The following is a 286243-nucleotide window of genomic DNA, read 5'->3' on the forward strand; positions in this document are numbered from 1 at the left end:
AATAACAGCAAAAAAATAAAAAATAAAAAATTGTAGCAGAGCGTGGTTTCGATCCACGGACCTCTGGGTTATGGGCCCAGCACGCTTCCACTGCGCCACTCTGCTGAACGAGGAGTGGAGCTCTTAAAAAAGCATGCAATGCAAAGCATTGCCGTTTCTTTTTTTTATAGCTATGGTAAAGGCGTGCGCTTTGAACTTGTAGATATACTGCGCTACGAAATCACCGTAAAGTGCAGAAAAAAAAAAAAAAGACGGATACGACAGGAAAGAGCGCTCTTACCTACCTTGGGAGCCGCACCGATTGGACACATCAAGGGTGCCACAGCCGATAAATAAGCCATTATAGGCACCGTACACTGACCAGAGGGAGCTGCGTTGCTCGCACTGGCCCGTCCCAAGTTCGCTGGCATTGGCCGTTAGGGGCACGCAGAAAACAGACGCGCGAACGCGTCCCCCGTGTATCCCGGCCGCAGTCCGCCCACTCATTCAGAGAGGGAGACGCGCACATCGCGTTCCATTTTGAGCAACCCCGTCTCATTATTGCGTTTTTTGTCCGCTAGGTTTTGCGTTCTGGCGCTGCAGTCGCACTGGAAAACTCGACTGTACGGTGCCTATTGCGGTAAAAATTTCGAAATGTACTTACGCAGATTCAGTGGCGTAATCTATCTATCTATCTATCTATCTATCTATCTATCTATCTATCTATCTATCTATCTATCTATCTATCTATCTATCTATCTATCTATCTATCTATCTATCTATCTATCTATCTATCTATCTATCTATCTATCTATCTATCTATCTATCTATCTATCTAGTTTCAAAAGAATATTCCTGGCTATCAGTGCACACACACACACACACACACACACACACACACACACACACACACTGGGACAACCATCCATGAACGTGTAATGCATGTAACAGTATTACATACATTACCCACCCACACAACTTTATGCATGAATACAATTATGTAGATGGCGGCCTCCCCAGTAGTATAAATTTGTATCGTTCAATGAAATTTCGTTAACATCTAGAAGCTGCTCACTAATAATTGCGTTTTTTAATGTAGGTAGCGGTGACTGCACCTTTATTTTCCGTAATTAGTACTACACTTCATTGCACATATTCAGGTTTGCGTGTCTTATATTTTGTCTTGTTTGCTCCTAGTCGAAATAGTGTTTCTAGTGCATTGTTATTATTATTACTAATATTACTATTATTGTTAACTTCTCAACCACAAGCTTTTTTAAAGTAAGAATTTGTGGTATAGGAGCGTAGTACATTCTTTATACTCATCGTATTTGTATTTTCAACAATGCTTGGAGGGCCCTCCGGCCCCTCCAAGTAAACACGCCTATGCAAACGGTCAGGGGCGTAGGCAGAAATTTTTTTCGGGGGGAGGGGGGAGTTCAACCATACTTTATATATGTTCTTGCGCGCGTTTGTATGTGTGCGTTTATATATAAACATGCAAATTTGAGGGGGCTGAACCCCCATACCCCCCCCCCCCCCTCTTGGCTACGCCCCTGCAAACGGTGTGAGCACGAACTTTCCTTGAAAAAAATGTGTACGAAATGCGCATTGTTTCGTTCCCCATTGGTCCCCCATTGGTCGTTAGCTGCTTATGATTGGTCAAAATTTTCTGGGTCATGCACACAGCACCTGCTCGTAACGCGATGCAACAAATGACCCAAAATGATACATCGCGTAATGACCACTCATGCACGATTACATAAAAAATAAGAGAATACACTACTTTCAATACGGCATATTTTTCACCATTGGTTCTTTACCATTCGTAAAAAAATTTCGGTGTGCAATAAAATCGCGTGCTTTTTACATGACGTCACAAACCTGTGAAATCTGCCGGTGTTAAAACGACGTGTGCACACTAAACAGCGCATTGCTATGCTGAACAATACCTGAACATATTCTGGAATAGCCGGACAGTGTCTCATTCTGAATGTAATTCAAAAAGACTGCCCGCCGATCACATTGGCAATGGCTATAGACTTATAGCAGCTGGCGAGATGGATTCATATGAGTATAATAAATATTTTCAGTTCTAGTATAACGATGTTGAGCTGTTTGTGTGCGTATTCAACTCTGTGAAGGGATCGAAATAAACAGCGCTGCGCGTGTGTGATTCTTTGCCGTCCGAGTTGTATTTTGCTCAGTACAAGTCAATTCGAGGTGAATCAATACTAACTAGCCCGGTTGTCAATTCAGTCTCCTTAGTCCATGACAGAGAGCGATAAAATCTATTTCCCGACCCCTGTGCAGGGTATCAAGCCGGCTATTGCTACCAGGTTAACCTTCCTGCCTTTTCCTTTTCATTTATTTTTCTCTCTCTCTCTCTTAGTCCAGAAAACAGTGGACCTTGACCGTTTCCCTCGTCCGGTAGATCAAGCTGCGGGACAAGCTTGAAAGCTGGGCTTCCCATTGTACTCGATACCACTGCCTTATTCCTCACCTTGTTCCAAGCCGCCGCGATCGCTGCAAGCTACGACATGATAAGCAAGGCGAAGCAAATTCATCGAAAACTAAAGCGGAAATCTTCTTTAGCTCCCCAAATGCGGCCCAACTAAAACACTCAACACTTCTGTACACTCGACAACTCATAGAAATTTGCATATGGAGCAGCGGTGATGCTATTCCTTTCCGATGAAAGAAAATTAATTTCCTGAAACAGGAAGCGGTTTTATCGGTCCACAAAACAGTTAATGGTTGCCGCCCGTATTTTCATTATCGATGATTTAAATTTGAGGCCAAGCTGAGCTGAATAAAATCATCACAGAGAGATTTAACGTTTGCAGCCCCTGCTCCGTGGTAGCCTGCTCTGCAATGCTGGAGCGCAAGGTGCGAAAGCGTCGCATAAGCGGCCTGCACAGCAGAGTGCCTACAGTGCGTAGTCGTGAGACGCTGAGGACAATCTTCGCAGCAGAAGCGTAGAACAAATTTCGTCATATAATTACGTGATTACTGTGTTGAAGGAGAACTTCGCCTCGCATGATGGTTTCCCAGTGTGCAGCCACAGTGACCACAGTCCAAAGTGGTGCGGCTCCACCCCCCTAACTTTTCTCAGTGGCGGGGGTCTAGAGCCCTCTTTGCCCCCCTCCCCCCCCCCCCCCCCCCCCCCGGTAGATACGTTTATGAAATAGACAAAGGCGCGAGAGACATCTAAAGATATTGGACGGCGGGCAAGGGTGCGCTTGCCCGATCGCCACCCGACATCCCAGGGCCGCATACGTCAGAATCAGCTGCATTTTGTTGCAAACATGCTAGTACATTACTAGAATGAATCTGCGCATAGGCGTATCTACCGGTGGGGGGAGGTGGGGCGGCTGAGCCCTCCGACTTTTGTGAGTGTTCACTGCCTATACAGCGCAGTGGCAAACCAACAACTATGGCGAAGTTTTTTCGACACGACTGTCACAATATTAGATTATGAAATGTCGATGTATCCCCCGCTTCTGCAGTGAAGATCGTCTTCCGTGCCTCACCACGACGCACTGTAGGTTCTCTACGGTGCGAGTCACTTACGCAACACTTTGATACCTTGCTCTCTTGCATTGTGGAGGAAGCTACAGCTGAACAGGGGCTCTTGGGCGACAGAGTCTTCCGTCCTGTGTTTATTCCGTTCCACCTGAAATCAAATTTGCATCGCCGCCGACGCAAGCTAGGGCGGGAACCAGCAACATTTATGAAGATTTCACTCAATTAATGTTACTGCAGTTCACAATGCCTCTGCTTTTCGTTCGAAAACGTACAGCATTGCCTGCCTTGGCTGAGGTGAGTCTATGAGCGCGCAGATGCGCTGAGTGTTACTTGGGCAGAACTGACGCGGAACGGCGGTGGATGAAGATTTCGCCTGCGCTTTCGAATTAATCTTATTCACCTGGTTGATCAGATTGTAGCTTGCAACGACCTTAGTTGGTTGAATTAGGGCGATAAAAAAAGCATCATCAACAAAGAAGAGTTTACAGAGCGATGCCGTATACGCGCGCGAACGGTTCAACTGCGTTATACGAGTCCTGAAATTCATTATGCGCAAATAAATCCATTTTCGCCGCTTGCTAGGACTAGCCTCTGCTAAACCATCGTCTCGATGCCATCTTCTCTTTCGTTCGCAACAAGACGAAACAAAGTTTTGCTCGACATATTAACACTAATGCGAGGTTTAGTGCGTACTTGTAATTCTGACGTCGTAAGTTTCGCGGTTTGGTGACGTTGCGTGACAGGCAAGATATTTTAGCGCCGACCAACAATTAATAACCAAAATCGAAGATGTAATGGCGAAGAAAGGCAGTATCAGAAGTAATTTAGTACCTTGATCTTCTACCTAACAATACGTGGGGAGTCATTACGAGATGGGACGTTCTTGCTCCGTTGCATCGCCTTACGAACAGGCGCTGCGGGCATGACGCTGATGACTTCGACTGGTCATAAACAGCAATTGGCTTATACGAGACAGAAAAAAAAAAAACCGGACAACTTTGTTGTTATGCCACTTCAGATCTAGTCAATACAAGTGCGAGGTTCTGCCGCTTGGCCATATTTACTGAGAGGAAGAGTGGTAAGGGAACACTTGCCCTCCTTGCCTCCGCTCTCAGAAATCAAAGGTCAAAGTTTGAAGCCGAAGGTACCATTAGTTGATCTTTATAATCTTATGCTTCTCACTCAATACTTTTTCCGTAAAATCATATCGAAGAAGCTTGCTCTTCTTGGTCATGAGGTTACCCTACACAACTCAATGAGTGGCACACGGCCTATTTTTAGACTTCTCCAAAGCCGTTCACTTCGTCAACCACAACGTTTTGTTAAGAATGTTGGAATTGTATGGTACTGGACGCGTAGCAAGTTTTTGAACCTCATCATACCTACAACGTGCAGCTCAAATGGTATATTTGCAGGTGAATTCTCAGATGCAGTACCTCACAGGAAAGCGCTTTGGGACCTTTTCCGTTTACACTCTCTATTTACCATATCCCAAACATTGATAGCAGAGCTAAATTTGTAATCTATACAGATGGCGCGACTTTATCTTTTCTGAGAAATTAAGCTTCAGAGCTAGTAAAAAGGGTTAACAGACCCAAACGGGTATAAATCTGCCATGGCGAACGCATGAAATGTGATGAACACGTCACGAGTGTGATGAGTAAAAACTGTAAAACAATTGGTATTATACGCAAAAAAATCTTTTGTGTACCGTACATCAGTCGGCACGCTTCTGTACAAGGCGCGTTTTTACAAAATAAATATTTCGAATTGCTCGTTCGAGCAATAACCACCAAGAAAAATATTACCAAGTGGCGCCGTTTCAAAAGCGCGTATTTTATGCAATATGAAATGCATCGTACAAACGTTTTTCAGTGGCCTTTTTACGCTCCACTATATAGGTTAATTCCATATGCACTGATAATGTTCCAGAAAATACAAAGTTGGGCTATAGTTGATAATATTGCAGACCTTCTCGGCCCTTTTCCTGAGTCCAACTCTGGCAACAAGTGGGTCGCCGTTGCTATAGACCATGCGACCAGGTACGCCATCACTCGACTCGAGCGCTCCCCACCAGCACTGCTACTGACGTTGCCGACTTTTTGCTCCACGACGTCATTCTACACCATGGCGCTCCTCGTCAACTGCTCACCGATCGTGGCCGCGCATTTTTGTCACGAGTAATTGACGATCTTTTACGCTCATCCTCAACGCAGCACAAGTTGACTACTTCCTACCATCCCCAAACAAATGGCCTCACCGAGCGCCTAAATCGCACTCTCACGGACATGCTCTCCATGTATGTCTCATCTGACCACCATGACTGGGACCTGGCGCTACCTCACGTGACCTTCGCTTACAATTCATCGCGTCATGATACCGCCGGTTACTCACCTTTTCATATGCTCTATGGCCGTGATCCGACGTTACCACTGGACACCCTACTTCCGGCTACTACATCGCCGACGAGCGAATACGCACGGGATGCTATCGCTCGTGCAGATTACGCGCGTCAGATCGCCCGCTCTAGGCTGTCGGCTTCACAAGCAACCCAGAAGACCCTCTACGACAGCAGGCATGTCGACGTTCATTTCTCGCCTGGTTCCCTCGTTCTCCTGTGGTGCCCAGTTCGTCGTGTTGGCCTGTTTGAGAAGTTGTTATCCCGCTACATGGGTCCATACCGTATCGTCCGCCAGGTAACGGACGTCACCTACGAGATCGTTCCCGTCTCGGAGACTAACCCGCCTGCAAACACGCCCAGTGACGTAGTGCACGTCAGTCGGCTCAAACAATACCGCCCTCCTTCTGAAGAACATGTTTAAAGTGCGCCGAGACGGCGCTTTTACCGCCGGGGGTTATGCTACGTAGCTAACCCATCAAGAGCCAGACATTCTGCATACAGAAGACGACAAAGAGGACTGGCCTGTCGGTCTGCTGTGGGTGCTGTCCTCCATCTTGACCGATGCTGTGCACATCAGTGCAAATACACTTGTAAATAGTCACGCCTCGTGTCATTTTACGTAACAATATTACTGAGTATATTAAGAATAATTATAACATGGCAGAATCACTAGCTGGACTAAAAGCAAACAAAACAAAATGTACAAGCAAACCTTTAGACTGGTAAGTAAAGTATGTCAGTACTAATTGGAGAAAACCTATGCTTCAGTTTTTACTACCTCTGTTACTAAACACAATTAACGGTAACAACTTATTGATAGAAAAGAAATGTCACCAATTGATCTACGAAATGTATACTACTGGGAGCGACACAAGTAACATATGCTCATATGTAATCATTCTTACAGTCACTTGTTTAAAATGCGTTGCTGGGCTAGTTGGATGGTGGAACTTTATTAAATATAGTCCTGAGACGCGACTAGCGCGCAGTTGGTGCATGGATAAATTCTAGGAAAGCGGCGCATCAAAAGACAAGGAGGAGAGAGGACGCAACATGGTCAAGCGCACTCGTTGCCTCATCTCCCGTGCTAGTCTTTTCCTGCGCCGCTCTCCATGTATTCATCACTTTTTGAAAATTCTGAATAGTTAATGTATAAACAGTCCTGGCTGCAAACTGCTTATACTTGCTTTTTAGGTGCGAAGGAACACAATCACGAGAAAGGACACGGGGCAGAGCGCCTCCCATGTCCTTTCTTGTGATTGTGCTCCTTCGTGCCTTAAAAGCAAATATGAACGTACACCAACTCGCCCAACGAAAAGTTCCCTAAGAAATACTGCTTACTTGTATGATACGGATGTGTGTGTTGTTCAGGGGCATTGCATGTAAAACGTATTGTCCTTTATTATCATGTTGCTGCCGTCTGTACTCGTCTTAAGGGCGAACCTGTGTCCACAACTCAAAGGGACTGCGGTCTTAAAACTGCCAGTCGTCGAACAACAAAGATGTCTTTGTTTTGTTTGTTTGTAGCCTTTGCATATTGGCACATACCCACTCGGGGGGATTGGCCACCAAAGATGTCGTTCAGCTGTTCTCCTCCTCTTTTCCCCGAGAGGCACACGAGCGCGTGGCGCATGCGAGCTGGGTCCGGCCAGGTGCTCGTGCCACGATGGTCACTGCGTGGCACTACTATACGGCGCGCAGTGTCCTGAATGCACGTTGACGGGCGCGTTATTTCAATGCGGCCAATATATATATCTGTTTGTCTGCCTGTCTGTGTGTGTGCGTGCGTGCTTCGCGCACTCCCCTCCCCCCACTCGTGAATAAGTTGATACGTCACTGTCAAGTGACCCATCCATTCTCTACTTTTGCGCGACTACTGTTGGAAATAGTGCAGTATTCATTTTAAGCAAGTCCAATAATACTTATTAAATGCGAAGCATTTCTTAGCGCACCTTTGGCGCTTTGATCGTTTCTATCTATCTATCTATCTATCTATCTATCTATCTATCTATCTATCTATCCAGCCGCCTACGTCTGGGGGCTCTCATGATCGCATCCTTAACTTGGCGTGGACCAAAATTGGCATGGGAGGGTAAGAGGATTTGACGAATATGATTGTCGGGTCATGACATGAATAACGTGAAAATCCTGTCGCGTATGTCGTCAAGCCCTTTCCACTAGACACGTGTGGCGCATAGCCGTTTACCACGGGCCGTGGTGAACGGGTATGCGCCACAGGTGATTGACAGTGTATATCTACCCAGGAACGGCGAGAACAGACAATGGTAACTTAAATGCTAGAGCGTTAAAGAAAACCAACATCGGCAGCGTTGACTCGACGAATGGAAAGAATGAAAATTAGGATCCCAGCAGGAATCGAACCCAAGCATTCTGCGTGGCAATCAGGTGTTCTACCACTGAGCCACGCCAGGTCTATAAACTGGTTTGGAAAAACAGCCTATGCAGGCATTATATTATTATGGTGCAACGTCAACTGTGGTTGTGGTGCTTGCTATCTAATTTTACAACAAAGCAATAAACACTACATGATACTCCTATGATGTGTACTCCTACGATACAGGCGTCATATCAGATTAACGTCTGTGGTTCCAGTGTTGGCTCCCCTTTTATAGCAGTCTAATAAACATTACGTGTGTATTCCTATGATTAGGCAAGCTATATTGAAGCATTGCTCGACCCCGGAGGAATATATTAAAGAAAGTTGCATATGATATCCACATCACCGCACCGTAAAGTGCCATTCGTCCGCCAGAACGACGCAGTGTCCTCTTCATTTCTTACGAGGCTGGGCGATGGCCTCATGCTGACCGAGGATGATGCCAGATTGATTGACAGCCGCTTTGTAGACTAGGCTACGTAGACCACATACGCCCAGGTAGTCTACGAATACGACAAGCACCATCCACTGATGTTGGTCTACGTAGCACTATCCCGGCCTACCAGCCTCGACGGCCTATACCTCACCAACGCGAAAGGTGACTTCAGGTTCCCACATGTCGCCGGATCTATCGACAGACAATTTGTCGACGGAATGACCGAGGCATCCACGATTCCCAACAGCTCTACTATACCACATACTTCACTACACATGGGCCCCTCGTCATTATGATCACGACCGGATCCTATAACAAGTAATGACCAGCTGCTCACTGATCACGGTGATGATGCCCTTGTTCAAGAACTGTCAAGAACTCCTTCCACACATGCACACGGGTTCGTGAAACGTGCGTGCGTTCTCCGGACGCGTATCAGCAGTACATATCAGCTTACCGCTTCTGGTGTTGGTAATACCCACGCTGCCATTGGCAGCGTTACCCAACCGTAAACAACTGGTTAAATAACACATATGCGGCTCTTCAACATATATGTATGCGTATAAAATTTATAAAAATCTTTGGCGTCATTTTGTAACGTTTCGCTCAGTAAAAAAAAAAAAAATTACGCCACAGTCACCTTCCCGCCGCATGCTTCGCACAACATCGACTCCCACGGTACGTGGGATCTGCCAAAATTTTTATTATTATTATTTATGGGTACCCACAGCGCCAGAGGCAATACAGTGGGGGAGGGGTTTACAGTCAGTCTGAACAGTTCAATATTTGTCGTTCATAAAGCGTGGAAAATGGTAACAACAAAACAATAGCTACAGCAGCTTGACAACATAAGTTATTCAAAGCAGTATACAATAAATGTGCCACAAAAAAAAATAACACGCACTACAAGGTTGAGTCACTTCAACAGGATTTAAAATAAGTTACTTGATACTGGAGTATTGCCACAGTTTTCTTCTGCATACCGTGTGAGGAAAAAAAGAAAAAAAAAGAACAAAAGATAAGAACAATAATAGATACAGTAAGTCTAAAAAAATAAAAAAGAAGCAATCATTTCAGCAGGCAAAAAACATTTCATTTGAAACTACGTTGACGACGTCAGCAGGTAACCTATTCCAGTCTTGGATATTTTTTTGGAAAGAAAGATTCCTTAAAAAGTTCCGTCCTGCATAGAACCTCTCGTACTTTTCGCTCATAGTCCACGCGTTGTGACCTATAGTGAGGCGGCACTATATACATGTCTCTCTATATATTAATCGTACCATAGTATATGTAATGAAAAAGCTTGTGGGGTCTGAGGCGATATACGCCGCCGCCGCCCTCGGAACACACGGACACAGTTCACGCGGTCGGGCAACAAAACGTGGTGGTTTATTAAACACTTCTTTACATATCTGGCGAGCTCGCTGGCCGAATTAGTAAACACGTAACTACGCTAACAAGGAATACTGGGAAACATCACACACTCAAGAGAATGTAAAACATGCAATGCAATATAACATAAGACATACTTGAGACATAAAATAAGACAACATAATACAATACAAATGCGAAGGCGGCGCCGCAGATGCACGACTCACCACGAGGGCCCGAGGGAAGCGAGCCGCGGTACCGTCTCCCACGGACCCCAGCGTGGTCGTCGTCCATCAGCGCGCGTTGCCACACCCCAAAAGAGAGACTCACTGCTGTTTCTATGCGCCGGCCTACTCGCGGCGGCGATGCCGGCGCCACCGCGCTAAACTCGGGTTACAGACAGCGCATCACTGACCTTGGACGAACGGCTCGGCTTACGCCAAGCACGTGCGTTCCAAACACAGCGGCCGCGCCCAAGTTAAGGCAGTCGCCTTTACAGGGGTGATAGAGCACCCCCACAAGCTTCAGTCACAGCTTTCTGCGTCGTTCTACTAGGGTATCCCATTTAAGTTCTTCCTTGGTCCTTGTTGCACTGAAATTAATTGTGTATTGACGGGACACGTACCTCGCACCGAGATTCTGAACCCTTTCAAGTTGTGCCCAGCGACTGCAAAAAAAAAAAGAACACGAGTGGTGAGGCGCCAGACCATAGTGGCACCTTCGATTCCCCGAGTGTGGCTGTCAACTGGATTGAAGAGGCGGGGGAAGCGATCCGGGATTCTGGGAATAACACACACACACACACACACACACACACACACACACACACACACACACACACACACACACACACACACACACACACACACACACACACACACACACACACACACACACACACACACACACACACACACACACACACACACACACACACACACACACACACACACACACACACACACACACACACACACACACACACACACACACACACACACACACACACACACACACACACACACACACACACACACACACACACAATGATTATTTGTATTTAAAGCCACCCTTTGTTCAACACACCGTTACTGTACACACACATCTGACACGTGTGTTTCGTTTTAAGTAATTTCGCAACGAAAACAAATTTTCACGTAACAGAAGGCGGGAACTTCGTTTCACAATAGGCACTGGCTATGCACGAATGAAAATGCTTCTTTTCTGAGAAATCGCTTCAAAATTTGCTTTCAGAATAAGCCCGGCTTTGCGCCGGCATATTCCAACACCCATGCGCATCCTCCGGCAGTCAGAGCCACGTTGCGAGCGGTTACTGACCACCTGTATTACAAACGTAACCCATTATTAAATGCCCAGATAAACACATGTAAGTATGAGCGCCCTAAAGGTCTGACCACACGTACGCGTTGCAGCGTGTCAGCGCGTAGCTTTTTGACGCGTCGCCACGCCCTCTCCCTATGGAGAGAGAGGGCGCACCGCTTCGCGTAGCCGCGCGCCCTCTCTCCCTATAGGGAGGGGGCGCGGCGCCGCGTCAAAAGGTCACGCGCTGACACGCTGCAACGCGTACGTGTGGTCAGGCCTTAACGACACCCAGCGCGCGCTGACGCCGTCTACGTCGAGATCAGACATGTCATATGCTGGAATTACCGCACATAGCTCCCACATGGTCACGTACACTCACTCGATTCTGTTATAACGTCAAACGTCATCGCATATGTAGGCAAACCACGAAAACAGGAAATAGAAACGAGGGAAAAGAGCGCACGGCGGCGGTCGCAACAACGCGCGCCATAGAAAGTTTCGAGCTTTTCACCTTACCGGCGAGGCGTGTCCAACTGAAGTGACTACCGCGCATGCGCTGGAAACATCGTACTATATCCACATCTTAAACTGCCGTCTTTAAGCCAACAAATACCATTATATATAGCGCGTCTAGTGTTCTGTAAACAAACACGCGGAAGCATGCTGCACACTTAATGTCGATGGAAATGTCATTATGAAGTAGACTAAAGCGCATCTCAAAACGACATCTGGCACCTTCAGCAGTGCACAAACAATGTTAGATCAGCAAACAATGACCCTTGATAATTGTTTGCATCGGTGATTTTATGGGAGCTTGTGCAGCAACGCGCATAACGGTGTCAACTCGTTAAGTGACAGTTTTAGTTGGGCATCCGCAACAGCCCCGCGGACGCAGGCTGCTGTTAGAAATGGCTGGCAGCCTACTTCTGCAGAGCTGCTGCAGACGCCCAGCTAAAGTTTTATAATTAGTGCCTACGCAAGCTGTACACTCACCGTTAACAGGCGCACGTTGTCCGTGTCCGCAGCTCCATGAATATTCCGCCCTCCAAGCGTCACCGAAGATGCGCATGTTCGCTCGAACACAAAACTATAAGACAGGCAACTGACGCAACCCGCGCAACCAATGCAATGCATTCCAAAACACTGAGGAGACTGAGAGAGGAGGCGGAGGCGCCGCGCCAGCCCGGCTCTGTCCGCGAGCCATGGCGCCACGACGGCGCCGAACGGCAAACGCGCGATATGTACGGAGTATACGGTGGCGCCTTCATCACGGAAGGCAACCGAAACGCGCTTCACGAGAGTCCCGTGACTCCTTCAGAAGTGCTAACTCTCTATTTAGGAGCGAAGCTCCTTAGGCCCGCACCCCACCGTCGCCGTCGAAGCTCCCTTTTCTTAAAGGAATACTGATACGATTTTGAGACATAGCAAAAGGGACCTTTTCTGGTTCCTTGGTATGCTGTGTCAACGCTGTCCACACACCGGTGTCGGAGAACACGTATAAAATATTTTAATTTGACTTTGAAGTTTTCGTCGCTGAGCATCTGCAAGCCAGCCCCACTGCAATGCACATTATCCCGACGAGTCAAGACAGTTCCCCCGAGTTTGCGAGTTCTGCGTCCTGCATGCAGCCTAAATCGCAGAAATCGCTGTCAGGGTCACTGGACGACAGTTCACTCATCGTTGTTTATGTGTACCACGAGCAGATGACGGATTTGCCGCTATACGTCGCGAGTTTCTGTATCCCCTTGACGTCATACTGACATGAAACGTCACTGAGAAGCCGCCCCCTCGATATCAAACCCGAAAGTGTCTTTGTAAGGTATCAGTAATTAAAATATATACGATGCATTCCCAGGCACCACAATACTCGTTTTAGGTTTCTCGACACCAGTATTTTTATTTAGAGCAACAATCCGAAAAATTTTAAAATTCGTGTCAGTACTCCTTTAAGCATCGCTTTAGGTTGCAGTAGCCGGTGATTTAAAAGGAAATGTTTAGGCCTTGAGTGGTTTGGTTCTAGCGCACCAGAAATTTGAGGTTAAAAGAAGTAAGCTCTGTGCACAACTGGTTATAATAGTCGTCTTTACTTTCACCACCTTTATCGTGGATTGTAAAATGACAACCATCATTCTAGCGCACTACGGGCGCTTTGATGAAGGCAGTAGCAGACGCTCTCGTCACCCGGCGCCGGCGCAAAAAATGCAATGAAACGCTGCGCGCGCCGAACGCCGTGCGCGGCGTTCCGTCGCCGCCGTCGAAGGTCCCCGCCGCATCATCGCTCACACCCCTGTCCCTGCGCTGCGCGCGCCGCACACTCACTCGCTCAGTCGTTCCCGCCAACGAGCGCAGCAGACGCTCTCCCCACCCGCTCCCCACCCTACCGCCTTCATGAAAGCCAGCAGCGAGATCAGGTGTATAGTCGTTTGCATCCGATTTCTAAGGAGCTTTGCTCATCGGTTGTATTCGTACACGGAGCAACTGCTAGTTTTTCTGCTTCTACCATTCAAAAGGGGTCAAATGGATACCCGAAGAGGGTCACGGTGCTGTGACCCTCTTTTGACTTTTTTTTTCTTAGAGTGTATCCTGTGAATCAAATGGCAGGGAGAGACACAGTGACTGTTGCAGAGGAAGCCTTATTAGGGTGCAAAGTTGTATACTAGCAGAACCTGTATACTATTAGAGTTGCTGGCGTGACAGTTCATCCCGCGGCTCATATCTCGGATGAATCCAGGAATCGACGGAACGGCATACGCGTGCGCTGTACTAGAGGTGTCAGCACTGATGTACCCACAACGGATATGGCTCTGCATCGCAGTAGCCTTCCGACATCCGGAAGGAAATGCGTAGAGCACGCTACAAATGATTTCGGCTCTCTTCCTTTCTACTGTCGCATTATTTTGAACGTCGAAGCGTGGTAGAAGCTCATCACATGGCATCGCATGCCAGCTAGTAACCTGGTGCACGGAGGAAGTGACCTGGTGTCAGCAGATAACGTGCTGAGACCTCCACATAACACAGCTGTTTTCTTTCATGGGCATTTTTGCATTCTTTTCCTGCTGCGTGCGTTGTTTGCATGCTCTCAAAATGCTCAAAATAAATCACGTTATTGACCACATAGCCAAGTAAACTAACTAAACCAATGGGTACGAGCGTGGACATATCTCAGGGAAAACGACTTTGAAATATTGCGGTAGTTGTACGACCCTCACCGTCCATATGCCAAAAAGACCAAACCCGCAGTAAAGACGCTGAAACTAAGGTCCCTACTGAAACCCTGAAACACCGCAATAAATTCAAAAATAGGAAGATGGTATGGAGGAATGGATCCATAACCATGCGAAATCCTAGTTTCAATTTCGTCGTTACTGTCAAAAAGAAATAGGCTGGATTTCTCTTTTAGAGTAACAGTTTTCTAAGCAAGTGATATAAACATTCGCCAATAAACCTTGTATCTATAAGCAATGAAATAATAACTAAAAATATAGAAGTTTTCGTTCTACATGACGAATTTTCGGTGCACGTATGCTCTCTCAAGCAGTACTGCTGTTCTTCACATCCGTTATAGCGCTTCTGGATAAATTTACGTTCCTGATGGAAGGGAAGAAACAAGGTGCTCAATCTTGGGGCACGTGGTTTATTTTTAGAACTGCGGCATGAAGCACTGAAAGGCGGAAAATGATGGGCATGTCCATGGTGTTGATAAAACGTTTGTTGAAATCAAGTAAAGGTGGACGGATAGTGTTAATCTGTATGACTGAATACATTCGAAACTAAAAAAGAACAAGAAAAAAATAACAGCAATATGATTTAGCAGAGCGTGGTTTCGATCCACGGACCTCTGGGTTATGGGCCCAGCACGCTTCCACTGCGCCACTCTGCTGAACGGTGACTGAGGTTCTGAAAGAAGCATGCAATGCAGAGCATTGCCTTTTTTATAGCTATGGTAAAGGCGCGTGCTTTGAACAATCGCCATGAAGTGCAGGGGAAAAACACACACACACACACACACACACACACACACACACACACACACACACACACACACACACACACACACACACACACACACACACACACACACACACACACACACACACACACACACACACACACCACACACACACACACACACACACACACACACCGATACGATGAAGAAAGACGCTCTTTCCTACCCTGGAAGCCGCCACAATTGTGTACATTGAGGGTGGCACAGCCGATAAATAAGCCATTATTGTCGTCAAAATTTCGAAATGCACTTGCGCAGGTTTATTCTAGCAGTGTACTTGCATGTACAGAATAAAATGCAGCTAATTCTCACGTATCCGGCCCTGGGAAGTCGTGTGGCGATCGGGCAGGCGCACCGTTACCCACTGTCCAATGCTAACGGCAAAGCTGTTCTTAGCCGAGGCTTTCATGTCCGGGGTTGGCGTAGAATTGATCACGTGGCCTTTGGCCTTGCAGTGCGGCGAAAGTCAGGTTCGCTAGGAAGGGGAGGGCTGCGCCGTGCTGCGAGAGGCGCGGGCGAGGGCGGAGGATGTCGATGGTTGAACCTTCGAGAAACGCGCCAAGATGGGGTGACGGTGGGGCGCAGTGGGGTGTAAAATAGCGTGTCGGTGTCAGTGTTCAGGAGTTTGCGCTTTCAGAATGGCGAACATTTCTCGTTCTCCCGATGAAGAAGCCACCCGACGTGAGCGTCAGCGAGTGCTGACGCGAGAACGGGCATGTCGCCGCCGAGCCAACCGCGATGTTCGCGCAAGGGAGGCCGAAGCTATGTAAGCGCCAGCGTAGGGAAGACTTGAAAAACGCAGAAGTACGACGTAGCCTGATGAATGACGGGCATCGCCCTTGCGGCGAAACTGTGACCATATCTTTCTTTCTTTACTCATTGCTTCCTTTCTTTCTTTCATTACTTCTCTCTTCCTTTTTTCTTTTTGGCACGAAAGTGTTTTATGCCGGGATCCACCAAGTACATCCGTTACGGATATGACGTTGATAAAATGGACGCCAACGGGTGAGAAAGAAAAATCAGTCGCAAGACATTTGTGCCAACAGAAAACACCCGGCTATGCGAAGTAAGTGATTTTGTAATGGTTATAACTTCAAGCAGCCCTTCGCCTGACCGGCGCACTTTTGTTCGTGCATATGCATGAGCATTATCTCAGCAATGCTATTATTGCTTTGGCATTCTTTATGCCGTAGAATTGTGCGTAGTAGTCAATGCAGAGTCACACCCCGTATCTCTAACATTAAATTGCTCGGAACCCAATACAGCTAGCTGCCTTTGTTTTTCTCGCCGGGGAGGCTTCAACACTACAAACACACCGGGTTCTGCCACACCTTGCCGTGTTTATCCGTACTGCTGCGCGCGAGATCGATTAAGGCTTCTTCTGTTGAAGCATTCCGCGTGGTGTTTTCTCTGGAGGACCACAATGTTTTGACAAGTTCAAATAAATAATACTGCAAGACACTGGGAGGAAAAAACTGAAACCATATACATATGCCGCACCGAGCATCTTTGCTAATTCGCCGAGGCAGAAGGAACGGAAGCCACCCTGCAAGCGAATGAGGGGGGATCAATGCTCACAACAAAACTTCCAAAGAAAAAGTTTGTTATGAATTCATGCAATAAAGCCCAGTTTTTAATAAGTGCTCTTTTGTTCTCTTGCACCGCTGCAAAAAGCCACCTAACTGACCTCTTCTGGTTGTAGTCTAGCTTTAGGGCCTGTAGGTGTATGCATACCGCAAATTTATTTGAAATTGCATTGGGTAACATTGCAACATACCTTTACGTCTGCGGGACACGGAGGTGGCAGGGGTAGTAAAAGGGGGACGGCTTTGGATAAATGCACATTGTTAAAAACAGTTAAACATTAAAATGGGCGAGACACTAGTGGACATGCTATATTTCCTAGATCTTGAAAGGTACTCAAGTTGAAAGGTACTCAAGACTTCCGAACGCTGACAAACACAGTCAATCCAATGATAGCGCGTATTTTGCTCTACTCACTACAAGAGCGCTAGGTGCGCGATGAAGTTTCCGAAAGTAGCAGTACCCTCACTACCTGCCTATTTTATGTGAACTAGAAAACAAGCACTTTTAGCTCACCCAAATGCCACCTGTACTTCAAGTTACACTGAATGTCAAAATATGCAAAGAAAAAAAAAATAAATGCCCTGCCCTGCATGACAGCTACTGTGGGGAACCCGCTCGGAACCTGCTTCGGAAACGCGCGCGTTTTATTTCAATGTTTAACGTGCTCCGTGCTCGTTATTGTCCCTGTAGTTTGATAACTGATGAGCATCTCGGGCCACAAATGTTAATAGTTTGACGGTTCAAGCGAGCATCGAGTTCGGTTTCAGGCGCCCGCAATATGCACGGGAGAGAGCGGCGCGTCGTCTGCTATCGCTGCTCCTTGGACCCCTCGAGAGGGCGCGCGTGTAGTTGTCGCTACATTTAAAAAATACAGGGACCTTAAATGACAGGTGCGCGAATTGTAGGCAATGCGAGGCAACTACGCACGCCTAATTCGGATATGTTGCTACTAAGGATGTACGGCACCCGGGGCGTAGCCAGGGGGGTGGGGGGAGGTTGGGGGGCTTGAACCCCCCCCCCCCAATTTTTCGATTTTGCGCTATATGTACACGCAGACATACAAACGCACGCACGAACATACGAAACGGATGGTTGAACCCCCCCCCCCCCCCCGAAAAAAATTTCTGCCTACGCCTCTGATGGCACCTTAATTGCTTGGCGCACCATGGAGTGGCGGAGGCGCTCCGCGGCTGACGCCGACGCGCCGCCATATTGCCCAGGGCAGAAAGATGACGGGCGCATTGTCGCGTATGTGGCTTTTGCGTTCTATTTCTGTTAGTGAAGTTGCGTGTGGTGCCTCTAATCGGACAAGACGGCTGTGATCACTTCTCGAGACAATGATGGGCTCTTGCGCAGCATTTGGTTGCGCGAATCACGTGAAGCAAACCGCAGGCATAACTTTCCACGTGTAAGTATACGCGTGCTTCGCTCGCTCGCTTTCCCTCATATATGTTTGCGATTACAAATGCATTCGCTTGAACAAATATTTTGGTTTTAAGTCCGGGCACCGAAGAAACACTGTGAAACATTTTTGTACGTTTCAGGTTTCCCAAAGACGTCGGAAAGACGTTGGCGAGAAGGTTGGACGCCGAAGAAGAATGACCTCTTATGTTCATAGCACTTTGAAGCAGGCTGCTTCGACAGGGCAGGGCAAACAACGCGACTACGAGCTGGTAGCATCCCTACCGTGTTTGCAGCGTTTCCGGCGCACCTACGAAAACCAGTGAGCACGCTTCGTACAAGTGAGCGTTTAGTTTCTCGAAAGTAGCAAATGTAGCACCAGATCCGCATTTCTGGGATTTTCAGTTTCTCACTGTTGCAAGCGCGCGGCGCTCCAAATACCAAAATTTCTTACGCATTTGCAATATGCCTCTCCTTACGTAGGAAAAAAGAAAACGAGCTCCTCCGAAAAATCGAGAAACACCTTCGCCTGAAGCGCCCGTCACTGATTAAGCTGCCGAAGTCTCCACCCTGCAAACTTCACCCACGAAGGAGTGGTACAGGCAGAAAGTGCATGAACAGGCGAACGAGGTACAACAGCTGAAAAAGAAGATCAAGACATTGCAGCAGAACAAACGAAGACTTTCAAAACGCATTGATGCTTCTAAGAATTTGACCAACTGAAGGAGCAGAACATTTTATCGGATAAAGGGTTAGAAGTTTTCCAAGCATCATTTTCTCCGGATATTCAGCGGCTTCTCAAACGAGTCAACGAAAAGACGAACAAATACCCCCCAGAATTAAGAACATTTGCGCTGACGATGCACTATTATTCTCCAAGGGCTTATGATTATGTGCGAGCGAAGTTCAACACCGCTCTGCCAAACCAGCGCACTCTTCGCGAATGGTACAAAGCGGTGAATGGTGATCCTGGCTTCACCTCTGAATCATTTGAGTTTATCAAGAACATAGTACAAGCAAGAGATGAGCCACTGATTGCTGCCATAATGGTTGACGACATGTCTATTAAAAACATGTTCAACTTGTGGGCAATAAGGTTTTCGGATATGTTGACCTTGGCATGGCTATGCCAGATGACAGCCTTACAGAAGCAACGAATGCTTGTGTTTTTATGCTGGTGGCACTGAATATGAGGCTGAAGGTGACCCTTGGATATTTTTTCGCTGATTCTCTCTCTGGTTCTGAAGCAGGGCAGCTGACGAAAGAGCGCCTACGGAGGCGCACACATGTGGGCTGTCTACCTTAAAAGAGACCGTGGCCCACCCTTGCGAATGAATTACTCCGTGATGTTTTCGCCGTGCAGTCACGGCGGCAGTCGCGGACGGTGGTTCAGGACGAACTGCCGCGGCACCTCACTACACGCTAGACGGATGAACGCCCCCGAACTCTCACCACCAGCGTCCTCCATCTAGCGCTCGTGCAGTGCTCGCCAGAGCACACGGCTTGACCCGCGCTTCTACGGTCATTGTTGGCAGACAACACCACATGGCGCCACGGTCTCCCGGCGTAGCGTGTGCGCACCCTGCGACGCCATTGTCCATCCTAAAGGGTGTACATGGTCAGGGTACGGTCCCGCCCACCTCCCACCGCTGAGCCGAGTGTTTTGTTATGACTCGGTCACAGCTTTGGTGATGAATCAGGGCATTTAGGGACTATAAGTCACTTTCATTTCTGCAGCAAAAATATATATATATATATATAAAAAATATCCCAGCTTGCACACTGAAGTCGCGCAAGGCTGCGTCACAGCAGAGCTGGTGATCTGGTGGTGGACAAATCGGCGCACGTGTTCTGGGAGCGAAGAGGAAGAAGGGTACGAAGATGAAGAAGATAACGAAGACAGCACGTGCCGGTTCATGAAGATGATAGTTTTTCTACGCCACATGGCAAACTATGCTTGTTGTATTGTACTATACATGGCTCTGCTTTCTCTCTTATTTTTCTATCATCTTTTACAGCGTGCACAAGCGTGTGCAGAATTTTGGCGAGCACGAATGTGTACAAAAACTATCATCATCATTAATGTAATGAGGTTTATTGGACAAGCCTAAGAAACAGGCAGTAGAACACAGGGCGAAGAAGATGGTGGTGTTCGAACGCAGATCTCGTGGTGCCTCCGCTCGTGATGATGATCGTTTAGCCCCCTGTCATTGTGTTCGTTCCTTCATTATAATTGCCCCCGCCGAGAAAGATGAAGCCATCCTGGCGATCTAACAGGTGGAAACAAGCGGGTCGAAGTACGGCTTCAAGCGATCTACGTGAACAATATCATGTCCACGCCGAAGACGGTCGCCGAGCTGCGTAAGCGGTTCAATGGCGTAATTGACAGGTGACGTGCGCTCGACTACGCGGTAGGGACCAATGTAATTTGAAAGTAGTTTGGCAGACAAACCAGATGCGCAGGACGGTACATGCAGCCATACAAGTGTTCCAGGTGCGAACGTTGCGGCAGGAGGGTGGTCGTCATCGCGGGCCTCTTTCTGGCGTTGTTGGTTTGTTGTAGTAAGATGCTTGGCTAGTTGGCGGCATTCTTCAGCGTTACAGGCGGCTTCTGCAACGGTCGTTCACTCGGATGCATCTGGTGCGTATGGCAGCAAAGTGTCGATAGTGTGCGTCGGTTGGCGACCATACAGAAGGAAGAATGGGGAAAATCCGGTTGTGACTTGCGTAGCGGTGTTATAAGCGTAGGTCAAAAATGGAAGAACCAGGTCCCAGTTTGTTTGGTCAGATGCAACATGCGTCGCGAGCAGTCGCCCAGGGTCCGATTAAACCGCTCAGTGAGACCGTTCGTCTGAAGGTGGTAGGCGGTACTCGTCCGGCGTACAATATGGCACTGGTGGAGAAGTGCTTGAATTACATCGGAGAGAAATACACGGCCACGGTTACTGAGGAGTTCACGAGGAGAACCATGACCGAGCACAAACCGATTGAGGATGAAAGATGCGACGTCCTGAGCGGTGGCCGTGGGAAGAGCAGCGGTTTCGGCGTACCGTGTAAGGTGGTCCACAGCAACTATTGCCCATCGGTTACCTGCCGTTGTCAATGGCAATGGCCCATAAAGGTCAATTCCGACGCGGTCGAATGGGCGGTCTGGGCATGGAAGCGGCTGTAGTGAACCTGCTGCGGGATGCGGTGGTTGTTTCCGTCGCTGACACTCGTGGCAGCCACGAATGAACTGACGAACATAGGTGAACATTCCGCGCCAGTAATACCGTTTCCGCAAGCGCTCATAAGTCTTGAAGACACCGGCGTGAGCACATTACGGGTCGGAGTGAAAGGACGCGCAGATTGTTGAACGCAGCGTTCGGGGAATAACGAGAAGCCACTTCCTGCCATCTGGGGAATAGTTGCGCCGGTACAAGAGGCCGTCTCGAATGCTGAAGTGTGAAGCCTGGCGTCGCAGTGCTCGAGTGGTTGGAACCGTGGGTGCCTCAGATAATGCGTCAAGAAGCGAAGCTGTCCATGGATCGTTACGCTGGGCAGAGGAGACGGTGTCAACGCCAAGATCTGACATCGTGTGGTCGATAGAGGAGAGGGATGCAGTCTGAGTGGATAGTGGTGACCGCAAGAGCGCATCAGCATCGGCGTGCTTGCGGCCGGAACGGTATACGACGCGGATGTCATACTCTTGAAGTCGGAGAGCCCAACGAGCAAGGTGACCTGACGGATCCTTCAGCGAAGACAACCAACATAATGCATGGTGGTCCGTAACCACATCAAACGCGCGGCCATATAGGTATGGGCGGAACTTGACAAGTGCCCAAATTATCGCCAAGCATTCTTTTTCAGTAACGCTGTAGTTTGACTCAGCCTTGGTGAGCGTTCTGCTTGCGTATGCGACGACATACTCAGGAAACCCAGGCTTTCGTTGCGCGAGAACTGCATCGAGGCCGACACCGCTGGCGTCTGTGTGCACCTCAGTTGCAACCGTAGGGTCGTAGTGGCGCAATATAGGTGGTGATGTCAGGAGACGGCGAAGAGTAGAGAACGCTTTTTCACAGTCGGAGGACCAAGACGAGACATCGGTGGCGCTGCTTAAAAGCTGGGTCAAAGGCGCAATTATAGAGGCGAAGTTGCGCACAAACCGGCGAAAGTAGGAGCATAATTCTATGAAGCTCCGTAACTGCTTTACCGTCGTCGGTTTGGGGAAGTCGGCGACAGCGCGCAATTTAGCCGGGTCTGGAAGTATGCCGTCCTTGGATACGACGTGAACAAGAATCGTGAGTTGCCGCGCAGCGAAGCGGCATTTTTTGAGATTCAGTTGGAGCTGAGCATTCTTCAGACACGTCAGGACATGTTTCAGGCGTACAAGATGTGTTGCGAAGTCTGGCGCAAAAACAACAATATCATCGAGGTAGCAGAGACATATGTTCCATTTCAAACCCCGCAGACCCGAATCCGTCATGCGCTCGAAGGTGACCGGCGCATTGCAGAGGCCGAAGGGCATGACATTGAATTCATATAAACCGTCAGGTGTGACGAAGGCTGTCTTTGGACGATCGGCATCTGCTAAGGGCACTTGCCAATAACCTGAACGCAAATCTAACGATGAAAAAAACTCGGCTCCTTGTATACAATCAAGGGCGTCGTCAATCCTGGGCAAAGGGTACACGTCTTTCCGAATGACCTTATTTAAGCGCCGGTAATCCACGCAGAAGCGAATCGAACCATCACTTCTTTTTAACTAGAACCAGAGGTGATGCCCACGGACTTTGTGAAGGTCGAATAACGTCGCGTTTAAGCATATCATCAACCTGTTCGGTAATAACTTGACGTTCGGCGGCGGAAACACGGTATGGTCGCTGTCGCACTGGCGCGTTGGAGCCTGTGTCGATGTAGTGAAGAATGGTAGACGTTCGTCCCAGGGCAGGTTGAGCAACGTCGAAAGATTCGCGGAACTGGCACAGCAGCTGGAGAAGATCAGAGCGTTCAGATGGCGACAGTCCGTCTGCGATCGACGAATTGAATGGGTCGGAAGGTGGTACATCAGAAGGGTTGAGGGCACCGATAGCTTCGAGGTCGATGCCAGATGAATCTTGGTGCATGGTAAAAATTTGTCCTTTGTCAATGGCCTGCACGCGTCCAAGAGGTTCACCTTTAAACAGTTGGATGGGATACGGAAAGAGATTGGTGACGCAGAGAACGCTGTTCCCTTGAGAAATGGAGAGGGTCGAATAAGGAAGAAGAAGAGGTTTCCGACTGAGCAAGAGGCTTGATGGCTCAAAGAAGGCAGCTTCATCACAAATGCCGGCGCAGAACACGGGTAGCAGAAGAGCTGCTGTCGGGGGAATTTCAGCGTCTTCTTTCACGACTAGCTTGTGTGCGGCTTGCTGAGTGTGATTGTAAGGCTGGTCGCAGAACGGGAAGAGTTCAAGTTCAGACTTGGCACAATTTGTAACAGCATGATGACGCGATAAAAAATCTCAGCCAAGTATGACGTCGTGCGAGCAGGATGAAAGGACGATAAACTCAACAATGTAGTGGTCCTTCACGATGATCAGTCGGGCAGTGCAGGCGGCTATTGGCCGAACAGGTTCTCCATTCGCTGTTCGTAAGGACATCTTATCAAGAGGCGTGGTCACTTTTCGGAGCTTGCGGCAAAGTTTGGCGTCTATAACGGAAACGGCAGCACCGGTATCGACAAGCGCATATGCATGAGTGCCTTCTACAAAAACTTCTACAATATTCGACGGCAAAGTTCGAGGACTTGAGCATTTCGACAGCGCAGTTCTTGCCTCCTGAACTGCGGCCGCTAGTTTCCCTCATTTTCAGGGCTGGCCGACGACGCATTGGTGACAAGGAGCGGCGACGGGGTGACGGTGAGCGACTAGACGTAGGTTGCGGGTAGTCACGTGAGAACGTGCTTGATTGAGGATCCGGACTTTCGTAACGAGACAGGGGAGGAGTGTTCATAGAGTTGTTCTGTGAATGGGCGTCGGTGTATCCTGGCACGCGACGACGGCAGTATCGGGCGATATGGCCAGGGCCGCCGCATGCGAAGCAGATCGGCCGGTTATCACGCGATCGCCAGGCATTTGCAGTAATTGGAGGAGCCCATGTGGCGGACGTCTGAGTCGAGGCTGGGGTAGCGATGGGAGCAGCCCACGTGGCAGATGGCTGAGCCGGAACTGAGGTATGCGGCATACCATGGAACGGCGAGGGCTGGTAGGGCTGCTGCCTCTTTACTGCCTCAGCGTAGGTAAGAGGCGCGGCGACAGGGTGTTTCGGAAAGGGCACCGGCATGGCCTCGGAAATCTGTTCCTGAAGTGCATATTGGAACACGGGAGCCAACGGGGTTGGGTGCCGCAGTGGCTGCTGCTGTGAGAGCTCTTGACGCTGAGCAAAAGGCAGGAGAGAAAGCTGACAAGCCACTTCCTCACGCACGAAGTCTTTCATTTGTGCGAGAAGGTAGGACTGGTCAGGCATGACGTCCAGTGCATTGACTGGTTAGATCGTCTGGGATGAACGTCGCGTGAGAGCTCGTTGCCTCCTAAATTCGTCATAGCTCTGGCACAGAGTTACAATTTCGGAAACAGTGCTAGGAGACTTCGCGAGGAGCATCTGGAAAACATCGTCGTCGACACCCTTCATGATGTGCTGTATCTTGGCACTTTCGCTCACTGAGGCATCGACGCGCCTGCAGAGATCGATGATGTCCTCGATATAGGCGGTGAAAGTTTCACCTGGCTCCTGTGCCCGTGTGCGCAGACGTTGTTCGGCGCGTAACTTCTTTACGGCGGGGCGACCGAAAACGGCTGATATTGCCTCCTTGAAAGCGCCCCAGTTCTCGAACTCAGACTCGTGATTCGTGTACCATAGCTTCGCCACATTGGCGAGGTAGAAGTGGACAGTGCTCAACTTCGCAGCGTCATCCCACCGGTTGGGTCCAGTCACTTTTTCGTAGGACGACAGCCAGTACTCGACGTCCTGGTCTTCTGTTCCCGCAAATATCGGGGGGTCTCGCTGGTGAACCGGCCCGGGGCAGGCAGCGGCTGCGAGAGGTGGCGTCTGTTGGGCAGCGTGAGCTAGCATGGTCGACGGCAATGTGCGGGATCGGAGTTCCAGGGCGTAGGCGATGGGGGTACCCGGCACGATTCAGCAATTGTAATGAGGTTTATTGGACAAGCCTAAGAAACAGGCAGTAGAACACAGGGCGAAGAATATGGTGGTGTTCGAACGCAGATCTCGTGGTGCCTCCGCTCGTGATGATGATCGTTTAGCCCCCTGTCATTGTGTTCGTTCCTTCATTATAACAGGTATGTCCCACAGAAATTGGGAAAATCCCACTGCTCACCGCTTGTCCACTAAAGGCAACAGAAGGCAACTGTAAGGCATCTGTAAGGAGTGCTTCAGCGGTACGTTCGACGAGATGATACTAGGGAACGGGAAAGGCAACGGCGGCTGCGAGAAGACCCCGAAGCAATGGAAGCCCTACGCGAACGACGACGTGCCCGTAGATCTATGGGAGGTGCGAAGGTTCGGTTTGAGCGCGAGTTCTTGTCTTTGGGGTTTGGACATTCATGTCGTGTCTGTCACTGTCTTTGATTTAACTCCAGCCTTTATGCGCTGAGAAGCAACCTAGAAGCAACCTAGCATAACCTGGCTAACGCCTAGCAACAACCTAGAAGCAACCAGGTCAGAGTTCACAATCGTCCAGATTCGCTGTTTCAAGCCTTACGCCACTTAGGGCAAGCTTCGCCATTTTTTTTTGTGTATCTTGCAGTCTATCTCTTTCTCTCTCGGTCTATTTCTTTCTCTGTCTTTCTGTCTTTTTCTCTCTTCCCTTTCTTCTATTTTTTTCTCTTTCTTTCTACGTCTTTGTCTTTCTCTCGCTCTGTGTACTCGGTCTCTCGCCTTTTCTCTTTTTCTTTGTTTCTTCCAGTTCTTTCCATATATTTATGCGTTTCTCTCTCTCTCTCTCTCTCTGTACTCGTTCTGCCATCCTCCTTTCCCTCCTCGTAATCCTCCTCCCCCTCACTTTCCTTTCCCACCGCCTTGCTGTACTACGAGGGCAAGCCTCCCTCACTCCGTCGAGCCTTGCTCACAATCCTGATTGTGAACAAGGCTGTCGTCAGGGGAGGCTCGGCGTAAAATTGCTGCGGTCTGAAATCGCATGAAAACAAGGCGACAACATGAGTCACTCAGCCATTTTGCCACTGGCCCCAGCAGAAGCTTCAATTTATCGCCTCGGTCATCCTGTGTGTGGCAGCAATGAAGCTTCGTTATATTGAAACCACGGATAGATACGCTTCGTCACACTGAGGTTCAAAATACATGGTGTTTTAGGGACACGAATTTGTGAAAAGTGAAATACTTCGCCATATCGATAATTTCGTGATACTGAAGTTCGTTATATCGACGTTTGACTGTATTAGTGGCGCAGAACATTCTTTATGCTCATCGTATTTGCAAACTTGAACATGTGTGTATCTTTGCAGGTGCAATGCATTCTTCACGGTCGAGACGATACCTGATGGCAGCCTCGCTAGCGGTCTTCACTCGCACAGTTTATACGAATTAGCGTCTAATTAGCCATTGTTACTGAGTCTGTTTTTTAAGTTTGCCAGAACAGATAATCTGTTGTCATTCGCATGGATCATAAATTCAGCATAGCTACCACTGCCTGCGATCTCTTCAATAAAAATTATAAACCGAAAACATCCCAAAAATTCTTCCCCGGGACACGCCACATTTGAGCTGATTTTCATCTGAGCATCCCATCGACACACTTTAGAGTCCTAGTTCGACGTCGTAAATACAATAAGCACGAGGAGTGTATTATGCCTCTAATACCTTAAATTTAAGCCTTTTGAAAGAAATATATGGTTGACAAAGCAAGCTGCCTAAGAGAAGTCTAAAGAATAAGCCGAGTGGCGATTGTTTACTGTAAGTGCTTCCTAATATTAAGTCTTTATAAGGCAGAAGGCCAAGTTCAGTCGATTTATTTTTATGAAAACCACACTGAGCGGGTTATGTTAAATTATGAACGACTACGCATATACATACTAGCTTTCGTTCTTTGCCCTTCTTCTTTTAAAAGAAGGGGGGAGGCAGGTGTCTCTTTACTCCGTCCTTTTGTCCCCTCCAAGTAAATACGCCCATGGAATCGATGTAAGCTCACATTTCCGTTGAAAACATGTGGCCGATGACAACGTTGAACTGCCTCGCTTTGTCTGCCTGCGTATTTGTCGTTAGCTGTTTATTATTTGTCAAAATTTTGTGGTTTATGCACACAGCACCTTCTTGGAACACGATGCAGCAAATGCCGCGAAAACGACCCATCGCGTAAGGATCATTAATGACCGCTGATGCACGACTACGTAAAACAATACAGAATAAATTATTTTCGATACAGGATATTTTTGGCCACTTGTTTCTCTCTATTCGTGAAAAACTCTCGGTGTGTCATAAAATCGCCCGCTTGTTACGCGACGTCACAAATATTCAAAAACGCGCGGCGTGAAAATTAAGTGTGCGCACTAAACAGCGTATTACCATGCCGAACAAAACCTCGACATTTTCGGAATAGCGGGATAGTGGCTTATACTGAACTTGATTCAAGAAGGCTAGCCGCCGAACAGTTTGTCAGCGGCTACTTATAGCAATTTTCGAGATGAATTCGTACGCGTATAATAAATACATTCAGTTGTAAACGATGCTGAGACATTTTTGCGCGTGCACGACTGTCTGAGAACTATGTATATTCTTAGCGGGGCGAGAGGGAGAAATGAACATTATTAAGAGCAAACAAAAGGTTTCGCAGGCGAGCAGTCCTCTTAGTTCACCTCCCTGGTCCGGTCGATCAAGTTACGCGGCAAACTTGATAGCTGGGCTTCCTACTGCGCTTGAGTAGACGGCCTTGTTTATAGCCTTCTTGCAAGCCACCGCGACCGCTGAAAGCTAACATATGATAAGCAAGACGAAACACGTTAGTCGTGGACTAAAATAGAAACGTTTCTTAGCTCTCCCGGCTCGGCCGAACTAGAACACTCGACACTTCTGCGCACTCATTGACTTACAGCAGCTGGCATATAGAGCAGCGACGATTCTACACGTTTATGAAGAAAGAAAATGAATTTCCTGAAAGAGGAAGAGCGTTTCATCGGTCCACGAAACGTTTGCTCTTTCCCGCTCATATTTGCGTCACCGCCGCTCACCGGTGATGTAATTATCAGGTCAGACAGAACGGAATAAAGGCATGACGGACTGCTGTAACTTATAAAGCCCCTGCGCCGCGGTAGAATCCTCTGCAATGCTAGAGCATAGAGTGCAGAAGCTTGGCATGGGCAGCTCACAACCCGGAGAACCTTCAGTGCGTGGTCGCGATACGCGGCAGCGAATGTTTACACCAGAAGCATAGGACAGATACGTCATAAAATTTCATTATATATGTCATTACGTGATTCCTCTGTTGAAGTAAATTTCGCCTCAGTTGCTTGTTCCCCACTGTGCAATAGACAATGACCACTGTCGAAAAGGAGGGAGGGGGGCTAGAGCTTCCCTCGCCCTCCCTGTAGATATGCCAATGCTGAAGATGATCTTAATCCTCGCTCGAGATGGCAGCGCCAATGGCCCGTAGAGGGTATGAGCCATCGATGAGGAACAAGAACAAGAATGTCCGGCCGAGGCAACCAGCTGCCGCTCAGGTACAGGCGGCCCCAGCTATGTGCCGAAATGGAAGCCGCTGCAGCGACGCGCGAGTGGAGCCCGGTTGAGGTGTACTGGGACCCTCGCTATCAGAGCTACTTCTACGCGGGCGCCAGTCACGACCCGCAGTACACCGGCGAGTACGATCAGTGGGAGGGGATCGACTCAGGCGACCCGGCATCCGTCCCAATTCTCGTCAAATCCCGGTGCGATATGCTTTCGCTTTCGACAAAATGTACGGCGACAAAGTGTGCTGGTCCATTCTCATCTGTAACAGAGTAGGGCTGACTGGTTTATGTTCAAAGCGCAAGTACTTTCTCTCCGCTATTGTAGGTGCTATGTGTATAGAGAAATAATAAAAAAATGGCTGGCTCTACCATTATCAAGAAAAGGTGTATGCATGCAGTGGCTACCGGCAACGCAGATCGGTTCATATGGGGGCAGGGAGGGGTGGGTCGCCACCCCCATTAGTCATCTGAGGGAGGCGCCAAGTCGGCCCCGTACCTTTGCTCAGTCGGACCTGCCCCGTAATTGTTTAAGGTGCAAGGTTATGGCCATGCAGGTTTTTAACTATAACGGCAGCCGAGAGCCACTGATGTCACATTTAAGGAGCTGTTGACTTCCCGTTTTCACCCCTGGAAAGCCGGGGAGGCCGTTGTGGGCAGCAAAGGAAGGCCGTTGTGGGAAGCACGTCATTGCTTCATGTACGTTTTTGCATCCGCTGCGAAGCTTGGAAGCTTGTTTTCTTTCGAGCGCGAGCAGCGTGTGTGTGTGGGGGGGGGGGGGGGAGAGGAGGGTGCTGTGGGGAACCTTACGCACGCCTATGTTGGGGACGATAGCAACTTAACATGGGCATAGTTCATGTTCGCAAGGGCACACCCCGCCTCTCCTTATTGTGCACTGGTCCATATTGACGCCATTGTTTCCCGTCACTATCTGGGATACATCTTGGGCTTTGCCCAGCGTTGCAGCCACGACGTGACGCAGGCCTGAGCGTTGGCAGGCTGGACGCCGCTGCGCCGCATAGAGGACCCATAGCGCATCAAGAAGCAATACGCAATCTATCGAAGCGACAGCAAAACCCGCTCCACTAAACTCTTATCACTGGTGGCCCGGATGTCTCGCTTTGTTCTCGTTTAAGTGCCCGGATAACGGCGCACGCTTTTTGCTCAAGGTCACTCGAAGGTCCTCGACCACAGTAGCTAACATCATTCCATACTCAAAGTTCTTTTTTTCTATCTAGAATGTTTTCTTTGGCCAATCACTGATTCGCAATATGTGAGAAAATTTGCCGGGATGTTCGAGTTTTGGACCCGAGAACAAGACACACAAACCTATATCAGTATGGAAAAATCAACTTTGTTAAGTACGTAAGCATGCTTGACGCCACAGAAATTACAGGACTTAACTAATTCGATGGATCGTCCTTCCAAATTCTATTTCATTAGGAGAGCGATGCCTGTAAGCGGAGCTTATATATCTTTTTAGGTTGTAGTCGACTACATGACAATATGTGGTCTGCTAAGCGTTATACTAATCTGTTCTGTGTCTGCTTGAAAAAAAAAGAGGGCGGCCATTCGAAGTGCCGTGCACCTTACTATGGGTGAGCTATAAACTGTCCCCAAAACTACTGACATTCGGAGTGCGCGTTTATTATCATTTTAAATGTGAAGCATTTCTTAGCGAACTTCTGCGACTTTGAGCGTATCTATCTATCTATCTATCTATCTATCTATCTATCTATCTATCTATCTATCTATCTATCTATCTATCTATCTATCTATCTATCTATCTATCTATCTATCTATCTATCTATCTATCTATCTATCTATCTATCTATCTATCTATCTATCTATCTATCTATCTATCTATCTATCTATCTATCTATCTATCTATCTAGCTGCCTACGACTTTGTGCTCTCCTGGCCGTTTCGTTAATCGGATGTATACCAAAATTGGTGTGTCATAACATGGCCTTATTACGAATATAAATGACAGGTCATATCATGAAAATCATGACACGCATGTCATGAACAGCATGATTTACATTCCACGACCTTAGGCTCTTGCGGCCGTTCCGTTAATTTCATATACACCAAAATTGGTACGGCGTGACAAGAATTCATGACGAACATAACGACTGGTCCTAATATGCAAATCATGACGCGCATGTCATGTGCAGCATGATTTGCATGACGTGGTCTCTGGGCGCTCGCGGTCGTTTAAATGAAGGGATAGGTACGAAAGCTGGTATGACGAAACATTTCTGTATGACGAACATAACTGACACGTGGTAATATGAAAATCATGACATGCATGCCATGTATGACATAATTTACATGCCACGCTCATGGCGCACTCGCGGTCGTTTCGCTAGATTGATATACACCAAACTTGGTATTGTGCTATGTGACTGTATAAAGAACATGAATAACAGGTCGTAGCATGAAAACCATGACATCCATGACATGTATGTCATGATTTACATGCCACGCTCATGGTGCATTTGCGGCCGTTTCGCTTGCATGATATACACCAAAATTGGTATTGCGCGACACGACCGTATGACGAACGTAAGTGAGAGGTGGTATCATGAAAATCATGACGTGCAAGTCATGTACAATCTGATTTACATGCCACGCTCATGGTGCGCTAGCGGCTGTTTCAGTAGATTGATATACACCAAAATTGGTATTGCGCGAAGTGACTATGAAGAACATGAATAACAGTTGGTAAGATGAAAACCATGACATGCATGTCATGTATGTCATGATTTACATGCCACGCTCATGATGCATTCGCGGCCGCTTCGCTAGCTTGATGTACACTAAAATTGGTATTGCGCGCAGCGACTGTATGGCGAACGTAAATGAGACATGGTAACATGAAAATCATGACATGCATGACATGTACCACATGATTCACATGTCATGGTCATGGCGCATTCGTGGCCGTTTCGCTTGCATGATATACACCAAAATTGGTATTGCCCGACGCGACTGCATGACGAACGTAAATGAGAGGTGGTAACATGGAAACATGACATGCAGGTCATGTACGACATGATTTGCAAGTCACACTCATGATACATTCGCGGCCGTTTTCCTAGCTTGATATATACCAAAATTAGTATCGCGCGACGCGACTGTATGACGAACATGAATAACAGGTGGTAACGTGAAAACCGTGACATGATGTCATGTATGTCATGATTTACATGCCGCGCTCATGGTGCATTCGTGGCCGTTTCGCTAGCTTGATATACACCAAAATTGGTATTGCGCGAAGCGACTGTATGACGAACGTAAATGAAAGGTTTTAACATGAAAATCGTGACATGCATGTCCTGTATGGCATGATTGACATGCTATACTCGTGGTGCACTCGCGGCCATTTCGCTCGTTTGATATACACCAAAATTAATATTGCGCGATGTGACTGTATCACGAACATTAATGAGAGGTCTTAGCATGCGAATGATGCTATGCATGTCATGTACGGTATAATTTACATGCCACTGTCATGGTGTGCTTCCGGCCGTTTTGTTAACTGGATATATACCAAAATTGGTATGGCACGACACGAGTGCGTGATGAACATAAGCGACAGGTCATGCATTGTATATACCTGAATATGCGTTTCGTTGGCATGGTGTATACTAGATTGTGCGTGCATGCGTGCATGGCAAACATGCGATATATGGTGGACTAAATGCCATGGCATGAATGATTTCATTTGGCTCAAAGACAAACAAGGCGATGTATGCAGCTCTTTGCTGGCTGCTTCGCATTACATCAATTCCCACAGTGCGTGGGATCTGCCGAATTTTTTCTTTTTGTGACGCCACGCACTTTGGCGAGTTTAAGATTTTACTATACAGATATGCGTCTTTGTCGCTCCATTTAGATAGAAAACTTAATCATACTCGCGAATATTTTCGGAGATCCTGGGATCAGTACTCGGCAAAGCATGACATCGCGGGTACAGCGGATGAAATGTTATTTACCAATATGTCTACAATTCACATTTGCAGAAAAACGAAGGGACACATGGTCCTTTATGCATTTGCCTAAGACGACTGGAAGGCAAATGCCATTTTTTTCTGCATGTTGTTTTCAATCTGAGTCTATTGATTCCCCCCAACAAGCTCGCTGCACCTAAGGCGGCTTTATGCTGCCTCCGGGATCTGAGGCACTGCAAGCTTTCTGCGCTTCACGTGGTTTCGCACAGCCTCCACGATGGGCCCGTCTTTGGCCAAGCGACGATGTCTTACGATGATGTCATCATACGCCTCAATGACGTCATGTTGCAGTGAGGTCATGTGACTTTTGGTACGCCGACTGCACGCACATTCACTTTAGTATCACGCGTCGTTTGACCGTCATTTTATTATTTAGTGTTATTTGCATCATTCGTGCTGACACCGACGACAATGTCTCGCGAAGCATCGTCAGGTCTCGCGAAAGCTCGAAAACTTATTCTCGATTCATGAGACATTTGATAGTCAGCGCACCGCCCTGTTGTTTCCTCTGTTTTCTCTTCCTCGGCGCTGTTTATTAATAATGATGGGAAATGCACGGTGACTCCGTAGCGATGGCAAGCGACGGAAAGGGCTCCGCGTCTCGTGGGTCATGGACGAAGTACCGAACGCCGACGTCGTCTCGGTGGCCGACGGGGCGCGCCGGTACGAATCCTACTTGACCATGTGGATACTAGCCATGATGGCCGTCCTGGTGCTCCTCGTGTTCGCGCTGTTCATCGTGTGGCTGTGGGGATACCTGCACGAACGCCGCGTCTTCCTCCATCGCAGCGCCGCCTCCGTCAGCGACAACGACGGGAGCAGCACAGCGGCCAGCGCACCTCGAGTGACGGTCAATGCGTTCACGAAAGGTCCGAACGATCAAGGCGAGGGCGAAGGTTAGTAGGAAATTCAGGGGTAAGCAAGAGCTAAGCCTGGAAGCAATTAATAGGGTCTTTTAGCAGTGCCACTTTACCATAGGGTAAGTACGGTCATACCGTGTACCGTCGTGGTCGGCGCGCAGCTTTTTGAAGCGAAGCTTGTAAAGACTGACTGTGAAGCTAGTGATTGTGGTGTTCCAAAAGACTATCCGCACCCACAGCTGGCGCGCCAGAGAAATAATAAATAAAACAAACTAAATTTTCTTTCTGGGTCTGGGATTTGAACCCGGGTCTCCTGGTCCGAAAGCGAGGGCCTTCACCACTAGGCCACGCGTCCAATTCTTGCCCAACGTGAACTGAAGCATACGAGTTCTTTTTTTTTATTGCCTACGTACATACATACAGCAGTGACCGACAAACATATACCGAACAAAGAACAAAAATAGAAAAAAAAAACGACACAAGTATCAGAGTTTGCAGGCTTCTTAAAATTGCTTCATCTGTAGAAGGCTTTCTATTTGATGAAGCCATTCAGGTACATCTTGTTGGACCTTTTGTGTTTCCACAAATGAACATATAGATTCAAAGAACTTCTACCGACAACGCAAGCAATAATTAGGAAGCAGTACACATTGCTATGTGCACTTCATTCAAGTATTTCGTCTTGGCTGTCTAAAAGCCATCTGCTGGTCTTCGCGTAAGGTCGATATCAGGAATTGCACATTTCGGGACAATACCTAATTCGAGAAAATTGAATTCTTAACCCGCAGTTCTATGATCGACTGATGGTATACATTCGTTGAGCAGTTGTAGAGGCTGACGAACGCTGGAAGGAGCTTGAAAGACGCCATGCCGATGCAGCCTGAAAACAGCGTTCCGGGGACGGCTGCTTCCTACAAAGAAAGGAAGAAAGAAAGAAAGAAAGAAAGAAAGAAAGAAAGAAAGAAAGAAAGAAAGAGAGAAAGAAAGAAAGAAAGAAAGAAAGAAAGAAAGAAAGAGAAAATTAACATGTCTTTTAGCCCTCAAAATTAGTCCATAACAATTTCTTTCCAAGCCAAGAAAAAAAAAAGCAACGACGACGTCATGCGTGGGGAAAGCATACTGCAGTGAAAGAATTCGTGTCACACTTATATTGTAATCAGTTTAAAATATTCAGTTATCTTATCAAAATTTAAATTACACTGAAAGTTATTTTGTGTTTTAAAGTGTCAGAACCACGATATGCTTATGAGGCACGCCGTCCTCGGGGGCGCCGGGTTGTGTTTCGACCAACTGCAGGTTTCAATAAATGTGCACGTAAATCTAAGTACAGAGGCTTTCAGCTAACATGACGCAATTAGAGGTTCAGGAAGGCGAACGCGATTTACAATGTCGTGGTGGAAACGCTGTCCAGCGTGTGCGCACATTGAAGGCTATAAAATTGGTAACTATAATTGTAGACCCTTAGTACACCGTGTACTATGATGCTCAACATATCGCATGCATTTTGTGTTACTTCTCGAAGAAGCTATTCAAAGAAAAAAAAATATTTTTACGGCCACGAAATCTGACCGCCATTGTTTCAACTACTATACTAAAACGCATGGTATACGGTAGCATAGCATTAAATATTTTATAGAGTTTTTAATCTTTGACGTTTATTGATTCTAGACTCCATCTTGTCCTTTTTTTTCTTTCAAGTATTCATTTCCCCTTACACAACTTCTGTAAATTTTTCTTGCAGCTGCGATACGGGCTCTCGACTTTGCCTCGAACGATACCGACACCACCGAAAATCCACCGAAGCACGCAGCACGTCGACGACACGACATCACCCAACATTCCGGCACCATCTGTCTATACACAGACCGCGACAACGCCGTCTATAGTTACGAAATCGTGGGCCAAGAACCGACGCCTCCGGGTGCGCAGCACTGCGACCTGCTAATCCGGTGCTGCTACATCCTCGAAAGCGACATGACTCTTCGACCTGAGACGTCACGAACGCACCCGTCGAAATCAACGTCTCTTCGCCACGACCAAGCTTCGGGACGTCGCGACGTCGCCAATGGTCGGTCTACCAAGGTACTCGTGGCGGTCCGCGAGCGGGAATCGGCCTTCCAGAGCCTTCTGGCGACGGGAGGTCAACGGGTCAGGGAGGACTTCGTCCGTAACGCTGCTTCGCTGACCCGGTCCGACCGCTACGCTGGCCTTCGACTCTGGTGGAGGGAGTCTCGGGGATGCAGCATTGTCGTTCACGGTTTCCTCCGCGCAGTAAAGCACGTTGTAGTCGCGCTGCGGAAGGCCAACTGCACTTTCGGATTGTTCGTTCCGTACGCAGCGGCGCACGAGCAGCCCAAGCGGTACGCGGCGAGGCTGCGCGCGCTTGACAAGGTTCTGGGTTCGACGGCGTCGCTGCTTCTCTACCCGACCACGTCGGCGCTCGGCAACGTCAGCGAATGGCCTTCGCCCTCCCGAATGATGGGCAACGAGGCCTCCACCAGGACGTTGCCCCGTCGTTCCATCTGCCACCTGTTCCTACCGACGACGGCCGTGTCCGTCGCGCTCGCGAACGCCTCGCAGTCGTGCGACGCGACCAAGGTACAGCGGGTCGTGGCGAAGTCGGCGTTCACGAGTCACGCCCGCCTGTCGAAGCTGTGTCGGTCGTGGGATGCGTCGTCGTGGAAGGTGTCGCGGCGCCGCTACCACAGCTACGCCTGCGGTTTCGGTGCGGGTGGGGACAAGGGAATCGTGTTCCAGACCCCGCAGCAGGCGTTGAGGTACCGCAGGAAGCTTCTGGCCCGCACCCAGTCTACGTGCTTCGGGTTCCTGGGAGAGGAGCGAGACTTCCCGCACGACTGCCTCAGCTCACCGTTATTTGTGTCCGGGCTCTTTTAGAACAGCAATACCTTTAATTAAGACGCTTTGCTTAACTTTATGAATTTTTAACGCGATACGATACAAAAGGGCTGTATATTTTTGTTCGTCTTTCGTCGGCGGCACGGAAAAAAGCTGCCAAATGAAAGCTGTGTATCCTATGCTGCATCGCAGCAACGAGTCCTTACACGTTATTTCGATCTGAAGCTGTTGCATCTTCGCGAAATTATAGATTTGGCTGAAGGGAACAGGTAATAAGAAAAGCACGACGAAATCTTATAAATGTGAAGTACATGAATGAGAGCTCAAAAAAGTGAAAACATATATACGAAAACAGGGCGGTTAACCTGGGTAGTTTTTGTTTGGTTAGAATGCGGTTGGCTTGCAACTGAGAGCAGGAAGAGGTGAAGTGAAATTGTGCGAAACGAGCCCAGCCACTCAAAATAAACCGCGCATTCGCTGCAGCGGGTCCCGAAGCGGATACTGCGGCATAGAGACGCATGCTGCTCAAATGGCTCCTCAAGGTCGCCCACGAAACGCCAAGCGCATGCGGCGAACCCGACAAGGCGGCTCATGTCGCGGCGAAAAGATGCATGCTGTCGAAATGGAAAACTTTAAAGGAGCATACGCTAACTTCAAGAGATACCTTTTGTATTTTTCTGTATCTTTCATGAAAATTCTGCGCCTCTCTGTGCCTTTCATCAAAATTCTGTGTCACCTCTGCCCCGTGTGCTACACAGCTTCGCTGGCCATCCGTCTTCACATAGTGGAATGACTCATGAATTTTCTTTTATTCTTAGACACTAGCATATACGAAGCCAATGGAAACGTTTACGCACGTCATGTTTCAAGCGAAGCTTTCATAACTCACAGATTTCGGCGTCGTATGCGAAAAACCAGGTGCCAGCATGCGCACAGAAATACGACCCTCAAAGGTGCACCGTTTTTCTTTTATCGAGGTGACTTGTCATTTCACTTTGCCACATTTCATTGTTGCCTGTAGCAACGGAAGCGTTGCGCTGATAAGCAAGTGGATGAAGGTCAGATTACCGGCATGCAGAAAGGAAACAGTAAGGAGGGGGCATTGCGCAATGCGAAAAAAAGAAAAAAAAAGAAAGACAGCAAAATAGTACGTCAAGCAGGCACACGGCAAGCTTCGCTGGCCCCGTTTTTCCGATAGGGCTAGGGCTCCTGAATTTTATAAATGGACACGTTCTCACATTTTCGCGGATCTGTCAATTAAAAGTTACATGTTAAGTACGAACGAGTAGAGGACCAGTGACATTTATTTAATACAAGTCCTTGAAGCTCACCCAGACAATTGCCCGTGACCTCCAGAGATGGTTATACCATTTAACCATCATGCGACGCCTCGTTTTAAAGCGAACACGTTGAGTGCCTCATCAGATAGCGAAATCGCGTCTCTAGTGCGCACTTCAACCACTAAGTGCATACTTATTAATGTGTGTTGTTACACACACGCACACAGACACGCTCATAATGGTTTTTAAGGCGCAAAGCAGGACAAACACAAGAAAGGACATGGGACGGAGCGCCACTAACAACTGAAGTTTATTCGCAGAAATTCACATATAAATATATGTCGTCCTCAGCGCGTGCGCAGAAAGTTGTATTGCCATCAATGGGGGCGGGATAAAGCATGTTCAATGAACTTTTTCTCTGATTTGTACAATACTATAGACGTGTCGCTGACGCACATGTCACCTTTTTTATCGATAAAAAATGCTTCCATTAATTCTCTGGCAGTTTGGTCTGAGCTTTTAGCGATAATCCGCACGTCAGTAAATCGCGGTCCACAAGAGCTTAACGGGCACTGCCTAATGTGCTTAGGTAAATTGGGGCCCTGTTTATTTTGCTCTACATTTCGTTCGTGCTCCCTGATTCGCTCATTTAGGCATCTGCCGGTTTGTCCAATATAGGAGCAGCCGCACGCAAGAGGAATCTCGTACACTACCCCTTCAGCACAATATAGTGCGGCTGCTCCTATATTGGACAAACCGGCAGATGCCTAAATGAGCGAATCAGGGAGCACGAACGAAATGTAGAGCAAAATAAACAGGGCCCCAATTTACCTAAGCACATTAGGCAGTGCCCGTTAAGCTCTTGTGGACCGCGATTTACTGACGTGCGGATTATCGCTAAAAGCTCAGACCAAACTGCCAGAGAATTAATGGAAGCATTTTTTATCGATAAAAAAGGTGACATGTGCGTCAGCGACACGTCTATAGTATTGTACAAATCAGAGAAAAAGTTCATTGAACATGCTTTATCCCGCCCCCATTGATGGCAATACAACTTTCTGCGCACGCGTTGAGGACGACATATATTTATATGTGAATTTCTGCGAATAAACTTCAGTTGTTAGTGGCCCTCCGTCCCGTGTCCTTTCTTGTGTTTGTCCTGCTTTGCGCCTTAAAAATCATTATGAACGTTCACCAACTTGCCCAACAAAAAGTTCTCCTAAACACAGACACGCACACAGGCGCGCGCGATGTATCTATAGTAATGGTACAGGTTTTCCATCTAAAGCACTTCCCTATGCTAGAGTCGAGACATGTTTCTCACAATGCCTCACAGATGGCAGGCTGCAGCACATCATCTAATGTAACCCAGTGATCCGGACTAGGAGCGGTTCCCTTCTTCACTACACTGAGTGTTTTGCTTCTCGCGTTTTTCTATTTTTCTCCTTTCTTTTTTCTGTATGTTCTTTTTCTTTTAACTTCTAGTTGAAGGCTAGGATGCAATTTTTTTTTGCGACCACCTGATGCAAAGGGAAAACCACAGTTTCATCATCATCATCATCATTTGCTGTTTGCTTGATATGTTTTCTGCTAGATGGACATAGTTGTCCATTTTTGGAGCTGTTCGCAAGTTTGCGTGTGTTTTTAACGGCGATGGGTGCACTATCTTGGCTTTTTTCGAAGCATGGCGTCGCGCAAGAAACGTAGTTTGATGGCCTCGCTAATGCGCCTACAAATCGCCGAATGGGCTCATTTTCGTCGTGACACCTGCCTAACAAAATGCGTTAAGGAGGCTCCTTCCACTACATGGTGTTTATGTAGTGTTTTTTTTTTCCGAAGCAGTTGCAAGTAACATCGTGGCTTTGTACAAACGGGGACAATAGAATTATGTTACTGTCCACAAACATGTAGTGTGTGATGTACAACAGGAAACGAAAAAAAAAAACATCATGGCTTTGTGGTAGGACATCTGCTTGCCACTTAAACGGTCCGGGTTCGATCCTCAATGGGACCGACAATTTTATTGCTTATTTCACTTGCATCTTTCTCGCTTTTCGGTCACGGACGACTTTTCGCTCACCAGTGACGCCGTCACCGACACCGGTGACGGCGGAATTTCTGCGAAACGAGCTCTCTAACACTATAACGTTAAAACGCGGCGTGCGGTACGAATACCCGCGTGACTTCGCACAACATAACAAATAAAAAGTCTAGCCAGTTCCACACCGTGAAAGCCGTTTAGACGGCGAAGCTTTTGGCTTTTTCATTGAGTCCCTTCAAGTTGCAAAAGGGTGTCTTGAAGGACCAGTTGGTATATGATATTGGGTGGAAACGGCGCGAAAACAGGACTAAGTAGCGCTTGTGTTGTCTGTTCCCTCTACTTAGTCTAGTTTTCGCGCTGTTTCCGCGCAGTCCCTTTAAGTCCCCTCTTTCGTGTTGCCCACTTACATCTAAGTGGTTTATTTGTTGTTTCTTTATTTAAGCTGTCGCCCCGATAAGACCACTCTTTGAAGTGTCCACCTTACGTAAGCTTCATCAGTCAACTCATGTTAAACCACAAAGCTTTTAAGCGCACAATAAACGAGGACCGAAGATTTAAGAACTTGACAGGAAGCGCTGTTCTGTCAAGTCCTTAAATCTTCGGTCCTCGTTTTGTGTGCGCTTAAAAGCTTTGTGCTTTAACATGAATAATGTTCACCAACTAGCCCGTCTCACCATCTTGTTGCAATTCATGTCAACTCCCGTTCAAACCACTCTATGAATCGCCCACCTTACGTAAGCTTCATCACGTGACCCCCCGTTCAGACCACTCTTTGAATCGCCCACCTTACTGAATCTTCATCACGTGGCCCCCCTTCAGGCCACTCTTTAGATCATCCACCTTACGTATGCTTCATCACGTGACCCCCGTTCAGACCACTTTTTGAATGGCCCACCTTACTGAAGCTTCATCACGTGGCCCCCCTTCAGGCCACTCTTTGAATCGTCCACCTTATGTAAGCTTCATACCGTGAGCTCACGTTCAGACCACTCTTTGGATAGCCCACCTTTCATAAGCGTCATCACGTCACCCCCAGTTCAGCCCTTTCTTTAAATCGTCCACCATTTGTAAGCGTTATCACGTGACCCCCCGTTCAGACCACTCTTTGAATGGCCCGCCTTACTGAAGCTTCATCACGTGGCCCCCCTTCAGGCCACTCTTTGGATCATCCACCTTACGTATGCTTCATCACGTGAGCTCACGTTCAGACCACTCTTTGGATCGCCTACCTTTCATAAGCTTCATCACGTCACCCCCGTTCAGCCCACTCTTTGAATCGTCCACCTTATGTAAGCTTCATCACGTGACCCTCTTTCAGACCACTCTTTGAATCGCCCACCTTACGTACGTGTCATGACGTGACCCCCGTTCAGACTACTCTTTGGATCGTACACCTTACGTAAGCTTCACCACGTGAGCCCACGTCCAGACCACTCTTTGGATAGCCCACCTTTCATAAGCTTCATCACGTCACCCCCAGTTCAGCCCACTCTTTGAATCGTCCACCATTTGTAAGCTTCATCACGTGACCCACCGTTGAGGCCACTCTTTGAATCGCCCACCTTACTCCGTGGGACTCCCTTTCAGTTCACTCTGAATCGCCAGCCATTTGAATCAACCCCCGCCTAAAAGACCGCATGGGATTCCTTTATGGTCACTTTCATTACCTACGTGGCAACGAAAAGATTCTTCTATGAATCTGCTGGACCTGAAATAATTTCACAGTTTTCTCAGTACCTCTTCCTCATCCTATCCTTGTAACATTGCTCGCGAAATATGGGCAAAAAACCTGAACACGGAAGATGTTACTCGGATGGTTCGTTAGCTGTCTGGGTGGGACCAAGGAGGTTTAAAAAAAATGGGACTTGTCAACTCCTTCCTTCGGTATGAGCCTTATGACGGCGGCATCCATCCATTCTTGTAGAACGTTGCCAGGTTGTATCACAGAATTAAATGCATTCTTCAAGTGCTCTCGAGTCTTCCCCATTCACTTCAAAAGCAGGTGTGGTACTGCCTTTATTCCAGTTGCTGGTCCACCTGACACATTTAAGGCACGTTCTAGCGTCTGATTCGTGCTAGCACAGTGTCCAGCCCGTGAATTGAGCTTGTTGGTCATGTGCTCTGTGATGAAGTAAAGACATTGATATGAATCACTTGTGTATTCCAATCACATTTCCGGGTCACGAAGGTACTAATTCTATGACTGGGCAGTTGACTGTTCAGCTTTTGTGTGTCTCCAAATCTTCCCTGCTTCCCGTCTGGCATCTTGTATCTCCTGTAGTTGCCTGCGGTTTACGGCCCTTATGCGGTACTGTACCAGAGCAGACAGTGATTTTTCGGCCTACAAGTAATGGGCCCATAAGTGCTGAAGCTCCGCCTCATCAGTACCATGTTCGAGGACAAGTCTATGTTGTCGGCACAGGTCCTTACGCGATGTCTTGGCATTGCCTAATCTTCGCCTTCCCGCTATGCCTTCCTCTTTTGCCTCGGTGGGGCTCTTAAAGGTCTACGTTGATGACCTGTATTTTTAGTCGTGTTCTTTAGCCTGACATGGAAGTCTTCATATTGTCACGTGGTTGTGAATGTGAAGAAGTCAATCGCTGCCGGTAAAGATGAAACTCTTTATTGGCGAACTTGTGCCCAGAAAAAGAATTACACTCAAAGTGCGAAGATATCGGGCTACACAGTCGTCGAATAGTCCGATCATTGACGAAACGCGTCGTCTTTTATACATCCGTCATCAAACCTTCCCGCATTTTTGCTGGTGCTCGCGTAAGCTCTCGAATAAACTTGACTAGACGCGTCCTGCGCGTTATATAAACGGAACAATCTAAAACAACCGTGAAGCTTCCCAAACATTGCTGTGCGCCCTGCGCCGAGCGGTAGTAACAGTTTTTGTGGGTGAAATCCAAATAATGAAAGATATGGATATAAACGCGCGTGACAATATGCTTTGAAAATTGGTTCTTCCCTTGTCCTCCTCCAGCCACAGTCACAGCTCCTTTATTTGGACGCCTGTAGGTGTCTGACAGTGTGTCTTCTGCCCACAAGACCTGATGGAGTTGAGCTAGGCCTCCAAATTGCCATTTTAAGCTATGAAAATTACTGCCTATGTTCTCCTGTTTATTCTTATCCACAATTATGTCGGCTAGCTGTGGAAAGAGGCCTCATGGCATCAGGCACAACTCATTGCATGGTGTTGGATCGTGTTGCCGAGGGTACTGTGCGCTTGCATTTCCCTGTGGTATTTACAATGGTTAGCTTCATTTCCCCTGGACAGCTCAAGAGGAGTATTGCATTTTGACCTGTGGGCTTATCAAGCTCCTCAATATGTTCATTTATGTCAACCACAAAGAATATTGGCAGATTCATACAAATAGTGACATTTTCCATAAGCCAATACTTCCTCATTTTATAAGGCAGTGTCCACCATCGCAGTGTCGCCGGGCTGTTGAGCTGCACTGTCATGCCAAGAAAAAACGCCAGGCCTGCGCGGAAAGCGCAGCACAGTCACAGCGAAAGCTGGAACAGCGGAATTTCTAGAGCCCGTTATAAACTCTCTTGTGGCTAATAATACAAGTACACTAGCAACGTACCCACTATGCCACAAATCAAAATTTTTGTCAAGTTGGGAAGCACCCACCACGACATTATTCGTCATTCTGTGGAGAAGCGAGGTAGCATCTGTAAGGCATTATGTGCACTTTATTGATGCGACGGTTGATGACGATGAAGAATTATGGCTGAGCCCTTTGTAATGGTTTGGAAGGTTTAAACGACGCACTAGTTACGTAATTCGCATTGTGTGACGCGCGGTCGTTATTAAACTCTCCCACCACGCTTTATAACATACGTTAAAGCGAGAAAGAGAGAGAGAGGGAAATAACTTTATTGAGACCCTGAGGAAATTGATGATGGAGACCTCATGGGCTTCCTTGGCAACCAATAGAAGTGCACTTGCGAGGAAACCACTACGCTATAAATCATAATAATTTTTGTGAAGTAGCGAAGCAGCCACTATGCAATTTTTCGTCATTCTGCGGGGAACCGTGGTACCCGCTAAACACCTGTAAGGCATAATATGCACTTTGTTGACGCTGTGGCTGATGACGATGAAGAATTATGGCAGGGGCCTTTGTGATGGGTTTGAAGCATTCAATAACCCCCTCGTTGCGCAAATCCCATTGTGGGACGCCAGGTTACACAATTCGCGTTGTGTGACGCCTGGTTGCTATATTACTCTTCTACCACAGTACATTATATATGGAAATGTGGTTACTTCCCGAGATGAAGCTTGTGTAGAGTCTTTTTGCTTAGCAGTTTCAAGCACCGGTATGGCTCTGAGGTAGAATAGTGGGCTCCCACGCAGAGGGCCCAGGTTCGAACCTCGTTCCATCCTGGACTTTTTTTTCTTATTTAGTTTTTTTTTTCTTATTTCAAGCGATAGTGCTTACGGACACCGGCGGCGGCGGCGACTACGGCGCAAAAACGGCCCTTGTTGTGATCTCATAACAGCTTTCGCTGTAAAATACCACCGTATTACACTGAGCACCGCAATGTAATGCGGTGTAATGTAATGCGCAATGGGTGTTGGTTTCACAATGGGCATAAAGGTGCTTTCTCGCTTCGCGAAGAATTTCCCAGCCCACTCACCATGCAATGCCGCACATTGCAAGCGCCCGTGGTGCAATGGTTTGAGAATCGGATGTAGAATAGGCACGAAGATCTGCTTGAGGACAGTTATTGAAGTGGATACATACTACGTGTCAGATGCTCTGATTCATAGGCACTTGCACTCTGATGCTTGTCTTGTGGCCCTTCGTGATGTCTACTCGGCTAAACAGTGCCAGCAGTGTGGGCGGTGAAGGAAAAACATCAACCTGCCTTTTCTGTCACTTTGCAGATCTTCGTTTCCTCCTTAATAATGGAATCCATAATATGAGTAGTCCAGACGATCAGTCCAGCCTACGCGCTGTGGTATCATTGCTTCAGAAGTGTGTAAGCTAAATGTGAAGAAAGAAAAGTGGACGAAAAGATAGCTTGCCGCGGGCAAGGACCGAACCTGCGACCTTCGAATAACGCGTCCGATGCTCTACCAACTGAGCTACCGCGGCGGCCATCCCTCCGTCCACTTTATAGGGTATATATGTTCATTTAAACGTGGGAGCGTCAGTCAGCGCCGCCAGTAGCCATGACGGCGAGTGTGGAACATTCTTTTTCTGCCTGTTGGCGTCACGTAGCACGTGAACTTATTACGAGCTGGCAGCTGACCAATAATCCCTCGCATACTACCTAAAGCATCAAGTCTGCGAGAACGAGACCCTCGCTATGAATGAAGGAAAGAAGTGTTAATTTTAAGGGCTCGTTTTCTTTGTTATACACAATATTAATGAGCACTAACAGACAATAGTGCCAAGGAAAGTATAGGGGATGTTTTTAGTAGTGTGGCGAAGCAATTGGTACTGCTTAACGGTTGCGCTCTCGAGCGGCTCCTATTGGGTCGTCCTCTTCTAAACGCCGCTCGCGCTCGGAGCCCGTGCTTTTGCCTTGACTGTCGCCATAGTGCATTGTCGCCGAGTGCCGTCCAATAAACAGCTTAACAAATTGGTGGAGGTGCTGTGCTCCCATTCAATGCCCCTGGAGCTTCGTTCCCGTACTCTGCCATCTACCATGCCTCAAGACGCCGCTCAGCAACACCGTCGACAACACCAACCACTCGCGCGTTGCGTCGTCAAGCCCACCAGTTCGCCATTCGTGACGACCTACTGCATCGACGCAATTACAACGCCGACGGCCGCCAGTGGCTACTTGTGATACCCCGAAGTCTGCGTGCTGAAATATGCGAGTCCTTCCACTCTGATCCGCAAGGCGCGCACTCTGGGGTATCCAAAACTTACCACCGCATTCGACAACGATACTTCTGGCGAGGGATGTACCGCTACGTGCAGAAGTTCGTCCGTTCCTGCCTCGATTGCCAACGCCGAAAACCTTGAACGCACGTGTCACCAGTCGGTCTACAACCATTACCTTGCCCTAACCGTCCGTTTGGGCGCGTGGGCATCGATTTGTATGGGCCATTTCCTCTGACGTCGGCTGGTAACCGTTGGGCCATCGTCGCCGTTGACCATCTAACGCGATACGCCGAAACCGCTGCCCTCCCAGCGGCTACAGCGCGTGACGTTGCCTCCTTCCTGCTACACCGATTCATGCTGCGTCATGGTCCACCCCAGGAGCTTCTCAGCGATCGAGGCCGTGTCTTCTTGTCGGAAGTCGTCGAAGCCATTCTCAAAGAGTGTCATGCTGTTCATCGCAAAACTACTGCTTACCACCCGCAGACGAATGGCCTAACCGAACGCTTCAACCGCACGCTCGGCGACATGCTCTCAATGTACGTCGCCGCCGATCACACAAATTGGGATGCCATTCTACCCTTCGTCACCTACACTCTTAATCATGTCCTGCTTAAAGTTGCAGTCTATAGCCCGGAAACGAGACGAAAAATCTAACGCCTATAGACTGTTTGTTTAGCGGGTACAACCTGTAGGCGGCGCCGCCCGTAGCCGTCCCGCGGCGCAGTAGTTTTCTAAGCGGCTCATCTCATAGGCGGGACCCAAATAGGCCGGAGATTTTTCGTCTCGAATCCCGGCTAGTTACGAGGCCGGCTATGGAGATCTCCTCGTTCCGCGTGAGCCTAGCTACGGTGTGTCCCAACTACGGCACAGCGGCGAAACAAAAAGTTGATTTTAAGCCACCTATTGAGCTCTAATCGGGGATTTGGAGGCTTAGACACATATTTCATGATATACATAATCCATATACACATATTACACTCAGAAGTAAACCACAGAAAAATTCACAGCAAACACTCGCGGATTCGAACTCGCGAACACTCGATCAGCAAGCGCGTACGCTAACCACTACACCACAGCACGGCGCGGCGACAGCATGGTAAAAGAACGGGGGTTTATATGTACCAATGGGTCGCTACACACTGGCGTATTAGTGCAGTGGAGATCGTTATTATACATGCAGCGTTCACTGATACGTAAGGAGACATTTTTTTAAATGACATTCGTGAAAATATATACGGGGTCACTCAAGTTATTGCTCGAAGCATGCGTGAAGCGAATTTGCGTGCTTGGTATAAAAGATAAAACTGTTCCGCATATATTTGGCACTGGCACCTCAGTGACATTTAAGGAATCTTAGCGTGCATAATACCCCAGTTCTATTCACGTAAGCCGCCAGCCTGTTGCCTTTCGTGGATTGAACGATCGAGTTTTCAACGTCAAGATTCGCTTGCCGTGGGACGTGAGCTCGGAATCCATCCGTGCCAACCGCACAGCGACGTAGCCGTAGCAACGACGTAGCAACGACGGAGAATAGCCGTGTTCTAAGTAACGTCGCTGGCCGCTTCACCGCCGATGGTTACCGGGCCGGTAGCCGATATTGTCACTAAGCCTATTCGATTTATTTCGAAGCCGTAGTCGACGGTGCTTCAGAGCGAAGCGCTCACGCTCATATGCCAGGATCTTTTACTTCTTACCGTTGTTGGCTCTACCCTCTCCGCGTAATAATTACACACTGAGATGAACATGCGCTGATGTATAATATGCGAACACGCTCGAGCAGGTGCGGTGTGCCGCGCACGCACTGCAGATGAACTTCACTTGTAAAGGAACTCATCTTGGTTCTAAACGTTGGATAGTGCACGTCGCTTCCCCTCAAACGAATGACACTATTCCCGCAGATATTATTTTTGCTTCAACAGAAAGTGCGGCCCACGTTTCGGTCGACCATGGAAGCGAGGAGGTAGAGCTGACTGCATGCAGCTTCGCGGTCGCTCGGAGGACTGCGCCGCGGAAGAAATGCCTCTCACATGCGCTTACTTTGGACGACACTCGCGCGACAGACGTGACTCGTGAAGTGGACTGTGCACGCTAAAGACATGGCGGCTCCTCATTCGCCGTTGTCTGACACGCAGTGCGCAGGCGGGAATTGGCTGCTAACATGAACAGGATCTTATATCCGGCAGTAGTTATCACCGAAATATTTGCGACGTTCTGTTACGACTCCATCAGTGGCCATATTTTTTAGAACATCTCGATTCATGCGGGTATAGCGGACCCGCCGCGCAATTTAAATCACCTCATACTCGTCTCAAAGCGGAGAATTCGCTAAACTCACACTGGATGATACAATATTTTTCACATAAGTTTACTAGAATATTTTCTGGAAGCGCGAGTCCATGCAATGTACTATACGCAGTATTTGTGCGAAAGGCACCTTCATGGGCATGCAGTGCCTAACTGTATACAAGTTTCACCTTTCAATAAATTTTTGGCATATTTCGCAGCGATTTATACGGCGGTACACGAAAAATTGGCGAGCTACATCCGCACAGCTGCATTTGCATGCGCACGCGACTGGGGAATGTTAGTTTGTTGTGCTAGAGTGCATAGGATAGCCTTCTGGGGTTTTTTACTTGTACACGCACTTAATTGTTTTATGTGTGGATTACTGAGAGGTGTTGCGCACACCAGAAATCCAGAACGTAGTATAGTGGTGCATTAATGGAAAATGAATTTGACACCATCGAGTAATAGGTTCTAAGGTTGCAGAGCTATGCGCAGATGCTAAAAGACAACGTATGGTCTATGAAGGATGCAACTTTTGGTGCAAGCTGGATTTTTAATTTTTTTTATTGCGCACATACAAAGCGGTTTCGCCTCAGTGTGGCAGTCGTCACGAGGAACTTAAACTGCTAAACTATGATATATTATCCCAAGAAAGTTAACGTAGAGTGGCCATTTGTCGAACATGAGGGTGTTTAACGATTTCTGAACTTTTTAGGCCAATGAAGCGATGTTATTACGAGGTACACCCACCGGCGTGCGCACTTCGCGCTGGCACATATGTACGTTCCAGAGGACGGTAATTTAAGTATGCAAATATTGTTTTTCAGACTTAGGCATTGCTTACCATGGATTTAGGAGAAAAGCGTGAACGATTTTGCGAAATCTAGAAACCTCGTGGGAGCTCTACTGCTCGCACTTGATTTCGACAGCATGCCGTTGCTTTTAATAGAGCATTAAATTAGATATGAACATTTCACGGCAAACGATTCGCGCATTTGTCCAAGGAAGCATTTTGTTTTTCATCATTACGGCCCTATTTTATGTCCACTTGAGGGCGAGGGTCTCTTCACTAATCCCCCACTGATCCTATGCAGCGTCTTCATTACTATTTTTGTGTGTTTGTGGCATGCACAAGAACGAAGAAAGCAGGTTGCGGTATCCCTAATGCGGACGACCTTGACGTCAAATGGCACGCCGTGTAGTGGTTGATTGTTGGCTAATGGAGTTTTAGAATTGTGTACGCAGACGTTGCGTTGGCTGGGCACGTACGCTATACTGTATTCGGAAAGTAACGTGCGTATACCAGTGTCTATTCTTTGACAGATGCGCAGTGGCAACAAACACAAGAAATTGTGCACACGAAGCTCTGGGTACCGAGTTTTAATAGTGCCTAATTTTAACCACTTGGGATTTTTTTAACGTGAACCGACTACATCACATAGAAGAGTTTTTACGCTCAGTTTCCCCTTGATGGTTTCCTAGAGTAACCACTACAAGTAGCTTGGAAACTATAAGCATGAAGTGTGTTTAGACATGCGTATAAAATTCGCATCCTTTTTTTTTTTCAGTAACGGCTGTTAAAACATGGCCGCACCATGTTCCTCGTAAATGTATCGTTCAGCGGAATCATTTTCGTTGAGAATGACTTGACTGGCCCGATCAGCTTCATAGTTCAACAGTACCTGCTGTGTCTAGCGTGTATAAGCATGCGAGAAACAGGTACTACTCACGTGTAAAAATAAGTATTTATTGTAAAAAAATACAAACAGCGCTAAAAGCAATGCTCAGCGCTGAAGGAAACGATAAACGTGACATCCGATATTCTGGTGCTTTTGATCGTTTTTGATGTTTCAATGATCGTTTCTTTTGATCGTTTCAATGTTTCTTCAGCAGCTTCCCGCCGGCATAACACCTGGGAAACAACTGGGTATTTCTCATTACACTCTGCACAAGACGAAGTATTGAGCATACCCAGTTGGGTATGTGAGGACTTTAATATAGTACATTGTCAAGCACAAAATAATCGTTTTGTACATCGTCAAGCACAAATTTCTCTAGAACTGTGCCAACCGAACGTTTCAAATTCTCTTGCACTTGATCGCAGTAGAAAGGCTTGTTGTCGTACTCCCTCCAAAACTCCGAGGTCAGGCGATGGGCGGGCTGCTGGCATGTCATCCTGACGAAAAAAAAAAAAGCAAGAAGACACATTCGACGTTATGTTATTAGATCACCTGCCCTTTTCGCCCATCACACAAAAACTTCTACTAGGGAAGCGGTTGTTTTCATTCTGTTGTACACCTTGTCGAATTTTGTTTAAATAGATAGCGTCATAGAAGTTGGAAATTACAAAAGTGTTTTCAGAAGCTCCTAATGAAGCTTTCTTATAGTATTTTAACCATAAACTTACCACAGTTATGAAAGAAAGCTTAACATCATTTCCTCAGAAATACTCGTCGACCTCCACGAAATAAATACATGCGGGCATTGAACATCTGACCGAAGATGACTGACTTTGTTGAGCTTTTCCATGAAACTTCCAGTTTTTTTAGAAGTGAAGCTCTGTTTCGAATGTCGGCTGCAAGTGAAAACCACAGCACAGTCGCAATTTGATGAGAATCAGGTACAAGGAAAGCAGTTTTACAATAGACTCACGATTCATTCGTTAAGTAAATAAGATTTTTAGATGGGAGTGAAACGCAAAAAAAAAAGAAAATGAATAAAAAACACAAGAAGAAAGATCGTACGCTCAGTTACGGCATTGTAAACAACACCACGGCCGGTGTTGCTGCTGCTGCTGCTGCTGCTGGAGACCCTGCAAGGTGTGAGCTCCTGGCCAGTTGCTCGATAAAACTGCGCCTGGCTCTTGTGTCAGAAGGTTTTGTCACCTCCAAACGTATTCAAATTCTGTGTATACTATCACGAGGATGAACAACAATTATATCCCTTATTACGACTGCTGTATGAATTTCACTTCTCTGTAATAACATTAACAATGATCAATCCAACCTAAATAATAAGCTGCCAACGAAAACAACAATACTTTTATACAACCACGGTTATATATCGCTGTTGCATCGAATGACATGATGGATGAGAGAACAAAAATGCCATCAACTAGCTAACGTCTAAATTACATATGACGCATTACTTTACCTTCATCGAGATCAGCAATTTGCACAGGCACCACAGCTGGTGCATGATGCACTGATGTACTTGTCCACACTTCACTTGGCACTGCGTAAGACCAATGGGCAAATGTGACCCGAAACCACAGAAATCAGTGAAGGGGCAGAGTAAATACGCAAATGTATTCACGAGCATGAATGAGACTGGCTTTAAAACTTGTTAGAAATTAGGCAGCAAAACGCGTTTTAAAGACTGTCGCTATTCAGAAAGTCAAATTGCTGATTTTTCCTCCTAAAAACAAGAGATGCCGCTAGTCGTATCTATGAGCGCCTGATTAAATGAAACGGTACTAACGTCTTCGGTACTCGTAAGTGCAGTTTTATTACTTTTTGATTGGGGGAAAACTTAACGACCTACCATGAAAGGATGTCCTATCATCATTCAACTGCTAGCAAAAATATGCTTCCTTTGATTGCCGCATTGTATCATTGACCATAAATGCAGAGGACAGTTACTAGCCGAAAGATAAGAAGCCATGCGAGAGCTAAAATTACACAGCTTGTCAAGCAACACGAATTGATTATCTCAGTGACACCTGTCAAGAGCGACGAAAGCCTCTGAACTGTACGAGAGTTCACAATAAATGCGATCAGCACGACAACACGTGCGCGACTATAGAGACGGATCACGATTACAACAAAGATAAGTACTCGTACGTATACTCGTATAGTTATTTCAAAAGCCGGCAATAGAATATTCTGGCAGCTCAATACCATCATTCATATATATCAGCGCAAGCATGCAACAATGTGAACGCTAACAGCACGAGCATATATGTGAAGAAAGAAGAACACTCACCCAGGCGGGTACGATGCGCCGGGCTGTGTCCGCAGTGTGGGCACCAGCGAAACAGAAATGGCGCGAAAGCGTCGTGTAATCCTGCGTCAACTGCTTGCGTGTAGCCATGGCACGTGCAAGGGGATGTCGCTATGTCCTCGCAAAACCCCCTTAATATTGAGATAAGAGAATGTTTCCATGGCGGCCGAGTACCGGCTCACGCGGCACGCTCAACAAACCACACCAACCTATTAAACATCCGCCGCTGTCGTGGAATGCGCTAAAACTAACCACTCGCCCACTCGCGCCAAAAACGCAACCCCCTTCCCGTCGCACAATATCTTCGAACTCTTGTTTTTACCTCCTTCCTTTCTTTTCTCTGCGCAAAAACAGCAGAAGCGGAGTGCAACGGAGAGCGTAGCAGCCCCTATTCTCTCTCACGCACGCAAGAGAGAGCGCATAGTTAGCTCCATGCGTATGCCTCCTCGCAGCATAGCTCGCCTTTGCGGCTGACGCTGTCGGCGCATGCGTATACACCGACGCTTGCGCCGACAAGTTGTAACATGCGGGAGCATACGTTGAGCTGTAGCCAGGATTCTCACTTACGCGGCCCACACCGACGCGTGACTAATACTGCAGGCCGTCTATAAGGCGGCGGTGAAGGGTGCACGTTTTTTATATACACTTGTCACGGCTAACTCCTTGTCGAAGGCCTACTATAGCCGGGAGTTTTCCTGAGTTTTGAAGCGTCCCGCCTACAGGGCATGAGTTAGCCAGGATTTGATTAAGAGTGTACGCCTATAATACCGCCCCTCAGAGCACTACTGGTTTTTCACCCTTCTTCCTGTTGTACGGAAGGCACCCGTTGCACACCATTGACACGATACTACCCTACAAGCCGGATCCATCTGATTGTGCGCCTATTTCTGACACAGCCCGGCTTGCTGAAGAGTGTCGCGAGCTTGCAAAGGCCTTTACAACGCACGAACAAGAGCGGCAGAAGAGCCTTCGCGGTGGCACCACCACTTCTGAGTCCACGTTCCTCCCCGGAGCGCTCGTATGGCTCTCGGTCCCTACCACTGCAACCGGCCTCTCTTCAAAACTACTGCCGAAATACGAAGGCCCCTACCGGGTCGTCGAGCGCACATCCCCGGTCAACTACCTGATCGAACCCATTGAACCAGCTTCGGACATGCGCCGTCGAGGGCGCGACATAGTCAACGTGGAGCGCCTCAAGGCCTACTATGACCCACTCATATATAGTAACGAGCTGTTAGGTCGCCGGACGGCTCCCTTTTCGTACCCGGGGTAATTGTGGCGAAGCAATTGGTACTGCTTAACGGTTGCGCTCTCCAGCGGCTCCTAGTGGGTCGTCCTCTTCTAAACACCGCTCGCGCTTGGAGGCCGTGCTTTTGCCTTGACTGTCGCCATAGTGCATTGTCGCCGAGTGCCGTCCAATAAACAGCTTAACAGTAGTAAGTGTAAGGTAAATGTGAAGAAAGAAAAGTGGACAAAAAGATAGTTTGCCGCGGGCAGGGACCGAACCTGCGACCTTCGAATATCGCGTCCGATGCTCTAGCAACTGAGCTACCGCGGCGGCCATCCCTCCGTCCACTTTATAGGGTACATATGTTCATTTAAACGTGGGAGCGTCAGTCAGCGCCGCCAGTAGCCATGACGGCGAGTGTGGAACACTCTTTTTCTGCCTGTTGGCGTCACGTAGCACGTGAACTTATTACGAGCTGGCAGCTGCGAGGGATTATTGCTCATCTTCCAGCTCGTAATAAGTTCACGTGCTACGTGACGCCAACAGGCAGAAAAAGAGAGTTCCACACTCGCCGTCATGGCTACTGGCGGCGCTGACTGACGCTCCCACATTTAAATGAACATATATACCCTATAAAGTGGACGGAGGAATGGCCACCGCGGTAGCTCAGTTGGTAGTGCATCGGACACGTTATTCGAAGGTCGCAGGTTTGGTCCCTGCCCGCGGCAAGCTATCTTTTCGTCCATTTTTCTTTCTTTACATTTACTTTATACTTACTACTAAAAACATCCCCTATACTTTCCTTGGCATTATTGTCTGTTAGTGCTCATTATTATTCAGAACTGAAAGTGATTTATAGTCCCTAAATGGACTAATTCACCACCAAAGCTGTGATCGAGTCATACCAAAGCACTCGGCTCAGCGGTGGGAGGCGGGCGGGCCCGTACCCTGACCATGTTCAGCCTCTAGGATGAACAACGGCCTTGCAGGGTGCGTCCTCGTTACGCCGGGAGACCGTGGCTGATGTGGTGTTGTCTGCCAACAATGACCGTAGAAGCGCGGGTTAAAGCCGTGTGATCTGGCGAGCTCTGCACGAGCGCTAGATGGAGGACGCTGGTGGTGAAAGTTCGGGGGCGTTCATCCGTCTAGCGTGTAGCGAGGTGCCGCGGCAGTTCGTCCTGAACCACCGTCCGCGACTGCCGCCGTGACTGCACGGCGAAAACATCACGGAGTAACTCACCCGCAAGGGTGGGCCGCTGTCTCCTTATGGCTTGCTCTTTATAATTTAACTGCTCAGTTTCTGTATGTTTGGTTCGTTGAAGTACCTTGAACTGAAGGACCACGTCCTTGTCAGTCGGTATTGGATGTCTTCGGCGACTTTCGAAACCAGATTGGATATACTTGCGTGGATGCTCGCGGACGATTAATTTAGTTCGCGAGGATTGTCTAAGCATGCGCAGCAGTTTTTTGCATTTATGATGTAAACGGTCGTTCTTGCGTTCCACCAACCTACGAATGGGTCATAAAAAATTGGTTGAGACTAATGGAATTTTCTTCGTTGACCTTTCGGTAATCTTTTATTACGAGAAGAGAGAATGAAGGTGAAGGTTGGGAAAAAGGTAAATAGTTTTGTTTGTATACAAGTTGTTTAAAACAGTGAATTTTCAGAAAACGAGACCATCGACATTACAGTCGGCTAACTAAAAATGAAACATATCAGAAATGCGCAAACTAAACTTCATAATAAGTCTAAAGCGAAGGAAATTGCTGCGTTACAAATCTTTGTCAATCACAGCGTAACCTGCCAGTTAGACACATTGCGAAGCTCTCGTGAACAGTTTACCAGTGTCAAGTAAGTTATAAATTTGTATTATTGCATACAGTTAAAACTCGATATAGCGAAACCCTATTTCACGAAGTTCCCAATCTAACGAAGAAATTTCGATTCCCCAGCAAATACCTATAGGGCTCTGTGTTATCACCAACCCGAATTAACGATCTATAGCTTGGCCACGAAATCCGATTTAACGAAGTTTCCCAGAAATAGCCGAGTAAAAAAGCGTTGATCTCCTTCCAATTTCGCAGAGACGAATTTTTCTTTTAACGTGTGCACTAACGCTATCGCATTAAAACGTCTAGGCGCCTTACCCACGGCCCTAGCTTTAGTTTGACGAGGCTAGACGCCGCACCCATACATGGGGGCAATGGACTCGTCAGTCGGTAGCGCTCTCGGGCCCCGGTTGCTGGATTAGTTTCGTGATTTCATGGCATCAATCGCCTCCTGGAAACTTTCTGACTCGGCTGTTCGCACAATCACTTCATTCGTTCGCCGCATCTCCGCATATCCTTCACGTCATTGCTTCACGTAACCCTCTTTCTGGCCTGCATCGCCCGGACATGATGCCCCCTATTTGTCCGAGTGACATGGGAGGCTCCATGTCAGGGCCGTTCACGTGCCACCCTCGTGGACTTTTCACACGCGCACGAGTAGACTGATGGCAAGAACCATGGCCTGGTAGCTTTTGGTTGTTGCTACGTTATAATTTTAGATTTCGAGGAGCCTAAAAATTGATTTCTCGAGTTTACGAACTTGCAGATTTAACGAAATAATTCGAGTGTCCTGATCACTTCGTTAGATCGTGTTTCGACTGTATATCGGAAACTAAAATTTGTCTGCTTTGCATCCTCTAAAGGCCGTGTAGCTTACCGTGCTTCGATATCTGTTTTTGTTTCATGATTGCTCCAGGAGTAGTCATCCTGTCGAGTACGTCGTCAAACCCTTTCCTCCAGACACGTGTGGCACATACCCATTTACCACGGGCCGCGGCACGCGGGTATGCGCCACAGGTGATTCACAGTTTACAGTGAAACCTCGGTGATACGATCACTGCTCATACGAATTTCGAGGTGATACGAATTTTTCGTTGGTCCCGGCCAAGGCTCATTGGCCTGCAATGTAATGGAGTACGGCTGTTGCGAACCGATTTTCATCCAGCGACGTTTCGTACGAACGTACGCTACGGCCCAGGTGCGAAGAGGTGCTGTCCGCGCTGTGGCGGAAGACGCGCCAAGGACGTGCGAGGGCGGGAACGCAAGTGTGGGCTTGAGCGCCACACCGCGAAATTGTCAGAATCACGGTGTAAGAAAAACAGTTTTCTTAAGATCGGAATAAACCTTCAGAGACGCGTCACGGCCTCCGAGATTGTGTGCGCGAATCTTTGAGGCTCTTATATGCCTCCGTGTGCCTTCGCGTTCATATTACCTAGGACGTTTTACTGTGTTTACACGTGCCTGCCTTGTGCATCAGACAGCCTATGAAAGGTGGACGAGGACCGAAAGAAGGCGAGGACGGTCTTGGCGAAGGAGTCAGGCATCACAACATCAACATGCGCGACCGTTGAGGTCGAACTTGTGCGGGCACGGCCGTAAATCTCCCAAAAAACGTCCCCAACACCTCCGCGATAACAAAATCATAACACAGGAGCGTGGTTCTGTAATTTTGTGGCCTTGATTAATCGCGTCAAAGCACTTCTTTTTTTACTTTCGCTGCAGTACTCCGGTGTGATGCAAAAAAAATAAACTAAATTTGGTAGGGGCTACAGCTGTCGCGGGTCACAACCCACCGGGTTCAATAATTAAATACGCGCGTACGGGCCATATATTTACGAGTGCTGGTATGATTACCGCCATCTAAAACTTAACTGACAATCATTCAGTGTTCTTCCTGACGTTGCTGCGGCCCTGAAAAACAATAAATGAAAATGTACGCCAGCTGTATTTTGTCACATGCTAATTTTGCATGCTTTCTGGTGATACGAATTTCGGATGATACGAATATTTTTGGTGGTCCCGCGACATTCGTATCACCGAGGTTTCACTGTATATCTATACCAAGGAATGGCGAGAACAGGCATTGGTAATATAATTGCGAGAGTGTTAAGAAAAACTAACACCGGTCGCGTTTATCCGACGAATGCAAATAAAAATTAGGGTCAAAGCAGGAATCGAACCCAAGCATTATGCGTGGCAGTCGGCTATACTACACAGAGCCACGCCAGGTTTAGAAACTGCTTTGGAAAAACACCCTATGCAGGCGTAATGCCGGTGCAACGTCAATTGTGGTTGTGGTGCTGGCTAATTTTACAAGAAAACAATAAACCCTACATATGTACTCCTACGATACAGGCGTCATATCAGATTAACGTTGGTGGTTCCAGTGTTGGCTTCGTTTTCATAGCAGTCTAATAAACATCACACTTGCATTCCTATGATTCAGCAAGCTATATTGAAACATTACTCGACCCCGGAGGAATATAACGAAAGTTACGTATGATAGTCACATGATTGCACCATAAAGTGCACTTAGTTTCGATAACACTGACGTACGTACTCTATCGTTAGGGCGATGTTACGTCGCACCATAAGTTACCCTCTAAACGCCAGTGTTGTCGACGGGCCTGGTAATACCACGATGTGCACACAGCTACTACACTTTCAAAAACACGTCGACCCACCTGGCAACGCTTGGCCCAAAGCCATAAAATACAGCATAAAAGTACTTGCTGACTGCTTCGCATCAAACTGATTCCAACAAGGCGTGGGATCTGCCGAATTTTTTGACAGATCGGTCATCACATCCCCTTGTAGAGTGTCCTGTAAAAATTAAACCAGTATTGTATAAGTACAACGATGCCTTTGACCTCTAAAGGGAGGTCAAAGGCACTGTTTTTCGTTGTTGTTTTTTTTTTGAAGGTGGAGGGGGTCTTGGCCGACGGAGACAACAGAAGGGTGTCGTCGCTTTTCATATCGCTTTATGGCGGACATTTTAGTACACAGAGGATTCAGCGGCTTGGTATGCCGGCGCCTGAAGCACACGTCCCTTGATTGCCCTTACGCGGGATGGCTTTTCTCATGACCCGCTTCTTCGTGAGATTGAATAAAAGAAGACACTGTAAATGGTTCAAATATTTCTGGCTGAATAGCGTGTAGTTATAGCGAGGATCTAGCAGGGGACGCTGCTTGGAATCATACCATGCGCGCTTCAGCGCATTGAATGTAGAGCGTTCAATTAATGAATTAATAAATCCGTACCGCGCTCTACCCACAAACCATACCATGTGTAGTCTGTGGGTAGAGCCCACTCCATGTGTGATGCCCGCTCTCCGAAGCGTAGTTCCCGAAATGCGACGATCTTCAAAGAAGTTAGCTACCTGTTTGTCCTCAAAGAAAGAAACCAACGAATCTGTTGGCGCGTATTATAATGAATTTCTTATTGGTAAACTGGTGAATTTGTCCCTGCTTTTTTCACATTGCAGCCTTCTGAGACGATATTTTCGTAGCCCAGTGCAATAGCCATCACATATGTAGCCCAGTGTGATTGCAATTCTTTTTTTTTTCAGAAATGTAGTTCATACAGTAGGAAGTGACAGTCAGAATAACTTAGGAATTAATTGAAAGTAATCAATAGAGACCGGATTTTAGGCAAATGCCTATTTTGTTCCTTGCTCTCCTATCGCGCCACTTTGATATGTGAGCATGAATTAGAGGTTAAGAAGGGCTGTTATAGTGTTTTCATAGTGCCTATAAATGCCTATTTTTGGCGTTTGTACGTACCTAAATGCTCACAAATGCCTATAAATGCCTATTTTCGAAATTGGTGCTTGTATTAACACTATTTAGCCTCAAGTTGCGCTCCCGGGAGCAGTTTGAGAGCGTTATTCACGCTAGCGCGCAACACTGAATGTTCGAAACTATGGGGTTCAACCTAGTCCTGTAGTTCAACCAACTCCCGGAAACAACTGCTAGCAGCCGTGAAGTGGGACACGCACATTCGCCGCCGCAGAGACATGGCGTGCGCGGTTCGCGAATGCGAGACCGTGGAGCAGAAAGGAGAGTGAAGAGCAAAAAAAGAAAGGAAAATATGATGTGCACGCGGCTTTTGTTTTGTAAGTTAACTTGTAAGGTGTTCACTGCATCAGCGTAGCCAGAAATTTTTTTCCGGAAGGGAGGGGGGGAGGAGGCGGGTTTCAACCATACTCTACGCATGTTCGTGAGTGCGCTTGTATGCATGCGTGCATATATACGCATGCAAAAAAAGGTTCTGGGGGGGGGGGGGGGGGGGGAGGGGGTGAACCTCCTCTCCCCCCTGGCTACACCAGTGATTCACTGCGAGGGGAGAAATTGGCTCTACGCGATTCGACCCGGACAATAGGAGGAATCCCTCCCTTCTGGTGTTTTATCTATCTGTCTATCTGCTCGTGCACTGCATGCCCTTTAAGTCATGCCGAGAAGACATCCAGGAGTGTGTTGGATCGACAGTGGAATCTTGACTCACCGTGCAGAAAGAGACCGTGCTGTGCGAACTGTGAGGGACAAAGCACATTGCACGGCTACGTTCAACTGTTTAACACCTGTGTGCCATCTTAAGCAGTGACATTTTGTTTTCCTTTCGTAGATAGAGCTCGCGCACGTGTTCGTTTCAAATTATTTGCATTTATGTGAAAATTTATTGTGCCTACATTTACTATCTTGGAAGCCTGAAGCGTTGTTTTGCCTGCCTATTTTTGGCGCCTAAAACGGGCTTTTTTAGTGCATAAAAATCCGGCCTCCAGTAATCAAGTGCCGCTGTGTTAATTTCATCTCACTTTGTATATTCTACAAATGCAGCAAAGAAAATATCTGACCTGGCAATTTCGCTCTTTGCCCTGAAGGAGTCACTATCACCGACTGTACCTACTTGCATTAGCCATTAAGTGACCCACTATCGCAGTTTGAATGAGCTCAGAAGAACCATCTGATTAGGAGGATCGCGCGACCCGAGTTGCCGTCATGAACTATCAGTGCTGCAGGCCTGACACACGACACCGGATCTTGGAGTCAATAAATTTTTCTGGTCGCCACGACGAGATGGCGCCACAGACATAGGAATAGAGCCCAGCCTTTGTCGATCAATAGCTTAAAGGGGTGGTTCCATCAAATTTCGAGGCTATAACAAGCATGTTGTGGGTTTCCTCTGTATGCAAGGACACTCCACACGAAGGGTCGGACACAGCAAACGTTTGGAATATATTTTAATTCACTTCCAAAGTGTACCTAAATGCCCATTCTCCCGATCAAAACCCATCGCTAGCGCTCCAACACTGACGTAGATCTGTAGGATGGGCAACGAAAGTTGTAGTGACGTCACACCAGACCTGCTGTAGTGACGTGAGTGACCTCTGGACCTCCGCCACCTCCGCAACGTACGTACCGGCTGTAGTGAACTAGAATATATTCTAGTTCACTATAATACCGGCAAAGCATCGGTTGCTACATCACTCGCCCAGTTTCGATCGCTTGCTGGCTAAGTGCGTCACAGCCTTGTGTGGTCACGTGACCAAGCCTCCTACACTTCTACGTCACTGCCCAACCTCGGCGCCCAGAAACCAAAACCGAAAGTTGTCCACATCAAAAGGCGATATTAAATTATTTAGCGTGAATACATGAATCTTGGTACGTGCATCATGCTTCCTGGAGCTATAGGAAACGCTTACAGCAAAGAACGCGCAAGCCACAAACATGGTGGCACCACCCCTTTAAATGCTAGCGAGGAGGCTGATGAGTTTTGTTGGAACATTAACGCGACAGCGTTAACGAGCTCCTTTCGTAGTAATCCCGGTTTCGGCGTCGGCGTCGGCGTCGTTGGTTGTGCGCGAAAAATTAGCGTTGTCCGAGAGCGAGAAATCGAGAAAGATGCAAATAAAATAAAAAATAACAATCTTCGGCTCGAGTAAGAGTCGGACCCAGGACTTCTGCGTGGCAAGCAGGTGTTCTGCCACAGAGCCACTCCATTGACTGGATCTGACAAAGAAAAAAGGGAAAACCACTATATGAATGTCATATACTGGGAGAAGTCTCCTTAAAGGGACACTAAAGGCAAATAACAATTTATGTCAGAGTGAAAGCTCAATGTATGACAACGTCTAAAACGGCAATATTATCAACAGCAGTGCCCTACTTACAGAGAAATTAAGCTAAATGCATCACAGGATGAGCGACACGAGTGGGACATTTTGGAAGTGATACCGATGACGTGAGAAAGTTCGACTACAATTAATCACTCGTAATCAAACTAGCTGCAATAAAAAAAAGAACCCTCCGTCCATCAAGAGACGTAATGAAATGCTGTTTGTTCGTTTCTGTTTGATTCATGGAAAAAAGAATCTGTTTGGCGTTGCCATGGGGAACGGCGCGCCTGGTTGAAAGGTTCCGTTTTTATCGAACTGCGCTTCGCCCGGCACCCTGCTTCGCGCACGCGGTCGCGTTTCAGTGGTACTTTCGATATCGCGTACTGCCGCGTGTGTTTTGCGCGCTAGTGAAAGTCGCTCTGGGAGAAAGTTCGACAAAATGCTGCATGCATGTGATGTTGCCGGATGCCCGAATGGCGCACGCCGCCAGTGCATGCCACCGCGCACTAAAGGCGGGCAACGTTGGGCATGGCAGCAGTGACGTGTGAAACACCGCTTTCAGGCGGGAGATTTGAAGTGCGCTAACGCGATGCGGACCAAAAAAACGTGATTTTATTTCAAAATAAGCACTTCCTTGGCACAAAAATAGCACTACGAGGTTACTGGACCGTTATTTCCACAATTAACGTCGACTTAATATTTGCCTTTACTGTCCCTTTAACGCATGAAACATTGCGTGGCAGAAGCGTAGGATCGCGCCAGGCGTCAGAGCATGTGAATTGCGCAACGAGTAGGTGTTTTAAAGGGCCACCCTTTACAAAGCACTCAGACATATTTATTCATCATCATCAGCAAAAACATCAACAAAGAGAGCAGCTGCATGTTCGCCTGTTGCCTAACGAACGCGTAGCGGGCCTTTCGCCGATTCGCAAAAGGAAGAATTATGGCGTACCGTGGAGTTTCTCACAATAAAAGCTAGAGCGAAATCTGGCGCCACCGTTTACGCGAGTTTCTTAAGGGGCACCGTTGCCGTGATGGGAATAACAGTTTATGTGTCTGCGAGGCTTATGTTGGCTGGTGTTGAGAGAGGCTTCGGCTAAAAAGCGGATACGACTGCGCAAATAAAGCTTCTCCAAAACAAAACTTTTACAAACGGGTCTTATTCTCGCGCATTATATTCTAGAATAAAAGTCCACTGACTTGTACACCATAACCAAATGGAGAAAGAAAGAAACAGACGACAAACAGTCGCAGAGTGAACACTGGCATTGTCGTCTGCCTTCCAAGTGTAGCGGCCGTTCATTACGTTTTTCGCTTCATAAAATTGCACATCAACGCAGAAGTTTTCAATGTTAAATAAAACTTGCTTCTGTGTAATGATAAAAGAGAAAGAGCTTACTACGTGCTCTTTCAGTACGAAATCGACCATTTTGACGCAAGTAACGCGTTGAAGCCATAGACGCATCTTCGAGGTGTCCGGGCTCTTCTTGAACGATGCCAATCCGAGCCAAGTCCGAATCTCACATATCCCAGCATTCCCATGCTTACAACAGCTCGCAGTTGCAGTTTTCCCTTGAGGTAATTGTAAAACACTCTATGTGGCGTATATAGACCAGCTTTTTCTTAGCATCGTAGCGCGAGTGTCAGCCGCGCCGCTACTCTCGACACCAGGCACCGCCTGCTGGTGCAGACGACGGCGGAGGCTGCTGATGGCGGGAGGTGATAGCCGTGCTTGCGTCGCGGGTTCGCTTGAGTCAGTGCTTTCAGAGCTGTTAGAAGGTAGCGGACTCAGGAGCTTGCTTGCCGCATACTCGGAACGGCAGTGCAACAATCGTCCGGGTGGCACACTGCGCCGTCGTTGGGTGCACGAACAACGAGCGGAAAAGGAAGCGGCTGATGCAACAGACCTGCGCGACGATCACGAGGACACGAGCGGCTTGTGTTTGTGCAGTGTGTATTCTAGACGTTTGCAAGGCCCTTGATTTCAATAAGTAATAAGTAGAGACCGGATTTTAGGCACATGCCTATTTTTTTTCCTTGCGCTCCTATCGCGCCACTTTGATATATGAGCATGAATTAGAGGTTAAGGAGGGCTTTTATAGTGTTTTTATAGTGCCTATCAATGCCTATTTTTGGCGTTTGTGCCTAAATGCTCACAAATGCCTATAAATGCCTATTTTCAATATTGGTGCTTGTATTAACACTATTTAGCCTCAAGTTGCGCTCCCGGGAGCAGTTTAAGAGCGTTATTCATGCTACCGCGCAACACTGACTGTTCGAAACTACGGGATTCAACCTAGTTCTCTAGTTCAACCAACTCCCGGAAGCAAGTGCTAGCAGCCGTGAAGTGGGACACGCACATTCGCCGCCGCAGAGACATGGCGTACGCGGTTCCCGAATGCGAGACCGTAGAGAGCCATCAGCAGAAACGAGAGTGAAGAGCAAAAAAAGAAAGGAAAATGTGACATGCATGCGGATTTTGTTTTTGTAAGTTAATTTGTATGGTGTTTACTGCATTAGCGTAGCCAGAAACTTTTTCTGAAGGGAGTGGGGGGGAGGGGATCGTGTTTCAACCGTACTCTATGTATACGCTCGTGAGTGCGCTTATATGCATCCGTGCATATATAAACATCCAAAACTGAAAAGTTTCAGCTGGGGGAGGGGCTGTTGAACCACTCTCTCCCTCCTGGCTACGCCAGTGATTCACGGGCAGGGGAGAAATTGGCCCGGCCAATAGGGGGAATCCCTCCATTCTGATGTTTTAGCGATCTGGCTATCTGCTCGTGCTCAGCCCTTCTCAGTCATGCCGAGAAGACACCCAGGAATGTGTTTATTCGACAGTGGAATCTTGACTCACAGTGCAGAACACGGGAGAGACCGTGTTCTGCGAACCCTACGGGACACGGCACATTGCACGGCTATGTTTAACTGTTAAACGCCTTTGTGCCATCCTAAGCAATAATATTTTTGTTTTCCTTTAGTAGATAGAACTCGCGCACGTCTTCGTTTCAAATTATTTGCATTTATGTGAAAATTTATTGTGCCTATATTTACTATTTTGGAAGCCTAAAATGTTGTTTTGCCTGCCTATTTTTGGCTCCTAAAACGAGCTTTTTTTAGTGCCTATAAATCCGGCCTCTAGTAATAAGTGATCTGGTGCTCTTGAATGGAGGCCATATTTTCTACCTATTCCAACGGCTGCACTGCAGGTGCGTGGGTTTGTTAAATCTGCTGGATGAAAAAAATAAACTTAATTACTAGAACGACAACGACGAATCTTGAAATGAGAAAGACAGTATCCATGCACCTCACCAGATATTTTCTCAAACTGCGAAGCCAACCAATAAATGTTTCTCAATTTTGCCTGAAAACTTACAGGCGCCACCGCAGCTGCAGACTGGAAACAAGTTTCAGTTATTAACATGCGCGGAAATTTCAACGCGCCGGTGTTTAAGCTTGCTTCCCAAATGCAAAATGCGGCCACCCCGGCTATAAATTTGTTCAAAAGATGGCTGATCCCTCGGTCATAGGAATCGGTATAACGCGAAAATGAAACCAGTCGTCACAGAAGTAGTTATTGTCCTGTGTGTACCTGTTCGTTCGTTTCGTGCGTCCTGCTTTATGTTTCAGCAGTGCGCTTCAAGTATCGAGCTGTGATGCATGATAGTTTGCGCTCGTCCTGTGTGCGTTCTTTTCGTGCGTCCTTTGGGCTCGAGAGACGCGCTGGCAATTTCGAGCTGCTTTCCGTTCTTCGCGTTACATTCCAATTTGTTGCTATCGCATTCATTGCTTCGCCGTTGCGGCGAAACTGTGACTTTTTTAATTAGTTGAGAAAGCTGGTTGGGACAGCAGGGTAATCTGAGCTCTTCCTGCGAAGTGCCTGTTGCCGCTTTGAGATTTCCGAAAAGCAGCCTCTGTCAATTTTAGCGTAATGGTGAGATCTGACAAATTTCGCCGGCGAATCGAAACCGAAACGCTGAAGAGTGCTACTGCCATATCTTCCTAGACTTACAGAATCAGTACAGAATATCAACCATCGATGTACTTCGTTTCGTCGGTGTGCGGGCTGCGATTCCGCTTATAGCATGCATGGAGCACGTGGGCTAACAAACGCGGAAAAACTAACATCACTGCAATTACTATCAGAAACAATGACATCACTCTCGTCGTCCGCTAGTTGCCCACGCCGACACATCATGCTCGCTTTCGCCGCCGAATCCGGCATCATTTCACCACTCCGCTAGAATTGCCAAATGCCATTTTTCGGAAATCTCGAAGCGATAATGCGCTCTCCGCAGTAAGGCCTTCGATCCTCCCATATGACCCGACCACGTGTGCTCTCTAATCAAAAAGTTTTTCATTTTATTTATTTTTTTCTAATTAATGCTGTGATTATCGTCTCTAGTCATGTTTAGATGTCTGCCGCCGCAGAGATTCAATTATGAAGGCAGCGTGAAATTATCTCATTTTCCCGATTTTTGTCGATTTTCGGTCACATTTATTCAAACACCCAGTATAGCCTCTTCAAATGAAGTTCTTTCTTTCCGGTCTCGTTGTGGGTAATACCCACCCTTTGTCGTGCCTGCAACCGTCACTCATAATCAGCTTGCGGCAGCGTCATGGTAACTCCGAGTAATTCTGCCTCCAGCCGCCCATACTGAGGCTAACGTGGTTAAATCAAAGATGGCTAAAAGAGCACACGGGTAACAATTTTTGCTGAATGCAACTTTTGTAGGCGATGATGGATGACTTGCACGTATTTTATCTAACAACCTTAGCCACGGTTGTAATGTAAGTGCCTGCGATGCGTCTCTAGTTCGAACTGGAATCTCCAGTGTTACCTTAGGAAACAGCCTGTGTTTGTTTTGTTTAGTTTGAAGTGGAGCGCACTGTAGGGGCTCGTGCTGTCGTATGCTGTCGTACGCTGTCATCGCTTGGCGTAACGCAGGCAAGACCACATATAGCATAGCCATCTGTAGCATATTGAGTGCGCGCTCGTGTCAAGGAGAAGCCTTCTCCTTCTTCTTGTTCTATGGGCGCCTTGATGATGATAGCATAGCTAACGCCCAGCTTAGCGCGGACACCCGATCCATATAAGCCAACATGGTGCAGGACTCCCAGCCTCAACCCGTCCTCTGTCACAAGTATAGTGAACTATAGTCACAAGCCTCCAGGCAGCTGGATTACAAGGGCACGCCACAAATTGAGCGCACGCTCGCGCCAAGGAGAAGTCTTCTTTCTCTTGTTCTTCGAGCACCTTGATGATGACATTAGGTGCGGAGAACTTTAGGGGCCCGGGATGTCGTATGTTGTCGTATGCTGTCGTCGCTTGGCGTAACGCAGGCAAAACAACGTATAAAAATAGAACAAAAAAGAGGAAGCAATCAAGAAATAGAAAGAGAGAGAAAGAAAGGAAAAACATAGGAAGAAAAATAGAAATAAAGACAGGAAAAAAGACAGAAAACACTGGTAAATAGTTCAAGAAAGAAAGAGAGAACCAAAGAGAAACAAAGAAGGCTGCCCAGCTCCGCACTTTCTTCAGGCTTGGCACCATTTGTGCGAAGATGCCTTAACTTTTTTTTTTCAGTTTCTTATTGACATCATCCGCATGGCCCACAGCCTCTGGCCGGGAAAATTCCTAAAGAGTGCCGTCATTTCATCTATTCTATTATAAACCGACACTCTTTATTCAATCGCGCGCGAGTTATTTCTACAGTTCTATTTGTTGGAGGAGTGCCTTCTCAGTCTTCGGCTGCAGGCGCCGCAATTTTACGCAGTAAGCCTTTGTTGCCATCCAGCTGTACATAGTCGCCTGAAAGGAAAAAAAAAGAATGAACGCTAGCTCATCATGTAGATGAGTATCTAACGCAAGTATAGACTATGGTCATTCGCATTGCTATTTTGTTGTATTATGTTTTGTTAGTGTACAATTTTCTGTTTTTCTTTTTTCACTACCATATTCCGCTACCTAATTACAAACACCAGCGCGTAAGCAGCAGAAGACACAGAGAAAACACACAGGGCTAGCACTGTCTAACAACTAAAGTTTGTTCAACGAAGGGGAACACGCGAAAAACCACAGCATGCGAGAGCAGTATTCTATGCCACGTGTAATAAGTTGCTGATAATGTGTGGCTTGCAATCTAACAAACGTACGGACGGTTCAGATGCAAAATCTTCACCCATCATTTTGATAAAAAAGGCATCCGCGAGGTCCCGAACCATTCTTTATTTGTTCTTCATTATAATGACAGTGTTATTAGAGAAAGGATTGCACCCACCTGACCTGCAATGGGCTGAAACATGCGAGATCGGCACACCATGTGGGTGCAACACTTTCTTTAATAACACTGTCACTGTGCACTTTTTACTCTCCCATGTATATAAAGGCCCGTGCCAAAAGCTTTCATCGCGCCAACCTGCCTTTCTTCTACATTTACATTCCCGTAAACTTGCGGGAAATTGCGTAATCAAAAATACAACTGCCAGATATGCGATCGTGTGCGTTTCACAAGTGGTCTGCTTCCACCCTCCTCATTTGTAGAAGGAAACACATGTGGCCAATACAAGTGCTTCTTGAAGCTCACGCACTTCCCGATTTTAGCGTTTAGCGTCGAGCTTTGCATTGGCAACGCTGTTTGCCGTTTAAATTTATGTTCAGCAATAGGTGGCCTGCAAAATGAGTCGCCATAAAACAGTTTTCTCCCCGAGTCCCAGACACTTATCTATAAGTCTTTTTGTAATGTAAGGGCCTTTTGGGACCTGGAAACACGCCTTGGTACCCATGTTTTCACACCACACAATCGAACGGCACGGCTACGACGTCACAAGATAGCAACAATTTGTTTCATATCGAGGCACCAAAGAAGCAGCCAAAAACTACTCAAGTAGCCAAGACGTTTTTCCTGCCGCGAGCGGTCCAAAAAAATTACACCATTTTCCGCTAAAGGGGACCATGAGGCGATGCGAAGCCGGAGCACTTGCACGATCGCGTTCTGTTGGCGTTCGCTGGGCATGCTACCGACCTCGCGTCGTGGAACGCGAAGAGGAACACTACGCGCGTCGTGTCTTTCCTCTAGCCTAGCCGTTAATTCTCACAGGGCGAGCGGGGAACGCGGTCGACAGGCGCGCGTGAGGGGGGCAGCGTAGGAGGGAAGAGGGGACGGGCATGCGCTGGTGCTCATCGCAGCGTTGCGCAGGAGAGAATTTTTGCATGTCGAGCCCGCATTTCAGAGGAGTCAACCGAAGCAAGCGCTGGACAACGCGCTCAGCGCTTTACCCGCTTTATATTCACACTTGAAGGAGAGGAGACTAGAGGAGGAGAGCAGCGCATACGCCGCGAGAGCAGAAGTGAGAACGCAGGAGAAGCGCAAGCAGGTGCTGGGAGAGAAGTAAAGAGAGTAACGCGCAGCTGTTGGAGAGAGGGAAGGAGGAGAGTTGTGCATGCTTAGTGTTAATGCGGACGCCAAGGCCAACGCCGCGGGACATACCTCCGAGCAAGAGATGCTTCGCATTTAAAAAGTAGCCAAAGTGGCGCAAAGTAGCCAAACCTGGCAACCCTGACAGACGTACACTGCGCAGTACATGGTTAAAGATCTTAGAAATTGTGCTTATGCTTGCGGGAAACAACACGAAGAGGCTATTCCAACGAAGCGAAGGTACGCACCGGTGGAAAGCATCGTGGTGATGCCTTCGACCCCGACGATGCATGGGAGGCCGTACTCACGAGCGACGACAGCACCTGCAAGGAATGCGATAACAACTGTTGCTATCTCTTGTCGCAGCTGTTGTGTGAATGACTATAGTTACGTGGTAAGGGAGCGCATGCCAACAGAGTGAGTTTCACACGGTCTTTAAAGAAGACTCCGCTTCGCTGAAGTAAAATAACTTGTTGCTGGGCTAGTTGGCAAACCATTTCAAAAATATTTGAGCGCAAACACACGGAGCATTCCCACGCGCTCACATCCACACGTGCCACATGATATATACATATTTCAAGCATTCATGCGATGAATAAATAGTTGGAAGTGAGCGCTGTACGTGTTAGGTGCCTGCATGTGTGGGTGTGCGCGCGTGTGATTGTGCCGTGCGTTTGCGCTTCGCTGAAGCGTTGCTTGCATACAGCCTCGCGGTATGATGGTCTTATCACAGCGTTACCGTGTTGCCTTTGCCGTTTCCGGTTGTCACCACTGCGCACGCGCCAAGTTTACGAGCCTCGCAGGTTAGACTACCGGTACAACGTAACAACGCGGCAGTGCTCACTCTGTCTGTTTCCCCCTAAATTCTTCCTTATTTGCTAAGGCCAATGAAGAATCTATTCCTCTGAAAACAACTTGCCAAATAACATTGTAGTCTATAGCGCTGACATCATTTGAAGATGCACGTGTTTCGTGCTTATGCAGAACTTACCATGAGATAGCGGGCCTCCAATTTCAGTGACGACTCCAGCCAAGAGCGGGAAGTACGGCGTCCAACCGGTGTCGGTGGCATTCGTTATGAGTATCTCGCCCTTCTGCGCATGCGAAAATATTGGTTCAGGGTGCGTGTTTTTCGAGGAAGCATAGGGTATGTATCGTCTCTCGCAGTTGCTTAAAACCGAACAGCAAAAGAGTCACAATTTTCGTTCTCTCTTATGGGCAAACGTGGCGATTATCTTGATGCGGTCGTATACCCGCATACACCGAACCACGCTATATCAATTTATTTTCAGTAGCCAACAGTTGTAACACCCACTTGGAAATTCGATGCGAAGCATATAGCAATATATTACGTGTGGTCTGTTGAGAAAGCATGCATTCACTTTTGATATATTAAACGCTGCGCTTTCTAAGGCATATTTTTGGCACATGCTTCTTAGAGACGGCGTTCAATCTGAAGCAATACGAGGAAGATGTGCGGTAGCTGGTGCACCGATTTGCGCTTCGGAAGTAAGCTGCAGTAAACGCATTACTACGCCACAGACTATTTAGTAAGCATTACAGTGACAGAGTTGTGCAAATGTGGGAAAATATACAGTAGCAGTTAAGTTAACCGCCGTGCATCGAAATGTACAGCGTGGGCCAATATACTGAATTACGATTATGTTCAGCTATCGCTTGCTCTCTTTCAGATTAGACATATCCGTGTTGGACTACGCTGCCCGGAATAGTTTCACGGAAACCATGGCGTAATTTGAGACAAAAGAACAGAATATTTATTTTTATACCTTTCGTTCTAAACCATTAGCACTGCAGCAGTATCTAGTCGATCCGCTATTCTAGTCAATATATTGCCACATTGAAAATTTTCAAATATGCGCTCAATATTTGAGAAAATATTGGGTGAACATATCTGCACCTGATTTACAAGTTAAAACTGTAGTGCAACTACACCCATTGCCATTTTACTTGCGTCTATTAAATGCTACTTACAACAATAGAGTGCTTCTCACAGTAGTCAGGATCGCATTCCACGCCGTGGCTTGTCGCAACATCTTGAGGACATTATACCTTTGGCACGGTCGATACCTTTCCCGTTAGCGTATTTCTTACAATAACAAAATTTTATTCCACAGTACCTATATTTTCGAAACTACAATAGCCTTAGGGTGATCATATTACGAACGTATCTCAGCATAATTTATGTTCGATCAAGGGAAGAAGGGAATTTTAAGGGTTCGTTTTTTTCTTTGTTACACACAAACTTAATGAACCGGCCATCCCTCCATCTACTTCACAGGGTATATCTGTGCATTCTGTGTTAGTCAGCGCCGATCGCAGCCATGGCGGCAAGTGTAGAAAACTTTTTTTTTGCCTGTTGGCGTCACGTAGCACGTGAACGTTTTAAGATTTGGCAGCTGACCCATAATCCCTCGCATGCTACCTGAAGACATTGAGCCTGCCACAACAAGACCCTCGCTATGAATGAAGGAGAGATGGGGAAGTTTAAGGGCTCGTGTTTTCTTTGTTAGACACAATATTAATGAGAACTAACAGACAATAATGCCAAGGAAAGTATAGGGGACGTTATTTGTAGTAATTATGATATAAATGTGAAAAAAGTAAACTGGACGGAAATATAACTTGCCGCCGGCAGAGACCGAACCTGCGACCTTCTAATAACGCGTGATTAGAAAGTTGCAGGTTCAGTCCCTTCCGGCGGCAAGTTATCTTTTCGCCCGCTTTACTTTCTTCACAATTATATCAAATTTACTGCAAATAACATCTCTTATTCTTTCGTGGCATAATTGTCTGTTAGTTCCCATTAATATTATGCTCGATCAGTAGCATTGCGCATTGAGGTGTTGTTCTCGTGTTACCTGAATAAGGTGGGCCTCTTCAAACGACGGCACCACGCGAGCTTTGCCTTCAACAACGCCCTGAGACATCGGACTTCCTGCAGAGAAGGAATGCCGTGCGGCAAACATAATCTTAGACATCATTTTTGGACATTTTGGTATAGCGCACTTGAAATAATCCCTGTTTTATAGTAGATATTTTGTAGTAGGATTTCTCGGAAACACCGTACTCAATCGTAATGATATTTTGTGATTTTATCCCTACAGTGACTTTGGGCATGACACCCCGTTTGCCGCCTTTTATACTGTGAGTCAAGATCCCTTTTCGTGTTTCCTTATATTGTCGGTCGCCTGCAGCGATGTGCCGAAATTCATCATTAGTTTAACGTGTTCATAATGAACGTTTTTTTTTTCGTTTACAATAAAGGAATACAAATATGGTCCATTTGTTCCCAGTATTACTCAAAGCATCTACACCTCTTTTAGGGCGGCTCTTCTTCGATGGGCTATGTTCAGGTGGCCTTTACTCTCGGTGTAACATGTGTAATAAGAAGATAATCACCATTCAGTGGTTAAGGAGCAAGGCATTCACCAGTGGCACGCTCTCTTGGTGTGAAGGGCGAGCGTTGTTCGCGAGCTGTTGGCGCAGAGCCTGTTGGACTGTTTTCGCTGTGCCGGCTTCCTGCCTGCTACCCGAAGTCGATTAATAAGCCCCTTTCCAAAGCGGTGTAGGTGCTGGCTAGTAGGAACGATGACCAGTGGAGATTGGGCCGTGCTTTCCTGGGCGGTGCCTCGCTCGGTAATCTGATCAAGCATTGTCGGGGAGGTGGGCAGCGTCCGGCGTCGGAGATCTAGGTTTAAGTAGCCTGTCTGCTCCACCACTTTGGAAGGTGGTTTATTGATCAACGTCGGGTAGCAGGTAGAAAGCCGGTACAGCGAAAGCAGTACAATAGCCTAGGCGCCAACAGCTCGCAAATAGCACTCGCGCTTCGCACCAAGAGAGCGTCCCACTGGTGAATGCCTAGCTCCTTCACCGCTATATACAACCTTTTATTTTAGTCATAGAAGAGAGGGTTATTACATATAGCTGATCACTGAGGTGTGCAAAAAAAGAAGAACTACGTGCGAGTAGGTGTGCGAGCAATTTTTCCTACAGGTGAAAGCTACAGCTCACCTTTGACAAGCATATGGACAGATTACTGAGAGAAGTTTTGACAGCCTCTCCATGGCAGCAGAAGCGCCTAGAGAAGCTCCAGCTATACGACGTCATTCGAGTCGTACGCAAATAAGCTTCCGTGGCTTATTCCTTGGCGATAAACAGAACGCTTTTGATGCCGTTACATCAATACCTATCAAAATTAGAGTTAATGACTTCGTCTACGCTTTCGTTGTTTCCAGACGACGAATAATAAATAATTGTCCCTGAATCTAAAGACAAACATCAGGCGCTGAAAATGATTAATCAAAATGTGAGGTACCGTGTCTCGAAGCTCACTTCCAAATTCACTACCCTTGAAGTTTTCTAACAAGAAACGCGTCCGGTTCTCTATAGATGTCAAAGAAAGTTACGATAATAGATCGCTTTCCCTTCAACTGATGGTGCTGTTTACGCTGAAACACTTGAGTACTTTTTGTATTTCCGATTCACACCGTAATAACAAACCAGTCGTCCATCCAGCGTATGTAACGCTCGGTTACACAAAAGTGATAGTTCACGCAGAGCATGACAGTAGCCACTGGTAAAAATAAACAGAACTTGCCTTTCACTTCGAAGTCCCCTTCAATGTGTCTTTTGATGCGTTCAATCTGAAAGAAAGACAACAAAAAATTGTCGAAAGAAATAATAGAAAACGAGAGTTCTTTAACATTAAAATTAAATTCTTCCTTTTTCCATAAAATACCTACATCCCCACGGCGAATTACCCCCTGCTTTTGTCCATAATGTGATAAAAATTTCTACGTTACTGGGGTGTTATAGCCACTGCAAAGAGAGCGACGTGCCTATAATCCAAAAACATATTATTTAAGCATTTGTATCTCTCATAACAAAGCACGAAATTGAAGTACAAGTTATTCTGCCTTAATTGCAAAATACAGTTTAGCCACTTTATGGTGCACACCCTTGCAATTTTTCAATAATGTCGCGCGAGCGTTGATCTCTGCACATGGTAGCGCCTAACATAGGCGACAAAAGTAACAAGATTTCACCTATGATGAGCAAGTGCATGCAGAGCACACACTCATGATGGAGTGCCGTCTGCTGCGCCGTTTGCTTAGAGATCATACGCAATACCAGCCTTATCTGTGCTATCATGCGCTCAGAAAGCCGGTGTGAAGCTTGTCGTCGTATCGCGGATCTTGTTGCTTCTCGCCAATATTAGAAACTACCATATCCTGGGCTCGACGCTCGCGCGATGTTATTAAAAAATTGCAAAGGTGTACATGTTATCAACTCATCATTTGCTGTAAAAACGAACACGTGAAAGGACCGGGGCATTCCTGAAATATTATTAAGTCGACCCTGATGAGCAGTTGGTTTGTTGAAGTTTGGTGCAGTAAAAATGGTCGCTGAAATTTTAATGTGCTAGCATCACTTGAGTCCCGAGTATTTCTGTCAGTGGCCCTTTAACAGCCAAGGCAGGAAACATCTGTTTTTCGTGAGCGAATCGACGTGTATGGTCTTTGATAGAAAGACATTCTCCAGGCAAAGGCTACAAGCTGAGCAAAGAAAAATGCTTTCATTCATTTATACATCTTAGTACACATTTGAATAACAGAGAGCTGAGCTAGTTGGTAAGTATTCATTCTAAAAAGACAGGGCGTGCAAACAAGGACACAAGAAAGAAGTCAGGACACCACAAACGCCGACTAACAACTGAAGAGACGCACAATGGCTGAAAAGGAAAGAAGGCACGAAAACTTATCTGCGCATACCCATGCAACAGGCGAACCTATCAATCCGGCACGCGTGGCGGTCTACGTTGAAGATAACTGTTAAGACATTTGATTAGTATGGATATTGAAGACCTGTATTATTCTTTGCCACATGAGGAGTTGTTAAATTGAGTTAATGAATGTATTAACGAACAAGCGCACCAGAAGGTTTTCACCGATAAATGTGGTGTTTCTACCGGGGCATTTCTAGAAATCCTTTCCATGTATTTAAAGTCGACGCTTGTAGGTTGGAAGGAAGGCGTTTATGTGCAGAAATCAGGGATATGTATTGGTTCTAAGGTTGCTCCGGTCCTTAGTGATTTATACCTTAGCAAGATTGACAATCTTTTGGAAGGCGCCTTAGGTAATTCGGTTATTAAGGTTTTTCGTTATGTGGACAATTACTTGATCTTTTGTAGTAGTGAGGACTTTGAAAAGGTGGTAACTTCCGTGAGCGAAAAATTTGAAATTAATGGAGGTGGGCTGAGCTTTACTAAAGAGGTGCCTCAGAATAATGGAATACAATTTCTAGACATTTCCTTAACGTTCCAGAAGAACCACGTGTGCTGGCATTATTCTCCTAGATCTTCGAAACCGCTGTTGAATTTTTCGTCGAAGCACTCGAAGGTTGTAAAAAACGGTATCGCCATGTCTTGCCTTAAATCAGCCCTCACCAAGTCGTGTGAGCACAAAATGAGTGATAGCTTTAACGCACAGGTTACACGTCTTTTAGATGTAGGGTATTCTCGTGATGCAGTGGCCAGGGTCGCTGAACGTTTAAAGAAGTCTATTGTGTTAAGTCCGAGCATGGTTGCAGAAAACGATAGGAAGAAACGTGTCGTAGGTATACCGTACATTCATTGCGTGCCTCACAGGCTAAAGGAAGTAGGAAGTAGATACGGCGTTAATGTTGTTTTCACGGCTGCCAATAAGCTACACTGCAAACGGGTTTGAGCCTTTTAGGGAGTTTCGGGCTCGACGAATAACGTGCATCCAAAAGGTACTACGCAAAACCCCCTTCAAAACGAGGTTCAAAAGGAGGTTTTATTTACATCCTTTAAGGGAGTGATTAGACGGAACTACGGAGGTAAATTTGTGTTTTTATTGAACTCATTTTGAGGGCTTGAGCGGAGCGCATTGGAAGTTTTTCTGGTTCCTTTGAGAGCTTTTAAAGCCTCCTTTTGGAGGTAAAGTTGGTGTTTTTATGTAAGCCATTTTGGGGGCTTGAACAGAGCGCATTGAGAGTTTTTCTGCTTCTTTTGAGAGCTGTTAAAGCCTCCTTTTATACGAGGCCGTAGAGCGGTCGCGAAATGAAAAAAAAAAGTATATTTTAGGCACTATATTACGTTTACCGGCCAATTGCCGCTACTATTCATCACTAGGACATGATAGAAAATGGACACCAAGGTATTTATGCACAACGATGACATTTGCATACAAGTACGCACGACACAGGAATCGAACTCGCGACCACACGCACTTAAAGCAAGCACTATAACCATTACACCACAGCGCCACCACTTGCAAGCTTGCTTTTTTCGTGGGCTTATATATGTACCAATGTATGTACAAAGCGGCTGGTAACCCGTCGGCACAACTTCGAACTTCTGTTCTTGTACCATCGGCGTGTGTTTACATAATACATAATTTGGGGGGGCCATGCAGGCCGAGCCGATCGACGTAAACACCCTCGGCTCCGAATTCTCCGGTTCACCGTGTCGTGGCGCTATAAAAATTATAAACGTGTGCCCTCTTCGCTCTCGCTAAATTCCTGAATACCAGCGTGAAAAAGGTATCTTCAGATGAGCGAACGTATGTGCATTCCATGAGCGTATGCTGTGGAGCAATTTTCGTTATTTCTGCAGCCGCGAACTGCGCGGGTCCAGATGCGGCAGCGTGTTATGAGCGGTTCGAAGACCGCCTGCGTTCTCATATGAAAGTTACACACGCAGAGGCCCGACTTAGAAGAACATTGTAACGCGCCTACATTAAGTGCATTTAATGCGCGCGTACTGCCGCGAGCTGCACGCAGGGGCAGCAGCGCGCTCTGAGCAGCTGAACAAAAATCTGTTTCCGCAATTAGCGCTTATTCGCAATGCACCCTTTAGCGCGGACCGCCTGCGTTCGCATATCAAAATTATACACGCAGAAAATTCCAGAGTTACAAGGACATTGTAACGCGCCTACATAAAGTGCGTTGAATGCGCGCGTACAGCCGCGAGCAGCGCCTTCTGAGCAGCTGAACGCTTATCTGTTTCCGCAATTAGCGCTTATTCGCAATGCACGCTTTAGCACGGCATTCAGTGATTCTCTATAACGCATATTCAGTATTTATTTGCTTTCATACTCGGATACTACCTACATTTCTTACTAATTAGCTTTTATTGGTAAGCATCACGCCACCGCGTTAAAGCGAATTCCTAACGCGTGCCCCAAGGTCAAGGACAACCTCCCCAGTTTACCAGTGACAGGTCTCCCACAAAACAAAAAAGTTAATGTACTTGCACTTCTCGCTTGTGAACGTCCATGTGTACTTGGCCCTCCCCTCAGACAGATGATGCAGTACCCATTAAAAAAAAGCATTACCCTCTTCCTCAATGGAATAGCTGTTCTTGAGAAAATACGGTTCTGTTGAATTACTTCACCACAGCAGCAGAGAGGTTGGCTTGTTTGCAATTCAGAATTTCACAATTGTAACACAGAAACACGAGGACTGTAGCAAATATGCAAAAACTCGAAAAACTATCATATGTGCACTTCATCGTCCACCTGCACACTACGTTAAACTTTATTTATACAACAGCAACCTTCAATTATGCTACTATTGATAAAAGATCACCCAATCTACGTTAGAACACAGTGATGACTTTCTGTCTTTCTGTTGCCTATCTTCTACAATGTGTCATAATCTGTGAATTATCTGTTCAATGTGTTTGGTAATAAAACACAAGCAGTTACATTGAGCAGGCAGTGTTTCAGCAATTTGTTTTGCAAGCACAAATTCATTTCTTCAATTTGCATGCACGACAAGTAGTCATACTTCAATTGATACAAGAACCAGTGGTTGCAACATTTTATTGGAATCAAAACAGCAGCAGTTCTCGTGTCAATGTAAGGATATAGGTATATATTTCCATCGTCGTGCACAGAACCTACTCCCAAAACTGAACACGTGGAACAACATATACAGTACAGCCTAAGCACTATACATAATTCACAGCAGTAAAGCAATACGAAAGTAGGGTGTAAAATCTCATCATGATGCGCACTAACGTGTGCACTTCACCGTGCCAGTATGTAAGTATAATCCAAAAAAATAAGCTACCCAAGGAACTTGTTGTTAGCCTACACATGAAGGCAACTAATTAGTACAATATGGCTAGCATCACTTTTGAGAAATATGAAACCGTGTAGACAGGCAGTTGTACAGTTTTCTATTGCATTACTTTGCCCTATGGCATCAAAACATGTCGCACATGATTTTGGAGTTGAGTTTCCTACAAAAAAGCCCAAAATAGACCTGTGGTGTTGACTGTAGGTCCACTTACCAAGGTGCATAAAAGCATTCAGCAATGCCCACAAAATTACAAGGTTGCCTTCATATGTTGCTGTACATATTTACTCACAGATACCTGGAAGCCATCGTAAATTTCTGGAAGTGTGCTTGGGAACTTGTCGGCATAATCACATGACTGCAATGTACCAATACTTCTAATATGCATAACAAGTACAGCCATGCTTCAATGTTTTTATGCCAGCTAGTGCCATCTGTAACTCAAAAGTTCATCCTTAATTCCTCAATTGATGGCTTACGCATAATTACCACATTGAAAATAATCCAAGCACCATGGCTGCAACGTCAACTTGCAATTAGGCGATCACAGTCACTAAATAAAAAAATTCCTGTAAATAGTGACTGGTCGCTTTGCACATTGGACCCTATAGGACTTGATATGCCATGAGGATGAATAAAAATTGACCACACATATATAGAGACTGTGAAACAGCCAGGAGTTCCTTTCATAGGTAACAAAAACGTGAAAACGAAATCAAAACACATAGCAACAAAGGGGACGGAACGACACACTACTAACAACTGAAGTTGAACACGTGCGGCTTTTTTAGTCATGTGTGTTTATATCTTTCTGTGGTTTTGATTACACTTCAGTTACTAGTAGCGCATTGTCCTGTCTGCCCCCTTCATTCCTCTGTGGATGTGTGATTGTTTAGTCTTGTAATTTTTTCGTACTGTGTGTTTACATCTTTCTGTGGTTTCGATTAAACTTCAGTTACTAGTAGCGCGTCATCCTGTCCCCTTCATTTCTCTGTGCTGTGATTTTTTTGCACCCTCTTTCACTATGAATATACACCAACTCGCCCAACTGCCCCTGTTAAGACTTATGTTTGCTGAATAACACTGGGCCCACTCAGCGTCTTTTTAAACAATGCGAAATTTTCAAATGCACACGATATCAGAAAGGTTGCACGCAGTATTGCGCATAACACTCTGCATCAATACCAGTGTTGGCCTAAATGTGGTAAGATGTACGAGCTGTTCGACATAGTGTAAAGTGAGGCACATCAGGGTGTTCCCACAATCATGGGTGTCGGCAGGGGTTTGCACAAAGGGCACCTGCCGCCATCAAGACACACCAGCACTTGACCCCACCCAAGCTACACCAATGCTCTCCTGCTCACCAGGCCGACACATTACGCCGCCTTGCACCCCCAAGAGAAAATCCTGCCGACACTCATGCCCACAATACACTTGACTTGAACACAGACTGGTGGGCAAGCAACACTTGCTGCTTTGCCAGAAGTGTATTCCTGAAAATTACACAAAAAAAGAAGTCCACTAAGATTTCTGTATACATAAAAATGAATGTCTTACCGAAGATTCGCACTTGACTATCCTTATTGCAGACATTTTGTCAAAACACGAAATAAACACAAAATTGAGATGCTGCTAAGTATTTCCTTGTGAGCGTTTCACTTCGTGTGCACAGGGCGAAAAACAAACGGATGTAAAAAAAATGCGAAACACCACCAGAAATGTACTCTTGCCATGTTTACCATTATGTGGGTAGTTTTTGATGTCAGTAAAGTTATCATTATAAGTACACTTTAAAAGGGTTGTGAATGTTAGCAAGGTCTTGATTAACCGCACCTACTCTGTTTAGGAGTGAAGATTGGGCAACTTGGCACTGAACCACGGCAAAAATAAACAGCGCACTTCTAGTGAGGATAAACTAAGGCCTGGGCACAATAACAGCGCTTTCACCTTGTCAAATTGTGTCAACAGTCATGATACTATGTATTGACCTTGAAAACTATGGCAACATAATGCAAAACAGCAAATTAACGAGAGGGAATAAACAAGATGATTCAACAATCTGGTTCAACAGACTCAACAGCTGACTTATATCAATGCGATTAAATTAGCCTTGCACATCTCCTAATGGCTAAGAATATGCACATGTAACCTTGGCAAATTCCACTGTTGATACGTGACCAATGAAGTTGCATTCCTTCCATGCCGTTGAATGGCCGTTCCTTCTTTTCTGTTTTCACTGTTTTCTGATTTTCATTGTTTTCACTAGCGTAAATGTTCACCCTTTTTGATTTTGTCACTTTGCAGATGGCGTAGGTGTTTTGCCTTTGAATGTGCATGTTTCTTCTGCTTTGTTTTTCCTGTTTCTTTTTGTATGCGTATATGTTTTGCCTTTGAACGTGCACACGTTTCTGCTGCTCTGTCTCTCTTTTTGCTCTACTGGGCCTTGTGCACTTCTCAAGCTACCATTGTCGCTTTTCACTTGAGGCCCATTTCCTGTATTTTGCTGGAATAAACATTTATCCATTCATTCAATACCATAAAACGCATGTGCTTCACAATACACACTGCACTTAGCAGATGTCCGTCACATGATATGGCCGTCATTGTATAGCTTTAACATGATTTATTCGTTCTAGCTAAATGAATCCAAGCTAATGATGTTAATGTACCTTGATATGCTATTTCACTGTTCCTTGATGCATATGTATGAAGGTACAGTGCTTATGTACCTTAATATGCTATTTCAGGAGATGGGCAGAGTGCGCAATGCAAAATTGTTGCCGAAAAGTCTTCACTTCCTGACAATCTGTGCTTCGGTGGGTTCTCACAGTTGCATGGCGGGAGAAAGATGTCCAGGGTAGTTGACTGCATCCAAGGTAGATGCTGCAAAATGAGAGCGCACAGTCTTGTCACATGTCAATGTGCGCAAATTGACACGATGACGAAGGATTAAAACAAACAAATGAAGTTGGAGAAAAGAATAAATCGAAAACAAAGTTGTCCTTTATGCACATTCCATCATGTGACAATGTGATAACCGTGGCCTTTTGCTCTAATGTATATTCCCTGAAAGCATCATGCCTCATTCATGCTTTATCGCAGACAAGAAAATTATATCGTGCAAACAACTTTTTCAGGGCGCACTCCTGGGTTGATTGACTGGTCGTATGAAGCATGAGTGATATTCACAGAAGTTCCAAAACATGCATCACACATCATTGCTATCTGAGTTTAACGACTTAAATGCGAAGCATTTGTTAAACACTTCTACGACTTTGAACGGATCTATCTACCTATCTATCTAGCCGCCTACGACTCATAGCTCGTGTGGGTGTTTCGTTAATGGGATGTATGCCGAAATTCGTGTGGCATGACACGACTGCATGAAGAACATGAATGATGGGTCTTAACTTGAAAATCATGACATGCATTTCATTAACGACATGATTTACACGTCACTCTCTTGGTTCTCTTGCGACTGTTTCGTTAACTTGATATTTACCAAAATAGGTATGGTGTCACAAGAGTGTATGACGCACATAAACGACAGTTTCTAACGTGCAAATCATGATACGCTTGTCATGTATGGCGTTATTTTGACAACATGGTCTCGGGGACGTTAGTGGCCGTTTCGCCTGCTTCATATACACCAAAATTGGTATTGTGCAGTGTGACTGTACGTCCAACATAAATGACAGCTAGCAACATGAAAATAATGACATGTATGTCATGTACACACGCCACGCTCATGGTGCGCTCGCGGCCGGTTCGCTAGCTTGATATACACCTAAATTGATATAGCGTGACGTGATTGTGCGACGAACATAAATGACATATAGTAACATGAAAATAACGACATGTATGTCATTTACGGCATGGAGCCTGGTGCACTCGCGTCCGGTTCTCTAACTTGATATCATACCAAGATTGGCATAGCGTGACGTGACTGTATGACTTACATAAATGACAGCTGGTAACATGGAAACCAATGAATGACATGCGTGTAATGTACGGCATGGGTTACATGCCACGCTCATGATGCGCTGGCGGGCATTTCGCAAGCTTGACATGCGGATTTTCTTTTCTTTTTTTTGCTTTTCATTGCACTTTTCAAGCGACGCAATGTGCAGAAGGTCATCTACAGGTGCATAAGCGACGATAAGGGCTCGCAAAGAGAGAGAACATCAGTATTACTTACCATTTTTGTTCCTGACTGTGCCGAGCACGCAGGGTGCCCATCATCTGCTTGGTGATGCACAGCGGCACGCTCGCTTGAGTCGACAGGCCGTCGCGATTATCGCACTCGCAGCACAGCATGTCGCACTGTCGTCAAACCACGCATATCACATCCAGCGGCGAGAACACAGTGAGGCTGCAGGCACAAAACGCGCACACACGACCGACACAGCTGATCACTTGAGAAGTGGCGTTCACAAGGCCTAGCCGCCTAGCTACGACGATCGCGCCGCCGCGGGGACGACTCCCTCCTCACGTTTCTTTCTTTTTTTCTGTTTTTGTTTTTCTTCGCGCGCGCATGCGGCGCGAAGCTTTATCCCATTTCACTTCGGTAGCGCCTCGCCTGGCTTGCTTTTGACCTGGCGGGGGCGGCCCGCAGTAGGCTTCATCCGCCAAGGCCAAAGGGCTTCCTCGTTTCCTCTCCAGCCGTTCGGAGGGTCTCGTATATCTCAGAGCCGTATAGGGAACCAGCGCTGGAGTTTCCTTGCCGCCCTGGCGGTAAAAGCGCGCACTTCTCAGCCGCTCCCGCGGACGACACGCACAAGGATGGCTAGTAGCGAAGGCGGTGCGGGCACTGAACGCCGAACAAAAAAATGAGGCTGACGGTTACTGCAGCGTATATAAGTGTCATAACTACGTAGGAATGAGAGGTGATATATCTTTCTACGTCTTTCCTGCGAAACCATACGAGCAAGAACGGAGGTAACGTTCGATACAAGCTGTCAGGCGAGCGGGGTAAGTTCGGTCCTCTCTGGCGGCGTCGAGCTGGGGTCTAAAGCGAATTTCGCGTGTTTCATTGTTTTATACAACAGTGAAGACGGCCAGCTATGGGAGCACTTGAGGTATGTCAGTTGACGACGTTGCATCGGCTAAGTTACTGAGCTCGAGTGCTACCGCTGCGACGTGCTTGCAGGCGCCGTCGCTGCCGACCTTGCAGGAACAGGTGGCCCCACTTATCAGGCGCTGAGACGACAGCTAGAGGCGAACACATAAAAACTGCATTAAGTAAACGTGCACAAGTTTTCGTTCGAAATGAAAACATGTAGTGCCAGCGTTGCGATCACGCACGGAAGTCAACTCGCTGTACGATTAAACCAACTGTGCGATTTACTGCGTACAGCTTCGCGCTTATTTTACACAACTACACGCGCCGTAAAGAAACAGGACAGGAACACTCGGTAATAACCGATCTAGCATCAAATGCTCGCTTACCTGAAGTGTGACATCGTAGCTGGCTTGGTGTACTTGCCAGTGGCATTTCGCTGCAACTTGAGAATCGCTGTCACGGCACGACACCGTCTCTTCCACATCGTACACGTATTTCGCATGATGAACCACACAGCGCGAGTAAACAACGGGGACACAGGAAGGGAACACACACAGCGCTGTGTCCCCGTTGTTTACTCGCGCTGTGTGGTTCATCATGCTTAACCAACACGCCCAAGTTCACTCTATTACGTATTTCGCCTTGCACAGCTTCGCCCCGTTTTCAAGTGCCTTTCTGCGGAAGTGGTCCTCAGGCCATATTATTTTACTAAAACCATAGCGGAGCACAACTGGCGCCATAGCTGTCGACAACTTTAGCACGGGACCGCGAACCCGGGAACCACGCTAGCGGGTTTACGCAGGCTAAAGCCCCTATAGGTATAGGGGCCTTAACGCAGGCGCGCTCGCCGCGGCACACTGCGAAAAATATATAAAGCTTTGCAAATTTTCTTCAGTATTCTTTCGCTTGATGGCGCTAGCTGAATGAGCATTGGCAGAACCTTGTTAATGTTTTATTTGCTCTCTCTCGGAAGCTTGAACCGAAGCGAAACGACGCGCACAGCCGAAACATATGCGAGCTGCAACAAACGTCGTCGGATGGAGCGGCGGACTTATGCCGCGACTTCCCGCCAGGCGCATTTTTTCGGCGCGCCACCTATCCAGCGCTGGTCTCCCATATACACCAGAGCACGCCTGTCTCGCACCCAGGCTGCTGGCGAGCCGAGCGGATACTCTCGCACCCAAACGCCGGGCTGACCGGGGCTGCCAAGGTACGCGCGGGCTGCACCAAGTAAACAGGGCAAGCTGCAGTTCTGAAGCTTTAAAGTGCGAAAAAGTACCCGTTCACGCCGCTTCAGCGTATCACAGCTCGTCTGGGCACTACTGCGTGGTCTTTGGATGCCAAAACAAGCTGCGCAACAAGAGGATATTAGCGTTGTCTGCGACGATTACGACGCGTCACGGAAATAGTGCCGGTGCGGTGTTTTCAGCTTCGCCGCGAGTGGATAACTGTGATTCAAGCAAAAAAACTAGGCGCCGAGTGAAAATGCGCGAGTAAGTACACTAACAGCGTGTATTCTGCAGTGTGATGCCCACCTATTTCATTTTGCGAACCTAATTTGCGTGACACGCAGCTGGGTTGAAGGCAGGCGCGAGCTTTGTGTGGGGGTGCACTTCATACCTTTGAGCGTTTCCTTTGACGAAAATCTTGTGCAAGGTAGTGCTTTCAAGCACAAGCAAACAGCATGCTTTGCCACTTTCAACGTAGTAATAAGCTTTAGTGCTTTTGGTGGCATCCACGCCTTCGAGATTTCGTCTTCAAAAGGTAATAAATGGCACGGTGCTCCTCAACAGCTGGCCAGAATTTCCTGCTTTCATTTCACTGTTTGATGTCCCCAAATTTATTTGGACACGAGGAATCCAGCTGCACATAATACATATATTGGCACGTAAGTAAACAGTACTCGCGCCAGTGTCCTTTACGTCGCAGGCGTAGCTAACCGGCTCAACTAAGAGTAGCACAGTTTCGCTTGTAAAGCACCATCGTTACAAGAATAAAATAGCGCAGATAGCTTCCAAAAGGGATCGCTGAACGATACTGCAGGTTATACTCTCTGATAGCACGCTTTTGTGAGCAAGACGCATTATTGTAAGAGCGTCCGTGAAACAAAAATTACGTTTAGCAAAAATACCCGTAAAGCGTACTCTTAATTATTACGCGATGCATGCTGAAATCATGAGCTTTCACAAAACTTTGTGCACAACTTGTAATATGGGGCAACAAAACATCGTTTCACTCTTTCGCGAGCTGCACTGCAATTACGATTCACGCGTGCTACAGCGAGAACGTTTTTTTACAAATGTAACAGCGTACGTATCTGACGAGGTTGCTTCCGCAGCCCACTCAGCACGTACTGCACACATTGTGGACTCGCATGAGGAAGATGTCCTTGGTGTTCCAATAAAATCAGCGAAAATGCCCAGGCCAGAAAAGACGCGAAACACGCTCTCCGACGGGCTGAGTTTCGGAAGTTTCACGTTTGCTCTGTGTAGCGTCTGCTGGCGTGGCAGCCCGCGCATGTTGTTTCGTCGCGTGTGCGATAGATGGCGCGACGCGCGATGCAAATATGGCGATGCGCATGGAATTCGCTGTGTTCTGGTCTATACGGCTCTGGTATATCTCTTTCTCTGGGCTATCTGTGCAAGGGATTTTTAGTGCGCTGAAGCATGCCGCCTCTTTCTTTTACTTCTTTCCCCCGCACAGCTGCATGCATGCCCGCCAGCACTGAAGGCATTATGGAAAGCTTCGGAAAAAAAAAGAGAAAACATGCCAGAGGAAATGAGATGGGAGTTTTTTGTTCCTCTAACTCCATTCGACGAATGGCGTCAGATAGTGAATTTACCTCCTTTCTTCCACATAATTTCTTAACGAAGTAAAATTGAGGACGCAGAACTTTATTACACACACCTCATTACACCCTAAGGTAGTACTGCCCAGATGAAGGTAGTATTAAGGAGGATTGTAGCCCTTAAAACGCCCAATTCGGCTAGTTTGCGTTTGCAGTGTAGGTAAGATTTGTGCCGCTGTGCAGAGGAAGAATGAGCGAGTAAAAGACAAGAACCGGACCGATATTTGTTTCGTAAAACACACCAACAAATTCACTGATTGCCGTACGAGTGTGGTGTATAAGGTCCCTTTCAGCTGCGGTCGCTTCTACGTAGGACAAACGGGCCGATGCATTAACCAGAGATTGTTGGAACATAAGAGATCGCTAACAGGAGGCTCACCTTCTAATCTATCTTTACATTGTCGAGATTGCAAGTGCACGCCAAAATTCGATGAATGCGCAGTGTTGTACCGTCATAGAAATGAAGAAACGCGCCTGATGACTGAAGCATGGCATATCGAGAATAGTGGTGGCGCATGCGTGAGCCAACTGCCGATTAACTTGCATAAAGATGAAATCAAATGCCTTAACAGTTATCTTCAACGTAGACCGCCACGCGTGCCGGATTGATAGGTTCGCCTGTTGCATGGGCATGCGCAGATAAGTTTTCGTGCCTTCTTTCCTTTTCAGCCGTTGTGCGTCTCTTCAGTTGTTAATCGGCGTTTGTGGTGTCCTGACTTCTTTCTTGTGTCCTTGTTTGCACGCCCTGTCTTTTTAGAATTAGTACACATGTCGCACATTGAAAGCGAACAAACCAAAACGTTACCGGCTTTGGGATTCCGACAAATATGGATGGATATCTGTCTTTGTCAAGCTGTGCGTGAATTTTCTGGCGTCGCTGCGCTCTGAAAAAAAAAAGGAATGAAACGTTGGTGTTAGGTATCACTCCACACAACACTTGATCGTCGTGATCAATTCTGGATATTTTGAATTCAAGGAAAGTTTACGCAGTGGCCGGGTTTCACGACTGCCATCAGGGGATTGTCAATTGCGTGCGAAACAAGTAGTTGTTACACCAGAGCAAAGAATTCCTCTGTTTTAAATGCGAAGCATTTCTTAGCGAACCTTTGGCACTTTAAGCGTTTCTATCTGCGTATCTATCTATCTATCTATCTATCTATCTATCTATCCGCCTATTCCTGGGAGCTCTCATGATCGCCTCCTTAACTTGGTGTAAGAGGAGGGTAAGAGGATTGTATGGTCATGACATGAATAACGTGAAAATCCTGTCGCGTACGTCATCAAACCCTTTCCTCCATACACGTGTGGCACATATCCGTTTACCACGGGCCGCGGTGTACGGGTATGCGCCACAGGTGATAGTTTATATCTACCCAGGAACGGCGAGACCGGACATTGATAATGTAGATTTGACAGCGTTAGGAAAAACCGACATTGGCAGCGTTGACCCGACAAATGGAAAGAATGAAAATTAAGATCCCAGCAGGAATCGAACCCGAGCATTCCGCGTGGCAATCAGGTGTTCTACCACAAAGCCACGTCAGGTCTATAAACTTGTTTGGAAAAACAGCCTATGCAGGCGTAATGACGGTGCAACGTCAATTGTGGTTGTGGTGCTGGCTATTTAATTTTACAAGAAAGCAATAAACACTACATATGTACTCCTCCGATACAGGCGTCATATCAGATTAACGTCTGTTGTTCCAGTGTTGGCTCCGGTTTTATAGCAGCCTAATAAAAATGACATCTGTATTCCTATGATTCAGCAAGCTATATTGAAGCATCGCTCGACCCCGGAAGAATACATTAACGAAAGTTACGTATGATATTCACATGATTGCACCATAAAGTGCACCTAGTTTCAATAATACTGGCGTATGTACTCTCACGTGAGGGCTGACGTTACTTCGCACCATAAGTTACCCTGTAAACGTCAGTGTTGCCGACGCCCCTGGTTAGCCCACGATGTGCAGACAGCTTACAAAAACACGTCGATCCACCTCGTAACGCTTCGATCAAAGCCATAAAATACAGCATACAAGCACTCGTTGACTGCTTCGCGTGAAACCAATTCCCAAAACGCGTGGGACCTGCCGAATTTTTAGGCAAGCGAGACTTCACTGAAATGACTCCCCTTTATTGCGCAAGAACTGCCAATGTAGCAAGGAACATATTCACTAATTTGGAATATTTGTATAGTTGGTCCCGTACGAGCTAAAGACTACAGCGTGACTATATGGCTAATGACATAATGCGGAGAGCAGGCTATGAGAAGTGCTTGCTGTTGTCTGCTGGTCGGCTCATGTCATTGTCTTAACATGCGCTGTTACATTTTCGATCGCATCGAAAATTTAAGAGCGCATATTTCACAAAACCAGCGAGAAACTTACATGCCCTCAGGCTCGAGCTAAACCGTCAAAATTTCATGGTATAGGATCGCCGGTGTATTTGCTCGGTAAGAAAGATGTCAGTACGAGCAGTCGCAAACATTAAAGACGTACCTAGATGCCAAGTTATCAAGATGCAGATTATCTTCATATTTTCAAGCTATGACTTCTTACCCATCTCAAAAATAAACATAGCTGGGCAGACCTACTAAACGCTGAGCATCTGTACATGGATGACAGGGAGAAAAAAATGCCCCCACCTCCCCGAAGGGAATTGTGAGAAAATGCGAATGCATTTCTTGCGCCGAGAGTACACGGCGTAGTAATTTTAATGGCGTAAAGCTGGACACACCGACGCGCTCAAGTGTCTCCCTTTTGGGCGCCTCTTTCAAAGAACGCTTCCTACGTGCGTTCGTAATCACCTCAGGGATGTTGCCACCGCCTTCAATGCAGCGCAAACGCGTTTAGAAGGCGCTGTTTTCAGGCTGTGCCAAGGCAGCACAAACGCGTTTCAAACGCACTGCATTGAGGCGGTGGCGCAGGGAGGAGAGAGAGCGAACGGCGAGAGAAGGAGCGGCGAAGCACTGCACCTACCCTCTCCTACACTCTCTCCACACACGCGGGAGCTCTGCCGAGCTCCCGCGATGCGAGCGCCCTCACACGCCAGAGCACGCTCCTCCTCTCCACTCAGCTACTCCGTCCGCACCACCTGCTCCGGTTGCTAGGGGCGAGGATAAGCGCGCGCGCCCGCAGCTGTTGCTATGGGAGAGGGAGTGAGAGCGGAGAGGCGCGCGGACAACGCCGGACGTCTGACATAGCCCGACTAAGAAATGCATTCGCATTTAAAAAATTGAAATATCGTCCAACATAAATCAAAATTTCTTGCTTCTTTCATCCTTGGCCACCGAGGCACAGAAATAGGAAAGGAAGGAAGAAGAGCTAAGCGGGGCTGAACACGCCGAGAGAGATGATGGTGATCAGGATGTTGTAGGTTGCCGGCGGATGTAGCCTTGCGAGATTTGCAGGCAATTGCCCCGCCCGGTTTCCTCCTTTCGGATTATGTTTAAGTGGGCGCGGGCAAGCAACGGGAGCATTGCAGCATTTTTTGTTCTTTACTGTTCATTGTTTTTTCCTTACTAGTGGAAGCTGAAGACGCCAGCACAGCTGGGAACAGACGTCGTCGTCTCCTCCTTAAGCGACCTTTCTTTCTTTCTTTCTTTCTTTCTTTCTTTCTTTCTTTCTTTCTTTCTTTCTTTCTTTCTTTCTTTCTTTCTTTCTTTCTTTCTTTCTTTCTTTCTTTCTTTCTTTCTTTCTTTCTTTGTGGTTTACCTTCAATGAATAAAAAGAAAGTATCTAGTAGGTTGCTAGAAACAATAACGGGGAAGAGAAAGACGATATAAAGCAAAATTAGACAGGTTCGCCAGAGCAAATATCCGTTTTGCTACCCTTCACCAAGGGTGGGGGTTAACTGAAAAAGATGGTTGATCTCTCCGTCATAGGAATCGGAATAACACGAAAGTAAAGCGTGCCCTTACAGAAGTGAATGAATGTTTACTGTACATTGATAAAAGAGAGTTTGCACAATGTATATTGATGTATGGCAGCTATAGCACCGTTTAACGTGGATGCACCCACTTTGATGATCGGTAGTACATCTCCATCCCGACGACTAACGTCCATGTTAAAGGATTAAAGAAACCCTTGTGGTAGCTGTAGTAGTTAACGGTGAAAGCTTAATCAGAGAATTAAGTGTGATAGCCAGCAGAGCGTCGCATATTGGACGCAGAACTTGGTCGCCATCCCGTGGCACCATGGCCGGACTAGAGAGAAACGCAAAGCGCGTCGTGCCGCCCCGGTAGCCAGGCCGCGATTTTTCACGGGGCGAGCGCGTGAGCGGAAAACGCGGCCTTGAGCGCATCGCAGAGCTATTTTAGGTTTCGATTAGTCTGATGGTATGAGCAAGGCCAACGCTTTTACGACGCTCGGGCTAAGATCGCCACCTCGCGGTGTGTTAAGGCATTGACAAAATTGAACTTCTATTGAAAACGCTACGAATGGGAGGACGTTAACGCGTTGCAGGTGCTAATCGTGGAAGCCACAGTAATGACGAATTACTTTACTTTACCGCTACCAGAGAGCAACACCACCCCGCCGAACGGGAGAGTGGTAGATATAAAAGACGCGTTTGTAAAGGCTCTAGAGTATGTGACCGTGGCGCAGTTGGTAGCGTGCCCGGCAGCTGTTGTTGCGGACCGAGTGGTCTCAGGTTTGATGTCTGTTGACGGAAAATTTTTTCTTTGCCATCTAATAGTGTATATTTTTTCGACGTCATTTCCGGGACGGAAATACGTCACTGAAGTCTTGGTGGACCCCGGCATTAAACACTTTCGTGTTAAAAAAATAGGGAAAGAGGGAATACTCTCACTCTAGCCGACAATCACTGCTGCTCAGAACACATGACAATATGACACTTGCCAGTACTACAGAGTGATTCATGCAGTCACCGCGACGTCGGCCTCTCCCTCCATGAGAATAGCCCGTACATAAATTACTTCGGCACTTGCACGGTTTCAAAAAAAGAAGAAGAAAAGAAAGCAAGAGAGCGCAGTTTGTTTAACGGTGGCAACGCGCTAACCACTTGTTGTAGCTACAGCTCGCTCACTTGAGAACGAGCTCTGGATTCCTGGTCCGGAGCAGGATGCCGATCTCCTCGAAAGTCAGGAAAAACAGCAGTTCTGGCGAAGGGAGCCTGCCTTCGTGAACCATGCGCAGCGCCAGCTGGTGGCACACGAGTCGCAGCTGGTGGAAGACGCGCACCGTAGCGGACTGCGAGGAACAGCACAAGTTTTAACACTGACGTCGGTTTCAGACCAACCAACGGCAACAAATGACCCTAATTTATGCCATACATGGTATCGGGTCTATAGAATGATAAAAAGGAAACCTTATTTTGCATGCGGGCTTCTTTCCGACACAGATTCGATTTTTTAAAACTTTCTTGCCTCATAATTACATATGCAGCTGTTATGCACATTATTAATAAAGCTTACAGACAACGAAGGCATAAAATTGTGCAGGAGTTCACCTATAGCATTACTTAAAGGTAAGGAATTGTGAATATTGAATTATTTTCGAAAGGCTGCGCTTTCTTATTACTGCAAGAGAAAAAACGAACACAGAAAAATCACAGGTTTCAGTCTCTGCGCGAGAGCTGAACGCACAAGTTTCACGTGTCGAACGTCATGGAGTCTTGGGAAACAGTAAAACCAATAAGTTTTGCTTTACGCATTACAACTAAGCTCGGAACCGGTAGCACCATCATCTGTCTTTTTTTTATTAGTTCGCACATTTACGTCGCAGTACATAATTAAAGAATTTACGTCATGTTATATCCTTCGGAAAGGCCTGCCAATAATGTTGTGAAACGCAGATCAGACAAGTGAAAATGCGATCGCGGTCATCAGAGGTCCAATATGAAGCTGCGCGTTTGTTGCTCTCAGGAAAGCAAGGTTGCAAATGCAAATATAGCGCAGTAGTGAACGCAGCGGTAATAGGACGAGCTAGTCATGCCAAGGCGAAGGCGAATGATGTCGAAAATGGTAGCGATGAGTTGTCTTTCGTTTGCTCTCGAGCTCTGCGGTGTAAGCAGAGGTGAAGTTGCGGAAATTCGACGTAAATGATGATTCGCGCTTGTATCCAGCATTCGCTTCGTCACGAAAGAGTGAGAAATCATGTGGCATCTAAGACGTAGAATTTAAGTTCACGTCATGCTTATAGCATAACGTCATTCATATAGTATAGTTAATTTTGTCACATAACAATTGGAAATGCGGGTGTCGCAGTCCATTTAGTAGCAAAAGATAAGGTTGGAACATAGCGTAATCATAATTACGATGAGAATGTACAGGTCTTAATGGCGCAACGGCCATGTGTGGCATATCAGCTAACCAGCCCTTGTGTAGCCTATATGTAGCAGTGTTTTCATACTGCTTCGATGAATCATGGCGCCCCATAGATGCTTAGCATTGCAAATTCACGGCGATGGGCCTTCGTGGCCACCTTTAGTACAATAATGCGTCGAATCATATTTTCCTATCTTTACCATTTAATACGTACCTTTGCCGCCTCTCGAGCAGCAACGCCGCTTTGTGCCATTGGTGTCACCAGCTTCAACATGATCCTGTAAATGAGAGTGCAGAATGCTGCAGGGAGTCTAACTGAAACCTTTTAGTTATAGTGTCTCGTTGCCCCTATCACTATCGATCCCATCTCCATCTAAAGAACTTGCAAGACGTTCGTTCGCTTTGTTGCTTAACCTTCCTTGCAAGGTATTGTCGTTCTAGAGCGGCCACCGGCACCGCTGGCCACTGAATCCGAGCGGGGAAATGTTCAGGATTACTGAGCTTCAGGAGCTGCGCATTCAGTGACGCACATTCATCCAAGTTCTGTTCTCCTGAGTGACGTCACGAGGCCCTCTCTAGCGCGCACTCTGGTGCACGTGGTTCACTTCCCTCAGTCATGTGTTTAACTCGTGTTCCCTTTTTTTCTTCTTTTTTTCCTCTCCCCCCATTGATGTGTTTAACTCCCCCAAGCCTCCTCCTCTACTCTAACTCTATCTTCTCCTATACTTTTCTCCCCTTTCCCCCCAGGTGTCGCGGTTGTGGTGTCCTCGCCTGAGAGACTACTGCGTCACTTACCCCCATTCTTCACCTAATTTTCCCAAATAAAGAATCTCTATGTCAGAGCGGCAGTATACGGAATTTACAGTGTGAACGTGGAACACACCTTTCACAGTGCGTTTGCGGTGTAAGTTCTTCACAGTATGAGCTCACACCACCATTCGGTCAAGCGTGGCCCGATACCAAATACTGATTGGTCAAACTGTAACTCATGCAATATGGGGTATTCCCGTGATGTCACCGTAAGCCACTTTGTCGTACGATTTGCGCGAGAGAGATAGATGAAAAAAGGAAGGCCGGGAGGTTAACCAGATATTAGCATCTGGTTTGCTACCCAGCACTGGGGTGGGGATACAGGTGCAAGAAAGAGGGTCTAGAGATAGAGAGAGAGAGGGAGAGGGGGAAATAGAGGAGGAAAAAAAACACACGTACACACACAGATTAAAAAACAACAACACACACAGGAAGGGCGTTCTGGTTACAATCGTTCAGAAAGGCCGGTCGATCGGAAGAAGCCCAGTAGCGCTTGCATGACCTTTTTCTGCGACGTTGCGTCCTGTCGATGGCGTAGATTCGCAGTTTCCGTTGTGCTTCTGGAGCTTAAGAGACTGAGATAATGCACATCAAGTGTTCGCTTTGCTGCTAGTACAACAAAATGGCAGTCTTCGACGACGTTTCAGCACGCGTTCATATATAAACAGTGCAGCGTGTTACACCATGTCATACTCGTCCGCATGGGAGTCGCCTCAGCTAGCGCGTGAAAACTTGTTGCCGACATTCCTGGAGAAACATTGTGGGCCATTGCAAATCCAATCAGGGCTGTAATTTTAGCCTCACTTGACTTATCGTCAACATTTAAATGCAAATAGCATTTCTTTGGCTTGCACGACAGATTTTGGATGGCTGCGCAGTCCGCCTTCCAGCATAACGTCATCCACTCAGTCAAGCACTTGCCTACACACACACGAGTGAAGTGAGCGCCCATCACATGTATGCCGGAGAAGCATAATATTTTTAACAACGCGCCAACGGGGGGATTCGAGCCCTGCGACTGCGTAGTCAGTGAGAACCAATCCTCCTAGGTTAAAACCTAAAAAAAAGTCACAGTTTCGAGCAAGGGCGAAGCAATGAATGGGATAGCAACAAATTGGAATGTCACTCGAAGAACGGCAAGCAGCTAGATACTTGCAGCGCGCCGTTCAAGTGCGAAGGACGCACGAAAAGAGCGCACACAGCACGAGCGCGAACTTACAACGGTCACAGCTCGACATAGGCAGCGCGCTGCTCAAACACAGGGAAGGACGTCCGAAAAGAACTCAAAGGTATACATAGTAAAACAGACTGGTGGGCTGGTTGGTACAGCATATCGAAGACTTAGCGCACGAAAACACAAGAACACAAGAAGGGCACGAGGACGTGCGCTAAGTGGTATACACAGGCCAAGCGCGAACAAACAACTGTCACAGTTGTTACTTCCTCGTGTTTGAGCAGCGCACTGCAATCAAACGCTCTTATATTTTTTCCTTGAAAAGTGCGGCATGTGGAGTCACCCCTCCGTGTCTCCTGCCGCGCGGTGGCACTCGAGGCATTGTTTACCTAAAGTCCCTCTATCTTTTAAAAGTAGCGAAAGGTCTTGATCCAGCCGCCGCGCTCTGCGATAGGTCGGTTGGCGACACGTGACCTTTTCGTCTTCGCGCCCCGCCCAAAGGGTCCAGCGGCGGCAGCGCTGTGCCGGCGATAGGTACGGATCTCTGTGTTTTCAAGCGTGGAGTGGCTCGATTTTAGCAAGTAGAGAGTACTTCACGAGCCTTGCAAACTAGAAGCGTTTATGTACCTGAAATTCAGTGGACACAGGAATTCCGCGTTTGAATTTAATGTTTGGAGCGTGACGTGCTATAGTATGTCGGGTCTCTGTGCCTTCGGTTGCCTCCCCGCGCGGAGGACAGAAAAAAGCTTTTTTTTTTGTTCCTCGCGGTAACAAAAACATATGCTGAAGGAAGGCCCAACAAAATCAGTCGCAAGAAATTTGTGCCCACAGAAAACACCTGGCTATGCGAACTAAGTGATTTTGTCATGGTTAAAACTTCAAGCAGCCTTTCGGCTGGCCGGCGAGCTTTTGTTCGTGCATACGCATGAGCATTATCTTAGCAACGATATTATTCCTTTGACGCTCTTTATGCCGTATATTTGTGCATAGTAGTCAATGCAGAGTCACACCCCGTATCTCTAACATTAAATTGCTCGGAACCCAATAAAGCTGCCTTTTTTTTCTCACCGGGGGGGCTTCAACACCACTGTGATGAGTGAAGTGCGCGTTCGAATTGTGCGCCTTTGAAAAATGCGCAACATGAAAAGAAGAAGACTAGCGCGCGCAAACGGTGGCCAACGAAGACGACGACGTCGAAACAACGTCCAGCACGAGAGCACGTGGCGCAAACGTTTGACGTGCAAGTGGCCCAATAAGAAAACAACACGGATCATTTCAGTGGCCAATCACTTGCCAACACCGAGATCCAGCAATCTCCAATGAGGAGTGGACAAGTGTGCCCGAGGGCAGAAAAAGCCTGGCCTCAGAGGGTTCCGGGGGAGTTCGAGGATACGTGGCGAAGAGAAGGTTGTCACCGGACCGGGCGCTGAAGACGGGCAGTCGGGTTGCGGACCCGAGCCTCCAGGGCTTCAACCGGCCGGAGCATCCTGCCGCCTCGCTCCTGTGCGACGAGACCTTAACCATGGTACTCGAACACTACCTCAAGGCCTGCGGAGTTCGAGTCCGACAGGCAAGCAGCAGCAGTTGGGCTACGGGCCCGAGCTGTGCACCCCAGTGCCTGGGCCTGCTCCTCCGGGCATCTCAAGGGGTCGCCCAGTAGCCACCTTTTCCACGTCGCAGCCAGCCAGCCCGCGTCCACTCCACAAGCGGCAGCCACAACGTTCCGGTTTCTCAAAGGTCAGCCAGCATAAACGACATGGTGAGACTGACCACCAGTTATTCCGCTGCTCCGCCGCTCGTCCGCGATGAACTGTAAAGCTTAGTTTGAGTCTCTGAACTTTCATTTAGCTTGTCGTTAGGAGTGTTTTATTGTGTGCATTGACTCTTTTTGTAAAATGTTTAATTTTATGTAGATAGATAGTTGTTACGCTTTATTTGTTTATTAAATGTTTTGTGTGGTTTCTGTTAAACCGACGGCTTTGTCCTTAATAAAGCTCTTCGACGCTCAAGTCTTAGAGAGCTGTCGTAAAGAGAAAAAGAACCTGCATCACAACTACAAGCTCACAGGGAAATGAGCATTTGGGATTAGTTTTTTGCCACACCTTGCCGTGTTTTGCCGCACATTCCGCGTAATGTTTTCCCTAGAGGATCACAATGCTTTTGAGAAGTTCGAATAAATTATAGTGCAAGACACTGGGAGGAAAAAACTGAAACCGTATATGCCGCACCAAGCATCTTTGCTAATTTTCCAAGGCAGAAGGAACGGAAGCCACCCTGCAAGCGAATGAGGGGGGATCAATGCTCACAACAAAACTTCCAAAGAAAAAGTTTCTTATGAATTCATGCGACAAAACCCAGTTTTTCAATAACTGCTCTTTTGTTCTCTTGCATCTCTACAAAAAGCCACCTAACTCAGATTTTCTGGTTGTAGTCTGGTTTTAGGGCCTGTACGTGTATACATACCCCAAATTTATTTGAAATTGCATTGGGTAACATTGCAACGTACCTTTATATCTTCGGGACACGGAGGCAGCGGGGGTAGTAAAAGGGTGATGGCTTTGGATAAATGCACGTTGTTAAAAACAGTTAAACATTAAAATAGGCGAGACACTAGTGGGCAGGCTATATTTCCGAGATCTTGAAAGGCACTCAAGTTGCTGATATTCCTCAAATGCAGTGCAACTGCATTTGTGGAATATTTCTTCTTCTCGTAAGTAAACCTCTTAGAGTATAAACAAAATAAGCTTAGTTAAAAATACCGTGTAACTGTGGGAAGACTTCCGAACGCTGACAAACACAGTCAAACCAATAATAGCGCGTATTTTGCGCTACGCAATACAAGAGCGCTAGGTGCCTGATGAAGTTTCCGAAAGTAGCAGTGCGCCCACTACCTGCCTATTTTATTCGAACTAGAAAACAAGCACTTCTAACTCACCCAAGCACCACCTCTTCTTCAAGTTACGCTGAATGTCAAAACACGCAAAAACATGACATCTGCTGTGGGGAACCCGCTCGGAACCTGCTCGGAAACGCACGCGTTTTATTTCAATATTTAACGTGCTCGTTAAAGTTATTGTCCCTGTACTTTGATAACTGATGAGCATCTTGGGCCACAAATATTAATAATTTAACGGTTCAAGAGAGCACCGAATTCGGTTTCAGGCGCCCGCAATATGCACGGGAGCGAGCGGTGCGTCGTCTGCTATCGCTGCTCCTTGGACCCCTCGAGAGGGCGCGCGTGTAGTTGTCGCTACCTTTAAAAATATAGGGACCTTATGTTTACCTAGAGTTACTGTGTATACTACCTTTAGGTAGCACCCGTAGGGAGCATATACAATAACTCTGTTTACCCGGCGTTCCACATCGTGAGTCGCTAGAGGAATAGGCCACTTTTAGTGCGCGTCTCAAGGGCAGTTTTCAAACTGAAACAAAATCTAGGAGCGCTGCTTAAAAGCGCGCCCTTCGGGCAATTTCGCGGGTGATACAGCACACGCTATATAAATAGCATGCTGTCAGTATTCCAAAGAACGGATGGCGCGTGGCCGAATTGTCTAGCGCACTGCGCTGCGGAGTGAGGTGTCGCACGTTCGAATCGCGGTGGGGCGCTTTGGACTCTTTTTCTTCCGATTTATTTTTCCTTCTGGCTTTTATTTATATGTACATACTTGTGCATACCCGGGACATTACGGCGACGGCAACGGCAAAAACCCGCCGAGAGTGTCCGTATAATCGCTATTGCAATATAAACCAAGCTCCGCTCACAGTCATCGCTTTCACAACAAAAAACACAATTTGTATAGATGCGTCATCCCATTATGATTGGTATTTTCTCTGATGTCAGACAATTTTGCCTGTTCAAGATCGATTATTTTGCCGCGTAGATATGCATTTGCGTCGCTGGTTTGCGACGCCACCGACGCACGTCTCATTAAACGCGATAAAGCCTTTAAATCCACCGGGAGCCGATTTCGCGTGGATCGTCATGAGCCGTGCTGCGCATGCGCGAGGATCAGTGATGTCACACAGCTGGCTCACCGGAGCCGGCATCTCATGCACTCTCCGCCACCGCCGCGCGCGGCTCGCCGCTGCTTGTCTGCGCGTTCGGGAGGAGTGGCGTCGTAGCCGCGGCAGACGTATTGGCGCCAGCGCGCGCGCAGCTATTCCCCTTCGCTGTGCAGTCGCCGTCCGACACTGTGTTGGAGCCGCTTGATAGCGCCTCTGACTGGCGTTTGCAGGTGGGTAACGCCACGGAGAAGGAGAGCGCAAATGCTGCTCAACGGCGCAGAAGAGCCGAGAAGCTTATCTAATCGGATCCCGAAGTAGTTGCCTGGCAATTAGCGGTTCAGCGAACGAAGAATGAACAGAAGAAGGCTAATAATCTTAGACAATCTGGAAAGCTAAGAGTAATCAGCTGAACCTTTGCTAACGCTACGTATATCCTGGCATAGCGGAGCTAAGCCACTGCAAATTTTTTTCTATCATTGCTATGCTAAATATATGTATACACCACACATCACCACACATGCGTAGTGATGTGTGGTGCCACACATCACCAGCCAGCATTTGTGCTGTTGACTGCATATACTTATACACTTTTAACTGTTTCAAGGTATCTAATATACAAAGCTGTTCATCATCAGCCCCTTGGTGCTCCAGCAGTTCTCTGAGTTTCGCGTTTTCAACAAAATAGGTGTTAAACAATCGTGCTTGGGGTTCAACGTTTCGAATATCCATACCTGACCTCCACATGCTATAAACACCTGGAAGTATAAACGACGTCATACGGGACATTCTTTCCTTGAAAAGGCAGGAAACATATACCGCAGGCGTCAATTGGAAGCTCCGTCTTCAGCGTTCTTTGCAGGGCATCCCAATAAAAGACAGCATCCTAACAGTCAATAAAAACACGTTCTACTGCTCCTGGTTTGTGACACAAAAGACAATTCTTTCCCCACGGCACAAACACACCTCGTTGTTAAAGCCATGTTTTCACAAGTAGTGTTCCCGTGAGAATAGGCCATGCGCCCATGCTTACCCAATGCGAACTGAACGACCGAAAAAATTATAGTGAAGTAGTACATTTGCTATGGGCACTTCATTGAAATATTTTGTGTTAGGAGACTAAAAGCGATCTGCTGGACAACGCGTAAGGTCGATATCAGGAATTGCAAATTTCCGGAAAATTCCGACTTCGAGAAAACTTAATTCCTAAACCGCGTTGCCATAATCGTGTGATGGTCCTTTCATTGGGCCGTTCTACAGGCTGAAGAACGCTCGAAAGGACATGAAAGACGCTATGCCGTTCAGCCCGACAACAGCGTTCCGGGGACGGCCGCTGCTGGGATATACGGCTCTGGGCCGGACTGGAGAGGCGCACGGGCGTTCCGCACGCCTCTCCAGTCCGGTCGTGCTTTACTTTAGGAGGGAGCATTTTGCAATGTGAAAGAAAGAAAGAAAGAAACAAAAAAAGAAAGAAAGAAAGAAAGAAAGAAAGAAAGAAAGAAAGAAAGAAAGAAAGAAAGGAAAGCCATAGGCTTCGCTCACCCACATTTCCCCGATTGGGCAAGGGCTCCCGATTTTTTTTCTTATTATTCAGGAGCTTTGAACACGATACCAATAAAGGCTCAGATATCACACATTTGAGGGTGTCTAGTCAAGGAACAAAGATTTCCTAGTCTTCCATTGATTGTGGCCTTATGAGAGGCGTAATACTGTGCATAGAATTTAAGCTCACCTGTGTGCTCCTGAGGGTTAAAAACCGAACAGTAACACAGGGAAGTACGCAGCAGAAGGGTACGCATTTAGGCCAAGGAGGCAATGTTTTTTAAACCACCTTGATTTGGGCTGGTTCGTTCATGGTTATATGTAGGAAACAGCGCCATAAGACAGAACGAGATGAAAGAACTCAGACCACTGCGTTGACTAACAATCAAGTGTTTAATATTTCAGGCAGCATATATACTCAACCACTTAAAAAAAAGCAAACAAACAAAATAAAGCGTTATAATATATATGCTGCCTGAAAGAATAAACGCTTGGTTGTTAGCACTGTAATCTGAGTTCTTTTGTTTCGTCCTCTCTTATGGCACTGTTTCCTGCATATAAGAAAGTACACCATTATGCTTACCTTCGAAAGATTGAAATGCCGGGAGGTGTAGTGGAAAGTCTCTGTGTAGCAGCCGATGTTTCTGCACTGACATGGGCTGCCCGTGCTGCAGCCTAGAATGCGGCGATAAAGACAAACAAGGCAACGAATCATTTTGATTCACGAAGGATGTTCTAACTTCTAAGGGATGGAGAATTTGATAATATAATAATAACTGTTGGGGTTTAACGTCCCAATACCACCATACGATTATGAGAGACGCCGTAGTGGAGGGCTCCGGAAATTTCGACCTCTTGGGGTTCTTTAACGTGCACCTAAATACTATAAGTACACGGGCCTCAAGCATTTTCGCGATGGACAATTTAAAGGACGTCGTTGCGAAGGAAAAGCCAACTTTCTTACTAATTATAAAGAAACAAACAAAAAACAAAGAACAAAACACGAGCGAAGACATGATCTCCTGTCCCTTGGACCGCCTGGATAGCTTATGAAAATAATAAGCATTTTTTTCTGAGCTCACACCTCGCTATGCCAAACTTATTCGGAAAGAGTCTTCCTGCTCAAAGGCCTTCCGAGCACCCGCGTTTTTTAGGGGCGAATCCCCTTAGGGTCGAGGCTTCTCCGTTGTTGTTCGTTGCCCGTGCTCACGGCACAGCACCGTGTAAAATCGAACCAGCAGGTTTAACAATAGACTAAAATCATAATTGCGACGAAGCAATATAAAACACCTACAAGCATAGACCCTTTATTGTAGCCGGTGACTTCAACGTACACATTATGGACCTTAGGACCTAGCTCTGTCATCTACTCTCACGGTCGGCCTTCAGGGTATATAGAAAACCGTTGCTATAGTCGAAACAAATATGTGTGTACGTGAATAAGAAATAAGGTTTACAATAGACGAACATCAATAATGATTGTGATGGAACAATATAAAACGCTTACAAGCACACACCCTTTATACTAGCCGGCGACTTCAACGTGGACATTATGGACCTTAGGACCTAACTTTATGTCACTTTATGTCACGCAATTTACATTATACGGGGCAACGCTCGGGTAACGTACGGTTACTCACCCATACGGTACCCAGAGCTTCGCCCACTCGTCATGATTAACTTCGTGGAGATGCGTGGATGTTTTTTGTCCTCCTTGGTATTAGGCCTCTAAACATTCGCTGGGAGACCCTCAGACGGCTTACCACAATCCCGTAATAGAGTACATGGTACTCTAAATTGTCAGTCATTGTTAATGGCACGACCATGAAGTGACAGTTGTCCCGCGTTAGTTATAGCTGCCCTTCTTCCCCGTCCCCTTACCAATGTGTACAGGCCAGAGCAAACTACAGCACATGCTTACCAGTCTGCCTTTCAACAAACCTCTCTCTGTTCAGGTTCTCCCCCTATTGAAGTGCAGCTACAGATGTGCGACTAATATCTGTGTTCCTTTAGGTTCATTCCAGGCGGTGAAAGCGTACTTACTTTTAGGGACTTGACGAGAGACGAAGGATCCAGTGACCATGGCTTGGTGTAGACGTCGAACTAAAGAGCAAGACAGAGATTACGTTGTCACCACGTTAGTCTAATTATATAATGGTGAGAACATGCTAATATTGTCACCAAGACGGTACTCCCGTGGTCATGCCGTTAAGTAAGTACTTCTCATGCACTATCACCTTCTTTCCTCTTTACAGCACCAAGCTCTTGTTCGAAAAGTACAGTACTAGAAAATAAGTGTGTTAACTAAGAGGTAACGAATGAATTTCAGTCATTAATTTGGTATTTATTGGACTCACGTCATTCTTGATCGAACTGTTGCTCATATTGAGGGCCGCAAAATATTTATGAATGCAATTCCCCGCGTAATGCTGCCTCAAACGCTGCCTATTCGTGATCGAAACGCCAGTAAATTTCGTCGCTGTCATTCTACAGTACTATAGTTTGCTTGAGCGAAACCCAATCTTTTCTGACACCCTTGAGTACACAATAAACTGGCAGGCCCATGCGCTTCAAAGCACAAAGCCATTAGTACATTCTGGGGTTGCGTGCACACATTATCACTATTTTCCGCACTTAATGTTGTGAGTAGACGGTGTATTGCTAGCTACAATGTGGCAACACGGCGACGCCAAAAGAGCCAGCTCCCACCCAAATTCGTCCTTACTGCATCATCGTCCTCAAGATTGCGAAAGCATTAAGCTACGCGGACCTCCCTCAGTCAGAAAAACCATCTAATCAAGGTTATGTTTAGTTTTATTACTATAGCTAAAACTGTTCTTTTTCGGCGACCATTTGAAGTTCACACAGCTCACGACAAAGCTGGAGACATATCTTCACGGCGATACTCTTCGCTTGGCATAAAGTTGTGAAGGGGTATGCATATTAATCACACGACAACGATGGTATAGAACAAGAGCACGACAACAATGGTATGGTGACACTGTACATTGAATAGTCTACTCAAGGTACTCTCTGTGATACACTTATCAATCTACACTGGAGCCTTCGAAATACTCTGAAAAAGGAGTATTTCTGCGATATGTTAAAGATGTCATAAACCACTCCTTAGGCTTGGTAAAAAAAAGAATACATTCTACGAACAGGAAACAATGCTGTGAACAACTAATAAAAATGTTGTAGTCGCGCGCAGCAGATGCAGTTTACAAGCTGAGCGCAAAGTTGCCACTTTCTCAAATGCCCTCTCCTCATACAGAGGTCCCCCACTCCGGTGGGCGCAGCTGTACGTTGTCGAACAGCAGATGACTGCTATTGGCTGATAGCTGACATAAACAGGGAGCGGCGTTTGGATCAGATGCGTATCTTGCTCTGCGGTTCGCCACGCGCGGCGCCGCGCTCTACAGTGTGCTAAAGTTACACAGTAGCAACATCAATGCGCAGAAGAAGCACAGCGGGGGAGAGCGATCGCGTTTTATGACTCGCGCTCAAGGTCATGGCATGCGCTGGCGTGGCTTCTTTTGCTCGTGTCATTGCTCCCTGTGTAGTTTCCAGCGCGCACGTCGGGACGAAAAAAGAGAGAAAGTGCTTAAAGCGTGCCACAAATTCGCGTGACGCCACACGTTCTTCAAGCATTTGATTTTTTTTTTCGGGTGATCGGTTTGTGAGACAATTAGGTCATTAGATGATTGCTCGGAAAAGTGGTTGAGGACCTCTTTAAGCATATGCTGTTTTCGGGCAGTAGCCCTGCAATAGCTCTTCCCTGCCAACATGCCGGTTGGGGGCAGCATTCCTTTTGTGTGCGTCCATGTACACAACTGAAACACTATACTACACTAAAAATTGCCGGCCATGTTTTATTGACGATTAAGTGCTACAATGATATGAGAGAAACGTCACGATACCTCCTTCACAGACCGATGGCCATGTTTCTCCAAGAACTCCCGGAATTTCCGTCCGCACTGGTTCTCGGATTTTAACAGCCACTCTGATGCGTCCTGCGCGAAGAAAGAAGTTGAGATTAAGAGAATTATTTAGGAACAGCTGTGTACTGGACAAGCAAGACACGCAACTTAACGCCGAATGTACAAAACATGCATTATAGACAAAATTGCAGTGGCTTAGCTCGGCTATACCAGGATATACGTAGCGTTAGCTGAGGTTCAGCTGATTATTCTTAGCTTTCCTTGTCGTCAAGCTTCTGGACTGCTTAGCAACATTTGCGATCTCCTTCTCCATGCCTATGCCACACTGGCAAACGCCAGCCAACCGGTCTGACAACTGGCTAACCTCCCTGTCCTTTTGTTTTTCTTTTCCTCCTCCTCCTCCCCGCTATATGTATACCCCCACTGATACGTCTGCTCATGAGCGCAGAATGACAGGCGCTATCAAGCGGCTCTGGTGCCGCGTCAGACGGCCACGGCGCAACGGAGGCGCACAGATGGGTGCGCGCCAGCGCCAGTGCGCCTGCCGTGGCTATGACGTCACTCCTCTGGAATGCGCAGACCGGCGAGTCGCGCGCGGCGGCGGCGGCTCCGGTGCGCCAGCTGTGCGCCGTGTGACGTCACTGCTCCTCGCGCATGCGCAGCACGGCTTTCGGACTGCCACACGAAACTGCTCCACCTCGGCCAGTGTAGCTAACGCTACAAAATAAATGCGGATGCGGGTGATGCTAATATGCCTTCAGTTACTGCACGAGCCATATACCATGCCATTCTGTGCAGCAAGCAGCACTAAAGAAAAACAAACTAAAAGCTGAGCATAAAAAGGCTGCGTATGCTGACGCAAGGTACCCATAATTAAAGCGTCCAGTATTCAAATGAGTTTGTGACTTGTTCTAAACTAAGTCACATGCTTTCACCAACCGATATGTGCTTTAGCAGACCTACGTAGCGTCGCCGTAGAGAGAAATCTAAATAGATTTGATGTCATCGGGAAACTATTGTGAACTCTGTGTATGTCGACTGTTTGATATCGGAATTACTTGAAGATGACATTACGTGAGCAGTAAAGTTCTATTGCACATTGGATATCAACTTTCTTTTTGTCATACGATTGAGTTTTGGCAGCGTATTATTGTTGGTTTCTCTCGTGTGCGCGTTACACAAAAATTCTGGTGTCGGCGTCGGTGACGGCGTCTGTTGGTTGTTAGCGAAAATCGAGGTAGATGCATATACATAAATAACTAAATAAAACTTCGTTTCACGTGGGAATTGAACCCAGGCCTTATGTGAGGCAAGCAGGTGTTCTACCACAGATCCACGCCTGTCAATTAAACTTCGTTAAATCGAGTTCAATGCCATGAAAGCTTCGTTAATTCGTACCCTATGGGTACCTGCCGGGGAATGGAAATTTATTCGTTAGACCGGATAAACTCGTAAAATCTAGTTTCTTTACATCGAGTATTAACTGTATTATCAAGGGAACACGCTGGTCTCACGGCTTCAGCATGCATTTATATTGTATGAAGTACCCTTCTCATGAAATCATTGCGTACTGTTATGCAGAGGAAGTACTTACAGGCGTAGCTTAGGAACTGTAGGATATCTAAAGAGATTATTTCGTACTTGCAGCTTCTCGAGATCTGCAAATGCAGTGGAACAATTGTATTTAATTTCTTCGTTGAATCTAATCCACTGGTCATTTTTGCAGGGAACACGAACAGTGAACGCGGAACGAAGCAATAACGCACGAGAAGGAGGCGACGCTTTCTTTCTGTCTCTGCGTTACACGTTCGCGCTTAGTGCGAAAATGGTGCAACGTCACATAGTACAACCAGTTACGCTACTAACAAAGTACAGGCAACATAGTATGCGCGTACACTCACCTCGGTAGTCATGTTCAGGAATTTCTCCCTGTCCGGAGACTCTCTCAGCACGCGACCCAGTTCCTGCAACGAAATTGTCATCATCACGAGCATCATCATTACTATTACCACACTTGTCATCATCTGCCTTTATTATGTGCACTGCCGAACGAAGGCAACACTCAGAACCTCCGAATTGCCCCTCTTTTCATGCAGCTAACCATGTGTTCCACTTGCAATTCTGCATTCAAGTTAACACCTGAGCTAATTGATACGTACGCAGCTTGTGCAGTAGAGGCCCATGTAGTGTTGTGTTAAAGAGAATTAAGAAAATACAGGTCCGACCAGGAATTAAAAGCGTCCTTTTTTTATCTTCACACCGGAACATTATCAGTTTAAAAGGTTTTGGAGGGAAAGGGAATATCTTTACCGTAGGGATCACACTGTTGAATTTGCAAGCCACAAGAGACATTAGATCATGTTTTAGATGCGAAGTATCTTAAGGCGGAGCTCAATCCGGTGGTGGTGGTGGTGTGCGGCGTGACCACCCTTACTGCGCATGCGCATACCCTCTCAACACACCTCCTCTCCACACACCCTCTCCCCCTCCCCTCTCCACAATCCCTCTCCCCTTCCCCTCTCCACTTTTCCTCTCCCTTCCCCCTCTCCCCTCCCCCTTTCCACTCTTCCTCTGAAACGCGGGCTAGGCATGCCGAAATTCTCTCCTGCGCAACGCCGCGATGAGCTCGAGCGCATGCGCGTTCCCTCCCCTTCTCCCTCCTCTCCTACGCTGCCCCCCTCTCGCCCGCCTGTCGACCGCATTCCCCGCTCGCCCTGTGAGAATTAACGGCCAGGCTAGATGGAAGATACGACGCGCGTAGCGTCCCTCTTCGCGTTCCACGACGCGAGGTCGGTAGCATGCCCAACGAACGCCAACGGAACGCGATCGTGCAAGTGCTCCGGCTTCGCATCGCCTCATGGTCCCCTTTAGCGGGAAATGGTGTAATTTTTTTTTCTACACTATATGGAAGGGGTTTCTTTTTGAGACATATTGTAAAGCACCATAATGAAATTTTTTTCATTAGACTTGACGAGGCCCCGTAGGGAGCCATCGCCTCCTCAGGACCTAATAAAGTTATTTTGACCAGACTAGACTTGCATGGCATCCAGTACTTAAGCAGAAAGACTGAGGATGGCGTACCTTTTTATTTACTTATGTTGCTGGGACTCCACTGTATTTGACGCTTTAGAATGGCGGGATACCGCTGTAATAAGGATGCACTGCCGGCACGAATGTATTTTCGGGGGAACATGCATTGGTTCGTCGAAATCCATAAAGCACCTGCGGAACCACTCGAGTGGCTCTCAAGAGTCGAGCTGCTGGTGGCTTCGCGTGAATCTCAAGTTAGACGAAGCCAGCCCGATGCTGGCTGATTACGCATCCGCCAAATGTACAGTCTGCTTCGTATAATCTTATTATCATTGCATATTTTTCAGTGTTATGTACTAATGTCAGGCGACAAAGACAACAAGATAAACCTTCACGGGTCCGTGGAAGAATACGCGACTGCCACGCCTGGGTTACAATCCCTCTCGAATCCTAGTTTGTTTATTTGTTTCTTTTTCATCACGCGCGATAGAGGTTGCAGACACCAGCGGTGCAGGTGGCAGACAACTACGCCACAAAAAGTGGCTGTTGTTGTGATCTCATGACAGCTTTCGCTGTAATATCCGGGGTTTTACATGCTAAAAGACGCCGTATTGGAGGGCTCCGGAACCTTGTACCCTCTGGCCTTGTTTAACTTGCACTGATACCGCATAGGATATCGCAATATTAACACATTTGTGCACACGATATTGGAGTACATCAGTTTTAGGGGCGAAGCACCTTAGGACCTAGCTTTGTCGTCGAGTCTCACTCTCCGCTGTCACGGTATATAGAAAACCGTTGCTATAGTCGAAACATATTTATGTATGTTGCGATTACGATTGCGATTATAAAGTCTCAGATAAAAACCATATGCAGCACTCAAAACACTCCTGAAATATCTTAATAAAATGAAATCGAATAATAATTAAAGGCACTGTGTTCCCGAAATCAACAAATCTGGCTATCAAAATTCTGAAGGATGTGCACAGTGGGATGTGGAAGGTGTCGTGCCTGGCAGTTTGTCTTCAACGATAAACCCTGAAGAAATGCTTTCGTAAGAGCTTGAGTCGGAGACAACTTTAGACCCCCGCGGCATTTCCTCCTCAAAGGCGAAATATATGTGCGTATGTTGCGATTACGATTACGAAACAAAGTACAAGCACAAACCCATGATACTAGTCGGCGACTTCAACGTAGACATTATGGAAAGCGACTCGATTATGCAGTATATGATGTCTCGATACGCTCTACCATTTATTTCATATGACTGGAAACAATCAACAACCACTCGAGGAACACGCATAGACCTTGTCTTTGCCAACTTAAGATTAGATACACTCGAAGAACCATTGGCTCCCCATTTCACAGGTCACAAAGTAGTAATAATGAAGGGAAAACGGAATCCAGAACTCAAGGCAATATACGAACTATAACAAGAGGATTAAAATAGAAGAGCATTAAAGAGGAACCAAATAAATACATTTTTATATATATACACTTTATGTCACTCAATTTACATTCGCAGTGGCAACGCGCGGCTGTCGCACGGTGACATACCGGTAGAGTACTAGTGCTTCGCCACTCGTCATGATTCACACTAGTGGAGATGCGGTCAATTTTTTCGCTCGAGTTCTCAAGTAATCAAGAAATGGTAGACAACACATATACATAGAAACCATATTAGCCTGTCAGTGCCACCGACACCTGTTAATATAGCTTCGACGCAAACTTCGCGGTGCACGCGCAAAACGTACACCCCCCCCCCCTCAAGAGAGAAGCGCGCGTGCGCGGGCCACCACGCGTTTTAGAATTGGGAACCCAAGGAGCTAGGGGACCCATGTAGTTTGCGAGCCGCCAGGGCACATGCACAGAACCCAAGGCACTCTTGGACTGTTGCGCTCGCGTTGTCCCAAGATCCAAAAACCGAAAACTAGCGTGGGTCGCCAGCGGAGCGACGCAAACGCAGCGCGGGCAACGACGCAACATGGCCCGCGTCTCTTGTAATTTTAATTTCGCCAAGGGTGGCGTGCCGTGCGTTTGACCCAACGCCGCCTGCGTTTGATCGAACTTGATTCTCAAACGCTGCTGCTCCTCTGAACGCAAGAGCCGCCTACCCAACGCAGCTACCAGCTAGTGTGCCCTACTACCAGCGCGCCCTTCGCGCCATCTCGCGAACGATAATGAACACGCGGAAGCACATCCGACCTCTGCGTACCACGAGTGGTAACTGGTGTATATGAATCGCTCGCCGTTAGTATGCTGGAGAATTTCTAATGCGTGGCGCAGTTGTCTAACGCAGCGCGCTGCGTAGCGAGGGCAGGTGCGAATCCCCAGTCGCACGGTTCGGAAAATGTTTTCTGAATTATGCTTATTTGTGGGTGTTTTATATATATATATATATATATATATATATATATATATATATATATATATATATATATATATATATATATATATATATCTTCTATATCATCGTCCTCCGAGCCGAGAGAGAACACGTGTTGTCCTCAGGACGTGGTGTTCTCAGGAAACACGTTTTGTTCCTATGTCAAAATATGTGCACGTGTTGTTCGCGATTTTTTTCCTCAGGATTCTTACTTCTCTCTTTTTTTTCCCCCTCAGGAAACACGTGTTCGTATGTCGAAGCTTGTTCGCTCTTTTTCCTTTTTCTTACTTCTCTCTCTCTTTTTTCTATTTTTCTTAAACTTTTTTACTTTTTTCCCCTCTCTCTCGGCTTGGAGGACGATGATATAAAAGAGCATCGAAGTCTGGTAAATTTCGTCTTGATGAAGATCGGTCTCCGATCGAAACGTCGACAAAATGAACCGTTATTTTTTATGAAGGCGCATATAGTCTTATACTTATAACCCTGCGGCAAACGAAGTTACTCTACCGCATTTAAGCCTTATATGTATGTATATATATATATATATATATATATATATATATATATATATATATATATATATATATATATATATATAGTTGAATTGAAGAAATGAGGGAGCACACGAAAATTGCATATTTTTACTCATTTACGTTTCGACCGTGGCACGGCCTATATATATATATATATATATATATATATATATATATATATATATATATATGTATATATATATATATATATATATGTATATATATATATATATATATATATATATATATATGTGTGTGTGTGTGTGTGCGCGTGTGTGTGTGTCTGTGTGGAAGAACGGCGACGGCAACAACCCGCCGACAGTGTCAGTGTCCATATAATTGCTATCGCTATAATACCCGCAAAATTCGATTATTGCATAGTTTCATACAGGCGCAGGAATGAATAATAGTGGTAGCGCATGCGTGAGCCAAGCATCTATTAACTCGCATAAAGAAGAAATCAAATGTCTCAATGGTTATCTCTCACGTAGACCCTCACGTGTGCCGGATTGATAGGTATCTCTTGCCTGGGCATGCGCAGACAAGTTGTTTTGTCTATCTTCTTTTCCGCTGCTCTGCGCCTTTTCAGTAGTTAGTCGGTGTTTGTGTTTTCCTGACTTCTCCCTTTGTGTCCGTGTTTGCGCGCCCCTTCTTTGAACGTCAATCCCTACCAACCAGCTCAGCTTTCTGCCTTTTTATTTCCTATGCAGTTTGAGAGGCTGTGAGCTAAAGAGGTGTTCCTCAGCGCAGAGCAGACGTACGCAGTTCTATGAGCCACTGCTGTAACTCCTGCGCACCAAGCCATGCCACCAGCTTCACCAACAACATCAGGCGGAGGAAATGTCAGAGTAGCTCGCCCTTACGGGTGGGCTACTGCGTCTTTTGTGGCGTGCTTGCGTCTAACCTATTTGCATGTGGTTCCTCGGGTGTTATGTTGAAGCGGAAGTTTGTGCGAAAACACATGACCACCGGTAGCCCAACGGCAATATAAACACAAGAAAATATCAGGCGACAAGTTTATAAGGCCCCATGTGATGCAAGACCTATACTCGGGGACAACTTTCTGTGGCAATGAAGGGAAAGCTACGGGGGCGGAGCATCTGCACATGTACTGCTACGCGAAGTAGTCCGGTTCGGCGCGCGTCTCGTAACGCTGTGGAAAGTGATGGCTAGCGTTGCATTTCGACGCAAACGCTGCTTAGCGTCTAAGGTACGGGTAAAAGGCACGACTTTTTCACGCACGCAAAGACGCAAGGTGACAACGTATAAAGTAAAAGAAATACAAATATCTCGCTTGTGTGCGCTGCGTTCCGTCTCAAAAAGTCACAGTTTCGCCGCAAGGGCGAAGCAATGAATGCGATAGCAAGAAATTAATGCTATACGAAGTGAGGCTCGCCAATGGATACTCTCAGTTTGAACAGCGTTCCTGTTGCAAAGGCGGCCGAAGCAGCGAAGGAAACTAGCGTGCTTCAACTGTCGAGCTGTGACACTTGATAGTTCGCGCTCATCTTCTGTTTGTTCGTTTAGCGGCGCCCCTTCAGCTCGAGTGACTTTCGTACGCTCGGTAACATGAGCGCGGACATCACGGTGAAAGCGTGAAACATTCCTCTTCCCCTCACCGCGAGAAAACCGCGCGAGCAGACAACGGAAGGGCAATGTTTTCGCTGCGCAAATATAAGAAGCGAGCGAGCTCGACGACGACTTTTCAATGCGCCCGTCGTGCTGCTAGCGCCATCTCGCTGGTAATGAAGAAGCGCTTATTATCGCCTGCCGTCTCTGAGTCCGTCCAGCGGTAAAGGGTATGTATATAACGCTCGCCGTTAGCTACGTGGAGGATCTGCGTTTCGTGGCGTAGTGGATAGCGCCACTCGCTGCGGAACAAGAGGTCCCTGGTTCGATTCCGCGCTTCGGAAGCATTTTTCTGAATTATTTTTCTTTGGGGCTTTTATATATATATACATACTTATACATATACGGTGCATGACGGCGACGGCGACGGCAAAATCCAGCCGAGACTGTCCATATAATTGCTATCGCAATAAAAGCTACACGTAAAAAATGGAGTATTTTGCATATCTCATGCAGAAAATACGGACGCAATTGTGGGACTACATTCATTAGCGGTAGGATACGTGTATTGAGGGTCTGTAGCTTTCCCTTCATTGTCACAGAAAGTTGCCCCCCCCCCCCCCGAGTATAGTAAATAGAGAGAAAAAGAAAAGCGAAGGAAAGACGGCGAGGTAAGAGCAGCTGTGCATGGGCCTACGTGGGGAGACACTGCGAACTGACGAATAACGTAAAACGCTTCTATCACTCTGGCAAGCTGAAGTCACTTTGGCAGGACATTACAGAAAAGGTTACAGTGTTAATAAGGACCGTCGTTCGGGAAAATATTGCGCGATACAAGTAAAGTAAAGATTGAAATGTTCAGGCTGGACAAAAACTGGTGCTGTAAGTGCGCCACCGGTATAATTTAATCGTTGAGGCAATCTAAGAACCGATAAAATGTGCGATTTGCTTTCTGGTAGGGCCGACGGTGTGCTGGTACCGTCATTGCATTTTAAGGCGCATGTACCGTGGTTTTACAGCGGTTAAATTGTTACGCTACTGAGCACGAAGGCACATGTTCGATTTGAAGCCACGGCGGCTGCATTACGATGCAGGAGAAATGGAAGAACACCCGTATGCCTAGGCTTAGGCACGCGTTAAAGAGCCCCAGTTGGTCAAAAGTAAGCTGGAGTTCGTCACCTTAGAGAGGGTCATAATTCGTTGTACTGTTTCAGAAGTTTTAATCATCAAGCAATTTCGTGAGCATCGAACATCACAACGCAAACGACATGGACTATGTGCAGTTCTTCACATCTGTTGTGCACTCCCATTTGCAGTACATAAACCTCGTTGGTATTGTACGTTGTACGAGGGCTCGATCAACCTTATGTTGAGGCACATCTCTCGCGTAACGCCTTCCACGAGACAGGGGCCCGTAGAGCAGCCCCCGGTATAGGCTACAGCCTATGCCGCGTGCTCTACGGGCCCCTCTCAGGTTGTAGTACTTGGCAGGATAGAGCATTAGTTCGCTGTATCATTAGTACAGTGGCGTGCAGAAATTACTTCAAGTGCCTAATTGAACGTACGGACTCACCAATTGAACACTACCGGATACCTTCAACAGTTTTTTTTTCTTTTTTTGGGGAACTGCTGAAGTTTAACGAAGCCTCTGGGTATTTTATACGGACCATTTTGCCTAAGCGTGGTTACATTATTGTCTCAGAACTTTTGGCGTTCAGAGTTCAGAACAGGCTCACCTGGATCATTCGAGGCACGTCGGCGCTTTCCACTTCCACACCGGACAATATTTTAGACATCTCACTGAAGACTTCACTACTGAGCCCTGAAAGAAAGGCCATTTTCGCAGGATCAAGAAAAGAATTTTCAAAAATATAAATGTTTGGCTAACATCGGGATAATAGTTGAACCTAATGCGATTACTACACCTTTTTTACTTTAGCCCCTTCATGGGCTGTTTTTCCTCGTGTTCTTTTAAATGCGAATGCATTTCTTAGTCGGGCTATGTCAGGCGTTGTCCGCGGCGCCCTCTCCCATAGCAACAGCTGAGGGCGCACGCGCTTATCCTCGCCCCTAGCAACCGGAGCATGTGGTGCGACAGAGTGTAGGAGAGGGTAGGTGCAGTGATTCGCCGCTGCTTCTCTCGCCGTTCGCTCTCTCTCCTCCCTGCGCCCCACTCTCCCGGCCGCTCGCGCCTCACTCTCGACCGTTCGCTGGCTGGGCGCCTCTGAAGAACATCCGGAAGTGTGTGCTCGAGACGCCGCTGTGAAACGCCAACGCCGAGCCGAGAACGCTGGCGCCCCACTCTCCCGTCCGCTCGCGCCTCACTCTCGACCGTTCGCTGTCTGGGCGCCTCTCAAGGCGATGGCAGAAGTCGGTGAAGGCGAATGTCTGACGGCAACGGTACCCTCTCTCGGCGCAAGAAATGTATTCGCATTTCCTCACGATTCCCTTCGGGGAGGTAGGGGCATTTTTTCCTTTTAAAGGGGCCCTGCAACGCCTTTCTTAGCTATATTGGAATAGTCTCATTATTGACGTATGACTCTTCACGAGTCATGCCGCAAAAATTTTTCCAATCTGTCAAGTCTAAGTGGTGTTACCAAATTATAGAGATCACGTTCCGCAGCTTTCTCCCTCAACTCAACGCCGCGAGCGCGCGGAAAGCTAGGCAGCGAGTCGAGGGAGGGAACGCAGAGGAGCGAGGCTCCGCCCAAGAGCGCCGGCGGAGTTTTTTTCTTCATTTTTTTCTCTCTGACGTCTGGGCGCAACCACGTGGTCTGTGCCGCCACTTCCGCTCGGCTTGCGTCGTTCTCGTCGAGCGGAGCCGATCGCACCTGATCGCACTGTGTATCGCGCGTGCTTGAAAACTGCGCGTCGGTTTGGTAATGTTGGGTGTGCACCTCGAACGCCGTAGTGTTTTCATCGCTCTGCCAACCATGGAAGCAAACCTGCGCGCTCGTTTGGAACGAATGACAGCTGAGATCGGTTTTGGCCCATACTCCGATACACCGCCTCGTACAGACGACCCCGAAGCGCCGCCATTACCGGACGCCAGCATTGTTATCGGAGACACGCTGCGCCCCTGCCTCGGTCGGTCGTGAGAACGTGCCGACGATGCAGTTCTCAGCTGACGAGGCAACACTCGAACGGCTGCCACTCTCAACGGCAACCGGCGATGGTCAAAAGCACAGAAATATTCACGTTTTCGGCACTGCGCATGGCGAAGAAAACGGAACCACGCAACTACGAGCAGACGAGCTGTCGGTGAGACCGGAAGTGCTAATATTAATGTTTGTTCGGTGTTTTTAACGCGATAACAGAATATAAACATACATATTATCTACTTATTGAACTCAAAATTAACAACGAAAGTAGTAATGAGGGTGTTATCGTGATTATAACATCAGCCAATGGTGGAACTGCCGACAATCGCGTCATATTTTGCGGACTAATACATCATTTGTCGAGAGAAGAGGGAGCGATTTTCAGCTGACTTTGAGAATTTATTGTAAATTCCAGGCCGTGCGCATCGCTATAATATTTGGCTCGCGTGTTCTCGGGAGCCTCGACTACCGATCGGCAGCGCTTTTTGAGCATGCTCGAAAAGTGTTGCAGGGCCCCTTTAAATGCGAATGCATTTCTGAGTCGGGCTATGTCAGGCGTCGGTGTCTGCGCGCCGGCAGGTGTTATCTCTCCGCTCTCACTCCCTCTCCCATAGCAACAGCTGCGGGCGCGCGCGCTTATCCTCACCCCTAGCAACCAGAGCAGGTGGTGCGGGCGGAGTAGCGGAGAGTGAGGGTGAGAGGAGGAGCGCGCTCTAGCGTGTGAGGGCGCTCGCATCGCGGGAGCTCGGCGGAACTCCCGCGTGTGTGGAGAGAGTGTAGGAGAGGGTAGGTGCAGTGCTTCGCCGCTCCTTCTCTCGCCGTTCGCTCTCTCTCCTTCCTGCGCCCCACTCTATCGTCCGCTGGAGTGAAGCGCGCGCCTCACTCTCGACCGTTCGCTGGCTGGGCGCCTCTCAAGGCGATGGCAGAAGTCGGTGAAGCCGAATGTCTGACGGCGTCATTAATTTACGCCATTAAAATTACTACGCCGTGTACTCTCGGCGCAAGAAATGCATTCGCATTTCCTCACGATTCCCTTCGGGGAGGTAGGGGCATTTTTTTATTCGGTATGATTCTCAAGTCTGGTAAAATAGTGTAGGTATTTCTGGAGGCATAAAAGGACAATAATACTCATCATGACATTAATGTAACATTATCAGGGCAACAATACAAGGTTCTTTAAATCTATGACCCCCACAAATAAGCCTGGTCCGCTAGTTATGCTTCGATGTCGTCACATCTTTTATTCGGTTACTTCTCCGAGGCAGGAAAGTCTTCTGGGATCCTTATTGATGATGGCTGTCAACGATACCAGTTTGTAAGTGAAATATGCATCGCGCCTCGAGCAACTTAAATGACGTCTTCGTTTCGCCAACGTATGCTCGCCCACAGAGTTGATATGTAGCATATTTATTAGGACTACGTTCATGTATTCCCAGTTAAGGTTTCCAATGACTCTGGAATTGAAATCCAAAGTGCTTGCTTTTAATTCATGCATGCGGCCTTACATTCTGCGAAAAAAAAAATTGGCCGCGTATCTGCGTGCTTCGCTGCAAATGTCGTCTAAAGACGATAGAAGAGGCGCTGCGTGAGATATGAACGCCTTCTGGCAATACGTCGGGAAACGTGAATGCTGTGTTGCGGGCTGGTAGTCCCGGCGCAGCAGCAGGCGAAGACCGGCGGTGACCAACGCGACCAGCGCGGACGCCAGCCAGCCCGAACACGCGGTTTGGCGCGAAGCGCCGAAGCAGAAGAAAAGTCCGCACTCAACGAGTACTCTCCACACACTCTTTTATATTCACGTCGCCTGGGTAAAGCAGGAATGCCAGAGCAGCGCCCCATGGCATTCGTACAGTGCAATACTGAACCGAAACCGAAACACAACAATGAGCTCGTGCAGAGGGCACGGAGGAAGCCAAGTTTCGGCGCAGTCGCATTTTCAGCGCAGCTTAAGAAACTAGGGTCTCTAGAATTACGTATCTATGTATTTTCTATTAAAGGAACACACCACCTAATACTTACCTAGTGATGTTGCGCCTCAGATATGCGTAATGTTTGCTTTTTGATCAACAATGTACACAAGTATGAACCTAGTCAGCCGTTCACGATGGCTGGCCCTTGGGCAAGTGGTTCAACTTTGGCCGAGTGGCTGAATCGAGGGACGTGCCGACAAACAGAAAGACAGAAAGACAGACCAAAATTTCTGCGTTTAAGTTCCCCAAGAAAGACTCTCGTCTTTAAAAAAACATTCCGCAAGGACTAGCTCAATTTTAGCAGGGTTCGTTATAGCTCTGGCAATAAAATTCTTCAGGGTTTTTTTTTCTTCGGTACACCATGCAAGGTGGCTTCGCGAAGATGGAAGTCAATAGTTTTATTTCACCGAATTATGTTGAATTCGCGGGAAAGTATTTTGTTCACCCATGGCATTTGTAGAAAAATAGCGCGGAACGGAGCAACCTGGAGCGTGACAGACTGTCGAAGAAGGGGAAACGGAGGTGGTATCGAGGGCGATGCACGTGGGCACTGCAGCAGTTCGCCCGTAGTATTGGCAGTAAACGGACGTCTCTCCTACACGTCTGGGGAACGAGTTATTTCGCAACAACATAGACATGATACTGCTTTTGGTTCTTTGATTGCTTGCGTGGTTGCTCGCGCTAATTGAAAAAACAAATGCTGCATTTTAATTACTTTGTAGCAGCGCATTCTTTAAGGCAGCAGCTAATTAAAATATTGTTATTTATTTCGATATATGACTCTCTGGTATCTTGTTATATATACGCCAAAACTTGGCGTCACCGACAAGACTTTACCGTGTCCGGGTCACAGAAAAGCCGATATGCTGTCATTTGGTATATCTAGAGACGTAGGCCCTACAATTCTTCATTGTCTGCGGTGACGTGACAAATGCATGACATTTTCAAAAAGGTTGTCAAAGACTATTTCTGCACTAAAAGTGTTTTCATGACTGAAAGTATTGATAAGAACTAACAGACAATAATGCCTTGGCATTATTGTCTGTTAGACTAACAGACAATAATTCCTTGGAATTATTGTCTGTTACTTCTTATTATTATTGTGTCTAACAAAGAATGACGAGCCCTTAAAAGCAATCTTCTTTCCTTCATTGATGACTGAAAACAATCATTACTATAGATAATAGTCTCACACGTAGTAACACCCTACTATTAAGTTCGATAAATTTTTTTCCGCAACGCGGCGCTACTTTATACATAATTGCCGCATATTCTTACCTCGTTTGGCAGCGCCAAGTATTTGAAGTATGATGGCGTTGTAGAAGGACGACGCGATCGCCTTCTTCATCAGGAAAATTGCAGGCTGTAATGTTCGTCAATAAAGGGTGACGTTCAATGCAGTCGTTTCTGTGAGATTTATATTTATTTACAGTGTACTGCGGTCACGAAGGACCATGCAGGTGGGAAACTATATAGTTGCAAATTTACAAGCACGAATGGAGCCGTAAGGTACACAAGCTCACAGAAAAGGGAAACAAAGCAAACCCGTCGGCATATCTAAAAGTATTACAAGAAACCAGCGCAGCCTGTTAAGATAACAAAATAATACAGTTCATAGGAGAGTGACGCATACTATAAGATAACAAAAAAGCAACCCCACCCCTCCCTTCAAAAATTATTACTCCCATTATCGAGGGCAAAACATATAGCAGCAGGCAATCGTAGAAAAAAAGTAAACAAAAAAGAACTCTTCTCGAAATACGTCGGGTGCGTAAATGCAGTATTTGCAAATTATGAAGTAACACTGCATCAATAAAACACGTAGTGAAAAAATGACGCAATACAAAAGCGAAAGCGAAAAGAAAAGAAGAAAAGTCACATGAACATTCAGTGGTTTACTGCATTTCTAAATCAGTAAGTAGCGCACTTTCAAATGCACTTGTAGATTCTAATAATAATAATATCTGGGGTTTAACGTCCCAAAACCAAGATATGATTATGAGAGACGCCGTAGTGGAGGGCTCCGGAAATTTCGACCACCTGGGGTTCTTTAACGTGCACCTAAATCTAGGTACACGGGCCTCAAACATTTTCGCCTCCATCGAAAATGCAGCCGCCGCGGCCGGGATTCGATCCCGCGACCTTCGGGTCAGCAGTCGAGCGCCGTAACCACTAGGCGCACTTGTAGATTCTAAAGAAGCAATATTTTCAGGCAGTGAATTTCAATCAGAAATGGTTCGTGGAAAAAGAAAGAGTACTTGAAAAGATTAGTGCGCGTTTGATAAGAAAGTACGTTATGTGCATTTCGATTACTCGACGTGCGTGACAAAGATGGCTGAATAAATGCACGCGCATTCACATTTTTTTTATTCATATACCCTAAAGGCCCATTCGGGCATTACATAGGGGGTTTTGAGACAATTATACGAACAAACTTGTAAATAAGAACATTGGTAATATACACTGAGAATAGTAAACAATATAAAACATACTACTATTAACAAGGCCGGGTGCAAGAAGATTGGTAACATATAAATCAAATTGTTAAGACAAAGTTACAGAATGAAGGATGCAAAAAAGAGCGAGCGATAAAAAGAACACTCCAAGTATACACTGAAAAATAAAAATACAGTGAAAATTGAGCTGAAAAAATCGATTCAGTCTGTTGTGATAAAGCAAGAATAAAAATTTAAGTATTGATATTTTCCTGCGCTGCTCTAAGGTTGGAATCTTATTTGCCAGCATAAGAGATAACGGTGAATCTGTTCTGTTATATTTGTTAAATATGAACCGCACTGCCCGCCTCTGTACCATCTCGATCCTTTTCTTGAGTTCTTTTTTTTTGAGACAATAAAGATTTTTTATAAAAATCCTACAACAGTAAGGCTCTTGTCGTTTTCGCACACGCACTCCACGTCGAGGCGAAAAGACTTTGCCCCAGTTAAAATGTCACTGTTGCCACTAATTAACAAAAACTCGTTAATTAACTTCTTAATGATTGACTTGAGGGCAGGTGTTTATATTACAAAGTTGTAGTGCGTGCGAATTTATGGCATACCTATTTTTTTACAAATCACCCCGCTGCACGTAGTTCGAGATATCCTTCATCGAACGTCAAGGGCAAAACCAAAACTGATCGCGTAAAGCGCGCACGAAGCGCGACCGTTCTCCTAGGTTAGACCGGAACTGCCCGTCACAAGGGAGCGACAAAGTTTTAATGAAGGCACGCAGCGCCCGTATGTTTTCGTGAAAAGCTGCAAGTCATCTTACTTGTGCCCTCGCATCGCCTCATTTTCGCGCGTAGTGTTTGGTGTTTATCTGTTTCTTTCGAACTGTGTACAAGAGAACCACGATATCAACCTTCTCTTCGTCTGGGAAACATAAAACTCAGGGGCTGCCACTTCGGTGCTTCTTGTCGCAGACACGCGAAATAGTTATTCGCGCCTCTTAATAGTTTAAGAAACGAACACATATAGGCACCACCCATCGCACACAAACATTAAGCTGCGTACTTATGTATTTCACAATGCTTGCCGATTTTTCTGGCCAGATTCTTGCTTCTGCGCGCCTTCATTCGAATTTCTCCACTTCCCTGTTATTTGTCGTTCCGGTGTTCCGCCGCATTTGTGCGCGCCGGGCGCGATCAGTTTCGATTTCGCCCTTGACATTCGATCACGAATATCTCGAACTACGTGCAACTTTCGTGATTTATAAAAAAAATGGGTGTGCCATAAATTGGCACGCACTACAACTTTCTAATATAAATACCTGCCTTCAAGTCAATAATTACAAAATTAATTGACAAAAGTTTGTTAATTAGCGGCCACCGTGTCATTTTAACTGGGGCAAAAATTTTCCGCCTCGACTTGGAGTACGTGTGCGAAAACGACAAGAGCCTCACTCTTATAGGATTATTATAACAAATCTGTATTGTCTAAAAAAACACCCTGTATTCGCCCCGAGATCCGGCTACAGGTGGCAGCACTGTCGCCGCGCTAGCGTGGATAGGCGGCTGGCGGCGTGTGTACCCAGTGGCGCTTCGTTGTGAGCTGCTTGAACTGATTGTCGGCGAATAAAACGCGTTGACTGCAGCCCTCTGGTAATATGTACGTTCTCCATTGCCGAATCGATGCACGAAGTCCACCGAACGTTACTATTACTTTTGAAAGAAGTGCCAATGAACGGGATGCTCCTCGGCGACAGTCCGCGGTTCTGCACTTCATGACATTTTTTGCTGTTTTATTTGAACGTGTTTAGCTGGTCTCCCGCCTACTACGCAGTGCTGTTGCGCGACTGAACTAATTACGTATTCACTTCTTTCATACCTGGCTCCCAAACAGCACTTCTTCCATAGCTTGTGTCCCACCCACTACGCAGTGCTGTTTCGCCACTAAAATAATTACGTATTTACTTCTTTCTTACCTGGCTACCGAACAGCACTTCTTCCATAGCTTGTGTCCCGCCCACTACGCAGTGCTGTTTCGCCACTGAAATAATTACGTATTTACTTCTTTCATACCTGGCTACCGAACAGCACTTCTTACATAGCTTGTGTCCCGCCCACTACGCAGTGCTGTTGCGCCACTGAAATAATTACGTATTTACTTCTTTCATACCTGGCTACCGAACAGCACTTCTTACATAGCTTGTGTCCCGCCCACTACGCAATGCTGTTGCGCCACTGAAATAATTACGTATTTACTTCTTTCATACCTGGCTACCAAACAGCACTTCTTCCATAGCTTGTGTCCCGCCCACTACGCAGTGCTGTTTCGCCACTGAAATAATTACGTATTTACTTCTTTCATACCTGGCTACCAAACAGCACTTCTTCCATAGCTTGTGTCCCGCCCACTACGCAGTGCTGTTTCGCCACTGAAATAATTACGTATTTACTTCTTTCATACCTGGCTACCGAACAGCACTTCTTACATAGCTTGTGTCCCGCCCACTACGCAGTGCTGTTGCGCCACTGAAATAATTACGTATTTACTTCTTTCTTACCTGGCTACCGAACAGCACTTCTTCCATAGCTTGTGTCCCGCCCACTAGGCAGTGCTGTTGCGCCACTGAAATAATTACGTATTTACTTCTTTCATACCTGGCTACCAAACAGCACTTCTTCCATAGCTTGTGTCCCGCCCACTACGCAGTGCTGTTGCGCCACTGAAATAATTACGTATTTACTTCTTTCATACCTGGCTACCGAACAGCAATTCTTCCATAGCTTGTGTCCCGCCCACTACAGAGTGCTGTTGCGCGACTGAACTAATTACGTATTTACTTCTTTCTTACCTGGCTACCGAATAGCATTCTGTGCGCTGTGTGCAAGAATACGCACCCGTGTTTTTTTTCTTATTCAGCTCTGCATGATATGTAGGACAGTTGATAAGAAATGTAGTCATAAAAGCTACGTGGCTGACAGCGCTTGACGTAAGCGCTTGATTTTATTCCAGTAACAGTGTAAAAAGAAAACAGTTCAGCACAGAGCTTCTTCGATTCATTACCTGCATGACAATGATGTAACAGAGGAGTGGTTATTTATAGGACAAAAGTGAGTTGTTCCTTTTTTTTTTCAAGCCAACGATGCTCACTGCCTTCATAAATCTAAAGCAAGGCCGCACAAAAGCTAAGGATAACGTGAAAACAACAAAGATAAGGTTTCGCGTGAAATTACAACGATATGACTGTAAGGAACGCCGTATATATGGATTAATTTTTGACCATCTGCGTTCTGTAATGCGAACATAAATCAAAGTACACCAGTGTTTTAGCACAGGCACACATTTCGCCCCAAGTTAAAACAGCGCCCGGCAACTCAGTTTTATCACTTCGGTGTCATTGCATTTTTTGTTAAGGGGATTATTTAAGTACCGAAGAGTCAGACTTTACTTGTGAAAAATATCACTCTGTAGTGGGACCAGTACCGCGCAATAAAATCACATCTTAAGCACAACTAAAGCTCGTCACGGAACTGATAAAAGACAGTCACACAATTATACGCCCAGCAACAAGTGTGATCCGCAAATGTATGGCTTAGAGCCTTGTTTTTGTTTAACACTAGGTCGCTAAAGCGCTGCATTCACACGATAGCCAAATGCTCCTCATGTTTAAGACGACGCCAACTACACTTTACGATGTGCTTGAACCACAAAGCAGCACCCACACTGATATGATCCTGGCGAAGGCAGGGTACGACGACCACACAGAGCACTCTCGACAACTGCACTCACTGATCTTTTCACAATGCATATACAGCCTAGAAAAGCCAAATGCTTTTGTACACAACAGACAAACTGCCTTTGAAGACGTGCATGGCGTACGTGCCTATGCAAACACGCCGCGGCTAGCAGACGACGCAGGGAGCAATCCACACTAGGCGCACTTCAGCCAGTAGCCGCCAGGCAGCTACTCCGCTCGATCTCGGGGCGAATGCGTAGTTAAGCGTAATAAAGGACGAATATTGCTTTCTCAGTAGTACAGCATACGTTTCTTACACTGGTAAAACAAATATTTAACGATGCCGTTTTCTGTGATGACCAAAATTTAGTTTTTCAAGCGAACTCAAGTAAGAAAGGTATTCCAAAACGTCACGCTTAGGACTTCGTCATAGTATTGACAGCCTCAGTGCTGTAAAAAGGTCAGCTGGGCACAAAGAAAGAGCAGTTCTAGTCGTGTCTTTAAGTTTCGCTGTTTGCTGGCCACTCGTGCGCGTGTTCTATATCCTAAAAAACGCAGTAGCGGAACTCTCAGTAAGCGTCACATGAGGGAGAGTCGCGTGACCTGAATAGAAACGTCACGCATGACGGCAGCGGTAGAGCGGCACGTCGCTGTCAACACGGGTTCTGGCAGTGGCGATACTGGCACGGCGTAGGTTACTCACCCCTCCCAGGGACACTGGCCAACCACTTACACTGTCAAAACAGCGATACTTGTGCTAACCTTTCCTGTTCATTCAAAATTTTGCGGTGGTATGACGTCATGCGTTGCCGCTAATCTCATACATGTGACGGTGGCCGAAAATCCCGCTACTGCACTCTTTAGGATACGGAAACAGGCCACTCGTGCACCTAGATATGGACGCGCGTTAAACAATTCCAGGTAGTCAGGAACAATCGCAAGTCCACCACAACGGCGTCAATCATAGTCACATCCTGGTTTGGGCAGGCAAAAACTCAAGATTGAATTATATTAAAAAAAAAGAGAGCCGACACTTCAATTCATTAATGGGCTTTCTCACTATCTGAAGCATCTCGCAATGAGGATGACATGACCAAGCAGTGCATATTCATACCTCGCGAAGATGGTGCAGGTTTTGGCTAATGTAGTCGTAGACCTGCGTTGCTGTCGTCAGTCCGTCAACTGAGAGGCGGAGCATTGCATATTTTCTCGAGGTCTCCTCCACACCGCGAGCAATAGTAAGCATCGCCTGCGAGACAAAATATAACGAAGAAAAATGTGCGGCACAAGGCACTGAAGGAACACTACACTCTAAGAAAAACAAAGAGAATGCGTGACTCTTTTCGCAGAGTTCTGACTTGCCACGTATAGGACTCTTTAAATAGTCACGGTGACTCTCTTGGTGGGTCAGGGTCGGCTCGCTCTAGGAGAGTCCCCTGACCCTCTAGGAAGAGTGGAAAGACTCTCATTCACAAGGATCACGTTACCACATATAGGGAGTCAGAGGACTCTTGCCGGTAACACTCCTACGGGGGTCAAGTGACCCACACCGAAGCGTCAAGCGACTCCACAAGTATTTTAAGCTACTCATTGGACCCTTGCTCTACTTTTGCGCAACTACTGTTGAAAGTAGTGGAGTATTAATTTTAAGCAAGTCCAATAATACTTGCCGTTCTGCCCAGCGACTGCAAAAAAAGAATAGTTCAGTTTTATCATTATTTTAATAAAACTCGTCAAAACAACACATATTGTCCAGCAAAGTTATATAGAAAGCGCGTAAAGATGGTCTTTGATTTCCAATTAAGAAGTTTGGGTATTCCTCATTTACATGCTTCTATGAGTATAGCTAACTAAAATGTGTGACTGGTGTGCATAGTGCCATATAGTGCAAAATAAACTGCAGAAATAGGCATCATGTTTCAATCTTTATTCCTTATGATAAAGAATAAATCAAAAAGTGGTGACGGCTGGAGGCATCAGACTTGTGGCTTGCTAGGTTGTCGCTCCTGTTCAGCGTGAGCACCATGAAAAACGGTATCTGAAAAGCAGAACGTGATATTATGATGCGAAAATGAAATTGCAGTAAAGGTTTGCGAAACCTACAAAATAAGTGGTTCACATAGACACAATGAAGGCTCACAACAAAACAACAAATGCAAACACGTATGGCAAGCAACCAAATTTTTTGCCGTTATCGTGTAAAACACAACTTGCAAATAGTAGCTTTTGTAACACGTCACTTGGCGACAAACTTGCAGCACAAGATGATGTGAGCCTCTTTTAAACAACAAACGAAATTGGTTTAGGCTCCTTTGCTTGGGTACCACTCACCTCTTTTCCTACGTCGTCTTGTCCAACCAAAAGAAATGTAGGACCGATTGCCTCGTTGACAGGGCGAACGCCGCTGTTGATTTTCCCATCATGAGCGGTGAGTCGCCAGACCAGAGCGGCACCTTCGTTTCCCCGAGTGTGGCTGTCAACTGGAGTGAAAAGGCGGGAGAAGTGATCCGGGATTCTGGAAATAACCAAAACACACACATTATTTGTATTTAAAACCATCCTTTTTTCAACACACCGTTATTGTACACACATCTGCCACGAGTGTTTAGTTCAAATTTCGCAACGAAAACAAATTTTCACGTAAAAGGCAGCGGTAACCTCGTGTCGCAATACGCACTGGCTATACACGAATGAAAGCTCTTCTTTTCTGAGAAATCGCTTCAAAATTTGGTTTCAAAATAAACACGGTTTTGCGCCGGCTTACCCCGGCACCCAAGCACATACTCAGGCAGTCAGGGGCACGCCGTGAGCGGTTACTGACCGCATGTTTTACAAACGTAACTCATACTCAGATAAACACATGCGAGTACGAGGGCCCGAACGAGACCCAGCGCGTGCGGACGCCGTCCACGTCGACATCAGACATGTCATATATGCTAGAATTAGCACACATAACTCCCACAATCACGGACACTCACTTGATTTTGTTATAGCGTCATCGCAGATGTTGGCAAACCATGAAAACAGCAAACAGTAACGAAGGAAAAAAGTGCACGGCCGTAACAACGGGCGCCGTCGAAAGTCTCTAGCTTTTTCGCCTTACCGGCGAGGCGTGTCCAACTTGAATGACTACCGCGTACGTTCTGGAAGCCACCGTACTATATCTGCACCTCAAACTACCGTCTTTAAGCCAACAAAAACCATTATATATAGTGCGTGTGAGCGTTCTGTACACAGGCTTTCTTTTTTTTTTCACGTTCCCACGCGCGGAAGCACGCAGCACACTCAAGGTCGATGGAAATGTTATTATGAAGTAGACTAAAGTGCATCTCAAAACGACATCTTGCACCTTCAGTAGTGCAGACACAACGTGCGATCAGCAAGAAATGACCGTTGATAATTGTTTGCATCGCTCACTTTATGGGAGCTTGTACAGCAACGCGCATAACAGTGGCAACTCGTTAACTGACATCTTTAGTTGGGTATCCGCAACAGCCCCGCGGACACAGGCTGCTGTTGGAAATCGCTGGCAGATAACTTCCGCAGAGCTGGTGCAGACGCCCAGCTAAAGCTGTATAATAAGTGCATACGAAAGCAGTACACTCACCGTTAACTGGCGCCCGTTGTCCGTATCCGCAGCTCCATGAATATTCCGCCCTCCAAGCGTCACTTCGTGCACGGAGCCGGCGTCAACACCACCGAAGACGCGCATGAACATGAAACTGATGAAACTTCAAGACTCGCAACCCGCGCTATCAACGCAACCACGCAACGCATTCCAATAGGGCTGACGCGCTGGAGTTTTGAGTACTGTGGCGGAGCCTGGTGGCGTGCGCCGAAGTTGCTTGGGTAGTCAAAAATGGACGCCGACCGGCGAGTTACGCGGTTCTCAGATGCTTTAAGCGTTTTACTTAATTTTGCGCCAGTTTTCAGGCTCAAAAAGTGCTTAAAACGTACGCAGGAACTTGTCCGCTATGCCTGCAGAGTCTGACATGTTTGACGAGCGATCCCTGCTTCAACAAACCGTGCCGAAAGCAGGTGGTCTGGGCGACGGCTCTGAGCAGCGCGCGGTCCCGAAGCGCGGTCGCCGCCGTTATTGTTGCGTGGTTAATTGCCTCGAACATGGGGGTAAGGATCCTAATGTGCGGTTTTACTGGTTCCCCTGAAAGCCGTACGAAGTGGAGCTACGGAACCGCGGGATACGTGCCGTCCGACGCGTGAAGTGAGTACGCGAGCAAAACGTGGTTTGCAACGTAACGTGCTGATTACTTTCGTACGCGCGTGCACGCGTTTATATATATATATATATATATATATATATATATATATATATATATATATATATATATATATATATATATATATATATATATATATATATATATATATATCCTCGTGATCGCCGTCGGCAGCCACGGCGTGCCGTCTGGACTGCACACAGGGAATATATATATATATATATATATATATATATATATATATATATATATATATATATATATATATATATATATATATATATATATATTCCCTGTGTGCAGTCCAGACGGCACGCCGTGGCTGCCGACGGCGATCACGAGGCTATGCAGCCGGCATTTCGTGCGAAACGAGAAAAACGATGCCATGAGTCACCCTGCGTATGTGCCTACGATTTTTCCGGCAGCTTACAGTCGGCTGCTTCCAGCGGCCGGCTGTAAACATTGCGCGCCGTCGCTTCTCGACCGCCACCGCACGCTGACAGAATTTGACGAATTCCCTAGAAGCAAATGTTGAAAATTACGACCGTGCATGGGGAAAAAATGTGTTTGCGACTGAATGCGGCAGAAAACGGCACACGACGCGAATGCGCTCATTCGGGCCGCCGACGGCTAGCCTTCGTCTGGACCTATCTTGATTCCGTTTCGTCGTGTAATGCAAATCATGTCGGTTTTCTTAACAGCAATCTTTTCGTTTATGCACTGTCGTTAATCGCGCGAGCATGCCTCGTAAAACTTAACTCGAGTTCAACGTCGTATGAGATTCGCTGCACTTGCGAGTTGCAGCGCGCCGAAATGGTTCCTTCAATCTCCTGCACGTCGTAAACATACTTGACGTTGACGAGCTTCTTGCGTTTACGCAGATTCCTTGGCCTGAAGAACTCAGCCACGCCAGAAACTGGCCGAGATCCAAAGCGCAGCACAACCGACAGCGGCGGCTCCATTGCGCATCTGAGCTTAGTGCTGCATGCGGCCGCCTGTCTGACTACTCGAAACCAAAGAACTTGTCGTAGGGGGCGCTTTTTAGCACCGTTTTCGCAGCGCCGCCTGGGCAGCCAGTCAGGCCTATAGACGAGGAGACTGAGACTGACTGAGACCTGAGACGACTGAGAGAGAAGGCAGAAGCGGCGCGCCACCCCGACGCCAACCCCGTCTCCGTCGGCGAGCAACGGGCCACAACGGCGCCAAAGGGCAAGCGCGCGATATCGGCGGCTCTTTGATGACGGAAGCCAATCGAAACGCGCTTCAGGAGCGTCCAGTGACTCCTTCCAAAATGCTAACTCTTTTTCTCTGCGTGTACCTTCCAAAAGGGGTCACATGGACGCCCGAAGAGAGTCACGGTTCCATGACCCTCTTTTGACTCTTTTTTTCTCAGAGTGATATGGCAAATGAGTAGCACACAATGAATGTGTTCACCGCGTTTATGAAGGGAGTGGGTCTGTCAAAAAAACAAACAAAAACATGGTTGATCCCTCTGTCATAGGAATCGTTATAACAGGAAAGTAAAACGTGTCTTCACAGACGTAGTTGAGCGTTTGTTGTGGATTGTTTCACCGCGAGGTCGAAGGAATGAATGCTATAGCAACAAGTGGTAATGTCACGTGAAGAACGGCAAGCAGCTCGAAACTTGCAACACGCTGATCAAGCAGAAAAGGCGCACGGAACGAACATACACAGGATGAGCGCGAACTAACAACTGTCACAGCTCGACAGTTAAAGCGCTTTTTCAAATACAAAGGAGGACGCACGAAACGAACGCACAAGTATACACAGGATGAGCGCGAACTGTCACAGTTGTAACTTATTTGTTTGTGAGCAGCGCGCTCCTTTCGCAAAAGCAGCCGCTGCAGTGAGCGAAGTGATCTTCGTGCTCTCTGTAACTTCAGCGCCAACTTGCGGTGATGCGGTGATAGCGCAAGACGTACAAGATAAGCGCGCGGGCAGGAGCGACCACGCTAGAGTGACCTAGAATAGGGGGAGTGTCCAAAGCGCCGCGCGAATACATGGGAGGAGCTAGGGCCTTTTGCGGTGAACTTCCGCGCCGCGGCGCTGCCGTGCCGGACCCGTTCTGGAGGGTTCTGCTAGAGGACGGACGTGTTTTTCGTGGGCTCCGGAATGACAGCGTCAGATAAGTTTTTTTTTGCATGATTCGAGCTTGTTTTTTTAGTTATATGAGTACATAAGCCACTAGATTGAAGCTTAATAGGGCTTACAGCTTTGTACTGTTTCCTGTGTGACAGTTGCCTGTTTTTTTATTATTATTATTATTATTTGTTTGTTCGGACACCACGTGGCTGAAAGGTACACATGTGCTTTGCAGTGTAGCATACTTGCGGAGTTTAGTGATATCATTTGGCTTTAAGCGTATCTAATCCGCCGTGTGAACGATCTAGCCATGGTCAAAAAGACCGTAAAGTGTTCAGGGTGCGGAATGGGATGGAAAATAGAGGTTTGTACGGATGAGAAGACAGAGGGAGCTGACGCCAAGTGTAAGCAATGCGAGTTAGAGGCGAAAATGGAAATAATGATGGCTGCCCAGAATGAGCTCATGGTAAGAATCGCCGAGCTGGAGAATGCGTTGGCGACGGAGCGGGAAAAAACGATGGCTGTGGGGGAAAGGCTTAAGTCAGCCGAGGAGGGGTTAGCAAAGGTAGTCATGGCGAACAAGGAAGCAAGCGACAGCGGGAACAGAGGGGCATCGACCCCCACAGTGGTAGACGCGAAGAGGGAAACAGGTTTGGAAAAGACAGGTGCAAGGGTCACAGGACCCAGCTTCCGCGAAGTCGTTTTGGGAAGGGGAGGGGACAATACAGCAGCAGTGGCACGCGCTAGTAACCAAGGCAGTGGCCAGGTGCGGGACAGTCCAGCAGAGAAGTCGGAGCACGTGATAATCGCCGGGGGCTCGAATTTAGTTAGATGCGCAGAAGCAGTCAAGGAAAGGGTGAGAGGCGACAAACGAGTTTTAATAGGGAAGTTCCCGGGTCATGGGCCGGGATCAGTGATGAGACAAGCTAGCGCAAAACTCGCAACTAAGGCTAATGGACGTAACATCGTGATAATCGCGGGAGGTCTAAACGACGTCTTGAATGTAGAATCAGCCGAACTTGCGACCACATTAGCGAAAGGGGTAGATGACATGCGCGCCATTTCCCCTCAGGTGCAGATAGTGGTATGCACAATACCGGAAGTACCGGTGCGTGACGGCAACCTGCAAAGAGCGGTTGTCGACGCAAACAAAGAGATATGGAAGATGAGTCGAGAAAAAGGCATCGAGGTAATGGAAATAAACAGAGAGGTGCACAGGTGGGGTGGTTTTCGAAGAGACGGAATACACTTCGATAGGAGGCTTGGTCATGAGGTGGGTTGGCGACTTGCGGGACGCGCAGTAGTTTTTTAGGGGGGCACGCGGGCTCTTCGGTGCCCAGGGTAGCTTGTAATGAGGAAAACAACCAGGGGGACTCTTTGACAGGCAGTATAGCGAAAAACCAGAGAAAAGGTAAAAGAAGGGAGAAGGTGCGTGTTACATAAATATTCAGGGTGGCAGAAAAAACGCAAAATGGTTAGAGATTGAGGGACAGTTACATAAGGAACAGATAGGTGTTTATGCGGTTACAGAAACACACCTTAGAGACTTGGAAGAGCCACCACATATTGACAATTATATTTGGGAAAGATGTAACAGGATCACATCAGAAAGGAGAGGTGGGGGTGTTGGAATGCTAATTCATAGCAGAACAAAATGGGATAGAGTGAAACAGACGTGTTCAGAGCACCTCTGTGTTTCGGGCACAGTAGGTGTAAAGAAAACGTGGCTAGGTGTAGCTTACTTGTGGACGGGGAATAACTGTAGAGAAAATAATCTGGAGATAGTGAAATGCATAAGCACCGATATTAAAGAATTTGGTCATGATGCCGAAATAATCCTTCTAGGGGACATGAACGCTCACATTCATGACCTTGACGGATATTCAGACACCAATGGCAAGTTATTGCTAGATCTCTGCGAGCAACATAGTCTTGAGATAGTTAACGTGGGGCCTAAGTGTGAGGGGCAGATCACGTGGGAAGTCGGAAACAGGCAATCGAGCATTGATTATTGTCTCATGACAGAAGGAATATGTGACAAACTTAGAGAGATGAGAATAGACGAGGAAGGCATTAACAGCTTGGGTAGTGATCATAAACGCATAATATTACAAATGGGATATAAAACTGAAAATAAGAACATTGAATCAAAGTTTGGCAGCTTGTATCTAAATGACAAACAAATAACAAATATAGCCGCAAGAGTCGAGGAAAAAGTAGACGAACTACCAGGCAAAGACTGGAAGTATTGTGAGCTGCTACATGTAATCACGAAAGAAATGGAAAAAGAGAAGAAAACTATTTGTTGGAAAGGAAAGAGAAAGCCAAAAAGTTGGTGGAACAAAGAAATCCGGGAGGCGATCGAGAAGCGACGTGAGGCATCACGGGAGCACAGACAGGCAAAAAAGGAGAAGCGGCCACAGGACGAAGTCAACCAAATATGGGAAATATATTTAGAGAAAAATCCATTGTGCAGAAATTAGTCGAGGCAAAAATTAAAGGTGAAAGTGAACGCTGGATGACAGAGATTCGCGAAAAGAAGAAGGCCGTGCCTAGGATATTTTGGAGCCACCTAAAAGCGCTAGGTAGGAAGTCTGTCACAACGCAACAACGTTTGGTAGATGAAGGAGGAAATCAATTGGAAGGGCATGAAGCGCTAGGTTACATCCGAAAGATAACAGCCGATTCGTTTAAAAAGGTCACCCAGGGGATTCCCCCGGTGAGTAAAAGTACGCAAAGGAGTGCAACTGACGAAGATGTAGTACTAGAGAATTTCAATTGGAAGAAGGCCGAAGGAAAAATTCCTAAGCGCACTACTCCGGGCTTAGATGGGGTTCCCGTCAGCCTGATTAACGAACTCGGACATAACACTAAAGCACTGCTGAAAGCCGTAGAAAAGTGCTTACAGGAGAGGGAAATACCAGACAGTTAGCGAAAAAGTAGCATATGAACTTAATCTATAAAGGCAGGGGAGAAAAGGATAACATTCGCTCGTATAGACCGCTAACCATTACATCGGTGCTATACAGGTTGGCGATGCGGGCAGTAAAATTGAAAATAGAAGCATGGGTAGAACAAAATGATATTTTGGGAGAACTTCAGAATGGATTTCGAATCGACAGGCGGTCAGACGATAATCTGTTTGTTCTTACCCAGTGTATAGAAGTATCGAAAATAGAAAACAGGCCCTTATACGTAGCTTATCTAGATATCACCGGGGCGTATGACAACGTTAATCAGGAAATTTTGTGGGATATATTGAAAGAAGTGGGCATAGGGGACGACTGTATACAGCTTTTGAGGGAAATATACCGAGAAAACACAGTTTGTATAGAATGGGAAGGAATAAGTAGCAAGGACAGCGTTGAAATTAGCAAGGGGCTGAGACAGGGATGTCCTTTGTCCCCGGTGTTATTCATGCTGTACATGGTGAGCATGGAAAAAGCGCTAGAAGGTAGCGAAATTGGATTTAATTTGTCGCACAAACAGGTCGGCACGATGGTTGAGCAGAAGCTTCCAGGTCTCTTTTATGCTGATGATATTGTCTTATTTGCGGACAGTCAAGATGATATACAGCGACTGGCAGATATATGCGGAAGGGAATGTGAGGCTCTAGGACTAGGATTTAGTGCAACAAAATGTGGATTGATGGTATTCAGTGATCACGACGACCATGCGGTCTTCATACAGGGCCAAAAAATACCGACGGTAAGCGAGTACAAGTACCTCGGAGTATGGGTAAATGAGGGGGATAGATATATGGAGGTACAGGAGAAAGCATCGGTAGCAAAGGGAAAGAGGAATGCTGCAATTATGAAGCACAGAGCTTTATGGGGATACAATAGGTACGAGGTGCTTCGAGGGCTGTGGAAGGGTGTGATGGTCCCAGGGCTTACATTTGGGAACTCAGTGGTGTGCATGAAGTCAGAGGTACAATCACGAATGGATGTAAATCAAAGGACGGTGGGCCGCCTCGCGTTGGGCGCTCACGGGAAGACGACAAATGAGGCTGTAAAGGGTGATATGGGATGAACAGGCTTTGAAGTGAGGGAAGCTCAGAGCAAAATGAGATTCGAAGAGAGGCTGAGGAAAATGAAGAGTAGATGGGCAGAGAAGGTTTTCAGGTATTTGTATAGAAAAAATTACACCATCTCCCGCTAAAGGGGACCATGAGGCGATGCGAAGCCGGAGCACTTGCACGATCGCGTTCCGTTGGCGATCGTTGGGCATGCTACCGACCTCGCGTCGTGGAACGCGAAGAGGGACGCTACGCGCGTCGTATCTTCCATCTAGCCTGGCCGTTAATTCTCACAGGGCGAGCGGGGAACGCGGTCGACAGGCGGGCGAGAGGGGGGCAGCGTAGGAGAGGAGAGAGAAGGGGAGGGGACGCGCATGCGCTCGAGCTCATCGCGGCGTTGCGCAGGAGAGAATTTCGGCATGTCTAGCCCGCGTTTCAGAGGAAGAGTGGAAGGGGGGAGGGGAGAGGGAAAGTGGAGAGGGAAAGTGGAGAGGGGAAGGGGAGAGTGGAAGTGGAGAAGGGGAGAGGGTGAGTGGAGAGCGTATGCGCATGCGCAGTAAGGGTGGTCACGCCGCACACCACCACCACCACCACCACCGGATTGAGCTCCGCCTTAAGATACTTCGCATCTAAAAGCGTTGACACGCAGTGGAGAAAAAGAACTAGGAGGCTCACCAGTAAATATACGGCTAGCAGTGCGGGCGATATGGCAACAAGGAGCATTAAGCGGAAGGTAAGAGAGGCGGAGAGGACTTATTGAATGACAGCGATGGAAAAGAAGCCGGCTCTGAGTTACTACCGAAAGGGAAAAAAACGAAATAAGGAGGGAAAGGTTTTACGATAATTCAAGGGGAAGCGCTTTACTGTTTGAAGCAAGGTAGGGCTGCCTTAGAACGCGTAGTTATAAAGCGAGATTCAGTAACGAAGAAGAACAATGTACATGCTGCGGGGGAACTAAGGAAACGATGGAACATGTACTGATTGAATGTGGCAATATTCACCCAGGTATACTTGTGGGCACGAGTCTACAGGAAGCCTTGGGTTTTAGGGACAACAATGGAAAGCTGAACACGTCCGCGATAGAAATAAGTAAGAGACGGTTAGAGTATTGGCAGAAAAGTAGAGATAAAGTACAAAAATAAATAATGGGGAAAAAAAATAAGGTCATTCTGCCTTAAGAGGCAGAGAGATAGACCGTGGATTTCTAATTTTTTTTGGTATAATAACATAGATTTAATCAATGTAGGTAAGGTCATCATCAATGTGGTAATTAGGCCAGCATGAAACAAGGAAGTTTCTTCCTTTTTTCTTCGAGCATGGTGGCAGACATGTCACCGCCCCGTTATAAAGGGGACGCTCATAGCATCCATCCATCCATCGTGGGCTTTCTCTGCGGCGGAAGCCGCGCCAAAGCGGCGAGCATCTGCTACGCGCGTGATATTTTGGACGCTATTTGCAAAAATTGTGGAAATTTGGGCAACATTTAATACTGCGTCACTGCAACATAATACTGCAGCGACTGATCACACAGAGAGCGCGTTTGGGTGTTCTGAAACGGGGTTTTTGTATATATCCTTGCAGTTGGTTTGTCACCGCATTTGTCCACACTTCCGCGGCTGTTTGAGGAACGCATCCTGCGCGGACATCATCGTGAGAAAAGGCGCTTAGTTTACTTTCGTGTGGAATGACGAACGTAAACTTGCTGCAGGAGAGAATAAACTGGAGATAACCAGGAGAACGTAGCACATGCACGTAGTAACTAGCTCATGCATGCTAACGCGTTTGCACCCTTCATATCCTATCTTTTATTTCGTGCATTCGATTTGTTTTACAAGGCTGCCTCCGGCGCTCTGCTGTTTCAAGCCATTTCATGTGAAGCCGAATGTGTCAGTCGGCGTGGCCGCGGCACCAAAAGTAAAAAATTACTCGCCTAACTCGCGTCTCGTTCACTTGGTATACACGAAAATTGGCACGGAGGGGCACGAATGTACGTATGCCCAACACGACCGATAGGTCATGGCATCATTAACTTTACATGCTTGCCATATGCGTAAGGACTAACAATAATAATATGGTGTATGACGCGCAAACCCGCTTTCGTTAGCCAGAAATAATTCTGACGATGTGTGGTCTGACGATTTGTTTCCGTCAGGTTATAAAAAACGTGGTGGTCACCGATATCGATGTCAACTTGTTAGACTTGCACATACATTTTGAAGAACTGACCGCGTAGGTAAAATGTATGCGAAAAAAATTACATGAGAAACAAAACATGATCCCTTACGCATTCGCCTGAGATGACTCGAAAACGAAAGCCATCTTTTTCGTCAGTCGATGCATTGATCCTCCCTCGCCCCTCTCCGAAAGCTTTCTGCACATAACGTGGTTTCGGACTTCCCACAGGATCGAAGGCATTGCAAGCTTTCTGCACCTCACCTGCTTTTACATTGCCTACATCGGGGGCCGATCACGGAGGCAATGGAAAGCGACCATGTCATGTGATGGCTTGCTTTACCCGTGTGGTCATCTCTTTATATTTATTCAAGAGATGAGCAGACTCGCTATTTAAGTACTCCGGAGCTTCAGCACGAAATTGTGGTGGACGCTATTTTGAGGTCATCAGGAAAAAGCGGGAAATTGCGGTCGGGTGCCCTGTTGCGCGCACTCAACTGCCGCAGAAACAATTGTATTTTATGTAAGTACTCGTCTTTCCGTAAAGTCTCTGAACCGGGCGAACGCTAACCTCCGAGAACCATGAAAATATCTGAAGTTGAGAATGAAAGGAGGTTTGAAACTGTTTTCATTTCGTGGCTTGAAGCAATGCATGCATCTCGCGCGAACGTTTCATAATGACGTTCAGCGATACAATGCAACATGGGATAATATATATATATATATATATATATATATATATATATATATATATATATATATATATATATATATATATATATTCTTACAGTATTTTCGTTCAGGCAGCTTGTATAGCAAGAATGGGGCATTTGCAACTTTGTTTCATGATACCTGGATATTTGTAAAGCGTTTTCTATATTACGCCTATTATGCAAAAACTTGTGGAATAAGGTTAGTTTACCTGGCATTGCTTTTCTTTCAAATGTTTGCGCACGGTGACCCTTGTTGTACGCTACCTCAGAAACAAAAATAAGCCAACAGCATTGCAGTCGTATGGCCATCTCTACTATTTTTTATCTTTTTTTTTGTTTCCCTTGCGTCATCCCGGTGTGCTCCGTACATAATAAAGAACTTGTGGAGGCTAATGAATTGTCAAATAAAGCGGTGTGCATATGGCTAGCAAACCAGTGGCGACTATGAGTGAAAAGCTCGTGAAGTCACTGCGCGCAAGTATTTCAGCTGACTGCGCGTGCAATTTACTTTTTTTATAACTCTTAATTCGTGCATGCGTGATGCTATTGCCCGATTACTCTTGCGAATAGGGTTTTTTTTTTCGTTCTTTGCTTGTGCGTGTCTGTTTTGCGCGTTTTTACACGCACCAACGTTCTCGAACTCTGTGACCGGAACTAGGCCACGCTGATGCCGCTTGACACATGATTTTTTTTGCATTCTGTTGTTGCCCCAGCACTAACACATCGCTTAAAGATGGATAAGCTTCATTCCGCACCGCATTACTTAAGTTAAGTAGACTTCAAGTGCCCTGTGTGGAAACGCGGCGCAAAAAACTACAGCGCGTAGCAGACGCCCCTCGCTTTCCGCGCGCTTCCCGAGCGCGGAAAGCCCACGGGTCCGGCGCAGCAGCGGCGTGGCGCGGGAGTTCACGGCAAAAGGCCCACGCGGGAGCCGGCGCTTTGGACAGTCCCCCTATTCTAGGTCACTCTAGACCACGCCACAACACTCTAACCACGCCCCCACGTCCTGTAGAGGCGCACGCTCATCTCATAAAGGGGCTTTATCATCTCAACGAGTGGGGCGACGCGCGCCGTTCAAGTACCGCGTTCGTTTTCCCTTCGCCGCCGAGCCCTTTCGGCGGCTTCGCCACAGATATAGTCCAGCTCAGCTCGCCTCGCTAGTGTCTGCCGGTCGCCGACGCACGGTGCTTTGAAGGGCGATCGTTTTTATAGCCTCTAAAAAGCATGCAGGAGCATTACGACATCCCGTATTGTTTGACACTTCATCGCAAGCCTGTCGAGGCATCGAAGAAGGCCTGGGTGCTGCGCTTTTGGGTTCAGCAACCGGCGGGAAACGGGCAAAGCCCTCTTTGCTATTCCCAGCGGGAAAAGGATGCCAAGCGACGGGCTTTGCGGCTGCAGAGAATACGGCGCGAAAAAATTATTCCCACGACTGATACCCGCCTTTGTGAGGCAAGCGTTTCATTGAGAATTCGCAAATGTTGTTTCGGGGAATGATTGCATCTCCGCTGCACTAGTGCAGCTTGTTTCGCGTGGTTGCCGCAGAAGGTTCATCCACAATAACATTGCCGGGCAGCTCTTAATTATGTTTGGCGCAAAATTCACGCCTTTGGCTCACATATAACAATCAGCGCGCCATGAATACTGACTGCTACAGATTGGTATTGCGTGACGTAACTGTATGACGAGCATAAATAACAGTGTGTACCATGAAAATAATGACACGCATGTCATGTAAGGCATCATGTACATGCCATGCTCATGGGGCACTCGCGGCCGGTTCGCTGGCTTGATATGCACCAAGATTGGTAGCGCGAGACGTGATTGTATAATTGTGCCTTTTGTGTCAATCCGGCAGATCCCACGTATTGTGGGAATCAATCTAATGCGAACCAGCCAGCAAAGAGCTGCATATATCACCTTGTTCGTCTTTGAGGCAGATGAGGTCATTCATGTCATGACATCTAGTTTACTATATATCACATGTTTGTCATGCATGTATGCATGTGGAATCTGGTACATACAAAGCATGACCTGTAATTTATGTTCGTCACGCACCGATGTCATGCCATACCAAATTTGGTATACCTCCAGTTAACAAAACGGCCGGAAGCGCACAAAGACAGTGTAATGTAAACCATGCTTTACATGTCACGCATGTCATAATTTTCACGTTACCACCTGTCATTCATGTTCGCATACGGTCACCTCGCGCTATACCAATTTTGGTGTATATCAAGCTACCGAACCGGCCGCGAGCGCACCATGAGCGTGGCAAGTAAGTGATGGAAGTCATGATTTTCAAGTTACCACCTGTCACTAACGTTCGTCATACAGAAATTGCGTTAGTAGTATCGCGTTAGTAGGCGTGCGTGCGTGTGTAGGCAAGTGAAAACTGCCGCTATTTTTTTCCTAATCAGTTAGAGAACAACGGTATGCTTCATTCGGGGCTGCAAAAGCGCACGCAATGCGTAAAACATGCGTTACCCGTGAAATCAACACCGCGCCTCCGCAGCTTCGGCCGCGCTGGACCAAATATGGCGGCGAGCAGGACGGTCGTGGTACTTTTCACCGTTCTAGAGTCACTGGAAAAATTTCAGAGTATCGCATCTGTTTTCCGAGCGCCGCCGCCGACGCGAGTGGCTTACTCGCATCGCGTGACCTTTCGCCGCCATATCCCTTCCAAGCGCTTTGGGTGCGCGTTCAATGCAGAGCGTGGCCGGACATTTAGCAGTACCACGGTCCCCAGAAGTACTTCGTCGCTTTTTTAAACGCGTCATGCAGTCAGGGACGTAAGCAGACATTTTTTTTTCGGGGGGGGGGGGGGTGGGGAGGGGGAACGGGCCCGGGCCCGGTGTGCCACCCTCTGGCTACGCCACTGCATGCAAATGCCAGAAGAGACTAGCTCACCATCAAGCGAACGTTACTGGTGAGCTACTCTGGGAATCTCGTTTGCCGTGTGGGAAAAATAATGTCAAAGAGCGCCGTTTACGTGGCTGCATATTTCGCCTGAACGAATTCGCCCCCCCCCCCCCTCGAATAACACTCCTTCCTGCAGTGAACTACACTAACTTTGCTGGAAAAGATCTTATGCGACAGGATACTTCACCTTTTCGGTTCGCTATGGTCAGCGATATTGAAAACTACGTACCTTTCTATTTGCTCGGCTTTCATATCTCGATCTGTTGAACAGATTACGCATGCTATCCGAGTTATAAGCGTGTCACGCACGAGAGCGAAATCGAAGATTTATTAAAATAATAACTGTTTACTGGCATACCTTGAAGGCAATTTTGGCATGATCATTTGGCATTGCACGAAACAGAAGCGTGGAACTCTGTTGATAAACTTGGTATAAGGCCATGTTATCAAGCGTATTTTTAAATTTGTTGAAAAAAAAATGCTGCTAATGCTGTATTGCGCCGAGCGTACCCTTAAAATACTGTATAGTTGGTGAGAAATGGTCAAAGCAAAAAAAAAAAAAAAAGAAATAGCAGATCCCACGCATTGAGGGAGTCGATTTTATGCGAGCCCTAGGTCTATATACATACTGTGTTGCAGTAGCATGCGCTTTAAAAATTCCGGGATGTGCTATTTCTGATCAAAAGAACATAAAGCACCGTGCCGAGGAAGTTTTGATAAGAGTGCATTATGAAAAAAAAGTGCAGCAGTGCAGAAACCGAACCCCAGCTGTTTAAGCGCTGGCGATAACGTTCTCGAGTGCAAAAAAAGAACTGTTTGTCGGAACACAGCAAAATATTTGCAAATTCATTGCAACGTTGGGAATATTAAGGAGACAAGAAATAGGAAATCAAACAATTAAGTAGTGATGTCAATCATTTTTGATGGCCTATTTTCTACGTATCGCAAGATAAGATGCACCTTACCTACCGCACGCCGATTCGCCCGTGCGTTCGGCTGCTGGCGTTCCGAATCAAGACGTCGCGCACAACTTCCAATTACCGTACACACACAACTTCTATTACACATATCAACCAGTTGAACAGCAAGCACGGTGCGCATGCAAGCTATGCGTCAGCGATCAGTCGAAGGACGCAATGTTGAATGTTCTCGATGTTGTTCGATAACGTTCTCGAGTGCAGTAAACCTGGAACACCGACTGCAAAGCTAGCGCAAAGAGTCCAGATTCACCAAATGTCGAAGTAATTGGCATCTCGCACGATGTCACTGCGCTAATGCAACTATGTTTACAGCTCCGGACCTAGCGAACACGTCCGGGCGTGACACGAAAAGAGACCGATGAAGCCATGAAGAGAGTTCGCGAGCACATGGCAACATTCGCCGTACGTTTCATTAGTTACACCGCTAACCGCGCAGTCGATCCATACCTGTTGATGACTCGAAATCCCTTCTAATATCCTCTTGAAGAAACACACACACATAATGCCGTTCTGCCGAGCGTAACACGACACTGAGGCTAAAAGATCGGTCACTTCTCAACACACGCTAGCATCGCGCCGGACGGTCTGGAAGGGACATGGCCGCCGCCACCCAATGTTGCCCGCGTGCAGCCTACCTTTGCGGTACTCTGATTTTCCAGTGACTCTACGCCGTTCGAGCCCTGCGCGCCATCTCGCTAGTGATAACGAAAACACGCTGATGTACTGCGATCTCCGAGTACAGCCACAGGCAAATGGTGTATAAAATAGCACGCCGTTAGTATGTCGAAGAACGTGCCGTCTGTGGCGGTGTCGTTCTGCGCTGGGGATCGAGGGGTCGTAAGTTCAACTCCCGGTGACGGAACTTTTCTTCTAGTTTTTTCTTTGCCATATGTTAGTCTTTGTATTTTAGAACGTCATATCTGTGACGGAAATGCGTCAGTGGAGCCGTGGTGGACCCCGACATAAAACACTTTCGTGTTAAAAGACAACAACACAAAAACAGAATAAATAACTGGTAGGCGTGCATAACGTTTGAAAATACTGAACGAAATTTTTAACCTTCTAGACAGTTGTGTGTTCTGCGTAGATGTTACTGTTGCTATTCGCCTCGTGCGCCACCGATGGCGGCTTTGCGAACGGCGCTCCGATGATGAAAAGGCGGGGATTCGGCTTTTGTCGTCTGCTAGGCTATGGCTAGAACAGCAGCATTTTCGTTATAGTTCGCTCACGTTGCACGGCGTTCCTCGACTACTAGCTGTACTTTCTTGTAAGGACAGTTCTTTAGATGGCTGCTAGCATTGCAGCAGGTTAAGAAACGTTAACATTTAACGTATCTTCTACATACACAGAGCCATCGCGGTCAGGATCATGGCCCCGAGTTCGTAGCGTCACTGACTCGGCTGGATGGCGTTGAATAAGCTTACTTGAAAGCGCGTACGTCCCGCCACGCGAGCTAAAGAGAGTCTACGCTGCTTTGGAAGCGAAGCGCGAGCAATTTTACGGCTTATTCGCAAAACTTAGCGCTATGTAAACAGACTTGAGTTGAACTAAAATTCACACTCCACTCCCAGTTATAGTTATGTGGACTTGTGTACACAAAACGTTTGCCGGCAAAATAAAATGGTTAACTTCATCGACCAGACGGTTATTGCAGACAACTAGCGTAGACTGGGCGAGTTGGATGCATATTAAAACGTGTTACACGTACTATCGGCTCCGAATGAAACGCCAGCAGTGGTGCGCGTGGTACAGTTCGCACCCTTATATCTGAATACGCACCCTTATAGATATAAGTATGCCCATGCGGTTTGCCGCTCGTGCGCCAGATTCATGCTTTAGAATGCGCAGTGCTGCCTAATCGGGTGTGCGTGCCTGTCAATGGTGATGACAAGACGGCGCGCATTATAGAGTTCCTAATGCGTGGGGAACGCGCTCCGCTGTTAGTGTTTCATTTGTCACCGATAGTACAGCATGGTAAACAGTAAGGAAAATTGGCGAATGTGTCCAGGAAGAGGAGAAAGAGAGCTCTTTCCCACCATTCTTTTGGCCCCTTTGGCTGGTCATCGATATTCTTTACCACGCTGTGAAAAGATTGAATATTTTAAGGCGAAATTCCTCATCAAACGCAAAAATTGACCGTTGGCGTCCCGAATCGGCAGCGCCAACACGAGTGATGCAAAAAACCATCACATAATGACGACATATTATGACGTTCTCATGACATCACAAACCGCCAAAATTTGTGATGCCATAACGTCACGTGACATGATGACATCATCACATGACTTTGTCGGTTTGCATTGCCTCCGTGATCGGTGGCTCGATCACGGAGGCAATACAAAACAAGGTGATGCGTGGAAAGCTTGCAATGCCTCCGATCTTGGAGGCAGTGCAAAACGACGTTACGTCTAGACAGTATTCGGAGGGGGGCGGGAAGGAACAATACATCGACCGAAGAAAAAGAAGACGAAGGTGTCTTTCGCCTTCGAGTCATCTTAGGTAAGTGCAGAAGGGACTCTATGAGTCTTTTTAGTACAGTGACCGCATCACGCCCTATCAGGAGTGGACAGTTGAGAGTGAGTTACACTATTTTATTGCAAATACATCTTATTACGTCTTTCGATGCGAAAGGTTTGTATTTATCTACGTTAATTGAATACTCTAATTCTGTTCAGCATACTTTCAAACGACCGTGAGCGAGTCAGCAAACGTTGATTTATTAACGTAGAGACTGAAATATGGTGCAAAAAAAAAAAGAAACTCCGCACAACCTACCAATATTTCATATCACCGTCGTACGCATCCCCTTTGACACGTGTTCTCAGCCTTTTCATTTCTTGTTTAAATTTCAAGTACTTACGAAGCGCTTACACGGCAGCTGCTGAAAACTTGGATTTAATCGAAGGTTGTTGCCTGTAACGACCATTTAATTTATTTGAGTGACATCACACGTCGCCTGTCATGAGCTTAAAACTCCGAATAAAGGAACTGAACCGAAGGAGCAGGATTGGCAACCGAACACGCGCAGCACGCGGTATACGTATACAGTAAAACCTCGGTGATACGAATCTAGCGGTATCGCCAAAAATATTCGTACCATCCGAAATTCGTATCACCAAAAAGTATGGAAAATTAGTATGCGACAAAACAAAGCTGGCGTACATTTTCAACCATTGTTTTTAAGGGCCGCCACAAAGTCACGAACAGCTCTGAATGATTGCCACTAAGTTATTAGACGTCAACGATCATAACTACACTCGTAAATATACCGCCCGTGCGCGCCTTTGTAAGTATTGAACCAGATGTGTTGTGACCCGCGACAGCTATATAGTAGCCCCTTCCAAATCTCACTATGCTTTCTCGCGTGACACCACAGTAGTGCGGCGAAAGTTACTTAAGGACCGCTTCCAAAATTGCAGAACCGCGGTCCTATGCAGGGGCGTAGCCAGGGGGGGGGGGCTTATGGGGCTTCAGCCCCCCCCCCCCCGAAATTTTTCGTGCTCTCATACACCACCAACCAGCGGCGTCACCCGGGTGGTGGGATTTATTGGGCTTCAGCCTGATTATCATTTATTTAATTATTTATCTTTTTATGACCATCAAAATGTTAGCAGAAGCAAGTTTGATATCGGGCTCTACACAGATGGCTCAAAAGTGGATGATGACACAAAAAATCAACTGCTAGCTTCTCCTTGGATTCCTCCGCCATGCTATATGTTTAAGTCTATGAACGATTTTAAGCAGAAACGAATGTTTACGTGGCTTGGCTGGACAGGTACCGATGGCTTAGCTTCTCAGCGCTTCAAGAGGGTGCGTTTTGCCGAGTGTGTGTCCTTTTTAGCAGAAGTGTGATTGGCAAGGGCCAACATGCGCGCACTAAGGCCCTCGTATCCAAGCCATTTCAAAAGTGGAAGCACGCCCTCGAAGTCTTCGGTGCACATGAAGTCACTAAATATCACACTGACGCTCATCTGGTAGCCGATAGTTTTCTTCAAACCTTCTCAGGATGTGTGCCCAGTGTTGTTGATCAGCTGGACCATGGCAGGCAAATTCAAATAAGAGAGATCCGAAGGAAGTTACAGCCTATTGTTGAGACAGTTCTCTTTTGCGGGTGGCAAGGTGTGGCTCTCCGTGGACATAGAGACAGTGGTCCCATGGATTCAAGCACAGCCTCCTCTACAAATACAGCCAACTTCAAAGAGCTGCTTCACATGCGCGCGGATTGTGGCGACACAGATAAAAAAAAAGCATTTGGAAAGTTGCCCCAATAAGGCCTCATATTTTAGTTTATATGCACAAGACCACATTATAGAAATCTCTGCTGCAATCATCAAGGAAAGCCTAGTCGCAAAAGTAAACGCTGCAGGCTGCTTCTCCGTACTTGCTGATGAAACGACGGATGCTGCGGGTATCGAGCAGCTTACTGTTTGTGCAAGGTACCTTAATAAGGATGCGAACGGAATCGAAGAAGTGTTCTTAGGCTTTGTGCCAATTCACGACCAAATGGCCGGGCCTTGGCCGACACCATCATAAGGCTACTTATAGAAATGGGAATTAACATGCAGCATCTCCGTGGTCAAGGCTACGGTGGTGCAAGTTCGATGGCCGACAAAACGAATGGTGTTCAAGCTGCTGTCCGTGAGAAATATCCAGCCGCACTCTATGTACTCACTGCGCGTGTCACTCCCTTTATCTAGTTGTGTGTGCAGCATGCTCCATCACAGACATTCGAAACTGTTTTGGGACTCTGAAGGCGACGTCAGCCTTTTCCCGTAAATCTTCTAGCCGCTCACACGTTTTGCGAAAAGTGATAAGTTTGAGCTGTCCTGAGCCTACAAGGCAGCGCCTTTTGGGACTATGCGAAACGCGCTGGGCCGAGAAGCACGATGCAGTGCTTTCATTTGTGAGCCTCTTTGAGCCGTTCATCGCAGCACTAGAGGAGATTAAGTTTAACGGAAATGGCGAAAGTCGAATGCAGGCAAACAGTCTAATGTTGGCACTCTTTTCACCAGCGTTCCTTGTAAGCCTGCATCTGACGGAACACGTGTTAGCACTGACTTTGCCACTGTCAAAGAAGCTGCAGACGAGGAGTATCGACATGAGCGCTGCCATTGACGACATAGAAGTGATACAGCAGATAATTGAAAGTGACCGCAAGAACACGAATGTTTCTTTCTCAAAAATATTTGCACAAATGCAGGCATTGGCAGAAAAACTGAATGTGGAGATCACCAGCCGTCGAGCCGGTGTCCGGAAGCAAAACCTTGGGAGCAATGCATTCGAAAGTGCGGAAGAATATTTTCGCAGAACCCTGTTCATTCCGTTCATGAACCACGTACTAGCCCAGTTAAACCAACGGTTCGAAAAGCACAGGACACTTCTAAAGGACTTTTCATTAATTGTATCATCCGCAATACCACCAATGCAACATGATCGGGAGAAAGGAGCAGAAAATCTCCTGACCGTTTTTGCGCATGACGTCGAAACGAGGGCTGGTTTTGGAGAACTGCGACTATGGTGGACAAAGTGGGCGAACAAAGCAGCAAACCAGAGCCCCGGTACAGGAACCGATGCCCTCTCTCATTGCGACAGCAGGTTCTGTGCGAATGTGTACAAGCTACTCCGGATTCTAGTCACCCTTCCAGTGACCACTGCCAGCGCAGAGGGAACGTTTTCAAGCATGAGGTTACTTAAGAACTACTTACGCTCCACGATGTCTGAGGAACGCATGGTTGGCCAGGCACTTCTGTACGCCCACAGAAATGTCGACATCAGCGTGTCGGAAGTCATTGACCGCTTCGCTAAGCTTCCTCACCGGGTCAACGTTGTCCCTTGATACCGAGCAGGACAAAAATCAGCGCAAACGAAAGGAAAATACACTACTGTTCCAGAGTTCAGGTCAATGAGCCCGTAATTCTGACGCAATATTATTGTTCACCACCTTTTAAAGCCGTGAGGATTTTGTACCTTTTAGCAGTTAACACTGTGACCTAATATAAACATAAGAATACGGGCATCAGGTGGACATTACCAGCCAATCGACAGCTTCACCTTGTTCACTGAGGGGTCGGCATACGCGGCGTTACCAAACAAATTCAACTATTGGGAAGCCGTACTAACAGCATTGTTTGTTACTTTCATTTGTCGTTTTTGTTCTTCATTGCTTTTTGAACTAGAAGCGGCAACCTTCCTTTAAATTGAGTGCACAATAGTGGTTCGCACTTTTAAAACAGTTTTGAAGTAGTTTCTTTCGTTATTTCTGCGCTCTTCCTTTATAGTTCTGTTTACATGGTGCGTCCGAGACAGCAGCTTGGCCCAAGGACATATCAGTTGGCCATTAGGTATAGTGATCATTGCTTAGTTCCGTTTATTGATTGCATATTTAAATGTACATTTGTGAAGTTTTGCGTAAGCATACTGCGCACTGTTTCCGGTGACTTATATTTTGCCCGTATTCGAGGTGTACATTCCCATTCTTGCTTTTCCCTGGCCGCATCATTTGTGCAAAAAGATGAACATTTTGCGTAAACAATCTGCATTAAAATCCTGGTTATTTCGTGGACTTCATTTTTTTGTTATCAGGCACCTCTTCAGTTCAAAGCTGATGCAGTTCCGAAGTTTACGTGATATTTGCCGTACCTGTTACACACACACACAAACACAAATATTGAAAAGATTGAAGACAGTTATTCCTGGAAAGATTTTGCGGAACCAGATTCATTGTTTCAGATTATTCCCGCTACTCGAGCGTCTCCGCCCTCAAATCCCAGTTCAATCTTTCTACCCTCGCTCTTCGTCGTCGTATTGCCTTTTTCACAGATTCTTTTATTCAACCCCGCTTGACAACCACCTCATCCTGCCGGTCCATCGAGGTCATCGCACAAGTCATCCAAATGCTGTGATTCTGCCATGTGCCCACACCACCTCATTTCAGCAGCCCTTCTTTTTGCGCACCACCCGAGACTGGAATGACCTTCCGAACGAAGCAGCAGTCATCCGCGATTTTGCGCGCTTCAAAAATGCCATCCAGGAAGCAGACTCAACCACATCCTAACATACACCTTCATCGATACCGCCATTTTATGACGCCCACCCCTCATGTAAAGTCCCATATGGGACCTTTGAGGATATAATAAATAAATAAATAAATAAATAAATAAATAAATAAATAAATAAATAAATAAATAAATAAATAAATAAATAAATATTATTCATATACTTAGTCGTTCTAAAAATTCAATGAGGAGGTCGCGCTGCAACGTGAGCCCCCCCCCCCCCCCCCTCCCCGAACAAAATTCATGGCTACGCCACTGGTCCTATGTTATTATTTTCTTATTGCGGTGGTGTTGGGGATGTTTTTCGAGAGATCCTCGAAGTGTTTTTCGGGTGTTTTTCGAGAGATCCTTTTTTCGGCCCATGTCTGCCTTTCATAGGATGTCTTATGCACGAGGACATCGCTTGCATCCAAGATTCGTGCACACAATCTCGGAAGCTACGACGCGTCACTGAAGGTTTATTGTGACCACTGTGTAAGAAAAGTATTTTTCTTACTCCGTGATTCTGACGAATTGGCCGCGCGGCGCGCATGCCCGCGTTTGCGCTTCTGCGCCCGCACGTGCTTGGCGCGTATTCCGCGACCGCGCGGACAGCACCTCTTCGTACCTACGCTGTAGCTTACGTTCGTATCAAACGTCGCGGGGTGAAAATCTGTTCGCAACAACCGTACTCCATTACATTGCAGGCCAATGGGCCTTGGCCGGGACCAAAGAAAAATTCGTATCACCCCGAAATTCGTATGAACCATGATCGTATCACCGAGGTTTCACTGTATTGCGCTTTAACGCAGACACGGTAGCCGAAGCCCGAACACTTAAGTCAGTGATCGAAAATGGACCGGAAAGTCTTTTGGAGTGCGTCACGGCCATAGAACAGTCGCGAAAAGAAATCGTCGCCATGCCTGCAGATGTACACATTGATGGCAAGGAGACGACACCAGGAGCAATCGAGACTGAACGTGCTCTTGACGGCAACTCTGCTCGATCGCGCTGGGCATTTTGCTTGAACATTGAGTACAAATTGCTTTATGAACTTTCCCACTAATGTTTCAACAGCTCGAGCAAGAGAGACTGGCCGGTAGCGTCGAGCAGCCTTCACGTAGCGAGCGCGCACGCGAAGAGCGGTACCCGAGTCCCCTCTTCTGACGTCAGACGCGAGAGGGCGCCACTCAAAGATCTCAAGGCGAATATGGTAAAAGCCAAAGGCTAACGGCGCAGACTACGCAGACAAAGAGGAACTAGCACAACGGACGACGTGCTGACTTGAAACTTAAGATTGCTGCAGATATGCACGAGAAAATATAAAGAGAACATGACGCAAGGGAACATAAAACCAACTAAAATAGCAAACGTTACAAAAAAAAAAGAATATGTATCTGATGAAAGCCTACATCACTTGTGCTGGTCACATGCATGGGACAAATAATGAAGCTCTTTTCTTCCTCAAAACATCACCGTGAGCATGCTCCCACAATCCGTACCCAAAGTGATGATCCCCGCTGCCCCAACTATCTGATACTTTATATTCTTATCTTAAATCATGTTGTTTTCTTCGATCCCACGGCACGCTACTTTCCTACAGCAATTCCTCATAGACATTTTTAGTTTGTAAACGTATATATAGGTACACACATGCTCGTATAACGAGATCAGGAGACCCCCCCCCCCCCCGCCTTCGCACCCCTGATCACCGTAAATAATATCCTGACCACGCCCTTGAACCACAGCGTCCTCCTTGTAACACTCATTTCCGTTTACAAGGGTGACATATAGACTGCTCACCTCTGCCAAGTAGTACAGATGCATAGGAAGCTTCCACATGTCCGGCTTTTTGACTCGTTTCACGGCATCCTTCACATCATCGCTTGTGTCACGTCCGAGTATGTTGTGCAAGAATGCTCCTTCCATGACACCCGCGTCCGATCCGGCCCTACGCTGTCCCTGAAATGTGATGAACTTATTACAGCCTGTTCGTTCTCATACGAGGCTGGGAGCATAATTCGTGAAAGTGTGCGACAGTGACTATCTCACGATAACCGGTAATTTATACCAGATTAATAGATTGGAAGCCTTCTAAGAGTTCTTGAAATATACCCGCCCCCTACGTGAGTGGGACGGTGGCTATCGCTCCCCAATTACATCACGTTGCTTTGAATCATGAGAGGGACACTAGCGAGAAACATGATTTTACTCTCATTAGTAAATTACCCTTACACAATATCAGGAATCCCACCCTTAGCACAAAAATATTATTGGTAAGCCCGCAAACGTACAAAAAGAAAAAAGAAAGCAGGAAGCAACGCCACCTTCAAGCCCACGCACCAAGTCACCTTAATGTCGTTAATTTTGAATGCGTCATCTAGAGCACTCACAATTTCTTATCGGTGAAAATGAATTACATCGTGTTCTTTGTAAGGATGCCAGAAACTTCACAATGCAATCGATCATATCGACTTCTCTGGTGTCCCAACAACACGTTTTGATCCAAATAACAAAATACAGTATGGCTGTGCTGTTATTTTTCATGGGAATCATTTATGAAGCCAGTTCAAAGGAAGACAAGGGCAAGACGTTCGTTGAATAGCTCAACACTAAGCACACACATTTAAGAACATTGACGAGACCCTCCTGTGACCACCTTAGCTGACAAAAATGACGCTAATACTGTGACAAAATCGTTCAAGTCACCAAATGCCAAGGCGGAAGTGGGGCACCTTTTACAAGGTGATCTGGTTCCACTACAAAATCCTTCGGCATTGTCAAGCGATGAAATTCTTTCTACATAGCAAGTATCTTGCACGCATTTTGGGTGCATGCGCAATTTCGTCAGAAATACTCTTGAATGAGCGGTTTTCTTTCTGGAGAAACATACGAAAATGCGAAGCGGAGCTAAAGGCCATTAGGCCTGACAGGGTTTCAACTGAGTAACGTGCTCAACTTTCCATAAAGCATCACACCAAAATTCACCAGTTCTTTTTAGCTAATGCAAAAGAAATCCCGGGCGAAATAACTTTACGGTTGATTGAGCTAAATTAAGTTCACTTTGAATTCACTTTAATTTTCACTACTTATTGTTTAGCATCCTTACATCTGTATTTGACGTTACGAGAATTGGTACAATTCGTGTTCATGAAGCCGTCGGAGGTCAGAAGTTTTGACCAATCAGCCATATAAGGTTATCGCCCAGACAACATTGCAATATCTTGAACGAACAAATAAGGAAGCATATATAGTGACATATGACAATGCACGTTTAGATATTCTTACGGAGATGATTCCTTCTGGAATATAACCATTATATACTCACATCAGACAACCACAAGAAGAAGTTGTAGCGATGCATGGGAATAGATGCGGGAACGTACTGCGTCCGGTCAGGGTTGAAAGCATGTGAAAACCGCATCTCATCTTCCTGGAAGGAAACCTAAAGCTTAGCCTTTCTTTATAGAAAAATGGTTCAGCAAGTCAGTATACAGACTCAGGTGCATTTGAGATCGCCCGAGAAGTGCTCAAAGGACGCCGTCGGCGTACTTTCTCCTAAGAAATTGTTAAGCATCTTTAAAAATACATGGTAAGTACATGTATGAAGACAAGACAGCTCTGCCGCAAGTCTATCGTTTCATGAAATACACGTCACCGCACTAAATTAGAGCGTTACGCGACAAATCAGCGGCACTAACGCTACATTCCAAGCATATGCGAGCGTGAAAACGCAATGGCCAAAATTTTATGCGCTGCGAGACCCGGAAACAGTTGGACCAAAAAAGATGCATTGTACCTAATGAAGTGCAATTTAATAATGATTTGCATTCAATCATTCATAAGCCCGAGTGTCGCCTCTTTTTGGCACCCATCACCTGCGCAAGCCAATCAACAAGTCTCGTCGGCCGTTTTGTTTGAGCCATTTCCTAATACCGCACTACTTACTAAGTAGCTGCGGATCGAGGTTTACTTTTTTTTTTAACACAAATGCGTTTTAATCTGGAATATTCCAAGACTTCACTGACGTATTTCCGTCACGAATATGACATTGGCAAAATAGACACCAACGGATGACAAAGAAAACTAGAATAAAAAGTTCCATCGCCGGGAATCGAATCCACCACCTTTCAGTCCGCGGCTACAGGTGCCCGGCGATCCCGAGGCATACACAGGAGGCTGCACGAACGTGGCTTATATCTCTCACACATTCTCTCTCGCACGGTGCTCTTAGTTAGCGATGCCTTTAGGTGGGGCGGGGCAGTGCCACCGTCTGGGGGCGGAGAAGTGCAGTACTGCGGAGACCCGTAGCCAGGAATTGTTTTCGGGAGGCGCCCACTTGCTGAAAGCCTTGACTATTTGAGAAAAAAGCCTTATTTTATTATTTAGCTTCGATAAAACACTCCCCTCTATAGAAACTTGGGGGGGGGGGTGGAGCCTGGGCCCCTAGCATTCCCCCCCCCCCTGGCTACGGGCCTGGTACTGCGTCATGACATTAACGAGCGCCGATAGGGAGCGATTCGGTGACGACGCTGTTAGGGTGCCTCGATGCCATCGAGGAACGCTGGCCGCGCTAGCATCGAACAGGCACCTTGGACGCAGTTGCGTTCTTTGCATTTTGTTTCGTGTTAGCGTGTGACGGCTCGTTGTCGCAGTAGTGTAGCTTGCACATGCACCAACGATGTTGTTCCGCCGCGTACTGTTTTGAGTGCGATAGCACCAACTAATAAAACACAGAAATGCAAAGGTGTCGACGGGCGAATGTCGTGCCTTGGTGGAGCGAGACAGAAGCCAGCGGGGAGCGCAACGCCTTCACGCGTTCTCGGCTCAAGCTACGAGCCTCTGCCTCCCGTGTTGCTAAAGCGCAGTGTGCTAGTGCATGCGTGAACACAGGCGTAGATGACCCAATTACTGGGTAGTGCACACCTTCCCGTTTCTCTCCTCGATGACGCTTCGACGCAGTTCATATAGAGTACCAGTGTTTATTATGTTTGTTGATGCAATCTTTGTGTGGGATTCCCCATATGCTGTGCCCAAATATATGTTAACAGCTTCAGCTACCTCAAGGGTTAAATCATGATCATGGGCTTTAGTCGTCGGTACAGAGATGTGCCACTACGCGTCAACTTGGGCGCGTTCACATCAAGCGGTGCTGTAGCTGCCAAATAACAATAGACATTGTGCAAGCTCTCATGTACCAATGCACTATAAACAATAAACTTCTTCTGTGACGACACGTTTTACTTTCGTGTTATACCGATTCCTATGACGGAGAGATCAGCAATGTTTTTTTTTCCATAGTGAGGGTCAGATTTTGAGATTCGGAGTGATAATAATGAAAGCATGTACGGTCAGTGATAACATTATTAACAACAACATAATGGGCTCGCATCCCGGTTGGGCGTCAAACGAAAGATTTCATCTTTAGTCAAGAAACATTGACATCCAAGAACGCCGGTTCGCTTATACAGGGTACCCAGCGAAAGCTAGCCAGAGTTTGAAAATATGCCATCGCACTTTATGACGACGCGACCAAGTGCATGTTGCTGACTATTGCATGGAGTGTCTCGCACTGCTTTTTCTGCTCTGCTTAATTACTTCATCAGGCAAGATTTAAATAATTTCTAAAGCAACTAAGCTAGGCAAGAAATTGTCATCAGAAAGTTCTAGATTAGCATGCAAAACGTCCGATTAGGCATTTTCTAACTTTCTATCTATAAAGTACGAGTGTTTTTACGCTTAGTGCACGTGCCCGCAAACTACAGAAAATACCACGTGACATTCTCGCTTTCGTGCTTTAATACACCTTTTTCAAGTACACGAGCGCCACCAACGGGCGCGCAAGCGCTCATGAGAAAAGTGTGTACGTCGCAGCAGCCGCCACGACGAGCGCGCGGGTCTCATTTCCGCCTGCGCAGGGCCAGCTCTTCTCAGACCAAAAGACGATGTCTAGCGTCTGTCTAGCGTTTCCGGATGCTGCTGTTGTGCCAGCTGAGCGACTCCGAGACGTCAGTGTAATTTTTTTTGGCGGCGGGCGGGGGAGGGGGGAGGGGGCGCCAGTATGTCCTACGGTATAATTTGCACAAGAAGACACAACTCGGTTTCCAAAATGACGTCCAGGAGCGGTCGATGCAATTCGCTGATCCATTTAGAATCAACGTCCACCGACACTGTTGACCAGCAAAAGGTGACATTCTCAGATTTAAAGACCAAAGTCGACATTTAGTAAAATCAGCTACATTGAATAGACAGCGTGCCTCGCACCATCGGTAACAAACGATACGCTTGTGCCAGCTTTCGTTGACACTACTTGCAGGTGTCGCATTTTACATACACCAGTTGTGCTTTAGCGTGTTGACTCACAAGTGACCATATATAAGGTCTACTGCAATGCTTCATAACGTTCCGTGTACAAACGATATCCTTCTATTGGGGCTGTTCACGACAGCGATAGGCAGACGCAGCGGTTATCGATAGCGCTGCGGCAAGCAACAGGTTCGTTACCACACAGCCGCCATCATAGTCGCTATCCTGTCGCCGTTGAGTCGGCAGTACACGTGGTCGAATGCTTCGTACAGCTTTCACTTGGGGTGGAACTGGCTATGACTTTTATTTGCATCTACCACGCTGAATTTTCGCTCATTACCAATGATGCCAACACCGACGCGGACACCGGAATTCATGCCAAACAATCCGTTCAACGCTGTCGCGTTAAAATTGAGGAGCCATTCCACTCTGTGCAGTTGGATGACCAGCGAAGCCGTTTAGCACACGTCACAGAGGTGACGCAGAATTTAGAACCGTAGCCGATCACACAACCTGCAACTATTCGCAATGCCCACGATCTATAGGTGGCGCGCTGTGCGATTCAAGATGGCGCCCGGAGGAGGGTCAGCCCGTTTGCTAGCCTAGGGAGAAACAGGACGCGCGGACGCACGTCCCGACCCGCTTTTACCGGATGAAGTGATGAGTTGCACTGAAATGAATATGAGACAAAAAATACGTGCCCAAATCATGCAAAGTGCTAAATGCTCGCCGCCTCATTATTTGCCCCGTTGTGACAGGTTATGTTTCAGCTCCGTTAAAGTGCATCAACGATGTTTTGCCAAATGCTGTGCGTACGGTGCTACAGAAAACTGCGTGAACTAGAATTGACGCATGAACTGAACGGCACTCTGAGGTACGTAACGACCCAGCCGGATGGATTTTGCGCTGTAATAGGCCGCTAGCAAGAATCGCATTCGTTGCTGCACGGGACTGCATGTTCAACGTGACGATGATTTCTAATTATGTGAATGCACACGCATGCTTTTCGCAACGTCGAAGAGTCAACGTTGTGAAAATTTGTCGAACAACACTGCCGTTGGGACGGTAGACGTGAAGTACAGGTGAAGTTAACACAGTGGCTTGGATTGTGGCCGCGTCTGCACGTTTCGTCACTTTAATTCTTTCGCTTCCGCTGGTCGAGCTCGAGCGAGTTGGCGGCATGCGGCGCTCCATAAAATCCGCAATAAGTTGCGCTACATGCAATGCACCAGAAAAATTATGCTTTTATTTTGGTCTCACTCAACACTATTGTACATTAAATACAATCAACGTGACTTACGAGCGTAAAAAAGACTTGATGCACAAGGAGACGTGAAGCGCAACTCGCTGCTCGCGAGTTAGCAGTTTATCTTCATCGTCACTTTCACTGTCGGTGCTTTCAAAGCCTTAGAAGGCTGTGAAAGCTATGTCCAGCGAAAAATCCTCGTTGTCAAGATGGTTGCTTTAAGCACAACTGATAAAAGCAATCTGAAGAATTTCCTCCACTGAGAGCCTTCGACTTCTCCGCGTCACCATGTTTAGAAAGAGAGAAACGTCTGGGCTAGGAGAGCATTGAGCTATCAAAGCGGTCAACAAGAAAATCGCCTGCAGTGTGCTGCCACCTATCAACAAATGAACAAAAACAAGCGGCACAGCGCTGGCTATGAAAGTAACACACAGTGGAAGGACGACGTTGAAAGCGTTCGCTCCACGATAGCCGTGGAGCGAACGCAGCCTCGAATGAGTGAATGGTCGCTCACGCGATGCATAACAGCGCTTTCTTGACAAATGATAAATCGCTTTGTTGTTAATTTTTACCTAATTGATAACGCGCACTTATAAAAGAGGACATCGCGAGCTTGCGTGACTCTCTGCGTACAATGTTATGGGATTCATGCACTGCAAAATCACCGACAGATGCTACATACAAGTGAAACAGCGTGAGTTTCTTCTGGAAAGGTCAGACAATAACATTTCACTAGCATACATTGCTACAGAAAACCTCAAGAAGCTGAAATGTGTACGCTGGTGCTATCATTGGCAGCACGACTTGCCCAGGATGCTTCAATACGTGTTTTCACGAGAACTTCGCGTCCCGCTAGAAAAAATCATATTTATCTTGTGACGGAGGGCCCGGTTTATTCACTTATGCACGAAACGTGCCAAGTCGTAGTGTTTCGTTTCGGTCAACCCGTTAACAATCAGGGTAGCACAGCGAAACAAAGGAGCGCCTGCCAGAGCTACCAGTTTGTCGTCTGCTAACCATCCTCCAGGGGCTTCTCCCGACAACCGCTAGGTGGCGTGACAGTCTATGGACATTTTGGGCATTGCGACAGAAAAGTCGCTTTTGAATTTTGCTTATGTTCCTTTAAGGTTTTACATTTAGGCAACATGCGTCTTTTTACTGCGACCTGCATCGTCTTTTCTGGCTTTCCACGCGCACTGGACTTTTTGTGCGCGATCTCAATTGGTGTTTGTCGCCCGTGTGTTCCTTTTTTCATTTTTAGTGGACCAATGGGGAGTAGTGGAACTTGCCATATTTCTGTGACAGATACGTCTTGCGATATGGAGCTCCTTCGGAAGACCCTTGTTTCCGGTGGTCGCTTCAAAGTCGATTTTCAATAGCGGAACTGTTCTAGGGCTGGGCCTTGTGAGAGATGAGCGTCGGCATGTCACGCTCCGGTTCCTAGAGACACCCATAGATGCCGTAACTGCCCCGGTCGCGGTAAAGTCCCTGAATATTTTTTGGAAAGTACTGTCTTCCTTTTAACCGAGCCGCCGCGCCGCGCGCCCTCCTCGCCAGCCTCTCGTCTCTGCGCTTTCGGGAGCGCCGCTCGGGCCGTCGCCCGCGAAACGCGCGCGAACAATTTTTTTAGTTGCGAAGCACCTTATGGCGGAGTTCAATCCGGTAGTGGTGGTGATGTCGTGCGGCGTGACCAGCCTTACTGCGCATGCGCGAACCCTCTCCTCTCCCCCTCCCCCTATCCACGCCCCCTCTCCCTCTCCTCTCCCATCCCCCTCTCTAACTCTCCACTCCCCCTCTCGGGCGCCTCATTTTCTCCTGCGACGAGTAGAGTCACTGGAAAATCAGAGTACCGCGAAGGTAGGCTGCACGCGGGCAACATTGGGCGGTGGCGGCCATTTCCCTTCCAGATCTCACGGCGCGTTGCTAGCGTGTGTTGAGAAGTGACCGATCTTTTAGCCTCGGTGCCGGGTTATGCTCGGCGGAACGGCATTATGTGTGTGTGTTTCTTGAAGAGGATATTAGAAGTGATTTCGAGTCATCGAGTGCGCGGTTAGCGGTGTAACTAATGAAACGTACGGCAAATGTTGCCATGTGCTCGCGAACTCTCTTCATGGCTTCATCGGTCTCTTTTCGTGTCACGCCCGGGTGTATTCGCTAGGTCCGGAGCTGTAAACATAGTTGCATTAGCGCAGTGACATCGTGCGAGATGCCATTTACTTCAACATTTGGTTAATCTTGACTGTTTGCGCTAGCTTTGCAGTCGGTGTTCAGGTTCACTGCACTCGAGAACGTTATCGAACATCGATAACATTCATCATGGCCTCCTTCGACTGATCGCTGACGCATAGCTTGCTTGCGCACCATGCTTGCTGTTCAACTGGTTGATATGTGTAATAGAAGTTGTGTGTGTACGGTAATTCGAAGTTGTGCGTGACGTATTTATGTCTTGATTCGGAACGCCAGCAGCCGAACGCACGGGCGAATCGGCGTGCGGTAGGTAAGGTGCATCTTACCTTGCGATACGTAGAAAATAGGCCACCAAAATGATTGACATCACTACTTAATTGTTTCATTTCCTATTTCTTGTCTCCTTAATATTCCCAACGTTGCAATGAATTTGCAAATATTTTGCTGTGTTCCGACAGTTTTTTTTTCGTTGCCAGCGCGTGAACAGCTGGGGTTTGGTTTCTGCGCTGCTGCACTTTTTTTTTCATAATGCACTCTGATTAAAACTTCCTCGGCACGGTGCTTTCTGTTCTTTTAATCAAAAATAGCATATCCCGGAATTTTTAAAGCACATGCTACCGCAACACAGTATGTATATAGACCTAGGGCTCGCATAAAATCAACTCCCTCAATGTGTAGGATCTGTTTTTTAAATGCGGCGCATTTCTTAGTCGCACCTGCGGCGTCGGCGGCGCCGTCCACACCCCCACTGCGCATGCTCGGCTCGTCTCGTGCCGGCAGCAAGCCTCTCCTCGCCCTCCCTCCCTCCTCTCCTCCTTCCTCGAACGCGGGCGGTGTGTATATAAGCGGCGGAGCGCGCGTTCGGAATTCAGTCAAGGGCGTCTTTACTTGGCTTTCGCTTGACTTGACCCTTTGCTTAACTCGAGTAGATGCGATGGAAGCAACAATACCTTCAATCAGCGTCCCACCGTTCGTTGAAGGCAACGTTACCCCACCCTCACCGTCGTCGGCTTCAACAACAGCAAGCAACGCAGAAAACAAGGCTGCGAAGAGACGTGCATACGACGCTGAACGCAAGCGTTTGAAGCGAGCTGCGGACCCGAGACTTCGTGCACGCTGGAGCCGTTCAAGTCGCACTTGGTGTGCGCATCGTGTAACATTTAAGATTTCCCAAACCATACCCAATTACGCAACATTCACGCGATACCCCCACCACTCTGCGACGCATTTACTCGAGTTCCCCCCGTGGGAAGATGTGGACGACATTTTTTTTTGTGACCATTTCTCACCTACTAAACAGTATTTTAAGGGTACGCTCGGCGCAATGCAGCATTAGCAGCATTTTTGTGCAACACATTTAAAAATGCGCTTGATACATTGCCTTATACGAAGTTTATCAACAGAGCTCCACGCTTCTGTTTTGTGCAATGGCCAAAGATCATGCCACAATTGCCTTCAAGGTATACCAGTAAACAGTTGTTATTTTAATAAATCTTCGATTTCTTTCTCGTGGGTGACACGCTCATAACTCGGATAACATGCGTAATCTGTTCAACAGATCGATATAAACAGCCGAGCAAATAGAAAGGTACGTAGTTTTCAATATCGCTGACCATAGCGAACCGAAAAGGTGAAGTATCCTGTCGCATAAGATCTTTTCTAGCAAAGTCAGTGTAGTTCACTGCAGGAAGGAGTGTTATTCGAGAGGGGCGAATTCGTTCAGGCCAGCTATATAGCCACGTAGAACGGCGCTCTTTCATATTAATTTTTCCCACACGGCTTGCAAAAATAAACGAGATTCCCAGAGTAGCTCACCAGTAACGTTCGATTGAGTTCGATTGCTGGTGAGCTACTCTCTTCTGGCATCTGCATGCAGTGGCGTAGCCAGGGAGTGAGAAACCGGGCCCGTGCCCCCCCCCCCCCCCACCGAAAATTTTTTCCCGTGGCATACATAGCACGAAATGACACATGACCACGTCTGCCTGCCAGGCCCCCACTTCAGATCAAGGAGGTGCCCCCCCCCCTCCCCCCGAAAAAAATGTCTGCTTACGCCCCTGTCTGCATGACGCGTTTAAAAACGCGACGAAGTACTTCCGGGGACCGTGCAACTGCGAAAAATCCGGCCATGATCCGCATTGAACACGCATGCACCCAAAGCGCTTGGAAGGGATATGGCGGCGAGAGGTCACGTGATGCGAGTAAGCCAATCGCGTTGGCGGCGGCGCGCGGAAAACAGATACGATACTCTGAAATTTTTCTAGTGACTCTAGCGGCGAGTAGGCAGCAGCGACGCCTCCGGCGTCTTGACGTGGCACGAGCGGCCGATGGCCGCCTCTGCTTCTGTGGCTCTAGACGCGGGGCGCTCGTGCTCTCCTTCCCTCGCTGAAGAATCCCACGACGACACCAATGGCATGGACTGCAGAGAGGCCCAAGCTAACCATCTTCTCGCTGCTTCTCATCCACACATGGTTCCCTTTTTTCTTGTGTTTTCATTTTTCTCCAGCGCTACCAGCTAGCAGGGACGCTATCACCTACCAGCCACCGCATAGGGCTGGCGCCCGCACGGCGGCCGGTTGGAGGAGGAGGAGAGGTTGAGGAAAGGAAAAGGCGCAACTTCTGCAACCCTAATTGGGAGCACGGCTCAGCGCCTGTAGGGGAAAGGGGGAAAGGGGGGGGGAGGTGATTCTTAAAAGGAAGAAGGAAATGAAAATGGAAATTGGGTGTGGAGTGCACGATAACTGTCTCTCAAGTGAGGACACCTCAACCGATACACTCACGGGGGATTGGGGATTAAAGGGACAGTGAGAGTGAAAAGAGGGGGAAAGGGAGATAAAGATGAGAAGAGGGAGGAGAAGGAGAGGAGGAATGCTGTCCATGACCGAGGACGCGGCGGGCGGCTACTATAGCCGGTTGGCCAGTCCAGTGTCCTCAAGGAAGCGAAGAACCGCCTTGAAAACCTGGGTGTGGTGCTTTGCAGGGAAAAGGAGGTCCCTTTGTGTAGCCGCGGGAATACCCTGGCGACGGAGTGCGGCGAGCAAGGCAGCTCGTTGTGCTTGAAGCGCTGGGCACACACACAACAGGTGATCAATTGTTTCGTCTGCCCCACACGCACTGCACGCAGGTGACGAAGCTCGGCCGGTTGGGAGAGGATATAGAGGAGGCACAGCCTATTGGGAGAGGATATAGAGGAGGAAAGCGCAGGAGTAGAAGAGAGTGTCGTTACTTTCTATATTAGGGGGCTTTAGGCAGCTTTAGGTCGCGGATGGCGGGAGAGGAGCGCCGGAGAGGTGGTAACCAATGCGAAGCCATGCTGGGCGCGAGGAGCAGAGGCGCGTTGGAGACGAGGCGACCAGCTAGGCGTTTATTAGCGGGGGTTTGTGTGCGTCGCGCCCTCTCCGAAGATAGGCAAGACTTCTCGTTCGCTCGAGGAAGATGCCGCTCATTACGAGCGGCAGCGGGAGCTGGCACGACAGTGCTTCGCCGTTCTGACAGCTTTCTCTGCGGCCTTACTGTCTTGCGAACTCTCTCACAGCAGACAAACTTTCTTGCGGCCCAACGGCGACCAGCCACAAGGAAAAAAACATGGTTGATCCCTCCGTCATAGGAATCGGAATAACACGAAAGTAAAGCTTGCCCTTACAGAAGTATCTGAATGTTTACTGTACATTGATATAAGAGAGTTTGCACAATGTATATTGATGTCTGGCAGCTATAGCACCATTTAACGCGGATGCACCCACTTTGATGATTGGTGGTACACCTCCATCCCGACGACAAAGGTCCATGTTAAACGATTACAGAAAAGCTTGTGGTAGCTGTAGTAGTTAACGGTGAAAGCGTTATCAGAGAACGAGGTGTGATAGCCAGAAGAGCGTCGCGTATTGGACTCAGAACCTGGTCGCCATCCCGCGGCGTGTTAAAATGTGATTGAACGTTACGGCCGGACTAGAGGGAAACGCAAAGCGCGTCGTGCTGCCACCGTAGCCCGGCCGCGATTTTTCTCGGTGCGAGCGCGTGAGCGGGGAACGCGGTGTCACAGCCAGGTGAGGCAGGCGTGCGTCGCAAAGCTATTTTTGGTTTGGATTAGCGTGGTGCCATGAGCGAGGCCGACGCTTTTACGACGCTTGGGCTAAGATCGCCACCTCGGGGTGTGTTAAGGCATTGACAAAATTTAACTTCTATTGAAAACGCGCCGAATGGCACGGACGTGTAACGCGTTGCAGGTGTTAATCGCGGAGGCCACAGTAATCACGAATTACTTTAATTTACCGCTCCCAGAGGGCAACACCACCCCGCCGACCGGTAGAGTGGTAGATATAAAAGGTGCGTTTGTAAAGCCTCTAGAGTCTGTGACCGGGGCGCAGTGGATAGCGTACCCAGCATCTGTTGTGGACCGAGCGGTCGTGGGTTCGAAGCTCGTTGACGGAACTTTTTTTCTTTGCCATCTGATCATGTAAATGTTTTCGACGTCATTTCCGTGACGGAAATACGTCACTGAGGTCTTGGTGGACCCCGGCATAAAACACTTTCGTGCTAGAAAAAGAGGGGGGTGGGGACTCTGCAGAAAACCGTACACTGTATATTGACGGACTCATCCTTCATATCCCGGACTTCTTTGTAAGTAGGCATTTATACCAACAGCAGTGTTTCACTTGCTGCGGCTCGTTGGACGAGCAGTGTCACGGACGCGAAAGTTCGTCGGCAGGAAAGTTCCGTTCGTCGCAATCGACGCATTCTCTAGTGTGAACGTGATCTTCGTGCGATAAGTTCCATCGACGATAAGGTATACTTGACGAATTGGTATACTTGCGGCAGGATATTCGTGGGGCAACGTAGTGCAATGAGTAATGTCATTCTATGACACCATTAGGAGCTGTTGCTGGGCTCTTTCTAACTATAGCAGGGTATAATGGGAAAGAGTAAGAATTAAGACGTACCTTGCAGTAAATGTCAAAAGCAGCAAGCATGAAAGATGAAGTTAGGGGTGGCATTGCCCCTGGAAGCACTTCACTGGAAAAAGAATAAAGTGTCAAAATACTCAATGCATAGAGTTTCATACAATACCCTAGAGAGGAAACTGGCGCTGCGATCGTTCAACCACCATGGGAATGATGGGAAGTACAGGCTTCGGATTGGATAGCGTTAGCTAGCGAACTATCTACGGATCTTTTTCTACAGTTTCAGTTTCGTTCTTCGCGAGGCGTGGGTAGTGGGGTGCGTTTCAAAGCATTCAAGCAGCGCCTTTGTTGTTCAAAGAGGCTGAAGACCGCTAGACCTCTTGGTTTGCTGCGACGCTGCAGCTTTACAGGTTGTGTTTGACAGTTTTAGCAAAGCGTCATGCACTCACCGCTGCGCACAGATGTAGCGTTCCATGTCAGCGCAGCAAACTGCATCGAGTTCACGTTTGTTTGATAAGCGCGTCTTACCTAAACTCGTTCAAATCAGCTGCAAAACGACGGCGAAGCTAAGTAGACGCACCGTCGCGCTCCTCTGGCTCGACTTCACAACAAAACGAAAGATGCGTTGGAGGCAGACCGCTTGAACAGACGCACCTGGCATCGCAGCAGACGATACGTTAAGTGTTTCTCACTCAATACAGTACTGTTATTTCCATAAATAGATAATGCGTACTTTCGAGGGAAAAACAAGCGTGTTTCTTTTCAAGTGTTGTACAAAAATAATTCATTATTTGGTGATGCCAAATCTGGAACACAGTTGCAGAGTAATGCATACCCTGGTAGTTGAATTTGTTCAGGTTTCAGTTCCATCTCACGGTCAAGCAAACTTTTTGCAATAAGTTTTACATACAAAAGAATTAAGCAAGTTTTAATTGGAATTAACTTCATATCACTTTGTTTTACACTCGGCAAACAAGCGTCGCGAATCTCAAGAACCTAATCCATCCGAAGCAAATCCGAAGCCTGTACTTCCCATCATTCCCATGGTGGTTGAAGCGCGTCTCAAGGAGCCCGCGTAGACACTAGCGCCAGATTCCCCTCTAGGTATTATTGTAAGAAACTCTATGACTCAATGCCTCCCATTAAAAACAATGGCAGCTGAGGCTTAAGAACGACATGACAGTAAGCACACTGGCACGAAGGACGGGACAAGTGGACAGGACTTGCTTTTTATTGTTGTTTGTAACAACTCAAACAATATTACCTTCTTTTTGCAATGATAAACGCCATTTATGCTTTGACACGATTTGAAATAGTTGCACGTGATGTTGAAAAAGTTGCAGTGTTGTAGACTTTAATTCATATGGTACAGATGCTGTCGATAGTAGCATTTGGAGGTGTTACAATTCTCATCGTTGGTCACTATTGTGTAAAGCTGACATTAATTTGTGTGCTGTACTTTCTGTTTTAATGATAATAATTGTCGGGGCTTTACTTCCCAAAACCACGATACGATTATGACGGACGCCGTAGTGGAGGGCTGCGGAAATTTTCACCATCTGGTGTTATTTAACACGCGCCTAAATCGAAGTAAGAGCCACAGCAAGAGAAACAGAATGGTTACCAAGGGATGTGAAACGCACTCGAGAAAGGGAGAGGGTTGGATGGAGTGACGAAGTTAAGAAGATGGCGGAGATAAAATGGAAGCAGCTCGCACAGGCTAGGGAAACAGGAGGTCAGTGGGAGAGGATTTCGTCCTGCAGTGGACTAAAAGAGGCTGAGGATGATGATGATGATTATTAATATGATGATGACGTTTACAGTTAGAAAATGCATTATTAAATGCAGAGCGCCAGTCTAGCTATAGTTTTAGAGCTCAGTTGTTATGCACCCACCCGTGGGTGTCGCGTCGTCCAGTGCGTGATCCAAAGAACGATCGCAGCAAAGAGAAGGATGAAAGACAGCGAGCGCGGGAAATAGGGTCAACTCTGCTGGATCCGCGCATATATACTACACGATGCAACACACATGCAAAAGAGTGTTTGGACGTACACGTTGCAATAGGCAAGCGACCACAACTGATTGCAGAGAAGCAAGCATCGAGCGATCGCAAAAATGAGTGCTGACATCTGTTTGTAAAAGCAGCGTATAAATATTTAATGGAGACATCCCAATTTATCTAAAGACGCTCTCGAAAGATTCCCAGGAGGTGCGCATAATTCTGAATGTTCAAGACACTTACCTCACGTTACCTTTGGTGAGAAGTTCTTTCGCTGACTTCAAGCCACTGTCGAATTCGTGGATGAGTTCGCTGTCAGTCTCTCTGAGGAATGTTGTCACAGGCCGAGACTGTAAGCAATAGCTTATGTCAGTGTGCACTGCTCCCCCAAACTTGGCTCAATGTGAGGATCGAGTGATTCTTCACCTGTAGCATGAAGAATTTTCCGTCGCTGAAAGCCCATTCGATGTCCTGAGGTATCGTGTACGTCTTCTCAATCTGTGTGAAGAAGTGTGCAAGGAAGCATGGAGTCACGTTGAAGCACGACATGCATGCTGCTGTAAATTCTAAATGTACTCACGACGGTAAAATATTTGCGAAAACATTTACCGCCTCCTTTTTTCATTTACATTCCCACTAGACTGTATCCCAATGCGGCTACGTGATCTCAACCCAACAGCTACTTTCTGTTCCGTGATAAGGAACAACTTCTGTTGTTCGGGCCTCTTACCCATGAGATCATAGCTTCATCTTACCGTCATGGAGAGTAAACAACTTTTTACAATGAAGCTGATAGGTTCCAGTTGGTTGGAATTTTTCACCTCCCAGGCCTCACACAAAAAACACGTCAATCCCGCAACTTGAAGGCCTCTGCACTCCGAAAGGAGAGCATCCTCCACTAAGACAACACGCAACCGGAGCGGAGAGAAGCAGTCGGGGTGCTGTACAGCTCGCGGGCTGGGAATCGCGACGTTAATCGGCGCAATCCACTATCCCACGTGGGCGACTTTGCACGTTAAAGTGCCCCTAAAGCACAGCGCGTTCAAAGACGAGAGTGCCTTTCTCGCCTTCACCCTTCCTACAGGCGTTATCTCGTCCTCACTGCTTATTAAAGACGATAGTCTTTCTTGGGATACTTAAACGGAGAAATTTTGGTCCGTCTGTCCGTCTGTCTTTCTGTTTGTCGGCACGTCACTCGATTCAGTCACTCGGCCAAAGTTGAACCACTTGCCCAAGGGCCAGCCATCTTGAACGGCTGACTAGGTTCATACTTGTGTACATTGTCGATCAAAAAGCAAACATTACGCATATCTGAGGCGCAACATCACTAGGTAAGTATTAGGTGGGGTGTTCCTTTAATAGAAAATGCATACATACGTAATTCTAAAGACCCCAGTTTCTTAAGCTGCGCTGAAAATGCGACTGTGCTGGAACTTGCCTTCCTCCGTGCCCTCTGCACGAGCTCATTGTTGTGTTTCGGTTTCGGTTCTATATTGCACTGTACGAATGCAATGGGGCTCCGCTCTGGCATTCCTGTTTTACCCAGGTGACGTTAAATAAAAGAATGTGTGGAGAGTACTCGTTGAGTGCGGACGTTTCTTCTGCTTCAGCGCTTCGCGCCAAACCGCGTGTTCGGGCTGGCTGGCGTCCCCGCCAGTCGCGTTGGTCACCGCCGGTCTTCGCCTGCTGCTTCGCCGGGACTATTAGCCCGCAACCCAGCACTCATGTTTCACGACGTATTGCCAGATGGCGTCCATATCTCACGCAGCGCCTCTTCTATCGTCTTTAGACGACATTTGCAGCGAAGCACGCAGATACGCGGCCAATGTTTTCTTTCTAAAGCACGTGCGCAACGTCAGCACTGAGCGCTATGCCTATCAGGATTTTTCGCTTTTCGGCTACAGGCTGTTATCCCCACTTGTGAAGTCGAAAACGCACGAAACGAAGTGAAACCAGTTGATCGCGCGCGAAAATCATGCGAGACAGGCCAGGACGGGCGTGCGACTGCATGGCAAAGCAGAGTAGGAGGCAATAGGTGGATAGCAAAATGGACGTCTTCCGGTTCGATGCCTAGCTCTTCGCTGTTTCAAGGTGTGCGCCGTTTAGTGTAATCGGGGAGAAAACACGTACTTTCTGCGACGCGGTTGTTGCCAGTTATCTTGCCTCCTCCCCGATTACACTGAACCGCACACCACTTGAAGCAGCAAAGAGCTGAGCCTTGACGGTTCCGTGAACCGGAAGTGCTGTAGCAGATGATGCGTCGTTTTGCTATCCACCTATTCACAGCTGATATCCCTCGTATATGGATCAATCGGGAGCCTGTTTCCTCATGGCATCACGTGAGCAGACATGGCGTCACGAATCGTGCCGAAAAGACGGGAAACGCCAGCAGAGAATAACGCGGGTGTAGATGAAAACGCGCGCGTAACGTTTCCGAGCTATTTTCGTCTAGCTAACGGCTTGCCTGATAGGAAACCGTTTGCGCAATGATTCGATCAGCTGAGGCAAAAAAAAGGAAGGTAAAGCAAACAGGTAATGCTTTCATCAATAATAATAATAATAATAATAATAATAATAATAATAATAATAATAATAATAATAATAATAATAATAATAATCAATCAATCAATCAATCAATCATTTATTTAACGTGCCCAGGAACAACCGTAAGGTCTTTGTGCAGGCGCACGCAAAAAGAAACAATAAAAATAAACTATACAATACAGACAGTCTTCAGAAATAAAAAGAGCAAATACACGTAGACAAAGAGAAATGAACACAAAAGGGGAGGAGTAAAATAAGACAACACGAGAAATATTGAAGGGGAATGAAAAATTAGATTGCATATATACAACTATGCGGAAAGACGGAGAAGGGAAGACTTTGTACATTGTGCCATACTATGTCAAAACAGTGCAAAGCTCGGATAAAAACAATGATTGTGGACTATGAAAAATGTCAAGATCGAGAAAATTAACATTATAGAGACTTTGTATTCTGTGAACGGTAGAGTGTTGGAAGAAGCAGGCGGGTACATGAAACGGTCTGTTCTCTCTGGTTAACTTACGCGGAATTCGAAAATTAACACAATTGAGAAGTACAGGGCAGGATATGATACCGTGGACTAGCTTGTAAAGAAACAAGAGATCAGAACGATTTCGTCGGCAGTGAAGTGATGGCAATGATAATAATTCAGCAGTATTTGAACGAGATTTTTTAGCAAAGCGATGGTTATATATGCTAAGGAATTTTTTCTGGACTCGTTCAATGGTGTTACCGCTGGATTGAGCAATGCCATTCCATATCACGGACGCATACTCCAGTTGAGGAAGACATAGCGCGGTGTACAATTTTCGGAAGGGCATAGGAGAACGGAATTCTCTAGACAATCTGCAAACACAGCCTAGGGTGCGAAGACCCCGCAAAGCAACACGCTTAGCGTGAGCAGAAAAGTTTAACGTGCTATCAACAACAACACCAAGATCACTGATCTCATAAACCTTGCACAAGGACACAGAATTGACAGAGTATTGAAATGACACGCTAGATGTTTTGCGAGTGATAGACATGAATTTTGTCTTCGAGGCATTCAGAGAAAGGTTATTAGCGTTGCACCATTCGGAAAAAGAGCGCAAATCTGACTGCAGCAAGCGACAGTCGTTAACTGAATGAATTTCCTTAAAAATCTTGATGTCATCGGCATACAAGAGGAAAGAAGAATTACGAATGGCAAAAGAAACATCATTAACGTAAATTAAAAATAGGAGTGGGCCTAATACTGACCCTTGAGGGACCCCACTAGTCATTTTATACCAAGAAGACGTTTGGCCATTTACCGCTACATAACAATATCTATTGAGCAGATAGCTCTGCAGGAGATTCACAACCGACAAGTCAACATCAAATTGCGCAAGTTTAACCATAATCAGTGTGTGGCTGACTACGTCAAAAGCCTTGCTCAGGTCACAGTAGAGTACGTCAACCTGTCCTCTCTGAGAAATAGGTGTGGAGATCTGCGTCATGAAACTAGCAAGATTTGTGGTAGTTGAGCGGCCAGCGAGAAAACCATGTTGATTAGGAATCAATGAGCTTTTAACACTAAAAGACAATATTTTGTGAAGAGCCAGCTCGAAGATCTTTGATGTGGCACATAGTAGAGAAATCGGGCGATAATTAGAAACATCTGTTTTAGAGCCCGACTTAAATACTGGGAAAACACGAGCAGTTTTCCACATGCTAGGAAATGTGGAAGTGTCCAGGCAGTTATTAAATATCGTAGTCAGTACTGGTACAAATATACTACTATAAGCTTTTAGTATGGCGGAGGGGATGCCATCTGGGCCACATGATAAGGATGGTTTTAAGCACTTAATGCATTCGCAGATAAGATTTTCATCCAGCGACAAAGCACTGGGTGAGCGAACTGCCTTAGGCTGTCTGATATCAGTGCTAGAGTCTGAGGCCTTATAAACGGATGAGAAATGTGCGGCAAAACAGTCAGCGACGGCATGCACTTCTACCCCATTTGAGTCTAGTAGTCTGAAAGACTCTCCGCTTTTGCTGGACCGTTTACGTACATACTTCCAAAACTCAGCTGGCCTGTCAGAAGCGCTTTTTTCTAAGAATTCAATATACGAACTATGATCCCGTTTATATAGGCGTTTAGCGAGAGTTCGAAAAAAGCTGAACTCTTCCTTCCACTCGCTCGATGGAGAACATTTAGATTTCCTGTGTGCGCGATCTTTATGCTTCAGTGCACTGATAAGTTCAGATGAGAACCAGTGGGGATATTTACGTTGTTTATGTGTGTATTGGGGAATAAAATTACGCATGCTGCTCAGTACAAGCTCCGCAAACTGATCAACCTGGTCATCAACATTCGGTTTGTCAGTAACCTGTGACCAGTCAACGGTGGACAAGTGATGATAGAGGCCCGTGTAATCACCTCGCCTGAACGCAAATCTTGGAGATTTGTTTACGTAACTGCTGTAGCTCGTTGTTTCGGCTGATGCAGATAATCTTACGTTAAGTGGTGGGTGGAATTTGTCCGGACGTACAAGAGAGACGTTGGAGCGGGAAACTTCAAGGGGTTGATCGTTTGACACACACAGGTCTAAGATGTTGCCACTGGAATTGACGACTGAATTATGTTGCACTAGGGAATTAAACGCCAGAAAGTCCAAGAGCAGGCTGCACTTTTTCTCTGTGAAATGATTGTAATGAGAAAAGGTAAGCGTGCTCCAGTCAATTCCAGGTGCATTGAAATCCCCAAGAACAATAATTCTGTGCCCACTATGAGAAGATATCACAAGTTCAATAGAAGACATGACATCGTGAAACGAGGCAGGGGAAATGCTGGGCGGTAAATAGAAGCATCCAATCAACAATTTTTCACGGCGCTCAAGGTTGATTTCTAGCCAGATCGATTCTTCGATAGTTTCTAGGTCTTTCCGTCTAACGGATTTCAGTGAATTGTCAATGGCAATCAGCACGCCACCGCCTTTCTGTTTGGTTTCACTGAAATCTCGGTCACGGCGGAAGGTGGTGTAGGTCGGGGGAAAAAAGTCCGATGAGGGAATTTCAGTGCCGAGCCAGGTTTCAGAGATAGCAATAATAGGAAAAGCAGACGAAAGAACATTAGAGAAAAACTCGAGTGTCTTGGTACGCAGACCCCGAGCATTTTGGTAGAATATGTCTACGTCACACGGCACTTTGGATTCCAGTCACTATCTCAGAGGGATGAAGCATGTCATCGCGCAGCTCCCCACGAAATGGCTTGAAGAGGCATCCGAGGGGCCACATCGAAGGGTCATTCAGGCGTTGTAGTGTTTCCTCGTCAACTTCAATATAGAATGAAGAATATGACTGGAACTTTGTTTGAAGTCGCCGGCAGGAGATGGGAGACAGATCCAATGAAGCAATATGTTTCTTAATGTCAGCAGTAGTGGTGTCCGGGCTCAGCTTCGTAACAAAAATGGCCTTTGGCCATTGTGGCCTTTGTGGCCGTTGAGCTACAGATATAGTGGATGTTTTCATAACTCCAAACGAGGCGGGTTTCTTCTTTCTTTCACCCTCAGTCACCGCTGCAGAAGAGGCTGTCACAGGCATCACACTGACACGCTCCGACGTGTCTACGTCAGCTGGCGGCGAAGTCGAAGATGAAAGAATTTTGGAGAGGGGTTGTTCGGAGAACGCAGGTTGCTTGGAGGTCACAGACGGGTCAACGGTCACGTGCGCTGGGGGTTTCACAGGTGCCTTCACTGCCACGGCGGCCGTGCGGCGCGTCAGCTCCTCACGCAGGAAGCGGACCTCTGCACGAAGGGATGCGACCACGCGAGTTTGTTGTTCAACACCGCGGGAATGATCCTTACGGAGCCGCTCGTTGTCTTCGCGTAGTTGGGATACCTCGTCGCTGAGGAACGAGATTCCCTCCAATGCGTCGAGGAGGAGGCGGCGCAGCCCGCCGAGTTCGTCACCCGGAGGGGTACACGTGGAGAGGGAACCGGTTTGAGAACTGCAATGCTCACCGCTGCACCCCGACGAGTTGCTTTCGCTAGGCTTACCAGAAGCACGGCTCAGATCACATAAATTGCAGCAAAATGAGCGCGATCCAGACTTCAGGAGTTGCAGCTCTTCATCAGGCCAGGTTACACATTTCGCATGAACGCGTTTAGAGCAACTTTCACAGCGGAAAAACTGCTGCTTACCGAAAAACGGGCAGGAGCATAGCAAGCATGCATCCCGACTGGGAGCCATGGTGCGGGAATAATAATAATAATAATAATAATAATAATAATATTCAATCAATCAATCAATCAATCAATCAATCAATCAATCAATCAATCAATCAATCATTTATTTAACGTGCCCAGGAACAACCGTGAGGTCTTTGTGCAGGCGCACGCAAAAAAAAAATCAATAAAAATAAACAATACAATACAGACAGTCTTCAGAAATAAAAAGAGCAAAAACACGTAGACAAAGAGAAATGAACACAAAAGGGGAGGAGTAAAATAAGACAATATGAGAAATATTGAAGGGGAATAAAAAATTAGATTGCACATATATACAACTATGCGGAAAGACGGAGAAGGGAAGACTTTGTACATTGTGCCATACTATGTCAAAACAGTGCAAAGCTCGGATAAAAACAATGATTGTGGACTATGAAAGACGTCAAGATCAAGAAAATTAATATTATAAAGACTTTGTATTCTGTGAACGGTAGTGTTGGAAGAAGCAGGCGGGTACATGAAACGGTCTGTTCTCTCTGGTTAACTTACGCGGAATTCGAAAATTAACACAATTGAGAAGTACAGGGCAGGATATGATACCGTGGACTAGCTTGTAGAGAAATAAGAGATCAGAACGATTTCGTCGGCAGTGAAGTGATGGCAGTGATAATGATTCAGCAGTACTTGAACGAGATCCAGAGTCATTTTTAGCAAAGCGATGGTTATATATGCTGAGGAATTTTTTCTGGACTCGTTCAATGGTGTTACCGCTGGATTGAGCAATGCCATTCCATATCACGGACGCATACTCAAGTTGCGGAAGACATATTGCCGTGTACAATTTGTGTAGGGCCATGGGAGACCTGAATTCTCGAGATATTCTACAAACACATCCGAGAGAACGAAGGCCCCGCATAGCAGCACGCTTAACGTGAGAAGAAAAGTTTAACGCGCTGTCAACAATAACACCAAGATCACTGATTTCATAAACCTTGCATAACGGCACAGAATTGACAAAGTATTGAAATGACACGCTAGATGTTTTGCGAGTGATAGACATGAATTTTGTCTTTGAGGTATTTAGAGAAAGGTTATTGCCGTTGCACCATTCGGAAAAAGAACACAAATCTGACTGCAACAAGCGACAGTCGTTAACTGAATGAATTTCCTTAAATATCTTGATGTCATCGGCATACAAGAGGAAAGAAGAATTACGGATGGCAAAAGAAACATCATTAACGTAAATTAAAAATAGGAGTGGGCCTAATACCGACCCTTGAGGGACCCCACTAGTCACTTTATACAAAGAAGAGGTTTGGCCATTCACGGCAACATAACAAGATCTATTGAGCAGATAGCTGTGCAAGAGATTCACAATCGACAAGTCAACGTCAAAGTTCGCAAGTTTAACCACAATCAGTGTGTGGCTGACTACGTCAAAAGCCTTGCTCAGGTCACAGTAGAGTACGTCAACCTGTCCTCTCTGAGAAATAGGTGTGGAGATCTGCGTCATGAAACTAGCAAGATTTGTGGTAGTTGAGCGGCCAGCAAGAAAACCATGTTGATTTGGAATCAATGAGTTTTTCACACTAAAAGACAATATTTTGTGAAGAGCCAGTTCGAAGATCTTTGATGTGGCACATAGTAGAGAAATCGGGCGATAATTAGAAACATCTGTCTTAGAGCCCGACTTAAATACTGGGAAAACACGAGCAGTTTTCCACATGCTAGGAAATGTGGAGTGTCCAGGCAGTTATTAAATATCGTAGTCAGTACTGGGACAAATATAGTACCATATGCTTTTAGTATGGCGGAGGGGATGCCATCTGGGCCACATGATAAGGATGGTTTTAAGCGCTTAATGCATTCGCTGATAAGATTTTCATCCAGCGACAAAGCACTGGATGATCTAACTGCCTTGGGCTGTTGTCTGATATCAGTGCTGGAGTCTGAGGCCTTATAAACGGATGAGAAATGTGTGGCAAAACAGTCAGCGACGGCATGCACTTCTACCCCATTTGAGTCTAGTAGTCTGAAGGACTCTCCGCTTTTGCTAGACCGTTTACGTACATACTTCCAAAACTCAGCCGGCCTGTCAGAGGCGCTTTTTTCTAAGAATTCAATGTACGAACTATGATCCCGTTTATATAGGCGTTTAGAGAGAGTTCGAAAAAAGCTGAACTCTTCCTTCCACTCGCTGGATGGAGAACATTTAGATTTCCTGTGTGCGTGATCTTTATGCTTCAGTGCACTGATAAGTTCAGATGAGAACCAGTGGGTGTATTTACGTTGTTTAGGTGTATACTGGGGAATAAAATTAAGCATGCTGCTCAGTACAAGCTCCGTAAACCGATCAACCTGGTCATCAACATTAGGTTCGTCAATAACCTGTGACCACTGAACGGTGGACAAGTGATGATAGAGGCCCGTGTAATCACCTCGCTTGAACGAAAATCTTGGAGATTTGTTTACGTAACTGCTGTAGCTCGTTGTTTCGGCTGATGCAGATAATCTTACGTTAAGTGGTGGGTGGAATTTGTCCGGACGTACAAGAGAGATGTTGGAGCGGGAAACTTCAAGGGGTTGATCGTTTGACACACACAGGTCTAAGACGTTGCCACTGGAATTGACGACTGAATTATGTTGCACTAGGGAATTAAACGCCAGAAAGTAGAAGAGCAGGCTGCACTTTTTCTCTGTGAAATGATTGTAATGAGAAAAGGTAAGCGTGCTCCAGTCAATTCCAGGCGCATTGAAATCCCCAAGAACAATAATTCTGTGCCCACTATGAGAAGATATCACAAGTTCAATAGAAGACATGACATCGTGAAACGAGGCAGGGGAAATGCTGGGCGGTAAACAGAAGCATCCAATAAACAATTTTTCACGGCGCTCAAGGTTGATTTCTAGCCAGATCGATTCTTCGATAGTTTCTAGGTCTTTCCGTCTAACGGATTTCAGTGAATTGTCAATGGCAATCAGCACGCCACCGCCTTTCTGTTTGGTTTCACTGAAATCTCGGTCACGGCGGAAGGTGGTGTAGGTCGGGGGAAAAAAGTCCGATGAGGGAATTTCAGTGCCGAGCCAGGTTTCAGAAATAGCGATAATAGGAAAAGAAGACGAAAGAACATTAGAGAAAAACTCGAGTGTCTTGGTACGCAGACCCCGAGCATTTTGGTAGAATATGTCTACGTTACACGGCACTTTCGCTTCCAGGCACTAGCTCAGAGGGATGAAGCATGTCATTGCGCAGCTCCCCACGAAATGGCTTGAAGAGGCATCCGAGGGGCCACATCGAAGGGTCATTCAGGCGTTGTAGCGTGTCCTCGTCAACTTCGATATAGAATGAAGAATATGACTGGAATCTTGTTTGAAGTCGCCGGCAGGAAATGGGAGACATATCGAATGAAGCAATATGTTTTTTGATGTCAGCAGCAGTGGTGTCCGGGCTCAGCTTCGTAACAAAAATGGCCTTTGGCCGTTGTGGCCGTTGTGGCCGTTGTGGCCGCTGAGCTACAGATATAGTGGATGTCTTCAATGCTCCAAACGAGGCGGGTTTCTTCTTTCTTACACCCTCTGTTACCGCTGCAGAAGAGGCTGTCGCAGGCATCACACTGACACGCTCGGACGTGTCTACGTCACCTGGCGGCGAATTCGAAGATGAAAGAATTTTGGACAGAGGTTGTTCAGAGTACGCAGCTTGCTTGGAGGTCACAGATCGGCCAACGGTCACCTGCTCTGGAGGGATCACAGGTGCCTTCACTGACACGGCGGCCGTGCGGCGCGTCAGCTCCTCACGTAGGAAGCGGACCTCTGCACGAAGGGAGGCGACCACACGGGCTTGTTGTTCAACACCGCGGGAATGATCCTTACGGAGGCGCTCGTTTTCTTCGCGTAGTTGGGATACCTCGTCGCTGAGGAACGAGATTCCCTCCAACGCGTCGAGGAGGAGGCGGCGCAGCCCGGCGAGGTCACCATCAACACCCTCACCACCCGGAGGGGCACACGTGGAGAGGGAACCGGTTTGAGAGCTGCAGTGCTCATCGCTGAACGCCGCCGAGTTGTCTTCGTTAGGCTTACCAGAACAACTGCTCAGATCACATAAATTGCAGCAAAATGAGCGCGATCCAGACTTCAGAAGTTGCAGTTCTTCATCAGGCCAGGTTACACACTTCGCATGAACACGTTTAGAACAACTTTCACAGCGGAAGAACTGCTGCTTACCGAAAAACGGGCAGGAGCATAGCAAGCATGCATCCCGACTGGAAGCCATGGTGCGGGACTATATAATAATAATAATAATAATAATAATAATAATAATAATAATAATAATAATAATAATAATAATAATAATAATAATAATAATAATAATAATAATAATAATAATAGTAATAATAATAATACTACTACTAATAATAATAATAATAATAATAATGAAATCTGGCGCTTTACGTCCCGCAACCACGATATGATTATGACGCACACCACAGTGGAGGGCTCCGAAAATTTCGACCGTCTGGTCTTAATAGAACGCCCACTCACAACGCACACTACACGCGCTTCAACCATTTCGCCTCCATCAAAATGCGACCGCCGCAGCCGGGATCGACCTGCGGGCCAGTAGCCGAGCACCGGAACTAATATACCACCGCGGGGCACTGCCAGCACGCGCCAGCACGAGCTATAGTTTTACGCTAACCACCAAACTTTAGTGACAAGCTTAATGACGATTTATAATCCTGCAGAGAAGGGACCTTCGCCCTGCTACATCTAGTTGCACAACTTTAAAGATTTGACTTCCGTGTGCAATCTTTAGGGTGTTGAAGACAGTAACGAAATCTCCTGCACATAATAAAGTGCGTTGCGGATTGAACGAAACTAATACAACACAAACCGGAGCGTAAAACCACGGCATTACCTGCACGCCAATAACAGCCAATTCCTCGATGTCTTTGTCGTTCATGCAGACGCTCTGGGCCATCTCCGAACTCAGTGGAACAGTAGCTACCTCACCATTCTCTGTAATGAAATGTGAGGCGACGCGGTGAGTAGACGTCATGAAAATGCTTGTGTGAGCACGTAATACCCACTACAGAAACGGAGTAATAACAACTCTTACCACTTCTGAAGTTATTTAGAGGCGGCAACCAAGCTTGCCGTCGTAGAGTGGCAGAAAACACATTCGTTGCCATATAAATTGGTGGCTTGTTTCAACATTGGAACATGATCTACACTGTTAATGATTCTAGAACTAGCCGGAATGTTCTTTTTTTTTTGCTTTATTAATAAGATTGCCCTCAGGCGTGGCATTGCTAGCAGCACAAGAGGCCCGGCACGCACGAATGAACAAGTTAGTTTCGTGCAGATTACCTAATAATGATCGGTGGAATGGTCAATCTATCCCTCTTTGTAGGTCACGATGACGACCGGGATGAAGACCGGCTGATCTGAGGTGGTGAAGACGCGCTTGCTGTATCCCTGTGCGCTATTACAGCAAGAATGTTAACGTTGTTACGCAGCTTTAAGTATACGGTGCCGCAAACGGTGGAGGAGCTTCTAGGGCCTACAGATATCGAGGAATTTAGACTTCTCCAAAGCCGCCAGAGTAGTTCAGTGCGGTCGGCTGCTGAGTGCGAAGTCGCGGGTCTCATCGGGACAACATGCAAAAACTTCCGTGAACTTGTGCGTTAAACATTTCGAATGCAGGCTAACTCTCCGTGGTTTAAGCCTTTCGCGAACCATCAAAAACAGTGTGTCTCTGTGCCGGCGTTGCTGTAACATGTTAATTTTCACCAATCAATCAATCAATCAATCATCAATCAATCAATCAATCAATCAATCAATCAATCAATCAATCAATCAATCAATCAATCAATCAATCAATCAATCAACCAATCAATCAATCAATCAATCAATCAATCAATCAATCAATCAATCAATCAATCAATCCGTCAGCGAAGTCGACAAAAATTTCAAGAGACAAAATTAATGCCTTAATATTGGCACACGCGCTCCTTTCTTTCTATGTTTTATGTTACCGACCCATTGCATGTGTAGCTGCTGTCTTGCGCAAACCGCGCCAGAATGTCTGGAAACATTCGAGATTATTTTAGGATCGTCTGTTAGGCTTGAGTGCGCAAACGCGAACAGCTGAGTTCATTCTCGAACAAACAGGGCCACCAGCGATAAGGCTTGAATGTTCGATGCCGCATGTATAAATGCCTACACGCCTTGCCGTGGTTCAGTTTATCGACGGCCGACGCTCTGTTCGCCGCTATCAGTGTACAGAGTGAATTGCTGCAGTTTCTTTTTCCCGGCCACAAGTTCGGCCAAATAAATAGTTTCATCTTGAACACGCGGACTGCTGCCTCCGTCGAAGTCGCGCACCGTGAGAAATTACCCTTAGTGATATGCTGTTCAAGGTCACGAATACGAGAACGAATATATATATTTTTTCCTCACATCGCTGCAGTTGACATTAACACGCCAAGACTGCGCTAAGGGAGCCCATGACCGCGCCCTTCTAAGGCGGGGGTACTGAAGGTGGTCTCAGCTTCGAGAAATCAGGAATGGCGCCTGATGCAGTACACTTTATGTAATACCACTATCTATGCTTTGAAAGAAATAAAACGAACGGGATGATGCCAGGAGGTTCTTAGGTTAGGTGACCCTGTTTATACCAGAACACATTTATAGCTACTCTTTATGCAAATCCTCATTCCTAGAACTATGATAAAAGCGTAGAGCACTGTTGTGAAACCTACTTAGTACCTAGTTACTACAATTATCACCTAGTTACTTACAATTCTCTCGGCCTTAGTACTCACCGGAAATGGCTGTGTAGACGGACTTATGACCTATTTGCCTTGACTCTATGGTAACTTTCTCTGCTCCCGTCTTCTTAAGGACGAAGGTGTCCGGGTCTGCCGATGCCGAGACGACCGACTGCGCACCAGCAAGTGTATTAGATATCGCCAATAACAAGGAGACGAGGTTTAATCAAGAGAAAGAGGAAAAAGTAGGCTTGGAGAGGGGTGTGTCCTGCCTGCCTCTGCTCATTTCTCGTCGGCAAAAGGGCAAATGGGAGAGACAGGAAGCAGGAGAGCAGGGGAGTCAGCGCTATATGATACGATGCGGCATTGTACAAACGTTGTCCTATGCGCTGATGTGCCGAATATGTAAACAAAATTTAGCAGTACGGTCGTGACAGGCCGATGATAAGTAAAGTATAATTTTTTTCTCTCTCAGTGTTGGCGCCATGCGAATTGGACGTATTCATTTCCTCTGGAGCAGGAAGCATAAACCTAGAGAGAGCCGATGGGAGAGTCATCCAAGCTGGAATCTACTTGAAGTGCGTCCCATTGGTACAAAAGCAAGGCGACTGCATCAAACGGGAATTGGACGGAAGGTGGCTATATTGTTGTTGTTTTGTTTCTTTTTTCATGCCATGTTAGCAGAGTGCGCCCATTGATTTAGTGGATCGGACCCACTTTGAATCATAAGAGTGCAAGATCTGACTCATCTTAATTCGTTGTCGTACTCTAAATAGCTTTGATTACAAATATTTTTAAACTGAAACAAGCCAAGGTGCGTATCGCATTTTAGTCCACTTTTGGCCAGTTTTACTTTCTCAATCTGGCTCATTCTGAAGAGATGCGAATAAAAAATATCTTTGCGGTTTCCAGTTTCATGGCCTTGCAACGAGACTTTCATTAACGTTATTAAGTCCCCGAACGTCACACGTCGTCAAGAAGGCTGCTGCTGCAAAAATTACGCCGGACAATAAAAATTCAAGCGCAGCCCGCTATCCTCCCCCCCCCCTTTTTTTTAGTGACATGATATAAGGAGATGTTAACGCACAAATAGGACGGCGGCAACTTCTTACCTCTTGATGTGGGCGAACATTGATCAGACGGGGTCCAAAAGTTACAGATAAATGGCGTTCTCCCAGTTACACCAGAACATACCAAATACGCAGCATCTGCTTTATACAGTGTGAATAATAACTCTATGAAACTCCAATATTGCGCCACAAAATACAAAATATTGCCACGTGCGTTTCTTATTATCACTTGTGCTGTATTCGGTTTTCGCCCACAAAGACTGTCAGCAACGCTCAGCTCAAACCGCGCCTCATTGATCGAGAAGCTTCGCGATTATTGTAGATCGTTTTGTTAAGATTGCGCGCAAGACGCGAACACTCGAGCTTATTCTAGAGCATGCGCGACAACCAGCGATAACGCTGGCATACTCGACGGAACATGTATAAATGCCGACGCGCTTCACCGCTTGTCAGTTCTTAGACGGTCGACGCCTTGTTCACCGCTATCAGTGCACAGCGTGTATTGCTGTAGTTTGACTTTTCATTTCCCGGCCACAAGTTCGGCCAAATAAACAGTTTCATCTTGAACACGCCGGCTGCTGTCTTCATCGAAGAAAAGTACTTTGCGTTGTGTAATCGATCCAGGGTGTCGTCTATCCGGGGAAGGGGATACACGTCCTTCTTCATGACTTTGTTCAGGCGACGATAATCGACGCAAAAACGTAGAGTCCCATCCTTCTTCTTCACTAGAACCACGGGGGACGCCCACGGACTCTTCGACGGCTGGATGATGTCGTCGCGTAGCATTTCTTCGACCTGTTTCCTCACGGCCTCGCGTTCTCGCGTCGAAACTCTGTACGGGCACTGACGGAGTGGTCTGGCACTTTCCTCTGTTATGATGCGATGTTTTGCCACGGGGGTCTGCGGAATTCTTGACGACGACGAAAAGCAGTCCTTGTATTACAAGAGCAGGTTTTGAGCTGTTCTTGTTTGTGCTTCGAAAGGCTGGGATTGACGTCGAAAGCTGGTTCCGGAGCTTTACTCATCGGAGTAGGCTCGGTAGAATCGGTGAGGCCGAAAGTATTGCTGGCTTCTACGATTTCTTCGGTGTAGGCGACCGTCGTGCCTTGGCTCAGGTGCTTGTACTCGTTGCTGAAATTCATGAACATAAATGATGCTTTCCCTGCCCACAGCTCTGCTACTCTTGCTCTTACGACGCAAATCTTGCGGCTAATCCAGTGGTGCTCGTCGCCTTCAACGACGCCTTCCAGGTCTGCTGGTTTCTGAGTGCTGACGGAAATGATGACTCTGGAGCGAGGGGGAATGGTGACCTGGTCTTCCAGCACATTCAAGGCTTGCTTTCTAGGCGGGGTGTGCGGCGGTAGTGCCTTTTCCGTGGACAACCAGTGTTATCGCTGGTTGTCGCGCATGCTCTAGAATAAGCTCGAGTGTTCGCGTCTTGCGCGCAATCCTAACAAAACGATCTACAATAATCGCGAAGCTTCTCGAACAATCAGTCGCGGTTTGAGCTGAGCATTGCTGACAGTCTTTATGGGCGAAAACCGAATACAGCAAAAGTGATAATAAGAAACGCACGTGGCAATATAATGTCCCCTTATATGAAGTTCCGAAGACAGCAGGTGGCACATAAATCTTGTGCATGAATTATCACGTACAGCAGGTGGAACATAAATTATTTAGATCAGTTATCACGTACACACAACATAACAGTCAAGACATCTTGCCCGCCACCACTTTATATTAGCAACACGCGCTACTTCATGCGTCCAGTACGTACCCACCTACCACCATTTTCGCAGCCACGAGAAATATGTAATATCTGTAACCAAATCTACTTAATCCATTTCAATGTATTCAGAACATAATCAACAATCACTTAAAATTATGTAGAAAAACTGACGAGATAAAATGTGGCGCTTCCCTTACTTCTCCGATACCGTAGTTGGCGGTCACCGTGATGTACGACGGGCTTCCCGTGAGCGGATCACACGTGAACATGACACCTGCCGCGGTTGCGTCCACGAGTTCCTGCACCACCACCGCCATTGGCATGTCGAGGGGCTGCCCGTATTGCCTGCGTGATGCCACGTCGAGCTGTCGAACAACATTCAAAAGACGTGCCAATTGCTGGCAAAGAACTCATGCAGCAGTTGGAGAGCCAGTCACTCGTGACTTCTAATGCATTGAATTCTCTGGGGTTAAAAAAATAAGACTCTCGTCAAGTCCGTTTATTTTTAACATAGCTATGCTTTTCTCACATTTTTATAGCGCAGTTAACAGTAGTTCAGTAACTGACAGTAACTAAGCCAAACGTCTCACATTTCGTTATACGTTTACTATAATTCAACCACAAAAGCCCATCTAGTCCGGCGCACGAAAGCCCGTGTAAATGAAAGAGCTGACGCTTAATTTTAATAAAAACAGACACGACCGCTGTTCTATTTTAATGATATTAAATATACATTTTTTAGAGCAGAGCGCCTTGCACATTGATGCTCGGCGTTTTTGAAAAAGCGTAAGCAGTTCATTTAGGTATATGTGCGCATGCAAGCAGCTGTTCATTCGCAATCTTGACTTCACTGTTTGTAGTTTAGCACCTTAACAGTCAAAGCCGCCTTGTTATAAAGTGTATGCATAAAAAGGATTTCATATTACTCTGAGCATTGCCATGTACCTCACTCGAAATCCGCGTTTGCTTGCCCTAAGACACTTGTCCCGCGTTATTCCTTGTTAGATCACGATGCACAGTAAAAAAACTACATAATCAGCAAATCGAACGTTTGTATGCAGAATTAAAATGCAGCGAATGTTTCTTGGTCGCACGACTGTTAACTGAAGCTCACCTTTTGTAGTTTACGTTTGTGAAGCTGTAGTGCGACGCCCAGCATTTCACCACAGCGCTGACGACCTTCGGAGTAACATCACGGATGTCAGATTACTGCAAGTCAAAGTATCTGGCGCTTAAAAGAAATCAGTGTTATTACGTTTTCGTGGCCTCGAACGCCAAGCAGTGTTGTCATTTGACCGGCGGCTGACATGTCCTCCGAGTCTTCACCTGTAATAGAAGGGCGTCATTTGGACGCACGAATACGCATACATTTCTTATGTTCCTGTTCGTTTAAAACCTTACCTATCGCTGAAGATCGGACAGCGAATGCGGCGTCGTTGTGAAAGGTCGAAACGTGAAGGGAAATTTCTTCGGCTATTTCTGGTGGCATCTTCATTCCTTCGATAGCGCCCACAACCCTGTACATAATGAAGGTAATGCGATCATTCGGAAATACCCAGTGATGACGACAAAAAATAAGACTCCTGCCTTTCGGAGACACAGCGTTTGCTTTATTGTACTATGGCTGTAGGTTCGACGTGCGTCTTTTTTTCTATAGCTTATTCTGCATTTTGGAAAGACAGATTAGGTCACAGTACGTACGTATGCCCATAATGACTGTCCGTCGATTTCAATGGGCATTGAGGGGAACAGCGCAAAAAACGGGACGGAGAAAGATTGAACACACCGTCCCGTTTTTTTGCGCTGTTCCCCTCAGTATCATGTACCAACTGGCCCTTCAAGAAACCCTTCTTCAATGGGTATGTTTCTTTCTCTCATGAGTGAGTGAGTGAGTGAGTGAGTGAGCGAACGAGCGAGCGAGCTAGCGTGGATGCGCCGCGTGTACACACGTGTGTGTGTTTTCCTGAAACAAACGGCGATCGCTGCTGTGCTTTCATTCCCATTCTTAAAGGGCCCCTAAACAACCTCTGAGAATAGAAAGAGCAAGCGCGTTATTCTTTTCTATTGTTCCCCGTCTTTTTGGCTCATTCAGTGACGTCAGCCAACACCCTCTAAAATTCTTCAGGCCTCTTCACATCCTCCTTTCCCCGCGTGCTACGTCACGCCAAGTGTCCGACCAGCGCCTCCTCTATTTTTCAGTGCCTGGGCGAACGCTCTCCTCGGGCCGTCGAGCGCGCGCTCCGCGTCCGCTCGCCGCTGCCGCGTGGTGGCGCTGTGCAAGTAGACTACGGGAAGCTGGCGCTGAACGGCCGCGCGTATCACGAAGCTCACGAATTCGTGTTTGCATGCGAGTTTAATTGCATTTGTGCTTATTGCAGGCTTTCACAGGTACAGGGGGATGGAAAGAAACGCGAACATAGCGGCGCGCTGTTTTCATCACGCTCTAACCATGGTGGCAATAAAAAGATGCTAGATTGTCTTTTATTGTGTCATGGATGACTTCGTCGTTTCATCAATCATCTAGGCTATAACCACTTGAAAATAAATGCGAAACAGCAAAGAATGCAGATGCCGCATGTTCGCGTGCGTTTCCATCCGCGCTGTACGTATTCCGCAGGCAGTCTGTCAGGCCGTGCTGCCGGTTCGATACTTGCACTCGAGTTTGAGAGTATTCCCGTTTTATTTTTTATTTCAGGCTATTGAAACAGCCCCAGTGCCTTAGTATATCTTACTGTTGTGTTGCACTCTGCAAATGGAACTGAAAGAAATCGATCACGATTGTCTTTTTTTTATTTCGCTTTATTGATAAAGACAAAAATCTCACAGGGTCCCTTATGCATTCACCTAAGACGACTGAAAGACGAAAGCCATCTTCTTTTTCTTCTAGTCAATTTATTGAACATTTCTTGCCTCCCTTCGAGATATTTCTGCGCCTATAACGTGGTTTTATTACGGCCTCAAGGATCGGGGGCAGTGCAAGCTTTGTGCACATCAGCGGAGGCATGCACTGTGATCGGCCCATTTTGACCAAGCGAAGATGTAATATGACGACGTCACGTGATATGACGTCACGATGATGTCCCAAAATTTTATTATCTGTGACGTCATATGATGACGTCATCACGTAATTATTTTTTGCATCACTCGTGCTGACGCCGCCGACGGTCAATTTTCGCGTTTGATGAGGCAACTAAGGCTTTCGCCTTAATACACTGTTCGGCTGTCGTTCCATGAAATTCCAGCTGCCGCTGGTGTTTGGTAGAGGTGGCTTGCAGTAATTAGGCGGGATAATTGGTCTCCTAATACATCTTCAAAGCACACTAGAATATGCAGCCGTCGTTTACGACGCGAAGATTTCATAGAATATAAGAAGCGGAGGCTTAAGAAGGATGCAGTAGCCAGTAGCGTCACTCTTTGCAGACTACACTTCACGTTTGCAGCTCACGGTAAAACCGGAAAAACCAGAAAAACGTCTGGTTACACCAGCGCCTCCTCTATTTTTCCGTGTCTGGGCGAAGGAGCGGAGCGCAATGGGAACCGACCGTCGGCGTTAGTGCGGCGTGTAGCCGCCGGGCGCCGCCACCGTAGTAGACCTGCCGCCGCGTCGTCGTTCGCGGAAACGAATACCGTGGCTGCATTCGAAGCTGCTATGTGGTTCAGTTTTCGGCTGTATTCGCGCTGTTTAAAGTATAATGAAAACTTGTAAGCTGGAATCGTGAAGCACTTGTCGTTCTGGGCAACCAGCCCATTTCGAAGGCGCGTGTCTTTCGCGGCTATTTGATCCAGACGCTCGCGCGTCGTCTGCTAGCCCGATACCAGAGAGCACATGCCAGTGATGCGCGGAAAATTGTTTTGTCACCGTTACGTTCGCTTGACTGAGAGTCGGTTTTTGACTGTCTGAAAGTCGATTTTCGAAATCAGCATTTGCCAAGAGTTAATACTGAAAGCTTGGGCGCTTAAAGTTCTCCGATGCGTGCTACCGTCTACTGGTGTAGCAAACTATACGCAAGCCTGGAGATCATGCGCTAAATAGCATGAAATGTCACTAGACTGCTTCCAGGGATATACACGGTCGCCCGCTCCCTTCGTAAAGCTTTTGAGAATTACATTTGTTGCCACCGGGAGAAAGTAACAGCTGGTGCCAGAAAAAAAGGAACTATGCCAAATGATTCCACCATTTCAGAGCTTAAACCACTTAAATCGTGGTGGTACGAAAAACTAACAAAATTCAGCTGCATATGCCGCGCTTCCTGCAACGCTGGCCGATGTGTGTGAACCGACGCTGTCGTTCAAGTATAAAGTCGTATAGTGCCGATTCTCAACTTGAGCCAATGTGAAAGGCGTGAAAAATAGCGCGTCCTGTTGTCAGTTGCTTGAGCTCGTCTTTGTATTTGTCGACGGATTGTTGTAGCCTCGTTATCTGGCTCTTCAAGTATCTTTCTTTTCTCTTCCATTTCCTCCTTTCCGTAGTGAGCAATGTATAGAGGCCGAATTAATGGCTGTCGACCTGGACGCTTTTATTGCATGGGGCAGCCTGCTCAGCCTTGTGCACTCATTTATTGTGACACTGTACATAATGATTGTCGGTTGTTTCGCCGGTAGTGAATGTGGTGTCCATGGGCTCCGATTCTTCAGTTTCGGGACCTAATGTCAGTGCTGCATGCACATGGCTGTGATCGCAAGGCAGCGTTGCTACTGATACTACATGCATTGGTTGACTGTTTGGACGCAACACAGTCACGTTTAGGGATACTTGCCATGCTTGGTTCAGTTGTTACCGTGAGCTGCAAACGTGAAGGGTAGTCTGCAAAGAGTGACGCTACTGGCTACTGCATCCTTCTTAAGCCTCCGCTTCTTATATTCTATGAAATCTTCGCGTCGTAAACGACGGCTGCATATTCTAGTGTGGTTTGAAGATGTATTAGGAGACCAATTATCCCGCCTAATTACTGCAAGCCACCTCTACCAAACACCAGCGGCAGCTGGAATTTCATGGAACGACAGCCGAACAGTGTATTAAGGCGAAAGCCTTAGTTGCCTCATCAAACGCGAAAATTGACCGTCGGCGGCGTCAGCACGAGTGATGCAAAAAATAATTACGTGATGACGTCATCATATGACGTCACAGATAATAAAATTTTGGGATATCATCGTGACCTCATATCACGTGACGTCGTCATATTACATCTTCGCTTGGTCAAAATGGGCCGATCACAGTGCATGCCTCCGCTGATGTGCACAAAGCTTGCACTGCCTCCGATCCTTGAGGCCGTAATAAAGCCACGTTATAGGCGCAGAAATATCTCGAAGGGAGGCAAGAAATGTTCAATAAATTGACTAGAAGAAAAAGAAGATGGCTTTCGTCTTTCAGTCGTCTTAGATGAATGCATAAGGGACTCTGTGAGATTTTTGTCTTTATCAATAAAGCGAAATAAAAAAAAGACAATCGTGATCGATTTCTTTCAGCTCCATTTGCAGAGTGCAACACAACAGTAGGATATACTAAGGCACTGGGGCTGTTGCAACAGCCTGAAATAAAAAATAAAACGGGAATACTCTCAAACTCGAGTGCAAGTATCGAACCGGCAGCACGGCCTGACAGACTGCCTGCGGAATACGTACAGCGCGGATGGAAACGCACGCGAACATGCGGCATCTGCATTCTTTGCTGTTTCGCATTTATTTTCAAGTGGTTATAGCCTAGATGATTGATGAAACGACGAAGTCATCCATGACACAATAAAAGACAATCTAGCATCTTTTTATTGCCACCATGGTTAGAGCGTGATGAAAACAGCGCGCCGCTATGTTCGCGTTTCTTTCCATCCCCCTGTACCTGTGAAAGCCTGCAATAAGCACAAATGCAATTAAACTCGCATGCAAACACGAATTCGTGAGCTTCGTGATACGCGCGGCCGTTCAGCGCCAGCTTCCCGTAGTCTACTTGCACAGCGCCACCACGCGGCAGCGGCGAGCGGACGCGGAGGGCGCACTCGACGGCCCGAGGAGAGCGTTCGCCCAGGCACTGAAAAATAGAGGAGGCGCTGGGTTACACTGTAGTCTGGCTGCACGTGTGTTCTCGGCGTGCTTACCCAGGCAAGTCAGTGAGTGTGCGCCAAGTTGCTGCACAATTTGTGTTCTTCGTGCCGTGTGTTCTCGCTGAATTTGGTGTTCGTGTCCGTGTGAGCGTCCTTTTTTCGGCGTACACCTGCTAATGCACGATGTGACGGTTGGCGCGAATTGCATAGCATCGCAACGACTGCAAGTTCGCGCAACATGGGCCGGTGTTGTGTTCCTGGGTGCCACGGAAACTATGACAATGGGCCAAAAGTGCGCCTGTATTCATTCCCAAGTGATGACGCGCAGAAAAAAGCGTGGCGTCGAGCTATGCCACGGAAGGATTTCACGCCAGCAGTGCATTCGAAGGTAAGGAATTGTAATATTGCTTTATCGGGCGTGCGAATCTTCGTTCTTAGCTGCAACAGCTGTAACTGTAGAAAGGGAATAATCTTTTCGTCTTTAATGAGAATACTTCATCACAACAATGAACAAGCATGCATTTCTCGTGAATAATAATTGATCAGTGGGGTGCATTTGTAAATGAACAGTGCTAAGAAGGATATCCTTCTCACAGTATAGTTAAAATAACTCCTATTTTACTCTTACTGCCATAAACTACGCCTGGTTTGGTCTCTGTGTTTTGTTTTCTTCATGTTGATGTGTGCAATCATCCTCCGATGCGAGCGTATTATGTAGCAAGTTATGGCGACAATAAAAATGGCATTCTCATGATGCGATGCAAGAAATAAAACACAAGTATAGTCAAAAACAAAAATGTAATTTCCTTTCATTGCAGATGCAGAAACCCTCCTCCGAAGGTGGTTTTGTTTTTCCTTTTCTTGCTTTCTTTATTTTTTTCAATGAAGAATCGTAGGCGCAGTACTTGCCCGACCCATGGATCTCAAACTTCGTAGTGCCGCGTTAAAAAAAAAGCTAAGTTTGATCGCTACGCTAAGTGTATCACTGTGGCGTTTTTTAAACACGAAAGTGTTTTATGCCGGGGTCCACCAAGACTTCAGTGACGTATTTCCGTCACGGAAATGACGTTGCAAAAAATTCGACGATCAGATGGCAAAGAAAAAAAGTTCCGTCAACGAACCCACGACCGCTCGGTCCACAACAACACATGCCGGGCACGCTATCCACTGCGCCACAGTCAGAGACTCTAGAGGCTTTACAAACGCGCCTTTTATATCTACCACTCTGCAGGTCGGCGGGGTGGTGTTGCTCTCTGGGAGCGGTAAAGTAAAGTAATTTAACAGTATGGAGAGCTGGGCGAGTTGGTTTTAGGACATTCTTGGAAACATTTCGGCGCGCGCACAAAAGACGGAAACGAAAGGCGAGAAGCCCCGTTTGTCTTCTCGCCTTTCGTTTCCGTCTTTTGTGCGCGCGCCGAAATGTTTCCAAGAAAGTAATTTGTCATTACTGTGGCCTCCGTCAAAAGCACCTGCAACGCGTTATACGTTCATCCCATTCGGGGCGTTTTCAATAGAAGTTCAATTTTCTCAATGCCTTAACACACCGCGAGGTGGCGACCTTAGCACAAGCATCGTAAAAGCGTCGGCCTCGCTCATAGCATCACGCTAATCCAAACTGAAAATAGCTCTGCGACGCGCGCCTGCCTCACCTGGCTGTAAAAGCGCGTTACCCGCTCACGCGCTCGCCCCGAGAAAAATTGCGGCCGGGCTACCGCGGCGGCACGACGCGCTTTGCATTTTTAAACGGTGCAATAGCTACCAGACATCAATATATATTGTGCAAACTCTCTTATATCAATGTACAGTAAACATTCAGTTACTTCTGTAAGGGTACGCTTTGCTTTCGTGTTATTCCGTTTCCTATGACGGAGGGATCAACCATATTTTCTTTCTTTTTTTTTGAACGACTTCTTGCGTATACCACACTTAAATAATCATGAAGGAAGAGCTATTCGCACGTTATATCTACGCGTAGTGTGTTTCATGTGTAGCGCATTTTTAACAGCCGCCTTTTTCTAACGGAATGTTCTAACAGGATAAAGCTTATCTGGTGTCGTATGGTTTCTTCTTAGGACAGTAAAACTACGTGCAGAATGCTTCACTTGTGCCAGAGAAAGCTTCTCAAAGACATGACATAGTATTTTGTACCCATTACAGACTCTTACAACACCAATAGAAGCGAGCGCGACGCTCCGGATGGATGGCTGGATGGATAAGGCTGTACCCTTTAGATCGGGCGGCGGCTCACGCCACCTAGCCGTAATACAGTTAAATACTAGCACTATGTAGGTGAAGGAATTTTCACTCGTGCCTTGATTGCAGCCACCAATCAGATAACCTCCTCCTTGTTATTTCTACCCGCTTAAAGTCTATTTTACCTTTACTGTCCCTAAACCCCAATGCTTCGAACTATTCTGCGCCATTTTCTTGAACTGTAGGGTGAAGCCCTTTACAGACCAGTATCAAGTGTTCAGCCATTTCCTCCTCCTCTCCACACGCTCTACACAACGTGTCTGTTCCTTCGTATTTGGCTCGGTACGTCTTGGTCCGCAATACTCCCGTCCTGGCCTCAAACAGCAGTGAACTACCTCGAGAATTATCGTAGATTTTTTCCTTCGCAATTTCCTGCTTGAAAGTTCGGTAGGTCTCCAGTGCTGATTTCATACTCATCCCTATTTTCCACATGTCCAGTTTCTTTCACCTTCTTCTTAACCGATAGTTCCCTTTGGTTCGGTCTCCTGCCGTTTTCCAAGTATTTACTTGTCAATTTTTTGGTCCGCTTCCTCCATTTTGTATCGACATTCCTCATGCACAAGTAGCTGAAAACTTTCCCAGCCCAACGCTCGTCCCCCATTTCTCTCAATCGCTCCTCAAATTTTATCTTGCTGCTAGCCTCCCTGCTCTCAAATGATGTCCATCCCATGTCACCTTGTAACCCCTGATTTGGTGTATTCCCGTGTGCTCCCAAAGCCAGCCTATCTATGCCACGTTGCTTAACTTATAATCTTGCCTGAACCTCTTATCTCATACACAAGACCACATTGCCGAACGTCAAACCAGGAACCATAAGTTTCCAGATTCCTCTCACATCATACCTATTGTCATTCCACAGTGCCCTATTAACAGTCTATTAACGGAACGCAGCGCCCGTGCGGACACATGGGGTGACGTCACGCAACCATCGGAAAGGCCTTATGCGCCAGCCGTCTGTTCACGTGAGGTCACATGGAAATAAGCTCCCGATCGGTCCATATATAAGAGGGATATCAGTTGTGAATTGTCTCCTACTCCGCTTTGCCATACAGTCGCACGCCCGTTCTGCCTTGTCTCGCATCACTATCGTGAGCGATCAACTGATTTCACTTCGTTTTGTGCGGTTTCGACTGCTCTTAGCGGAGATAACAGAGTGCAGCCGAAAAGCGCGAACCCCTGATAGGTTCAGCGCTTAGTGCTGACGTTGTCCACTTGTTTTATGAAGAAATAGGTGGCGAGGAGATATCGCCTGTAGGAAGGGTAGTCAAGGCGAGAAAGAAACCACTGTCTCGTCTTTGGAATCGAAGCGGTTTAGGGGCCCTTTACAAAATCCGCATTGCAATCCTTTCCAAACCAATGTTTTTTAATCTCGTTGGAAATAAAAAAAAAGGTACATACCTGGAGCACGCTTGTTTCAGCGCTGTTTGCCAGTCATCTCTGAAAGAGAATGTTTGAAATTATACGGTGGTCGCGACAAATATCAGTGAAATGGGTAAATATGATTGTTTGGCATTCCTTTAATAACAGCGCAAAATTTTTTTTTTCTTACACCATAGTTTTCCTTGATCGCCTGACATTTTGCTTGACTTCAGCTGATTCCCACGCTTACTTCGAGTGAGGCCACGATTATCAAAGACTAAGCTGTGCCACAATTTGCGTAACTTATCTGTCTGCTCCCGCAGCGATTATCAAAACATACAATATACTTTAAAGGTCCTTCTGTTTACTGCGACGTTATCAGCTGCCACACATGCAAGACGTCACTGATAACTTCCTGAATCTGCGCAAGTACGTACTCGGACGCAAGAAAGGTGTTATTATCCTATCGTTTCTTCCCACCCGAAGCGCATGAAGTATGAGCCGATTTTCCCATGAGCGCACAGCAATCGTGAAAGTCTAGCAGACAAACGTACATCCCACAGCAGATTACTTCTCTAAAGAAGCTTGACTTCTCAAATTTTTTGTTCTAATATCCTGATTCGGTAATCACGGGAACAAAACTCACCTGCTTCTTGCGGCCTCAATTTGCTGGACCAGATTAGCAAGTTGCCCGTTTGCAGAAAAAAGTTCGTATGACTTGGTTGTTACGATGAATCCGCGAGGTACTGAAAACTGAACATACACGATCATTTACTGGTGCATACGTATAAACGCATTACGGCGAAATGCGGAAAAACATATATCTGGGAGAAATAGCCAGAAAATTATACATTCCCATCTGCGTATGCAGCCGGTGTCACACGCCCTGTTGTAATACCAAGATGATTATGGTGTCTATGCGGACACATGTATCCACTGAAGCAAGTTAAAACATCACAAATTATATATTCGAGTACATACCCTGCGGCGCATACTTAGTGGCCCGAGTTGAAAAATAATTGCCGGGGCTTTAAACGCCAAAAGAAAGCTATGAATACGAGGAACGCCGTACACTCTTTTGTCCCGGAACAATAATCATTGACTGGCTTGCTTGCGTTTCCTTTCTAGAAGACTTGGCACTGGCCACGTTTATCTCAAGACTGCTATGTGACGCTGATAACGTACATGTCATTCGTGACCTGGAAATGCCGGGCTCGCAAAGGTAATGCAATAGGCAAGAACATATGGAAACGAACGTGAAGTTCCCAACGAATACTTATCGCAGTGGTATTCATGACTCATTTTGTAGTCGTAATTGCGATGGCGGTAGTATTTTGAGGCGACGGCCTCTGGATATACAACTTTGGTGAGCACTGAAGAGCCTCAAGTAGCTGCAGGTGTTTCTACTGAACCCTTGGCTCAGTCATTAACCGCAACCACGTGTATTTTCGTCAAAGGCTCATGCACTAAGAGCCACGCAGCCAAATGCACTCATAACCCTATCCCGAATCTTCCTACGCCGTTGCTGATCACTCCCATCGTGCCCAGACTACAACTGCCCTAGACGATTGCAGCCCCACTGTATTTTCCCGCTACGCCTGTGCACTTCCTCGGGAATAGGTGTGCATTGATATTAATTTGGCCGCAGTGAAGATTGTTAACAGGGGCACCAATTGTCATATTAAGGATGGTCTAATAATAATGAGAACTCAATGAAACGAACCTAACTGCATACTGCTCCGCGGAAAATGTTATGCGATTGACATTACTTTCGGACGCAATATTAGGCACAAAAATTGTCCAAGTGTGTATATTGGTTGTTGTTCAAAAGAAGCTAAACAAAACGGGTTGCAGATATATTGAAATAATCGCGTTCTCCAATTCACAGCCCCGCACAGGGCCAAGTGGAACCTATGCCAGTAACTTAGGGAGACAGGAAAAGCCTTCTTCCAAATATCTGCGCACGAGAAGCATTACCCTTAACCTGGTTGCACCGTTTTGTCGACAGCCGGTTTGTCGAATGTTCTCTAACACAGATTTTACAGAGCGCTGTATCGGCAGGAAATCTTAAAGGCAAGATTTTTGAAGATCCTTCCATTGTCATGTAAAGTGAATATGACCGAAAAAAGTATCGAAGTTAAATGCCACATTGTTACAAAACAAGTATAAACAGCAAAGATGGTGGGATAAAAGCTGTCTGTAGGCAGCTTGACTGGTCCCAGCGCTCCGTACAATAACAGCAGCAACATGACAAGAATTCAAACTTGTTGCAATATTAAAATAGAAATGCACAAATGGTCATGTAAAGTGAATATTATTGTCTCATAAAGTAATATCGTCAGCTTGACTACGCGCATTGCAGGTCTAAAACCGCTGCTACGATTTTCTTTTTCAATTAATTCGGTCTTGCGCTTGCGGCGGCCACGCATCCCCGCTAACTTTTTATCTCACCTACTCACCTAGCTTCTGCCTCCCCTTGCCATGGTTGCATTGGGCTATTTTAATCCGCTCTCTTAATCCATTCTTACTCTTAATGACCAGCGGAAGGACAAGCTAGTTGGTACATATGCATCCCTGAGAATTCGAGAGCAAACTGGTACAAGGACAAGTACCGGAGCGACACCAGCTCTCCGCGCCAGTGTCGTTGTGTTAAATGTGCTTGTTGCAGTTTCCGCTTGATTTTTTGAAGATTTGACTTGGATGTCATTAACACGCGTTCGTTCGCTGACCCACTGTGCTCTGTTCTTGTCCTTTAACGTTACACATATCCTTTTCATCTCCATAGCTCGCTGAGTCATCCACAATTGAAGTTTAATCCTTTTCGTAAGACAAAATTTCTTCCCCCTAGGGAACTACCGTTAAGATGCTTCTGTTATACACTTTTCTCTTTAGGGATACTGGTAAACATTCATTCATGGCCTGGCCTCAGAATAGCTGCCAAATGCATTCCCCTTATTCTTATTCTTCTAATTACTTTAGTATCATGGTCAGATTAATGGTTACTGCCTGGCCTAAGTAGACGCATATCTTTACCATGTCTAGTGCCTCGCTATCTATCGCAAACCATTCTTTTTTCCGAGACTGTTGCAAATTACTTTAGTTTTCTGCAAATTAATCATTAGACCTACTATTCTGGTTTACTTGTCCACTTCAGTAATCATGCTTTGCGATTCATCCCCGGGGTTACTCTGGAAGGGAAGGTCATAAGCGAATCTCAAGTTAGTGAGGTATTCTCAATTAATTCTTATTCCCCACTGTTCCTAATCCAGGGATTCGAAAAGCTCTTTTTAAACATGCAGTGAATAGCATTGTCCCGCCTTACACCCTTCGTTATTGCACTTTTATTGCTTCCTTCATGGAGGACAATGGTGGCTATGGAACTGCTGTAGATACCTTCCAGTATTTGTATATACGGTTCGTCTACACCCTCATTTCGTAATGTCTGCATGACAGCTGAGGTTTCGACTGTGTCAAATGATTTTTCGTTATCTCTGAAAGCTAGATATTGGGTCTGGTTCTATCCCACGCATTTTTCTATAACATAACTGACAGTGTGAATTCGGTCAATTATCGTGCCGCCTTTACAAAACCTTGCTTGGTCCTTTGTTTGACCGAACTCTAATGTAGTCCTAATTGTGTAAGCGATTACTATTGTAAATACGCTGTAGACAAAGGACAGTAAGCTTATCGGTCTGCGATTTTCTTAAGATATATTATTTTGTGAATTAGGTATCATGGTAGCTACAGAGCGATAGACAGTGCCGTATACCACCTTCTTTTGCCTTCTTTTGTATGTCACGCTATCGCTACCATAAATATTTCTTGTCTACTTGCTCAGCGTACCCGGTATAAGGCACAAAGTGATTTGCTTTAATAGCTTCGCAAAACTCAATGCGGTAACCTATCAGCGCTAACCTATAAACGCTTGCACAGTAGTCATAGTAACTCTTTAAAACGAACCGCCATTTCCATTGCAGTTGAGCTTCCATATCTATTGCCCCCACCGATTGCCTCCCCCCCTTACTCCTTCTAATTATTGGCCTCCCTGTTACAATCGAGGAAAGCAAGTTTTGTAGCCTCCAAGTAGCCAGTGTCTATACAATGGCGCACCGTCTTGAGCTGGGTGGCGATGGAGTCCAGTACTGCTAGCGATGACCCTTTTCCTCCGGTCAGTTCAGGCATTTTGCTGCACTGGTCCCGGATGTCAGAAACAAGAGGAAATACTTTAGGATGCTCGTCCTCTACAAAACGTCAGAAAAAGAAAGCCTGTAAGCTTCTGTAGTCCACACTGAAAGAACTGCTTTACCGAACAAGCAAACAAGTGCATTTCCAATGGCGTTGGTTCAAAATTTTTACAGTTATCAGGCAACGACATGCGACACATATTTTTGAAGCAGTATCTACTTTAAAAAAAGAGTGCGCAGCTTGCGCTAGCGGCGCAAGGCTGGAACCTTCAGCGCAGATAGTGTTCGACCTTGGTAAGTTTTGCTAGTAGTGCCAAGCTTTTGCTAGAGATGGTAAGTGCTTGCTAGTAGTACTAAGTATGGCTAGACTTATGGCTAGACATGTCGCATCACTACCAGTTACGAGATGTTGTTATTTGAGTCACGTGGGTAGCTGTTACGTGGTTTATGATGTCATGTTTGATATCTCAGTCCGACTTCGGAACAAATACGACTATGATTTTCGCGTCTTTTGATATTATTTAGCTACTTTTCTAAAGATTCGTATTTACAAGAAAGCATGATTTATTTTCCATGATCTCGCAACTTGCGTCTTAGTTGGCAAAATTTATGGCCGCTCTGTCCTTGAATATCTCTCGTTCCGTCTCAGCACAAAATGTTTTATAATATTAACGTATTAATCAGAGAAATTTTGCACAATACACAGGAAAGGTAGACATGTTTTGCAATGCTCACCTTCAATAATCCTGTGCTTAATATGCTCTGGAACGTCCTCAGCTACTTGTTCGGACCTGCGTTTAGAGAAAGAAAGGCGATGTTAGTCGTTTCAAAGAAACAAATTCTTGTTTAATGCTTTGCTGCCTCAACGCCACAACCCTGCTTTTTTTCTCTCTCTTTGTAGTCTTAAAGGCGCGTGGCTGTACATCTACTAGCGTCAACGCGGACGGAACTGCTAACACAGCGCTCCCGCTTGCGTCCGTGTGTTTCAGGACGGCGCAACAGGCCGCATGTTTTCTTTCTTTCTTTTTTTTATCCAGCGCCGGTGACATATCTTTGCGTCATTTACTAAGAGGGGAGCCAATTCATGTAAAAAATATTTACCAACGTATAAAATGCGAAAAGTTAGTACGTATGGGCGAGGAGAGAACCGCACGATCCTGTATTTCCATCTGTTTCTTCTTCTCCCCCTCGCCGAACATTAAACATAGACTGGTGCGTATAATACAGGCACTGCCAGCTCACGACCGGCAATTTATTCCGCTGTCCGTAACGCGGAAAGTGTACGACAATTGAGCTTTAACAGTACTAACGTATGGAGCAAGAACTTCAAGAAAAACACGAAAACTCGTCAAATACCACGCCGCGTGCGATGGAACAGAAAATGATAGACAGAACATTAAGAACAAAAAAGACAGCAGAGTGATTTAGAGAACAAACGGGGTAGGCCAACATTCTAGTACGAATTAATTAAGAGAAAAGGAATTGGAGCTGGGCAGGCTACGCGATGCGCAGGAAAGACAGCCAATGGTCAGTGAGAGCAACGGCAGGATGACAAACGCAGGAAGAGTGTTAGGTGCCTGGGGCGATGAAATTAACAAATTGTTCTACCTAAAATGGAACCGTGTTCGAGAGCGCGAACCGGAGATCACTGAGAGAGACCTTCGCCCAGCAGTGTACATAAGATTTGTGACGGTAATAATGATTACGATGATGATCATTTATTGTCGCCAATTGCCTGCTTTATTTCCGGCTTTTTGCTATCACGTTTGCTTTCTTCGGAATGATATTCTGCGAAATCAGACGAAAAATCACTTCACAATATTCGTTAATGTTTTCCGGGATATCGCCCGACCATAGCCTGGTGAGAATTCAAACGTACGAGGGTAGGCGAAAACTGTGTGTTTCTGTACTCACCTATTAACGAAAGAAATTATGAGGCCGGATCCGTCATTCTGCTCGCATTTGAGATCAAGACCAGCGATACGCACTTCAGAACTCTCGTTTGTCGTCAAGGCCACAGAAGGAGCCACACGTCTTACATCAACTGGCAGCAAGAGCTCACCTGTGTCAGAAAATATATGCAAGGGCCCGTCATTATACTGCATCACACATAAATCCTCATGTTCCTGGTGTTAGGCGCACAAAACAGACAAGAATAGTTTGAGCTTCTGGCGGGCAGTTCCTTTAGCGGCAAACAAAATACTGTTCAGCGTAATGCATTCTGCAAGTTATTAACATGTAATCAAGCGTCAAGTGATCAATTTTAGCGCAATTAGGAAAGACTCCGCAATGACTGCTGTAACCCTTACGTGGGAACTGTGTCAGCCCTGTTGCCGGCAATGCAACATTAAATCAGTTTTAAGTGTCGCGCCCATTCTATTACGTTCTCTCTTTTTGATGAACCTTTTTTTTCCGCTGCAATGGCTTTTGTCTTTTGTACCAGCTTCTGAGAATGCCATACGTCGTAACGAAATAGAGTGTCGACGTCGTCGCAGACGTGGATATACATAACAGTGTCCGCAAACGTCGAAGCACCACGGAAAATCTTTATACATCAATGAATTGTTTGGGCCAAAGTGGCCGTTTCTTAAGCGCAGCCTTTTTTTTTATTTGTTTGTTTGTTTGCTTGCTTGTTTCTTTGTTCGTTCGTTTGTTTGTTTGTCTGTCTGTCTGTCTCTCTGTTTGTCTGTCTGTCTGTTTGTTTGGTTGTTTGCTTGTATCTAGGTGTGTTCATGAGATGTGTAGAAAAAGGGGTGCTGACCTCTTCAGCTGCGCCATGAAGAACGCGATTTTAATGCACCCTTCTTGAAAATGGTTTGTGAATATGTAAACATCAATAACACCATGTATTCGAAGGCACCAAATATCTAATCTTATCGCAAACGAATTTTAGCGGTCGTGCAGTTGTGATCACGGATCACTGCTGTTGCACACTGACACTATCGCTATCTACGATACAATAATGTATTTAATAATAATAACTGGTGGGGTTTTAAGCGCCAGAACCCCGATATGATTGTTAGGCACGCCGTAGCACTGAGCAGTGCAAGTTTCGTCCACCTGTGGCTTTTTAATATTCACCTAAATGTAATTGCCCGTACCTGTAGCATTTCGCTTCCGTCGAAATGCGACCGCCGCGGCCGGTACCGAACCCCCGTCTTTCGGGTCAGCAGCCCAACGCAGTAACCACTGTACCACCACGGCGGCCGAAATGAAACATTTGAAGACATATATAACGCTGTAAACGATGTAACAATCACCAGCTTCGTGGAGAGATGCGATAAACGCTTCTTCGCACGAAGCTGGGAGGCGGTGGGTTCAAACATCTTGTGGTGTAATGTGAACCCACTGCCGGTGGAACCGTGACTAAGTGCATATACACCCCTACAACAGCGTGAGGGGCGTATTAGGTGCACTGTGACCGAGCCCTGTAACCTTTAGGTTGCAGCTACTGGTCCAACGCGATTTCACTGCAAAGTTGAACCTCAAGCAGAGCTTGCAATGCATCTGGGTGAAGGCGTGAAGGGTGGGCTTAGGCATGAAGGGAATGATGCTGCGCAAACAACAAATGCTCTGTCGAGAAGAACCGTTGTGTCAATTTATGGCAAGTTAAGACGCATACAGTTCCGAAACCATCTATACTCGGGGACAACTTTCTGTGGCAATGAAGGGAAAGCTACGGGGGCGGAGCGCCTGCACATGTACTGCTACGAGAAGTAGTCCGCTTTGGCGCGCGTCTCGTAACGCCGTGGAAAGAGATGGCTACCGTTGCATTTCGACGCAAACGCTGCTTAGCGTCTAAGGTACGGGTAAAAGGCGCGACTTTTTCAAGCACGCAAAAACGCAAAGGGACAACGTATAAAGTAAAAGAAATACAAATATCTCGCTTGTGTGCGCTGCGTTCCGTCTCGAAAAGCTACACGCAGAAAATGAAGGAGTACTTTATATATCTCACACAGAAAATACGGATGCAATTGTGGGACTACATTCATTAGCGGTAGGATACCTGCATTGTGGCTCTGTAGCTTTCCCTTCATTGCCACAGAAAGTTGTGCCCCAGTATACTTGTTTCGCTGGCTCTCCCGAGCCCCGCCAGTGATACACCGCTTATTCTGATATTGTGCCTATGTGCAAGCGGGCCACACTCGGTTTTTCATGCTGGCTTATAAAATTGAAATATTCATCTTTTTGTGTAGTCTAAACTTGCACTGCTTTTTCGATGGACTAGAGCATATTTCTATTTTATTTTTGCGGATTATTAGAATAATTCCACGAACAGTCAACAAAACAGAGTCATATTACGCTCTCATTGGTTCGTACAAGCACAGTGCTCTTAGCCTCTTCCGTCCCCGTGAACCCATTTGGGGTCATTTGTTGGAGAACGTGCACTTAATTCTGAAAAAAAAATTTTTTTTCACCTTCAATTTGACTTTCCCGCATAGAGAACTTTACTTTTCTTAAGCTCAACGAGATGACGCTACGCGTAATGCCTATGTGACGCACGGTGGGCTTGAAAACGGCGTTTCCCAGAAAGCGTCAGCTTTTCCGTCCTCGTGGTGAGTAAATTAGACAGAGAGAGAGAGGGACTCTATTTTAGAAATACAGAAATTTTTGCCGGCGTCTGTATACCGCTGGCATGCTACTCTGCGTAGAGATGGGGAATGGGATTGACAGACTAAAGAAGAGAGAGGAGGAACGAGGAAATTAGATTTTTCTTGTAGTTCACATGGTTTCATGTTTCCCAGTAATGCGTCAGAGCACTGCGGAAAGGTCTGCAATGAAGTTCTAATCAATTTAAATGCATAATCTGTGTTGTAAATTGCGGTTAACAGCACTTTAAATTGCATGTGACCAATCGGGGGCTCTGAGATCTAAAGGCCACACTGTCACTCACAAGGAAGTACCTGACTGAAGAATAAATGCAGGAATTCCTGCACGAGAGCGATGCCGACCTTTCACATTCCGAGGATACCGAGTGTTCGGGCGGTGATGTTTACAACGGCAGCGACACAGAGGGTGAGAATGAGGGCAGCAACGGCGAACAAGATGCCGCAAATTGCACGGCGTTCGGAACATGGGGTCCATTGAATAGGAGGGGTCCACTGAAGTGGAGGAGGAGAGGCTTCGTATTTTTTCAGCAATAATTTTCAGCAATAAAATTTGCGTCGTCAAACGGAAAGACAAATGGGTCTCGGCACCGTCGAGAGCATTTAGCATTGAGCTAGAAGGTACTAGTGACAGGTGGTCGAAGGACGGAACGAAACTGAAGGTGAGTCTACTAGAGATGGTTGCTGAGTGCAACAAGGTCATCGCGTGGGTCAATTTAATCGACCGCTTTGGGTCCTACTGCCGCATTTCATTGCGCACAAGAAAGTGGCCTGTGCGCATGTTCGCACTGTTTTCCGATGTGGCATATTGTAGTGGGCGGATGGAATTTATGGGGGACTGTTATATATATATATATATATATATATATATATATATATATATATATATATATATATATATATATATATATATATATATATATTGATTTATACATATACATATACGGTACAGGACGGCGGCGCCGACGGCGAAAGCCAGCCGAGGGTGTCCATATAATTGCTACCGCAATAATACGAAAGACTTGACCTGCTTGACTTCAGAATGAACACTGCAACGTCCTTAATTCCAGTGGCAACCACTGTGTGCAAGAAACAACAAGAGCAAGGAGGTAGCGAAGAAGAAAACTAAAGAGAAGAAACTCCGAGAGAGGTGCAAGATCGTTCGATTACCTCCCGACAATGGCATACATGACACGATAGGACACTTCCATGTATACCTAAAGCTTGGCTCAAATAGGCAATGCATATGTTACGTGTGGAGGTAAATCTAGAGTGAATTCCTCAAGTGTGGTGCTTTCGTTTGCTTCTAGCAGAGAAACTGCTTTGTGCATTTGTGCTTCGTTCAGAAAGTGCTTTGTGTGTGGACTGGTACTTCGCTCAGAATAGAAAGTGCTTTCTGCTTCGTTCCACGCGCATCGCGTGTTGTCGCAGCGCCGGCCACAGAGCTTCAGCGAAGCACTAGTGCGGTGCCTTCGCAAAAACAAAGAGCAGCTCAAGGTCAGTTTTTCGTGCCACCACCATTAGAGGCGTTCGTTGCACCTAAGTTCAGTTGACGCCCACGAAAGCCCCGACGGCGCTGAGCAGCCTCTTTGCCGAGCAAAGCAGAGCTATCACTACACAATCTTGCTTTTAACAACGCTCCACCACGTTACTTTTTTTAGCTCGAGTACCTTGATGATACGATTTGCGTAACTCCCCATGATGATGATGATGAAAAAATTTATTGTAAAAGAAAAAAAGAAATAGAGTTTGGGGGCCAAAGCATGACCCCGCTACATGGTCGGCGTCCCTAGTCCGGGACACCGCATGACCAGGCCCCGTCTCGCGCCCGTCGCACCAGAGCCCGTTGCGACTCCAGTGAGGAGCAGTTGAGGAGGGCAGTCTCCCATGCCTCTCGTGAAGGGGTAGGGGAAGGGGGCAGGTGGGGATTTTTAGTACATGCCCACACCATGTGGAAGATATCACAGGTCACCCCACAGTGTGGGCACCGCCCATCCGTGTTCGGATCATAGTGTTTTAATATTGCAGGACAGCGTAGAGTACCTGTCTGAAGGCGCCTTAGAGTTCGCTCATCCGCCTTACTCAGCCCCTTTGCAGGAGCCGGGAAAAGGCGGTGAGTGTCGCGATAATACGCGAGAATTTCTTTGAACCGCCGCCGCGGCGTATTGGCCTCCGAGTCATAAGAGCCAGGGTGAGGAGACCGGTGGGTAAGCGCTCGGGCGGCCGCGTCAGCGGCCTCATTACCTCGTAAGCCCTGATGGCCAGGAGCCCATATAATTCGTTTTGGGGTCGGATCAATGACTCCCCATAAACTCCATGTATCAACATCCGGACACGCCACTGTCCGAAATTACAGAGGTGCGCTGATTTGTGGTGCTACCTGTAGGCGGCAGAAACAAGGTAATTGACGACATTGTCTTGTGTTCCAGTGTTTAAGCTTTTAGCGATGCCACATTGATGAATCCAGCAGTGTGTTTAGGCCTACGGCTAACATTTCGCAGATGGTACTACGGCCATAGACCTCTCAGACATATCTTCGATGTACTTCTCCTAATTCTAGCCGTCGCAGTGACAGAGCAGACTGCAGTGATCAGTGCGATTTAGCGTATTTGTGTCATCGCTCCCAGGTGGGGTGTCGGTTTGCTATCCTCCGGAAGTTGGTCTTTGGGAATATCCTGGTTTCGGAACGGGGTCTCGCAAATAGTATGCTTGAAGGACTCTGATTGCACTCCCCGCGTGTGTGAAGTTTTCTATCGAAACCCTTCAAGAAAACTTGGAGGACTCTTGAGCTTCGCCTTCAAGAGGGGTACGCGATAGCCCCCTCCCCTCCCCCTTACCCTAGAAGCAATTGGCAGGTAAAGAACTTCGCCGTAAAACACTACGCATCTTTGTGCTGCAAGGTACTGCATGGTTGTACCACGAATTTTTAATGTATTCTGGACAAGGGCGTTACGAGATTATTATTTCGATTTTAGGCCGGAGGAGGGGGTGGGGTCTTTCGTAATTGTACGTTCGTACGTATGGTTATTTGACTGCGTGTGTGCGAGACACAAAGCAAATGGTTTCACTGTTTACTTATAAGCTGCGTCCCAAGCTTGATTCCCCGGCATATGTCGGGGAATCAAGCACGGGACACAACTTAGTAGAGTGAAGTAGATTCTTAACTTGTGGCGCACGCCTACAGCGGGGGATTGGCTAAGAACCGGTTGGTGCGGCCATTCTTGCCCTTCCTCTTATTCGTCAAAACCAGTGCGGCTCACACTCACTATTCCAACGTGTTCTCCTTTCTCCTCTTTTTTTGGTGACGAATAAAGTCGATACACTTCCCGCCCCTGCACCGCCGTCACTGAAGCAGCTGGTGAAGAAAAAAGGTTGCGCAGAAATGTCGTGACACGTACGACACTTAAATTACGTGGGCTTGAAATACGCGGTAGTTGCGCTTGTCCGTCAGTTCAGCAATGCTCAGCAGCCAATATTCGTGGTTTGACGCGGCTGAACATTATGCTTTTGGGTCACAAAGAAAATTTCATGAGTCGCAGAGGAGTCCGGGATGCCTTAACCTTGGTCCACTTCGCCAGATAATCGGTTGCGACTACAATGAACTTACTTCCCCACCCGGTGCGTGGTTGTGGCCTCAGATTACCAATGCCACTGACCTCAAAAGGATATGTGTTGCCGAAGCACCTGCGTCGGATGCGACGGTGCCTTCCTGAGCTGGTATATATACCGCTGTAAACGATATAATAATCACCAGCTTCGTAGCTAGATGCGATAAACGTTTCTTCGTACGAAGCTGGGAGGCGGTGGGTTCAAACACTTTGTGGTGTAATGTGAACCCACTGCCGGTGGAACCGTGACTAAGTGCATATACACCCCTACAACAGCGTGAGGGGCGTATTAGGTGCACTGTGACCTAGCCCTGTAACCTAGAGGTTGCAGCTACTGGTCCAACGCGATTTCACTTCGATTAAGGCTGCAAAGTTGAACCTCAAGCAGAGCTTGCAATGCATCTGGGTGAAGGCGTGACGGGTGGGCTTAGGCATGAAGGGAATGATGCTGCGCACACAACAAAGGCTCTGTCGAGAAGAACAGTTGTGTCAATTTACGGCAAGTTAAGACGCATACAGTTCCGAAACAATCTATACTCGGGGACAACTTTCTGTGGCAATGAAGGCAAAGCTAGGGGGGCGGAGCGTCTGCACATGTACTGATACGCGAGGTAGTCCGCTTTGGCGCGCGTCTCGTAACGCCGTGGAAAGCGATGGCTAGCGTTGCATTTCGACGCAAACGCTGCTTAGCGTGTAAGGTACGGGTAAAAGACGCGACTTTTTCAAGCACGCAAAAACGCAAAGGGAGAACGTGTAAAGTAAAAGAAATACAAATATCTCGCTTGTGTGCACTCTGTTCCGTCTCAAAAAGCTACACGCAGAAAACGGAGGAGTATTTTATATATCTCACGCAGAAAATACGGATGCAATTGTGGGACTACATTCATTAGCGGTAGGATACGTACATTGTGGCTCTGTAGCTTTCCCTTCATTGCCACAGAAAGTTGTTCCCGAGTATAGTAGTTTCGCTGGCTCTCCCATGCTCCGCCAGTGATACACTGCTTATTCTGATATTGTGCCTATGTGCAAGCGGGCCACACTCGGTTTTTCTTGCTGGCTTATAAGATTGAAATACTCATATTTTGTGTAGTCTGAACTTGCACTGCTTTTTCGACCGACAAGAACATATTTCTATTTTATTTTTGCGGATTATTAGAATAATTCCACGAACAGTGAACAAAACAGAGTCATATTACGCTCTCATTGGTTCGTACAAGAATAGTGCCCTTAGCCTCTTCCGTCCCCGTGAACCCATTTGGGGTCATTTGTTGGAGAACGTGCAGTTAATTCTGAAAACAAGATTTTTTCACCTTCAATTTGACTTTCCCGCATAGAGAACTTTACTTTTCTTAAGCTCAACGAGATGACGCTACACGCAATGCATATGTGACGCACGGTGGGCTTGAAAACGGCGTTTCCCAGAAAGCGTCAGCTTTTCCGTCCTCGTGATCAGTAAATTAGACAGAGAGAGAGAGAGACTTTATATTAGAAATACAGAGAGTTTTGCCGGCGTCTGTATACCGCTAGCATGCTACTCTGCGTAGGGATGGGGAATGGGATTGAGAGACTAAAGAAGAGAGAGGAGGAAACAGAAAATTAGATTTTTCTTGTAGTTCACATGGTTTCACGTTTCCCGGTATGTGTCAGAGCACTGCTGAAAGGTCTGCAATCGAGTTGTAATCAATATAAATGCATAATCTGTGTTGTAAATTGCGGTTAACGGCACTTTAAATTGCATGTGCCCAATCGGGGACTCTGAGTTCTAAAGGCCACACTATCACTTACGCGGAAGTACCTGACTGAAGAATAAATGCAGAAACTCCTGCACGAGAGCGATGCCGACCTTTCACATTCTGAGGATACCGAGTTTACGGGCAGTGATCTTTACAACGGCAGCGACATAGAGGGTGAGACTGAGGACAGCAACGGCGAACAAGATGTCGCAAATTGCATGATGTTCGGGACATGCGGTCCATTGAATTGGAGGGGTCCACTGATGTGGAGGAGGAGAGGATTCGTATCTTTAAAAATAATTTTCAGCAATAAAATTTGCGTCGTCAAACGGAAATACAAGTGGGTCTTGGCACCGTCGAGGGCATTTAGCATTGAGCCACAAGGTACTAGTGACCGGTGGTCAAAGGACGGAACGAAGCCGAAGGTGAATACACTAGACATAGTTGCTAAGTGCAACAAGGTCATCGCGGGGGTCAATTTAATCGACCGCTTTGTGTCCTACTGCCGCATTTCATTGCGCACAAGAAAGTGGCCTATGCGCATGTTCGCACTGTTTTTGGATATGGCATATTGTAATGGGTGGATGGAATTTATGGGGGATTGTGTGCAAGCAATGCTCTCAAAAAGTCAGAGTTCCGCCGCAACGGCGAAGAAATGAATGCGATAGCAACAAATTGGAATGTAACGCGAAGAACGGAAAGCAGCTCGAAATTTCCAGCTCGTCGCTCAAGTGCAAAGGATCCACGAAAAGAACACACACAGGATGAGCGCGAACTATCAAGTGTCACAGTTGTTACGTATTTCTGTTTGAACAGCGTGCTCGTTTTGCAAACGCGGCCGCTGCAGCGAGCGAAGTGACCTTCGTACGCTCTGTAACTTCAGCGCGCGCATCGCGGTAAAAGCACAAGACATACAACCCCCCTCCTCCCTCCACGAGATAAGCGCGCACGCAGACGACCACGCCCTGTAGGGCGAAGTGCACGGAGGCGCGCGCGCAATGACCTTGGCGCTACGCGCGGGGCGATGACCTTTAAAGTGCGCCCCTCGCGCACTTCGCGCCATCTCGCTGGTGAGCAAGAAAGCACGCTGAACTAAATGGTGTACATAAATAGTTCGCCGTTAGCTTGCTGAAAGACGGTAATGTTCGTGGCCTAGCCGTCTAACGCTGCGGAGCGAGAGGTCGCCCATTCGATTTCGTGCGTCGGAAAGTATTTCTCAATTTTTATTGCGATAGCAACTATATGGACAGTCTCGGCTGGAAAATGTCCGTCCCCGTCGCCGTCATTTACCGTATATGTATAAGTATGTGTATATATGGAAAAGCCACAAAGAAAAATAATTCAGAAATTCTTTCCGACGCGCGGTATCGAACGGGCGACCTCTCGCTTTGCAGCCCGCCACGTTAGACGTTAGGCCACGACAGCACCGTCTTTCACCCTGCTAACGGCGAGCTATTTATATACACCATGTAATTCAGCATGCTTTCTTAGTTTCCACATAGATAGCGCGACGTGCGCGCGTGAGGCGCGCTTTAAAGATCGTCGCCCCGCTTTTGCGAACGCCGTTGCTCTTCGCTTTCGTGCGCTTATCTCGAGGAAAGAAGGGGCGGCCGGTGGGGTGCTTCGCTTCGCTCGCTGCAACAGCCGCGTTTGCGAAAGGAGCGCGCTGTTCAAACAGAAATAAGTAACAACTGTGACAATTAGTTCGCGCTCGTCTTGTGTGTACCTGTTCGTTCGTTTCGTGCGTCCTGCTTTATCTTTGAGCAGTGCGCTTCAAGTGTCGAGCTGTGACGCATTAGTTCGCGCTCGTCCTGTGTGCGTTCTTTTCGTGCGTCCTTTGGGCTCGAGCGATGCGCTGGCAATTTCGAGCTGCTTTCCGTTCTTCGCGTTGCATTACAATTTATTGCTATCGCAATCATTCCTTCGCCGTTGCGGCGAAACTGTGACTTTATTTCCGTTGTGACTTTTGTATATATATATATATATATATATATATATACACGGCGACGCCAACGGCCTATTGCTATCGCAATAAAACCAAAGACTTGACCAGCTTGAATTCAGAATGAACACTGCAACATCCTTAATTCCAGTGGTAACCACTGTGTGCAAAAAACCAGAGCAAGGAGGAAGCGAAGAAGAAAACTAAAGAGAAGAAACTCCGAGAGAGGTGCAAGAACGTTCGATTACCTCCAGACAATGGGAGACATGACACGATAGGACACTTCCATGTATACCTAAAGCTTGGCTCAAATAAGTAATGCATAAGTTACGTGTGGAGGTAAATCTAGAGTGAATTCCTCAGACGTGGTGCTTTCGTTTGCCTCCAGCAAAGAAGCTGCTTTGTGGACTTGTGCTTCGTTCAGAAAGAGCTTTGTTTGTGGACTTGTACTTCGCTCAGAGCAGGAACTGCTTTCTGCTTCGTTCCACGCGCATCGCGTGCTGTCGCAGCGCCGGCCACAGAGCTTCAGCGAAGCGCTAGTGCGGCGCCTTCGCAAAAACAAAAAGCAGCTCAAGGTCAGTTTTTCGTACCACCACCATTAGAGGCGTTCGCTGCACTTAAGTTCAGTTGACGCCGACGAAAGCCCCGACGGCGCCGAGCAGCCTTTTTGCCGAGGAAAAACCGAGCTATCACTACACAGTCTTGTTTTAACCACGCTCGGCCACGTTACTTTTTTTCAGCTCGAGTACCGTAATGATAAGATTTGCGTAACTCGTCATAAACTCCATGTATCAACATCCGGACACGCCACTGTCCGAAATTGCGGAGCTGTGCTGATTTGTGGTGCTACCTGTAGGCGGCAGAAACAAGGTAATTGACGACATTGCCCTGTGTTCCAGTGTTTAAGCTTCTAGCGATGCCGCATTGATGAATCCAGCAGTGTGTTTACGCCTGCGGCTAACATTTCGCAGATGGTACTACGGTCATAGACCTCTCAGACATATCTTCGATGTACTTCTCTTAATTCCAGCCGTGGCAGTGACAGAGCCGACTGCAGTGATCAGTGCGATTCAGCGTGTTTGTGCCATCGCTCCCAGGTGGCGTGTCGGTTTGCTATCCTCCGGAAGTTCGTCTATGGGCATATCCTGGTTTCGGAACGGAGTCTCGCAACTGGTATGCTTGAAGGACTCTGTACACCCCGCGTGTGTGAAGTTTTCTATCGAAACCCTTCAAGAAAACTTGGAGGACTCTTGAGCTTCGCCTTCAAAAGGGATACGCGATAGCCCTCCCCCCCCCCCCCCTAGCCCTTGAAGCAATTGGCAGGTAAAGAACTTCGCCGTAAAACACTACACAGCTTTGTGCTGTAAGATACTGCATGGTTGCACCACGAATTTTTAATGTATTCAAGGCAAGGGCGTTGCGAGAATATTATTTTGATTATGGGGCGGTGGAGCGACTTTCGTAATTGTACGTTCGTACGTATGGTTATTTGACTGCGTGAATATATATATATATATATATATATATATATATATATATATATATATATATATATATATATATATTGCAACGAGACGTGCGAAGCGAATGGTTTCACTGTTTACTTATAAGTTGCGTCCCATGCTTGATTCCCCGGCGTATAGTAGAGTGAAGTAGATTCTTAACTTGTGGCGCACGCCTACAGCGGGGGATTGGCTAAGAACCGGTTGGTGCGGCCATTCTTGCCCTTCCTCTTATTCGTCAAAACCAGTGCGGCTCACACTCACTATTCCAACGTGTTCTCCTTTCTCCTCTTTTTTTGGTGACGAATAAAGTCGATACACTTCCCGCCCCTGCACCGCCGTCACTGAAGCAGCTGGTGAAGAAAAAAGGTTGCGCAGAAATGTGACACGTACAACACGTAATTTACGTGGGCTCGAAAGACGCGGTTGTTGCGCTTGTCCGTCAGTTCAGCAGTGCTCAGCAGCCAATATTCGTGGTTTGACGCGGCTGAACATTATGCTTTTAGGTCACAAAAAAAAATTTCATGAGTCGCAGAGGAGTCCGGGATGCGTTAACCTCGGTCCACTTGGCCAGATAATCGGTTGCGACTACAATGAACTTACTTCCCCGCCAGGTGCGTAGTTGTGGCCTCAGATTATCAATGCCACTGACCTCAATAGGGTATGTGCTGCCGAGGCACCTGCGTCGGATGCGACGGTGCCTTCATGAACTGGCGTTTGGAGCTGGAGGACACACACGAAGCGCTTGCGCTGCAATGCCTCTCCACCACAATCCTTGACGGAGTTCGGCCTGCGTTGTCGTCTGGCCAAGGTGACCGGCCGCAAACTCACCATGGCACATCAAACGCTCGCATGTCGCACGCTTTGCGGCACGGCCGGTACCCAGGGGGCGTTCATTGTGGTGGTGTGACAAGGAATACATTCATGATTAGCGTGAGCAGTTTTGAACTTTTCTAGACGGTATATACTAGTAGGCAGTGCACCAGAGAGTCGGCGATCAATGTCTTCCACATTCTTGTCTGCGCGTTGAGCTGCAGGAAGATCAGGAAGTGCATTGTCCTAGTAGTGGGCCAGTGTGGGGGGCGACAGCAGCGCAGTACTGAGGTCTCTGAAGGCGCCTTCCTGCTCTGACCCCCAGTGACATTGGTAACCTCCTTGAGTAGTTCATTCAGTGGTTTACTTCTTACTGCAGTGTAAGGATAAAACAGCAGCAGCAGGACGCAAAGCCCTAGAAAAGTTTCAGTTGTTCAGCCGTAGCCAGATGTGGAGGTGGAATATTGGCCGGCACACTTGCCTTGGACGGATCAGGGTTGAGGCCGTATGCACGTACAGCATGGCCCATATATGACGCTTCAGAGAAGCCAAAATAACATTCAGAAATGTGGATCCGGAGATTTGACTAAGACTGATCGCCACTACAAAGAGAGAATGAATAAAGGAAAATAAGTTTCCACTGTGAAGCTTGGGTTGGATCCCGGGCCCTCACGTTCCAAAGAACATTGTTTTAACCACTACGCTACCCATCCATTTTTATTTATTCTTCGCAATACATCATCATAAGGGAGCCCATGCTTGCAAAATATGAACATACGGGAGCTACCTGAACGCGTGAGGTACATGAAAATACGAACATATGTCAGCTACACGAATAGGCAGGCCTAGGTGCCCCCCCCCCCTCCCTCTCACGAAGTTTTCGAGGGGGTTGAAATAATTACTGCAACAAAAGAAAGTCACAGTTTCGCCTCAAGGGCGAAACTGTGACTGCAAGGAATGCGATTGCAAGGAATTGGAATGTCACAGGAAGGACGGCAAGCAGCTATGGAAACTTGCTGCACGCTGCTTAAGCACAGAGGACACAGGCAAAGAAAACACACAATGCGAGTGCGAACTAACAGCTCTCACAACTGTACACTTGCAGCGAGCTGCTCAAACACAGAGAAGGACGCACGAAAAGGACGCACAGGTATACACAGCACGAGCGCAAACTGTCACAGTTGTTACTTCAACTAGCCCCTACTTCTAGATTGCAGCTCACTCCTTTCGCAAACGCGGCCGCTGCAGCGAGCAAAGTGACTTTCGTGCGCTCTATAGCTTCAACGCAAACTTTGCGGTGAAAACAAAAGATGTACAACACTCCCCTCAATAGATAAGCGCGCGAGCTCGGTCGACCACGCCCTGTATGTACAAGTCGGAGGCGCACATCCCAACTCCTCCGAAACACTAGAGTTTTAAATTTGGGGACCCAAGAAATTTGCGAGCCACCAGCCAATCTCGGACTCTTGCCGCCACGTTACCCAGTAAAGCCCCTTGATCTGAAAAGTAGTGACACTCTCCTCCGCGCTCGCATTTTCCTTCTCAATTCTCCTCGGATTTCGCCTTTCCCCTGGCTGGCGCAGTGCTCACGGCACGCTGAACCCTCCACTGGCTCGCTGCAGCTGCATTTGGAATCATTGCACGCTTGTTTAATCGGCCCCTTGAAGCATAAAATGAGAATCTGTTCCTTAAAGGGACACTAAAGAGAAACAATGAATTGGTTTAGATTGATAAAGTGTGCTCGGAGAACTCTCTTGTAGTTTATTTCACCACCAGAGGTTTATTATTAGAGAAGAAAACCAAGTTCAAAACTTCATTTTTAAATTTCGCGCCGAGCTTTGCAATTCGTGACGTAAAGGATTTCAAAGAGCATTAACGTATTTTGGCGCCACTGGCTCGACGAAATTTCCACAAATTCGTTATGTCAAGTCTCTGGCTCCCTCAGAGGACAATGTACGTCTATTTAACCGATTAGGAACTACGTAGGCCCTAGCAGGCGCCGTCAAAAATATGTGACGTCACGGCAAATGGTGCGGGAATTCCAAGGTGGCGTCACCACCTTTATTTTCTTTTTGCGCGTTTTTTCGCTTATTAAGCGTCTTCTCGCAGAAAGCGTGGTGTTTTTGGTATCGTGGAAGACTACTTTACTAATGCGAGAAAAATCGTTTTGCTCTTTTGGTGTTCCTTTAGGAAACAGTCGTGATGAAAGTAGGCTTCCGATAAAACACAGTGACGAACGTATTTTTAAAAACGCTTCGATTAAATACGAGCCGAAGCACTACGAAAAAATGAGTAACAACTAGCGGCTGAGCGGTTTACCTCTCCGTTGTCACTTTGGCTGTCCCTAACGCGGAGGTGTATAAAGCCCATGTAATGTGAGCATCATAAGATGTAGACGAGAAATTCTTTCATAATTGTTGTCTTGGTGAGCTCAAAGAAGGTAGCCAAGAAAGAATGTGGTGGTTTACTTAAATTTAATTGGCCGTCATGAGTGGGCCCGACACCTTTTTGTACCAACGCCGCTCTCAGAGACGTACACACGGACGCCCGCAGATACATACATACACATGCGCACACACGCGATACTGACAAGCACGCACATACACGCACGATACAGACCTGCACGCACACACATACATAAACACGCACATACACACGCGATACAGACAGGCAGGCACATACATACACACATCTATGCACACGCGATACAGACACTCACACACATACATACACACACGCATACACACGCGATACAGACACGCACGCACATACATACAAACACGTATGCACACGCGATACAGACACGCACGCACACACATACACACGCGATACAGACACGCATGCACGTACATACACACACGTATGCACACGCGATTCAGACACGCACGCACAAACATACATACACACATACACACGCGATACAGACACGCACGTACATACATACACTCGCGCATACACACGTGGGAACACACATACACGCACACATACATGCGCACACGCAAATACACACGCGCGAATACACACAAACAGAAAGTACGCAGGCGCACATATGCACACACGTACATGTACGTGCTCACACGCACATGCACACGCGCGAATACAGACATGCATAAACGCACGCAGGCGTAGGCGCACATATTCACAACACGCACTCAGATTTAGACGCATGCATGCACACATATGGGGAACGCAAACTCAAGCTTTGGGCGCGATGACAGCGCCGCGCTGCGGCTCTGGAGAGAAGCTCTGGTGAAACTGGGGGCGCGCGCGGCCGACTCAGCCTGTTTGTCGGCAGCGGGAACACGCGCACGCGCTCATTCCTCAGTCGGTGCGGGGAACTGGGGCGCCGTGCCGACAGCTTGGAACGCTGAACCAAGAGGCTTGCTGTGCAAAGCTGCATTACCGCGTTGGCAGAAGCCACCCCGCGGAAGCGAGGTCCGAATTTATTGCTGTGTCGTGGGCTGCCACAGCAGTGCAGACAACGCCAAGGCACGCGATTCACTTGTGAAACTGTATCGGTTCCCGGGCACGTCGCACGAGAAATAAAGGCGACAAGCGTGGATCGCCGCAGTAAGGAGAATCAAGTATGTCCTAGTTGATAGCACTGTCTCGCCTTCTGTTTTGTCTGTCTCAGTTCATCGCTTTCGTTCGTTTCAACTACCTGTATCAGTACGTAACACGACGCATGCACGCAACGACTAGAGTAATGATTACTCGTTGTCTTCTCGCATTGTGAAAGTTCAGTTACGGTTGTAGCTGAAACAACTTTGTGTTTTGATTCCCCGTGTTCGTGAGACCTACCCGTCGTTGTCGAACTTTCACACTAGCGTTATACCGCTGTTAGCGTTGCGCGGTTGATTGAATTCAACTGAACTCGGCATATTGTCAAAAGTTCGGCGCCTGCAATTTACGCGTCGGGAAGACTGCTTTATCACACCGCAGCGGACGTGTTCGTGCAGCAGGTTTTATACGCCTGTAAAGTCGATATTCTCATAAAAAGAGAGTGCAAGCATGACGCGAGAGCCGAGAAAGTGAGGCGAGCAGTTCAACTTTCTTCACTGTGGTTAAAACTCAGCTAGATGTCTCGCGTCTAAATGTGTGGGTGATGCTCCAGCGGCACGGATGACTTGACTCTAACCTTCTCAGGCTTTTCTAGTGCGATGGCCGTATAATTCCTTTTTTTCGCACGCCGCAATCCTTTGTTCACGAAAGTACACGGCTGCTACTGCAAGCATGCCATACCAAAACAATAACATTCTTTATACTCCACGACGCAGAACATCGATAGTGTGCACGGCTTTATTTCGCAGTTCATATGGACCATTACGTATCTTCAACATGACAGAATGAGTCGTACCTCGAGATATACGTCCTACAGGGTGTTATCGCGACTGTGAAAATGCATTTCGCGTTGAGTCGGGAGTCGTTGTCATCGATCGTCTGCTCTTCACCCTAAACATGATTGACGAGCCTTTCTACTTTTATCAAGTTCGTTTTTCGGAAGTGCCTGTCCAGCTCGGAGATATTTTGAAGCCGCACTGCAGGCGGTACATTGTGAGGCGACGCGAATATGAGCCAGTGGCGGCGCGGCGGCGAGAACAGAGAACGGTCGTTGCATGCTCCCAGTTTCTATTTTTCTGCCAGAGATGGCGCTGCCTGTCAAGAGCAGCAGCGCCACTAAGCGATGCTTGGGAAGAAAATAAAAGCGCGCGAAACTTGCTTGCGCGCGCTTTTCGTGACGTCAGAGTCACCTGACTGGGTGGTATCATACGTCGCATCCATTCAGCGTTGCGGATGCGCCGGTTCCGCGAAAGGGGGGCGGCGAGGGAGTGCGGCGAGGGAGTGACGGCATAGATAAAAGAGCTCCGCTACGTTCCTACATCAAGGGACCTTATTGCGACATATGTCCCCAAAACCCTGTAGGGTCCTCCTTTGGGCGGCGAACAAAACCGGAGAGCGCGCGACCTCAAAAGAAAATAAAGAAGGCGCTTGGCAGTGGCACGTGAAGCCACGGCTCGCGTTCCCTTCTGCCGTCGATTCTGGTCACTAAAATAAAGCTTCGTCTGCGTCTACTTGGTACATCTTCCTGAGGCTAAACTTACAGCATTAAAGCACTTCTTTGTCCATCTTACTTCTTCTTTACTTCTTTGGCCCTGCACCCTTCTGAATATAATTTCTTGTCTTCGCACATCTAATACACTATCATCCTTGTTACACGTTTTCGTTTAGAGCTGTTGTTGCGTGCGCATGCGCGGTAAGGTTGCCTTGGGCTTATATATGCATTGACGTATGAAAGAAAAAGGCAGTTGTAAGTCAGCGCTTGTGTCGTACGTTTGTTTTCTTCGTGTGTGTCTTGTGCGCTTGCGCTGTAATTTTTGCCTCAGGATTCAAGTCAGGGTATAAGATATATTTCTCGGAATCCAGTCAGTTACCCTTAATGACCATTGGTTATCCTGGCGACGTGCTACGTCCCCGGCCCATGTCCATTTCTTCTTGATTTCAACTATGATGTCCTTGACCCCCGTTTGTTCCCTGACCCACTCTGCTCTCTTCCTGTCTCTTAAGGTTACACCTATCATTTTGCTTTCCATCGCTCGCTGCGTCGTCCTCAATTTAGGTTGAAACCTCTTTGTAAATATCCAGGTTTCTGCTCCGTAGGTAAGTATCGGAAGATGCAGCTGTTATATACCTTCCTCTTGAGGGATAGTGGTAGACTACCATTCATGATTTGATAATGCTTGCCGAATGAGCCCCATCCCATCCTTATTCTTCTAGTTATTTCACTCTCATGATTCGGCTCCGCGGTTACTACCTGTCCTAAGTAGACATACTCCTTTACAACTTCCAGTGTCTCGCCGCCTATCGCAAAGCGCTGTTCTCTGGTAAGATTGTTCCACATTACTTTAGCTTTATGCATATTAATTTTCACGCCTACTCTTCTACTTTCCGTATCTAGTTCAGTATGATGATGATGATGATGAGTTCAAAATGATGAAATGCAAGAAAAATCCGCCACGAGTCGAAAAGTCCCACGTTAAAAGCTCAAAAACTTAATCTCTTTTTCGAGGAGGGCGAGTGAAGGTTCACTGACGCGATCCACTCTTCAATAACTGTGAGGTTCTTTCACGATATCGTCACAGGATCGAGCGCGAAATCAACGAAGCCTTCCAAATCAAGAAGAAAGGAAACATGTGCGTCAGTGAACCTTCACTCGCCCTCCTCGAAAAAGAGATTAGGTTTTTGAGCTGTTAACGTGGGACTTTTCGACTCGTGGCAGATTTTTCTTGCATTTCATCATTTTGCGCACGTGATGCTTGTTTTTGTTTTGTTTCTTTTAGTTATGTTTCTCAGTTTATCTTCCGGTGTAATAAACTTACACACAGTTGTTCGTCAGCGCTTGTGTTGTGTGGTCACTTTTTATTCTTGCCGTTTTTGCGCTTTTCCTCCTCTGCATCATGTACCAACTGGCCCCTCAAAACACCCCTCTGATGACAACTCACCGCTGAAAAATCAGCACGAAAACTCACCGCTTCCTATGTTGAGGCTGCTACGCTCGGCGTCGAAGGACTCGTCTATGTTCACTTGGCTGCAGTCGATCGGACGCATCACGGACGCAGGTGCGTAGATGGACCCGTACGACACACTGTGGTAAATAAGGTGGCACAGCCATCCTTAACCAAAATGTTTACGCGCACAATGCAAGTATGGTTGCCTACAGACTATTGCTGAACGACTTTCTTGTTTATTATATACAAAAACATAGGAAGTTAGGCTACGTTAGAGCCGGCATCCCATCATCATTACAATAATATTGAAGAAACACACGAAAACAAGCGAAACAAGAAAGAATAAAACGATAAGAAAATAAAGAAATAACCAGAAGCACTACGTACATAGATCTCTGGCGTTTTTAAAGAATGGGCAGAGTGTAAAAGCAGAGTCCAATACATGCAGGACGGTCACAGAGATTACTGAGGATAGAGTCCATACGACTTCCTTCCAACTAGAAAAATCGACTTTAAAAATTTTCCCATCTGTAGTTCAAATTCCAAGGGCAGCCCATTGACAGACACAAAAATAAAGGTTCGCTTAGCGACGATGTTGTAATTGTGGGAAAATTACGCAAGAAGTCCTCCTCTTTTGTAGCACTAAAAATTGAGATAATATCGTAGCTCCTCCTTCTTTCCTAGATAAATGCTTAAGCGAAAACTTGCATGCACTGCAGCATAATACGCGAAGTATACACTCCGTCGTGCACTGCTGCCCGGGCGCTATAGCTCACCCATTATCTCCTCCGTAGTTTGTAGAGCGAACGTAATGGTACATGTCACCGTTCTGCAAGAGATCAATAATCTAACGTTATATGTCACGTCGCACGTCCACAATTCATGAGTACATGTAAGAAACCAGGGCAATGACGGACGCTGCCGTTCAATTCAGTCGACATGTGTGTATGTAGTGAACTAGGGTCTGCGTCCAATCTAGTTAGTTGGTAATGTGAAATATTGAAACTGGTAAGCGCAATAAGACACAGCCAACGAAAAAGTACTCATAAAGCGCTCTGTGTGTTCTTTTTCGTTGTATGCCTCTGAGTGCGCTTACCATTTACAATGTATGTAAGTAGTCTTGCCAGGAGGAAGGGTTTTTAAAACTGATTTTATGACGTAACGGCACATAAGAATCCTGACTGCATCGCAACAGTAACGGCCGCGTCATCAGACTGGAACAGAGGCCATATAGTTTCAGCAAATTTTTGGGTTTTTCGTGATAGATGCTGCGTTCAAGTGTGTCGCACCGATATGAAAAAATGTGGGTTGTTGAGATGCATTCACAAAAGCAGCACTTGAATGTGTTGTAATTACTGCGTTTTTGAACCGTTAGTTTTGAAAACGCTTTTGAAGGCGACACCTTCGTGGAACTCTCTGGCACATCTGGAAATCGACCTCACTCAGTCGATCTGCTCTGACGATGTCGATCGTACACAGTCTTCAGTGTTCCCTCTGTCTAGTTCGCACGGTCGAGCGCTGCCTGCATAAAATGTCGCTCATCGGTGGCTATAGGCGTACAATCGGCACTTTCTCCTGTAGCTTTCCTTAACCTGTTCGATGATGCGCAATAATTTCCTAGCCAGTTAGACTACCGTATTTTCTTGCATACATTCAGCACTGACTAATGTTGGATAATATTGGCTGTTATCGGCTAATTGATGGCTCTTCAGTGTGATAAAGGCATCGCAGCCGTATTTAAGTCTTGATCGAGCGAGTCTTTATCATAATTTCTACGCATTTGTTCTACATTAATTTCAGAGCCGCAAATGAATGCATGTCAGTATTCCCTAGGGGAAGCACGTATTCGTGCCCTGTCCTCGTATTCATGTAGAACGGATGACATGACTGATGTACATTCATCCACTGAAATACTAGTTTGTCATTTCTCTATATCGTCGGGTGAATACCAACTAACAATCGGTGTCATGCCGGGATAAAGTATGCGTAATAACAAGTTAACCTTATTCTCGGTACACCAATGCTAACGTTTCTAAGATTTCATAAGCTTATAATGTAGGCAAAGGTGCAGCTCTTGTTTAGAAACGCAGCTGTGTCGTGCTTCTTCTTTATTAGCACTATATAGTTACCAGAGGGAAGCAGCACTCACCTCGAGGAAGCCTAAGTGATGATGTTCTTCGTAAGTCCCGTGTGGCGGGCTTCCTGAAATGAACTTTGTCACTCATTTATCTGCACCTGACAAATCAAAAAGAGTGCGCGTGCGCACAAGAGACAGGATGAACTCTAATGGAGAATTACCCGAAAGAGGAGTAACAGAGCCCAATAGGCGCGCGCCATGAATAGATTGTTGGGGAGCAAGCGCAGGGGGATGTGTGACGTGTGCAAACCAGTTAGTCTGCAAAGGGATGAACCGCGCAGGAGATGCAGGCCGTGTGCTGAGATACGTTCCGTGGGCAAACCGTTGTCAAGGGAACTAACCGTCCTGCTCGCTTGGGTCAGTTTTCCCACTTGTGTTTTCCCTTATATGTTTTCCCTTGGGTCAGTTTTCCCTTATATATGTTCGTGCGTGCGTTTGTATGTGAGCGTGTATAACACGCAAGCGAAATTGAAAATTTTCGGGGGGTTTTGAACCCCCCCCCCCCGACTCCCCCTTGGCTACGCCCCTGATATACACGTATGCGTGGATAAGCGTGTCGTGTTGGTTTTACGAGTCGGCGCACCCATGATGTCTGGAGCTGGTCTCGACACGTCACGACGCCGCGCTGTATATCTTCGGTGTAGCCGTGGCACTGCGTCGCCACCGGCTGGGAATGGCGGCCGAGAAAAAGACAGTAGGCCTACCGTATCCATGGTTTCAATCTGACTCAGGGCACAAATCGGCGCTGGATTTTTTTCATAAGTAAGTGATCGCTCTTTATTCTGCCGTACCTATCGCGTGCGCGTAACTGATCGTGAATGGCGGTAACGGACTCGATCGTGTTGTATATCGCGCGCACGAAATGTACCACGAGGGTTGGCTTGGGCGTCAGCTCGCACGTGCTTTGGGGACGCCTGGATATTGGCCGCCATTGTCGTCGGCCGCCCGGACGGTCGCTCACCGATGATTCGCCATGGTGAGGAGCTGCAAGCTCGCGATATTAGGCAGAGGCCTCGCCACTGTTTTGCTACTCGTCCAAAACGCTGTGCGGTCGCTGGCAACGAGCTCGATTGTATGCCGCGCGGTTGAATGCACCGGCATGGGTTGGCGGGTGCTTTAGCTAGCCGACTTTAGCTGCGCTTGGAACTCTGCGGAAATTGGTCGCCATTACCGTCGGCTTCCTCGACGCTAGCTCGCAAGCAGTTCGCCGCTGTTCGTGGCGGCGACCCCGCTTTCGCTCCCTGTACTGCCGCTCGCTCGAGAAATTCGGTGGAAATTGGACGCCGTTACCGTCGGCTTCCTCACGCTTGCTCGCAAGCAGCTCGGCGCCGTTCGTGGCGGCGGCTCCGCGTTCGCTCGCCCCTGTGCTCGAGATTCGCTGGCGGCTGCGGCGGCTGACGGGCTTGCTCGAGTTGATACGACGCCGCTCGCAGAAAACTCGCCGGCTCGCTGGCGGCACGGTGGTTGGCGGCGCCTTGGCGTGGTGGCTGCGGCTGCGGCACTTCAACTGTTGCGCTATGTGACGACTTGAAATGCGTCTCTGATGGTGTATGACATCACGGTGAAATTATTTACATGCCATATTTTAGACGTGCGTTCTTACTTCACCTTGCGCGTATTTGCCATGTACGTGCGTCTTCATCCTCTCTGGGACGTGTCGCAGACTATTTGCAATATTTTTGTGCTTTGCAGGGGTGAAATTATTTCTATTCCATATTTTAGACGTGTGTTTTATTCACCTTGCACGTATTTGCAATCTGCGTGTGTCTTCACCCTCGCTGTCACGTGTGACTAACTATTTGCAATATTTTTGTGTTTCGCAGGATGCAGCCGTTGTCCACAGCGAGCAGATGGCTGTGGGCGCTGGCGCGTGAAATGCCAGTCATCTATCGCTTCCGTTGGAGCAGCTTCACACAAAGGACTGTACCAGATATGACAACGCGGCTGGACCTGCATTGGACATTTTGCAGTGAATTCAATGAAAGAAAGCAGAAACTTCATATGTATAGAGAAAAATAAAACGTTTCACAGTCTCACTTTTGTCTTTCGTTGTCGCATTGACTGCGACAGCAGTGACCCACGCATGACTAAATATTTTCTCGCGTGTTCTTTTTCGCGGCAGTTGTTGCTCACCGCGGATAGAAACACGTGAAAAAAAGTATTAAGCCTTGCGGAGAGTAACTGTAGAAAATCATCCCTGGGGATAAAAAGTTCATCCGAATGGAGTATTCGAGTGGACCGACCGTTCGTCCGGCGAGGTGAAACTGCGAGGACTAACGGTTGCCCGGTAAGGTGTAATGTGAGGACCAAATGTTAGTCCCGTGAGGTGATCTGTGGGGGACTAACTGTTAGACCCGGTGCTCTTAGTCCTTAAAGAGATTAATGGTTGTGGCAGCCCCATAAGTCCCCAAAGGACGAACCACACACCCTTTTAACACCCTTTTGCCTTAGAGTGTAGCAATACGCAAGCGATATCGCTATCATCAGTTCATTCACGAAACTTTGAAGAGCAGAACAATCGCAGCGCCTAAGTGGGAATATATCGTGTTTATTTCTGTCGTTTTTTGCTTGGAATTTAGTGGGAATTTCTGACGGCGTAGAAAAAAAAAGTACATAACAAGTGGGCAGCTCGGAAATACTGATTGGTATGTATCTTGCAGGACGCCTACAACCTCTTTATTTATGTTTCATACTAAGGTAAACACTTCCAATCCTGTTTATTAATATATTGGCAAAGTATGCAATTCACGAAAGACGTGGCATGACTTCAGCCACAAAATGGTAAAACATGCGCATTCGATTGCGTCCTCCACTAGGGCCGTAGTATGATTTCACCTTGGTTAAATTTATCCCAAACATCCTTTACACGAAAGAGCAACGAACGTACCGAGCGACTTCCCGCCCAAGGTTCATGTAAAAAAAAAAAACGAATTAAGCCTGCAATTCATGTGCATATTCTAACGCCTTCAAAAGCTTGGTTATCTAAACGTTTCGTTGCACCTATTGCCATTTTATCAAACATGAATCAAAGGAAGACGATTTAGTAACATCACAACAGCAGCGGTGACAACTTACAATAAAAGAAATGTTGAAGTGAGAAATTGTCGATATTTCCTGAAGAAGAAGAAGAAGGTGTTTTAATGAGAAGAAGGAGGAGAGGTCGGCCTGGAAAGCGGGTTTCTAGCCTGCTACTCTTCACGGGGGGTAAGGGGGGACTCCCGACCTTTTTCGGAGGAGAAGCTTTTGGGCGCTTGGGAGCATGCAGATATTTCTTGAAGATATGTGCAATGCTTGAGGGACGTGAGGAAATACGCCTTACACAGTCTATTAGCAAATGGGTGCTTACCTTGACTCCTGATCTTGTATCCCCACAAAGACAACTCTCTCGTCTCGCCCTCTACAGTCAGCTCACCAAACATCGTGCCAGCTTGATCGTACGAGTCCATTTCACTTGCTAACCTATCAAAGACCCAAAAAATGTTCGCCTAAAGAAATGCTGAGAAAATGTTCAAGAGGATGCTCACTTTGTAGTCCAAATAAAAATTGTCATTCCTCGGCTAACAAAACTTCGTACCTGTGAATATTTTTCCTCTTGTAGAATAGTTGAAGTAAGCGAAGCTTTCAAGCATGAGCATTCAAAAAAAGAAAACTGAAAGTAAATGAAACATTAATTCTCGCCTTTCTACGTCCCAAAATCAAGATATGGTTATGAGGCACCTCGTAGTGGGTGACCACGGGTTCATTTCCACCACCTGCAGGTTGCTATAAAGGGGTCATGAGCCACCCCTCGGGGTCCGTGAGAAAACACATCCTGCAGGTAGCAGAAGCTGCTGTGAACATCTCAGCCAAATCTTGCAGTAGTGCGCGGAAAGGGGAGCTTACAAGCGGAGCGCTAAATTTGCCATTTTCTCAGGTGCCCTGTCTTCATAGAGGCTCCCCCTCACTCGATTCAGAGCTGCCACCACCCGCTACTTGACGTCGAGCAGCGCGTAGAATGAAGGGCGGCGTTTGGATCAGATGCGCGTCTTGCCAGGGGTTCCACGAAATGCAGGCGCTGCGCTTCATAGTCTGATAACATTACATAGTGAGCCACTTGCGCGCAGGAATCACAACGGGAGAGAGCGATTGCGTTTCGCCGCGCGTGCTCGAAGTCATGACGCGCGCTGTCGTAACTTCTTGCCCCCGTGCCTTCCTTCTCCGTGTAGCTTCCAGCGTGCTTGTCTGGAGGAGGGAAAAGAGAAAGCACTGGAAGCGCGCGGCAAGTTCCTATAAATCCGCTCGTTCTTGAGGTATTCGAGAAACTTTTGCGGCTATCCATTCGTGAGTCAATAAACTCCGTTACTGAGGTCATTCGATGATTACTTGGCAAAGTGGTTCATGGCCCCTTTAACGTGCGCCTAAATCAAAGATCACGGGTGTTCTTTGATTTCGTACCAGGCCCGTGGCCGAAGGCGAGGGAGGTGTTTTGCAGAAAATAAATAACAAATATTGGTCTTTTTTTCCTAAATACTCAAGGCCTTAAGCAAGTGGGAACCCCCCCCCCCCCCACCGCGAAAAACATTCCTGGCTACGGGCCTGTTTCGTCCCCATATAAATGCCGCTGTCCTAGCCGGGAATCGGACCTTTGCCCCCGTACTTAAGAGCGCAACGCCTTATCCTCAAATGTACCACGGGTGGTAGTTAGCAATAAGGAATGAGGCGGAACAGAAAATACCAGCATCGGGTCCGGTTGTCAAAGCAGGTGTTTAGGCGTAGCCCAATAAGAGTATAAACCGCAGGAACTTATCTCTTTGCTTCTGGTATGTATCATGGTCGAGTTGTGAGCAAATGCTGCAAGCGAAAGCACACTACCAAGGCAGTACTCACCTACTGGCATCGCGAAGCATGCTGAACGTTGACATTTCCGCTAAGCTTTCAGCCAGAAGCGTTGGAGCCAACTCGGAGGGCATCTCCAACGTGTGCGAAACGGTGGACCAGCTGCGTGAGGAAGTGGGCATACCACACATATACATAACATATAAGAACCGTGTAAGGCATGTAATCAAATACATACATAAAGCCAAACTTCACGTGAACTTCCGTTTCTTGGCAAGTCAAACTTCCGGTTCGCCGGTGTTTCCTGCGTAGAAAATGAAGCGATTAAACAATACCTGCTATAAATTATAGGTTTGTACAATATAGATTCTCAAGAGCGCATTGACAGTGCAAAGGGATTATTACGAAGTAAGGATGGTTTTAAACAATTTCGCGCATTTCTACACACATCGTAAGCTAAAATACAAACACCACTATTGGTTGGTACTCCTTGATTATTAAGGTGCCCGAAATATTATTCGTTCCATTCAATTGGCACCACAAGGATTCAGCTCATACCTAACATGTGTAAAAACTAACACAGCGAGAGTTCTTCAGGGTAGTTGTCAGTCCGGTGGGTGAAATTTTTATTATTTATAACTGGCTAGATTGTTATACGGGAGCAAGCTCAGTGCGACAACTTTTCATCAATGAACAATGTCTGTAACTATGTACTGACACATTTTGGGGCCTCTACATCACGCAAAAAATTATAATTCACACTTTTATAATGTATACAGTCTTCGAAGCCTACTTGCAACAGCGTGCGGATGTCCGCCATTTAATGAACTCGATGCACAAGTAAATGAAACTGAACGAATGCGAGGATTTGCATACTACCGATAAGTTACGCTGATGTGCCGTAACTGAATTGCCACGTCATACCTTAAAGGGACGCCAAATAGAAACAATGAATTGGTTTAAATTGATAAATTTTACTCTGAAAACTCTAATATCGTTTATTTCACTATCGTAGCTTTAATAATAGAGGAGAAAACCAAGATTAAAGTCTCAATTTTAAATCTCCTGCCGAAATCTTTGCGCTTGACGTCAGGGATTGCGTATCAGGGAAAGTGATTGCGTCAGGGAAAGTGTATTTTTCATATTTTGGCGACAGTCGCACCATGAAATTTCCTGAAACTTGGTATGTGAAGGCTCTGGACTCATCAGGGGACAATCTACTTCATTTTTACCGATTAGAAACGGCGTAGGTCTCAGTAGACGCGACCACAATCTATGACGTCACGACGATTGATGTGGAAACTTCGACGTGGCGTCGCCACCCTCATTTTCTTGTTGCGCGTTTTCTCGCTTACCAAGCGGTAAAGGTGGAGATTTTGGTATTGTGAAAGAGCTATTTACTAATAGGAGAAAAATCTATTTTCTCTTTAGTGTCCCTTTGAGTGCCCTCCCATCAAACCGTGTGTGCAGAAAATGAGCGTCAGTAGCGGGTCTTTTCGAAGTAGGTTAGACCCGTTGTGTAAGATGCGCACTGTGGTTATACTCAAGTTGTAGAAACGTTCGCTGAACGCTCAAAAAGTTCATTTCGTCAAGTCTAAACGTGGTCGCAGAATGCAACGGTAACAAAAACTCAGCCGCAGATTTTCGTTATCCATGCCTTATCGCGCTGCCTAAATAAAAGTGGGAAATAGATGCGGCGTTAACGTTGTTTTTGCGGCTGCCAATCAGTTAGGTAAGATTTCCGCCGCCGTGAGACAAAAGGCGGGCTGACCTTTTGTACACACCAACAAATTTACAAAGTTGCGTACTATTGTAATATGCAAAATTCCTATTTGCTGCGACCGCTTCTACGTGGGGCAGGCGGGCTGCTGTGCTAATAATAGATTAATATAGCATAAGAGGTCGTTAACCGGACGCTCACCATATCATCTATCTTTACATTGTCGAGGGTGTGAATTCACGCCGAAATTCGATGAATATTTAGTGTCATACAGGCACAGGAATGAAGAAACGCGTCTAATGGTTGAGGCCTGACATCTCAATAATAGTAAATAAATGCCCGAACCTCTCGCATAGATCCCTACGTGTGCCGGATTGACAGGTGTCGCTACGTTACCTGCGCATGCGCAGGTATGCTCTTGTGTCTACTGTACCTTCCACCACACTACGTCCTTTCATTTGAAAGTGGGCGTTTGTGTTGTCCTGTTCTCTTCTCTTTTCTCCGTGTCTGTACACCTTACCTCGATTTATCATGGATCCTTACCAACTATAGCTCAACTTTATGTCGTTATAAAGTTTATTTTTCGTGTTTATTTCTAGTGACCCTGCACGTGCTCTACGCTGACGTTATTCACGCGCGCGTATGTGTGCGTGTGTGTGACGTCACAGCGGAAGATGATTTCCCCCAATCTGGAATTCATCATTTCAGCCAAAGAAGTGCTGCTCACATTTCAAACCCCACTTTCAGATGTGATTATGCACCGAAGACGTGTACACAAGCTGCAAGCTGATCCTGACCTGAGCAGCCCGTTGAATGCGACGCGCCACCGGCGGTTGGCAGCCAAGCATTGAAGCCGGAGGCCAGCAGCCGAGAAACAGGTTCCCGCGCTGCGGTCGAGTGTGAGTAAAGCGGGCAGTGAGTACAGCGCTCCATCGGCTGTGTAAAGGGCGATCCAGAGTTCAGCCAGGTGATTCTGTCGGCGAGAGACGTTGACCACCAGCCGATCACCGCCGGTGTTCACACCGTAAAAGAGCACCTTGTCTTCGTCCTGCGAGTGAATTGGCATCGTCTTTTTATGCGCACCCGTGGATACGGCAAGGTCTGCAATCTAATCCAACAAGGGCGAAGGCAAACAGAAACAATTTGTCATTGTACTAAGCAACTTTTTTAAATTTCAAATTTTGTTTCGCGTTTTTTTACAGCAAAAAACACAAAAAAAATGGCGAAGCTTGCACTAAGCCGCGCAGGGCTTGAAACAACGAAACTGGACGATTCTGAAGACTCATCTGGTCGCTTCTAGGTTGTGCCTCAGCTAGTTGATGCAGGTTGTTTCTAGGTTGCTTCTTGGCTGTTGCTAGGCTTTAGCTAGATGGTGCTAGGTTGTTTCTACGTTGATTGTAGGCGCAGAGAGGTTTGAGTTAAACCGCAGACAGTTACAGACACGACACGGATGCCCAAACTGTGGAGACAGCAACTCGCGCTGAAGCCAAGCTTTCGTACCTGTTATAGATCTACGGGCACATTGCCGTCGGCGTAGGCCTTCCAACGCTTGGGGGTCTTCTCGGAGCCGCCTTTGCCTTTCCCGTTCCCTAGTATTATCTCGTTGTACGTACTCGGGGTCTTCGACTCTGTCGCTTCACAGGGATTTGTTGTTGGTTTAAGCGTTGCCTTCTTCATTTCTATAGGACCAGTGGCGAGTAGTCGGATTTACCCAATTTCTGTGGCACATATGTTGGGCTAACTGTTGCCTTCTTCATTTTTAGTGGACCGTGGTGAGTAGTGGGATTTACCCAATTTCTGTGGCACATACCCGTTTATGATGATGATAGTCTTTGTCTTCTTACTTTTTAGTCGACCAGTGGTGAGTAGTGGGAAAAACCCATTTCTGTGCCACATACCCGTTTATGATGATGACAGTTTTTGTCTTAGTTTTTAGTCGACCAGTGGTGAGTAGTGGGATAAACCCATTTCTGTGCCACATACCCGTTTATGATGATGATAGTTTTTGTCTTAGTTTTTAGTCGACCAGTGGTCAGTAGTGGGATAAACCCATTTCTGTGGCACATACGCGTTTGTGATGATTATAGTTTTTGTCTTAGTGTTTAGTGCACTAGTGCAGTGGTTCCACTCCTGCGCCAACTGCGCCAAAGTGCGCCAAATTGTATTTACTGCGCCATCCTGATAATATCGACGAATTTTGCGCCAAACTGCGCCAAAGTCTCGGGTTTGGGGCCGTTTATCACCGGCAATCGCACCGCCGGCGCGTCAGAACATGTGCAGCTCGATCTTGGGGCTGCCAATAAAGTCGCACTCATGAACCAAGAATTATTCCGCTGAATAAATAACGCTCGCGCGTGCGTTCCGAGTAAGCCACGATGCCATGCACGGTGCCGACGCAGCTTCTGTTCTGCAAGTCGGCTCGACAGCAAAACGCGCTCTCCGCAGAGGCTCGTGACGTCTAGGCCATAGCCTATCGGTAGCGAGAAAGTGCGACGGCGATTCATCGGCGGACGTCGTCTGTTCCAAAAACGCTGCTGATAGCTCGTTTCAAGCGTCGCACGGCACGTAAGGAAAGCAATGTTCAGTAATAACCACATGAGTGCCGCTAAAATGTCTGTCACTTCTGTTTCCGGACATCGCGGAATGAAATCTGGGATCGCTCGCTGTAGATATATGGGACAATATCGAATTTTCCTTGCTTCGCGTTTATGGAAAGAGCACACGAACGGTGGAAACGCGTTGACACTTTTCCTCAGATATACTTTATCCATGGATCTTCATCCAGAACCGCTTTTTCGTAATTCCTTCCGCCAGCACGTCCGAGTTTGTAATCACTCTGCGGTAAATACCCCCTAAAAGGCCCTGCCCTTTCGAGCTCACGTGCTAGGGTTCCAATTCGAATTTTTTGCTTGCTTTTTTAAAAATGTCATCTCATTAGTAAAATCATATCCCCTGGTCGGAGCAGCCGCAAATGCGCAGCTGTCAGTAGCGGGCCCGTCGCTGACGGCCCACAGTGAAGCGGCTACGCCATGTTACACGTCCGCCCCTCGCTTTCGGGGGTCAATAGCTAACGGTTAAAAAAAATCACAGCATATCCACGGAGTGAATGATGATGAGTGGGCGAAGCTGCGGAGGTTCATCGGTAAACCGTGAATCTTCCGTGAATTCTGCCCAGTACATCATCACCGACGTGAGATCGGGCGCGTTTATACTAAAGGTTCGATGAGTTATGACGACTTGCAGCTCACTTTAATTTTACATGTACGCTGTGAATTTTCATTGTTTAGAAAACCATTGCTTTAGAAAACACCTTGCGTCTTTCGTTAAGCAGCTGGCGTCTTTTTCGTTTTGCTTTAGAAACATCTGGCGTTCTTTCGTTTTGTTTTTACAAAACATCTGGCGTCTTTCGTTGGTTTATTTCATCAATCAACGGCGTTTTGAACAAAATTTTTATTGTTTAATCACGCACAGGAGAAATCTCACCAGGCACTACCTTGGAGGTAAACAATGGCTGCTAATGGGAATGAGAGACAGAAGAAGTCGGCTTTTAGCTAACACTTACACTTCTACAGAGACAGAAGAATTCGGCTTTTAGTTAACGCGCACGCTGCGAATTTTTTATTGTTCAACAACGCACAGGAGAAATCTCCCACCGGCACCACCTTGGAGGTCAAAGGGTAAGACTTGTTACTCACTACTACGAGCACGACGAGGGACGAACGGGTGCCGCCTTAAGGAGCTTCGCCCCTAAAAAATGCCCCCACCTCCCCGAAGGGAATCGTGAGGAAATGCGAATGCATTTCTTGCACCGGGAGTACATGGCGTAGTAATTTTAATGGCGTAAAGCTGGACACATCGACGCGCTCAAGTGTCTCCCTTTAGGGCGCCTTTTTCAACGCACGCTATACGTGCGTTCGTAATCACCTCATGGATGTTGCCACCGCCTTCAATGCAGCACAAACGCGTTTAGAACGCGCTGTTTTCAGGCTGTGCCAAGGCAGCACAGACGCTACAAACGCGTTTCAAACGCACTGCATTGAGGCGGTGGCGCAGGGAGGAGAGAGAGCGAACGGCGAGACTTTGAACTGGTATAGCGCATTACGGGGAAGAAGAAACGGCCGAGCAGACCGACACAAGAGGACAGAGCGCTCTGTCCTCTTGTGTCGGTCTGCTCGGCCGTTTCTTCTTCCCCGTAATGCGCTATACCAGTTCAAGGACGACGAACCAACTCGCCCAATCTTCAACACTTGGCGAGAGAAGGAGCGGCGAAGCACTGCACCTACCCTCTCCTACACTCTCTCGCACCACATGCTCCGGTTGCTAGGGGCGAGGATAAGTAAGCGCGCGCGCCCGCATCTGTTCCGACTAAGAAATGCATTCGCATTTAAAAAACTAAGTTTCGCTTAAAAGCGAAGCAATGAATGCGATACCGAAAAAATGTATTGTGAAACGAAGTAAGACTAGCAGTTATAACTCTTTTGGATCCGATCTCGCGTAACTCAACAAAACGCTGGTTTAAGGGAATATGGACCCTCCAAGAACCGAAGCGTTTTCTTGCTCTGAGTTCTCTAAACGCGAAGTAAGCGTTGAGAGCACAGTAAGTTTACGAGCCGTCTCCTGCTGCCTCGAGATAGCGCGCGCAAGCGACTGCGCCCTTCGAACGATGCGGTCCCCCCCCCCCCTTCCGCTCCCCTGGCGTCCCTTCATGCTCCTTACGAAAGACGGGCGGGGCGTTTCCTCTCTGTTTGATGAGCAATTGACGGCAGGCCCGCACGCGGGAAGATGTTATCTCATGCGCTGTCCGTGCGGCGGAGACAGACGGCCGGCTAGTTTAATCTCCGCTTCAGCCGCGTTCGTCGCCAGCGCTCGCGAGCTTTTACCCGCGGCTAGAATGCGCGTGGTGATGTTATTAATTTGGACTTTATACGGAAAATTACGGCAACGGTGACGGCAAAAATCCGCCGAGAGTGTCCATATAATTGCTATCGCAAGGGTCAATGTACGGGTCAGATTTTGCGCCCCCCCCCTTAGGTGATTAGGGGGGGCAGGGCGGCCGCCCCCCCCCCCTGCCCCCCCCCCCCTGTGCGCACGCCTATGCTCCTGAGATGATTTTTTCCATGAGATTTGCAATGAATAGAAATATTTCTAGCCGTCATAAGAGCCCCATAATAATACTCAGGTGCTTGAATGTTAATGCAATATGCTTCTGTATTGCACTCCAGGATATAAAATTCGCTGCTACAAAGTGCTCCCAGATGCAAAATTATCTGCTCCAAAGTGCTCCAAGATGAAAATTTTGCTGCTCCAAAGTGCTCCAAAACGGAAATTTTGCTGCTCCAAAAATTGCTCCAAATCAGAAGTCCTCGGTAGCATCACTGACTAGTGGTGAGTAGTGGGATAAACCCATTTCTGTGCCACATACCCGTTTATGATGATGATAGTTTTTGTCTTAGTTTTTAGTCGACCAGTGGTGAGTAGTGGAATTAACCCATTTCTGTGGCACATACGCGTTTGTGATGATGATAGTTTTTGTCTTAGTGTTTAGTGGACTAGTGGTGAGTAGTGGGATAAACCCATTTCTGTGCCACATACCCATTTATGATGACGATAGTTTTTGTCTTAGTTTTTAGTCGACCAGCGGTGAGTAGTGGGATAAACCCATTTCTGTGCCACATACCCGTTTATGATGATGATAGTTTCTGTCTTAGTTTTTAGTCGACCAGTGGTGAGTAGTGGGATAAATCCATTTCTGTGCCACATACCCGTTTATGATGATGATAGTTTTTGTCTTAGTTTCAGTGGTGAATAGTGGGATTGACCCATTTCTGTGCCACATAGCCGTTTATGATGATGATAGCTTTTGTCTTCTTAGCTTTTAGTCGACCAGTGGTGAGTATGGGGATTAACCCATTTCTGTGCCACATACCCGTTTATAATGATGATAGTTTTTGTCTTAGTTTTTAGTCGACCAGTGGTGAGTAGTGGGATAAACCCATTTCTGTGCCACATACCCGTTTATGATGATGATAGTTTTTGTCTTAGTTTTTAGTCGACCAGTGGTGAGTAGTGGGATTAACCCATTTCTGTGCCACATACCCGTTTATGATGATGACAGTTTTAAATGCGAAGCATTTCTTAGCGAACTTCTCGACTTTGACCGTATCTATCTATCTATCTATCTATCTATCTATCTATCTATCTATCTATCTATCTATCTATCTATCTATCTATCTATCTATCTATCTATCTATCTATCTATCTATCTATCTATCTATCTAGCCGCCTACGACTTCGTGCTCTCCTGGTCGCTTGGTTAATCGAATGTGCACCAAAATTGGTATGCCGTAACATGACTGTATGGCGAACATAAATGACAACTCATAACATGAAAATCATGACACGAATGTCATGTACAGCATGATTTACATGCTACGCTCATGGTGCGCTGGCGGCCGTTTCGCTAGATTGATATGCACCGAAATTGGTATCTTGTGACGTGACCGTGTGACGAACATAAATAACACGAGTTATCATGAAAATCATGACACGCATGTCATGTACAGCATGACTTACGTGCCACGCTCATGGTGCGCTGGCAGCCGTTTCGCTAGCTTGATATACACCAAAATTGGTATCTTGCGGCGTGACCGTGTGACGAACATAAATAACACGAGTTATCATGAAAATCATGACACGCATGTCATGTACAGCATGACTTACGTGCCACGCTCATGGGGCGCTGGCGACCGTTTCGCTAGATTGATATACACCAAAATTGGTATCTTGCGACGTGACCGTGTGACGAACATAAATATCGCGAGTTAATATGAAAATCATGACACGCATGTCATGTACAGCATGACTTACGTGCCACGCTCATGGTGCGCTGGCGGCCGTTTCGCTAGCTTGATATACACCAAAATTGGTATCTTGCGACGGGACCGTGTGACGAACATAAATAACACGAGTTATCATGAAAATCATGACACGCATGTCATGTACAGCATGACTTACGTGCCACGCTCATGGGGCGCTGGCGACCGTTTCGCTAGATTGATATACACCAAAATTGGTATCTTGCGACGTGACCGTGTGACGAACATAAATATCGCGAGTTAACATGAAAATCATGACATGCATGTCATGTACAGCATGACTTACGTGCCACGCTCATGGTGCGCTGGCGGCCGTTTCGCTAGCTTGATATACACCAAAATTGGTATCTTGCGACGTGACTGTGTGACGAACATAAATAACACGAGTTAACATGAAAACCATAATAGGTAACATGAAAACCATGAAGACTATATATGCAGCTCTTTGCTGGCTGCTTCGCATTACATCGATTCCCACAATGCGTGGGATCTGCCGGCTTTTTTGTCTTCTTAGTTTTTAGTCGACCAGTGGTGAGTAGTGGGATTAACCCATTTCTGTGCCACATAGCCGTTTATGATGGTGATAGTTTTTTTACTCGTCGGACAAGGAATGATTTGCTAAACAGCTTGGCTGTTAAAATGCAAGAGCAAGGAACGAAAAGCTACACTACAGCAGCTTGACGTGGTTCCTGCCCCCTTGGTTTGACAACCGGTATACAGCATATATATAAGTAGAAAAGATACAATACATATTCTCGCACACTTCTATATTCACATCTCTGCATGTAAACATCTTTACATATTCTCATCTATTCATGCACACATATACATCCACATCTGTTCATATACAGCATTTGCACACATTTAAGTCCGTAAAGGTGCATTTGCATCGAAATATAAATAAGAAATGCAGTTATGTACACGCATGAAAACATTATCAATGCAAAAATGATAACGAACAGATACATAAGTTATCCTTAGTTCTAATAATGTTTTATTAGAGGAAATATTGGCATTGTGAACAAAAAAAGCGAAGAAAAATAAAGGAAAAATTTCGAAACATGACTGTAAGGCCGGCAAACGTAATTCATAAAAACGTACCTTTATTTATTAAATTCGATTTCCGCCTGGTTCAGTCGACGTCCGCAATAAATGGATCCGTAGAAATTTAAAAGAATACTTCTCTACTTATTTATGGCGTGAGCTTTTCTTACCTGCATGATCCTCGACGAAAACAAGATATAGGTATACAGAACAGTCTGTTAGGAAACATACACAACGCTGAATATATTGCCTCCAACCTAACGAAAGACATTTTCGCAAAATATAACTTACACTTGCGAAAACAGTGAGTACTACCACTTTTCTGCCCAATTTCAGGTGTTATAGTGTCAGCTTCTAAATTTTAGTTTGTAGAGTAACTGAACAAAAATGAAAGAAACGCTTCCTGAACTGCCAAGTTATCAAACCATATGTAACAAGAGCCGGAGCACTGACGCATGCTTCACTTAAGCACACGCTGAGGAGAGCTTCCTTTCCCTATGGAAGGGGTCTCAAGCTCAGCTCAGCTAGTTGGCAGCAGTCACGAAACAGTCTCCCGCTAGGGCCGGGTCAATGGAGAACATTGGAGTTGAAGCGGGAAAGGGGAGGGGGGGGGCAAGGTGAGCTGGAAAAAATGCCTGCTAACGTTTCCATTTGAAAGAAGGCCTTTCCCATCTCATCTCTGTGTCATTTCTGAAGGGGTTCGAGAAACATGTCGATACTGGTCTCCAGAATCACTGAAATCTGGACGCTGATTCTGAAATACGGAGTTTTTGTTGCACGGTGTTATGTTTCAACACGTAATTACCAAATGTGGTGGCTCAGAAAAAAAATGATAGAGACCAGTCACGTCTGCGTACCTCATGAACATACTTATTATTGATATTGCACGAAAACAGTCATGTGCGGGCCGGACCGCTAGTGAAAGGTCCGCGGGCCGCATGTTTGAAACTTCTGCCATATAGCGATGCAGGGATATATTTTAAGGCGATAGCGTTAAAGATCTCATTTCGCAGAAATTCCGGTGTTGGCGGCGGCGGCGTCTTTGGTTGTGGGCGAAAAATCAGCGTTGTTCGTGAGCGAAAATTTGAGCTAGATGCAAATATAGATGGTAGCCGGATGCCGTCCGCACTTTGGGTTTCCTTGCCGCATGGTTTAGGCTTCCACTGAGAAGCGAAGGCAGGCTAGCGATTGGGAAGGCGATACGAACACGGTCCGATTAAGCTAACGCGTTCTACTACGGAAGCGCTAGCTTCTGGGTTATCGAACTTTTTTTTATTTTCTGTTTCATGGCTTTGATATTCTGTGGCATCATTAATAACTACCCGTTCGCTTAGCTTTACGCTTTGGCTGTTCAGCCAGACAATATTCAGGGACCCGTGTAACTTGTTATCACACATCGTTTACGGGATACTCAATGCGTCTTACTTTGTCCAGCTTATCCCTTTTCCGTGGACATTCCTGTGACCATTCCAGCGGGGCGCAGATGGCTCCACTGTTGACGGCGTCATCGTTGTGTGTGGGTTCCAAGTACCGGAAGTGCCGGTCTTTTCTTTGCAGTAGGTATGTAACTTGAACCACAGCCAGCAGGTATCGGAACAGATAGGTCAAGCCTGCATAAAAAGCACTTTATCGGTGAATGCCATGTAAATGATCAATATATATGTGCGCCCTGCTCCTTCTTGCATAATCGAAAACGTCGTGGATTCTCTCAGCATACGATACCCTGGTGAAAGTGATAAACGTGCTGCCAGTGCAGTACTGCTCAAGCGAGATATTTGCCGAGACCACTGAAACTGGAATGTTGTTTTTACAAGCAAGAATGAGATATTCCGGAGAATGAATCTCTTTTTTATGTTCTTTACCTAGTGAAATATTGCAGCCGTCAGAGTCGCCAAGTCCTCTTTGAAAGGGGCGAGTATTTGCGGAGAGAACACGATTCGCAATAGGCGAGCTTGCTTCAGTTCTATCTATCTATCTATCTATCTATCTATCTATCTATCTATCTATCTATCTATCTATCTATCTATCTATCTATCTATCTATCTATCTATCTATCTATCTATCTATCTATCTATCTATCTATCTATCTATCTGTCTGTCTGTCTGTCTGTCTGTCTGTCTGTCTGTCTGTCTGTCTGTCTGTCTGTCTGTCTATCTATCTATCTATCTATCTATCTATCTATCTATCTATCTATCTATCTATCTATCTATCTATCTATCTATCTATCTATCTATCTGTCTGTCTGTCTGTCTGTCTGTCTGTCTGTCTGTCTGTCTGTCTGTCTGTCTGTCTATCTATCTATCTATCTATCTATCTATCTATCTATCTATCTATCTATCTATCTATCTATCTATCTATCTATCTATCTATCTATCTATCTATCTATCTATCTATCTATCTATCTATCTATCTGTCTGTCTGTCTGTCTGTCTGTCTGTCTGTCTGTCTGTCTGTCTGTCTGTCTGTCTGTCTGTCTGTCTGTCTATCTATCTATCTATCTATCTATCTATCTATCTATCTATCTATCTATCTATCTATCTATCTATCTATCTATCTATCTATCTATCTATCTATCTATCTATCTATGTTGACTCTTCACGCCGTTGTAGACCTTTAAAAGCTACTTTAGACGTTACCGTCAAATTGACAACACCCGATGTCCCGTCGTCATTGTATAGTCGTCGGTATCAGCGTCATTTCAACGTTGTCATACCTGTATTCGGGTACAACATTAGAAGACAATGGCATTTCCACTAAAAGGCAGATGCGCAAGAGCCTGCACAAACGAGCGCGCTCTCAAGAGAAAGTAACGTTATAAGCCCGACGGCCAGTAACACTGTCGTCGGAGACCGTCGCTGACTACATCAGCGGGACTATTTCTTTAGTCGCTGAGGCAATCGGCTGCTACGCTTCGGTGATCTGGGCGTAATATACTTTCCTACATTATTTACTGCAGGGAACTGCGGTGCTTCGATCGTTCAGCCACCGTAGGAATGATGGGTAGTACATGGATTTGCCTTGACTTCATGCTTGCCGCTTCGAACGCACTTGTGGTTATGTTTATTGTTGTGTTCTGGCTTTATTTTTTTGCTTAAAAGTCGTAATACCATCGTAATGCCATCGCCATTCTATCTTCCCCGTCCATCTGTGGTCCTGGAATCACCACCGTTATTTCATAATCATCGTACAGCCTTCGCAATTTTTTCCTAGACATTTCATTAAAAAATGAACGAACATCGCGATCGTACTGTCATCATTCAATCCAGATCATAGGGCCATGGTTGCACCAATGTCGTCCTTGCATCATGTCCATATGTCGTCATCATGCATTCCTTATGACACCGTCGTCCTGATGCGGTATTCACAAACCAACCTTATCTTAACGCTATAAGGCGGCCTTTCGTAAGGAAGGGATAAGGATAAGAAAAGGTGTCAGTGCTTTTCATGAACTCGCCTTATTCGGTATTAAGGCAGCCTTACGGAAGGCGGCCTTGTCGTCCTAAGGAACAAGCATGGAAGCGAGGCTATGAACTCTTACTGGCTCATTGTTGGCTTATTAGCAAAAAAAAAAGACCCTTATGCTTCGTCTTTAAGAGTTGAACGCGATAGCAAAATCCGGCCCGTAGTGCGCACTTCAACCACTAATTTCATACTTATTAATGTGTGTTAACACACGCACACACACGCACACAGAAACGCACACGCGCGCGCGCGATGTATCTGTAGTAATGGTGCAGGTCTTTGATCTAAAGCACTTCCCTGTGCAAGGACCGCGGAACATGTTTCTCGCAATGCCTCAAAGATATCAGCACATTATCTAATGTTTGCTGTTTTGCTTGATATGTTTTCAGCTAGGTGGAAATAGTTGTCCATTTTTGGAGCTGTTTGAAAGTCGTGTGTGTTCGTTTTTAGTGGTGATGGGTGCCGTATACCGGCTTTTTTCGAAGCATGGCGTCGCGCAAAAAAAAAAAAAAAACGTGTTTGATGGCCTCGCCAATGCGCCTACAATACGCCCAATGGACTTATTTTCGTTGTAACGGCACGTTCACACTGAGACATTCGGCGGCTCGAGCGCGCGGAATCCGCTTCAGCGGCAGCGAGATCCGCCGGAAAAGCCCATTCCGCGCCGATCGGCCAAGGACCGATTTTTCCGGCAGCTGCCGCCGGATTCCCTCACCGGGAACCAATCGGAACGCGAGTCGAACATTCGAAAAATGGCGGCGCGCTTGTGATATCGCAGTCGTCGAAGCCCGCAGCAACAGCGAAGTCTTTCGTAACCATCCTGTAGCTCTCGACAACTGCCAAGTGTTGTTTCGATTAGCATCTTTGCAATACATCATCGCGATCTCGCAAAACGGGTATACTCGCCGACAACTTTTCTTGGCATTGAAGCGAAGGCTACAGAGCCACAATGTACGTATCCTACCGCTAACGCTCGTAGTCCCACAATTGCGTCCGTATTTTCTGCGTGAGATATATAAAATGCTCCTTCATTTTCTACATGTAGCTTTTTGTGAAGCAAAGCAGCGCACACAAGCGAGATATCTGCATTTCTTTTACTTTACACGTTGTCACTTCGCGTTTTTGCGTGCGTGAAAAAGTCGCGCCTTTTACCCGTACCTTAGACGCTAAGCAGCGTTTGCGTCGAAGTGCAACGCTAGCCATCACACTCCACGGCGTTACGAGACGCGCGCCAAACCGGACTACTTCGCGTAGCAGTACATGGGCAGACGCTCCGCCCCCGTAGCTTTCCCTTCAGTGCCAAGAAAAGTTGTCGGCGAGTATCCGCCTCGTGCGCTGCTGCTTTCAGTGGTACTGGTGGCGCCACCAACGGCGGACGGTGGCGATAGGTGGATCTGCGCGGCTCAGAGAAGCCGTGGGTAAAGCGCCTGTTACTCTCCGTTTTTCTATTCATGTTTCATTCTGGTTTGATATTTGTACTGCCGACGCTGCTCCACTAGACAACCATGCCGTCTGTTACGTCCATTGTTCTATATTATTTGTTTTAAAATGACAGGCCCGTTTTTTAATGCGTGCGCGCGATGCACTGCGTACGTTTCTTACGTGCATGTGTCCAAGTTGTTTGCGTGATCTGTTAACACAGATGAAATAAAAATTGTTGCAGTACAAAACAGCATTCTTGTTTTATTGAACACCCCAAACAGTACAACAATGACTGTTACGGCTGTATGCCTGCTTAAGAAACGCACAAAAGACACGCGATTTTATCTTCGCCCAACACTCGTAGCACTCAACTAGGCCAAGAAAACCAAAATCTAACTTGCTGAACGTTTTAACAGCCGTCACACAGCTGCATAATAATGCGTGAAAGTACTGTAGCAAATGACCAACAAACATTCACACAGCGTTTTTTTTTGTTCACAGACCGTATTAACATATGAGAAAGTTCTAACTGCATTGCAATCACATAATTCGGAATATCTAATCACTTTCACCATTGAAGCCACAATCCTCTAACACATGCGCTTTAAATTGAGCATGGTATTACTCAGACTTATACAGGAAATGCGCACCCGTGGCATTACTCAGATTTATATAGGAAATGCGCACGCGTGCAATGTATCTCGTATGCTAGATTCTCCTTTGGTACGTGCAGCTCAAAATAAAATGCGATTCTAGAAGTAATGTTCGTGGAGTAGCGAGCATATAGCAGAACAACTACTTACAGCTTCACTTACCTTTGCCAAAACGGTATTCCAATTGCAATTCAATATTAACCGACGCAACAACGATAACAACACGCCTGTTGCACACAGGCGTACCAGGTTGACGCTCGAGGCCAAGCGCGGTATTTTAAGTGTAGCACAATCGTGCGCGTACAGTACGCTAGAATATTCTGGCACAATGTCGTCAAGCTTGCAGTCACTTCAGCGGTTCCCACGATGTAGCACCAGTTGACGTCCTCGCGTCATCAAACTGCTACGACGCCGAGAACTACACACACAGCTGACTTGGAAAAACGCGGTCTTGCAGGAGGCCATCTTGTCCCGCAACCAACGGACAAAAGCACACAACTGAGGCGTCTGAAACATTGCCGTTGATGAGATGGCAGCTGAACGAAATCAGGGCTCGTCGTCCGACGTGTGGCCACCGCCTTAACACAATATTAACGTTGCAACGTTCAAGGAAGACGCGACGAGCCCAGCCGGTCTTGTCGGGTACGCTACAGCACAGTGCACAGCGCGCGCTCTCACGGCCACCGAAAGAAATAAAAGAAAGTGGAGAGAGGAGTTAGCTTGGAGCATGGCCAGTCGGTGGAAGCAAGAGGACGTGTTGCGTCGTCGGTGTGGCGTATTGTCGAGAGATGGCGCTAGTTTGTTTTTGCGCAACGAAATCGCAAACTTGATTCAAAATGCATGGGATCCTATGGGGGGTTGGGAGAGGGCACATCTTCCTTTCTCCTCGCTAGTCACCAGGGGAGCCGAGCGGTGGCGCCACCATACCGATGCACGAGGCGGATAGCATTATGTCGGCTGGACCAAGCTTCTCGCGTCTTGCCAATCAGGACGAACCAACCACAACTGCTTGCGTGTTTCTTGTTCGGCGAATGCATGTTTGTCCTCGTCAGACATCGCCAGACCGTTGCTTTCCAGCAGCCCCTGCATGCAGTTCGACGACCCTGCTCCTGCTTATGCGCTTCGCCATAACGAAACACATACACAACGCAGAGCGCGTCGATGCCAGCGTTCCTTCGCGACGATGACAACTAGGCGCCCTAGTTTCGGCGGTGCGGTTGCTAAGTGGTGTGAACAATGTGGAATTTCGGCGGCGCACGAATTCCGGTCGCTGTGGCCGGGGGATTCCCCAGTGTGAATGAGCCATGACACCTGCCGAACAAAATGCGTCAAGACTCCCTCCACTACATGACATGTATGTAGTGTTTTTTCCGAAACAGTTGCAAGTGACATCGTGGCTGTGTTGTAGGACACCTGCTTGCTACGAAAACGACCCGGGTGCGATCCTCAATGGGTCCAAAGATTTTTATTGTTTATTTTATTTGCATCTTTCTCGATTTTTTGGTCACGGATGATTTTTCGCTCACTAGCGACGCCGTCACCAACGTCGTCGCCGACGGCGGAATTTCGGCGAAACGAACTCTCTAACGCTATCGCGTTAAAATGCAGGAACGCCTACCCGTGCAAGTTTCGGTAAGAACGCGCCTCGTCTTGCCACGCCGTTTGCTCCTTTTCTTTGTTAACGTTTTACCGTTGTCATAGCAACCGGCGGCTGGCGTAGCCGCGCCGCCATATGCGGAGACAGACACGTCGGTCCACCTTGCGCTGGTTTCTACGAGGGCACCCACAGGCGCGTGAAGTAGCGAGCGGTTTTTTAAATGCGAATGCATTTCTTAGTCGGGCTATGTCAGGCATCCGGCGTTGTCCGCGCGCCTCTCCGTTCTCACTCCCTCTCCCATAGCAACAGCTGCGGGCGCGCGCGCGCTTATCCTCGCCCCTAGCAACCGGAGCAGGTGGTGAGGGCGGAGTAGCGGAGAGTGAGTGGAGAGGAGGAGCGCGCTCTGGCGTGTGAGGGCGCTCGCATCTCGGGAGCTCTGGAGCTCGGCGGAGCTCCCGCGTGTGTGGAGAAAGTGTAGCAGAGGGTAGGTGCAGTGCTTCGCCGCTCCTTCTCTCGCCGTTCGCTCTCTCTCCTCCCTGTGCCACCGCATCAATGCAGTGCGTTTGAAACGCGTTTGTAGCGTTTGTGCTGCCTTGGCACAGCCTGAAAACGGCGCGTTCTAAACGCGTTTGTGCTGCATTGAAGGCGGTGGCAACATCCCTGAGGTGATTACGAACGCACGTAGGAAGCGTTCGTTGAAAGAGGCGCCCAAAAGGGAGACAGTTGAGCGCGTCGATGTGTCCAGCTTTACGCCATTAAAATTACTACGCCGTGTACTCTCGGCGCAAGAAATGCATTCGCATTTCCTCACGATTCCCTTCGGGGAGGTTGGGGCATTTTTTTCCGTCTGCCTGCCTGTGTGGCTGTTTGCGTGGGTCATACATGCGCTTGTTATTGAGTGCGACATAAAGGCCAAAATTGAATTTCATTGAAAATTCAGTGCTTGTAATCGCCTTGAAAGCGTCGCATTGTTATAGCCAAAAATTGTGATAGCACGCGGTGTTAGTGAAGGACAACACGAGAAAGTGGGAGCAGCTCAAAAGAGCAAGAGCGACGCGCACACCAAACAGCGTCTACGTGAATGCAAAAAAGGGAGAAGAATATCGCATCCTGCAGTGAAACACGTTTGCTGCCGCACCTTAGCCGCACTGATTTTTTCACACGTTTAATAATGCGAGGCAATGTGGCTAGGGTATGTCCACCAAGTCACCACTGAGAATTTGAAAAGTGCCTGCGGTGCAGAAACCGGGCGCCACCAGCAGCTGAAGGAGTGGTGACACGGGAAAACCGACTTTGTTGCGGCTCGTTTCCAGCGGCAAGCTCGGTAACCTGAAGTACTCGCTTCGCGAAGCGGAATCTGCTAAGCAACACACAGTCGCTGAATCCTTCCATGGAATTTTGACGGTTCCCGAGCACTCGTAGCGTTATTTTTAAGCACATATGAACGCCGGTAGCGTACGTCATCTTTTCTTTAATGATTTTGTAAAGCTTCTTGCGTAACCAGCCATACCGCGCCGCATAACTGGCGCCTTAGGGTACCTGCTGGGCTAGGGCTACCTTATCGAACGCCACCTTTTCACGGCGATAAGGTTAAGAAAAGGTTGGATTGCGGCATGACATTTCTTCATGAAACGCGTTAAGGTGCCGAAAAGTTAAGGAGGGCAAAAGTTAAGGATAAGGTTCGCTTGTGAATACGAGCCTTAGACAAGGTATAGTCACTTTGGCTGCATTTGCTTGACTGGTTCAGGGAGTGCAGTACTTTTTCCCTCGACACCTTACTGAAACGTGCCGTCTGCCATTACAACGACGCAATATGTTTCCGTATAGTGCTTACACAAATGTACGGCAAACATATGGAAAAAAATCTTTAAAAATACATGGATTCCGCAAGGAATGCGATTTCGTTTTGTACAAGTCATGTTGTACACGAGTTCATGGTTCTCTTGCACTCGCTGCCAAAGTCTAGATGCCGCTTTGATTACAAACGTTTGATTGCGACAGCAATTATATGGACAGTCTCGGCTGATTTTTGCCGTCGCCGTCATGCATCGTACATATATATATATATATATATATATATATATATATATATAAGCCACGAAGAAAAGTAATTCAGAAAATCTTTTCGGTACGCGCGGAATCGAACGGGCGACCTATCGCTTCGCAGCGCGCGGCGTTAGACGGTTAGGCCATGGACAGTACCGTCTTTCAGCCTGCTAACGGCGAGCTATTTATATACACCATTTACGTCAGCATGCTTTCTTAGTCGCCACATAGATGGCGCGATGTGCGCGCGTGGCACGCTTTAAAGATCGTCTCCCCGCTCCTGCGAACGCCGCTGCTCTTCGCCCTACAGGGCGTGGTCGCCTTTGTGCGCTTATCTCGAGGAAAGAAGGGGGCGGCCGGGGGGTTGGAGCGGGGGGTTGTATGTCTTGTGCTTTCCCCGCGAAGTCCGCGCTGAAGTCACAGATCGTACGAAGGTCCCTTCGTTCGCTGCAGCGGCCGCGTTTGCGAAAGGAGCACGCTGTTCAAACAGAAATAAGTAACAACTGTGACAGTTCGCGCTCGTCCTGTGTGTACCTGTTCGTTCGTTTCGTGCGTCCTGCTTTATGTTTGAGCAGTGCGCTTCAAGTGTCGAGCTGTGGCGCATGATAGTTTGCGCTCTTCCTGTGTGCGTTCTTTTCGTGCGTCCTTTAGGCTCGAGCGACGCGCTGGTAATTTCGAGCTGCTTTCCGTTCTTGGCTTTACATTCCAACTTATTGCTATCGCATTCATTTCTTCGCCGGTGACGCGAAACTGTGACTTTTTGTGGTTGTTGTAACTGACATAACAGTGTCACGTACAAGTCCAGTGGTGTAAGACTGTAGACGTCGGGGCGTTGTTTGCGTGATGATTTTGCGTATTCATGAGTAAACAGAAACAAAGGCACGTTTACAATACGAACTTGTATATTTTAAACAAAAGTGTTGCGAGGCGAACGAGGCAGCAGCGATGAGGCGACAGCCGTAGCTTGGGCGCGGCCGCTGTGTGCCGCGTAAACGGAGACGATCGGCCAAGGTCAGGGATGCGCTGGCTGTAGCTCGAGTTCACCGGCCGGATTCGGCGACAGCACAAGAGACACTAGACGACGTCAACGTGGACTTTGAGCCTTGAGCACGCTCGCTCGGCGCTGTTGCTATAAGACCACTGCCTGGGCGATCAATTCGCGGCCGTGACGGCTGCATATTGACGGAGACGAAATTCCTAAATGTCACAGCACCAGGCACTAGGTGCACGTGAAATAATACCAGGTTGGTAAAATTAAACGGAAACCTACCGCTACAGCATGCTTTATAATGCTATCGTTATTTTGTCCCGCAGAACCACCTAATTGGTTTGAACAAGCGAGATTGTCTAAATAACTGTAAGGAGTGATGTTTGCGTTGGCGTTAAGTTGATGTATATGTCAAGTATATTGTTCTTTCAAGCCCTCTCTAGTGGAAACGCAGGATGGACACCCATCGTACTGCTCATACAATGTAGCACTTGCAAGATATAGATTATCGCGGTAACAAACAAGGGTCACCTCCTTTTTGCAAAGTGCACCTGCGTTGATAAGGCTTCCATGCCTTCACTGAGTTCGTGGCAAGTGCTGTGAGATTGCATGAGCACATGCCCTCACAGAAACCCTGCTTGAAGTATGACGAGTGCCTCCAGCTTGCGGCTGTGCATCAGTGGTATTTTTCAAGATGTCAGGCCGTCACCAACGTTGACGGCTCGTTTTCGTGGCTAATGAGTGGTTACGTTCACGAGGCGGTAGTTACGTGAAATAGTTTCGGCTGTACACACGCAAAATACGATATTCTAAGGACGTCTGATGTGTGCACGCGTATTACTTGTTCCCTCTTTCCTCCTTGCTCTCTATCTTCTTTTTTTCTCCCCTTCCCCCTCCCCCCGTGTAGGGTAGCAAACCGGGTACAACCTGGTTAACCTCCCTGCCTTTCCTTCGCTTTTATCTCTCTCTCTCTCTAAGGACGTCATCTGTCTCGGCTTTGAAGGTTGCCCATTTCATCAGGCCTGATTCCGTCACGCTCGCTGTTCAGTTGAGATGCCGTCAGGAGTCATGCCTGTGCCGTGAGGTCAAGGTTTCGTCACATGCCAAAGTCATTGGCTCTTTTCTTGTTTGGCGAAATTGTACTTGGGGAGCGTTTCTACAAAGCGCCGTGTTCAAAGAAGACTGGGACACAGTTGCAGCATTGGCTTCCCACAGAAGCACGCGTGAGTTGCAAGCGCAAATCATCAAAGTCACTGGCGGCTCCACAGCCGCTTGCAAGTTGCGTATTTTATTGACATGTGAACACAAAGGAGTATATTTCTCGTGTTAGCACATCGCCATATTTAGAAAACTGAACAAGTTATGCACAGAACACTGCAGATACCGCTTTTACCCAAACGCGAAGCCTAAGGACACTTATAAAAACACGCCCGTAAAACGATGTAACAACTGAAACAGCCTTCAGGCACACCCTGCAGCACGACGAGGCGAATCACAAGAGCAGATGCTACGACACAATCCGCAAATGGCGCGAAATTCCTTGATCACACAACAAGGGTCGCACTTTTCTATTCGTTTACCAACAAGAAACGCGGGAAAGGCCGCATGGTTTACTGTGCTCTTTGTATTGTCCTACCCTACACTTTCGCAGGGGAATGAGAGAGCAATATATAAGGAGAAAGCATGAGCGAATACAATTTACAGCACACATGCGCAGTGCAGCTTAGCTGCAGGCGATCGCCTAAATCAATTGCCTTCAAGAACAGCAGAAGCAATCGTATGTATGTGTGGGCTGGTGAGCTGTAAAGTCAGACACTCAGGATTTTGTTCCGTAAAAGAGCGACCAAGACTGCTCGAGACACATTGGAGAGTCTGACGATATTCGTCAAACTGGGAACAGGGGCACAAGAGGTGATCTATGGTGCCTTCGCATTTGCAGTTATTGCGCATGTATGAACAAGCCATCACAATGCGACAGCTGAACAATTGTGAGCGCTACAGCGGCACACAGCGGACATAGCGTTTTCGCATCACGTCAAGAAATATTTGTTGGAAGTTGCAGCTGTTATGATGGATCATTACATAAGCAACACTGCAGCTTGAACTTTCTGAACTGGCACGGTAATGTTCTGGCTTTGCGCGGCACTTTCAATAATTGGTTCAGAATGTTTAGATAAATCGAAGAAACTGCAGTCACTTCCAGGAATAGTCGTCATACAGTCGTCGCCATCTGGCTGACCTGATGTAGTCGTTATCATGCTGTCATCGTAACACCGTGGTCAGCATTTGAGAGCTGTCGTTCCATAAGCATCATTCTTGTTGTCTTTTTTTTGTATTCAGTCCGTTGTAATCACGCTGCGGTCATTCCTTCAATTCTCGTCACAGCGTCGTCGCCATACATTCGTCGTCATATCATTGGCATGATGCAGTAGGGATCGCTCCTTCTATGGTCGCAGTCCCAACCTTGTCACCCGATTCTCGTCACGTCATTGAGGCTTCCCATTGTTCTCATGTCACCGTCACCATACCGCCTTCGTTGTTCTATTTACGTCATGTTGTATTCAACAGCATGCATATGCATGCGCACTAGGGGCGGCCGCCCCACTATTCATCTAACGGGGGCGCCTAGTCTGCTCCATACCTTTAAATAGTGGGACCTGTCGTGTCCTTCTTTAAAGTGCAGGGTTGTGGCGATGCAGGTTTTGGACAATAATGGTGGCCAAGCACTCTTGATGTTGCAGTCGAAGAACCTTTCACTTCTCACCTTTAACGCCGGAAAACCGGGAACCAAAGCCAGGTCGTTGAGAAAAGCACGTCAACGCTTCCTTTTCTGCTTTACACCCATTGCGAAGCTTCCTTTTTTTCCCGGCTCCACGGTGTGTGTGTGTGTGTGTGTGTGTGTGTGTGTGTGTGTGTGTGTGTGTGCGTGCGTGCGTGTGTGCGCGCGCGCGCGCGTGTGTGTGTGTGTGTGCGTGAGTGTGTGTGTGCCTGTGTGTGTGTGTGTGTGTGTGGCCACGCGTATGGCTGTGAGTCGTTGTTATACAGTCGTCACCATGTCGTCATTGTCATCACCATTTCGTTATATTTTCACCTTGCAACGGCTCGCCTGATGCTGGAAAATCTACGTCGCATACGAGAAGGAATCAAATAGTATCAAAATAACCCCCACAATTTGTAAGTTAAAACGTCTTCAGCAATATGCTAAACACAGTGCTTGGAGACAGATTCTTTTTAGCGTGATATTCCTGGCAAAATATGTCGCTTTACTGAATGTCGCGACAAACTATTGTCGCTTGACTGAATGATACATCAGTTGCATCACCGCTAGTTATCTTTCTGCCACGCTCTCCACGGGTAATATTTCTTGATTGTGCCCATTGGCGACCAACTCGTTCGCGAGTGGGGGGGGGGGGGGGCTGGCGTCGCACTCTGTCCGCCGTCTATATATATATATATATATATATATATATATATATATATATATATATATATATATATATATATATATATATATATATATGTGATGTGTGTGTGTGTGTGTGTGTCTGTCTGTCTGTCTGTGTGTCTGTCTGTGTGTGTGTTTGATTTGAGGCGATGTTTTATATTCATGGAGCGGATCAGATGACTTTCTTTTCAAAACTGTTTTAAATCAAGGAAGACTCTGCACAAAGAGATTGTGCAGATTGGGCCACCCCATACCGCAACAAGACAGCCGTGTTTAATAACATTTTAGAAGTATTGCCGTGAAGTTTAAAAACTGCACCCAAATTTAACCTGATCATCTGAGCATTTCATCAGCAAACTTCCCAGTCTTAGTTTTGCGTAGTAGATACGATGAGTATGAAGAATCTGCTATTACTCTAGTACTTTAAATTCTCACTTATTAAACAAAACATGTAGCTGACAAAGCAAGGCACTTCGCAGAAGTCTTCAGGATAAGCCGAGTGCCAATTTCTTTACTGTCAGAGCCCTCTAATATAAAGTCTTTTTTAAGAAGAAGACCAAGTTCAGTCGATTAATACTTAAGGAAACCACATTGAGCTGGCTGTGTATTGTTATAAGATTATAGATGACTACGAATTTATATACTAGGTGCCGTTCCTTGCCCTCCTACTTTTCCCAGTTTGGGTGGGGGGTGGGCGGAAAAGTGGTGAAGTGGCCCTTTACTCCTCCTCTCCGCTTCCTCCGAGTAAATAGCCTACGTAAACTGTGTAAGCTCAAATTTTCCTTGAAAAAATGTGCGATTATAACGTGCGACTATAATGTGTGATTTATTTTAGCTGTCCTGGCCAGACACAACTAAAATACTGGGCACTTCTGCACACTCATCAACTCACAACAGCTTGAATATGAAGAAGTGAAGATGCTATTCGTTTTCAAAAAGCTGAATTTCCTGAAAAAGGAGAGTGTTTGATCGGGCTATAAAACGTTTACTGGTTCCCGCCCATATTTGCGTCGCGGATTACTTAAATTGCAGGACAGGCAGAACAAAACTAAATCATCACACATTGCTGTAACGTTATATAGAGCCCCTGCTGAGCGATAGCCTCCACTGCAATGCTCGAGCGCAAGAAGCACAAACGTGGAATAGGCAGCCCGCACCGCAGGTAGCCTATAGTACGTGGTCATGACACACGGAGGACAGTCGTCGCAGCAGGATCGTAGGACAAATTTTATTACAAAATAAGTTATTGCTGCGTTCAAGTAAAACTTTGCCTGACTCGTTAGTTTCCCAGTCTGCAGCCGGCAATAACCACTGTCGGAAGTGGGGGGGGGGGCTCTGCCCCCCCAACATTTCTCAGTGGGGGGCTAGCGCCCCCCTTGCCCCCCCCCCCCCCCCCGGTAGATAGGCCTATGATTGTGCCGGTGCAAATCACCGTCGACGCTTTGGCCGCCATGTTGAATTTGCGACCGGATGTTTACATGCTATCGCAGCTTCCGGTGAAGCGGCAAGGCGTTCTGCTAGCGCCAGAGCGAAAAAAATCGGCCCGAGACCGATAGGTCTCGCCGCCTTGTTTTCCATCCGCTTAGGCGGCGAAGCTAGCGGATTTCTAGTGAGTTTCGCGGCTTTCGCCTGCTTGGATCTCTGATGTGCACGGAGCGAAAGTGGGTGCGCAGCACGCTTTCGCAAAGTCGAAGTGAGCGCGTAGCTTGCGCAGTCACGTGACCTTTTTGCCTCACTTCTTTCACGACGGCTTTGCAGCAAGGCCACATTCGCATGAGGCGTATAGGGCTTTGGTCTTAAAGGGGCTCTGCAACACTTTGTCAGCATGGTCAGAAGACGCTGCCAATCCGTAGTCGAGGCTCCTGAGAACACGCGAGTCGAACATTATACCCAAACATGCGGCAGGGAATTTACAGTTAATTCTCAAATTCAGCTAGAAATCGTTCCCTCTACTCTCGAAAAATGATGCCATGAACCCAAATGACCGCGCCATCAACCCAGAGTCTACGTTCATTGGCTGATTTGAGCTTCGTGAGCTGCACAGTTACTGTGACCGCCGTGGGAGGCTGCCACATGCCCGCGCGAGCGCTCGCGATCACACTGGAAGTGAGCCGCGCGTTTTAAGAAAAAAAGAAAAAGTGTTCAAGGTTATGACGCGCCCTGACGAAGGGGCGCATCTTCTTGCCCCTTGACATCCCCCATCTGCGTAGCTTTCAGTGCGCTCGCTAGAACGAAAGGAGAGAGAAAGCGGCTGAAACGTGCGACATATCTCTGTAACTTCGCTTATACTTGACGGATTATAAAAAAAAAATTTGCGGGTGTCGATTCATGAGGCAATGAACTCGTTTAATGAAGCCATTCGATGATTACTTGGAAAGGTATTACAGGGCCCCTTTAATAAATCGGATGTTCCCTACGACAATAGCAGGTTGCAATCGTAGACGGTAAAGATATCCCATGACGTCCAAAGAGAATCATAAAAGGACCGCGCTTAACTATTATCTTCATAACAATGCTTCACATCAGCGCTTAAAATGAATACGCTGGTCACTACTTGTATTGCGTGATCTCTGCTCAGGGTCTTCCTGCAGATGTCGCCACAACTCTGCGGTCACTCGGCATTACCCAAAACTCTCTGTCCCCATTGAGCAACACTTCTTCCTGTAGCGTTTTAAACAGAAAGCGGCACATGTAGCAGGAAGCCCCGTGATAACGGAATGATTAACTCACCGTGATCGATCCATATACGCACTCCTCGTTCGTATAATTGACCCAACAGCGCCAGCAGAGCGGCAGTGAGCGCCGCCGCAGTCCCAGCCATCGCCGGGAATCTGAACTGGGCGCCCGTTACCCGCGTCTGCGCTCAGGGAATAAGATAAGTAGGGCATGATTTCGCAACCGATTAGGCGAGGCACGTTGGTGACGCGTAAAATGCGAGCGATTGTCTTCGAGTGGGACTCAAGCCGGCAGAATGGGATGTTGTTGGGCCATGCAACGCCTCGACTTTGTTCAAACGGCGACGATGCCGCATAGCGACGGAGCGGGTGATAGAAAGTGATAGCGGTGAGGAAAAAAAGGGCGCTATCTTTTGGAGCCAATGTGGAGCACGCCTCGACGCCTGCAACGAGGTGGAACAACTTAGCTCTCATACAGTGCCTGTGTACCCGTAAACGTCTCATAGATTGATGGCTTGCACGTTCAGTTGCCCCGCCGTGAATGGACCGCTTTCCTCTTCCCTGTCGTTACGTGCGCAGAGGCGACATTGACGTGTTCTGGGCCGCGTCCTCCGCACACCGCAGCAGGACTGAAACGAAGGGTTCTCTTTCACAATCATTAGTAATTGTTGGGGTCTCACGTGCCAAAACCACAATATCATTATGAGGCACGCCGTAGCGGGGTACTCCTCATTCATTCTGACAGCCTGAGGTTCTTTAACGTGCACCTAAATCTAAGCACTCAGGCGTCCTTTGAACTTCGCCCCCAATGAAATGCGGGCGCTGTGGCCGGGAATCGCATCGTGATAGCGTGACACCTTATTTCACAATCTGTCATCGCCGATGCTTAAAGAAGACACTCGCTCAGCTGTAGCGCTGCTCACCACGGGGTATAGAATTCTATCCAGGCCGCAGCCGCCGAATTCAAATGGCGACGGAACGCCGAAACACTCTTTCATCATCCATTAAGCGCAGAGCGAGTTCGAGAACCTAGGTCGAAATTCATCCTTTCCCTGTTTTTTTCTTGAACAGCGAAGCTGTTTAGCAAGTCGTTCCTTGTGTGTCGATCGCAGAAAACTACCATCATCTTAACGGGTAGGTGCCACTGTGCGGCTACCTGAGAACAAGTACACAGAGAACGAGAGAGAGATAAACAGAGAGACGGAGACATGAAGAAAGATATAAAGCAAGAGGTAGAAAAAAATTCTTGCCGAAAAAAATTCTTGCCGGAAAATATTCTTCACGAGGCGGGATTGGAACCCGCGTACCGTCGCTCCGACGGCGAGCGTCCTAACCACTCGGCTATCCAGGCACGCTAGTAGAGCATAGCGCAGCCTTCTATTGTATAGTGTAGCAAGGGGTGAGAAAGGGAAGTCAGCGTGAGGGGGAAAGATGTGATCGTGAGGATGAGGGAAAGGAGGAGGGGAGAGAGTAAAGCGTAGCACAGAAATAATGAGAAAGTGATACAGAAAGAAATGCCGGTAGAAAAAGAAAGACAGACAGAGAGTACATCAAAGAAAGAGAGAAAAAGAACTAGAGAGAGGAAAAAAAAGGGAGAGAGAGGAAGCGAGCATCGGTTCGTCGAGCCATCACATACCGCACCACCTGGCCTAGCCGCGCATGCGCAGTAGCTAACCAACGCCCAGCGACGGAGACATCGCGAGCAACCTCCGCTCTATAGTGCATAGCCTGGCTGCGTACACCCGAGGAGCAAGCTGCGCATTTCGGAGCTAGACATGTCGGTCGACTGGGAGTACTAGCGGCGACGGGTCTGTGCTTCGTTGTGCCAAGCTTTCCGGGACATAGTGCAAACTGCCCGCAATTTTTAATTGTGGCTTGCCTAATCATCAAATCGTTGTTGTCAAACGTAAAACATCAATTATTAATTATTTTGTTTCATCAATATGCCTGCGGAAGCAACCGTATAAGAAGCGCTTCAATATTGGCTGGAGAATGTTTCCAAAAGTGCCGAAGGACGGTTCACGTGCATGGTTAAAATCGATAGCGATGAGGGGCGAGCGACAATCTCGCACTTCTTAACTATAGCTTCTACGAATAATAAACTACAGAAAAAAAGTCACAGTTTCGCCGCAAGGGCGAACCAATGAATGCGATAGCAGGAAATTGGAATGTCACACGAAGAACGACATGCAGCTCGAAACTTCCAGCCATTGCAGTGCGCCGCTGAAGCACAAAGAAAGACGCTCGAAAAGAGCGCAGTGGTATACACAGGACAAGCGTGAACTAACTGTCACAGTTATTACCTGTTTGTGTTTGAGCAGCGCGCTGCAAGTGTCGACTAAGCAGAACCAGAGGCTCTTCGATATTTCTTTTTCTGTTAAGCGACGCAATGTGTGCCCGGCGGTCTTTTTTTTTCGTTCCACATCGCGAGTGGGTACAGAAATGGGTCACGATGGGTCACTCTTTTGAGCGATTCCCAAGGGCAGTTTTCAAATTTAAGTAAAAGTAGGAGCGTTGCGTGGTAGAAAACATGCTCAAGCTCCTCTGTTATCTGCGTACCGGCAGCAGTAAATGGTGTATATAAATAGCTCACCGTTATTATTCCGGCGGATGCATGGCGCCTGGTAGTACAGGTGTCTGACGCAGCACGCATATATATATATATATATATATATATATATATATATATATATATATATATATATATATATATATATATATGGGACATGACGGCGACGTCGACGACAGAAATCCGCCGAGAGTGTCATGTAATTGCTATCGCAATATTATTGGATAAATTCACCTACTTCTCGGCCGATTCGCTCCATTGGGTATGAGCCATGTCCAAAGGAAAGCAACAACAAGACTATACACCTGCCAGTGCGACACGTTATAGTTTAAGCCAAGCGTAAAGCATTTCGAAGTGAACTCATACGTATATTGTTTTCTTGTTGCTGTGTGTGTGTGTGACTCCAGAGTAAAAATATGCCGATGCCGACGCAGTTTATGACAACTCCACCAAATTCATGCTGCTGACTATTGCATGGAGTAAATCGCACTGTTTTTTTCTGTTCTGCATAACTGCTGAAATAGGCAAGATTAACAGCCAACTTCTAAAGCAACGACGGTGGGCAAAACGTTCCAATCAGAAAGTCGCAGATCTGTTTGCAAACCGTCCGATTTGGCAGTTTTTTTACTTTATTCTATCGAGTATTAGTGTTTCGCCCACTAAATAAAAAAAAATACCACGTGACGCGCCCACTTGCGCGCCGTGATTGCAGTGACGCCGAACGTTCCCCGTAAAAACAATAGGCTTCGTTCGCGGCAGTTCATGACAGCGATAAGCAGGTGCGGCTGTTATCTCTTGTGCTGCCGCGAGCAGCAGGTGCATCATCGCACAGCCGCCACTATTGTCGATTGCCTGTCGCCGTTTTGAAGACAATATTAAAGACGATAGTCTTTCTTGGGATACTTGAACGCAGAAATTTTGGTCTGCCTGTCTGTCTGTCTTTCTGTCACACGATTCAGCCACCCCGCCAAAGTTTAAGTACCTGCTGAACACCCAGACATCTTGAACTGGTAGCTGCGTTCATACTTGAGAAACATTGTCGATCAAAAAGCAAATATTACGCATATCTGAGGCGCAACGTTCATACGTAAGTATTAGGTGGTCTGTTCCTTTACTAGAAGATACATGGATACGTAATTTTAAAGACCCTAGTGTTTCTTACGCTGCGCTGAAAATGCGACGCTATGCACGAAAAAAAAAGCCCTCTGCCGGCGATATGGTGCTGCCACCTGGCAGTGGCCCTGGGTTCTGCACAAGCTCATTTTTCCCGACGCCAATGCCAATGTCGTCCATATCTCACGCAGCGCCTCCTCTATTTTATCAATGCCAGCGAGATGCGGTCGATTCAACATAGAAGAGGCGCTGTCTGAGGCAAGGCAAAATATAAATGGCAGAAGACTATCGTCTGTCGACGACATTTGCAGCGAAGCACGCAGATACGCGGCCAATTTTTTACACGGCAGTAAGCCCGGCCGACGACGTAGCGAGCCGTGAAAAGGAAGTGATAGGTGCAACCCAAAGAGACAAGAAGACAAGGGAGTGAGTCAGGCGTCCTAAGGGCATCTTAGTCGAAATCAGAAGAAAAGAGCATGGCCAGAGCTTGTATCGAGAAGGCAAGGTAACCACTGGTATCCAAGAGTAACAGACTGGGTTCCAAGAGAAGGAAGCGAGCCAGGGACAGTCGAAAAGTTTGGTGCGCAGATGAGAATATAAAGTATGCGGGAATGTGGCGCAGCAAGCGCAGGGCAGGACTGGGTTGGTTGGAGAAACATAGGGGAAGCCTCTGCCCCTCAGTGGGTGTGGTCAAGTTGATAATGACGATTGCATACATGGAAATGACCGGCAGGCTACTTTGTAAACGGCACTCGCCCCTTTCGGCTCTCCTAATTTGACATCTACGACTAAGCGCTACTCTTAAGCCGACGCTTCTTGAATCTGTAGGGTGTGTTCAGATAAGAACGTCGGTGCATGTCCGCGGACCCTCTTTAATTTCGCTGAATAAGATACATATTTCGCTATTCGAGTCCTTCAGGGCCATGAAACCATTCTTGGTTTTGCGAAAAAAAATTTTGCCATCGTAAAAAAAATTCGGAAGTCTCCACTCAGCAGAACCACTTTTTGCGAATTGCGCGAACATGGGACTTTGACGAGGTCCTACAAAATAACTATTTTAGCTGTGTGTCTCAAAATTTTTCTTGGCATCGTATGCGTAACATATGTTTACAAAATGGTATTTTGCAGTGTTGTTGCCCATATTTTATGAAAAAGATTGCAAATACAACATATAGTTGAATAATGGTTTCCTTTCAGATTTATTTGCTTCGCGTCTATAATACTCAGAATTTCCAAAAGTTCGCAGAGTGTTGCCACACGTAAGTTCATTAATTGTGTTCAATATCAGAGCCTAAAATGATGTCAAACGCAAACCAAAAATGCATAAGTGGAGGCATGTCTCTAAAAATGCTACATTTTGAAATGCAATAAAAAAATCCATCTTCGATAATCTCTAAAATCCTCAGAATAAAACATGTTGCATTATTTTTGTGAGGCCGGAGTTGCAAAGCCACCAAAGTGTCCACATTGACGTTCACGTGCAACCACTTAAGTGAACGAGCATGTAGCTATAGTTACCATTGTCATAATTTTTAGGTCTTAAATGCGTTCTCTCGTGTTCACAAAACATCAGATTGAGAGAAGAAAGATGAAGAGTTGCTTTAAAGTGTAAAGTTGTACATATGCATGCGTGTATTCGTCGTAGTATTTGACTTGGTGAAAGCAATTAGGGGAAAAAGTTTGTCTAGATGCACACACAAGTTGGGTTTTCGCATGCAACAGTTTCTTCGGCCCTTATGCCACAGGACGCGAGACAGGCATTGAAGGAAGTCTGAGTCCGCGCAGAAAGTGCCCTGGAGACGGCACCCACGTTGTCCGCCTTCTTGCGCCTGGCGTAGGACGTCTGACAATGACGCTTCGCTTCACCGCCATCTTCAGAGGAGAAATTCCTGATAAGTACATGACTAAGTTTAGCTCCTCAGCAGCGTATTGCTCAGGAACAGAATTTTTGACAGACACAGATGCATCGGTGCCTTTTACGATGATCTACTTGAAGACGCTGAAGCAGTTTTCTAGACGGAGAGAGTTTCTTTTCGTATGAAGCTCATCAACAAGGCGCTATCGAAATCTGTTATACTCCGAAAGTTCCGCTTATAGCTACTCTCTTTCTTGTGCTTGTACAGATAGCGCTAAACGCTCGCTTTGAGCTGTGCAACGTATCCATAAATCTCAGGGAGTACATGAAGCGCATGCATTCTCAGGTAGGCTGCGCTGTAGAGGACTGTCGGGCAGTCGACGACCCGACTGACGGACGTGAACGCTGATGCGCTGTTGCGATTTCAACCTTTCTGAAGCAGTTTGAGCACTTTTTTTTTCATAGAGTGAATAACAGGCTACATAGCATGTTGGGCACTATAAGAAAAAAAAAACGCCAGGCCTGCGCTAAAACCGCAGCACAGTCACAGCGAAAGCTGGAAGAGCGGCGTTTCTAGAGCCCGTTAAGCTCTCTTGGGGCTACAATACAAGTACACTAGAAAGGTACCCACTACGCCATAAATCACAATTTTTGTGAAGTTTGGAAGCACCTACTAAGCCATTATTCGTCATTCTGCGGAGAAGCGAGGCACCAGCTACACGTCTGTAAGGCATTATGTGCACTTTGTTCACGCGACGACTGATGACGATGAAGAATTATGGCTCAGCCCTTTGTAATGGGTTGGAATCTTTAAACGGCCCACCAGTTATGCAATTTGCATTGGGTGACGCCCGGTCGCTATTTCCCTCTCCCGTCATGCTGTATAACATACGTTGACGTGGGAAAGAGACGGGGGGGGGGGGGGAGCGAAGAACTTTACTGAGACCCCGAGGAAATGGATCATACGCTTATGGGCTTCCTTGGCAACCAATACAAGTGCCCTTGCGAGGAACCCACTACGCTATAAATCATTGTAATTTTACTGAGACCCAGAGGAAGTGTATCATGCGCTTATGGGCTTCCTTGGCAACCAATCCAAGTGTACTTGCGAGGAACCCACTACGCTATAAATCACTGTAATTTTTGAGAAGTAGGCCAGCAGGCACTCTGCCATTTTTTGTCATTCTACGGAGAGCGTTGGTACCTGCTAAACCCATGTAAGGCATTATGCGCACTTTGTTGATGCTGTGCCTGATGATGAAGAATTATGGCAGGGTCCTTTGTAATGGGTTGGAAGCATTCAACAACCTGCTCGTTGCGCAATTCGCATTGTGTGACGCCTGGTTACAGAATTCGCGTTGTGCTACGCTTGGTGCTTATTTTACTCTTCTACCACGCTATATTGCATATGCTAATGTGGTTCCTTCCCGACATGAAGCCTGTATAGGACCTTTTAGCAAAGCAGTTTCAAGCACCGGTATGGCTCAGAGGTTGAATACTGGGCTCCCACGCAGAGGACCCAGGTTCGAACCTCGTTCCATCCTGGAATTTTTTTCTTATTTACTTTTTTTTCTTATTTCGAGCGATACTGGTTACGGACACCGGCGGCGGCGGCGGCGGCGGCGGCGGCGGACAACTACGGCGCCAAAAACGGCCGGTGAAATGATCTCATAACAGCTTTCGCTGTAAAAAGAGTCATTTCACACTTTTTTTAGAGTTCTGGCTTGCCACGTTTATGACTGTTTAACGAGGCACGTCAGCTCTCTTTGTAGATCACTGTACTCTCTTCGGAGAGTCGTGTGTCCCACAAGAGAGTTAACATGCCTCTTTAAAGAGAGTCAAGTACGTGGCAAGCCAGAACTCTCCAAAAAGAGTCAAAGGACTCTTTTCTTTTCTTTTGTTGTCATAGAGTGTGGTGTGTCAAGTTACATGGACACAATTTCTTCTAATCAATTAGATACTTGGTGATTCCCTAATTGACTGATTATTATTGTTTGTATGGTATTTTCACTGTCATTCAATTCCTCTATTTCCTTGTTGACTCGCAAACTGTGACAAGACTTGGACATGGGCTAATTGATTGTGCGGCGTATTAGAACGGCAGCCCGTGCGGGACTGCGCTACTTATCTAATATGCAGAAAAATTAACTGTAACGAGGTATGCAACTTCGAGGACTTGAATTCTATTAGAGCGAGAGTACATATCGTTGTATGCCGCTTACCTAGAGGTCGAAGAAGAGGAGGACGGTTTGGTTCCTCTATCGCTATCTTTGTTGTTGTGACCCCGATAACTCTGCCAGTGGATATATTGTAAATACACCTATCTCCGGTCGTCTCCCCGTAACAATATATTTGTGGATGCATATGTCCAGGACCTTAAGCCGGAGCACTCAGTGATTCCTTGCTCGCCTTACAATACTCCACGGCCCATCCACTTGTTCGCGCCCGCGTTCGACGGGTGCCGGTAGGTCTCAATGTGGACCAAACATCGGACCTTAATGCCAGGAAATTACGCATGAGTTTCGTTTTCGGTGACACGAGCAACGAGTGACACACTTGATTCTCTTCCGATCACTTCCGGTCGATCCTTTACTTCCGGTGTCCTGAATATTCAGAAGATTTATGTTTTTTTCTGTTCTTTTTTTTAATTCATGCAGATCCCACGCATTTTGGGAATGGGTTTCATGCGAAGCAGTCTGCGAGCCTATGCCGGATCTTTCCCGTGTAGCCAATCGTTACGAAAGTGGGTAGACACGTTTGTCTCAATTTAGTAGTTGTGCCCGTATAGTGGGCTAGCCAGGCACGACGGCTACACTATCGTGTAAAGGGCAGCTCATGGTCTGACGTGACGTCGCCACTCGCCTTAGAGTAGCGATGTCAGTCGTATCGCAACGAAGTGCACGCTACGGTGCGATGATGCACATTTCATAAGTAGCCGTCGTCGGCGTATATGAGGAACACTTGGCTATGCCTTACGTCGACAATCTTTATTACGTTTTTTCAAATGCTGATATGCAATACTGCCACAACTACTGGCTTTGCTCCGACATGGCACTTATATAGGGTCTTTTTCCTAAGCAGTTTGAATCACTGGAGTGGCTGTGTGGTAGAATACCTGAGCGCAGTGCAGAATGCTTGGGTTCGAATCTAGCTCGAGCTGCGATTCTGACTTTTCCCTAAATTTTTTGTGCACACCGTTAACGCCGTCGATGGCGGCACCTTATTTTCTGCGGCTTCCTAACGCTTTCGCTTTAATATTTCCGAAGTCTATTCTCACTGTCCCTGGTTTGATATGGACTGTGAATCACCTGTGGCGCGTACCCTTACATCATGGGCCGTCAAAACGGGTATGTGCCTCGCAAGAATGGCGGAAAGGGTTTCATGACGTAAGCGACAGGCAAGTCACCTATTCACGAACACGATACCTGCTTATCGTGTTCGCCATACACTCACATCCTCCTGTGCCAGTTTGGCAATATACCAAGTTACGGAGACAACGTGAGAGCGCCCAGACGTGAGCAGCTAGATAGGTCGATATAAACGGTCAAAGTGTCTTTGGTTCACTAAGAAATGCTTCGCATTTAATGAAACTGGTACGAAATCGATGGTCCTTGTTCAATTCGAGGGCCAATTATCTGTCAGGATAATTATTGACAATTAATAGAATGGGTCCATTGGAAGAGTAGATCTTTTTTCTTATTTTCTTTTTTTTTGTGAGCAGCTGTGCTGCGTCTCCCCGCGAAACCGATCTCTACCATGCGCTACTTGCTACGTGGCCTCTCAGATCCGCTCCGGCAGCGCGCGAAACACAAGGTTAACCGAAAGAACACACCAGGCCGCACGAACGCCGAGCTGCGAAATTAATGACACCTAAGTCAAAGATTAGGGTCTGCTCCAGATTTTTGTTGTCAACTTTAAAAACTAAGTTAAAACTAAATTAAAAACTAAGTTTTTAATTTTTAATTCCAGGACAATAAATAATGCCCAAGTTCCTCCGCTTTTTATCGACTCTTATCCCATCCACCTATCAGATCATTGTTCTTTCCTTGGAATTAAACTTGATGCCCGGTTAAAATTCAACTTACACATTCAAGAACTGCAGCGGAAAACATCTTATGGTATTAGGGTATTACTAAAAGCTAGATGTTATATTGATTTGACTACTTTGATCACTTTATATTATGCATTCGTTTACAGTCATCTTAACTACTGCATTGCTTCATGGGATCAAACTTATAACTGTCATCTATGTTCACTCCAACATGTACAAAATCAAGCCATTCGCATTCTCACCTGGAGCAGCCGACGCTCCAATGTTACTAATTTGTACCATGAACTAAACCTACTTAATATTGACAACCTGAACAAATTTAATGTATACATGTTTGCTTATCGAGTAGTTAAGGACCACAGCCTTCTAAAATTTATTCTCATCCAAAACCTTTCTAATTCGAAAATTACCCGTTTTTCCTCAAATACCAACTTTTTACTTCCTAAGGTACGAACTAACTATGGTTCTCAAAGACTAGCTTTTGTTCTAATCAAGCTTTGGAATTCTTTGCCGTATGATATTAAGTGTGCTTTTTCCGTTTGGTCATTCAAACATCAGCTTCGCAAATTCATATTTAATCAGTAGCACCATTCACTGAATGTTCTTCAAACAACTTCAATTCTGTCGTTATATTTGTATTTGCTTCTTATTATGTGATAGTTCCCTAAGCTTATCCTTTTATGTTTTACATTATATTCCTGTTTTTTAGTTTAGTGTTTGCTTTTTCATTATGATACAGTTTCCTATCCGTTTATGTTTTACATCATATTCCTGTTCGCATTGCCGTTTTGTACTATGAATACTTAATACTATGTATGTTCTACCATTTTCATTTCTGCTGTTAAGTAGTGTTATTTTTTTCTACCATTATAATAAGGTCCCCCTACAGTATTTACACTATGGGACCTTTTTCTATACTAAAATGTTTATATTCTGTATATTTACTAAATATTGAATAAACTTCAACTTCAACTTCAACTTCTCAGTGCTATTATTCGCCTGGCCTTCTTGGATCCCCAGAAACAATGAAGCCCTGCTCTTTATATATAGAGGACCCAAAGGTGAACATTGCAGTGTTGAGAACAGACATGGGTGTTTCACGTATTACAACACTGGGCTTCCAGATAATTTCCAGTGTCACTTTTTATGTCTGTGGACGGAAGGTGACCGGTGGAAAATTGGAAAAGCAGTAGTTGGTAAGAATAAGCAATGTCCGAAGGGCTGAATGGCTCAGCGGGACCCACTGAAAGCGGCAGGCAAGCTCTATTTATTTACAACATTTGGGTAATGTTTCTAAAAGTTCGCAGGGAAACCAAGTGTTCAATCAGCTGTTAGTAATTCCTCAACTACTTTCGTGCCGGTCCCGGTGTACCCCAATGGATAGAGTCAAGATGCGAAAATCTCTCGCGTACTTCGGAAGAACCCCATCTTAAAAAACACCGGAGTTCCCATGGACGGCGTGCCTCGTGGTCAGATCCGCGTCTTTGACAGGTAAGACACCGAAAAAATATGTGTTTCTTAATGTTGTAATTCATCACTGTAATCCATTCAATGTTCCAACAAAGAGTGTAATAGGTTACACTCTCCTTTAGCATGTACAAGGCTGCTTGGTGATTCAGCACATAAACATATACGGTTAGGTTTCCAAGCACTCCGATTACTTCGCGTCGTTTTTGCGTTTTTATATCTGCTTTCTCTTGATTGCCTCCTGAATTTTGTTAACGGGACAAAGCTAGTCGAACTGTTTCCGAAATCCACTTAGTGTTTTAGGGCATCCGAAAAGCTTGCATGTTGTCTTATGACAGTAAGCTGTATGTGGACAGGCGTAAGCAAACTTTGTCCTTCCTATGTGCGCAAGAACTCCTAGCGCACATACCAGCCACAGAAATTAGGCAAATCCCATTATTCACCACTGGTCCACTAAAAATGAAGAAGGGAATACACGACTGGCAAATACCAGTTAAGATTTCTGGATAGATGTAACCAATCATTGAGAAAATCTTTTAAGTAACCGTCAGGATTAAACCACTCACAATACCGGGGCCGCACGTTTCAGCAGTGTGTGTGTGTGTATGTTTGTGTTTACCGCGCATTTTCTTGCAGTCATGCTACACACGCATATATCCCCTTCCTGTGACTTCACGTCCGTCGCGCAATGACACGCATCCGGGATTGTCCATCGGAACGTCAGGCGGCAAACGTGGGCATAAAGCGATAAATGCGTTTGGCTCGCATGAAACCCAGTTGCTTGGAGTATGTGCGCTCGCATCACGGTGTCCACTTCATTCGAGAGCTTAATCCAGAGTTCGCTCCCTTAAATGAATACCACGAGCGGCGAACTCAGCCGTGAACAAACAGGAGCTCCGTGCGCACTCTCTTTTATTGAAAACTTGGCCGCCCTCAGTCGAGGCTTGGATAACAACACTCTGCGCCGTCCGGACTTATATCGTGGAAGTGAGCCGGCTCTAACCCGATTAGCCTTGATGCCCTGGCTGCTTGTATAGAAAGGGCACTCTGAAATACTCTTTCGCGAGTGAAAAATTCAGTAACTTGCAGAACAGCAGCGGCCGTCGGTGTGTTTTACTAGAGTCTCGCTTTCTACGTCAGCGCTATTGTCGTTCTGTTGGTGCAACTTTTCAGAGTGAAAATTCGCTTTCCTCACTCCACAGTCACGCTTAAACGGTAATGAGTTTCACCTTTGGGTTGAGCACGGCTGTTTCCCTAAAACAAAAAATCCGTTTTAAACTGCATGTCCCAGGTCTAGTGCACCGTAATGTTGGGAAACATCAGCACTGCTTACGCTGAGGAAACTTTAGTACATATTATATTAACTGCGAAGCTTTTTAAGCTATGCGTAATTTGCGCGGCCTGCGGGTATGTGTCGTGCGGCCTACGCCAAAACTATCATCATCATAAACGGGTGCGTGCCACAGAAATTGGGTAAGTCCCAGTCGTCACCGCTGCTCCGCATAAAAATGAAGAAGAAAACTATCGTCATCAAACGGGTATGTGCCACTGTGCGGCCTATCAGAAAACTAACATCATCATAAACCACAGAAATTGGGTCAATCCCACTACTCACCTCTGGTCCACAAAAAAAAAAAAATCACACCATCTCCCGCTAAAGGGGACCATGAGACAATGCGAAGCAGCGCTTCGGCAAGTCGAGCCCGTGTTTCAGAGGGGGAGTGGATAGGGGGAAAAGAAGAGAGGGGAGAGGAGAAGTGGAGAGAGAAAGGGGAGAGGGAAAGTGGAGAGTCCTCCATTACAGTGTGCTTCATAATCATATTATTATATTATAATCAACTTCAGCGGTATTTTTTTCTGCGTTTCTGGGGAGCGCAGGGGAAGTGGGGAGGGGTATTGTGTGGAGAGGGTTTGCGCATGCGCAGTAAGGGTGGTCACGCCTCAAACCACCGGTTTGAACTCCGCCACAAGATGCTTCGCATCTAAAACTGAAGAAGGCAACAGTTAGCCCAACAAATGGCTGCGAAGCGACGGCGGCTTACTGCAAGCATCGCCTGATTTTTAGGGGCGAAGCTCCTCAAAAGCGGCACCCGTTCGTCCCCGTCGTAGTGCGTAACCAGTCTTAACGCTAGTACCAGATCTTGACCTCCAAGGTGGTGCCGGTGGGAGATTTCTCCTGTGCGTTGTTGAACAATAAAAAATTCGCAGCGTGCGCGTTAACTAAAAGCCGAATTCTTCTGTCCCTCATTCCCCATTAGCAGCCATTGGCATGTTCCAGTAGCAAACGTTAGTAGAAGTAGAAGTGTATGTGTTAGCTAAAAGCCGAATTCTTCTGTCCCTCATTCCCCATTAGCAGTCATTGGCATGTTCCAGTAGCAAACGTTAGTAGAAGTAGAAGTGTAAGTGTTAGCTAAAAGCCGACTTCTTCTGTGTCTCATTCCCATTAGCAGCCATTGTTTACCTACAAGGTAGTGCCTGGTGAGATTTCTCCTATGCGTGATTAAACAATAAAAATTTTGTTCAAAACGCCGTTGATTGAGGAGAGGAGGAACATCTGGCGTCTTTCGTTAAGCAGCTGGCGTCTTTTCATTTTGCTTTAGAAACATCTGGCGTCTTTTCGTTTTGCTTTTAGAAAACATCTGGCGTCTTTCGTTGGTTTATTCATCAATCAACGGCGTTTCGAACAAAATTTTTATTGTTTTTATTGTTTATGTTTATTTTTTATTGTTTTATATTGTTTTATATTGTTTAGGTTTATGTTTATTTTATTGTTTATGTTTTTATTGTTTGAACACAATTTTTATTGTCCACACACCGCACTTACAGAAGTGCGGTGTGTGGACATGTGTGGTGGAAAGTCAAAATCGTGCACGAGACGGATACGCGGCAGGATTCCGGCATTGTTTTCGGCAAAGATCACCGCAGCGAGAAACCAGCGGCCCTCTGCTTCCATGTTGAACTCGCTCACCTCATATAAGGTCCCGTCTTCACTACTGTTACGTGTCATCAGATTTTTGTTCTCTTCTTATCGCGTATTTTCTACTGACCATCGTGGTTTGTGTACTCTGATATGGTGTGCTTGCATTTTTTACTCGCTCGTGTTTTTAGCGATCCAACGGGCACACGTGAGAGGTTTTTATGCACGATTCCTTTCTGTTACAATCTTACCTTTAGATTAGGAATGCGTGCGTGTCTATCTTGTTTAGATGTAGAGTTCATGGGATCTTGTGGTACTGCTCGCAATGTTTTTCGCGTCGCGTGCAGCAGTTTATCCATCTTTTTGACCCATAAGTTATCACTGAAAAAATTGCAATTTCCGCTTACAGGATAACGCTAATTTAATTGCCAGTCATGTGTTGCGAATGCCTACCGTTCCTTGGTGAATTTAATAAACGTAAGGGGGGGGGGTGCTCCTCTGCTCCTAATTAGCTCACGCGTATGCACAATCTTCTAGTCTAGTTGCCACTCTTAACCACGCTTTTTGGGCAAGCCGCCTAACATTATCTCTCTTTTCTTCGGGTGCGTCTTTAATCCTACTTGAATGCTGCCTTCGTTTACATCTCCAGAATTTTTTTCGTGATTCGGCACCGTCGTTACTGAAAAGCGCGATATCGTCCGCAAAACGCAATTAGCTAAGATATTCTTCATTAATACTTATTCCTATTTTTGCCCGTTCTAGTCCTTTCAATAATTATAGTGAATGTGCCGCGCATAACGTTGAAGAGATTGTAACTCTTCGCATAGGCGTGCGCACAGTGGGGCAGGGGGACGGCCGGCCCCCGTAGTCACCTAAGAAGAAGTGGGCGCAAGGTTTGCCAAACACATTGACTTAATAGGAAGGGGGGAGGGGGGCGCCGCGATGAACCTCCCCCCCCCCCCTCTGAAGGGGAACCCCGCTCACGCCTATGATTTTGCACCTGACCCCATTCTCGATTAGGATTGTCCTGCTTTTTTTGAGGAATACGGTGGCTGTGGGGTTGCTTTAGATGTTGGCTACGGTATCTACAGATGTTTAGATATTCCTTTGTGGCATAATTATTCCGGAACTGCTGGCGTGTGTTCATATCTGTGAATAAATTTGTGTTTATCACCTTGCAAATGTGTTGCTACTTCATTTCTCAGACGCATGCGTAGTTGGTGCAGCCGGCCTTTCATCAGTTTAGTTGTGTTAGAGACAATATTGACTTTCGTTCTCGGCCTTGCACGGTTCGACAGAATTGTGGGTCTTAATCGCACACTAAGACATCAGTGGAGCAGTCGTCCTAATTAGGAAGCATTTTTCGAATATGGCACCAACGGTAGTCGATGAATGTCGTTGGGCCGCGAACAGTCTATTTTAGCGCTGCTGACTTACTGTACAGTAACCACAGTAATACAGAACTGCCGTGGTCGGCACGCAGCCATTTTACTTTATATAACACGAGTATCAGCCTGCCTGATCAAGTTACTTTACGTATCGAGCAACTACCGCCGGTGTCCCCATATGAACTAGCTACGTGCAGACCACGACGGTACAGTACTACCGTACTTAACGCATGGTAAGCCACCACTGATAAAACATAATAACGGGTGTAAACGGTCACGCCGGCGGCTACCCGACGTCGGCGGGGCCGACGCAACGCCAGCATCGGTAGCATACATAGGTCCAATGACGGCTTGCCATCATCGGCTGAATAACGGCAGGCTCGTCTCGGACCGACGCTGGCTAGCCCACGTCGGCCCGAAGCCGACAAGCCCGCATCGGTCCAACGGCGGCTAGCCAACGTCGGGCTAGCGGGTGAAAGTAGCGCGAGCGTGATTTGCCGACGTGGGGCCATTATTGCTGCCGTCATTTGCCGACGTTGGGCCAAGGTCGGTCCAATGGGGGCGTGCTGCCTGGGGAGCTGTGAAAAACATCGAGCTCTAAAAAGTAAGCATTGTAAAGACGTTGTATCCTGCCAATGGTCGAATGCTCACAGAGGCAGGCGGTTACATGAAAAGGTCTGTTCTCTCTGGTCAGCTTACGTGGAATTCGGGAATCAATACAGTTGAGCAGTACAGGGCATGATATGATACCATGCACAAGCTTGTAAAGAAATAACAGATCAGCGCGATTTCGTCGGCAGCAAAGTGTTGGCAATGATAATAATCCAGCAGCGTGAGAACGAGATCCAGAGTCATTTCTAGCGAAACGATGGTTTTAAATGCTTAGGAATGTTTTCTGGACTCGCTAAATGGCGTTGCTGCTGGAATTAGAAATGCCATTCCAGATCACAGATGCATACTCAAGTTGAGGAAGACATAGCGCGGTGTAAAATTTTCGGAAGGACATAAGAGAACGAAATTCTCTAGACATTCTGCAAACACAGCCTAGGGTGCGAATACCCCGCAAAGCAACGCGCTTAGCGTGAGCAGAAAAGTGTAAAGTGCTATCAAAAAGAACACCTAGATCATTGATCCCACATACCTTACACAACGACAACGAATTGACAGAATATACAAATGGCACACTGGATGTTTTTCGAGTGAAACTCATTACCTTGGTTTTTCAAATACTTAGGGAGAGGTTATTGCTCCTGCACCATTCAGAAAAAGAACACAAATCAGATTGCAGCAAGCGACAATCGATAACTGAATGAATTTCCTTAAATATCTTTAAGTCATCGGCATACAAAAGGAAAGAAGAATTCCGAATGACAGAAGAAACATCATTAACATAAATTAAAAAGAGGAGTGGGCCCAGTACAACCCTTGAGGAACCCCACTAGTAGCTTTGTACAAAGAGTACGTTTGGCCATTAACGGCAACGTAACATGATCTATCAAGAAGATAGCTATGGAGGAGATTTACAATTGAAGAATCAACATCAAAGTGTGCAAGTTTATCCACAAGCAGCGAATGACTGACAACGTCAAAAGCTTTGCTAAGGTCACAGTAAATAGCGTCCACCTGACCTGTCTGCGAAATAGGCGTGGAGACTTGCATCATAAAACTGGCAAGATTAGTGACAGTTGAGCGGCCAACGAGAAACCCATGCTGACTCACAATCAATGAATTTTAAATGCGAAGCATTTCTTAGCGAACCTCTGGCACTTTGAGCGTTTCTATCTACGTATCTACGTATCTACCTATCTATCTATCTATCTATCTATCTATCTATCTATCTAGCCGCCTACGTCTGGGTGCTCTCATGATCGCCTCCTTAACTTGGTGTAGACCAAAATTGGCATGGGAGGGTAAGAGGATTTGACGAATGTGACTGTCGGGTCATGACATGAATAACGTGAAAATCCTCGTGCGTACGTCGTCAAACCCTTTCCACTATACACGTGTGGCACATACCCGTTTACCACGGGCCGCGGGGTACGGGTATGCGCCACAGGTGATTGACAGTTTATATCTACCCAGGAACGGCGAGAACATGACATTGGCAACTTAAATGCGAGAGCGTTAAGAAAGACCAACATCGGCAGCATTGACTCAACCAATGGAAGGAATGAAGATTAGGATCCCAGCAGGAATCGAACCCAAGCATTCTGCGTGGCAATCAGGTATTCTACCACTGAACCACGCCAGGTCTATAAACTGGTTTGGAAAAACAGCCTACACAGGCGTAGTATCGGTGCAACGTCAATTGTGGTTGTGGTGCTGGCTGTCTAATTTTAAAAGGACGCAATAAACACTACATGATACTCCTACGATGTGTACTCCTACGATGCAGGCGTCATATCAGATTAACGTCTGTAGTTGCAGTGTTGGCTCCGCCTTTATAGCAGTCTAATAAAGCTTACATTTGTATTCCTATGATTGAGCAAGATATATTGAAGCATTCCTCGACCCCAGAGGAATACATTAACGAAAGTTACATATGATATCCACATCACCGCACCGTAAAGTGCACTTCGTCCGCACGAATGACGCAGTCTGCTCTTCATTTCTTACGAGGCTGGGCGATGGCCTCATGCTGACCGAGGATGATGCCAGATTGATTGACAGCCGCTTTGTGGATTAGGCTACGTAGGCCACATACGCCCAGGTAGCCTACGAATATGACAAACACCAGCCACTGATGTTGGTCTGCGTAGCACTATCCAGGCCTACCAGCCTCGACGGCCTATACCTCACCAACGCGAAGGGTGGCTTCAGGTTCCGACATGTTGCCGGCTCTGTCAACAGACAATTTGTCGACGAAATGACCGAGGCATCCACGAATTCCAACAACTCTACTATATCACATACTTCACTACACATGGACCCCTCGTCACCACGATCACGACCGGATACTATAACAAGTCATGACCAGCTGCTGGTGCTCACTGATCACGGTGATGACGCCCTTGTTCAAGAACTGTCAAGAACTTCTTCCACACATGCACACGGGTTCGTGAAACGTGCGTGTGTTCTCGGGACACGTATAAGCACTACATATAACCTTAACGCTTCTGGTGTTGGTAATACCCACGTTGCTACTGGCAGCGTTACCCAACCGTAAACAACTGGTTATATAACACATATGCGGCTCTTCAGCATACATATGTGTGCGTATAAAATTTATACAAATCTTTAGTATCATTTTGTAACGTGTCGCTCACTAAAAAAAGTTACGCCAGTCACCTTCCATCCGCATGCTTCGCATAACATCGACTCCCACGGTACGTGGGATCTGCCGAATTTTTTTTACATCAAAAGACAATATTTTGTGAAGAGCAAGCTCAAAGATTTTAGATGCGGCACAAAGAAGGGAAATAGGGCGGTAGTTAGAGACGTCACATTTACAGCCAAACTTAAATACTGGCAAAACACGAGCAGTTTTCCACATGCTAGGAAAAGCTGAAGCATGCAGACACTTAATAAATATGGTAGTCAATACTGGTACAAGTATACTACCATAGGCTTTTCGTATGGCAGAGGGGATGCCATCTGGGTCAGCTGAAAAGGATGGTTTCAAGCGCTTAATGCATCCTGAAATGGAATCTTCATCTAGCGACACAACGTCAGCTGTGCCAGCTGCCTTAACCTGTCGACCGTTACTAGCTACAGAGGCTGGAGACTTATAAACAGATGAGGAATGCATGGCAAAACGGTCAGCAACGGCTTGAACTTCTGCTCTATTTGTGTCCAGTATCCTGAAGGACTCGCCACTTTTGCTCGACCATTTGCGCACATACTTCCAAAACTCAGCTGGCCTGTCAGACGGGCGTTTTCCTAAAAATGAAATATATGTAGACTGTGATCCCGTTTATAAAGGCATTTGCACAGAGTACGAAAACGACAGAATTCTTCGTTCAAATGAGTTGATGGAGAACATTTATACTTCCGGTGTGCACGATCTTTATGTTTCAGTGCACTTATAAGTTCTGATGAGAACCAGGAGGGATATTTACAATGATTAGGTGTATACTGGGGAATGAACTTGCGCATGCTGGTCAAGATAAGTTCCGTAAACTCATCGACTTGATCATCAACATTGGGCTTGTCAGTTACCAGTGACGAATCTGTGGTGGAGAAGTCATAGTACAAGCCAACGTAGTCACCTCGCTTGAAGGCAAATCTGGGCGTTTTGTCGATTTTTCTGGGAAAGCTTAGTTTTTCTGGTGAAATACAGAGTGTTAGTTTGAGTGGTGGGTGAAATTTGTCAGGACGAACAAGAGAGATGTGAGAGAATGATACCTCGATAGGTTGATTATTAGAAATACACAGATCTAAGACGTTACCATGGGAATTGGCAATACTATTGTGCTGCTGTAGGGAATTAAAAGCGAGAAAATCTAACAATACGCTGCATTTGTTCTTTAAGAAATGATGAAGAGAGCAGAGTGGGTCAGGGAACAAACGGGGGTTAAGGACATCATAGTTGAAATCAAGAAGAAGAAATGGATATGGGCCGGGCACGTAGCACGTCGGCAGGATAACCGGTGGTCATTAAGGGTAACTGACTGGATTCCAAGAGATGGTAAACGCGTGAGGGGGAGACAGAAAATTAGGTGGGTAGATGAGATTAAGAAGTTTGTAGGTATAACGTGGCAGCAGAAAGCACAGGACCGGGTTGATTGGCGGAACATGGGAGAGGCCTTTGCCCTGCAGTGGGCGTAGACAGGCTGATGATGATGATGATAATGATAAAAATTAAGTATGGCCGAGTCAATCCCAGGTGTGTTAAAATCGCCAAGTACAAGAATTTTGTGCTTCTTATGTGAAATTACCACATTTTCAATAGAACAGAAGATCTGATCAAAAGCAATTGGTGAAACGCTAGGCGATACATAGAAACATCCAATCAAGAATTTTTCACAGTGCTCAAGACTAATTTCGACCCAAATTGATTCAGAAATTGTTTCTATGTCCTTGCGTCTAGCAGATCTTAGAGAACTGTCTATAGCCATCAATACACCACCATATTTTTGTTTAGTTGCACAGATTTCCCGTTCACTGCGGAATGTGGTGCAGTTCGACGGAAGATAGTCACAGGAAGGAATTTCACTGCACAGCCACGTTTCAGAAATCACAATAATAATAATAATAATAATAATAATAATAATAATAATAATAATAATAATAATAATAATAATAATAATAATAATAATAATAATAATAATAATAATAATCAAATCAAATCAAACGTTTATTTAATGTGCCTAGGAACAACCATGAGGTCTTTGTACTGGCGCACGGAAAAAAAGACAAAGGCAAACATTCATAATAAAATATCAGGGATAAAAAACATAAAATTGCACATATACAACTATGCGCAGGCAGAAAAAAAAATGTCAACAGTGTACGAGGCTATGTAAGTACAGTGCAAAGCTCGGAGCAGAACAACGACTGGGAGCTGTGAAAAACATCGAGCTCCAAAAAGTAAGCATTTTAAAGACGTTGTATCCTGCCAATGGTCGAATACTCACAGAGGCAGGCGGTTACATGAAAAGGTCTGTTCTCTCTGGTCAGCTTACGTGGAATTCGGGAATCAATACAGTTGAGCAGTACAGGGCAGGATATAATACCATGCACAAGCGTGTAAAGAAATAACAGATCAGCGCGATTTCGTCGGCAGCAAAGTGCTGGCAATGATAATAATCCAGCAGCGTGAGAACGAGATCCAGAGTCATTTCTAGCGAAACGATGGTTTTAAATGCTTAGGAATGTTTTTAGGACTCGCTAAATGGCGTTGCTGCTGGAATTAGAAATGCCATTCCAGATCACAGATGCATACTCAAGTTGAGGAAGACATAGCGCGGTGTAAAATTTTCGGAAGGACATAAGAGAGCGAATTTCTCTAGACATTCTGCAAACACAGCCTAGGGTGCGAATGCCCCGCAAAGCAACGCGCTTAGCGTGAGCAGAAAAGTGTAAGGTGCTATCAAAAAGAACACCTAGATCATTGATCTCACATACCTTACACAACGACACAGAATTGACAGAATATAAAAATGGCACACTAGATGTTTTTCGAGTGAAACTCATTACCTTGGTTTTTGAAATATTTAGTGAGAGGTTATTGCTCCTGCACCATTCAGAAAAAGAACACAAATCAGATTGCAGCAAGCGACAATCGATAACTGAATGAATTTCCTTAAATATCTTTATGTCACCGGCATACAAAAGGAAAGAAGAATTCCGAATGACAGAAGAAACATCATTAATATAAATTAAAAAGAGGGGTGGGCCCAGTACCCACCCTTGAGGAACCCCATTAGTAGCTTTATACAAAGAGGACGTTTGGCCATTAACGGCAACGTAACATAATCTATCAAGAAGATAGCTATGGATGAGATTCACAATTGAAGAATCAACATCAAAGTGTGCAAGTTTATCCACAAGCAGCGAATGGCTGACAACGTCAAAAGCTTTGCTAAGGTCACAGTAAATAGCGTCCACCTGACCTGTCTGCGAAATAGGCGTGGAGACTTGCATCATGAAACTGGCAAGATTAGTGACAGTTGAGCGGCCAACGAGAAACCCATGCTGATTCACAATCAATGAATTTTTTACATCAAAAGACAATATTTTGTGAAGAGCAAGCTCAAAGATTTTGGATGCGGCACAAAGAAGGGAAATAGGGCGGTAGTTCGAGACGTCACTTTTACAGCCAGACTTAAACACTGGGAAAACACGAGCAGTTTTCCACATGCTAGGAAAAGTTGAAGCACGCAGACACATATACAAATATGGTAGTCAATACAGGTACAAGTATACTGCCATAGGCTTTTAGTATGGCAGAGGGGATGCCATCTGGGCCAGCTGAAAAGGATGGTTTCAAGCGCTTCATGCATTCTGAAATGGAATGTTCATCTAGCGACACAGCATCGGCTGTGCCAACTGCCTTAACCTGTCGACCGTTACTAGCTACAGAGGCTGGAGACTTATAAACAGATAAAAAATGCATGGCAAAACAGTCAGCAACAGCTTGAACTTCTACTCCATTTGGGTAAAGTATTCTGAAGGACTCGTTACTTTTGCTCGACCGTTTGCGCAGATACTTCCAAAACTCAGCCGGCCTGTCAGACGCGCTTTTTTCTAAAGATGAAATATATAGACTCTGATCCCGTTTATAAAGGCGTTTACAAAGAGTACGAAAACGACAGAATTCTTCCTTCAAATGAGTTGATGGAGAACGTTTATAGTTCCTGTGTGCACGATCTTTATGTTTCGGTGCACTTATAAGTTCTGATGAGAACCAGGAGGGATATTTACGATGATTAGGTGTATACTGGGGAATGAACTTGCGCATGCTGGTCAAGATAAGTTCTGTAACCTGATCGACTTGATCATCAACATTGTGTTTGTCAGTTACCAGTGTCCAATCTGTGGTGGACAAGTCATAGTACAAGCCAACGTAGTCACCTCGCTTAAAGGCAAATCTGGGCGTCTTGTCGATTTTTCTGAGAAAGCTTGGTTTTTCTGGTGAAATACAGAGTGTTAGTTATAATAATAATAATAATAATAATAATAATAATAGGATTGTAAATAACGAGGACCCGTGGTCGTAGATCAGGAACACGTCTTTACTTCATGAAGGCTCGCTCCGAATCCCCTTCGTTCTCCTCCTCGTTTCCTCCCTGTCCCTACCCCCAAGACTATGCCCCACTATTCTATTTTCAACATCCTCCGAGGGGGAGGGCACGAACGTTATACAAGTCACTCCGCTGCTTCCAATGTATACACCTTTTGTATCGGGTGCTTCACCACGTGGGCCGTGGCCACACGAACGGAACAGCCTCTGACTATCTCGTCTGTGATGTGATCACGTCACTTGGACAGCTGTTCTTGCACAGCCTAAATGATGCGCGCCTGCATCTCCGGCGTTTCCACCTGGGTGTGGCATTGCTGGTGCAATCCGCACTCAGGTTCTCCTGCAGGCGGTTTACTGCAGCGTTTTGGAGTCTTCTCCACGAAGTGCCTGGATACCTGCAGCGACGTTTCTTGCTGCGGCCCGAACCCTGCGAAATCTCGAATTTCACGAAGGCTCCCGAGATCGACGCTTGTCCTTCGGATGAGTTTACGCCATCAGTGGCGAGTCCCTTTGCCTGGCTATCCCGCTGCTCTGTAGGAATATCCTCGTTGAGAAGCTCCCATAGTAGGTTCGCGTGGTGGCGGTATTGCTTCGACTTCGTTTTCGGGACCCTCCACTTCTCTTCCCGAGGCAGAAGCAGCGCTTTCTCTTCCTTGTCTACGCGCTCCTCCCTTTGCTCAGTCACAACCTCCTCCAGTTCCTCTAAGCAGTCCACTTTCTCCAAGTCCTCATGTTCAGGCGGTGCGTCCAACGACGAGGATACCACAGGAAGCACCGCGGGACTATTAGCTCCGCCGACCAGCAGATTGAAGCAGTCGTCGTGGCGGGTGGGCAAGCTATCGTCAGGGATACGAGGCTCCGTAATCATGGAAGGCTCTTGGTAACATCCGGCATGTCTGCTCAGACAATGCTCCAACATATCGAGTTCTTGTGTTTTCTTTGGCATCCAGTTGTCAATACTAATCGTGCCGAGGCGCCACCTAGCCGATTCGTCGCACTCCACACCAGCTGACATGAGGAGGGCACAAGTCGTTGCAGCCTCGTGAGGTGAGCTTGTTCCCTGTACGGTCCACCCAAAAGACGTTTCGACCGCAGTGAGTCCCTCGCTGAGGCGATCGATGCTTCCGGTGGCAAACTTCCAGTAAGCGTCTGAGCCAATCAAGATGCTGATGTCATCTGGGTGCCAAGTCTCTGGATCGAACAGATCCGCAGCATCGTGTTTCCTGGCGCACAACAACTCGAGCACTTCAGTGTCCAGCGGTGGACTTGTCGCGGAGCATACTTCAGGTACCTCTAGTGCTTCCAACGTAACGGTGCTGTTGTTGAATCGTCCACGCAGCGTGACAGAAACGCGTGGGCAGCGCAATTGATGCCGCAGCTTTGCATTTCCGAACGTCACCAATGATAGCTCTTCGATGCCAAGGGCTCTACACCGCAATCTCTTTGCAACGTCGGTGCGGATAAACGAACGCTGGCTGCCGCTGTCCAGCATCACACGCACCAGGAGTCGTCGTGGTCCGCTCTCCGCCCAAACACGACCTGTCTGAAGCAGTACTGACTTGGCTCCCTTTTCGCCAGTTGAGGCCGTGGTTACTGTCGGTGGAGTAGTGCCAGATGTAACCAGCTGCTCAGTCGTTCTTGGAGAAGCGGTCGTTGCGACAGCGCGTGACAATTCGCAGAGGACCGTTAGGTGTCGGCGTCGGCACTTGTTACACGTGAAATTCCGGGAAACTCGGCAAAATTGCGCGACATGATTGCGCGTTCCGCACCTGTAGCAGCAACGAGAGTAGCGCAACCTGGCTTTTTTCTCTTCGACAGACATTTCGGCTGTGCATTCTGCGAGGCTGTGAGCTCTGCTGTTGCACAGTACGCAAGACAGAGTGCGCTGCTGTAGGGACTCCGTCGCAACCAGCGCAGATGCTGGTGGAATGGCATGCGCAGATCTTGTCGGCGAATTCATGTCATCAGGTACCATGGTCGAGTGGCAAGGATGCAACGACGGCGCTGCTTGCTTTCCCTCCTCACGCACTTCAACCTGTATTTTCAGGAACGCTAAAATATCGGTCGCCTTGTGCGTTCTCGCTTCAGGGGGTGTGGGCTCTGCTGATGCATTAGTACCGCGCGTGCTCTCCTCCTTCTTCTTCTGTCGGTACATTATCGCCAAGTCTTCTGGCAAGCACCTCATTAGCACCCGATGCAGCACCACAGTGTACTGCTCAGGTGGTACACCAAGACCTTCGAGCGCACTTACGCGGAAACGCACAGTGTCATGCAGCACCCGAAGCTTCTCCACTTCCTTTGAACTCCTCACGGGCGACAATGCAAGAAGCTGGTCGATGTGCTCGTTGACTAGTAATTCTTGTCGACCGAAGCGCTCTTTCAATGTCTTCACAGCAATGTCGTAGTTGTTGTCGGCCAGCCTGATGCCTTCGATCGCTCGCTTGGCTGCTCCCCTCAGGTATGTCAGTAAATACTTGAATTTCTCGATCGGTGGCAGCTCGATATTATTGTGAATGGTGGCGCTGTAGTGGTCCCAGAATTCTTGCCACTGACGTAAATCGCCGGCATACGTCGGGACTTGAAGCGTCGGAAGTGCGACAGACCGGTAACGTGGCGTGCTGACTGGTCCTTGCGGCGCCTCAGCAGATGCGATGTTGCTCTGGGTGGCTGCTACCCGGTCGCCATTGGCTCGACTGCTAGACGCTTCGCTGAGATGAGTCGACTGTTCTCGCTGAGACAAGAAGAAGTGCGCGTCAGCTATCGCGTACAGAATCTTATCGTGATAGTCGGTTGCACCCTCGACTTCGGCTTCAATAGCTTCATCTTCCGTGAGGTCGAGAACGTCCTTGTCTAGCTGGCGGAGTTCAGTTTCCTTAGCCTTCAAAACGGCGACTTGCCTGTTGACCTCGCGCGCTTCGGCATCGGGATTCTGCAGCAGTTCTGTCAGGAGCGTAATAATCCGAGAGACGCTGACCCTGAGAGTTCCACGCACCTTCCGAAGACGCTCGGCCGAAGTCATTGTAGTCCACGAATGATCATTCCCGGGTTTCACGGCACCAAATGTAAATAACGAGGACCCGTGGTCGTAGATCAGGAACACGTCTTTACTTCATGAAGGCTCGCTCCGAATCCCCTTCGTTCTCCTCCTCGTTTCCTCCCTGTCCCTACCCCCAAGACTATGCCCCACTATTCTATTTTCAACAAGGATAACAATAATGACAACAAGCTTCAAACAGCTTTCGAAGCAAAGATCGTGCATTAAAAATAATGAAATAATAGATCAAACGCATACATGTGCATAAGAACGCTGAATTCGATTTCGCCATTTTTTCGCTATCTTTTTATTGAAATACTGCGCCCAGCACACACATCAAATTGAAGCAGCGGCACCGAAGGGAAATTGCACCTTGTGCTACAGGCTGATTACGACAATATTACAACTTGAGATTGCAAAATTACAACTTGAGACAGGAAGAACGAAGCGCAAACACGGCAGCGAGATTACAACTTGTGTGTGTTTTGTGCAGCTTATCACGCGAATGAAATTTCGCAATTTAATATCGTGTGCGCTGCGCACACGCAATATGTCTGGCTAAATGAAAAACACAGCGGAAATTTCTTGTTTTCGCCTTGAAGATTATATTTAACTAAGCAAAGTGGAAGATTGGGCCATTTGGTGATTCATGATTGAAGTATACTGCCGCGGGGAACAACCCTCCTCCTCCCTCGGTCTTGGTTGTCCGTGTTGTCCACCGCGCAGTATACTTCGATAATACTTACAGTGAGATTTAGTGCCTACATGATACAGCAATGTAATATGTTTTATGTGCTTTAACTCACAAAACTGGTTACACTATATTTCAGATGACACAACCTTAATGAAAACCAGCGCATAATGAAGCCAGGGGAGGGAGCGTTAATTGTACTGTGTTAAGTTTATTGTATTCATTGTTATATAGAATTGAAGAAAGTAAAGCGAAAAGGCAACTTGCCGCTGGCAGGGGCCGAACCTGTGATCTTCGGATTACGCACCCGGCTTATTGGTTCACCATGGGGACGGCGGCTTGTCCTTTTCTCTACAAGCAGAACGAAGCGAACAACGCGTCCGACTGGACATCGTCTAGTTCTACAGTGTCAGCAAACGCGAGCCACTGCGGGCATCGCAGTATTTAAGAGCGCATTCGACGCTGTTCACGATCCAACTTTCACTCGCCAAGCCTTCCCACTACGTAGTCAAAAACTTGGAGGACGCTTGAGCTTCGCCTTAACGCGTAGAACGTGATCTTCGGTTCTCAGTGGATGTCTCAACATTGCCGCAAGGTAAGGAAGGCCTGTGCGCGAAACATTGTTTCAAAGTATCCCAGATTGCCTACTGGAAGTACAATTAAGTGCCCACTGCCATAATTCTTCCTTTTGCGAATCGGCGAAGGGCCCACTACGCGTTGGTCAGGCAACACCCGAACCTACGCAGCTGCTCTCTTTGTTGATGTTTTCGCTTATGATGATGATTAAATATGTCTGAGCGCTATGAAATGGGTGTACCTTTAAAACGCCTACTCGTTGTGCAATTCACATGTTTTGACGCCTGGCGCGATTCTACGCTTCCGCCACGCGATACTACATGCGTTAAGGAGACTTCTCCCAGTACATGACATTCATATAGTGGTCTTTTTTAACGAGTCAGTTTCAAGCAATGGCGTAGCTCTGTGGCCGAACACCTGCTTGCCAAGCAGAAGGCCTGGGTTCGATTTTTACTCGAACCGAAGATTGTTATTATTTATTTTATTTGTATCTTTCTCGATTTCTCGCTCACAGACAACGCTGCTTTTTTCGCTCACAACCAACGATGCCGACACCGACGCCGACATCGGATTTTCTACGAAACGAGCTCTTCAAAGCTATCGCATCAATATTCCACAAAAACTTCTCAGCCTCCTTGCTCGCAATTCAACTATGATAGACAAAGGTGGGCTCGCTTCCTATGTCTGTGGCGCCATCTCGTCGTGGCGACCAGAAAAATTTATTGACTCCAAGATCTGGTGTCGTGTGTCAGCCCTGCAGTACTGATAGTTCACGACGGCACACTCGGGACGCGCGATCCTCCTAATCAGATGGATCTTCAGAGCTCATTCAAACTGCGATAGTGGGTAACCTAATGGCTAATGCAAGTAGGTACATGTCGGTGACAGTGGTGACTTCAGGGCAAAGTCGGTGACATCAGGGCAAAGAGTGAAATCGCCAGGTCAGGCATTTCCTTTGCTGTATTTGGAGAATATATAGGGTGAGACGAAATTAAGTCAGTCGCAGTTGATTGATTGATTGATTGATTGATTGATTGATTGATTGATTGATTGATTGATTGATTGAAATAACTTTAATGAGGTCCTGCGGGACGCGCCCTAGCGCGCAGTGGGCGACTCCCACGTCGGGACCGTCAGGCCAAGCCTGTCGGCCGCTTCGCGGGCCTGCTGGACAGCCCAAAGCTAGTTTCAATTAATTCCTGAGTTATTCTGACTGTCACTTCCGACTGTAATGAATTACATTTCTGAAATAAAAAGGTAATTGCAATCACATTGGGCTTCATTTGTAATGGCTATTGCACTGGGCTACAAAAATATCGGTTCAGACGGTTGCAATGTGAAAAAGGCAGGGGCAAATTCACCAGTTTCCAAGTAGGAAATTCATTGTACTACGCGTAAACAAATTCGTTGGTTTCCTTCTTTGAGGACACACTGGTAGCTAAGTTCTTTCAATACCGTCGAATTTCGGGAACTATACTTCGGAGAGTGGGCTTCACAGATGGAGTGGGCTCCACCCAAAAACGACACATGCTATGGTTTGTGGGCAGAGCGCGGTACGGAGATATTGACTCATATAAACGCCCTGCATTCAATTCGCTGAAGCGCGCATGGCATGACTTCAAAGGAGCGTCCCCTGCTAGATCCTCACTATTACTACACTTTATTCAGCAAGAAATGTTTGAAGCGTTTAGAGTATCTTCTTTTATTCAAATATCTAATGAAGAAGCGGGTCATGAGAAGAGTCGTCTCGCAGAAGCGCAACCAAAAGACAGGCACGTCAGGCACGGGCATCACATGCCTCCAAATCCTCTGTGCACTAAAATGTCCATCATAAAGCGATATGGCAAGCGACGACACCCTTCTGCTGTCTATATCGGCCAAGACCCCCCTCCACCTTGCATTTAAACAATGCATTTAACCTCCCTTTAGAGGGCAAAGGCATAATAGTACTTATACAATACTGCTTTAATTTTTACAGGACACTCTCTAGTAGCTCGACAAGGTGACGTGATGAACGATCTGTCAAACATTTCAAAGATGGTTAACCAAGAATAAGCTGACCGTGCTAAAACAAGATACGTTATTTCAATCTCGCAGGAAGCACATTTATACTGCATTTTTTAACCTATCATTAAACGGCACTCGTATCCGAGAAGTCCCTTCTTTCAAATATTTGGGGGTCACTTTTGATAGGAATTTACGCTAGCATGAGCAAGTACAGAATGTACGCGCAAAGATAGTCTGTACTTGCTAACTTGCTATACCCTAATAAAAGCTCGCCAATATTTCCCACAAGCTTCGTATACTCTACTTTTCTTTATGTCACTCTCACATAAGTTACCGCCTGGAACCATAGTGTGTGACGTACACTAGCTATATGAAGCCTCTAGAAAGACTTTAAAACCGTATATTAACTCATAAGCAAAGACGAACCAATTTGTAACATTTTTGAATCATAATGCGTTCTTGCAATTCCGGTGTTGACCGACTACAATATTGCTGTTTCAATGAATAACATAACTAATAGAAACTCATAAAAGGTTACAGTGCACATAGACGGGGACCCCGTCCCCGCCTTCGTCCACGTCTATGTGCGCTGTAACCTTTCATGATGCAGTACCAACTAGCCAACCAAGCCTTCCTCGTGAACTAATAGAAACTCGCCTCATTCTGGCGATGTCCTTTCTTCATTCAGGTACGCAATACGGGACAGACTTCAAACGGTAACCTTATTATGCCCAAATTTCATAACGTTTATGGCGAAAGACCAATAGAATTTAATGGAACTAAAATTTGGAACATGATCCCCCTTGAGATAAAAACTGCCCGTAATTCTGGCCTAGCATACAAGGCAATTTCTCTGTCGATTCAAAACCTGTAAACCTGTGTGTATGCAGGAAGTGGTTTGAGCTTATGTTCATTGTTCTCTTTAATATATATCTACGCATCATAAGAGTAAACGTTTAATCGTAAATATATACTATATGTTGTATGTATCTTTATTTATCTATCACCTGACCTGTACATACTTTGCTTCATAATGTACTCGACCGGCCACGTTAGTCTATCCGTCTAAGTAACGCGTCGAATACATTTTTTTCATAAACACAAAGTTCCATTCACTGAATGATTGAGGAAAAACTTACTGCTGTGGTGGAGCGCTTTGAGTTATATTATCCGTACTGGACATATATAACACTCGCCCAGAACGCGCTAAGCGGTTATTCTTGTTTCGCTGTTACCTGGCCGACCATTGCCTATGCGACCATGAGCCTTTGATAACACAGCGAATGCTTTTTTTAGGAAGGAGGGGGTTAAGGTATACAAAAGAGGTACAGAGCTGTCACTTTCTTTTTTCAGAAAGCGGACATTTGCGCGATGTCCTGATCACCATCCCTTAGAAACATACAGCCACAAATGTCAGTCTTAATATGTTTTACCCACTGTGTAATAAGGCTTACCAAGCATAGCCGAGTGATAAATCCCAGTCATCTTTTTGTCTATACTACCGATAATTGCACCGACTAAGCACGCGTTTAAGCTCGGCATCTTGTAAAAAAGGAAAGCATGAGCTCGAAGACGACTCAGACATAGCCTAATTAGATTCAGGAAGAACTCAGAAATGTGTTTCACGAAAACTCGCGGGCCAGTTTGACTGAATGTTTTCTTGTAATTTACTGAGAAAGTAAATTCGTATTATTACAAGGGCGTATATTTCATTCCAGGTCGGAAAGAATTCGGAAGAATTTATGAAAATTGGTGAGTTTAGTACTCAGATAAGTAGACCAAATTTACAATGACTCAACTTTGAAAAAAAAAAGACAGATATCGCAGCACGGCCCTTACAGAATCTAAAGCAGACAGATTTTGTTTGCGATACACAGCTGAAACTCGATCTAACGAAGTGATCAGGACGCTCGTATTATTTCGATAAATTGTAAAGTTCGTAAAGTCAAGAAAGAGATTTATCGGCTCTTCGAAATCTAAAATTGTAACGTAGCGACAACCGAAAGCTACCTGGCCATTGTTATTGCCATCACTCGATTCCTGCGCATGTGAAAAGCCAACGAGGGTGGCCCAATTGGGTGGCCCTGACACCATGTCCGGGCAATGCAGGCCAGAAAGAGGGTTACGTGAAGCCGTGACGTGTGAACGATATGCGGACATGTGGCGAACGAATGAAGTAAATGAGCGAGCAGGCCGAGACAGAAAGTTTCATGGAGGCGATTAGTGCCATGAAATCCCAAAACCAACTACGACCGCCCGTAGCACAGTCCGGTACGTAAGAGCGCTACCGACCACCGACTCCACTCTTCCGTGCATGGATGCGGCGTGAAGTCTCGTCAAACTAAAGCGAGGGCCGTGAGTAGGGCGCCTAGACGTTTTAACGCGATAGCGTTAGAGCACACGCTTCAAGAAAAAAAAAGCCATCTCTGCAATATTAGAAGGAATTCACCGCTTTTTTATTCGCTAATTTCTGGAAAAACTTCATTAAATCGAGTTCGGTGGCCAAGCTAGTGCGTTAATTTGGGTTGATAACACGAAGCCCTATGGGCATTTGCTGGGGAATCGAAAGTTTTTCGTTAGATTGGGAACTTCGTAAAATCGGGTTTTGTAACATCGAGTTTTAACTGTATACAATAATATAAATTCACAATTTACTTGAAATTGGTAAACAGTTCACGAAGGTGTCGCAAAGTGCCTTACTGGCAAGTAACGCTGTGATTCACAAAGGTTTCTAACGCAGCAATTTCCTACGCTTTAGACGTATTATCAATTCAGTTCGCGGAATTCTGATAGCGTGTTTCATTTTTTAGTTACCCGACTGCAAGCTCGATAGTCTCGTTTTCTGAAAATTCACTGTTTGAAACAACTTGTGCACACAAAAAACTATTTACCTTTTTCTATTCCTTCGCCTTCATTCTCGCTTCTCGTAATCAACAATTACCAAGAGGTCAACGAAGAAAAATCCCATTAGTCTCAACCAATTTAATATGACCCATTCGTAAGCAGGTGGAACGCAAGATGTACCGTTTACACCAAAAATGCAAAAAATTGCTGCGCAGGCTTAGATAGTTCTCGCGAACAAAATTCGTACCTACACCCTCCGGAGAGCAAATGCCCGACATTGAATGCCTTGCAGCGAGCAAACGCAGCGAGCAAATCCAGTTTCTAAAATCGCCGAAGACATTTAATACTGACTGACAAGTACGTGGTCTTTCAGTTCAAGGTACTTCGAGGAGCAAAACATACAGAAACTGAGCAGTTCCGGGATGACAAACAGGCCTTGAAAGAGACCGCGGCCCACCCTTGCGGGTGAATTACTCCGTGATGTCTTCGCCGTGCAGTCACGGCGGCAGTCGCGGACGGTGGTTCAGGACGAACTGCCGCGGCACCTCACTACACGCTAGACGGATGAACGCCCCCGAAATTTCACCACCAGCGTCCTCCATCTAGCGCTCGTGCAGTGCTCGCCAGAGCACACGGTTTTACCTGCGCTTCTACGGTCATTGTTGGCAGACAACACCACACCAACCTCGGTCTCCCGGCGTATAGCGAGTGCGCACCCTGCGAAGCCATTGTCCATCCTACGGGCTGAACATGGTCAGGGTACGGTCCCGCCCACCTCCCACCGCCGAGCCGAGTGCTTTGCTTTGACTCGATCACAGCTTTGGTAGTGAATCAGGGCATTTATGGACTATAAGTCAGATTCAGTTCTGAAGCAATAATACCACAGCGAATAGGCTGAACTGATCGTCTGTACTACTCATATTATGAATTCCATTAATAAGGAGGAATAGAAGACCTGCAAAGTGACAGGAAAGGCTGTGATAGGAGATGTGCGCGAGTGTCATGTGTGGTTACGGAGCCGACATGGACAGAGCCACATGGGCAGAAGTGCGGCTGCGGTACTTGGGCGAAGAGGAAGACGACGATGGGCTGACAGATGTGGCCTCCATGGATGTGGCCATGAGTGAGAGAAATAGGCGGGCGCGAGAGGCGTGCGCGTGCAGTGCCACGCATTTGGGAAGGTGGTGTTCGATCGAGCGGAAGGAGCGTAGAGGCTGGTCGCCAGCATCACGGTCGGGTGCAGTTTCTAGTGCTTGGCGGAGCTCAAGGGTCGGAGTGGCCTGCTTCGCTTGGCCTCAACTTCGACGGCGAGTCCATGGAGCCAGCCGGGAGCTGCCGCAGCCACCAGTAACACCGTTGGGTGTACGCTGTGGTCCTTTGTCCGTGTGTACGAGCAGAAGAATTTCACAATTGCAAGAACGCATTGTGATTGAAAAATGCTAGGTATTGGTTCATATTTGCTGATGACTTAATACGCGGTTTCGAAGTCTTTCTCGAGGCTTTATATAACTAGAGTACGCCACACACCACGACGGCAGGCGGTAACGTATGTGAGAGTGACATAGTAAAAAGCAGAGTGTACCAGGCTTGTGGGAAATATTGGCGAGCTTTTATTATGGTATAGCAGCCATAGACTACCTTCGCACGTACTTTCTCTACTTGCTCATGCTGGCGTAAATTCCCATAAAAAATGACCGCCGAGTATTTGAAAGGAGGGACTTATTAGATACTAATACCCTTCAATGATAGGTTGAGAAATGCAGTACAAATATGCTTCCTGCGAGATCGAAAGAACCAATTTGGTTTTAGCACAGTCAGCTTATTCTTGGTAAGCCATATTGAAATGTTTGACAGATCGGTCATCACGTCATCTTGTAGATCTGCTAGAAAGTGTGCTGTAAAAATTAAAGCAGTAAAGTACAACGACACCATTGACCTCTAAAGGGAGGTCACATGCATTATTTTTCGTTCATTTTTTTTTAAAGATGGAGTGGGGTCTTGCGCGATGGAGGCATGAGATGGCGTTTCTCATGAGCCGCTTTTTCGTCAGATTTTGAACGAAAGAAGATACTGCAAATGGTCCAAGCAACACGTAATAATAGTAAGGATCTAGCAGGGGACACTCCTTTGAAGTCATGCCATGCGCGCTTCAGCGCATTGAATGTAGAGCGTTTATTAAGTCACTAAATCCGTACCACGCTCTACCCACGAACCACACCATGTGTCGTTTGTGGGTAGAGCCCACTCCATATGTGATGCCTACTTTCCGAAGTATAGTTCTCGAAATGCGACGATGTTGAAAGAAGTTAGCTACTAGTTTGTCCTCAAATAAGGAAACCAACGAAATTGTTAGGGCGTATTTTAATGAATTTCTGATTTGAAAATTGGTGAATTTGTCCCGGCCTTTTTCACATATTGCATCCTTCTGAGCCGGGTTTTTCGTAGCCCAGTGCAATAGCAATTACTAATGTGCCCAGTGTGATTGCAAATACCCTTCTTCAGAAACGTAATTCATTACAATTTACCGCCAGACGTAACTCAGGAATTATTTCAAAGTAAACAACTGCCGCTGGGTTACTTTGCTCGAGGAAAGGTGAGATCTCACCTTATATGTCATATTCTCAAAACACAGCGAAGATAATGTCTGACCTGGCGATTTCACTCTTTGCTCTGAAGGAGTCACTGTTAGGTGACCCACTATCGCAGTCTGAATGAGCTGTGAAGAGCCATCTGATAGAGAATCGCACGTCTCGACTATGCCGTCGTGAGTTTCTGTACTGACGGGCTGACACGCGACACCAGGTCTTGGAGTCAATAAAATTTTCTGATCGCCACTACGAGATGGCGCCACAGACATAGGAATGGAGCCCAGCCCTTGTCGATCAATAGCTCAAATGCGAACAAGGAGGCTGCGGAGTTTCAGTGGAATATTGCCTACGCAGTGGGAAGGCTTGGCGAGCGAAAGTTAGGACGTGAACGGCGGCGTACGCAAGTGCGCTCTTAAATTCGGCGATGTCGTCTTTCGTTCGCGCTTGCTGACAGTGGAGAACTTGGCGATGTCTTGTCGGACGCGTTGTTCGGTTTGTTCTGCTGATCCAGCGGTGGAGTCGAGAGAGCGTTCGGCCAAATGGAGTGATCAGCCACTGGGAGTTGTCCCCAATAATCAAGCCATAGCCAGCAACTAGCTTCATGCAAAAATTTCACCATCTCCCACTAAAGGGAACCATGTGGGGATGCGAAGGAGCGCCTGGGTCGACTTAAAGCTGCGTTCATCACGGGCACCTTGCCCGATGTTAACGCGTCCTTGCATGTGGAGCACACCATGAATTCAGTGTAATTGCTGTTGCTGTTACTCATCCCGAACACTTGTTGTAGCCCGCCACGCAGGTTCATCGCGCGTCTGCAGAATCTCGTTCCCCGACGCCATCACGTGATTGCTGAGAGAGTGTAAGGGGGAGAGGCCACATCGTCTTACCCAGCTCCTACACAGGCCCGAACGCGCTAGCGCGTGCCAGCACACGTGGTTTTGTCGGCGTTACGCCAAGCTAGGACAGCATACGACAGCCCGGGCCCCTAAAGTGCTCTGCACGTATCATCATAAAGGCGGTCGAAGAACAAGGCGAGGAAGACTTCTCCTTGGCGCGAGCGCTCGATCTACACGTATCATCAAGGCGGTCGAAGAACAAGACGAAGAAGACTTCTCCTTGGCGCGAGCGCGCGCTTAATATGTTACAGATGGCTATGGTAGGTTTTATAAAGACGACGGTCGCCATTGGAACTACGGACAAAGCCCAGCGCAAAAGCTGCTTCGCATCTAAAAAAAAGGAAGAGGAAGAAGGGTACGCCTCCGACATTTTTGTAGTTCTTGAGTCAACAACACAGAAAACCAGGCGTCTTTTTGTCGATAGTGTCCATTTGCGGCTACTTAAAAGAAGAAAACGGCGAGATGGGCTAGTTTGGGAACATTCATGTTTAAAAGAAGATCTTGTATAGTTGAAATCGTATAAAGCGCTAGTTAAAGGGTTCCTGAACATAGGCGTGCGCAGGGTTCCTCATCGGGGGGGGGGGGGGAGGGGGAGGTTCATCGCAGGGCCCCCGCCCCTACTAAGTCAATGTATGGGGCAGAGTGTGCGCCCACCCTTCTTTGGTGACTAGAGGAGGCGTCCCCTCTGCCCCCCCCCCCCCCCCCCCCCTGTGCGCACGCCTCTGTTCCTGAACCAGCTCTCGCGCTTGGTGAAAGAAAAAAAAACCATGAAACGGGAAGCAGACACTGCTGGGAAGAGCACAGCCAAATCTAGCAGTCGTGCGCGGAAAGCAGAGTTCATAAGTGGAGCACGAAGTTGTCACTTACTCAAGTGGCCTCACTTCATACTCATGCTCGTACTCACGCTCTAATGAAGGCTGCCATATAGGAGATCTTTCGTCACACAACAGATTTCTGCTATTGGTCATTAGCTGGCATGGACCAAGAGCGGCGTTTGCATCGCACGTGCTACTTGCCACGGGATGCCGCCACGTGCCGGCTGCCGCGCCTTATAATGCGAAAATTACGTAGTCGAAACTATAGCACGCTCCGAAATCCCATCTGGAGAGAGCGATCGTGTTTCATGACGTGCGCTGACGTAGTTTCGTGTAATCACTCCCTGTGCGGCTTCTAGTGCGCGCCGGGACGAAAGAAGAGAGAAAGTACTTAAAGCGTGAGAAAAATCCCTGTAGCTCCCCTCGTTCTCGACGGATTCGAAAAATTTTTACGGCGATCGCTTCGTGAGGCAATAAACTTCGTTACTGCCGTCAATCGATGATTACGTCGTGAAGCGGTTTAGTTCTCTTTTAAAGCTCTGAGATGACACCCTATGACCCCACTTTGACATATCAGATTAATTAGCGATAAGGCCAGGCCTGTAACCAGAGGAGGGGGGGGAGGGCTTAGCCCCCCACCCCCAGGCCCGAAATTCTGATGCAGGGGCTTATTTTACCGAAAATATATCATTCAAATGGGTGTTTTTCTTAAAATAGTCAAGGCCTTCAGCAGGTGTCCCCCCCCCCTCCCGAAAAAAAATTCTTGGCTACAGGCCTGGTATAGGCCATAACTTTCGATCCGAAGTAGTGTATTAAGAATTTTGTGATTTCAAGCACGCATGACATATTCCATTCCGAGAGCCTGGAGGAACTGAGTCTCACTTTAAATGTAATCTTCAAGACGGAAACAAGAAATTTCCGCCGTGTTTCTAATTTCGCCAGACATATTGTGTGTGCGCAGAGCCCACGATATTAAACTGCGAAATTTAATTTACATGATGAGCTGCATAAAACGCACTCAAGTTCTAATCTTCCTGTCATGTTTGTGCTTCGTTTTTTTTCCGTCTCAAGTTGTAATCTCGTCGTAAGCAACTTGTAGCACAAGGTGCCATTTCGCTTCGGCGTCGCTGCTTCAATTTTCTGTGAAGGCTGTGCGCAGAAATTCAATAAAAAGAATGTGGAAAAAGGGTGGGGTCGAATTGAGCGTTCCTATGCGTCCATATTGCTACGTGGAGCCACAGATAACTCGAAACTCGATAGGGAAGAAGACGAAGCCTGAGCTCTCGTGCAGACTGGGTTCCATCTTGTATGCCTGCCTGTTTTATCGATAGTAAACATATTTCTCAGACGCCTTTTCCCCGTAACATTTTGGTGGAGGTGCTGGGTCCTCCCAGAATCAACATCCACGACGATTCTACGCAGCGGACGTTCCTTGGCTGCTTCTACGATGGCTGATCACGACGAGAACGAGGATTCGTCGGTGCCTTCCCCAAGCGTGCCTCGTCCAACCGCGCAGCGTCCGACAGCGTCGCATCCAGCCGTCACGAACCGCACCGTCGTTCTGACGACGCCACATGACCCAGGCACCTATTCCGGCAACGACGACAAGGATGTCGAAAAATGGCTTCAGCTATACGAACGGGTGAGCGCACAATACAACTGGGACCCGACGCTCATGTTGGCCAACATTCTATTTTATCTTGAGGGCACGGCCAAAGTCTGGTTTTCCAACCACGAGGAAGAGATCACGAGTTGGGATATTTGCAAACACAAACTCATCGACCTCTTTGGCAAGCCCATTGGACGTCGTCGTTCGGCGCAGAAAGAACTCGCGTGCCGACTGCAGTCCTGCACCGAGTCATACGTGACATACATTCAGGATGTGCTCGCCCTCTGCCGCACGGTTGACGACAATATGCCGGAATCCGAAAAGGTCGCGCACATCCTCAAAGGAATCGCGGATGATGCCTTCACTCTCCTCGTGTTCCGCAATTCTTCGACAGTGGACGACGTCATCAACGAATGCCGACGCTTTGAAGAAGCCAAAAGTCGTCGTATTACTCCCCAATTTTCGCGTCTTCCCAACACGGCTGCCACATCTACCTGCGAAGACCCCGTCTCCCTTCAGCCGCTGCTACTTCCGACAATATTGTGCGCATCGTCCGCCGTGAAATCGAGGCAGCATCTCCTATTGTTGATCATGCCCGTGCCACTGACGATTCTCGTGCAACGATTTCTTTAATACAGACCGTTGTGCGCCAGGAACTGGCCAACGCCGGACTACAGACGCTCTGCCCAGTTAACCGACCCGACCAATTACCTAGTGTACCTGATATGTCCCGCGGTCCGTACAACCGTCCACGTTACCGGAACTCGGCTGAATGGCGAACCTCCGATGACAGACCTATCTGCTTCTGCTGCGGACGAGTCGGCCACATTTCACGTCATTGCCGTAATTCCTGGAATTGGCAGCCATGGCCGCACTACGCCAACACCCGGCGCCCACCTATTGGTTCCCGCACGCCAATACACGTTGACCACGACAATGCTTCGCTACCCATGCCCGCTCGACCAAACCGCTTACCGTCGCCATCCGGACGCCTGCCCCGCTCACCTAACCGTCGCCGCTCTCCCTCTCCCTCCTACCTCCACCAGTCCTCGGAAAACTAACGGGCGCAGCTCCTAGAGGTGAGCCTGCCTTGACGACC

General features: G+C 46.8%; 2 protein-coding genes, 1 long non-coding RNA gene and 1 other non-coding gene across 4 annotated transcripts; all 4 read right to left on the bottom strand.

Annotated features, from left to right (window-relative positions):
• Positions 1-53823: 53823 nt before the first annotated feature.
• Positions 53824-53896, bottom strand: Trnas-cga (transfer RNA serine (anticodon CGA)). Its single transcript has one exon. It is a non-coding gene; the product is annotated as a tRNA-Ser (tRNA).
• Positions 53897-67200: 13304 nt separating this feature from the next.
• LOC119385613 (uncharacterized phosphotransferase YvkC) lies at positions 67201-223898 on the bottom strand. Its single transcript, XM_049414037.1, has 38 exons — positions 223630-223898; positions 221351-221437; positions 221164-221274; positions 219644-219756; positions 216310-216362; positions 214937-214989; positions 214182-214297; positions 195364-195511; positions 194185-194240; positions 193376-193506; positions 189912-190018; positions 189305-189343; positions 181017-181132; positions 180871-180941; positions 180730-180794; positions 179813-179960; positions 176871-176988; positions 174962-175062; positions 163736-163807; positions 163553-163659; positions 161350-161422; positions 150002-150118; positions 148477-148635; positions 123608-123742; positions 117592-117676; positions 112979-113064; positions 105626-105688; positions 103704-103796; positions 101827-101886; positions 100367-100458; positions 92470-92533; positions 91016-91179; positions 86772-86850; positions 73545-73594; positions 71810-71882; positions 69922-70024; positions 69179-69253; positions 67201-67324 (listed from the first exon to the last, which is right to left on the bottom strand). Exons 1-38 carry the CDS (start codon positions 223896-223898, stop codon positions 67254-67256), a joined length of 3723 nt encoding a protein of 1240 aa, XP_049269994.1. The 3' UTR covers positions 67201-67253.
• LOC125757621 (uncharacterized) lies at positions 214181-216364 on the bottom strand. Its single transcript, XR_007415357.1, has 3 exons — positions 216310-216364; positions 214937-214989; positions 214181-214297 (listed from the first exon to the last, which is right to left on the bottom strand). It is a non-coding gene; the product is annotated as an uncharacterized LOC125757621 (long non-coding RNA).
• A 46397-nt stretch (positions 223899-270295) lies between the features above and the next one.
• On the bottom strand, positions 270296-273103 carry LOC119385614 (uncharacterized). Its single transcript, XM_037653023.1, has 2 exons — positions 273077-273103; positions 270296-273013 (listed from the first exon to the last, which is right to left on the bottom strand). Exons 1-2 carry the CDS (start codon positions 273101-273103, stop codon positions 270296-270298), a joined length of 2745 nt encoding a protein of 914 aa, XP_037508951.1.
• Between the last annotated feature and the right edge of the window lie 13140 nt (positions 273104-286243).

Source organism: Rhipicephalus sanguineus, chromosome 3 (genome assembly GCF_013339695.2).
Source record: "Rhipicephalus sanguineus isolate Rsan-2018 chromosome 3, BIME_Rsan_1.4, whole genome shotgun sequence".
Classification (NCBI taxonomy): domain Eukaryota; kingdom Metazoa; phylum Arthropoda; class Arachnida; order Ixodida; family Ixodidae; genus Rhipicephalus; species Rhipicephalus sanguineus.

What these genes read in the sequence shown, in the direction of transcription:
- LOC119385613 (XM_049414037.1), bottom strand. Translation starts at nt 223,898, where the DNA reads ATGCCAATTCACTCGCAGGACGAAGACAAGGTGCTCTTTTACGGTGTG. An exon ending in TCGCCACCCAGCTCAAGACG is followed by an intron (nt 190,019 to 193,375) that starts GTGCGCCATTGT and finishes GTGTATGTTCAG; the next exon opens with TTTTCAGTACCTCGCGGATT. An exon ending in CTGAAACAAGCGTGCTCCAG is followed by an intron (nt 181,133 to 189,304) that starts GTATGTACCTTT and finishes CATTATGTACAG; the next exon opens with GGTTGTGGGCGCTATCGAAG.
- LOC119385614 (XM_037653023.1), bottom strand. Translation starts at nt 273,103, where the DNA reads ATGACTTCGGCCGAGCGTCTTCGGAAG. An exon ending in CGGCCGAGCGTCTTCGGAAG is followed by an intron (nt 273,014 to 273,076) that starts GTGCGTGGAACT and finishes GAACTGCTGCAG; the next exon opens with AATCCCGATGCCGAAGCGCG.